This window comes from Panicum virgatum, chromosome 4N (assembly GCF_016808335.1).
Source record: "Panicum virgatum strain AP13 chromosome 4N, P.virgatum_v5, whole genome shotgun sequence".
Taxonomy (NCBI): domain Eukaryota; kingdom Viridiplantae; phylum Streptophyta; class Magnoliopsida; order Poales; family Poaceae; genus Panicum; species Panicum virgatum.
The window spans coordinates 43,904,353-44,186,837 of record NC_053148.1 but is presented as its reverse complement, the minus strand read 5'-3'; the positions used below and the strand labels follow the sequence as shown (position 1 = coordinate 44,186,837).

Sequence of the window (282,485 nt, the reverse complement as noted above, 5' to 3'; positions counted from 1 at the left end):
TTTAATTAATTTTTCATGCCCAGTAGAAAACTCCTTTACGGATGAAATTTTTATTGTAGCCTAAGAACACTTTTCCACACCTCCAGTAAATTTTAGAGGTCAGTATGTGAGTATAACTCCCTGTATAATTTTGAGTTGGTTTAAAAGGATGCAGTTTATTTTATTTTTGATAATTAGTATACTGCACCAAATGGGTTGAAAATTTTGCAGTAGATCTAGGGTCAAGTAATTCACATCATGTTAAACTTTCATGACCAGAAAAAAATGCAGAAGTTAAGTTGCACTTTTGACCAAATCAATACAATAAAAGTAAATACTAACCTCTTTAATTAATCAAAGAGTTTTTAGACAACCGCTCACTTTATGAGTTAAATCAGTCTTAAATATACTCTATAAATGAGTACCCAATAAAGTAGTTATGAAAGTGTTTCATTCTCCAATCCGGGTTTTGTTGGACTACAACTTTATAGAAAAAAAAATGAATAAATAAATAGTATCACCAAAGTAACTCATATGTATGCATTTCATATAGATTCGACTACTCTCCCTGACGGTGCGTACGAGCTGGTGCCCGAGTCCGAGAGTGAGCAGCGTGAAGCTCAAGTGAATCTAACTGAAGCCGCCGAAGACCCGAACCAAAGTTCGGAAGAGCCCAAGGCTAACTTTGCTTAGCAAGGCAAGCCCCGGAGCATGTCCTATCTACTGTAGATTTATGCAACTACTTATATTTCTATATACTTGTGCATTTACGTTTACAGGAGTTGATTGAAACCTTAGTTGCATGATCCTAGATACCTATGCTTGAACACTAGTTGGTGTAGGTCGCTAGTTGGCTAGGCTAATGGTTCGGTAGAAGTCGAGTGATTTCCTGTCACTCGCGAGAATTATAGGAATTGAATGTCCACTTCATACTGCAACTATAAGGCTCACGGGCGGGGTTGTGGTACTTGAGATACCCCGTCTGTTTAGTGAAAAATGGATAAGGCCGCAGTGTGTGGTAGTGGTGGTTAAGCTTTTGAACGTACTAACCACATGCCGAGAATATGGTAATCGGTAAGCTTAAGTACTGGATTGAACCGAGGCCGGAACATACTCCCCACCGTCTTGAACTTGTTCACATCTAGCTAATGGCGAGTACAGAGTCGTCGTGCTGCTGTACTTGAGGGCGGTGGGCCTGTTCCGTGAATCGGGAATTGAAGGGAACTGTTGCGTGGGTGACTCTGTTCCCATGCGTGTGTTTAGGTCTGCCTGGCCAGGTTAACAAATTCGATTCGAATCGTCCGCCTCTCACGGATTTTGGGACTGCTTAACCCTTTTGCCACATAGAGTAAGAAGTGAAAGATGATGATGATGATGAATATGGTTGTTTGGATGATGAAAGATAATTGTTTCCCACCATGTATGCTATTGGATAGATGATCACTTAGAATGGTTAATTGAACTAGAATTTTGAAGCTAAATTTTGAAATTAAGGATTCACTCTTAGTCGCTTTTCGGCGAAACAAACTCCTCCAGCCAAAAGCCTTGCATGTCTAGGTAATGGGCTAAGTATACCCTTAGTCGGGTAAGCCTTGCTGAGTATTAGTATACTCAGCCTTGCTTGTGGCTCAACTTTGTTTTCAGGTGTTACGTTTGAAGATCAAGTAGCTAGCTTGACTTGGCCGTGTACCTTTACCCCCTGGTTGGTCGGTGGAATGGGATACGACTACCGGCTAACGATGGCAGTGCCGAGTGATGTCATGTACGGGCTTCATCATGACATCGTGTATCATCGTTTAGATCTCGCTTTATTTCCGCTGCAGTTAAACTCTGAACTACTTTCAATTTGAATTTCGAGTACCTTTCGGAGATTTCGAACTTGGTTTGTAATAATTAAGACTCTGTAATATAATGTATCTGTGAACTGTTGTACTCTCGGGACTCACCTTCGTGTGGGTTGCATGTAAGCTTTGGGTTCGATCGACGCTCAGGTGGTTTTATCGGGACTTTACCCGACAGCACTGCCGGATTACTCCGTTTGAAGTGCGTGTTAGCCGGGATTATCTTTAGGGTGATGGTTAGCGCACTTGAGCCGGATTAATTAGGGCGGGGCTGCCACAGTAGGGTGTCAATCAACTCTGGCCACATCAGAGGTTCCCCCAGTACAAATGGCTTTCTTCCTGCCCCTTGGTGAACCGGGATTTTTTCCTGACCAAGTAGCTGAGCTTTTGTGAGGTTCGTTTCCTTGACAAACTCAGCAGTAGCTTCATCCTCTTTTGAAAGCACTACTAGAGGGGGTACGCTTTGTTTGGGTTGTTCGCCGAGCTGGGGGACTTGGTTGTACCTCCGATTACTCTTCTTCTCCCATGAATTTGTAATCGAGCGGTTGTAGTCCGACATCAGTGGAGGCTTTGGTTGGCACATCATGGATAGATAGAATTTCTTCGCTGCTGGATCCACTGGTTCCTTTGGCGGAGGCTTCTTTGGCTTCAACTGCTTGCGCACGTCTTCTTGCACCCAAGCATCCAATTCCTCTGGAGTCATTTCGTAACCTGACTTCTCTGGTGCGGGCTTCTCTTTCTTCTTTCGTTCTTGGGTCTTCTTATATCTTGGAGGTGGCGGTGGCGGCACCCAAGCAGATTTCTTCTTCTTTGCGGGGCGAGCAGATGGCGGAGGCGGATTAACACTAGGCTCCCCAGAAGCGGCCGGTGACGGCGATGGACTAATGCTGGGGTCCTGGGCTGCGGGCGGTGACAGTGGATCCACACTGGGCCTCGGAGACCCTTGAGCAGCTGGCGGTGACCTCGGAGACGGGCTAGGATCCCTTCCTGCAATTTTTATGTATTGTTTTTTCCAACAGATCCAAGTGTGGAGGGCCTGTCCTAGTTCCTCTTCTCCATCGCATCCAGGGATCTCGAGGTCGAGGTCTTCCCATCCTTTCTCGACACGGTCAACCATGACTCTAGCATTTCCTTCTGGAATCGTCATGCCATGGATTGTCCCGCCTTGAACAGGGACTTCAGCAACCCCGTGAGCGACTACTTCTAGTTTTTTCCTTAGCGGAAATAGAAGCTCACAGGGGGTCCTCACGGCGATGTCGTCCACGAGGTAATGTTCCGCAATCGTTTCCTCTCGATCTGCGGCTGGGTGTTCTGTTGAAGTGATGCTGCTACGACGCTGCGAGCCGACAGGGGCTAGTCTCCAGCTGAGCCGTTGATCTGGCTTCTGGTGGCTGCTGTTGGCTAGCTGTAAGTGCACCTTCGATCGAAGCAACCCTTTCTTCTAGGGCACACACCTTCTCTGCTACTTCACCCTTTCTTCTCCGTCAGCTTCGATACGTCTCTATGTCGCCACAGAAGCCATGCTTCCATGGAACTACGCCCATGCCTCGCACACGTCTTGTGTGTTTCAGTGTGCCAAGAGCATACGTCAGCTCGTCTTTCTCTCTATCTGACTTAAAGCTGCCTTCGGACACGGCCTTTAGTGCCACATCGAGCCTGTCGGCCGCTTCCCTTATGGCATCGCTAGTGACGAACGACCATCTTCCATATTCAATGAGCCTCCATGAGCGTAGAAGTAATGTTTTGCTCGCAACGGCCAGTTGAAAGTCACCGGTACGATTCCTCTGGCAACGAGATCATCTTCTATTTTCTGCCATTTCGGAATCGCCGACGCATATCCTCCTTGCCCAAGATGATGGAACTGCTTCTTTTTGCTCGTATTCTCCTTGGCTTGGGTTGTCTTCTTCTCGCTATCCTCGGACGACTTGTACTGCACGAATGCCTCCCAATAAGGACGTTGATTTTTGAAGTTTTTCTCGAAGTACGGCGTGAGTCCCTTTTTAACATAATCTTTGTTCAAATTTTTCTTGAACGTATGAAAAGCAATAGCCATCTTCTTCATGACCCAATCCTTAAACAGCTGTTCTTTGTTCTCCAGAAAGGTGAAGTGTCGTTTGACATCTGCCCATAACATTTCTTTCTCGGTCTCGGGAACGACGTCAGCATCGATATCTGTGGCTTTACTTTTCTTCCATAGCTTGAAGCTAATGGGAATGTGGTCCCTGACATAACATCCACATTGACGTCTTCACACCCTTCGGAGACTTTGGTTCACCGTCAGGATGCAATGAAGTGATAATAGTGTGCCCCTCCATGATTTTCTTCGACCCTCGTTTCCGTTTTGGTTTCCTAGTCGATCCGGATGCCTAAAAATATGTATTTAGTATGCATTATACTTACATACAGAATTAATGCGTATGTTTATATATATAAGCACGAATTGTATATACCTCTGCGCTATCATCTTGCATAGTCGTTTGTTCTGTCTGGTTATCATCGCCATCGCCAGTATCGTTAAGGTATTGGCTGCCATCGTCCTCGGCAGCATCCTCTTCGTTATGGTGCGTGCCCGTACCAATTATGTCCGCAAGAAAGGCCTCGTCGTCATCACGGCGAAAGTGTTCCATTTCGTTTTCTATGTGAATCAACATATGTTTGATATGCAATTTTGTACTAATTAATAATGTATAAAAAAAATTACAAGTGCACCTTCGATAAAGCCGCACAAAACATACATGGACAAAATTTCTAAAATTTACACCATATACATCTTATATACAATGTGCCCTGGAATTTTATAAAATGTGCCCTGAATTTTCTAAGATTTTCTACTAATTACACCTGTTTATAGTATAGCAAACTAAAATTTACAAAGAAAATTAGAAGTTCAATAGATAAAGCTGTACAAGACAAAATTTACATCATATACATTTCATAACATACACAATTCAAAAATACCAAATAAAACAATAAATGTGAAGCTCGTAAAGATATGAAGTTTTCTACAATATATAATATTTTTGTACAATATCCATAATTACTACAAGATATAAAGACATACTTCTATACAATATACCTAAGCAATAATTTTCCATACATTTTCCTTAATTTCTCATAATTTCTCTACATTTTCCATAATTTTCCATAAATTTTTCATAATTTTACATACATTTTCCAAAATTTTCCATAATTTCTCTACATTTTCCATAATTTTTCATAATTCCTCTACATTTTCCATAATTTTCCATACATTTTCTACAAATTTCAACAAATTTACTACATTTTGAACAAATATCTGTAATTTTCTACAAATTTCAACAATTTTCTACAATTTTCACAAGTGCGTATCGATTCCTAACATTTTCCTACTATTTTCATTATTTCTGCGTATATATCTACCAATTTCTTTCAAATTTTCATCAAATTTCAACAAATTTACTGCATTTTGAACAAATATCTATAATTTTCTACAAATTTCAACAATTTTCACTAGTGCGTATCGATTCCTAACATTTTCCTACTATTTTCATTATTTGTACGTATATATCTACCAATTTCTTACAAATTTTCAACAAATTTACTATAATTTGAAAAAATATCTATAATATCTACAAATTTTCTAAAATTTCTACAACTTTTCTTCAATTTTTCACAAAATAGAATACTGCTTTAAACTAATTAAAAAAATGGCAGACGTCAGCACATAGTCGTGCTAACGTCAGCCCGAGGCCTCACGTCGGGGAGGCGCGAGGCGGCGGCGCAGGTTCGGTGCGGCGGCGGGGACGAGGCAGGACGGATGAAGCGTCCCCTCATAAGAGAAGACTTAAATGTGATACAAACATCAGTCCCAGGAGGCTGATGACACATTTATTACATCAGATGGTTCATCACCGTACAACTCTACGCGGTAATGGGCAGAGAAGCGCCACTATCGCGAGGATTACAACCCACACCCATACAACGATATTAATTATAAAAAGAGGGTCATCAGAGTCTTGCGCCATGCAGTATCTCCTGCGGGTGACCCTAATCCACAGGCAAGGCTGGGTGCAGGACGGTACCCTACTCGACGTCTTCTGGAACAAAGTCTGGATCTTCCTCTGAAAAATTAAGAAATAGGGTGAGTACAAATGTACTCAGCAAGTCCAACCACACCCACGGAGGGGGTATAAACAGAATATAATGCACAGGGTAAATCAAGGATAAGGCTAGGGTTTGTTTTGCGAAAATCAATATTTTATGCAGGGGTTCATTTGAAAGAAAGCATTTTCCAAAACCAGTTTTCTTGTACCGAGTAACATGAGGGGTTGATCCACACAAGATCCAAGTTTTAAGCTGCTACCGTACTCCTCATCCGTCGTAGCACACGGCACAACTGCCGGACACATTTCCAAAACAACTCACGCCAACCCATCCCAAAGTAAACACTAGTTATGTGACCACACCGTAACTCGCCCAGTACCATGGGCACGGCTATTCGAATAAGTTCTTAACTCTGCAGAGGTGTGCAACTTTACCCACAAGCGGGGTACCACAACTCGATCACCTTAGTGTCGGTGCAGATCCCAACAAAGCCATTACCCACCTTAGCTAGACCTGACTAACCATCACGAGATGCACCAAGGGGTCATTGACCTATCACAGAGGTTTTAACCGGGGCATAAGTCACACAGAGCTAATCCCTTCTCCTTGATCACCTGTTGCTCTCAGCTCTCCTGATGGATATCAGACTAACTAGTGGGGTTTATGCTAAGCCGTTGCCCATTCAACGGTCGAGTGGTTTGCACGATAGTGGAGTTAGGTGAGATGACACACCAACTCGGTCCTTAGTGGTGACAAGATGGATATATCCCTTCCTTGCCCTGCCACACAGGCACGAGCACACCAATCTAACTCGTCCATAAACACCTTGTTCATGAGGTTCATGAAATATGCAGGTGCATTGGTGAGTCCAAAAGACATTACGGTAAACTCAAATTGTCCGTAGCGGGTGACAAAAGCTGTCTTTGGAATATCGCTTTCTCTGATCTTTAGCTGAAAATATCCTGACCTTAGATCAATCTTGGAGAAGTACCTGGCTCCTTTTAATTGATCAAAAAGGTCATCAATCCTGGGAAGGGGTACTTATTCTTGATGGTAACTTCGTTCAGTGCCTGGTAGTCCACACATAACCTCATACTCCCATCCTTCTTCTTGACAAATAGGACTGGGGCTTCCCAAGGCGACGAGCTTGGTCTGATGAAGCCAATTCGTTGCAATTCTTCCAGTTGCCTCTTTAATTCTGCCAATTCGGAGGCTGCCATCCTATAGGGTCTCTTGGCTATAGGGGCGGTTCCAGGGACAAGGTCGATAACAAACTCTATATCCCTATCTGGTGGCATTCCAGGGAGTTCCTCCGAAAAAACATATGGGTACTCATTTACTACTGGGACTTCTTCTAAGGACTTGGCTTCCATGCTAAACACCATTGGGTCTGATCCACTTACCCGGGTATGGCAGGTCACTCGTACTCCTTCCAGGTTTATTAGGTGTACCACCTTGTCAGTACAACCTATGAGACCATTGTGTCGGCTTAACCAGTCCATTCCAAGGATCACGTCTATTCCCTTAGACTTAAGTACTACTAAGTCTGCTAAAAATTCTACCCCACTTAAATTGATCCTTACCCGTAGACAACCTAGTTGACACTTGATGTCACCTCCAGGCGTCCGGGTTAATAGGGGTGTTTTTAGTAGTACTGTAGGTATATTGTGCTTTTCCACAAAACTCGAAGATATGAATGAGTGTGATGCTCCAGAATCAAATAATACCGTTGCAAGAGCTGAGCTGACTAGGTACTCACTGAGCACTACGCCCTGAGCTCCTTGAGCCTCCTGTGCGTTGATGTGGTCGACGCGGCCTCGTCCAAATGACTGCTGGGGCTGCCTCATCTGCTGACTATTGTTGTTGGTGTTGTTGCTGTTGCGGATGGGCACTCGGTTAGCACCTGACAGAACTGGCCTCGATCCATTCACCGTGTTGGAGAAGGCTGATGTAGCAAGCTTGTTCTTGGCATAGGGGCAATTGGCGATGAAATGTCCTGTCTCACGGCAGTTGAAACAGACCCTAGCATTGCTGTTGTTGGTGGTGACCTGACTGGCATTGCTCTGCGGGGCCTTCATGGTGTTCTGGCTCCTAAATTGTGTGTTAGGGGCCTGTGGCCCTGTCACCTGAGATTGAGTCCGATACTGCATAGGGGCCTGGGATCTTGGTGCAATGTAGTTGATGCTTCTGGGTTTCTGGAAGCGATCCTGCTGGCGGGACTTGCTTTCCAGAAACTTGCGCTTGTTATCCTTACTCTCTTCAATTTTGGCCCTTTCTGTAAGTATCGCCTTGTTCATCAGGGTGTTGAAAGTCCGGGTAGATTTGTGGGGTAAGCAGGGTCCAGAGTTCTGGGTTCAATCCTTTCTTGAACATGTCCTATTTCTTCTCATCATCATTCACTTCTTTCGGTGCATATCGGGCCAGCTCCATGAACTGATGGGTGTACTCTTCCACCGACATGCTTCCTTGCTGTAGGGCGCGGAACTCATCCGCCTTGCGCTTCATGGTGGCCGAGGGAATATGATATCGGCGGAACTCCTTCACAAACTCTTTCCATGTGATGGTGGAGGCATCCTCGGCAGGGGCGCAGTAATTTTCCCACCAGGCTAAGGCAGTCCCAGTGAGCTGGTGGGCTGCCAGAAGAACTTTGTCCCGATCTTGGCATTCAAACGGCTCGAGCTTCCTCTGGATCACACGAAGCCAGTTGTCTGCATCCAAGGGGTTGCTGGATCCGGCAAAAGTGGGTGGCTTGGTCCTCAGAAAAGCCGTCAGCTTATCGTTCATGGTTTGCTCTCGTAGCCGCTTGTTGACAAGGGCATTGGCCAGTGTTTCCAGTATGAGGGTTTGGTTGTGGATTATCTGTGCCAGGTCTCCGAGGGGTGGTGGTGGTGGCAGTGGCCCTTCTACTTGATTTTCTCCTCTGTCCTGGCTCATTTTCTGTTCTTCCCGAGGAGGGTTCTGCCCATTAGGCTGTGCTCCTGCATCGGCGGCTGCAGGGTTCCGGATGCGGGAGGCTCTCGTAACGCTTCAGGAAGCCATCTGCAGATTGGGTAGAGTTTTTGTGAGATTGGGATTAAGTGATGTTTAAGTTGTTTAATTCGTATTTTTGAAAAGGCAGAATCTACCTTCTGCCGACAAGCACTCAACTAACAAGCACACAAACATAGCAAACAACAAGCACAACAACTTCATTACTGCAAGGGAGGGTACAACACGAGGACAAGACTAAAACGCGTACTACACGTTCGGATACAAGTTCACACTTAAGGGTACAACTTAAGCCAGTGGGGCTGGGAGGTACAACACTAGGGTGGCGTCGGGTACTCTACTCGCGGGGCGAGCCTTCTTCTGGGGTAGAACATGCTTCCAGGGGAACAGACAACTCGCCGTCCTCTAGGTTCCCGTTCTCCAGGGGTTGCGTAGCAGCTTCTCTTTCACCGATGGCAGTAGACTCTTCGGGGTTCTCGGGTGGGGCTTGTGGGGTTATCACTAGTGGTCCCCATCCTATGACGGGTGTCCCGAGTAGAACTTGGTCTTCCCCAATTGCCAGGACTGGGGTTCCACTTCTGGTCCATTCTTGCATACGCCGGTCTCGGGCTTGCCTGAGGCTCTCCTGAGCAACTGCTTCACTGTTGACTGCAGCTACGGCTCTTGCCTCGGCTTGGGCTGCTCGTATCTGTTGCAGTCTTACCGCGAGCTCTGCTTGCTCGGCTCGATGGGTCTGCTCCCTCAGAATGTTGGCTTGCTCGTCAAAGAGCTAATCCAGGGAGGCTAGGTAAGTAGCCACTTGGTACAGTGGGTCTTCTTCATGGCGACGCCGTTCCAGACTTCTCATGCATGATTCCCAAACTGGGGTTCTGATGGCCGGCGGAAAGAACCTCATTGGTGTGGAGGCGAGGTGTCTTTCAAAAATCCGACACAGGTAACGGAGTGCCTTTCTGACGGCTAAGGGATAGGTGTCTTGGTGCCTAAACCCTGTAGCAGTCACTCGCCATGGCTGAATGTTGGGGTAGCGATCACTTTTGGCGATGACCAGAATCACCCTGCAGCGGAGAGTGCCATGATGCTCATACTCTCTGTTGTAGTACCTTGGGCGTTCCGTGACGCCAAGGCTTTCCAGGGCGTTGATCAAGAGGCTGGGGAAACCAGGTGCAGCTTGGCAATTGCCCTGGGTCCATCCTTCCTTAGCCATCTGAAAACAAAGATTAGGTGAACAAGTTTTGCATAAAAACAGTCTGTGAGGTTAAACGGGGAAGGACCTAATGGGAAAGGCTTGGAAAAGGGGTCTCGCTCCTAGGGGTCACGTCCTACGGCCAACCTACGGCTCTGATACTACCTGAAGCGTCCCCTCATAAGAGAAGACTTAAATGTGATACAAACATCAGTCCCAGGAGGCTGATGACACATTTATTACATCAGATGGTTCATCACCGTACAACTCTATGCGGTAATGGGTAGAGAAGAGCCACTATCGCGAGGATTACAACCCACACCCACACAATGATATTAATTATAAAAAGAGGGTCATCAGAGTCTTGCGCCATGCGGTATCTCCTGCGGGTGACCCTAATCCACAGGCAAGGCTGGGTGCAGGACGGTACCCTACTCGACGTCTTCTGGAACAAAGTCTGGATCTTCCTCTGAAAAATTAAGAAATGGGGTGAGTACAAATGTACTCAGCAAGTCCAACCACACCCACGGAGGGGGTATAAACAGAATATAATGCACATGGTAAATCAAGGATAAGGCTAGGGTTTGTTTTGCGGAAAGCAATATTTTATGCAGGGGTTCATTTGAAAGAAAGCATTTTCCAAAACCAGTTTTCTTGTACCGAGTAACACGAGGGGTTGATCCACACAGGATCCAAGTTTTAAGCTGCTACTGGACTCCTCATCCGCCATAGCACACGGCACAACTGCCGGACACATTTCCAAAACAACTCACGCCAACCCATCCCAAAGTAAACACTAGTTATGTGACCACACCGTAACTCGCCCAGTACCATGGGCACGGCTATTCGAATTGGTTCTTAACTCTGCAGAGGTGTGCAACTTTACCCACAAGCGGGGTACCGCAACTCGATCATCTTAGTGTCGGTGCAGATCCCAACAAAGCCATTACCCACCTTAGCTAGACCTGACTAGCCATCACGGGATGCACCAAGGGGTCATTGACCTATCACAGAGGTTTTAACCGGGGCATAAGTCACACAGAGCTAATCCCTTCTCCTTGATCACCTGTTGCTCTCAGCTCTCTTGATGGCTATCAAACTAACTAGTGGGGTTTATGCTAAGCCGTTGCCTATTCAACGGTCGAGTGGTTTGCACGATAGTGGAGTTAGGTGAGATGACACACCAACTCGGTCCTTAGTGGTGACAAGATGGATATCTCCCTTCCTTGCCCTGCCACACAGGCACGAGCACACCAATCGGCAAATCACACAGAAATGCCATCCATCCCGTCTAAACTTATCTTTCGAAAATTCCACTTTTATCCCTTCCCACACACACCTTTTCTTTATAAAACAAGTTGTATTGTGTATAAGATCCTAAGCGTTCTAGCAGCGATTAACGTCCAAACAAAACACATTCAGACATTAATCTAGGTGGTCAAGTAATGGGTATAACAAATCAAGGGGTGGCTATCCAACCGTGTTTTCAGCAGGCAAAACATATGCAATTTTGTAAAACAGGCCAATAGGTTGTGTTTATAAAAACTAGGACAAAAGCATGCATCAAAGGATGGGATTGAACTTGCCGTCTTCAAAACCTTCCAGGAGGTCCTGGTCGAAGTACTGTCCTTTGGGGTCGCGGAACTAGTCCTCGTTCGCTTGCTCGCAGAACTGTTCGTCGGCGGGCTCTCCTTCATTCACACCATGATCTACGACGCATTCAAACAAGCACACAATCAAGAAACAGAAATAAAAGCTTTATAGTTGAGCTCGAATCGGAAATAGTTAAGATATGGAGTTCAGAGGAATATTTTTGGGTGGTTTCCCTAATGGCATGGACAAAACTATGTTATGAGAGGCGTGGTAAAGTTTTAGGTCGATCCGAGGTCGTTTGGTGCATAAAATGATAGGTTATATAAAGGTTTAGGGGTCAAATCAGAGTCCAGGGGCCTATTTGCAATTATTTCTGAGCGTGGAAGGGCCTGATCATAATTTCTAGAAATATCCGGGTCATACTACAAAGGTGTAGGGGTTTAATTATAAATAAGTCTATATAGTGGGGGTTTTCTTTGTAAATATTATAAAGGGTAGGGCTTAATTAGCAAAAGGGCTAAAGGGTGGAGGGTTTTTTAAATAAAAACGATAAAGGGCAGGGGGTATGGGCATATTTGCCCTGTCTTCTTCCTCCCCTCGCGCTGAGAAACAGGGGAGGGGGGCGGCACCCACCGGCGGCGGCCCTGGGCCGGCGGCCTGGGCTCGGGAGCGGCTCTGGGGCGAGGGAAAAGAGAGAGGGAGGAGGGAGGGTTCGATTCCCGGCCAGAGGCGGCCCGAGGTGGCCTAGCCACGACGGCCGGCGGCAGCGGGTGGCACTGGGCCGGCACCCTGGGCTCGATGGCGCTTCGGGAGGAGGGGAAAAAGAGAGAGGAGGAGGTGGGGTCCTATTCCCCTACCTATCTCGAGCCGGGGTGGAGCAGGGAGGTGGGGCGACGGGAGCGGGCGGCGGTGGTGAGCGTGGAGGCGGCGCTGCAAGCCGGGGAGCGGGAGCTGCGGTGCTGGACGGGTTCGTGGCGGAGTGGAGGCGAGGCAGGGGTCTTTTATAGCTGAAGGAAGGCGGTGGAGCGGTGCGGGCTGGTGGTGGCGGCCGGCGAGCGGCGCGGCGAGCTTTAATGGCGCTCGGCCGCTTTCGCGCGTCGCGGAGCGGCTCAAGGGCGGCGAGGCGGTGCAGGGGTGATGGGACGCGAGCGGCAGCAGTGGGTGGCGGCAGTGACGAGCACAGGGCGGTGCTATTGCTAGGCGACGGGCGGCGCGCGGCGTGCGCACGTGGGCAGGGTCGGGAGCGGTGGCGAGCGGGACTGGGACGGCCGGTGAGCGGCGCGGCCACGCGTGCGCGTGCGCGTCGAGGCGGCGAGCGTTACGGCGGCTCAGCGAGGCGGGGCGCTGTGCGCGCGGCGTGGCGTGCCGAGCGCGCACAGCCGCGGCTCGCGCGGTGTGGGCAGTGGGTGGCAGCAGCAGTGCGGGTCGCGTGTGGGGTCGGCCGGGGCGGTGCGCGCGTGTGGGCAGAGGTGCAGGGACGGCGCGTGGGCAGGTGGCGTTCGGGTGTGACTGGCCTGGGCGGGGTCGGGGCGGCGAGCAGGCCGCGGTGTGCGGGAGGGGAGAGAGGGAAGGAAAGGAGGAGGGAAAGAAAAATAAAAATGGAGAAAAGAAAAGAAAAGGAAATGGGAAAAAGGGAAAAGAAAAAGAAAAAGAAAAGGAGAGAGGGAAGAGAGAAAGGGAGAGATGCGTCGGCGCCGACCGCGGCGAGCGGTCGCGCGTGGCCGACAGGAGGCCGAGCGGCGCGGGATGGGATGGCGGCGAGGAAAAAAAGGAAGGGTACGGCGGCGGAAAAATGTGCAATGGCGATTGAAACCAGATGTCCGGACAACGGAAATTTTGGGAGGGAGATTAGGGTTTAGGGTTAATTGAGCTCAACGATGAAATATAATTTTGAAAATAACTTAGCGCGTGATTTAATTTTATGGATTTTTGGGATGTTACAACGGAGGGAAGCGCGGGCGGAGGAGGCTGCTCGCCGCCGGAGGAGGCACGGGCGGCGGCGCGGCGGAGGCATGGGTGGCGGCGCAGCGCGGAGGAGGCCGGCGCCAGAGGGGACGACGCGACGACGGGCGGCGACGGCGCGCGCGAGGGCTCCGGGGGGGCGGCGCGGGGCCGACGCGAGCAGTGCAGTGCGGTGCGGAGGACCTCAGGCACCATGCGGGGGGCCGGACGGCGGTGGCGGCGACGGCGACGGGCGGCGGCGGTTCGGTCTCTCGCGTCGGGGGGGGGGATGGCGACGAACGCCAAGTCCCCCCGGTTATATAGAAGAGACAGTTTAGTACCGGGCCATGGATGCGCCTGTTACTAAACTGTCTATTTCGACATTTAGTACCGGCTGGTGGCACCAGCCGATATTAAACTGCCCCGTTTAGTATCGGGCCGTGGCACCAGCCGGTACTAAACGTCCCCAACAAGCGGGAAAATTTTGGGCGGCAGTTTAGTACCGGCTACAACCATGGCCCGGTACTAAACTCCCAAAATGATTCTGTCTTTCTCACTTTTGTAATTGTTTTGTAATTCTTCATAATATGTTTTGTGTGCAATAAAAGTTAATAAATGATTAAAAAATAGATATATGTACTATTTTCACCATGCAAAATTATATTATTATTGTTAAACATACGTTAATCCTAATAGTATTAGTCTTTGCACTAAATTCAAAGTATTGACACTAAATTTCAAATTTCAATTCGTTTAAATATGTTTTATGTGCAATAAATTCAATAAATGATTAAAATTTTGGTACCGGTCAAGGGCATCGCCCGGTACTAACCTGCCCCATTTGGCGGGAAAATTTTCACGTAGCTCTTTAGTACCGAGCTAAGATTCATCCCGGTACTAAACAACTAATTAGATAGCTCTTCTGTTTTCTTTTTGAGTATTTTACATGTTGTTTATTCATAACAAATTAATTATAAATACAAATATATGTTGTTTTCACCATGCAAAATTATATTTCTGTATTATAGGTCACTATGTTGGATATATTTAATGTGTATGCACTTAATTTATCATATTGAGTCCAAATTTTTTTATATCTGTTTCAATTGTGTTTTCTGTGCAAACTATTATATAAATGCATAAAAAATTTAAATCTCAGTTATTTCATACATGTTAATTAAACAGTTAATTAAATAGATTTTCTGTTTTTTGGGTGTTTTATCATATATGTGCATGCACTTAATTAAATAGATTTTCTGTTTTAATTATGTTTATCACATTGAGTATGCACTTAATTAATTTATCATATTGAGTCTAAATTTTTTTATATCTGTTTCAATTGTATTTTCTGTGCAAACTATTATATAAATGCATAAAAATTTAAATATAAGTTATTTCATACACCATATATTACATCAATCACTTGGTTACATGAACATGAAAGTATAACATAATGATTACACATCATTGTTTAATGGAACGTTGACAACCTTTCTTTTTACGAATGTCCCTTGATCATGATCGAGGCGTAACTAATGAGCGTCCTCTTTGGACAACAGGATGCTAGGGTCAATATCGACAGAGAATGGAGGACGATCGTAAAACTGAATGGATTCATTCCGTCCGTACTTAAACCGAACCTTATGTTCCTTGGGTCGTTATCAAAATCTAGGAAATCTCTATCCACGTTTCTCCACTGGGACCCATCCGCAGGGTGTCTCAGCATCTGATCTTGCTTACGCTCTTCTTTGGGCCACTGCATCAATTTAGCATTGGATTTATTTTTGAAAAAACGCTTCAAACGTGGTATTACTGGGAAATACCACATCACCTTAGCGGGAAGTTTTTTCTTGACGGGCTCCCAGTCGACCTCACCAGGATCATTTTGCCTGATCTTGTACCGTTTTGCATCACAGACAGGACAGGCATCCAGTTTCTTATATTCTTCGCCTCGATAGAGAATACAATCGTTAGGATATGCGTGAATTTTCTGTACCTCCAATCCAAGAGGGCAAACAACCTTCTTTGCTTCGTATGTTGTAGAGGGCAGTTCATTTCCCTATGGAAGCATGTTCTTTATGATTCCAATTAGCTCCTCAAATCCCTTATAGGTGACACCATTAGCTGCCTTCCACTGCAGCATTTCAAGTGTGGTACTCAACTTTTTAAGCCCCTGCTTGCAATCTGGATACAATAATTTTTTGTGATCCTCCAATATCTTGTCAAACTTCTTTGACTTCTTTAAAGTTTCACAGTCTCTTTGTGAATCCACTAAAACCTGACCTAATTCATCAGGTGGTTGATCTTTTGCTGCATTTTCACCAGCCTCGTCCATTTCTTCAGCATCGTCCATGGGTTCATCTTCAAAGGCTCCCGCTTCATATAGATGAGCCCAGTCTGCAATATTATGATCATCATCTTCTTCACCATCTTGCATCACAACTCCAGGTTCACCGTGCTTGTTCCAAAGAGTATAGTTATCCATGAAACCCTTTTCATAAATGTGGGCGTGTAGAGTGCTTCTCTTAGAGTATTCCTTTTTATTTTGGCAAACGGGGCACGGACAACACATAAAACCTTTCGATGACTTGTGGGCCTTCGCCGCATCGAGAAAAGACTTTAGACCATTAATCCACGCCATGGTGCACCGGTCGCCGTACATCCATTGTCGGTCCATCGATCTACAATTTTTAATTAAGTAACAACATTATTTTACTTGTATTCATATCATTTAAATTGGCATATAACATAATGAAATACAAAAGCCATTTTTGCGAATTTAACATTGAAATACAAAATTAATAGAAGTCCAAATTAATAGATACATTACACTACATGCTTAAATTATAGAACATGATAAATAGAAGTCCAAATTAATATATACATTACACTACATGCTAGCTACCTAATACAAACTACTCATCATGAGATCTTTGGACCAATGTCTCGTGAACTGCCTCGCGAAGTCTTGACACGGAACGGTCATATTCCGCCAGCCCCGATTATTCAGTCTTGCATTATATAGAGCCATCAACTCACGATCATCATCAGTACCATGCAACTCGACATTAAATTCACGACAAAATTTACGGTTTTCTTTGCCAAGGGAGAATATATAAAAAGCTTTCTTAATCAAACGACGAATAGGACCGCTAATAAGACCGACACACTCTGCAGAGTGGAACTCAAGCGAATGACCGGTGCGCTCCAATTGATTGCGTACCGCCGCCTGAGCCGCAGCTCGGCGCTCAAAGGCATCATGTTGCAAATGCATTTCTAATAAGTAATATTAATAACATGTCAATTATATGTCTCATTAAGAAACAAAACTAATTTCAGTAAACTAATCAAATAAATATAAAAATCTGAACAAATTATTAGAATTAGAATGAAAACATAAATTATAAACCATAATTATTTTGACACTATTCAGTTCAATGCGAACACGTCGTTCCACGCCATAAGGGATGCGCAATCAATGTTCGTGGCTTTGTTTCAGGCTCACTTTCTCTAAAACCATCGAGAAGAAAAAATATTTGTTTCGAAACATGTCTATGTCGTTAACCTTGACCCTGCGGTGATGACACTGACATTCAGGGCTAGTATTGACATCCACGACACAGTACGGTACAATAGGACCCGATGAAGGATTTCATTATTGGGACTAAGACCGTACTCCTTCATCGCGTCCTCATATATACCGCACCGCATCGTGGATATCGATGCTAGCCCCAAATAGCAGAGTTTTCACCGAAAGATCAAGGTTAACGACATATTCATGATCTGAAACATACATTTTTAAAACTTCTCGATGTTTTCAATATGAGCCCTAATAAATACATCATTAGAGTGACAAAATAATGCAACTAAATGCATAACAAATACCAAACTAATTAACCATGCCACTTGAAAAAAATTGAAAAAAATCTGAACAAATTATTAGAATTAAAATGAAAACATAAATTATAAATTATAATTATTTTGACACTCTTCAGTTCAACGCGAACACATCGTTCCACACCATAAGGGATGCAAAATCAATGTTCGCGGCTTTGTTTCAGGCTCACTTTCTCTAAAACCATCGAGAAGAAAAAATATTTGTTTTGAAACATGTCTATGTCGTCAACCTTGACCCTGCAGTGATAACACTGACATTCGGGGCTACTATTGACATCCACGACACAGTGGGGTACAATAGGACCAGATGAAGGAGTACGGCATTGGTCTAGATAATTTCATTCTTAACTGGCTCCAAAGGTGTGGATTTCATAATTGAGACCAAGACCGTACTCCTTCATCGCGTCCTCATATATACCGCACCGTATCGTGGATATCGATGCTAGCCCCGAATAGCAGTGTTTTCACTGCAGGATCAAGGTTAACGACATATTCATGATCCGAAACATATATTTTTTAAACTTCTCGATGGTTTCCATATGAACCCGAATAAATACATCATTAGAGTGCCAAAATAATGCCACAAAATACATAACAAATACCAAACTAATTAACTATGCCACTTGAAAAAATTAAAAAAATTTCCTATAAATTATCCACATTGAAACTATCCAATACACCTTCTCCAAATTCAAGTAATGGATTCTATACATCTCAATATCCAGAAACCATCTAGAAGAAAAAAAACTTTATTTCGGAAAATGTATATGTCGGTAACCTCGACCCTGCGGTGATGACAATGCCTTTCGGGGGGACACGGTACGGTACAAGGATGTCACCAATCGACCAGTCGCAGCACCAACATTTCCGGTTAATAGGAACACAGTACTAGGCACAGGCAGCGTGCTCGTTGATATGCTCTCAGTGCAACAACGGACACGCTGACTGCGTCAAATGTTGTCTTCGTATCAATCGGAAGTGCTGGTGATGCGACCAACCGCTTCGCGACGTCCATATAGCGCATAGTGTTTCCCCGAAAGGTAGTGTCATCGCTATTGGATGGAGATTAACGACGTATACTTGTTTCGAAATAAAGATTTTTTTAGCTTATAGATAGTTTCAATGTGAGCCTGAATAAATACATCACTAGAGTGTCAAAATAATCGATTCATAATTAAAAAATCTATTATAATTCTGTCATTAGTTCATTATAAAAAAATTAACTATCCACATTATGGTTATATCTACTACAATCACATGTTTTGTCTACACTTATTCTAAAAATTTCTACTATCCACATGCTCATCTGAATCTAAAAATAAAAAATGTGCTACGGTCATTTGTAATATATAGAAAATTATTGAAAAATATGTCTATAATTTTTTCATATTCAACCTAGCCAATAAACCTACTCCCACATTCAAGTCATCGGTTCTATATATATCAAATCATTGCATAAATCAAAGAAATCATACTCATCCTCACTATTTCTAAAAGTCACAAATTTCTCTAACTATAGAGCATAAAACGAAGAATAAAGACTATCAATGAAGAGAGGATGAAGTTGCAAACCTTTGGCGTACTTGGATAATTAGAACACTCACTAAAACTAGAACAAATGGCGGCAACTCTCTAAGGGAAGAACAACCCCGAGCTCGAGCTTCTCTGATGAAATGGCACTGGCTCGGGCTCGGGGAGGAAGAAGGGTGCCAATTTATAGTGGGCGCATTTGTACCGGCTGGTGGCTCTAGCCGGTACTAACGTGCCACATTTAGTACCGGCCGGTACTAAATTTCCTCGCGGCAGTTTAGTACTGGCTGGTGGTTCCAGCCGGTACTAAACTGTCACTAGCTGTCGGTGGCGGACTTTAGTACCGGCTAGAGCCACCAGCCGGTACTAATAGACTCCCAGGGCCACTGTTCCTTTCGCCCGGTACTAAATTTTCACATTAGTACCGGACAAAGTCGTGACTGGTACGCCACGGACAAATGTGTGTTTTTCCAGTAGTAATCCTCTCGCTCATTCCACGCGCGGCGCGCTTGACCCGGCAACGGCGCGCGCGCCTTGTACTTGTATCGATGCATGTATAGGGGAGGAATAGTAATCCCATGTACTCTCGTTTTGGAACTGCGCTAGCCCTGCGTACGTACGCTAGTGATGTATATTTTGTACAACCCAGTATTTTGCCCTGTACCCGCTCAGCGGTGTCTATCTTGGCCGTCGGATCGACTGGGCAGCGGGAACGTTGTCAGAGCTGTCAGCGAGCCCCCCTCCGAAATATCTTTCCATATAATATCCATATACACCCCAATACATGGTACACTGTAGCATACTTGGTATGGTATTCAACATAAAAATAAGCTCCACCGCTCCCAGCTCGGGAGGCTTGTCACGAGCGCCGCCGCACCACTCCACGCCCTCGCGTCCTAACACCTCCCCTGGAGTCGCCGTCGTTGAACACGACGGCGGCGGCTGCCTAGCCTTGCCTGCTTCAGATCTACAACCTCGCGCTGGTATCTTGTTGGTGGTCTCCTTCGCTGCAGACGACGGCGGCGGCTACCTTGCATTTCCTCCTCCAAATCTCCAGGTACACACGCAACGCCTCCTCAACCTCTATGCTTGCTGTCGTCTGCAACAACGGCAACGGTTACCTCGATTTTCGTTGCTTGGATCTGCATCTAATATCGATGTTGTCGTATTTTTGAGTGAAGCGAGCGGTGCGCCATCTACCTTGCGTCAGATCTAGCTTTGAGCTTTCAACGCCGGCTACAGCATGCTAGCACAAATCTAGCAGAGGGGATGCCGTCGCGTTTGGTGGGTGACGGACCCACTGCTGATTCGCCATGCCTGGAGTTTCCGAGGTCAATTGAACCGCCCTGCAGCTTAGTCGAGAACAGGAAGACGCGAGGCTGCAGTCCGTGCACGGATCGATCGACGTTACTCCTACAAGCAGATTCTCCAGGTAAAAAATCTGCTTTTTTACTCATTTCGGGCTTGGGATGTCGAGGACCAACACAACTAAGAATCAGTAATTTCGCTTTCATTTGCATTTCGGGGGAGTCACTGGCTGACTGGCTCCCTGCACCGAGGAGCAGTGGCGCACCGTTACCGGAAGTAAAATATGCAAGTGCAGGGACCAGCAACAATTTCAATCTTCGCTTGAATCAATTTTGGGTTAGTACACTTTTATTTGTGGAGATGGTACATTTGAGATTGTCTTATATGCATTCTGATAATGGTTGGATTTTTCTAATTTGTCGTAACAGGAGGTTGTGGTTCATTCCAGGAATTACTTCAAGCTCACTATGTAAAAACACCTTATTAGAGACTCTTCTTAAACCTCATCACAGACACAAAAAATCTCGCATCACAGACACGTATTTCTACGTCTGTGATGTGACCACATCAGAGACTCTTGTTAAAACACGTCTCTGATGACCAACATCAGAGACTCTTCTTGTTAAAACCCGTCTCTGATGTGGTTCATAGATGTGGCTATTTAAAACACGTCTCTGATGAACCACATTAGAGACTCAGCTAGTTAAAACGAGTCTTTGATAACGATTTGCAAAAACAAAAAAAAAAAGAAATCTAGATCCACGATGTACATTTCTAAATCCCATATTTGACAAATGGTACATTTCAACCATCAAAAGACTTTGCACAATGATGTTAAAGAAACAATAAAATGGTCTGAAAATTGACCTTACGTAAGACTTCTCATGATCGAAATACATAAGATAAATGGTTCACAGTACACAAAAATTTTGATTACAGTCTATTAAATTGAAAGCAATTACATAGAGCATCCACCTAACCAATCAAAATGTGATGGTTGCTCTAGAATAAATGGCAATACAAATACCTCCTAGCTACTTTCTTTCCTCTCAGCTTCAGCAAACTGCTCCTAGGCTACAACAAAACAACATATTGTTAAGTTGCCAGAAAACACATTCAGTTAAGACATTATTATTCTATAGGTACGATCCGCACAATTCTGTCAAAGGATATATTCCATGAGAGCTACTTATCAAGGCAAGACAAACAAATAAGTGATTTAAGTATTAGCTCGTGCATTCAGGTTACTTGTCCTGTAATGAGTAGCTGAATATTCACTCAAGTAAACAAGCAACATGCTACTACGCAGAACAGAGATATAAAAAAAATGCATGCTGCTCTTGTACTACTAACCTGGTGACCAAGGTTCACTAAAAGTTGTCAATATCTGGTGACCAGGGCATGCTGCTCTTATGCTGCTTACCTGCACCAAATTCAGATATGTTTAGTTATTAATGGACAATATTTAGTGATCAGTTAATGGAAAAAATTATCACATGTTTAGTTAAATACCTTAATGATTGCTCTGGTAGCAAACTTAAGCACTCATTTAAGCAATGCATCCAGGTGACTTATCTTTGGGATCCCAACATAATTTTCTAGAAAAAAAAGAACAAGTATGTTATCATGTGGCCGAAGTGGGAAAATAGAGGATACGTCATAGCATATAGACAGTGAAACTCTGAAAAGGGGAGAAACAAATCAGGTCTGGAATACAGCTATGTGAACAATTACAGAAATAGTAACCAAGGGTGATGCATTGTAATTCATAATATATGAAGGTTATAGCCATTCAGCAGACCAAAAAGCAAAACGATTTGAGCAATTAATGAAGCAAATCGAGGAGAACACCTAACACCTTAACTACAGGTATTGCAAGATCTAAATAAGTGAGCAGTGATCACATAATCAAATAATTGCATCCTCAGCGAATTGAGAGGTAACCATAAAGGGCAACGATATGCATTTAATTCAGATAAATAATTGCTGGAGGAGTTGATAAGCTACAAAATCAACAGCTAGTCAACAGATAGAAGGCAAAACCAACAGGGATCCATGGCCATGGCATGGCAACTTTGAATGACAGGAAAAAGGTTGCTTACTTCAATTTTCTCATTTCAGCTTCAGTTTTGGCCTTGTGATGATCCTCCCATGCTTGCATCTTGATCTCTTCTCGTTTGAACCTGGAAAAGAAAAAGGGACACCATATTAATCAAGTCACTCACCAACCAAACAATTTAAAAATGCAGATAGAAGACACAGCTTGTCATTCTTCTCAGTTTCACCAAAATTGCAGGGAGTTGTTAAGTCTAGAGGTGCATAGCTAGAACAAAATGTGATAAGTCAACTTTTTACACACTGCCATGGCTAAATTAAGATTGTGCACAGCTATGCAGGCAAATATACTTACTAGCAGTGTGTGAACCTACTACTAATGAATAAGAGAATAGGCATAGGAGAAATGAGTACCTGATCGTGTAACGTGAGTAGTCCTTTGCAGCTCTGAGCCTCTGACACTGCAGCTTCAGCACAATGTTCTTGGTGGTCTTCAGCATATAAATTATGTTTTGTGTGCATCTCACCCAGGTATACATTCTTCAGCTTAGAAGTGCTGAAATTGGCATCTGATTTTGGAGCACCTCATTTCACATTCTTCAGCTTAGAAGTGCTGCTCAAGAACAAGCAGATTCAGTTATTAGCTTAACTAATCTCATCTCATTACTTAAACATGCATTCAACCTATCAACTACTAAGCTATCTAGGTTTAATAGCACAGTATATGTTTGCACAAAAATGAAGGCTAGTCTTGTCTGTGTTTTCAGGACCCCAGTATTTGTGAGCTGCAAGGCCATATGCACGAGCAGATGCCTCCTCAGTTTCATAGGCCCCTGCAGAAATGGAGCATGCTTATGAGCTGGAGGAGCAGAAATATCCTGAAGGGATCATAAAACAGAAGTAACATGTTAACTATAACCTGCAAATACGACCACAGTTCAACAATAAAAACTTGGAAGTACTGTACTACTAGTTGATAAAAAGTAAAAAAATGGTGCAATATGCCAATAAAGCTTGAAACATTTGAAATTTCAGCACACTAAGAACGGTCGTTGAAATTACCCAGCACCCAATCGAGCGATTTCACCTGCAGTCAAAATGGAATAGTTTTTTCAGCATGTTAAAAGTCAAGTCTGCTGACACTGGTGGAGAAGTGTACTTGTACCACTAGAAATATACTTTCGTACAGCACTTGGGAAAATGATTCATTGTAAGTACCAGTTCAGTATGTGGTGCTATGAAGTAAAACAATTTCGAAATCTATAATTCCTGCGCATCACTTACGCCATCATATCTTCCACTCTGCAGCTACTAAATTTGGCGCCGTACTCTGTGACCTGAGCACATTACGGATAATCATGAAGTGGGGAGAAATTAAACTTACCATAAAGTTGGATGAGAAATTAGTACTGCTGTAGTATCTAGTGTAGCAAACACTATCATACTTAAGCTAGAACATGCAGTAGGACTCTAACATAAGAATCAGTTATACAGAAGCCGAACATTCCAAGGAAGAAAACACCCAGCACTTTCAGAACACGCAGACCAGGGACCCGGAGCACAGCCACATAAAGGTAATTAAACTGCAGCTTATTACAGCGAGCAATGTAAGAATGGAGGGGATCGACGATATGTATTCACTATTCAGAATTTCAGATAGATGCAGTAAATTAACACTCCCAGATTCCATTATTACCTTCTCGGCCTCGGGGTCGCAGGCCACTACGCAGATGGAGGCGACCGCGACGACAAGGGTGACGATGATGAGGACCACGAGGGAGCCCGTGGCGGGGCGCGAGACCTCGTCCGCCACGGCGATCAGGGCGCAACCGTCGCCGCAGGCGGCGCGCGTGTTGCGGCGGAGCCCTAGGCTAGCGAAGAGGCACCACACCATCGCCAGGACCAGGTACACGGCGACGACGAATGTCTCTAATAATGAATTACAGACATATATTAAATCCACGTCTGTGATGAATGTGTCTTTTTTGTTACTTTCTTACATAGTGGCTGTGTCGTACCAATTGACATCAATAGCTGAAGATATGAGTGTTCAGCACGACAGAGAGACCAGTTCATCGGCAGCATGGTTGACTACGACTTGTACTAATGCTGCCTAGTACGAACCGCGCATACAAAGCACTCCTGCACCTTTTCAGTGTGCGGGGAAAATATGAAAAGTACTCCTGCCTGTTAGTAAACAATTGAAGGGGGTGTGGGTGTCAGGTCGCAGCGTTGCGAAAATGTGAGAAGTCTGATATTTTTGTGCACTCACGTTGGTTGTGTGGACCTTGTTGCCAGCGGCGGAACCAGAAATTTTGAATAAGGGGGGCCGAGCAGATACTTTATACTATACGTGAGAAACATATCAAGATATATATACGTGTTCCTAATATTTTAGATAGAAAAAATGCTTTACATATGTTCTGTTTGCACTTTACAACTTCGCAGACGTATTGCGAATTTGTATTCTCTTTCTTTCATAAAATAATATCAAATGTCTTCGTTTTTTTAGTTTGACCATGTTTTCTGAAAAAAATTATAACATACTCCCTCCGTCCCACAAAGAGTGTAGTTTTAGGAAATTTCAGACACATTACTTATCTAAACAAATGACTTTGTTACCCCTAATTATTTCTACCAATTATGATTGAAAACCGCATTATTTATTTGGTTTTCTAGAAATGTAGGGTATTCACTACCGGAAAACGGTATTTTGCCGTGTGCTAGAATCTTCGCCGTGTGCATTATTTCGGGCACACGACGAAGACCTTTTTTACCGTGTGTCGCCAGAAGAACACACGGCAAAGCAAAAACACACAGGAAACCTTACTCTTCGCCGTGTGCCAAGGGCCATCACACGGCAAACCTTGCTCTTCGCCGTGTGCCAGAACCAAGGACACACGGCGAAGTCTGAAAGTTCACCGTGTGTCCACGGTGCAGACACACGGCGAACAGACGCCGACGCCGTCAGCTAGCCCGGACGGCGTCTTCTCGCTTTTTTTCGCCGTGCGCCTATATATACACACGGCGAAAAGGTTCGCCGTGTGCGCGACTTTTGACACACGGCAAACAAGGGCTTCGCCGTCCCTGTAGCTGCCGTCGGCGCTTTGCCATCGGCGAACAGAAATGTCATGCTACTTTAATTATTAGCACATATTTAGTTAACCAAATAGAGTCCCAATACTTAATAATTAGGGTAATTAGGGGTAGGAGAGTCTTTTATATAGCCATAATTTATTCTAAAAACTCCAGAATGCCTTATATTTGGTGACGGAGGGAGTAATATTGGAGTCTTCGGGTTGGATTTGACTAGTATTTAGCTAGCTGCCTAGGTAGATGTGTATACGTGCAACGTTCAATATGTGTTGTTGGGTTTGTTAAGGACGATAGCCGAAAAACTTAAGTACAAAGCATCGTTGCATTGATTGACCTTTGTGTTGGGCTTTAGAATATAGGTGGGGGTTAAAAATTTTCACTGATTTTAGGGGGGGGCCGTGGCCCCTGCTCGCCCCCCTGGTTCCGCCGTTGCTTGTTGCCACCATCCAAATTCTTCATGCAGTACAAGGTGTAAAACCCAGTCTCAGACCTGAGAAAAAAAACAAAATAGTTGTTTTCTCTAATCATACGCAAGGCACTGGACAAATCAAACTTATGGGTCTGTATCAAGTACGTATTGCATGATCTATCTGAAATCTTGACTACCTTCTTCTCAAAGCAAGAAAAGTTGATGTCCTAGCCCCTGAAGATTGCTTATGGTGTAGACGATGGAGTGTTCTAGTAACTAGATTTTTTTTTCTCACTAGGACAATAGGGGCAAGCTGCCTTGTGTTTATAACTTTATGTTCAGACAATTGATGACTAAAGCTGAACAAAATGCAACGTCAAGGAGGTGGCTCAAAGTAGTTCCGAAAGTCTTATCCCACCAGACAGCAAATCTGTTGTTAGTGAGGAAGGAACCAACCGATGTTCGCGTGAAAAGATTTAGTCTTTTGTTAGTGACGAAGAAACCACACGGTGTTAGCGTGCAAGGATTAAGTATACCAGAGAGAATCGTGCTGCTAATTGGGTCATGGAAATGTTTGTAAGTGTGTTGTTGGATCGCGAATACGCTGATCCAGACTTTGGTGAATAAAGAAAGTGAGCAAGTTTCAAAAAAAAAATCTGGTGTTTTTACTTCTTTCACACCTGATTTTCTAAGTGTCAATTAGAGATATGATGGCCTGAGCTGATGTGACCATATATGACAATCTCACGATACAAGATCTGACTTTTCCATGGTCAGACACAGCTGTGAAGAAAAAATCTTTGCATGCAGACACATAAAAAAGATTAGAATAGGCTAGGCACGACAGTTCATCACATGATCGGCATAGAGATGACAGTCAAGCTATAGTACAGAAAAAGTTGAGAAAAATTAAATTCGGTATGTGTGTAGCATAAAAATATCAGAAACACTATAACTAGATTTTAGTTACACATCCATAACACTAAACTGACTATCATTATCACTGTCAAACCATTTAGACGTATTGTTTGTGAAGTTGTGAACATATGTATGCAGCAAGAATGAATGATGTACACAAAGAAGAAAATTGCAGAGGTATCATCTGACAAAAAAGGTCATCGACAAAAACACACGAGTGTAATAGAAACAATCATATTAATGTGACAACCATCCACACTCAATTTTTACAAAAGACTACCTGATGAACTCGATTTACATGGCCATTGATAGAAATTAGTAAAAGACTTAACCATGTCTCGTAACACATATTAGCAAATTCTAGACATTGACATGGTTTGAGCACTTGCACTTCTTGTAATTGTCCCTAGGGACAATTTCAGAGACATAAGGTGACGAAGGAGCATCCTCCACTAAGGTAATGTTATCAACATCGAATAGAATGGAAGATTTCCTTGATACGGCTGTGTCCAACTCGACCAGATTAAATTCCTAGCATTTCTCATCAAGTTTATAGCATCATTAATTAATGAACAGGCCACGATGAATTCTTCAAGCTGAACCATATTAAACCTATAACTCCCAAATCCCTGGCCCATCAGTTGACGGCACAAGAGGATATAGTCATGTTGCCATCAAGATAGTTCTTCAGTAGGTTCTTCAACATCCTACAAAAGTTCAACACACTGTAGAAATGCAACTTATGGAACACAGAGTAGCTTTTCGAAAAAAAAAAAGTTCGTTGCCAAATTCAACATGTAATATAAAATAATATAAGGTGGATACATACAGCATTTACCTTGATGTTAATGGTGTGAATCTGGAAAAACCTTGAGCTAGATGTATAAGAAAGTTCTACATAAAAGGAACCAGAAAATAAGTTAGGAAATAAAAATGATTCAAATTAAAATAAAATGGCAGGACCATTTTGAAATTCAAATGCATAAAAGGGGTAATGATTAACACCTTGAGGCCGCGTTTAGATCGCGAAAATTTTTGGGTTACGACACTGTAGCATATTTCGTTTTTATTTGGTAATTAATGTCCAATCATGGATTAATTAACGTCGTTAGATTCATCTCGTGGTAATCAGTCAGACTGTGTAATTAGTTATTTTTTTAACTACATTTAATACTTCATGCATGTGTTGAAAAATTCGATGTGACAGAAAAGTTTGGGAACTTTTTGGGAACTAAACGCGGCCTGATTACACTGAATTAAATGACAGTGGAATTGATGGTGTAAAAAATAGTAAGTGCTAACTGTAAATATAAAAATTCAAATTTTAAAAGGATTGAAGCCTAAGGGGGTCATTATTTACACCTCAATTACATTGAAATGATAGTGTAATTGATGATATATATAACAAGTAATTAGTCAGATAAGACCTATCTGTCCATGCATGTACTTACTATTGCCTGAAACCAGCATCCCACTTTAGACTATAAAATTAGTCAGATAAAAACTCATCTAAAAAATTTGCTTGCGTAATTAAACAGCTCGCTGAAAATCTATGGAACTGAGTATGTGAATTAACTGGAAATTAATTATTAGTAAAAATAGGGAGGATTACACAGAAGGGACTATGCGCATCTCTTGTTCATGGAAGTATCAGATTCAGCTACTAGTTGCATAACTTGAGCGACTAGCCGACTAGTCATATCAATGCATTGTATGAGTCATATTCATATACTTTGTAACGACAATGGAAAAACATAATAGAATGTGAGTTACACAAAATTTGCTAAGCATACTATTGTAGGAAGCCTTCTGATCTGCGTACGTTCACTTGAATCCAATCTCAGGAAGGCTCAGACAAGACTTATGTGAAACTAGTAGCTGAGCACATTATTAGAGAGTCGGGGAAGGACACCTGGATGCGAAGAAGACTTGCGGCGGAGCGCCGGAGATGGTGCTTGAGCACGTGTAGCCGAGAACGAGTAGATCCCGTACGGCGGCACCCTGGACTGTGGCGGCGCTTGGCTGGAAACGTAGCTGGGTTGCGACGGGGAGTGCGCGGTGGCGGCGGAAATGGAATGCGGCGGCACGCAGCGGTAGCTGGATTACCCCAGCGAGCAACGGGAGCACGGCAGCGAGCAGCGACCACCAGCGGAGCTGGGTACGCCAGAGAGTTTGGGGGGCGGTGGCCGGCAAGTTTTGGGGAGCCTGGATCTGTGCGGGGGCCATGTGACTGGGGTGTGGTGGATGTGCACGAATAAAAAAATAGGGGTCCCACGCACCTGGGGAATACGGGAGTGGGAAAAGAAAAATACTATTGAATACGAGGAGAGAGAGAGGCAGCTTTACACGAATCTCGGTGCGCGGCATGCAGGCGAAATGGACGCTGCAGATAAGCACCACCCAGTATTTTGCCCTGTACCCGCTCAGCGGTGTCTATCTTGGCCATAGATAAGCACCACCCAGTATTTTGCCCTGTACCCGCTCAGCGGTGTCTATCTTGGCCATAGATAAGCACCACCCAGTATTTTGCCCTGTACCCGCTCAGCGGTGTCTATCTTGGCCATTGGATCGCCTGGGGAGCGGGGACATTGTCAGAGCTGTCAGCGAGCCCCCTCCGAAATATCTTTCCGTATAATATCCATATACACCCCAATACATGGTATACTGTAGCATACTTGGTATGGTATTCAACATAAAAATAAGCTCCACCTCTCCCAGCTCGCGAGGCACCTGGGGAATACGGGAGTGGGAAAAGAAAAATACTGTTGAATACGAGGAGAGAGGCAGCTTTACACGGATCTCGGTGCGCTGCATGCAGGCGAAATGGACGCTGCAGATAAGCACCGCTCAGCGGGTACATGTTGCTTTGTATTTTTGTAATTTGTACACTATACTGCTACCTCGCTACTAGCATGCATGTTCTTGCTAGAATTAGCCCGGGCTATTTTTGAATCAAATCTATGCAAGAAATTTGTAACGGTAGCCGCTACTGAGGACGAACCCGTCAATTTATCATCCCAAGTTCTGGTGAATCGGTTTAAATGTATATCAAGCCTATGTATCATCCCAAGTTCAAGTGTGCATGTTTGTTCTTAGCACATTGGATGACTCGCTCGACAAATAATCTTGAGTTCTGCGGTAATAATCTTGAACTCACATAAGGATCGTATAGGGATACTCACTCCATTGTGCTAAGAATGTAACAGGGAGGAGCCTATGGGGATACCAGTTTTGATCGTTGTGGGTCATTGAGCCAACCCAAAACTGATCAAAATGAAAACCAGCTCGGATTTCCAGGCAAGAAAAATGGAAAGAAAATCATCTAAGAGATGACTCGGAGCTACCCACACGCCGGCGAATGTCGGTATTAGGAACAATTCTCCCTTCAAACCTAAATGTAGAGCAAACTTCATCACTGGTCTCTAAACTTGTCCGGCTATGTCATTCTGATCCCTAAACTTGCAAATCGACCATTTAGATCCTCAAATTTGTTCTACTGTATCATCTCGGTCCCTAAACTTAGAAATCACTCGTTTAGGTCCTCAAACTTGTTCGACTGTATCATCCCGGTCTCTAAATTTATGGACCAGAATGATACAACTGAACAAGTTTGAGAATCTAAACGGATGATTTCAAAGTTTAGGAACCGGGATGACAAAACCGAACAAACTTAAGGACCTAAATGGTCAAATTGCGAATTTACGGACTGGAATGACATAGCCAAACAAGTTTATGGACCACCAATGGACTTTACTTCTAAATATATGTAGGCTACTAGAATCCCTAGCTAGGTTCGATATATGTAGGTTTGCATGAGCAAGCCAAACTAAGGAAACATCCCATGTCTTCATGGCTCCTTGCACAACAGCGATTTACGAACCATTTCGCCTACTAAGTGAATGGTTTCTGTAGAATAGGTAGATCCTAATCAAAATCCATAAATTTTGTTCATATTTCAAACACGGTTGGCACAATAAGAACTTGAAAAATTATTAAAAATCAATGGACCCAAAAGGAGTGAATTATAGATCACACAATACGTACGCAAATTCTACTTTTATGATCATTTTTAAAGACCGAGCCGATGGAATAGCATCTCAAAAAGTAGCTAATCAACAGTATTGTGGGGCCAAAGTTAGTTGGATTACACATCCTACTGCTATGTAACTTCACCTTCAAATGGCCCATCTTGAAATGGGCCTAGCGTATATATATTTCCTTAAAAAAGGGCCCAGAGCCACGACTCTAACCCAAACTAGAGGGCAAGAGAAAGAGAATTAGCCTGTTTCAAAGAGAGAGAGAGAGAGAGTAGCTACAATTCCATGTCCATGTACGTGTACGTCCAACAGGGACATGATAAGCCAGAACTAGTTTTACATTTTCTACCATTTGTCACCCTGCATCGGCATCACTACATGTCGTGGTGTGGCAAACCACAGCCGGGTGGCGGAATGCACCCGCCTAAGCGCAGAGGGTGAGTACTCGGGGGTTAGCTATGACTAGTTCGATCTCGCTCAGGAGCTCGATGAACATAGCAGGTTTAGAGTGGTTCGGGCCGCCGGAGCGTAATACCCTACGTCCACTGTGTGTTGTATTGATTGAGTCTGGAAAAGCTTGGAGCTGAGTCCAGTGTGCGTCTCCGTGTGCTTCGAGAGCCCCCTTCTATGCAGCGAGCGCCTCCCCTTTATATCTTAAGGGAGGCGCGTACATGGCCGTTGGGTCCCCGACAGGTGGGCCCAATCAATGCAATATTAAAAAGCGTACTGTTCATACATTATGGCATTGCAGGCGAAGGAGATCTCTCTCTGGATTTCCTTGCCTGCTCCTGGAATCCCCCGTTCAGCATGTCCAGGCGCTGTCTTGTCGAAACGGCGTCAGGCGTAGCTTGCGGCGTCGCCTGCCACGTAGTTGAACGGGATGTGTAGCTTGCGGCGTAGGCAGTATGATGGAAAAGTGCCGTGCCGTCGTATCCAATTAATGAGCCAGACGGGCCCTGTGCGGATGCGGCGCAGGTGGCTTCACTGTGTACCTCGGTAATACGCGGTCTACAGTGAGACCTGGCAAAGGCTGCCCCGCGTGCCGCGGCGGCAGAGCACGCCTCAACCACCCGCATTGAATGCGGTGGGTGGGCGAGCCTTCCAGCGGAAGACTCGCGCCCGCGCCCGTGCCTGCGGGACACGTGGCAGCTCCAGACCCCCCCCGGCGGTATGTTGGCTCTACGTGCGTGGGAGGCCCGGATGGACGCGGGAGGTCCCGGACCCTATGGGGGGGGGGGTCTGAGGCCTCGGCGGTCGGCTCGGAGCTTCCTCTCCTCAGGGACACGTGGGGTCTCCGGACCCATCCCAGAGCGGGGAGCGGGTCCGGAGCCGTTGGCCCGATGAGGTAAGGGTCTGACCCGTGGGGCCCGGCTGCTCCGCCATTTACCGCGTAGTTACGGAGGACTACACGAACCCTGTCTTACTGCAGTACAAGTGGGTACCCCTGCTACAGGGTACCGACAGTGGCCCCCCGGGCCTACCTTGGGAGGCACGAACCCGCAGGTGGGGCCACTATTGCGATTTGGCTCTACATAACTTGAAGCCTCTTACTGCAGGGGTTTTGTCCGGCTTTGACCAACTATCGGGTTTTCCTCTGCCTCATCACATCGTAACAGCCTACTGACTAGTGGCCCCCACGCATAGTGGTTCACCTAGTCAAGCGTGCGACGCTCGGCATTGTTGCGGCCGGAGTAAACGGGATATTTACCACCGGCACAGTTCCCGAAAAGCTTGATCATGCCAGCGCTTAATGCGCGCACGTCAGCTCAGCTTCCGCCTCGCTTCACGCGCGGGTGACGGTTCATATCCCGCCTTTTCACACCTTTGTTGTTACCCGCCCTCCCTGACAGGCGGGCCTGGGCCCCCTTGTCATGGACTGGGCGGTAACACCAGGCGTGAGCGTCGCTTGGGTTCCAGCGATGGTTCCGGGGCGCGCCGGTTGGGTCAGGCCTCATAAAGGGACGAACCGCATACCACAGTTACTTTCCCACATTCACCTTCTTCCTTCCAACATTTGCGCCCCTTTGCCTTCGAGCCTCCTCACACCTTGCTTTCCTGCATAGATTGCTCCCCGCCTCCGTAGCGAAATGGCATCCCTTGGTCGTCCCTGCCGTTTCCAGACTGAGGAGGAGCTAAACACAGTGCGCCGCCTGCTCGGGTGGAGTGCACAGGAGACTGCTTGGGGAATCAGAGCAGGCTCGCTTCCCCTCGGCAACCTGCGCGCCGGGGAGTTTGTGTTGTTCATCTCGCACATCTCCACCGGCTTGGGGCTACCGATCTCCTCATTCTTTCTGCTGCTGCTGGAAGATTTCGGCCTCCAGCTTCAACACCTCACGCCGCACTCCATCCTCCTGACGGCCATCTTCGTGCACCTGTGCGAGATGTTCGTGGGGGTGCGGCCCTGTGTCATCCTCTTCCGCCACTTCTTCGTCCTGGTGAAGTCCGGGAAGGGCAAAGATGAAGTGGGGGCGTACTACTTCCAGTCGAGAAGCGACCTGCGGACGCCGTACATCCCCGGACTCGTTTGCGGAAAGTGGGAGGAGTGGCGCCGGGAGTGGGTGATCGCCACCACCGAAGCCAACAAGCGCCTGGTCATGCCGACCAGGGGACCCGCCTCTGACCGTCTGTCCTGGAGGGCCAAGCCGTCCATGCCGCCGGATTTTGATTCCGTGCTGAGCAAGATCCGGTCGCCGGCGGAGAGCGGCCTCACCTCGGTGCACGTGCTCGGGGACTTCCTGAAGCGCCGGATCGCCCCCTTGAAGCAGCGGCCGCGCCCTGCTTGGAGCTTCACCGGCCTCAATGACTGTAGCATTACCCACCGCAGAGAGGGGAGCGACCTAACCTAGGAAGCCATGGAGGTCCTGGTGTGGGCGGTGACGGGTGCAATCTTCATCCTGGAGCACCTGATCCTCCCTCAGGGTGTCGTCCCCCACTGCGAGGACTCACGCTTGAGGACCGCGTTGCTGGCCACCCTGCCGACCCTCGACGACGGAGGGCTGGCAGCGCGCCAGACTGGAGGTGACCCGGACCGTGGGCTCCGGATCCCTGGTGCGTCCGGGGAACAAGCCGTAACGAGCGCCGTGGGGTCCGGCCCCACTGCCAAGGGCAAGCAGGCCGTGGCCGGTAGCGCCGCCACAAGCGGTCCCAGCCAGGCCCGGAGCAGCTCCGGCGCATCGTCGGGAGAAGCAGGCCTGCGCAGGTTGCACCGGGGCAACGGGACCCCAGTCACGGAGTCCACCGCGAAGCGTCAGAGGACCGCTGAGGACGCGGGCCAGGGTAGCTCCCGGGCCTCCGGCCCTCGCGGGACTTCCGGAGTGGCCGTGCCGCCACCATCTCCGCTGAGGGATACCTCCTCCCGGCAGCAACAACAGCAGCGGCAGCCACGGGAGCAGCAGCAACAGCAGGAGCAGCCTCGGGTTGCGCCTCCATTACCACCACGGGAGCAGCAGCAGCAGAAGCAGTCGTCGAGCCTCCGTGGACGCTGGAGACCCGGTGCTTCAGGGTTAGTGTTATTCTGTTCAATCCCTTTATTCTCGGTGCTCCGCTTTTTGCTGAAACCTTCTTCTCTTTGTTTGCCAGGACTTCTCGCCCAAGCAGTTCTTCCACCGCCGCTGGCTCGTCAGCGGGGGTCCAGGCGACAGGGGACTCAGTGGCGATGGCGGGCGCGACGGCGGGTGTGGGGAGCCCGGGCGCAGTGGTTTTCGCTAACCCGGTGGCGCCCAACACGGCGGCTGCGGGTGCGCCAACAGCAAGCGCTGCAACGGCGGGAGCTTCGGCGGGTGCGGGGAGCCTGGGTGCAGCGGCTTCCGCCACCCGGGTAGCGCCCAACACGACAGTGGTGGGTACGCCAACGCCAGGCCCTGCTACGCCTGACGCAGCGGCGGCGGATGCACCATTGTCAGGCGCAGTCGCACCCGACGCGGTGACGGCGGATGCGCTAGTGCCAGGCGCAGGCACACCTGACGCGGTGGTGCCAGATGCACCAGTGTCAGGTGCAGCCACACCAGACGCGATGGCCCCCGAGGCCTCGGCTACGGCGACGGTCACGCCGTCACCGGACTTGGCGTCGGCGAGCGCAGCTGCGACGGGCGCGGCAACGGCGAGCACAGCGGCAGCAGGGGCGGCAACAATGAGCTCCTCGGCTCCTGAGATCCCGATGCCTGTACCGGACGTCCCCTCCCCCAGTGCTCAACCTGCAGCTAAGGAAAAGCTGGAGGAGGTCTCTGGCAGGCGGCTCCTGCAGGGTCCCCCGAAGGAGGAAGCGGTCCCCTCCCCCGGGTGCTGGTCCGGGTCCGGCGGTCGATAGAGGAGGCAACCTCTTCCGCCGAGGCGGCCTTCCGGCGGGAGTGGGCTGCTCTGGAGAGCGAGCGCCAGCGCCTCTTCGACTGGCACACCCGCCTGGAGGAGCACACGAAGGCCGAAGCCTCCCATGCTGCGGAAGCCCGGTCCAAACTCAAAGCCGACCAAGAGGCCTATCGAGCCAATCTTCGGAAGGTGTTCGACCGAGAGTTCGCAGCAGCGAGCCGGGAAAAGGCCCTGGTGCAGCGTTAGGAGACTTTTGCCAACGAGGTGGCCAGCCTCGCGGCTCAGCGGTCCGAACTTGAGACCCGCCTCGCGGCCCAGCGGTTCGTGCTTGAGACTCACAGCCAGGGTCTCGAGATCCGGAAGCAGGAGCTCGACAAGCTCTCTGCCACTCCGCAAGGATGGCGCGAGCTGCTGCAGGAGAGAGCCAGCAAGCAGGCTGTTGCCGAGTCGGAGCTGGAGGAGGATAGGAAGTCCCTCGATAAGCGGGAATCCCACGCCGCTAACATGGAGAAACAGCTTGAGTGCCAGCGCGAGGCCCTCAAGAACCTGAAGGAGTCGGCGGCGAAGAGGGCGGCCCAGCTCGAGGAGAGGGCCCGCGAGGTGGAGGAGGCCAAGGCAGCATTGGACACCCGGGTGCAGGAGGCGGTCCAGGAGGCGGTCCGGAAGCTGCAGGAGGACCAGCGCGTGGGGGCCCAGTGAATCGTCGACTGGGCGAGTGAAGCAAGCTTAGCGCTGGTGCCACTTGTAATGAGCCCAATCCAAGTGGCGGAGCCGCCAGCTTCGATTGCTGATGCCCTCCCAGTGCTGAACTCTGCTTCGGATAGGCTTCGGCGTCTGGAGCCAGTCCTTGCTGGCCAGCTTGAGGCCGAGGGCCGCGAGCTGATCCGGATGGTGGCGGAGCACATTCTGACCTGCCTCCGGAACCACGACCCGGCCATCTCGCTAGCCCCTGTGGTCGATGGTCTAGTGGCGAAGACAGAGGCCACCGCCCGGGAAAGCGTGCAGGACGTCGTCGACTTCGTCGCCGCCTACTTCAAGCGGGAGCCTGCAGACTCCTGAGCCGGACATTGTATTTTTGTTTTGTTTTTTGTGTTATGTAACAAAACATTGTAATTGTTGAAATTTTAAATAGAAGAAAATTTCAACTTAGCTGTTTGTCAGTTGCTGGTTTGCGGTATGCAGCACCCCGGCGCCCTGGCCCCCTGGTAGATAGGTTCAGTTGTTTGGACCTATCCGCCATCCAAGCCGAAGAAGACACTTCGGACCCCCGTATGAGGTTGAGCAAGCGTCCTTGGGCATAGGTATAGCATAGATTGCAAGTCGAACGAGCGTCTTATTCCCTGTGTAGCGGAAAGAACTACATAGAGGAGAATCAAACTCGCTTATATGGTAGTAATGATACTGCAACTTAGCTGCTTGACGCATGCAGAATCGATCCGTGATGTCTGGCTCAAAGCGAATGCTCCAGGCCCCCTGGGAGACAGTCTCAGTTGTTTTGAGTCTGTCTACCACCGAGACTGGACCTCAATCTGCATGAAACCTTTAAAGCGGATGGCGGGACCCCCTGGTAGGTAGGCTCAATGGTTTGAGGCTAGCTACCACCAGTCAAGGCTTAACCTGCGTACCATTCAGTCACAGCTTAATAGCAGGCCCGCGGGACCTATCCTAGACCGGCCCCCAGGCTAGTAGGAGATCCGGTGCTCCGGATAAACAGGTTCATGCAGCTCAATGCTTGTTACAGAGTGGTGGAGTGTATAGGCTTAGGGTGCGGAATCAGGCTAAGGCACTACACAGGGCTCCGGACCACTCCAGGAAACAACACGACTTTACCGGACCTGGTTCCGACGCTCCAGACCCCTCCTAGCAGTGGTGAGGTCATTCCGTCGTACTCGATCCTTTGAGATATGGAGCTGGACATGCCGTGTAAGACTTAAGAAGCCAACTCTTGAGCTAGAACAAGGTCCGGGCCCCTAATTACCCAGCTTCAGGTACTAGAGCACTCGTTACAGGGTGGTGGAGTGTGTAGGCTTTGGGTACGGAACCGGCTAAGCGGCTACACAGGACTCCGAACCACCCCAGGAAACAAGCACCCCCTCTCCAGAGCAGGTCCCTAGGGGTTCGGACCCCTCTCCCAGCAGCAAGAGCGTCCAGACTTGTACAGCAGTCCAGCAACTCAATACAGATCTTAGCTGTAGCGATCAGGGTGGAAGTCCGCACAGGGTTTAGAAAAGTAAAATCTCGTGAATCAAAAAGCGAAATAAAATTTTGACACAAAAATAGGACTGGGGCAAATCTTTCCTTTGCAACTTGATATACATGGCTTGCGTGATGGATGCCAGAGGTCGGGTTTACGAGGGCGGACCCCAACCGCTCTGGCCGCACGTTAATTCTATCTTATTACAAAGGAAAAATTCATTTCCCTGCTCTGCTTAAGTGTAAAACTTACGCAGATGCTCTATGTTCCATGGGTTGGGCAGCGGCACTCCATCTTCTGTGGCAAGGCGAACGCATCCGGGCCGGCATACTTCTGTAACCTTGACGGGCTCCTCCCAGCTGGGGGGGGGTTTGTGGAGCCCTGCTCGGTTCAGGATCCACCTCAGGACGAGGTCGCCAGCCCGGAGCTCCCTACTGTGCACGAACCGTTGATGATAGCGCCTGAGCACCTGGTTGTAGCGTGCATTTCGGATTACTGCTCGCCACCTTCTTTCGTCGACGAAGTCCACATCGTCACGCCACAGTTGTTCCTGCATGGACTCGTCAAAAGCCTGGACCCGTGGTGAGCCCAGGTGAATTTCTGGGGGAAGGCATGCTTCAGCCCCGTAGACCAGGAAGAATGGAGTCTCCCCGGTGGCTCGGCTGGGTGTGGTCCGGTTGCCCCATAGTACGCAAGGAAGCTCGTCAACCCATTTGGCACCATGCTTCTTCAAGCAGTTGTAGGTGCGGGTCTTGAGTCCCCTGAGGATCTCTGTGTTCGCTCTCTCAACCTATCCATTGCTGCGGGGATGTGCCACAGACACAAAGCATAGCTGGATGCCGATGTCCTCGCAGTACTCTTTGAAGAGTCTGCTTTTGAATTGGGTCCCGTTGTCCGCGATGATGCGGTTTGGGACACTAAATCTGCACACAATGGACTTGAGGAATGCGACTGCTGATTTCTTAGTGATATTCACCACAGGGGTAACCTCCGGCCACTTTGTGAACTTGTCGATGGCGACGTAGAGGAAACGATACCCGCCGACGGCCCGGGGGAACGGCCCCAGGATATCCACTCCCCATACTGCGAATGGCTATGAGGGCGGGATCATTTGTAGAGCTTGAGCCGGTGTGTGTATTTGCTTTGCATGGAACTGGCATGTTTTGCAGGACTTTACTAGTTCAGCCGCATCCTGGAGTGCTGTCGGCCAGTAGAAGCCATGCCGAAAGGCCTTAGCAACAAGCGTGCGAGATGAGGAATGGCTTCCACACTCACCTCCGTGGATCTCCGCGAGCAACTCGCGGCCCTCTCCCTGGGAAATGCACCGCATGAGGATACCATTGGCGCCACGACGGTAGAGATCCCCTTCTACCACCGTGTAGCGTTTAGCCAATCGTACTATGCGCTCAGCGGATACATCGTCATCAGGGAGGATGTTGTCTTTCAGGTAGCCCCGGATCTCGGAGATCCATGCATCGGGACTTCCCTGAGCAGGTGGGAGTGGCTCTATGAGGTCTCCAGGGTCATCGACAGAGCTCACAACCCAGGGCGTGCACCACAGGTGGAATACCACCGGGACCGCTAGCTTCGAGGTGCTAGCTTGATCCCCTTCGCCCAGTTCGGCAGGCTGGGCGGTAGGTCTCAGCAACCGTCTTTCGAAGACGCCTTCGAGCACGGATGCCCAAGTAGATGCTCTCGAGGAGAGATCATCTACTGTTGAGTTGAGTTCGCGGGGAACATGTTGCAGTTCCAAGGCGTTGAAGTCCTTCTCGAGCTTCCTCACGTGGATGAGGTATGTCGCGAGCTGGGGATTGTTGCAGCTGCAATCCCCTCGGACCTGCTTGATGATTAGCAGAGAGTCCTCCTTCACCAGAAGCTGCCGGACCCCTAGAGACAGGGCTTGTGTCAAGCCAAAGATCAGAGCTTCATACTCCGCCATGTTGTTGGTGGCCTTGAACTCAAGGTGCACCATGTACTTCAGCTGATCTCCATTTGGGTCGATGAGGACCACACCAGCTCCAGCCCACTTCTTGCGGACGGACCCGTCGAAGAAGAGTGTCCAGTGGGGCTCGGTGAAGACTGGTGTCCTGATTTCCGGCTCTGGGGGTCCGGCGTTGTAGTCCAGACCCCCAGAATTGCTTGGGGAAGGAGTCCATTCCGCTATGAAACCAGCCAAGATTTGGCTCTTGACTGCATGTCGAGGCTGAAAGTCCAACTGGAACTCAGCCAACTCTGCTGCCCACTTGGCGATATTGCCTGTGGCGTTGGAGTTGTGCAGGATCGCTCTTAGCGGATAAGAGGTCACTACGACAACTCGGTGTGCTTGAAAGTAGTGGCGCAGTTTCCTGGACGCAATAAGTATGGCATAGATAAACTTATGCGTCTCAAGATACCTGGCCTTCACCTCGTGGAGGACTTCACTGAAGTAGTAGACCGGCTTCTGGATGGTCCGGACCCTGGCGACCGGGTCCGGTTCGCCTTTATCCACCACGTCAGGTCCTTGGGCCCCCAACGGTTCTGGGTTCCCACTGGGACGAGGCTCCTCCGGACCCCCTTGTCCGGGGTCCGGACCTTCCGACAGAGAAGTGGCCGCCGAACCCCCATGTCCGGGGTCCGGCTCACCATCCTTGGCCGGGGAGACCCTGGTGTCCCCCTGGCGAGCTTGCTCCGTCCTCTTGGCGACCAGTACCATGCTGACCGCCTCTGCAGACGCAGTAAGATACAGAAACAACGTCTCACCTGGCTCTGGAGCCACCAATACTGGCAGTGAGGTGAGGTGCTGCTTCAGCTCCTGGAAGGCTTGTTCAGTCTCTTCAGTGCAAGAGAATGGACCGGACCTCCTCAATACCTTGAAGAAGGGAAGGGCCCTCTCAGCCAGCCTCGATATGAAGCGGCTATGAGCGGCGAGAGATCCAGTAAGCTTCTGGACGTCCTTGATGTGGCCAGGAGGCCTCATCACCTCGATTGCATTTGATCTTGGCTGGGTTTGCCTCGATGCCTCGATGTGAGACCAGGAAACCCAGCAGCTTCCCTGCCGAGACGCCGAAGATGCACTTCTCGGGATTTAGCTTCGTGCGCGTGGTGCGCAGACAGTCGAAGACGAGGGACAGGTCCTCAACTAGTGTTGACCCTACCTTAGTCTTGACCACAATGTCATCAACATACACCTCAACAATATCTCTAATTAGATTACAGAAGGTTTTGTTCATAGCTCGTACAAATGTGGGTAAGGCATTCCTCAGACCATATGGCATGACAATATAGAAATAAAGCTCATCCACTGTTACAAAAGCAGTATGCTTCCTATCCTCTCTAGACATCTGAATCTGGTGGAAACCAGAGTATGCATCTAGGAAAGACAAAAGGTCGCACCCGGAGGTGGAGTCCACGATCTGATCGATACGTGGAAGAGGATAGGGGTCTCTAGGACATGCCTTGTTGAGGCTGGTGTAGTCGATGCACATCCGAAGCTTCCTGTTGGCCTTTGGGACGACGACCGGGTTGGCCAACCACTCGGGGTAGTGGACCTCCTCGATGAAACCAGCGTGTAGGAGCTTCCGGACTTCCTCACGGATGAAGTTCTGCCGCTCCACGGACTGCTTTCGAGGCTTCTAGCGCACCGGCGTGGCGTCAGGGTAGATCCTCAGATGGTGCTCGATCACTTCCCTGGGAATCCCGGGCATCTGTGACAGTTCCCAGGCGAACACGTCGACATTTGCCCAGAGGAAAGTGATGAGCGCGTCTTCCTATTTCTCCTCCAGGTTTCCCGCGATGCGGGTGGTCCGGGAGGAGTCCGCTCCGATCTGCACCGTCTTCATGGGAACATCATCCGGATCAGACGGCTGAACCTTAGGTGCCTTTGTAGGCGCCCTGGCTTGCGAGGTGGATGGATCCTCCTCGGAACGTGCAGCCTCTGCCGCCAGAGCGTGCAGTCTCTCAACTGCAGCGACGGCAGCGGTGCGGTCACCCCGCACGGTGAGGACACCGGCAGGGGAAGGCATCTTTAGGACCAAATACCCGTAATGGGCAATGGCCATGAAGCAGTAGAGAGCCGGCCGGCCAATGATGGCATTGAACGGGAAGTTCACTTCCGCAACATCGAACTGGACGCTCTCTGTGCGGAAGTTCTCCTCAGTCCCGAACGTGACCGGCAAGGTGATGCTCCCCAGAGGGAACATCGGATGTGGGCCCACTCCAGAGAATGGGCGAGAGGGAATCAGCTTGGACTCCGGGATCTGCAACTGCTTGAACGCTGCATAGCTGATGACGTTGAGGCCAGCCCCACCGTCGATCAGCACGTGATAGAGCCTAACATTGGATATGACTGGAGCGGTGACTAGAGGTAGTACACCAGCCCCAGCCATATTCTCCAGGCAGTCGGATGGCCCGAAAGAGATGGTGGTGTTCATCCGCCTGTGGTGCTGCGCCGCCTTCGGGACTCCCGGCTTTACCGAGAGGATCTCTCGGCGAAGGGTCTTCACATCCCGCCAGGAGATAAGCTCCCAGCTTCCATCGTACATTACGTACAACTTCTTGTGGCGGTCGTCGTTGTCGGAGTCGGAGTTGTCGTTGTGGTACACGCCCTTCAGCTCCCGAGCGGGGAATTGGTACCCCAGCTCCTTCTCCCTGGCAGCGGTCCCGCTGTCGGAGGCCTTCTCCTTGCCAGGCCGCTGGCGAGGAGGGGGTGGGCCGTCCTTAGAGGACTGCTCACGCCGCCCACTGACCTGCTTCACGAGCTTCTGGATCTCGCTGCAGTCAGCGGCGCTGTGGCGAGCGGTGGGATGCACTGGTTATGAATCCCCGCAGCCACCTTGCGGGCGCGGGCGTTTGCCATGTGCATTCTGGCCCCCAGTCACTGCAGCAGCAGCTGGTGCCGCTGCTGCAACGGCTGGATCGCCGGGTTGCGGCTCCTCGCGACTCCGGTTCTTGTTCTTCTTCTTCTTGCCACCGCCCTGGGCGGTAGCACCGGAGCCACCAGCTTTGGCATCTCCGTCTTGGGGGGCTGAGTGCCATGCACGGCCCTCAGCGGCCCTGACACATTTGTCTGCCAAGGAGAAAAGTGTGGTAACGCTTTCCACCTCGTGCGTCGCCAGCTTCTCGAGCATCTTCTCATCACGTACCCCTTGACGGAAAGGAGTGATAATAGATGTGTCAGAGATACGAGGAATGGTACCCCGTACCTTGGTGAAGCGCGAGTTGAATGCCTGGAGCGTCTCTCCGGGTTTCTGCCTCACGACGTGGAGGTGAGCCTCCACACCATGCTGCTGGTATGCACTGGCGAAGTTCGCTGTGAACCTCGCACAGAGCTCCTCCCAGGACTGAATCGTCCCCGGAGTGAGGTTCATGAGCCAAGTCCGGGCTGTCCCAGACAAGGCTACATGAAAGTAGCTCGCCATGACGACATCGTTACCACCAGCTGCTGTGATGGCGGTAACGTACACCTGCAGGAATTCCAACGGGTTAGTGGTACTGTCGTACTTCTCCAGCAGGTGCGGGCGGAACTTGGATGGCCATGCCACCGCGCGGAGGTGCTCCGCCAGCGCAGCGCAGCCCACCCCAGCCACCGGGGTGCCCGCCTGAATCCGAGCGTTCACCGGAGGCTTGGGTGCTGCCACGTCCAAGTCGGCGTTGAGGTTGCGGCCTTCAATGTTGAGGCGGCGCTCTCATGCCCTCTCCACGGAGATGCGGGTGTCCTCACCCGCGCGCCTGAGGTTGAGCTCCGCCCGCAGGTTTTCTGTTCGTGCACCCCTTACTGTGGGGGAGCGCACGGATGCCGACGCAATCCCCTGGCGCCGGTGGTAGGGTACCACCGCATTGCCAGGCGGAGGTCGTTGCCCAGTCCTTGCTGAACTGGGGGAAGCCTGAGCCAGATGGAGGAGACGGTCTACATCATCCCGCCACTGCCTCAGGGCGTCTGGCGAGGCTGCAGCAGTCAGAGGGTTGCGAAGCAACTCCCTAGCCGCTGCCAGTGCTCCGCCGCTTGCAGCTTGTGAGGGGGCCCTTGATGGGCGCCCTGACTCTTGCCGACGTGCAGCGCGCGCCGCCGCCGATGGTGGCTGCTCCACAGGCACGGTTGCCCCTGGAGCAGGAACGCGAGAGGCGTGTGGCGTGGAGGACGCCACACCCTCCGTCATCTCCACGTCGTCCACCCGAACCATGGAGACGAGCAAGAGATGAACTGCGACCAACTAAGATTCCCCTACCTGGCGCGCCAAATGTCGTGGTGTGGCAAACCACAGCCAGGTGGCGGAATGCACCCGCCTAAGCCCAGAGGGTGAGTACTCGGGGGTTAGCTAGGACTAGTTCGTTCTCGCTCAGGAACTCGATGAACACAGCAGGTTTAGAGTGGTTCGGGCCGCCAGAGCGTAATACCCTACGTCCACTGTGTGTTGTATTGCTTGAGTCTGGAAAAGCTTGGAGCTGAGTCCAGTGTGCGTCTCCATGTGCTTCGAGAGCCCCCTTCTGTGCAGCGAGCGCCTCCCCTTTATATCTTAAGAGAGGAGCGTACATGGCCGTTGGGTCCCCGACAGGTGGGCCCAATCAATGCAGTATTAAATAGCGTACTGTTCATACATTATGGCATTGCAGGCGAAGGAGATCTCTCTCTGGATTTCCTTGCCTGCTCTTGGAATCCCCCGTTTAGCATGTCCAGGCGCTGTCTTGTCGAAACGGCGTCAGGCGTAGCTTGCGGCGTCGCCTGCCACGTAGCTGAACGGGCCGTGTAGCTTGCGGCGTAGGCAGCATGATGTAAAAGTGCCGTGCCGTCGTATCCGATTAATGAGTCAGACGGGCCCTGTGCGGATGCGGCGCAGGTGGCTGCACTGTGTACCTCAGTAATACGCGGTCTACAGTGAGACCTGGCAAATGCTGCCCCGCGTGCCGCGGTGGCAGAGCACGCCTCAACCACCCGCATTGAATGCGGTGGGTGGGCGAGCATTCCAGCGGAAGACTCGCGCCCGCGCCCGCGCCTGCGGGACACGTGGCGGCTCCGGACCCCCCCCCCAGCGGTATGTTGGCTCTACGTGCGTGGGAGGCCCGGATGGATGCGGGAGGTCCCGGAGCAAATGGGTGCGAAGATGTGCGAAGTCGTGATGGACCTTCGCTTCGCTGATCAGGACAAGAAGCCGAACATGTGCGAAGTTGTGATGGCCTACCAGACTATGAAACAGGAGCTGCAGTCTTTCTTTGGAACTAATGTTTCCACACTGAAAGAGTATATTGAGGTGGTGGACGAGAGGTTGGGTGACGTGTTCATAGGCACGTATGTGGGTCCAGGTAAGCACACACGAGTCGTCTATTTTTAAACTCTATTGACATAATGCTTATTTGAAGTGATTTATATTTTGCAGCTGCTGTCCTAAATCCGAGGTATGCATATACGATGGATCCAACTCAACAAATGTTTCGTGAACTCAAAGATACATTTCAGCGCATGACGGATCTCCAGAGCACCGTGCAGGCATTGCAGGAGTTTGACGTGTTTTGGCAGAAAATTGGCGAGTATAGCAGTGAAATGGCAATGCGGATGGCGATGGACCCAAAGACATCCCCATGTAAGAGTTATTCCATATGAAATTGTTGTTTTCTCTATTCAAATATATTGCTTACATACTCGGTTGCACATGCAGCGTCCTGGTGGATGATGTTCGGATCAAGTACTCCAAAACTGCAGTACCTTGCCATGAGGTTTGTTTCACAATGTTGTTCGTTCAGTGGATACGAGCGGAACTGGAGTACTTTTGCCTTGCTGCATACAAAGGTTCGCAATCGGTTGTCGCACAAGAAACTTAATAAGCATGTCTATGTCAACTACAACCTTCGTCTCCGACTTGAGGAGGTCTCCGGCCCACTGATGCGTGAAGAAGGTGATTTCATTGACCAGCTAGCCCATCTTTCTTTCTATGATGAGAATAATCCGGTGCGGGAATGGATGGAATATGGTAGATCTAACCGGGCTCCAGTTCTGGACGAGGATGATGATGACGGCGACATCCCTCTCCCGTCCCATATTGTCAGAGATCAAATAAACGTGTCAGATCTACGTGAGGCTACGGGGAATGATTCCATCAGCGATTGGGCACGTCAAAATATAGGTGACACTCACCTAGGGAAGAGAAAGCTGCAGAAGGGGCCTAAGAAGGGTGACCCGAAGCGTCGAAAAGGCAAAGAAACAGTAAAACCAGTGAGCAGCGACACCGAGACTGATGATGGCGAAGGTGAGCGTAGTCCTCCGTATCAGGAGTCCGAGGATAGAAGCTCGGCCGATGATGGTGATGATGGTGACGGTGCTGATCCTGATGCTGGAGGTGGTGGTAGTGGTGCTCATGCTGCTGCTGCTGGTAGTGGTGGTGCTCGTGGTGTTCGTTTCACAGGTATACATTACACATATAAATAGACACATATTTCTGACTATGAGTATTGACTACTAATTATGAAATTTGGTTGATTGCAGGGGAGACTCAGTTCACACATGCTACTCAGGACACCAACCATGGAGTACCGCACTCGCAGAGGAGAACAAGTGGACCGACGGACTATGACAGTCCACAGCACTCTTCTTCCTCCTACAGCGATTCCAGGCAATCTTTTCACTACCACATTCCTGACATCAGCATGCAGCCACCGACGAGATGGGTGTACGAATGGGAAGGATCCCATTATTATACTATGTTAGTTCAGGAATAGCAGACAACATCGGCGTGGACGGGCCAAACTTGGCAACACTACAAGGCTGAGCTGCTTAGAGTGCGAGGTATCGCTTTGATGTCCACCTCCGAATACCAAACCGCGTCCCAAATGGGGGTCTTCCCATTCCTACGTTGAACTTTCATTTCATGTGTATATGTGTATGACTCCGTATTTGTATGCACGCTTATTACTATTGTATTTGTATATATAATTATAAATTATTGCTTTGGTAAGGACATTTACATTAAAACGTGCATAGCTAATGACGAAATTTCTTTTTATTTCACACCGGGGATCCATTTTTTAAGCGTCGGAAAACTGCTCGAAACCACCGGTATACCGGCCAAACCGGCCGGTAAACCGGAATAATCGGCCGGTATGCCGCTAGGAACCGGACCGTCCAAGTCACCGGTATACCGGCCAAACCGCCCGGTAAACCGGTCTAACCGGCCGGTATACCGGTTAGAACCGCTTCAACGGGGAAATTTGAATTCAAATTTGCGTTTGGCCGGTTCCGACCGGTAACCGGCCTAACCGGACCGGTTAGCCGGAACCGGATCCCAGCGGTTAGGCCGGACCGGTCGGAAAATGAAACCCTGGGCTCGGATGGACGCGGGAGGTCCCGGACCCTATGGGGGGGGGGGTCCGAGGCCTCGGCGGTCGGCTCGGAGTTTCCTCTCCTCAGGGACACATGGCGTCTCCGGACCCGTCCCAGAGCGGGGAGCGGGTTCGGGGCCGTTGGCCCGGTGCGGTAAGGGACCCGTGGGGCCCGGCTGCTCCGCCATTTACCGTATAGTTACGGAGGACTACGCGAACCCTGCCTTGCTGCAGTACAAGTGGGTACCCCTGCTACAGGGTACCGACACTACCAAACAGGCAAAGACTAGGAACGAAAACTTGCGAACAATTCGAGGCAATCACAACCTCAAAGTCGACATCAGCTAAGATCCACCAGCGATCCAATAATTGTACAGTACTATCAGTAAGATGCAACGAGGCAGGCCTGCCTATTCTTTATATCCAAATCCAACATTATACAAATACCCTTCATTTAAGAACCGTTGCTTACGCTGTATCTTTTCTTATATTAGTCAGGTAGGCCTGCAGGGTTGCAACTGCAGACAACACCAGCTGATTGATTGTTCAGTGAGAAATGTTTGCCATCAGATATTCAGATGTACTATCATATATAGAACACAACTGAATTTTAGCATAGAAGAACTTCATAAGATCCACAGATCACAAGATAAGGATTCAACATATAAATGATCAATTCTCTGGAACTATAACTCGATTACGGGCAGGTTTAATTTACTCCCAACAAAATCAATAGAATGTTCTTTGAGTACATGATCGATCAGATCCTGACGGCATTATTAGCATTCCCTGATGAGAACCTCTTGGCGTACGGGTCGTGCATCGTCTGCACCGGCATGGCGCCGAACGCCCCGAAGTTCATGCTGCTCTTGTCGTCGATCAGCGAGTACTCCTCCACCTCCTCGTCGTCGATGTCTTCTTCTTCCTCCTCTTCCTCCTCGTCGCCGTCCTCTGGCTCACCGTAGTACGAGCTGCTCTTGTCCATCTCCATCAGGCGGTCCGCGTACTTGACGCTCTCGATCCTCACCGGCGGCCGGCCGCCTTTGCCGCCGCCTGGCCCCGCCGGCACGGCGTCGCTGTCCCCACGCAGGATGCGGACGACGGTCCGCATGTCCGGGCGGCGGTCGGGCTCGCCCTGCACGCAGAGCGCGGCGCACTCGACGACGCGCGAGAGCTCGGCGGCGTCGAACGCGCCGCGGAGGCGCGGGTCGACGAGGTCCCCGAGGCGGCCGCGCGCGATGAGCGGCTCGGCCCACTCGGTGATGGTGCGCTTGGCGCCCGAGGGCAGGCGCTCGATGGGCTTGCGGCCGGAGATGATCTCGAGGAGCAGGATGCCGAAGCTGTAGACGTCGCAGGCGCCGGAGACCTTGCCCCACATGGCGTACTCGGGCGCGAGGTAGCCGAGCGTGCCCTTGACGCGGGTGGTCATGTGGGAGACCCCCTCCGGCACGAGCTTGGCGAAGCCGAAGTCGGCGACGAGCGGCGCGAAGTCGGAGTCGAGGAGCACGTTGCTGGCCTTGATGTCCCGGTGGATGATGTGCGGCGCGGCCTCGTGGTGGAGGTGCACGAGGCCCTCGGCGGAGCCGAGCGCGACGGCGATGCGGCGGCGCCAGTCGAGGCGGGCCTCGGCGGCGAACTGGCCGTGGAGGTGGGAGAGCAGGCTGAGGTTGGGCATGTAGTCGTAGACGATCATGCGCTGGTCGGCGCCGGCGCAGTAGCCGCGGAGGCCCAGCAGGTTCCGGTGGCACACGCGGGCCAGCACCTCCACCTCCACCGCGAACTCCATCTCCGCCTTGGAGTTGTTGGTGGCCTTGAGCTTCTTCACCGCGATCTGCGGCATGCATGCCATGTCGGAATGGATCAGAATTGAACACAAGCAGTTTCTAGCTAGGACAGGCACAGTACACTGAGGCACGGCCGCCGAGGCGTTGCGTGTGCTCCGTGCAGTGGTGTGTGGATGTGGACCAACCCTAGCCTGCCACGTACCTGCAGGCCGTCGGCCGTCTTGCCCCAGTAGACGCTGCCGAAGCCGCCCTCGCCGAGCTTGTTCTCCTCGCTGAAGCCGTTGGTGGCGGCGTGGAGCTCCTTGTAGCTGAAGATCCTCCACGTGCTGCTCATGGACGCGCTCATGCACCTAATCATCATCATCAAAACAAACCACGCGCAGCGGAAATCAAATCAAATGAAACGGCCTCACGAGCCTCGAGTTTAAAATTCCAAAATTTAAAAGAACGTGATCGTAAAGGCGCGCACCCTTGCTCGACCTTCTCCGAACCGCAGCAGGAGCTCGCCGCCGAGCCCATGGCGACGACGACGACGGAGGCTTGCCGGCCGGCGCGGATGACGATGCCTCGCTCGCTCGTGTTTCCTTCACCAAGCAAGGGGCACGCACTGCAAGCTCGAGCGGCCTGTGCCCGCGCCCCGCTCGCTTCGTCACGGACGCTGACGGCAGCAGCTACTTGAGCGTTCGTGCCTTGGAGTGAACGAAGAGATGGAGCGAGCTAGTGAGGGTACTTATGCTGTGGGCCGGTGTCGCGACGCGGTACCGTCGCCGGCCGGCGGACATGCTGATGCACCATTTGTAGAGTCGTGCCAGCACCGTCGCTTTTCGTCTAGTAAAAAAAGGGCTCGTGCCGGTATGAGACCGCCCAGGGTTGACTTGGTTTCACGCTGAGAGCATCTCCAACAATAGCTCCTAAATCACAACTCTCATATAGTTTTGGGGGGCTGGTACCCATCTCATATCCTCCAAATAGTATCCAACTCCAGCAGAAGCCCTCATATTTGAGCCCTCATTCAAGTCTAGAGGGGCTGGTGAGTGGGGCCCACGGATGGAGGGCTCCCTAGAGATCTCCAGGCCTAGGGGGTGGAGGGGGGATTTGGAGGCCTTCATAGTTTAGGGACTCAAGTAGAGGGCCTGCTAGAGCTGTTTTTCTTGATTTCACCCTTCAAATTTGGGGTAGGGGGTTTGATAGAGGGTCTGTTGGAGTTGCTCTGGATCGCGCATCCCTCCCCTCCAGCTGCCACGCGTCCGACCGCCGGTTCCAGCGTCGTCTCCAGCCGGCCGCTGCCCCCGCCCGGACGTGCCCCGTCGCCGTCCTCGGCGGCCGGCGGCGCCGTGCCGCCTTGCCGCGCCGCCCGCACCCATCGCCGCCGCCGCCGCTCACTCGTCGGGACGCGGCACCCCCGCCGCCTACCCCGCCTGCCACCTGCGGCTCCACGTGGCGCCTCGCCGCACCGCCGCCCACCGCCGGGTCGCGGCCGCCCCCCCCCCCCCCGAAGACTTCCTTCTATGTCCGGCGATGGTGATGGCTCCCCGGCCCCCCTCGACAACCCCAGACCCTAACCCCGCCGCCCTCCCCCACCTCAGGCGACGCGGCGGCACCCTCGCCGCCGAGCCGTGCCGCCCGCCCCCGGCCGGCTTCTCGCCCCAGAATTTTTTTATTTTTAACCTTTTTTAATAATATTTTAATTTTAACCTGCTATGGATTTTATTTACACGGTATAGCCCGTTTGGTTGCGCCAACTATAGTGGCGTGACAAGTAACCTCTGTCGCGCCACTGCACGCCAGGGCTGCCACGCTGGCGGCGGTGGGCAGCGGCGCGCCACGCAGGCTGGTGACGTGTACGCCTGTCGCGCCATGCAGGGTGGCGCGACAGGCGCTTATCCTGGGCCCGCGCCGGCCCCCTCCTCCCCCACCCTCCCTTTCTCCTTCCTCCAGACCGAGCCCGGCGGCTTGTTCCTGCCGCAGTCGGCGACCGCCCCCCCCCTCAGGTCCCCCCCAAATCCGTCATTTTAGGGGGGGAGTGGGGGGAAACGTTCGGGCCCCTCCCCCGAAGGTATTGCCTTTATTCTCTCTTCGATTTTCTTTGTGCATTGCTAGATTTTAGTGGTTTTTGTTGATTAGGGTTAGCTTTTTGATTTGAAGATATATGTTGTATATGGTAGTATGCTCATAAATGGATGTTTAGGTGATACTCAGATGCTTCTCTGCTCCCGAATTTAACGAGAGGAATGACTTGCATGTCTCAAATATTACATTTGTTAGGGTTAGGTAGTGGCAATGAGAGTATTAGTTGGAGTAATGCAAGGCAAAAAATAAGAGAACTAGTGAAAGAAATGGGGTGTGACATCCTTGGGCTCCATTGTAGTTATGACGGAGTTGCACTAATGATTTTTGTGTATGGAATGACTTTAGAATCATAATGTTTTAATGATTTTTGTGTATGGAATGACTTTAGAATCATAATGTTTATTTTGGAGTAATGGATAATAGGCTCCATACTAGTATGGAATGACTTTAGAATCATAATGCCATAAATAGTTGTGTAGTTGTTCCATTAGTTCGAGAATATGCTTGAGGACATGCAATTGTTGGTACTAATGAAGCTTCGTTTCGTCTATGCAGGATGGCTCATCCAATGTTCCCCCTACTGGAAACGTTCTACGACTCCAAGCACCGCGCACACGTAATAGCTGACGAAGGGGAAGTAAGTGTTGTTTTGCAAAATATATGTGCATGAAGTGAACATGGCTTGCACCGATACTGACCCTATTGTATGTTTCCGTTTCAAGCGTTGCAGCCCCTCCGTGCACGTACTCACTCGCCTCTCCGATGGGATGAGCGGTACGCGCCGTACCTGCGACGGGCTGGGTTGCTGCCTTTGGCTCGAGTTGTGTGCGCGGGTCTGCCAGTGATGGATGCACCCTTTCTTACTGCTTTTGTTGACCGTTGGAGTCCGGAAACACATAGCTTCCACCTGCCTTGCGGTGAAGTGTCCATAACTCTACAAGATGTGGCAATGATTCTTGGACTACCTCTGGAGGGAAATGCAGTCGCTGGCATGATACAGAGTGATGGATGGAGGGATATGGTTCAGGCGCAGGTTGGGATTCGTCCACCAGAACCGCCAGAGGGAGTGAAGGATAGAAAGACCTCAGGGGTGAGCTCGGCTTGGCTACAGGAAAATTTCAACCATTGCCCCCAAGGAGCACCTCAAGAACTTGTAGAGCGCCATGCACGTGTTTGATACGAGGCAAGTTTTCTGATATATTTGCTAAATGCATTAAATGGCAGCAATAGTAATTGTGAGGTAATATTAGTAATCCCAAAATTGCTCTGTCATGGCTTCATCAGGTAGCGTGAGATCCTCCTTCACTGATTAGTATATTTAATCTTGATAGGGCTTTGCGGAATGAGATTGCACTATTGTTTGGAAACATTTGTTTTAGACTTCAGGCAAATTGGAATGTATGAGCTGCGATTTTGAGGCTTGCAGGGCCAAACCTTTGTGTCCAAGTCCCGAAATGTTTGCTTGTCATTCTGAGTTTCTTTCCTTCAAATTTGTTGATCAGGATATTCTCTTGTTAGTTTGATTCATTTCATTTGATACCCTCTGATTCTTAACTTTATGAAAATAAATAGGACATTATCTTGGCTTTAACTTCTGAAATAGGATTTTGAGTGCCGTAGTTTTGCAGGTTAACCAGGTAAAAGTTAAGTTTGCTGCAAAAGGAACACAATGCACACTTGTAGAAGAAAGCTCTCCTGATTTTTTAAGGATTTTTTTGATGTCATCATTTGTCTAGCCATCTAGAGTCTCATTTGATGAGAGTTGTGTAGATAATTCGGATATTTTTCGAGACATTGCAAAAACATTCTTTAATGATATAATTGCTGAATACATTAGCATGAAGGATATCATGAGCAACCAAACAAGCTAGAAATGGTTGACTTAATTGTACAACGAAGTGGTTATTTCAATGGTATAGCTGTCGGCGGCCTTTCTGTATGGTGCCTTTGATACTTGGTGTTCCTTACCATGTTTATTGAAGCTAGCAGTAATAGATTCCTGGCATAAATAACCAAAGCTCCACCAATCAAGTTCTGCAATGTCTGCATGTTTTTCAGAGGCACAGCACGAACCAGTGTCCTTATTATCACTCTCCATTTTATTCTGTTTGCTTATTTCTTATACTGAATGGACACTGCTATATATCTGCCATGAACTCTTGACAGTGACAAAAAAACAATGTGCTTTGTTTACTGGAGATACATGGTTTCAGCACTGCACATCTACTCATATTTCTGGAGCTTTAACCCCTCTCGCAGGTTACTGGACGAAGAGATAGAGCCAGGCCTTTGACATTCAAGATGGAATCAAGTGATACAAGGGGTTACTCAGGGGCAAACTCAGGGACTCAAGAACCAGCTGTGCGGCCAGATAATTGGATCTGATTGATGCAGTTAAGTCCAGGTAATGCATATACATTTTTGGTGTTCATGTCCAGAGAAGTAGTTTGTTTCAGAAACTGATTGAACAGGTATTTGTTCCCCCTTCTGTCCTTGCTATTCATTCTCTTTGCTAACCTGCTTGACATTTTCAGAGCTTGCCGAGAAGTGAGTGGATCTTGCTGTTTTACCTTGTTCTATTTGATTTTGTGAGGTGCATAATTGTCGATGTGAAACTAACTGCCATAATAAGCTTGCCGAGAAGTGAGTGGATCTTGCTGTTTGACCTTGTTCTATTTGATTTTGTGAGGTTGCTGCCATAATAATGTTAGAAGCTTTCTTTGCTGCCGTGACATTTTCAGAGCTTGCCGAACAAGAGGTGTGTATTTTTTTGGGTGCATCAGTTGTCCGTGTGTTCTCTAGATTCTACTTGCCAATTTCGTCCGAATAATTATTGAATGGCAGGAGAAATTTCGCGCATACATCCAGGAGAAGAGCCACAGAACTCACACCAAGAACAAGATAAGAGCAGAATAGCTGTAAGAAAATTGTGATTCCTGCGCCCGTTTATTGATCTGATGAGGCATTTATATGAATCTTGCATCACTGATGTGCTATATATTGATCTGGTGAGGCATTTATATGAATCTTGCATCACTGATGTGCTATATAAAATTCATGCAAGAAATACAAGGTGCCTGAAGTGAGGACTGCTACCAGGCCGTCCCTCGCCGACATCTCTAGTGGCGGGTTCTTTATCAGGAGGGTGGCACCACCAAGAGCTGTGCTGGTGAAGGGTGCTGTCAAGCCGCTGGTTCGACAGGCCCGGACAACATCCAAGAACAAGGGGAATGTTTGAGGACTGCACCAAAGAGGACGAGCCCCTTACCTTGGTACCCAAGGACCCCACTCCATGACATCACATCAATCGTCAAGGTGAACTATTTACTTATGGTTTATGTAATGTTCCCTTAATTTTGTACCTGCAGTGACCATTTCGAGTTCTCTGGTTTTGTTGTATTTGGTGCATGACAGCATGAGCTGTACTCTAGGATATACCACAATGTTGAAATGTTGGAGTTGATGTTAGTCACAGAATTTGAAATGCCTGGTTAGCGGTTACCAAAGTAGCTTTCAGATATAGTTGTTTTCAGATAGCTTTAAGCAAACTACTTTATGTGTGCCTATGACTATCTTGAATTTATGTTTTGGTAGGATGATACCTTGCTAAAAACCTCTGTTTACTGAAAACTACTATTTTAGCATATATAATTGGATTCAAACGAAGAATCTCAACCAAACGACCACGAAAATCGATGAAACTTGGGGGATAGCTTCGCCCCTACCCCGTGAACATATCCCCAAAAGATCTCGTCCTAAAGATCACCGAATCTTGAGAATTATGGAGGAGATCAAAAGGGATGGGGTTTTCTCTAGAACTCAAGAAATCGAATTCGAACGAGCTAATGATTCCAGAGGGTTTAGGTCAGGGCTAGAAGCACGGGAACCACATCAAAGAACTCGTAGCCTCCTCGCAATCGTGTGCACCAAAAACAAAGCCAAAATTCATCACAAACGGGCACAAAAACGAGGGAATTGAGTTGATTCAAAAGCCCAGAGGGCACAAGGAGGATAGAGCCTCCTTTCCCAATCAAATCCCTTACAAGGTTTCAACAATCCATGGACAAAATCATCTCAACCGAGAGGAACAGAGGGAGGGAGACGCAGGGGCGGCGGCCTGGGGAAACAGAGAATTCACGGACAAGTTCTAAAAGCCGTACTTGACCTAACACAAGTGAAGGGGTATTTATACCCGCGGGACCGGTCAGACCGGTACGCTGGACCGGTCAGACCGGTTGGTTAGACCGGTCAGACCGGTGCCAGGGACCGGTCAGACCGGTTGGTCTGCAGCACCCCCTGTACATGATCTCATCCGACGGACGAGGTTCTTTCTTCGAAACGAAGTCTTCTCCGCGATACCGCCGTTTTGATGAAGATCCAGTCCTCGGTTTTGGAGGGTCCGCGATACCTGGGTAGATGGCCGGTTTTGAGAAAACCGCCAAAACCTCATGCGCGGAAAGATTCCCGCCTCCGCGTCGTGGCCCTGGACGCCGTTCCCGCCTCGGCCTTCTGACGGCCCTAGACGCCGTCCGACGCCCGTCACCTCCTCGCCCGTGGCGAGGCCCTAGACGCCGTCGACGCCCGTCGCCTCCGTCAGTCCCGAGACCGACGCCCGTCCCTCCACGACTTGGCGTATTCAACCGCCGTCCGCCTCCTTGGTTTTGTGGCGCAAATCAAGAAACCCGCCTTCCGTCGCCGCTTGCGCCCTCGATCCAGGAGTGGACGCCACAGCTGCCGCCCGGTCCGAGCTCCGGTCCCGGCTGCCCTTCACCGCTGTCCACCGCACGGTCCATCGGCCACATTACCTCCACGGCAGCTCCCCGTCGACACTCGACGCCCGTGTACCTGCAATCCAAAGACCAAGCGCACGATCACACCGCACGATTGACAATTCACTCATCACAAGCAGGATAGAGTACTCTCGTTCCTCAATCTCCCCCTTGATGAGTGCATTGTCAACACACCACAGACGAACAAGAGAAGTGAAACCAAAGAAGAACAAAGAAGCACGAAAGAGAAGAACTCAAGCAAGTGACGAAAAGCTCAGAAAGGCAAGAACAGTCACTTACTCAAGCAAAGATCGATCCCCTAAGACAAGGGCAAAGGCTCGACGCAATCGATCAAAAGCCACAACATGACTCCTCAAAGACAGAGGTAACGCTCGACGTAGTCATGCAAGAAGCAGAGGGAAAACGAGTAAACCAGGAGCCAAAACCAAAGCAGAAACTCCCCAAGAAAATTTTTTCCTCTCACAAGTGCAACTCTCCCAAAATGATGCACTCACAAACAACTCTCCCAAAATGATGCACTCACAAAGCCCCCTTGTTCGATCACTTCTCCCAAAATTCTCCCCCTTGTTGGCACATGCACACATCAAACCTTAAAAGACCTAAAGCTCCCCCTGAAGGTGAGACTCCCCCTGAACAGATGCTATGCAATGAATGCAATGCAGGAGGTGTAAGTGAAAGCATTCAGGGATACAAAGATATGAGCAACATCTAGTCTCAAGCACATGTGCATCCATAAACCAGACCTGCATCTAGCTCAACAGGGTATATCAAATCAGTCTAGAGCTAGGCAAGTTCAGTTTAGGAGAAATAAAAGCATCACCCATGATCTAGCACTAACAAGTAGGGAATGGAAAGCAGTGCTACTCAAACTCATACAGGTGAGCCAAACCAGCCAAAACAAGTTGCCAACCTTCATTTTTCAATCAAATTTATATCATGCAATTCTTAATGCCAGGGGTTGAAAGCTTGTCAAGCTTCACTTAGCAACGAGGCCAAGCCTATGTCAAAGACAATCAGAAGCTTAAAGCACTCATTTCAGTCATGCACAGCCTTGCCCGGGTTCTCACAAGTGCAAAGTGAGCCGTCCCGAAAGCTCGATCAGTGCGACAAGCAATCCCACCTGGATCTTTTCAATCCATTTCAAGTACAGTTCAAGCAATTTTATCAGATTAAGATCATTTCAATTATGAATTGCTGAACGAAAAGCCACACTAGCATGAATAAGATAGCAAAGCATATCAACACGCCCTAACATGCTAGTAGCCAAGACAGGGTGATCATGTTTTCAGATTTTCAAATCACAATAGCTTAACTCAGATGATGTCATATACACAGTGGAGCAAGCTATACATGATCAAGTTTATCAACTCACACTAGCAGGCACTAGAAGATCATAGCAATGTATACAAGAATGCTAGTGCAAGTGAGACAATGCAAAATGCAAACATGTACAATGCATATGCACAATGCAACTACCAAACCTAGAAAACAAAAAGAAGAGCAAACAAGACCTACAAAGCTAATCAAAGAAAAGTCAGCGATCAAAAGGGGTAACACACCCCAAGCTCCCCTCGCAAGCGAGCAAAAGTGTCCTGCTCTAGCGGTTTGGTGAGGATATCTGCAGTTTGCCTCTCAGATGGGACATGGATCAAGTCTATGTGTCCTCTCTCATGGTTGTCTCACAGGAAATGGAATCGGATGTCTATGTGCTTGGTTCTGGAGTGTAGGACAAGGTTCTTTGCAATGCTAATGGCTAACATGTTGTCTACAAAGATGGGAACCCTACCGAAACTCAAGCCATAATCCTGCAAGGTTTGTTTCATCCAAAGTATCTGGGAGCAGCAGCTAGCAGCGGCAACATACTCAGCTTCTGTGGAAGAAAGCGCTACGCTAGCCTGCTTGTGAGAGGACCAAGACACCAAAGATGTACCGAGAAATTGACAAGTGCCGGATGTCGACTTGCGATCCAACCGACACCCACCGAAATCGGCATCAGAAAAGCCCACCAAAACCAGAGAAGAATCCGCAGAATATCAAAGACCAAATTCAGGGGTGAATTTCAGATACCTGAAGATATGTTTCACCACCTGCCTGTGGGAGGTGCGCGGCGAAGCCTGATACCGCGCGCAGAGGCAGACGCCGAACTGGATGTCCGGTCGCGTCGCCGCCAGGTACAGGAGGGAGCCGATCTTGCTCCTGTACTCCTTCTGGTCCACCGCCTCGCCGTCTAAGTCCTTATCAAGCGCCGTAGATGTACTGATCGGAGTCGGCTGAGGAGACAAGTCGCTCATGTCGAACTTCCGCAGCAAGTCTTTAGTGTACTTGGCTTGATGGACAAAAGTGCCCTGAGGAGTCTGCTTGATCTGCAGCCCCAGGAAGAACTGCAGCTCACCCATCATGCTCATCTCGAACTCCCTGGATATCTGCTCAGAAAACTTGGACACAAAAGCGTGAGAAGAGCCACCAAAGATAATATCATCCACGTATATCTGAACTAAAAGAAAATCAGTGCCAGATCGCATGAGGAACAAAGTTTTATCCACACATCCCATTTTAAAGCCCTGAGCCAACAAAAAGGTTTTCAATCTATCATATCAAGCTCTAAGCGCCTGTTTCAAACCGTAAAGAGCTTTCTGAAGTTTATAAACACGGTTTGGAAACTTGGGATTTTCGAAACCAGGGGGTTGCTTCACATAAACCTCTTCTTCGATAAAAACCATTCAAGTAGGCAGATTTAACATCCATTTGGAAAACCTTAATACCCTTGGAAGTAGCAAATGTAAGAAAGATTCGAATAGCTTCCAAACGAGCAACAGGGGCAAAAGTTTCCTCAAAATCAATACCCTTTTTTTGGCAAAACCCCTGGGCAACAAGATGAGCCTTGTTTCGAACAACCAAATCATCCTCACCCTACTTGTTTTTGAAAACCCACTTCGTTCTGATGGGATTACAAGCAGGTGGAGGCTCGACTAAAACCCAAACTTGGTTTCTTTCAAAATTTTCAAGTTCCTCATGCATGGCATTGACCCAATTAGAATCAGAAAGAGCGTGTCCAATATCTTTGGGCTCAAAAGAGGCAACAAACGCTGAATGAGCAAAGCCAGCGATACTTGTTACCTTGGACCTGGTGACTCGCTCGTTGAGATCACCGAGCATCTGTTGAGGTGGATGGCGACGCTGAATGTGTCGCGGCGCTTCCCGTGTCGAAGTCGCTTCCTCCTCAATCAAAGCTGGTGCCTCCTCAGGTGCAGCTGGTGTAGCCTAAGTCACCTCCTCGAACAGCCCCCGTGAAGTAGACGTAGTCGGATCGGGGCCGTCGTCATCGTCCGAGCTCGTGGTAGAGATAGCTGGGTCCACAGCACGCGTGGTAGCCTCAGCGTCGCCCTCTGCAGCTTCTTCCTCCTCATCTTCAAAGATGGAGGTGCCGAGCTCATCATCTCCTGTAACTTCAAAGACAGAAGAATTGCACGGTACAGTCTCGTCGAAACTGACTTCACAAGTCTCTCTGATGATGTTAGTATCAATAATCAGCACACGGTACGCTCTAGAGTGAGAAGCATATCCGAGAAAAATACCGTCAGACGAGCGAGACTCAAACTTATCAAGATTTCCATCTTTCAGCACAAAGCACCGGCAACCGAAAACTCTGAGATGGTCAACACGGGGCTGGCGTCCAAACCGCAACTCATAAGAAGTCCTGTACATGAAATCACGCAAGAAAATGCGGTTGGACACGTAACAAGCGGTGTTAACCGTCTCAGCCCAGTATTTGCGAGGAGTCCTATGCTCATCGAGCATCGTCCTCGCCATCTCAACCAGTGTCCGATTCTCCCGCTCTACAACTCCATTCTGTTGTGGAGTGTAGGGAGAAGAATACTGGTGTTCAAGCCCTTGATCACCGCAAAAGGCATCAAAACGAGCGTTTTTGAATTCTGTGCCATTGTCACTGCGGATCGCTCTCATGGCCTGGGGTAACTCGTTTTTCAACCTCAAGATCAAGTCTCGAACAAACTCGAAAGCCTCATCCTTGGTTCTCATGAAAAAGACCCAAAAATAGCGAGAAAAGTCGTCCACAATCATAAGCACGTACCACTTCCCACCAACAGACATCACCCTAGAAGTACCCATTGTGTCCATGTGTAGCAACTCTCTAGGGTGAGAGGTCATCACCTGATTAACAGGCGGATGAGAAGCGGCAATCATTTTCCCGTGGCGACACGGATGGCAAACAAGGTTCTTCTCAAACTTCAATTTGGGCAATCCTCGGATCAGGCCAAGTGAGCTCAGTCTCGACAACAAATCGAAGCTCAAATGTCCTAGTCTCCTATGCCACTTCCACAAATCAGAAGAAGGACCAGCCATCAAGCAATGAGAAGGGCCAAAAGGAGTTCCAGAGAAGTTAACCAAGAAAACTCGATCGCGAGGTGTAATCCGGCAAACCAAATATCCCCTGGAATCCAAAACACGCGAACAGCCCTCCTTAAAGCGAACCTCAAACCCCTCATCAAGAAGTTGTGAAACAGAAAGCAAATTGAAGCCAAGATTCGAAACCAAAGCAACTTCTCTCAGGGTAAAGCGATCAAAAACCCGAATAGCGCCAAGTCCACGTACCTTTCCTCTTCCAATATCCCCGAATAAAATGTACTCCTTTGAGCACATCGGGGTGAGGCTGGAGAACCATTTGTCATTTCCGATCATGTGGCGCGAACAACCAGAGTCCATGATCCACCTGTTCTCCAAGCCTCCGACCTGCACATCAGTAGTGAGACAAAGGGTGAGCAAATGTCTCAACACTGGGGTTAGCAAAGTGAGAAGCAAACCAGTGTCGAGCCATTTGCTCTACAGAAGGGTTAGCAAAACCAGACAAAGCGTATCCCCCGTCCCGTCTACCGCGTGACTAACGAACACCACCGCGAGGAAAGCGTGGAGCCTCAAAACCTCCTCCAAAGCCTCGGTCTCGTGGTCCATAGCCGTACTGAAAACGACCAGGAGCACGGCCGGCAAAGCGACCACCTGCTGGAGCACGGTAACCACCACCGTCTCCCTGACCTCCACCTACACGGTGCGCCCTAGCATCTCGCCTATCACCACGCCGAGAAGGACCATGCACCCGAGCAGAGTACATGTCCGCATTCCGTCTCTCCTGCTCTCTCCTCACAGCCCACTTCCTCCTGAAGCAAAACTCCTCCAGGTGACCTTCCCTGTCACAGAACTCACCTCACGCTTGGGAGGTGGAGGCCTAGCCTGCGGACGGGGAGGAGCAGCCCTCTTCTTCTGGGCAACCTGGGCTGTGGCAGCAGGGAGCGTGTCAAGGGAGTTACTCAGCTCATTGGGCTTTGGAACCCAAACCTGCTTCTGCGGAGGTGCTTTTGGTGGTTCTTTAAGCACACCATCCGCGGGGTCAACAAGCGAAGGCTGCATGCTCATGCTAGCAGTGTTTCCAACAGCCTTGCCAATCTTACCGTACAACCTGTCAAAGTCTGACTTCGTGTACGTGTAACCGACCCCAAACCCATCACCACGCTTGAACTGCTTGATCATCATGCCCAACTGCGGCTCACTAGCAGAAACCCAACTAAGAATCGCCCTAAGATAGGTATTCTCATTCTCCAGGTTGGCTTTCTCTACCGCAAGATTATCCAAATCAGAAATCAAACCAGGGCAAACAGAGCAGTCAATAGGTGGGCTAGACTCTATGACCTTAGTCTTTCCAAAAGACTTAATCAAAGCGTTCTTCTCCTCTAGCTTCGACCTAAGCGTGGGACAAAGCTTACAAGCACCAAGCAAAACTGGCCTACACTTCATCTCCTCTAGCTCGCACACAACAGTAGCAAACTTAGACTACAACAAAGCTAGATCAGACTTAAAGATAGGACACTCCTCGCATTCAAGCACATCGCTAACAATAGGAGCATCCTTAACCAGTTCTAGTTCATGCTTGGCCTTCGCGAGCTGATGAGACACGTCAGCAAGCGAAATCTTAGCAACATCTAAGTTCGCGACGTTCTCATCATGCTTGGCACGGAGAGCAACAAGATCGTTCATGTGAGATATGCAGCCAGCGCACTCATCCTCACTAGACTTCTCCCTAGCACAAGCCAGCTCAGCCCTAAGCTTTCTACGCTCTCTAGCTACTTCCTTAAGCAGCCTCTTCTGGTTGTCGAGAGTGGCGTACAACTCCTTAACCTCTGTATCAAGCAGGTCAATCGTGGAGTTTACCTCTGAATCGCTCTCGGATCCAGGAGAAGAGCCGGAGTGCGTCGGTGTAGCATGTCCACCCGAAGACGCACGAGTACCATCGGCTTCGCCTGCCATGGTGCAGAAGCTCTTGCGCCGACCGGCCGCCAAGCAAAGGCCGATGAAGCCGGTGGCTTCCTTGTCCCGCTTCTTCTTCTTCTTGTCGTTGTCGTTGGAGGTCGGTGAAGAAGAGCGGTCGGTGTCGGAGCTCTTGTCAAGGTCGCTGAGCTGCGCCAGGAAGGCCTTCTCCCGCTTCTTGGCCTTGTACTGGAAGCGCTTCTTGAGCGAATCCTTGTCGAAGCATCCTCCCCGGTCACGGCTGCGGTGCTTGTGGCGCCGACGCTCCTTTTTGGAACCTCCCTCGTCGCGGTCGCGGTGGCGGTAGTAGTCGAAGGAGTTGTTCTGGCCACCGCCGGACTTCTTGGGGGCAATCGGCGATGAAGTGGTTCAGATCGCCGCAGTTGTAGCACCCGGGGTTCTTCTTCCTCTGCCTGTTGTGGTAGACGCGCTGGAACTTGCTGATGAGGAGGCACAAGTCGTCGTCGCCCAGCGTCTCCAGCTGCTCATCTGAAACAGAAGGCAAGGAGGCAAGAGAAAAGCCAAGAGCAGAGTTAGCGTTAGAGCTCAATCCACCTGGGCCAGTCATAAGAGCGACGCTCTTGGAAGGAGGGGCACCATTGAGCTTGGCTCGTGTCTGGTTATCCACCTCCGTGGCCTTGAGCTTGCTAAAAAGCTCGTTCACCGTCAGAGTCTCATAGCCAGCAGACTCAATGATGGTGTTCACCTTGAGATCCCACACAGAGCGATCAAGTGCGTAAAGAAACTTGAGGGCCTTCTCGTGCTCTGTGTACTCAAGGGCATCAGCAGATCTGTTCGCATTGACCTTGTTCACAATCGACTGAAAACGACTGAACTTCAGGTCAATGCTCACACCCGGCTCCTGTGTGAAGTTCTCGTACTCACGCCGGTGAGTCTCGAACAGTCTGGCCTTCATCTGAGGTGTACCCTCATGGTAGTTCTCAAGGCACGTCCAAATTTTGTGGGCTTCCTGAAAACCCTGGACGCGTGAGAACTCCGCACGAGAAACTCCAGCGAACAAGGCATTGACGGCCTTGGCGTTAGCCTCGTGCTGGGTCACCTGAAGAGGTGTGGTCCGAACAGCAAGCACCTCGTAAAGCTGGTTCGTGGTAATCTCCCAGACATCGGCTCCCATGCTCTGCAGGAAGGCTCTCATGCGAACCTTCCAGTAGGCATAATCCTCGCCGGAAAACACTGGGATCTTACCAAGACTCGTCATGGTCGCCAAGTGGTTTTCAAACTGGTTAAGGTATTGAAAACCTCAGCCAAGCTCTGATACCAATTGTGGGACCGAAGCCGGCGACCAGAGGGGGGGGGTGAATGGGAGCCGATCAAAATTTCTTTGAAATTCGAATCGTCGGCCTATATCCCAAAATCCCCCAAACCCTCAAGCGTTCTGATCAAGTTTTGGAATAACTATTGAAAAGCTAAACCAACACAAAAGGCCTTGAACAAGCAAGCGAAACCACGAAGCAAATCGGAAGCGTCTCGGAAAAACAGCCAACCTGATCTGCCTGGACCGGTCTGACCGGTCTTGGCTATTCAGGAACTAGCAGACCGGTCTTGCCTACCGGTCTGACCGGTGGCACCCAGAAAACCCCCGAAAACATGGATTCAAACAAAGAATCTCAACCAAACGACCACGAAAATCGATGAAACTTGGGGGATAGCTTCGCCCCTACCCCGTGAACATATCCCCAAATGATCTCGTCCTAAAGATCACCGAATCTTGAGAATTATGGAGAAGATCAAAAGGGATGGGGTTTTCTCTAGAACCCAAGAAATCGAATTCGAACGAGCTAGTGATTCCAGAGGGTTTAGGACAGGGCTAGAAGCACGGGAACCACAGCAAAGAACTCGTAGCCTCCTCGCAATCGTGTGCACCAAAAACAAAGCCAAAATCCATCACAAACGGGCACAAAACGAGGGAATTGAGTTGATTCAAAAGCCTAGAGGGCACAAGGAGGATAGGGCCTCCTTTCCCAATAAAATCCCTTACAAGGTTTCAACAATCCATGTACAAAATCATCTCAACCGAGAGGAACAGAGGGAGGGAGACGCAGGGGCGGCGGCCTGGGGAAACATAGAATTCACGGACAAGTTCTAAAAGCCGCACTTGACCTAACACAAGTGAAGGGGTATTTATACCCGCGGGACCGGTCAGACCGGTTGGTTAGACCGGTCAGACCGGTGCCAGGGACCAGTCAGACCGGTTGGCCTGCAGCACCCCCTGTACATGATCTCATCCGACGGCCGAGGTTCTTTCTTCGAAACAAAGTCTTCTCGGCGATGCCGCCGTCTTGATGAAGATCCAGTCTGCGGTTTTGGAGGGTCCGCGAAACCCGGGTAGATGGCCGGTTTTGAGAAAACCGCCAAAACCTCATGCGTGGGAAGATTCCCGCCTCCGCGCCGTGGCCCTAGACGCCATTCCCACCTCGGCCTTCTGACGGCCCTAGACGCCGTCCGACGCCCGTCACCTCCTCGCCCGCGGCGAGGCCCTAGACGCCGTCGACACCCGTCGCCTCCGTCAGTCTCGAGACCGACGCCCGTCCCTCCACGACTTGGCGTCTTCAACCGCCGTCCGCCTCCTTGGTTTTGTGGCGCAAACCAAGAAACCCGCCTTCCGTCGCCGCTTGCGCCCTCGATCCAGGAGTGGACGCCACAGCTGCCGCTCGGTCCGAGCTCCGGTCCCGGCTGCCCTTCACTGCTGTCCACCGCACGGTCCATCAGCCACAACACCTCCACGGCAGCTCCCCGTCGACACTCGACGCCCGTGTACCTGCAATCTAAAGACCAAGCGCACGATCACACCGCACGGTTGACAATTCACTCATCACAAGCAGGATAGAGTACTCTCGTTCCTCATCTTCTAATCGGATGGTTCGTTCAATACATTTACGATGAATGAGCATGGCAATCATGCTACATTCAGATGCCCATATGTAAGCCTGTAAATCTATTTCAAAGTTTTTTGAAAATGCCCTTAACAGATGGCTTTGTATGTCTCCATTGTTGACTGACTCAATGATCAACCACACTGACAACTTTATCATTCTCCTTAGCAATGTATCTCTAGAGATCTGATATGTTTTTCATTGACAACATGAACTTTCGTGTGCCCGTGCTATGGCACAAATTTTATTGGAAGTTGTTGTTTCAATCTGGTTCTTAGGGGATGATTTTAGCAATCTGGCGATAAAGTGTGGGTTATTTCCATTGTATTATTGAATTAATTTTAAAATAATTTCTTATATTTAGATCATTTTCACTCGATACTTTACCATTTTTGAATACTTGGGATTACCACATTAAGCACTGAATACAAGAGGCCTTATTTAGTCAGAAAAGCACTGTGATTGATTCCCAATTCACAGTTCCTCATTTCCATTGCCCTGATTTCTGAAGGATTTTTGCTCTAATTTCAGTCTTTTGACAACACAGCTTACGAAGGGCCATTTAGATTCTAGAAACACATCTGAGAAGAGTTGTGAAGATTAGATATTTTTCTAAAACCTGCAGAAAATAGAGAATGAGCTGTTGCTGCGCGGGAAGGTTGCGGATGTATATGCTCTTCACTTATTTGCTGCTTAATCATGAAAATTCATGACTGATGAACCTGTAGTGATATATTGCTTAATACATTAAATGGTAAACGGTGAGCTGCTGCTTACATATTTATTTTGGTTGATGTGCAGGACTTACAATGGTCTCCTCATTGGCATACAAGGAGAAGAAGACAGGACAAAAGAATGGTATGTCAAAGCAACCAGTGAGCAAGCACAATTAATGGGCCAAATTTCCGTTCTGTATTTCTCTTTTACCATATTGATTTCTGCATTTCTTTTGATGTGATATGCCCTGAGTAAAAGCTATCTGTTGTTTTTGGTCAAGGACTCAAGGGACAAGAGCTTTATTTCATTAAGCGAATTACTTCAAGTGTCAGCTAACATTATATTGAGACTCTGAATTGATCTTTTTTAACAAATTTGTATCTTTATTTTATATGCTGAAGTGTTACCAAAAATATTCATAAGACAATGCTGCTTGATTTTCGTAATTTTAAATTTCAGTAATTTTAGCTGTCCAAAAACAGGCAATGTCTTTTTGGTTTTGCCATTTAATTTACTATTTTGGTTCAATCATGTATGGCTGTGAACTAATACGTGAGCTTCACATAATCATGATGCCTTTTTTATGATGCATGTAAAAGCTCGAGTTATGGATATTTGCATGTTTCGTGACTTTTGGAGGGTTGGTGTTCTTTTTCCTTTTTTTATGAAACAAAATTACAAATTAGCCGCTGGGCCATGTTGGATCGTTTCCCATAGTTTTTTTCGATCTTTCGACGGCGATCATCGCAGCTTTTCATATGTTAAACTTATAAAGTACCGACTGATGTTTTGGATCATAATTTATCCGTAGCGTTAGCACGGACACACTTACTAGTCTCTGAAGTAGGTTGTTCACATCATCCTCTCCCTTGCTCCTCTTGGTCTTGGATGACTCCGCCGCCATCTTCCTTCCCGTCCGTCTGATCTGCTCGCGAGTCCCAAAACCGCCTCCACCGGGCAGCCGAGCAAGTCGGCCCCTTAGTCAGCCCGAGCGGAGAACGAGTTCGTGAAATGGCTCCGCAGATCACCAGGCCGATCAAGATCCTTCGTCGGCGTTGATCGCCGCCAAAGTCGCAGGAGACCCTAGAAAACGGCCATGCCCACTGTGTTGCCGCACAAGGTCCCTGCGTGGATTCAAATTCACAAGCTACCACCTCTCTATCGCACTGAGACAATTCTGAAGCAAACTTGCAGCTAGAGTTGGGGAGGAGGTTGGTGTGGAAATACGAGCTGTTTCTTCAAGCAAAGGAGATTTTCATCGCGCTAGGGTGATGTTGGAGGCAAAGCAGCCTTTTGGTGAGGTTTGTTACCCTCGAACCGAAGGGATATGACAGCATTGTGTTGCTAGTAAAGTACGAGAAGATGCCACGTTCTGCGCTCATTGTGGCTTGATGGGCCACGCCCATCTCGAGTGTGGAACGGAGGAGTATACTGAGGATGAACTGCAATATGTGAGTGGATGATTGCAGATGAGGAAACATGGCATCCTAGCACACGTTTCCTAAAGCAAGACGTGAGGGGGCAGGAGATCGAGGGGGTCGCAGCTCTGGCCAACCCAATCCGGGAGGTCGAGCTGGTTCCTTTGGTGCACGAGGCGGGCGTACTCCGGTATGGAGGGCCAAGGAACCTCGTGCAAATGATGGCAATGGCTCTCGGAAGAGAAATTCAGAGGAGGCGGGGTGGATGGTAACACTGGAGATACAGCGACTAATCCTCTCAAGCCTATCCCGGAGGAAGCCACAAGTGAGAAGGAGAAAGCAAGTGCCCAGAGGCAGCTAGATATGAAGGGGGCTCTCGTGAGTGATTCTGCTTTGGCGGAGGTACCTCCTCCCCCACCTAAATATATCTCTCCGAGAGAGCAGAAGAGATCAAGGAGAGAGGCAGCGAAGGCAGGAAAGTCTGTGTGAACGGGGCGGGCTCCGCCGAGGAGCGCCGGCAGTCCCAATGAGTTGCCTTAGGAATTGTCGCGGACTTGGCAACGCCGCGACAACTAAGGAGCTTCGCGATCTAGCGAAGGATGTTGCCCATCTATGTTTTGTGTTCTCAAGACTCAGGTTCACAAGACACGGGTGGAAGGACTGAAGCAAACGCTTGGATTTGATAACTCTTTTGCTGTCAGTAGTTCTAGCCACAGTGGCGGATTATGGATTTTTTGGAATAATAATACAAGTGTGACTTTGTTTCCTTATTCTGAGTACCATATTGATGTGATAGTCCAAGAGGGCGAAGCAGAACCGTGGAGGTTGATGTGTGTATATGGGGAGGCACAAACCAGTGACAGACACAAAACCTAGGATATGTTGAAATATATCAAGTCATTATTGCCTTTGCCATGGGTGTGTATTGGTGATTTTAACAAGGTTTTACATCGATCGGAACATGTCGGCGTGCAAGAGAGGAGCCATGCTCAAATTGCCGGATTCCGGGAGATGGTGGATGTATGTGGCCTAAATGATTTAGGTTATGAAGGCCGTAGTTGGACATATGAAAAAAGGTGGCGGGCGGGTCCTTCTGTCGGGTACGCCTTGACCGTGCGTTGGTGTCATCGGATTGGTGTGAGTGCTTCCCAATGGCGAGAGTTAAACACTTGTTGCACTACCGGAAACCTCCAGTATGCCATGTGTCCACGGCTTTGCCGTGTGCACAAACACGGGCACACGGCAAATCTGCCCTTTGCCGTGTGCCAGTAGATAGAGCACACGGCAAACTTCTGGCACACGGCAAGCATGTGCCCGAGCAAAAAACTCACGGCAAAGATTCAGCACACGGCAAAGAAGCATTATTTGACGTGTGCCTAACTTTTGACACAGAGCAAAAATTTTACACACAGCAAAGAAGCCCTATTTGCCGTGTGTCTAATTTTTTGCACACGGTAAAACTTTTACACATGTCAACTTTATTTTTAAAAAAAGTAGATTCTGCACTCCCAATTTTTTCTGCTATACATATACAGAGTATTGTACTCCTTATTAAATTTTGGTATATTTATCTTTTTTTTGCTATATTTAGTTATTTGATTTCATTAATCGAATTTTTGGGGTTAAACTGGAAGTGTTTTGAATAGTGGAGTATAATGGATAGAAAAATGATTTTCATGGTAAGGAGTTCAAGGTGATGGCATAAGCCTGAAACAGAAGTAGATTTCGAAGATCTTAGTCGTGAACCATGCTAAGAGCTGTTTGAACGAATCATTCTAAAATTCCATTAAAAGTAAACAAATTCAGAAAATCATGAAATTTTTCATGGTATCATGATTTCATGCATGTAGATTGTGGTAAAATTTTGGGAACGTTTTGCAAAAGTTTTAACATACGCTTGTTAGAAATCGAAACATCTCCAAAGAAGATCCATGAAATTGAGACGGAATCGTTTACATTTGAACAGAACGTTACGAATGAATTGGCGTTTGACTTTAAAACTTTTTGTTTGTGCAAAACAAAACATAGGTTCTTTGATGCCAAAGTTCGGTTAATTTTGAGATCATTGGTATAATTATAATTTTTTTACAATTAAACAATATCATGTCATATCTATTGATCTTGAGCTATCACTGCATAAAATAATAGGTTTGTTGTGTATAATTACTAAACATTAATTGTTGAGTAAATTTTGCAAGGTATTTGAAGTATATTCAATAAATTTTAGTTAAACAGTAGGCAAACTGTATGAAAATATAAATTGAAAAGAAAAAAATGTTTGCCGTGTGCTTGGCCCTCGACAAACGGCAAACACGGGCCTTTGCCGTGTGCATGGCCGGCGGCACACGGCAAACACAGCCGTGCCGCGCCGCCCGCCCGCCATGCACCGGCGCCCGCCGGTCACGCCCCCGCCCGCCGGGCAAGCCCCGCCCGCCCGCCACGGCTCGCCGCAAGCCCCGGCCGCCCGCCACGCGTCGCCGCCCGCCCCGCCCGCCACGCGGCGCCGCCGGCCCCGCACGTTTGCCGTGGGCCAGTTCGGCGGCACACGGCAAACACTTGCCACGTCATCAATCCAAGGCATCAAAATGAAGCTCTCCCATTGGTTCAAAAATCGTGTGCCGGATCATCCCCCTCTCTCCCAAGTCAAGGCCGCCAGCCCTCCTCCTCCTCCTCTGTCTCTCGTCTCTCTCTCTGCGTCGTCCTCAACGACGGCCATATGGGCGGCAGCGGCGTCGGCATCGGGCCCTAGGCCGGTGAGAGCTCCTCCTCCCCGGCTCACTCCGTCCATCTCCCTCTCGGGGCTCCTCTCCTCCCCCCTTCGCTCACCCCTCACCGGAATAAATCGACCGGTGAGGAGGGGCGGCGGGGCGAGGAGCGGCGGCCGCGGCCAGCTAGCTTGCAGGAGCAAAGCAGCTCACGGTGGCGGAGCGGGCGCGCGATGGTGGAGCAGAACAGCTCGTGGCGGCGACGCGGTAGGGCGACAGCGGGGCGACGGCAGCGCGGCGGCGCGTGAGCGGAAGTGGAGCAGCGGCGGCGCGCAAGCCGGGGTTTGGGCGGCGGCGGTTGGCGCAGCAGTGGCTGCGCGCCGACCGGGGGCCGAGCTGCACGGCGGCGGTAGTGCATCGGACGGGAACCAGGCGGCGCGGCGGGCGCGGAGCTGCCAGCGGCGCGCAAGCCGGGGTCCGAGTGGCGGCAGCGCATCGGACGGGGGCAGCGGCACGGCGGCCGCGGAGCTGACGGCGGCGCGCAGATCGGGGACCGGGCGGGCGGCGACGCGGCCAGGGTGCGTGCTCCGGCGTCGGCAGGCAGCGTGGCGGCCGTGGGCCATGAGGGATTTTTTTTTCCAAAAATAATTTGCCGTGTGCCACGTCGGGCAGGGCACATGACAAACTTTGCCTCCACGTCATCTTTTCTGCGGGCCGCTTTTTTTTTTGCCGTGGGTCAAAATCTGCACCGTGTGCCCGATATAAGGCACACGGCAAATGCCGCCTTTGCCGACGCCTGAATGTTGTGTGCTCTTTGCCGTGTGCATATAGACAGTTTGCCGTGTGCTTTGGCACACGACAAAGAGGCGGTTTCTGGTAGTGTTGGGGGCTGCATGGGATCACATGCCTATTGAATTGAACTGGCAGCAGAGGGAGCCCGCAGTATGGAGGAAGAAGCGATTCAGGTATGAAGTCATGTGGGACGCAGAAAGAGAACGCAGCTAATACATTACAGGACCTACAGTTTAAGCTTAAGAAAGTTTCCAACCACCTTGTGAGATGGGACAGGAATACTTTTGGCCATGTGCGTAGTGAGCTACGTAAATTGAGGAAGGAGCTAGACAGCTGCAGTTGGATCCGCATAGGATGGGGCCTTTGCATGCAGAAATCAAAATAAAGGAGAGAATAGTGGAGTTTAATCAGGGTGACAGGAACTCTCGCTACTTTCATATTGGAGCCAGTAAAAGGGGATAATTCATAGAACACCATTGGTAAAGAAGTCCATCCACAAAATAACATTAGTAAGCGACACCGTTCACATAATACCATTAATTAGGTTGCCAGTCATCACAAAATAATATTATCCCTTTGTTATTTATTTTGAAGGCCACTATGTAAAGAAGCGTTATAGGAGACGCGGGTTAACTCGCATAGGAGACGCGGTTTATTTGTGTCTCCAAATTTGCGTCTCCGTATGTGAGGGGTCATTGGAGACGCGGGTTGTAAAAACACATCTCCAATGACCCCTCACATAGGAGACGCGGGTCCTATGACTTAACCCGCATCTCCTATGATGAATTAAAAAAACAAAAAAAAGAGGACACATATACACATGTTTTATCCATTCTTTACATCACAAATTCATATGTTTTATCCACTGTATACATTACAAATGCAGTCCTCATACAAAGTTAAGATCTTATTTTGGCGCACACATCCAGTAATGTCTGTGCATTAGAATAATCACCATAGTCAGCTTAAAACACTAAAATCAGTACCACCTTAGTAGGCACCATACAAATCTAGCTGGACATGCACTGAATCAAATATTGTAAACACAAGTAGTGGAAAACAATTGAATCTTATCTACTGATTCAACTACCGACTAAAAGAAGTATAAGCATTGCCTTGTGGCTTGTACATCTTCAGGAGACTCATCGCCACTGCAAAAGACAAAATAAACAAATAGTATTAGAACGTCACATTGCAGCTATACTAAAAAGAATGGAATGTCTACAGGATGAAAATGATTGTGCTAAGGTACCATCAGGCTCTTCCAAGAAGGCAATGACGTGCCAATCTCTGCAAAACAGGCAAGAACGCAGTTGCAACATGTAAGAAGGCAATGTGAATGATTAATTCCTGGTTTCTGCTGCATTGCATTAGCTGGAGATGTCAATAAACACAGTGCTATGTCCATTACTTCATTTTTGAGTTGCTATGATTCCCGGTCAGTTCCGATTTCCCACCAACCGAGTTCTACAAGACGAATGGATCAAAGGTCAGGTCATCGAAGATCTGATCCCTTTCTGCTGAAAGAATAAGCAAGGTGTTGGTCTGCACTTACAGCCCAGGTGAATAGCAGTGTCACATCTGCAGGTGTGCTCCCAGAGTTTTGTACCTGAAATGCAGGCGTCAGCAGGCTGATACATACTAGTAAAAAAATTGCAACTCAATTCGAGTCATTGCATCTGTAGCATAACAAAAGGAAAAGAAACAAATTGTACCATAAACGTGAAAACTGCAGCCGGGAAGCTGCTCTCTTTGTAGTTGAGAGGGATGAAGGGTGATATCTGATGGCAGGTGATCTTGATCTCTGGGTCAGGCTCACCTTCATTGGAATTTTCAAATATCATCATCTAATTGACATGATTTGCGTAGCTACAGAAAAACTATCACTCTTAGTTAAAATTGTTGAACTGAAACTGAAGCAGTCATCAATTTACCATCATATATTGTCCATGATCTTGGAAACAGGGCGTGGTAAGTGCATTTGTCCTCCTTCAGCTTCCAGTCCCAAGATCCAATACCAGCTTTACCGCCACCCCTGTAAAATTAAATTTGCAAAATGCTTAACCATGGTATCTTGCCTGTTCGGATGCATACAAATAGACGTGTTAGGATTGCAGTGCTCACTTCAGGAGACCTGCAGTCGGTGCAGACAACACCATGGAGTACTTCTTCCCATTTGGGCGTGAAACAAATGCCTAGGTAAGAAAATACTCCCTCCGTCCCAAAATACTAGTCATCCTGGGATTCAAAATTTGTCCCAAAAAACAAGTCACTCTACCCTATTTAGAAAGTGCATGTGCATGCAATAATCAATTAGTGTCAAATATGAATAATATATAGGGGCAAACATGGTCATTTTACCTTCTTATTAATTTGTCTTAGAATTGTTAGGATGACTTGTTTTATGGGACGGAGGGAGTAGTAGCTATCAGAAGTTGTTTACAGTGAAGTGCAAATGGGTATTGCAAACCATGAGTGGAGTTGTAGAATGATTACTGAAAATTGATTTGCTAGGATAGGTTTCTCTTCAGTTATGACAGGGAATATCTGAAATTGTTGAAAGTACCCTTTGTAGCTTCTCCCTATGCTTCCTGCACTGATAAATGGAAGTAATTTGAACAAACTGTCTGTCATCAGCTATAGACAAATTTTTGTAGTAGCTCTCACCACGGCAAATTTAAGGTAATATATATGAGAACAGCTGAACTTGTTCCTATACCAACACTAAATTTAGCTTCTCTAGGATTTATACATAAAAGGCTGAGAAAACTGACCCTAGCCCACCGAGGGATACACCACGGTAGCAGTTATCCATCCATTTTCTCAGTGGATCATAAACTGTGGCCTTTAGGAAAGTGATAAAAAGTTTGAAGTTTAGTGATGTCCAACAATTGAAATCCAATGAAAAAAAAGTTGGTCTCAGAAAAGAAAAAAACACTATCATAAAGTTTGTTGATAAAAGAGTAGCTTACTCGTCCCTTTGCACTTTCTTCAACTTGCAATTTCAACATTTTGATAATCATGGGAACCTACAAATCCACCATAAAAATAGTCAGTGTTAACCCAGACAAGGAGTATCAGTTATTGCTAAACATGATCAGTGCTGAGTGCTGATACGACTAAGCCAAATTAATCAGTGGCATTCTAGAATGAGAAGTACATTTGTCGTCTAGGTCAACAGTATTATGGGAGAGGACGGCCCTATGTTTGGCATTTTCATAGGGAACAAGAAAAGAGCCAATTTAACCACTTCCATTGGCACCATCTAAAACAGAAAGCCAACGGTAGTACAACTTACAAGTGCCTACATAAACTCCACTGATGAATGTGGTCAAGTAAAACACTTAAGCAGAGAAAGGACTATGACCTCAATTGCAGTAGCACTTGCCAATTGGAACAAATCCGCGTAAGTGGTACCTGGGTATTTGTCCTTGATAGGTTGGATAAGCTTATGCAGACAACCTAGTTGCTGTCTTGACAGCCCAATTCCTATTCTCACAGCGACTACCCGTCTAGCACCTACAGTTGAGACAAACATGAAATGAGCTAAGTAAGGTAAATAAGTTTTGATCTCAAGGTAGCAACATGTATCTAACAAATAGGCAAGGTACAGAGCACAAATAAGTATAGCTCACCATGTGCCTCTGAAGCTGTTTGCGCTATTGACTGCAAATTCAAATCGTTCAAGTTAGTCATCCAATATCCAAGCAGGCTGCGGCTATTACAAGAGACTGGCCCCAATTGCTGAAATGGGCAAAGGAATGAAAATTGAAAGCTCTGTTCATCACAAAAAGGCTTCAATTGAACGGCTCAACACCCAATTGACCAGTGAGCTGTAAAACCCAGATTTCCCCAAATCTGTAAGAGCCCAAAACCTAACCCTAGACACAAAACCTCCTGATGGGATTGGGATGCAAGGCAGGGAGGGTCCTTACACTCCGTGTAGTGGATGTAGTACTCGTAGTCGGCGGGGGAAGAGGACGAGGAGCCCTTGCGGCTCTCGATGACCTTGACGGGTTGAGCTTTCTAGTCGCGCCACCGGCACATCACGCGCGTGCCCACCTCCAGGGGCAGGTGTGCCGCCCAACACATGGACGCGGTCGAGGGCTAAAATTGAATCCAGAAAAGTGTGTTTTCGGTGTCAGAAGTGGAAACCTTCTGATGCATGATCACTGAGAGGGGCATAGAGGTAAATTCGGTAGAGATCGAAGCCATAAGAAGAATGTGACCACCTTCGACCAAGAAGGATGTGCAGAAGTTGACAGGCCGCCTAACTTCGCTCAACAGATTCATTTCGCGGTCTGCGGAGAAATCTCTTCCTTTCTTCAAGGTGTTGAAGGGCTCGGAAAATTTTCACTGGGGTCCTGAGCAAGACAAAGCCTTCGAAGATCTGAAAAAGTACTTGGAAAACTTGGCGGTAATGACAAGCCCAACACCCGGAGCAGAGCTCTTGTTGTACATCGCAACTTCAAGCTCCGCGGTGAGTGCAGCTTTAGTCGAAGAAAGAATGATCGAAGGCACCTTAAAGCAGTTACCAATCTACTTCGTATCCGAAGCTCTAAACGGATCGAAGCCAGGAAGGGCAATGCAGTGGTAATGGCAGCCAGGAAGCTTCGCCATTATTTCCAGAGTTTCAAGATCAAAGTCCAAACAATTTTTCCCCTTAGGGATATTTGAAAACAGAGAGGCTTCAGGCAGAATTGGGAAATGGGCAACACTGTTGGCATCGCACACCATTGATTTTATCCCATGAAGCGCAATCAAGTCTCAAGTCTTGGCATAATTTGTCGCTTATTGGACACTAGCAACACCTTCGCAGAACCCTCCGGTCATCGAAGCCATTTGGCTGTTGGAATGTGATGGAGCCTATTGCAAGAATGGGTCAGGCACTTCGGCAATCCTCACGGCACCTTCGGGGACTCAGTTGAAATATGCTGCAAGACTCAGTTGATGACTGCCCTTCGCAAGGCAAGGGCACTCGGCGCGAGGAGGTTGTCCATCAAGTCTGACTCTGAACTCATCACAAACCATATTGGCAAAACATACAGAGCAATCAATCCAGAGTTGGCGAAATATTTGGCAGCAGTCCGCAGCATGGAGAAATATTTCTTGGGTTTTAGTGTGCGAAGCTTTCCCAGAACACAGAACAAGCAAGCAGACGTCCTAGCGAAGGCAGCAGCAGAGAATGACCTGTTGCCTCCGGATGTATTCTTTGAAACAATCAAGAGTGGTTCGGTAAATTGCGCTGAAGAGCCAGCAAAAATTTGTCAATGCTATATCAAGCGAAGACTGGAAAACTAAGATCATGGCTTACCTTCGAGGCCATTTTGTTTCAAAGGATGAGAAAGAGGAAAAACAACTTGCCCTTCGGGCGCAAAGCTACTCAATAATCAATGAAACATTGTATCATGGGGGTGTTTGTTCTCCGTTGTTGAAATGTATCTCACAAACCGAAGGCAGGCAGCTATTGCAAGAAATACACACTGGAATGTGCTCTTCGCACATCGGAACAAGAGCCCTGGTGGGAAAAGCTTTCCGCGAAGGGTTTTATTGGCCTTCAGCCATGGCTGACGCCCATGAAATCGTGCGCACCTGCCCAAACTGTCAGAAGCATGCCCACTACAGCAAATTACCACCAGAAGAAGTCCACCTCATACCCCCAGTCTGGCCCCTCGCGCGATGGGGCATCGACATTGTAGGACCCTTGCCAACAGCTCCAGGCAACTTCAAGTATGCAGCAGTCGCCATAGAGTACTTTTCGAAGTGGATCGAAGCCAAAGCTTTTCGCGACATCACGGCCGCCACTTTGCAAAAATCCTTCTGGCAGAACATTGTATGACGCTTCGGCGTGCCCAAAGAAGTCACTGTAGACAATGGCAAACAGTTTGACTGCACAACATTCAGAGAGTTCTGTCAGCATTTGGGCACCAAGCTGTGCTTCGCCTCAGTATACCACCCGCAGTCGAACGGGGCAGTCGAAAGGGCAAATGGGATCATCTTCATAGGGATCAAAAAGAATATCACAGAGCAGCCGAAGGGCAAGTGGGTAGATGAGCTGCCGAAAGTAATCTGGTCTCACAACACAACGGAGTCGAGGGCCACAAAATTCACACCCTTCAAGCTCCTCTATGGCGAAGAGGCCATGACTCCAGAAGAACTTCGCCACGGGTCTTCTAGGACAGAAACACCTGCCGAAGACATCAAGCCAACAATTGACACAATCGAAGCTATCAAAACCCAAGCGGCAATCAACCTCGGCAAATACCAGGAGGAAACCAGAAGGTGGCGCAACAAAAAGGTGAGACCTCGGAAAATCATGGAGGGCGATCTCGTCCTTCGTCGCATCCAGAAGAGTAAGCAACAAGGAAAAATGCATAGCAAATGGGAAGGACCATTCTTGGTCGCTTCGATGGCAAGACCCGAAGCCTACAGGCTTCGCACACTCGAAGGAGTCGAAGAGCCATACTCCTGGAACAAGGATATGCTCCAGCTCTACTTTGTCTAGTTCCACGTTGTCTTCTTTTTTGTAATAATTTGTAATATTATTCTAGTTTATTTGAACAATGTATTCAAGGGCCCGTACTCTTTTCCTCACTGGAGAAGCCTTCGCGCAATCGCTTTGGTTGCCGAAGGTGTGAGGTTTTTAACGAGGCGGCAACCCAATGTAATCCCTAGTGAAATATAAACAAGGTCCCCAAAAAAATCTAGCCTGTGAAAAGGCACCGAAGCATCTTTCCCCCTCCGTCGCAGCGAAGGGGGGAGTCATCAGTGCGGTGTGCGTGGTTAACACTTCTAGAAATGAGCCCAGGGCTCGCGGAGCTAAGCGGCCCACAGCACCCTTGAGCCTCAGTTCTTATTTTTTCTCAATTGAAAAAGACCTTCCGCGCAGAATGCCGAAGGCAATGGAAAGTCCCTCCGCGCCGAAGCGCCAAGGGCATGAAAAAGACCTTCCGCGCAGAGCGCCGAAGGCATCGGAAAGTCCCTCCGCGCTGAAGCGCCGATGGCATGAAAAAGACCTTCCGCACAGAGCGCCGAAGGCAACGAAAAGACCCTCCGCGTTGAAGCGCCGAGGGCATGAAAAAGACCTATCGAGCAAAAGCTGAAGGCCCGGGGCTTGCCTAAACGTGCTAAAGAGCTGAAGGTCCCCTTAAAAACAAAAGCACCTCCACAAAGAAGCGCAGAGTGCATGGAAAGTCTTTTCATGCGAAAGCCGAAGGCCTGGGGCTAGTACACCCCTTTTTCATTCGAAAGATCTTCGGAACATAGTTCCCAGGACACATGCAATCCAAACAAAGCGCGCCTCACTCCTCCAATAATGCAGGGGGTGGCGCTTCGCAAATGTTAAAATTGAGTTCTTGCAGTCGTTAGTCGCCTAAAACAAATAAAGGTGGCGCTTCGCAGATTAATCAAAGGCTCCGCCAACTGAATGTCCCTCCAAGAACACAAAAGGGGGGGGGGCGCTTCGCAAATAAAACAAAATGCACCCTTGAAGGGACAAACTAGACATGACTTCCCCAAAATCGAAGACCCACGGTTATTCCCATGAAATTTAATCCGCCCTCCAAGAACGCTGAAGGGGGGTGGCGCTTCGCAAATAAAAAAAACAATGCGTCCTCGGAGGACCGAAAAGTTACATCACCAAGAGCGGTGTATTAAAAACAAAATTTACACACAGGGGCTTCGTTCAGTGCTGCACAAATTTCTCTTACGATTACATAAAAACCACACAGGGTCATCACCCGTTCACTATAAAGTTACAACAGATTCTTCCTCTTCGAAAATAATGCGGTCCAATTCATCAATTACATTACGGACCGCAACATCCATTATCTCTTCGGCCAATCTCCGAAGATATGCCTCAAACCCGAGCCCTGCAATAAAGTACGCCTCCCGTCAGTCGCCTTGAACGAAGGCACCTTCTTCTTTGTACATGAAGCAATAATCCCCGTGGAACTCTTCCACGGGCTCCACCTTCGGCTCAAGCAGCCCAGCAGGAGGCGAATATGGAACATCATTATTAAGCATACGGCTAACTTCGCGACGAATAAAACAGTCGTGAAGAACCTCACGGTGTTTTTCTTCATCACACATAAAATTATCAAAGAATAGCTTCGACTGCGCGTTACGCCGATTATAAACACGCTCCTTCAATGACCAGAACTCAGCAAAGGTCAACCAAGGCCTGTTAGCATTAAACTTGCGCCACATAGCGCCGGAAACAACAAAGTTGCCATGTTTCATCCACAAAGGTGGTATACCTTCGGCGATCCGCGCAGGTTCCGACGCAGGGTCCTGCGCAATCACCGAATGCATTAATCAAAAGTTATAATTACATTCAAGCCAAAATTACATCCTCTAAACGGCTCACACCTCTCTATTGTCTTCACCGTGGCCAGCGCCAGCCTCGCCCTGGGCGTCTTCATCATCTCTGGGCGGAGACCTTCGCCTGAGATTTAACACTTCGGCAGCCCATTGTGTTGCCTTCTCTTGCAGCTAAATAAAGTGATTGTCAGCAATAACCTTTAAGAATCGAAGGCAATAAAAACAAAGTAACTACCTAACCTGGGCCTTCATGCGGTCGCCCTCATGCGCCACCAACTCCCGCCCTCTTTCTTGAAAAAATGTGGCCATAAAATTCTTGACGATGTTGCGAGGAAGAGCTGGCAGCGTCTCCGGCTTCACCTCTTCGGCACATGGTCACTGCACGCCAGGATCACAAAGAGTACGAAGCCTAGATTTGGTCACGGAGGCCTCGCCACTAGCTGGGGCTTCGACGAGGGAGCACACCGCGGCTATATTCGAGCGCGCGGCGACACCAGCGTTCAGTTCACCAAAGAACTGGCTGCCACAGTCAGTCATGGCCACACAGCAGCGCAGCCAACGTAAAAGCTCGACGAGCTCAACAGAGTTTACTTCTTCGCCAGCAAGCGGAGGGGCTTCTATCCCAAAGCGCTCCAGCAGGCGGTGCACTTCGCTTTGAAGGGGCATGGGTTCATTAACAACTGCCTGCCTGAAGGCCGTCACCAACCCTTCGGCTTTCCTTTGGCCCTCCTCCGCAGTCTTCGCAGCTTCTTCCGTAGCCGTGGCTTTTTCGCGCGCCTCATCAAGCTGCTTTATAGAGGTCTCCGCCCTGATGCGCACGGAAGCAAGTGATGCTTCGAGATCTCTCTTCTCCTGCTGCAAGGCAGAGACCATCTTTTCGAGTTCTGCTACCCGCGAAGAAGCCCCAGCCTCATCCTCCAACTGCCTCCGGGCACAGCGTGCAGCCACAAAGGACTTTAGAGCAAGATCCTCCGCGCACTGCAGGGCATTGGGTGCCCCAGTGTCCATCATCCTTTTCTCCATCAGGGGGAAGCAGAACGCACCCCCGGCCTCCGCCAAGAATTGGCGCTCTCGGTCGCGGCTCTCGAAGCGGAGACTCCCTACAACCTGACCCCAATAAGTTTGGCACCAGTGGCACCAAGAGCATCAGCCACCTGGCGGGGGTCAGCATTGGCAACTAGGAAGGCACTGCTGTCGCCCGAAGAATCCGAGCCCCCGCTCGAAGAAGAGGCGGCAGCCTTCACGAGGACTTCGTCTTGAGGCTCGTCTTCGCCGTCGCTCTCGGATTCCGAGGACTTAGAGTCATCCTGGTCATCGCCGTCGGCGGCAGCCCCTCCCTGGGGACCTTCAGGGATCATCTGGGTCGGCCGCGACTCGACCGCGGTAGGCGAGCCTCTTCGTCCCTCGTCCTCGTCGCTCTCCTCCGCCATCGTGCAGTATTCCAGCGCGGGCGTGCGCCTTACGGTGATGGGAGCAGCCATGATCGGAACAGCGACGGCTGGAGACTGATGGGGGGGGGGCTCTTCGCTATCCACCACGTTCACATCATCTTCGGAGTCGCCCTTCACCCTAAGTGGCTCCGAAGCAAAGAGGGACTCCAGAAGCTTCGGACGCTTCGGCGCCTTAGCCCCGCCGGTTTTTCCTCGCCGTTTTTTCTTCTCGAGGGCACTTGTAGCACCCACACCGCCAGCAGCAGCTTTCTGTTGTTCCCTTTGTTGCTTTTTCTCTTCGTCCTCCGCAATCGCCGCCTCGGCTTCGCGACGGGGAGGATTGATCCCGAAGAAGCTGAAAACTCTGTTCCTCCTAACACCACCAAGCTTCTCTACCAATTGCTTATACTCAGCAAGGCCAACAGTGCTGACAAATTCATCAGCGGCAGTCTCAATAGCCTTCGGATCAATATCTGCAGTCAAAAGAGAAGACAACGATTAAAAAAAATTTACACACACCTTCGCGTCGGAGGCTGAAACCCTCCGTGAAGTCCGGCAAAGGAATACCCTCAATCGACCTCTCTTCGGGTGCCCAGGAATCAACCGTCCACCCTTCCCGAACGGGAAAGCACTGGCACGCAGCAATCTCTTCGATGAGATCACGAGTGCTGAAACTCTTCGCAACCTGGCGAAGTAGTGCAACGAAGGCATTAGCCTCAGCGGTGTCTGGCGGTGCGACCACTGGGGTCTTCAGGAGCGGAGGAATCTTCGCGACCCAAAGGGGGCTGGAATTCGTCTCCGGGTCGAGCCAAATCTTGTGGTAGAACCAAGCGTTGGTCCAATGCACTGGCCACTTGTTCCGGTACGCAGGGATGGGGCTCGGGGCTGTGTGCTGGAAAGCGCAAGTATAGCAGCCGTACTGAGGCTCCCTGTCCCCGCTGCTGTCGTCCTTCCTGGTCACGACGATTGTCTTTGGCTGGTAGTAAATGCGGAAGACGCGCGCGAATGCTTCGGCCGTGGGCTCTACCTTGCCCGTCTTCGCCAGCCACATGAAGAGGTTCAGCCTGACAAAGGACCTCGGAGTCATCTGATGGAGGTAGACCCCATACACGCAGAAGATCTCCATGATCACGGGGTCCAGCGGGAAGCGAAGACCAGCAGTGAAGAAATCGCGGAACACCACCACCTCGTCCGGCTCGGGCAGCGCCGAAGCTGATCAGCTGGGGGAGCCCGCACCTGGCTCCGGTCCACCAAACCATTGAGGATCATCCCCTCGAGGATCTCCAGGGTTGCGTGGCTGTAGCCTAAGGCGCGAGTGGCAGGTGGCTTCTCAGTTGTGCGAGGCGCCATCTCTTCGTGCGAAGCCGTGGCGAAGACTTGGAGAAAACTAGGAGTTGTGAGCGAAGAGCAAGCAAAGTGATCTATGTGCGAAGGGCGAATGCAATTGAAACTGAAGCGTCGTCTGAGCTCGCGCAAGGCAACCCCCCCCCCCACCACTCCTTTAATAGCCGGGGGTGCGCACAGCGGCACACGACAGTCCATGCGAAGTTACTAAAATGCCCACGACTCCCAACGGTCAAATACCAGCCAACAGCCGCCTCAACGGTCGAATGCAGGGGCATTCTCGTCTTCGCACAAATCGGCGACGCCTCGATTGAAAAAAAAAACTATTTCTCTCTTCTATCACACTGCATAATCCTCGAACGTTCGCATGCAAACATCCGAGGGGTGGCGCTTAGGGGTTGCGCTTAGGGGACATGGCTACGCTCACGTGCCGGTCTGTCGAGGCCTCTGTCGCTCCAAGGAGCGTTCATGGCCTCGAGGGGTTACTGTTGGGGGCGCCACATTCACCTGACACCGAAGACATTCGGCTGCGAGCAAGGAGGTGGTGAAGCGACCGGTGAAGGCGAAGAGGGTGCGTCCGAAGAACTTGGAGCGAAGTGCGACGAGCGAAGGTCGAAGCCCCCCGAAGAGAAGCGAAGGGGTGACCCGCGCTGCGAAAGGATAGCACGCGAGCCGAAGAGACAAGCAGCGAAGCAACTCAGAGGACCCCTTCACTTCTCATGCGAAGACCCTCGGTCGCGAAGGGAAGCAAAGCGAAGCGGCCCCACTGTCAGAGTTTTGTACCGAGTGTACAGCTGTAATTCCACTAATTTGTGTCGGGTGTTGTAGCATTACGTTTATACCCAGAGAATATTCCAAGATGCTGGCAGTTAGGGGTAGGAAGGGAATTTTGGCCAGGGAGTAGTTGAGATTTCGGGCTATAAATACCCCCCCTTTGTAATTGAAAAACAGATTGAATACAGTGCAATTACTCTATTGCTTTGATTTTCGTGCTGCCTTTGTGCTATTGTTTTCCTTTCAGAGTTCCTGTCTGCCTTCGTCAGGTCTGTTGTGACCACTTCGTCCCGAAGAGTGTCTTACACCAACACTCACCTGCAGCTCCCGCTCGCCGGCCCGCGTCCCGCCGCCTGGCCCAGTCGCGCGTGCGCCGCTGGCCTCGCCCCCCGGCCCTCGCCAAACGTGCCCGCTCCCCGCTCCACTGGGCTCGCCCCGCCGAGCAATGGCGTGCCTGCCGTGTTCAGGGAGGAACCGCCGCTGTTCTTGGTTCGATCAGGAGGAGACACTGGTACGGTGAAATAACAATAGGGGTAAAACGGTCACTATAAATTGCTTTTTCTTGATAAAAAAACTAGAAGAAAATAGAATGAAAAAGGGATAATATTATTTTGTGATAACCGGCAGCCTAATTAATGGTATTCTGTGGAAACCCTTTTTACTAGTGTTGTTTTGTGAATGGACTCCTTTATCAGTGGTATTCTGTGACACAAAATTGAAAAAAACCAGATGGTCAGATCACAGAAAACGTGCAGGAGATGAGCAACCTGACTACGAGTTTTTACAAGGATTTGTATACTTCTGAAGGGACGGAAAATATGGATGTGGTTCTTATAATACAGTCCAAAGGAAGGTTACTCGATATGAACAATAGCTTGCTTGCTCCATTTTCAGAGAGCGAGGTGAAAGATGCATTGTTTCAAATGTTCCCGACAAAGTCCCCAGGGCCTGATGGCTTCCCGGCACATTTCTTTCAAAGACACTGGGACTTAAGCGGGAATGAAGTTACTTCAGTTATACTGAGAATACTACAGGGTGAGGAGGACCTAATGCCGATTAATAGTATGTTTATCGTACTAATCCCTAAGGTGGCGAGTCCAGAAGAATTGCGGCAGTTCATGCCTATAAGTTTATGCAATGTTCTATACAAGACCGCCTCAAAGGTTGTGGCGAACATATTGAAACAATTCTTGCCAGAAATAATATCAGAAGAGTAGTCGGCTTTTGTCCCGGGCGCCTTATCGTAGACAATATCATTACTGCATATGAGTGTCTGCACTTCATGAAAAAGAAAAGGCCTCACAATGTTCGATGTTGTGCTCTTAAATTAGACATGAAGAAAGCATATGACAGGATCGACTGGAATTATCTACGAGCCATTATTCTTCGTTTGGCTTTCCACCACCTATGGGTAGAGACAATTATGCACCTGGTAACAAGGGTCTCTTTTTCAGTTCTGTTTAATGGAGAATGTCTGGACAGTTTCAAACCCTCAAGAGGAATCAGGGAGATCCTATCTCCCCCTATCTTTTCTTGTTGGCAGCAGAGGACCTTTCGGGCCTTATAAAAGCTAGAAACCAATCATCAGTTCTCAATGGTATTAAAGTGGCACCGTCGGCTCCGACGGTCAATCATTTACTCTTCACTGATGATAGCTTGCTGTTTTTCAAGGCAATAGGGAGAGTGCTCAGGAGGTAAAGGAGGTTTTGCAACTATACTGGCAAATGCATCAACTTTGATAAATCTTCAATTCACTTCGCAAAGGGTTGTAGTCAGAGCACCCAGGATGAAATCAAGAGTGTGCTGGATGTTCACAATGAGTCTTTGAGTGAGAAATACCTAGGCATGCTGTCAGATCCGGGCCCACTAGACTGTGCACATCGCATAGATATGAGGAAGATTCTGGGTACAAACAAGGAAGGAAGAAACCGAACTCTAATTAGAACTCCTTTGTAATCCTCCTAGGACTCCTATCTTGTAAACCGACTAGAATTCCACCTCCTAGACTATATAAAGGAGGGCGGGGTATCTAGATCGGTATGAACCAACATATAGCTAGATTGCTCAACAGAGCACAACACCCCAGCGCAGGGCGTAATATACTAAACCACCACACAGGATGTAGGGTATTACGCTATTCTGGCGGCCCGAACCTGTCTAAATTTGTATCTTGTGTTCTTGCGTTTACCTTCAAATTCCAGATTCGGCGATCTGCTCCCAACAATCCCTTACCTTAGGGCATCCGAAAGTAGGCGAGCGGTAAAAATACTGACAAGTGGCGCCCATCGTGGGGCCGATCGTCGCGATCATTAGGAGAGCTTGAAGGACAAAATCAATCTACTCGATCAAAAGCAAGTCGCCGAGTAGGAGTTTCGAGCCGACGAATCTACGCCGAGACATACACTCTGCGTTCCAGTCGAAAATCAAGTTCAAATCATGACAGCATGGTCGAGTCCGATTTGGAGACCAGCTCGTGGATCAAGGCAAAGTCGAGTCCAATTTGAGATGGATGCGCATGCGGACTGCGGGACCCATGCCATGATCAGCGGCGCGAGTTGGGGCAGGCAATTTGCCTTAAGCCTTTGACCACCCTCCACGCAAGGTTCAGGGACTATTCCGCTGCACTTGAAAAAGCAGTAAATGCTGCTCTCTGCTGCAAGTTACGTGAATTGAAGAAAATCACTACATGCACACGGGAAGTGTTTTCTTTCTTTCTTATTTTAACTTTTCCTTCCCATGATTAGGATAATACATATTTCTAATTATTTCTATTGGCTAACGTGTGTGTCTTGGGCATGCATGCAAGGATCGGAGTTTATTTGTCTACCTCATGACTTCGGCTCGCGCTGCAACACCAACACGCCGCCATCATCGACCTCGACTACCTGGCTCAACTCCAGCTTGTGCCGCGAGGGCACTCGACGACTCGCCGTCGACTACTTCGACCCGTTGTCGACTGCTTCGACTACTCGTCTCGACTAGAAAACTAGTCGAGAGTGGGTCTCGCACCGTCAATAACTAATCGGAATCAACTCCGACTAGTCGGCATCAATCAAGCTAAGTCACTTATACTTTTTTCGACTTATTTTTTTTCACAAGATCGACTGTTTTTTTGGTTTACGCCTCTCGACCGAAGCTATGCTGGGGGGCTACACCATAATCGACTGCTTTGTGCGCAACCCGCACTCTCGCCGACCCTTTTTGTGCGCAACCCACACTTTTGCCGACTATTTTGTCCGCAACCCGCACTCTCGTTGAGTGCTTTTTGCGCGCCGCGCATCTTATTTGTCGCTTTGTCGACTTCTTCTTTGTCTTCGTTGTCTCCTCTCAACAGTCGCTAAAGTACTCGAGGAGCATACGCCAACCTCGACTCTTCTGTACGCTTATGTTCCTACGCGTGCATGCGGCCACGTCCCCTGCGCTATGGGCTACGGCTATCAGGGATCAGGTGCTTACACGTAATAGGCTAACTGCTCGGGGAAATTACATGGCCTAGCTAGAGCAAGACACGAAAAAAAAGTTAATATGCATTTTTAATGCAGGGATTTTCTCCCGTTCTTTTACGAGCATTTTTTGCAATGCTGGGATACTCCCAACTTGATATCATGTATATCATTTTACAACATATTTTTATGTTTATTTCACATGAGATTGGACTTGGAGCATGCTGCTGGCATATCCTGCTCTCAAGCTCGGGGGCTGGACACCAAAAACTACTCGACATGGCTTCTATGGCTCGCCTAGCTCATAAGCTCGGGGCTGGACGTCGCAAAACTACTCGATGCTGACTCATGTGAAGACTAGAGGCGAGAAAAATTCGACACCGTATTCCACGACTTTCGGATCCTTAATTCCAAATCTTGGAATTTGGATTCAAGGCTCGGGGCTGCGGGACACGTGTCATCGACGGCTTATTTTTCAATTTTTTGGAAGATAAAAACCAGAAGATTGAAGACTGATTTGACCCTCAGCCTGATTCTGCGATTCAACCTAAGGCTCGGGGTACTCCATATGGAGTGCGAGTTCATCGCGCACTATATAAAAGAAGACTTTCGGGGCTTGAGCACCTCACAGCCTCGATGCAGCCGGAAGTACTCGGAAGATCAGTCGAAGCACTCGATGGAGCACTCGAAGTACTTGAAGCCGACTTCAGAAGTACTCGACGCCTGCAGTACTCGGCTACGAAGAGCTCGGGGGCTTGTCAAACTCGGGCCCACGGGACTGTGCACATCGCATAGATATGAGGAAGATTCTGAGTACAAACAAGGAAGGAAGAAACCGAACTCCAATTAGAACTCCTTTGTAATCCTCCTAGGACTCCTACCTTGTAAACCGATTAGAATTCCACCTCCTGGACTATATAAAGGAGGGCGGGGTACCTAGATCGGTATGAACCAACAGATAGCTAGATTGCTCAACAGAGCACAACACCCCAGCGCAGGGCGCAATATACCAAATAACCACACAAGACGTAGGGTATTACGCTATTTTGGCGGCCCGAACCTATCTAAATTTGTGTCTTTTATTCTTGCGTTTACCTTCAAGTTCCAGATTCGGCGATCTGCTCCCAACAATCCCCTACCTTAGGGCATCTCAAGATAGGCGAGCGGTAAAAATACCGACACATGCCGACAGATTTTGGTGTTTCCACTAATGGTGCTTTCAAGTACATCAAGGATGGAGTGTGGAAAAAGGTCCAGAGGTCGATAGAACAATGTTTGTCCGTGGGAGGCAAGGAGGTTCTTATAAAATCAGTGGCACAAGCCATTCCGACATACTTAATGTCATGCTTTAAGCTCCCTCGAGGTCTATGTGAGCATATCAATGGGATCTTGCGGAATTTTTGGTGAGGCAGTAAAGAGGGCAAGAGAAGAACGTGCTGGGTTGCCTGGGATGATATGATAAAACCAAAATGCATGGGTGGTCTGGGCTTCCGAGATATTGAGTTGTTCAATCTTGCACTTTTGGACAAACAGGGTTTAGGTGGCATATTGATGGATGGAAGTTCAGTAAGTGCACGTGTTCTGAAGGCAGTTTATTACCCGGATCGGGAATTTTTGGATGCTAACCTGGGACCATCTCCTTCACGCATTTGGAGGGCTATACTTGATGGCAGGGAGGTACTGGAACGGGGTCTCATCAGACGGATTATTGGAACCGGTGAATCGACATATATTTGGAATATGAACTGGCTCCCAAGGGAGAATATGCTTCGACCATTCAGGACTTACAAAGCTAATCCTCCCTAGTTTGTGAGCGAGTTAATTGATCAGGCCACAATGTCCCGGGATCGGCTGAAGTTACAAAGAGTTTTTCAACCCGGTGGACATGGAAGTGATTCAAAATATACCTATCTCAACAAGGAGACAAGCAGATTTCTGGGCGTGGCATCATGAGAAAAAAAAAGGTATTTTCACTGTCCGTTCAGCATACAGAATGTTAGTAACTAATAAAGAGAGAGCTACGGCTTACCTGGAAAACATTGCCGGGAGATCAGATGTCAAAACAGAGGAGAAAGGGTGGACTGCGTTATGGCAGGTTAAAGTTCCATCAAAGACTAATGTTTTCCTTTGGAGACTTGCACAACATTCGTTGTCATCAAGAGATGTACTACATCACCGAAATATGGCAACACACAGTACATGTGTGCTTTGTGGCATGCCAGATTCATGGAAGCACTCAATTGATTGCAACATGGCGGCAAGGTCTGTTTGGACGCTCGAGCGGGAGGAAATTACTGAACATATGGCTCAAGTTCAAGAGACTGAAGCCAAAGCTTGGGTTACTACAATGACCACCTCGCTACTACATCGGTTGTCCCATGACCGACAGGCTTATGTGGCTCCGTGCATTTTTTTTTTATTGTGATGACATGGCAGACTAGTCGGATGTCGGAATACCGATTTGTACCTATCGGTCAGCACACACGACCGATAGGTCCGATTGACATCTATTTTTGCAATTTTTCAGATTTCTACATTCATTCTGCAATTTTTTAATAAAATAATATTATTTCAAAAAAAAACGTCAAGGCTCACGGGCACTTGGGCCTCTTGCGGTCGCCGCTGCCGGTGGTCTTGTCGCGGTAGCAGGGGCACTCATCCTTGTTGCCGGACGTCCCCGACGGCACGCAGTGGCACTCGGCGCAGCAGATCCCGCAGTACTTGAGGCAGTCGTCATGCCGGTTCGCCTTGGAGCACCTGAACGCGTACTTGCGGTCGCAGAACCCTGCCATCAACAGGCCCAAGAACACAAAACGGTTATTATAGAGATATCCCAGAAGCAAGAAAAAGTAGAATCAACGCATCAGAAAGTTCGGTGCTTGTGAATTGTGATGAAGTGCTTAACCTGATCCGGCCATGGAGACCTGGAGGGAGGAAGAGGAGGAGAGCCATGGTGGTGGTGGTGTGAAGCTTCATTCTGCCTGAGATGCTTTCTGGTACTAACACTACACTGCCGCTTTGCCTTTCTGTGTGAGGTGATGGCTGGGGAGTGGTCTTGGTGGCTTTGGGGTTTTGGGGGTGATTTACCGTCTGTTTGGTTGGAGGAAGGGGTCCAATCCGGATAGGTTGGACTCCTTTTTGGAGCGTTTGGATGGAGGTAGCAGGGGTTGGAGCGAACTCAAGAAGGAAATATTCGGTGAAGATGCGGGTCCGCTCCATCTCACGAAATCTGGCGGACGAGTCCGCTCCACTCCGCGTTCTCACGGTCGCGTGACTGCCGTCTTCCTCCCGTCTCTCTCCTCCGCCCTGTCTCGCCTAACCCGCCGCTCGGCTCGCTCCTCCCGGCCTCGCCGTCCACCACCTGGCTCGCGAGGTCGAGTGCGGCGCCGCGGAGCTCGAGCGCGGCGGCCATGGCGACCTCGAGCGCGGAAGCGGCGACCTCAAGCGCGGTGGCGGCCAAGGCGAACGCGAGCGCAGTGGCGCGCAGATGGAGCGCGGAGGCCATGGCGGGAGGAGTGGCGCGCGGATCTGTTGGCGGCGGCGCGTGGGGTCGGCCGGCTGCGGCGGCGGACGGGGGTTGGCCGGCTGTGATGGCGGAGGAGGGCAAGGCCGGCGGACAAGGTGGGTGCCGGCGAGCTCGGGAGGAAAAGGCCGCTGACCTCGGCCTACTTGCCCCGCGGGCGGAGCGTGTCCATGGCGGCCGAGGCCGGCGGCGGCGGCGGAGTTCGCCCGCGGCGGTGGAGGAGCGGAGGGACAGGCCGGTGCCGCGTGTGGATCCGGCGGCCCCGAGCGCGGCCATGCGCGGATCCAGCGGCGGCGGCGAGCTCGGGCGCGGATCCGGCGGCGGTCGCAAGGTCCGGGCGACGGGGTGAGGAGGCGCTGCCGGGGGGCCGAGGTGGCCGGCGGCGGCGGGACGAGGCGAGTGGAGAGAGAGAGGAGATGGAGAGAGAGGAGCCTGACATATGGGGCCCACTAACGGAGTTAGTGTTGCCATCCAACCCGTATTCCAATTCCCTCAACCAAACATGTGATGGTTTGACTCCATCCCCAAAATCAGATCTGCAACCAAACAATGGATGTGTTGGCTCCGTTCTCAAAATGAGGGTTGGAGCCAACCTATCCCACTGATCAGGGGCGGAGCCAGGATTGAAACATAGAGGGGCCAATTTACTAATACCAATAATCAGGAGGGCCACACCTTGTTAATTAGCAACATTAGCAATGAGATTAGAGGATTTTATGTGTAGTTACACCAACATTAGGGGGGCCAGGGCCCCTGCCCGCCCCCCTTGTCTTCGGCCCTGCCACTGATCCCACAACCAAACACACGATTATACGACCATCCTAAGCTTGTGTTCAGCGGTGGGGGACCGATCCGCCTCGCTTGCGTGAGGTTCGGGTGCCTCTCGCGCACCCCCGGTCTGTAGGCATGAGAGCGGAAGCGCGGAGCCGCGGAGCGTGGGAGGCCACGGCAGCCTGGTTTATTTCTTCGGTTGACCGTTTTTTATTTTTACTATTTCTTCGATCGCTTACGTGAATTCGCAAAACTGTTTTAGCATGTTCACTGTTTATTTGGTGACTGTCCAAAAAATTATAGTTAACGTGGAAAAAATCTATGTTGAATAAAATAATAGATGTTCCAAACATTAGTTAAAACAGCCTAGAATAATTATTTTATTACTGTAGAAAACATTCTAACTAATAAAGGCGGAAAAACTTACTTATTCCGGAACAAAATATGATTGATCCAGAGTATTTATTATTTTGTCGAACAAAAATGTTTGTTCCAGAACAAATTAATTACATACTTGTTTGTTCCAAAAGAAATTCCGGGGAACAAAGGTTTTTTTTTGTTCCGGAACAAAATGTAATTGCTCCAAAACAAATTTAACATGTTGAACAAAATTGTTTATTAGAGAACAAATTAAGAAACAAACTTGTTTTTTCGAGAACAAAATATGATTGCTCTAGAACAAATTCATTATTCTGTCAAAAAAATTGTTTGTTCTAGATATGGATGCAAGTGGGGCGGACGGGGGCTGCCCGCCCCGCGTCCGCACCAGCCGCAACAGCAGATGCGGGCTTATGCGGCAGCCTGCGTGTCGCCGCGAGTTTTTTTGGGCTCCGTGGCAACCCGCAACGCGCCGCATGCAAAGCATACGCGAGGCAGGTTTTCAGGTTGGCAGACGGAGAGTGCTTGCCAAACCGGAGCATAGGGTGGACGTCACCCCTGGCTCGGGTGCAGACGAGCTCGTGGCTGCCGCCGCCACTGCCGTTGTGGCTGTCATCTTGCCATTGCCGCCGGTGTGGGAAACTGAGAACGGTGCATGAGCCAAAGGCCTGCTATCGTAGCGGTAGCATCGCTGGAGGCACTCCTCAGAGGTCCTGGGTTCGATCCCCCTCGGGGGCGAATTTCAGCTCTGGGGTTAAAAAAAAACTCTCGCTTGTCCCACGTCCAAAGCACTGTGGAGCCCGGCCTAACTCACAAGGCGACGGGCTCTCGTGTACGAGTGGGGCAGGGGTTCGGGGGTTTTCTTGGCCTGCTGTGAGAAGGTTATTCTACCTCTCAAACAATGCCGTGGGGGCGGTCTCACTCCGCATGTCAAGTTTTTTTTTTGAGAACGGTGCATGATTCTTTCATGATGCAGGAGGCGGCAGTGGAGGCACCGCATGTGCTGTTCAGACGGAGCTACGCACGCGGATGCCGATAGGTCATCGTTGTCCGAGACTAGAGATGCCGCTGAGGGGAGCTGGGAGGATTATGCTATCTGTGGGTAAGCGGGTGGTGCGGGTTGGTGCGGGTTTCCCGCAAAATCCCGCATACATGAAGTGGGTTTGGATGCGATATTATGTGGGTAGTGGCGCTATCTGGCCCAGCGGGTCGGCGGAGTAAGCCCGCTCCGCTTGCAACCTGAGTTCTAGAACAAACTTTGACATGCAGCAGAACATTTATTTTTGTTCCAGAGGTTCTAGAATGAATTTAATTTTCTGTTGAACAAATGAAAATAATAATACGTTTGTTTAGAACAAAACTTGACATTCAGTAGAACATTTATAGAACAAAATTGATTGTTCCAGAACAAATTTAATTTTCTGATAAACAAAATGAAAAATAACAATATGTCTGCTCGAGAATAAAATTTAACATTCAGTAGAAAATTTATTTTTTTGTTCCGAAACAAAATTGTTTGTTCCAGAACAAATTTAATTTTCTGTTGAACAAAATGAAAAATGACATGGAACAAAATACGTTTGTTTCAGAACAAAATTTGGCATTAAACAGAACATTTATTTTTATTCTAGAATAAAAAAATATTGTTTCCAAACAAATATAATTTTTATTGAATAAAATAAAAATGGCATTGAAAAATATAAGCATCAACAATTTAGGACTTTGTTCAAACTTTAACAACAAACAACAATGGTTAACGAAGGCATTAAAACTATTTAAAAACATATGACAAATCATCTACATGTTTCGAACAAATTATCAGGAAGTCAGAACAAAGAAGTCCTATTGGTGGAACCAATTATTTGGAACAAACAAATCACCTACATGTTTGGAACAAATTATTTAGAAAGTCAGAACAAACAAGTCATATTTGCAAAACAAAATATTAAGAGATACGAGGCAAATAATTTATATGCTTGAAACAAATTATTTAGATTGTTGAAAATTAAATTTTATTTATAAACAAACTACTTAGGAATAAGAATCCATTATTTTTAAAAAAAATCTAGAACATTATTATTTATTTTAAAAGAATGAGAGGTAAAGATTAGGAACGACAAGAGAAAATCTAGAGCCAGTGTTTTTTTCTTTCTAGAGAATCGATCTATACATTTGTTTTTGTTTTGAAGAAAAATTCGATTTGGAAGTGAGAGTTGTGATCGGCAACACGGCAACCAACTCCCGTCAGCCTGCTAATCAAAACTCTGCACCGGCAGCCCGCTAATCAGTAAAATACGACAGAAAACAGCTAGCAGGCAGCGGGGACCACGGCGGGTGCGCGAGAGGAGGTCTGCGTACGCGAGGGCGATCGTTTCCGCAGCGGTGTGCCATGGGGGTAGTTGGCGCTACCAGCCCCCTTCTTTTTCTGTTCTTTTTTTTTTGTTAGATTAAACCTGTGGTCTGTTCACAGAAAGCCAGGGCGTGGTGTAATTGTATTGTATAGTATGGAATTGATGAGTTGTGAGCTGGCATCCAAAAGGCACGCCTTTTCTTTTAAGGGAGCTCTGCTCCCCTATTTCCTCTCCAGAGGCTGCAGGGGGCGAGTAAAACCTGGCTACTGGTGGTAAATAATTTTTACTTATTTACTACTAGTAGCTAATAGTAAAGCATTTACCCCAGCCGATAATATAAAAGGTAAAATGTTACACGTCCGTCTATGGGCTATTGGTGAGATTTAAATACAAATTCGGTAACGAAATATTAACAAAGCTATTTGCTTTCAGTTTTGACCAGGGTCATTGATGAAGCACTCAATTGGTGGTTTCATATCCTTTTATATCTTCCCTTCTTCTTGATCGTCCTAGCCATCGAGTCATGTTACCTGTGTCGTTGATACATGTGGTAACCAGTAGTAAGGGACGATGGAACTTCAGATAGGCTCCAGAGAGATGGCTTCGAAGAGATAACCTAAGCGACCGGCGCCGCCAGCAGCTCGCGAGCCGCGCCACCCCCGCCTTGCCGTCGCCAGAGCAGGCCGCCGCCAACGCTGGCAGCCGCAGGGAAGGCGGCGGCTGGGCCTCCTTCCGTCGCAGCACGCTTCCCCGGCACCAACGCGACGTCGCCGTCGAATGACCCCTCTACTCCCAAATCCGGCAATTTCTTCATTGGATCTACGCGCGTGGAGGTGATGGCGGCGGCGGTCGCTCAATCCGTTGCCCCCAGCAAGGTCGCGGCCCCCGGCATCTTCTTCACCAGATCCGACGGCCCGGGTCCAGCACGGTGGTTCGGCCAGCAGCAAGCGGTGGCGGCTCTCGCCGTCGACAAGGGGCTGGGCTGGACTGGACTGCTTGCCCTTCGTGGGTCAGTGACCAAACCCCCCGTCGCCCCACCAGCTCCCCCTGCCCTGCCATGGATGGTGTCGTTCCGTCCGGGCTCGTGGCCGGATCCCAGCCAACAAGGGCGATCGAGTTTGTGGATCTTTGATCGGTGGTGGTGTTTCCTTTCATCTCTACACCAGCCACGTCCCTCTTCGATTGCAGAATCGGTGACCAGCATATGGTGATGGCTTTTCGACAACGATGGCAATGGACTACTGCACGTACGAGTACGGCTGGTGATTCTCGAAACCAGCCAGCAACGGGTCCGATTCATTCACGGGTGATTTCTACTCGCCAACATGTATGATCTGTCCTATGGTCTCCAATACATGGTTGTGGGGCATGTACTTGTCGGCCAAATTCTCGTCACCGACTTGACATCACCCCTCATGTGAAGTTTTGTGTCGTACAGGTGGTGTCAATGCAAGTTCCTGTCATTGTTTGGAGTCGTCTTGAAGATGCTTTCGACCCAGTCTGCATTAGAAGTAATAAAAAGTAGAGAGAATCATACTCTTCTTTTTAATCATTTAGACATTTTGTAAACGTCTATTGATGATGGCCGAGTTACTCGGTGATTGTAATTAGCCGTAACTCTCTTTTTTTAGAACCAAAGCTGGGATTAGTACAATCTTCCGATTATCTAAAAAAACCAGTAGTAAGGGATGATGCCTGACATTGTTTAAGCGTGACTAGTGGCGTATACAAATTTGTGTCTTTACATGCATTTCAGAGTGAGTATACACAATAATTGTACTACTCCCTCCATTCCTATATATAAGCATTTCTAGAATCCAAAGACAAATATAGTAAAGAGAGAGGAAAAGCCATATATACCCCTCATTTTATCTCACCTCATCAATTCCTCACCCATCCATTGACCCACCAATTTTTGTCTTATTCCTACAAATGCTTACATTGTGAAACAAAATTCAAATCCTTAGAATACTTATAAATAGGAATGGAGGGAGTAGTATGTTGCAAAGGTCAAAGCGGAAATTAAAGAATGATCCCCTCAGGTTGGTTTACAGCTGCGCATAACATGAGTACACGGCGGACAAAGACATACGTAAACGTAACCACCACTACATGTCGATAGTGTGCGCCCTCTACGATATCATACGTATCTCATGAAGCTCTTGCCGCCAAAATACGCTTTCGCCTTTGCTCAACATGACAGAGGCCCTGTTTGGGACGGTGGTTGAGAATCGCGCGACGCTTATACGCGTGAGCGGCTCGGAGGCCGCGTCTGCGATTCTAGCCCGCGCAGTTCATTTTTTCACGTTTCGCGTTGCGGGCGGCGAGCGAATGCGCGTTCACTGTAGGGCGTTCGGCGGGATTTTTTTCGCTTTTCTCGCTCATACACGACGCATCGCGGTTCCAAACAGGACCAGAGACGGACCGGTCCGTGGATCCTCGCGACCCATGAACATGTAATTTCGGAGGGAATCCACGGTGGATGATCCACCCGAATGACACAAAAACAAATGCCCCGCCGCCCGGTCGTGAATCGTGATGCAGCCGTGAAGCGAACGTACGCTGTTTCACTATGCAGAAGCACGTGAGCTGTGACATTTGAGCATTCACGGGCTACTTCCTCGCAGCCGGGCAAGCTCGTGTCGTATACAGAAGACTGACGGGTGGGTCCCACAATCTAGAAAAGAGAACAAGGGCAAGATGGTCAATTTCATGGCAGGTCCCATATGTCAGGAGGTGTTAACGGTGGAAATTGGACGGAATGACATACAGGTCAAAAAAAAGTTTGGATCGATGGCACTAGGGTGCGAACGAATTTTTTAGTGGCACGTAGATCGACACCAACTTTTTTAATAACATACTCCCTCCGTACTGGTATTAGAGGTCGTTTAGAACATGATTGTGCATACCAAGGAGTGATTAATTAGGAGTTAGTTTTCCCTATTTACCCTTATTAAATGAGCCTGGGGCTATGTATCATGCGACAAAACACGAATGGTCGACTGGTTAGCGCATCGAGGCGGGCGCTGGCACGAATGCGGTGCCGGTTCGAAGCCCCGGCCTCACATTTTTTGCGGGCGCGCGCGGACGCTCGGTGCATTTTTTTGGTTTTGCCTGAGCGCGCGGCGGACTGCTGTTTGCTTTTTTCGTTTTGGTTTTCGCTTGCTTGCAGCGTCACTACTTCTAGCTACTAAGCCACTCTTGTTCATGCACTGAACCACTCTTCTAGCTACACACATGGCCGATTTGTTTGCTTTGTTCGATCTTAACGAGCCTGCACCGGAAGACGACAACGGCAACGTTGGGATTGATCTCAACGAGCCTCAAGATGACGATGACGACGATGCTGTGCCCGTGCCAGCGCTGGATGACGATGACGTCGGCGTAGATGAAGATGATGAGGACGACGGGGTCGATGACGAGGACGTCGACGATGGCGGCGGCGACGGCGGCGTCGACGACGGCGGCCATGAACATGACAACGGTAATGCATCTGTAAGGAAGGCGAGCGTGCTGCAAGGCAAGGAAGGAAGCTAGCGACCCAGCATGCGGAGGCAAGGAAGCCAGCGACCCAGCATGCGGCGTTATTTACTCACCGGCCGCGTGCGACGGGTGCAGTTCCGAGGCGACGCGAGGACGGCCAGTTACCAGGCGCGGCGACGGGGCAGTTACGACGCGGTGCAATTAAAGCAGCAGGGGCAGGGACGTCCAACTCTCCACGGTTAGCGCAGAACGACTGCTATTGTGCTCTGGAGACTCGCGCGCAGAACGACTTCTATTATTGATACGGAGGGAGTACAGGTAAAAGGCTCCCATCCATTCCGTTATTTACAAGAAGGCAAGGCAAGTCTTGCAGAACGAAAGAAGCGACGCATCTTTCTGAAGGATAGTCCGCGACAGAAGACAGAGTATAAGCCGACACGGGTAGGAAAACATACGTATGGTCAGAGTTCCAAATATCCAATCGTCAACACCCACGAGTCCACAGCTGGCAAAAAAATGTTAGCATTATTACAGTTGAAAGCTATAAACAAAACTGCAATATAAGAGCATCTCCAGCAGTTTGGCAAATCGAGTTGTCATCTTTGATTTTTGGCAAAAATATTAAAAATACTCCTCCAACAGTTTGGCAAAAGACTTGGCAATTTTTGGCAACTTGGAAAAAACCAGCCTCCAGCGCGTAAATATACGCGCGCGGCGCGCGGTTGGCATCGTGGTTTCTAGTCAGGTGGGAGGGTGAAAAAAGAAATAAATAACAGAGAAGGGTTCCTGATTTAAGTTTTCAAGAGGTGGAAGGGCATAAATATAATTTTATTTCTCTCTTAGGGTTCCTGATATAAGTTAGATCTAGATTTGGCAAGTGAATTATGCCAAACTGTTGGAGATAAGCTCTTTTTTTACTTGGCATATCTTTTTAGAAGTTGGCAAAACACAAAATATGCCAAGTAAAATATGGCAAACTCTTAGAGATGCTCTAAGTCAATTAGTCTAGTCTCTTCCTACAAGTGAAACACACGGACCATGATCGACATCAACCACGATTATCCATAACTGGAGTTTTTACAAGAATCATCAAACCAAGCCATACACAGGAGCTTAGGACATGAAAGGCTAATACCATCTACTTTTCATCTTAAATATTACATCTCTTGCTCCTCCAACAAAAAGAAATGCAGACTGTAAATTGAAAGAAAATTTGTTCATATAGATATATCTATATTTTTTCCATTTAAGCATTCAAGCATCATGTTCATGGCAGTACCAATATATAAATAAAGCCCATGTGTAACAAATTGCCCTTCAAATTGTAGGGCACAATTTCAGTAGTATTTGTTTGTCTTCAACTCATGTATGCATAAGCCTCAGGTCTAATTGGCTACCACATTGCTTCTTGTAAACTAAATATAGATTAACTTAATTATTTTTCCAACTCCATTACAGAGAATAAAATCCATTAGTACCTGCTTCACTGGCAGCCATAGCAAACCATATACAAGAAAATACCAGCATGTTAGTTCTGAAGATTACTTCAATCTCTAAGCTGCATCATTCTCCTTCTTAAATGACATAGCGGTGCTTCCGCAAACCCTTCAAAAAAAAGGTTAGTTGTTCTGAATATTCCTGCAGTCTTGTGGGTGAAATGCAATAGAAGAGAACAAAACAAAGTTAGACACAGGGTTAACTCATGTTTGAGCTGTAACCTAGTTTTGAAATATACTCCCTCCGTTCTTAAATATATGACACCATTGACTTTTTTCTTCGTTTGACTATTCGTCTTTTCTACAAATATTTATGCAAATAGCCAAATCTTTAAATTAGATTCAAGAGACTCTTGATAATAGACGTAAATGTACTCATTTCACTTCATTTAACTAACTAATTAATTAATTAATATTGGTCAAAGTTGAAGAAAAAAGTCAACAGTGTCATATAAAAAAGAATGGAGGGAGTAACAACCTGTATGCTAGCCAATAGAACAGCCTTTCCATCGTCTAGTCAATATAATGGCTGGTTATGACCTATATGCTATGGATGTAGAGCCCATCGCCCCCATACACACACAAAAAAAATAAACAAATCCTCAAGAAATGCGATCACCTGACTTCCCCTTTTCCCATATGTACTCACCCACCAATACAGTAAGGGTACTGAGCCTCTTGCAGTATATACACATAAGAAGTTTGGATTGTAGCAAGGCAGTGAACTCCCTAACCCCTTCCAAGTATGCTTCAGCAAATCCCATCATAGAAAGATGATACAGGAAGAAGTTTCAGCAGGCCATTGATCTGGAAAAAAAATTCCATGAAAGATCACTGGTCACAGCTCGTATGGCAATCATGAATGATACACAGGTTGTCAGTTTCAGGTCATAGTGAATCACATTTATGGAATGCATGAACCTGCAAACAGAAATAAAATGGCCATTCTTCAAAATTTCAGGAAAAATGCGCACGATATCACTGGTCACAGGCTCACAGCCCTCACCACCTAAAAAAAGTTCATGCTAACAGATTACTGAACCAAGGGGAATATATCATCTACATGAGCAATTCCCAATTCATCCAGGACAACATGCATATTTGTACAAGGTTATGAGTCGTAAAATCAAAAGGCCTAAACAATGGAGCATGATAAATTGATAATGAAAGTAAAAACTGATGTTTGTTCTGATATACAGTACGTACCTGAGCAGCTACATAGATGAAGTCCTTTTATGATCTGAAAGTAAAAAAGGGTTAGGTAGTATGATTAGTGCATAAAAAAATAACAGCAAAGTTCACTATCAGAGAAAAAAATAGATTAAGTATGTACCCTGTAAGTGAGTGGGTGGCTGTTGGATATTCCAAGCACTTATCACCTCCTTTCATGGCCACATCATATTTGACTACTGTAACTATTTTCTTATATAGTTGCTGTTTGACACCCAAAACAAAAAAAATAAAAAGAACACAAGCGATAAAGATTCACTCAGAATAACCACAAAGTAATAAGCGAATCAGGTTCCATGGCAAAACTTAGCTAGCAAAAACATTTGAAGATATCGATAACAGTTCTTTTTGCTGCTTCACAGAGGAGTACTCATGCCCAGCAGGTTCACCATGGAGTAAGGTCAAAAGGCCTTGACACTCTAGAGCTGATTAAGTGTGAAATATATAACACCACACATTTGCACTTCCCCAACCATAATACTACCCTGGTACAGGTTCCTGAGTAGGAGCTGAATAACTTCTCCTGGAGATCCTATCATACCCATGTTTATAAGCACCATGCACCTGCAACTCCTTTATCCTACATCCTTAGTGTCATACAAACTGCCATCTTTCAAGCCAGTTACTCCAACACACACCAATCTCCTGTAACTGATACATATGTCCATGCAAAAAAAAAGATATAAAAATCATAAATCATACAATATGATAAATCAATGTCAGATAGTATGTGTTATATGCCGTTAATTTGCAGGTTTCATCCCATAATGAACATAAATTACATGGTTTACAAATTTTACAGCAGAAATAAACAAGTTCCAAAGGAAAAAGGACCTACAACTACATGAGTGTGTTGCCTCTGCCCAACCGGTCAGACTGGTTCCTCCAACCGGTCAGACCGGTCTGCATGGAAACCCTGCGCGAACACCGGTCAGACCGGTACACAGACCGGTCAGACCGGTCCGGCAAAAACAGAGGGCTGCACACTTAGCCCTCAAGTGTGCAACCCGCTGACTCCCTAACCTAAGGGTCTCGCTCCACGACCTGTCACCCCTCTGCATCCCGGCGGATGAACTTGACACAACAGGGGCAGAAGTCGACGTCCTGGGGTCCTGAAATAATTTGGGTAGCAACAAACCCTGAGCATCTAATACTCAGCAAGACTTACCCGATCAGTGGGTATAACTTAGCCCACATACCTAGACATGCAAGGCTTTTGGTTAGTGGTTATTTTGCAGAAAAAGTGACTAAAGTAATTCCTTACTTTAATTATTTTAGCCCCAGATTCTATGTAAGTTATCTCTAATCTAATATTTGCATGAACCAACTATAGTAAATATGGTGGTGCAATCAATAATAATTCAATGTGTTCAACATCATATATGTATAATTATCATTCTATCATGGACTACGATGTGACTCGGTGATCAAGGTGCTCATATTCGAGAGCGTCTGACGGCAAATCGATCCGATTTAACCTTGCAACGTGGACCTAACCAACACGGCACGCGTATGCCCCGTCGGACCACACGCACCAACCCTTCCCCTCCCCGCCTCGAACTACAGAACCACCCTACCTTCATATAGTCAGCCGAGCTCAACGTGAGACCACCAAAAGTAAACATATGCATCTCGTTTCTCCGCGACTACTCGACTCGCCCTAAGGGGTGGTGATGCAGTTCTGTACTTTCAAAGTAAGGCAGTACTCGGCTTACCGGTTTCGACTACCTCCTACTTCCAGCATGCGGTTAGTACAATTTAAACATGATCAGCAGGGCCAACAACGGTACGGTCCTCAATCGACTCGGACGGGCTAAGACACCCAGGAACCCTGTCCTGCCGCCATACCTATACATCATCATCATTCCCCGCCCAGTCTCATATTTCCATGTCAATTTCAACAACTCAGGTACTGTAGATAAGTATATAACCTATATCTCGCGAGTAACCGGAAATTACTCGACTTCTAAATATCCTATATCTCGCGAGTGCAAGAAGTCACTCGACTTCTATCGAGAACTATTAAGCATAACATTTATATCGTCCTATACATGCTAGTATAACTCAGGAAAACCTAGGGATCATGCAACTAGGGTTCCAATCAACTCCTGAAACATAATGCACAAGTAATAAATACATATATAGGTGTCATAATTTCAAATAATAGGATGTGCACCGGGGCTTACCTTGAGTCTGCGGCTCAGTGCTAGGGTGAGATGGGCCTTGGGCTGACTCCTCACGATCCTCCTGCTGCAGGGCTTGCCCCTGTGGCTCCACAACCACCTCGTACACAATTTCCTCTGCCGCGGCTGCTACACGTATGCATATGCATATGACATGAGAGAATGCATGCATGATTTATAAAAATTATAAGTAATCAATAACCAAATCAATTTCTATCTATTTTCACTAACAAACCCTGATTTAACTCTCTCAGCCCTGCTAGCACCGGTCAGACCGGTCTGCCCTGTGTGCGACTTGAGACCAAAAATCCGGAGTATCCGACACCTACTCGGAGTATCCGGACTCCCAAGTCCGGAGTTTCCGTACCTAAACCCAGAATGTATAAACCACAACAAACCCGGAGTATCCGAACCAATGGCCGGACTGTCCGGACCCCTACCGGTCAGACCGGTCCTGCCCAGATCAAAACCTAGAATCCTTGGCACGGCAAAAATCGCCCACAAATTCTAAAACCTTTCTAGGTACTGGTTCAGGGATACATTTGGACGTGTTTGACCAAAGTGAATCGCTTAAAGCCATCTAGAACAAGAGATCGAGTAAACACAAGCTAAAACACCTAGAATGAGTTTTTCCCCCGCAAGAACTTGAACTCACTGCACAAACCTATCTAGGCTCTAGCTTAGAAATGTAAATAAAGATGATTGATCGGAGGAAATCGATTTAAACCCCCTAGAACAAGGGACTTGCCAAACCCTAGCTTATTTACATTGGGGTGAGCTCTTCCTTGCACCAAGAGCTCGAACCCAAGCCGCCCAGAGAAAGAGCACGCGGGATAGATGATCCACCACCCAATTGAAGCTCCCTTGGGCCTTGGATCAAGGGTAGAGGGAGGGTTTTGGGTCTCTAGGGTTTGGGGTGAGGGAGAGCACGGGAGAGAGTGAGAGAGAGCTGGGGCGACGGGAAAGAGTGAGAGTAAGTGAGAGTGGAGAGAGTGTAGTTTAAATGATGTGGGACTTAGCCCCATTTCAACCGATTCAACCGGTCTGACCGGTCGCTCCGACCGGTCGGACCGGTCCGGGCTGAGCTAGCCAAAGATTGTTAGAAAAATTTTCTGGTGATTTGTCCCGTCGATTTTGACTTTAATGACCATAATTAGCCTAAATGAAAGGTAATTAACACCCGAGGTGTTACACGCCGGTGGCACTGCTGATCTCGTCGTACAGGAAGCACCGCCACGCGGGCCTGTGCGGGAACTCCGGCAACTGATCCGGCGCTTCTTTACCAACGTCGGCGGGCAGCTTGGATGGACGGTGACCGGTGGGCAGCGATGAAGAGGAACAACCTCTTGAAGCTGTCGTTGCTCCGCAGGTATAGCGGCTTCATCCGCCCCTCTCCCTCGGCCCCCAGCGCTCGGCAATGCCGGACAGCCGAAGACGCGGAGGGAGAGCACCGCCATGGAAGGCTCGATCCTATGGCCCGAGCTGTCGCAGCCGGTGCCCCTTCTCTCCAGCTTCTACTGCGTGCAAAATCTGCGCTCAACGACTTGGGGATCTAGGGCGACAGGCTGCGCGAGCTCGATTTGAGGTGGAATTGGTGCACCACGGGTGGATCTGGGTGGCCGGAAGGGAGCCTGCAGGCCGGGGAGAGAGAAAGCTAGCAGCGACGCAAGGAGGAAGAAGAGAAGTCGCGAGGAGGAAGCGACAGGGGTGCGGGCCGGCGGGGAAAAAAAACTGACATGTGGGTCCTATAAAAAAATAGGGGGTTGAATAAGGTCCATTGCTAGAGTTGATGGTACAAAATAGACCCCCAAAAAGTAAGGAAAGCCCCTCCTCAAAAAATAGGGACTCAAAAAATAGTGACTATTACTGGAGTTCCTCTCACGATGACATGAAACAGGGGGAAATAGAGAGAGAGAGAGAGAGCAGGCAACTGCCACGTGGACAAAGGGCACTGGCGTGGCACGGTCAAACGGACGCCGATGCGAGCCAGCCAGGCGGGCACCTGGGCCGGCGTGTGTCGCTTCGTTTTGCTGGGCGCGCGCTCGGGTGGGCCGCGGGAATGGAAGCATGGATGGCCTACGTGGGCTGCTTGGCCTCGGCCCAGACCATACATTTTACGTGGGCTGCTTGGTCTCGGGCCACGGTACGGCCCACGTTGAGAATAGCGGTTTTTTCTTTTTTATATTTAAAAAAAATTAAAATTTCAAAAATATATGTCGGTTTTGGAAAATTTCAAAAATATACCCCGGTCGCCCTATGGGGGGCGACAGGGCTCAAATGTAATTTTTTTTCTTCAAATTTGCAATGAAGTCCCTGGAGAAAAAAAAGAGGGGGGCCTGTCGCCCCCCCAACGGGCGACAGGCCCCTGTCGCCCGCTGGGGGGGCGACAGGGTCCCCTGATGCAAATTGGAACCATTGCTTTCGTAGCTTTTTTTTCATATGTAGTTCTTTACTTGTCAGATTATTATGCAACTTTTGATATCTAAAGGAGTTGTGTATCTCCTGCTCCCTTCTGACAATGATGGCTTTACACAGAATTTTTACAATATCAATGTTCGAAAGGTGCAATTATGAAATTACTCATTTTGATGGAGATTTGTAGCATAATTCAAGTAAATACAAATTGAGATCTTAGAAACATGAGCTTGTGATATAGCTACACCTAATTCCAGACCTGTTAATGCTAGAACTATAAATAAGGGACCAAGATCTCCTATGAAATAGAAAATATTATTCAGAAATAGCATAGTCCAAGCAAACCCACTTAAACCCTGGCCACCATTCGCCGCCATTCCCTTTGTCATTTGAGTCTAAAAATTCAGAAAAAAAAGAGAGGGGTGAGGAGAAGAAAAACGGCGAAGCTCTGCCGAATTGCGTACTCCTAATCTACAGGTAACTTAAAAGCACACATGTAATTAATATAATGATAAGAAATAAAAACTAAGAAATGCATTACGTAATGTGAACCACCAAATTTTACATCATAATACAACGATAATGAAACACACATCACACATGCAGTGGCATGTCAGAACCCGTTGCAAACTACGGTAAACAGATTCTGGACTAACCTAACATGCCTTAGGTAATTTAAAAAAACAGAATAAACACAATGATGCAGCATGTCACTAGCACTAGGGTAGTCCTAGTAGCCGTACCCCCACGTAGCAAACTGCGTTGAGCCTTCTCCGCAGTATCCACCCATTGCAGGTGGTGCAGGCGGTGGTGCCGGAGGCGCATGGCCCTTCTTCTTGTGACAAGGGCAGTTGCAGTAAGGAATAGTGCATGGTTCATCCTGTGAACCGGCTGCATTGCTGGTATCATCAACTTCGTCGTCTTTGTTACACTCGCTCACTTTCTCATAATGGTTCACCTTACATTCCAGATCAAAGATCTTTATCTGGAGGTACTTGATGAACTCCTGAACAGAATCAATTGGTGCAGGATCTACCCACCTAGTAAAACCACAGTTTTCTGGAGCATCGGAAGACTGCAAAACAAATTCCATGTAAGGTGTCTCATTGAAGATAGAGAAATGAAACAACCAAGTATTACCCATGCGTGTGGACATTTAAAGAAACGCCGACCGCCATCCATCCCGTCGGTGCACATCTGCACTAAGCAGTCCTCACCATGTCTGCATTTTGGCCACGGTTCTCTACGGTTATCGTATTATCGAAGAGGAGTTTCATTGGTAAATTCACTCTTGTGCTGTGGCGGAAACTCAAACATTGGTTCCGGAAAGGAATCAGGTCCAAGAGGCCCCTCCCATATTATGGGGTCTCCCTTTCTTCCCCCTTTTCCTTTCCCAAAACCATAGTAATTCTTCCCGCTAGACCCACCTCCAGACATTGGGTATACAATGAGGTTTGATGTTTGAGTTGTGCTGGGAGTTCACAAACTTGGGAGTATTTATAGGCGCACAAAGGTCTGATACCCGGAGTGTGGAGTGTAAATGCACCTAAAAAACCTACATGACAACACAGTGAAGAGGCTAGCTGACCTAACACTGAAAAGGCTAGATTCAATTCTCGAAATGACTACTCGATGCATCTCTGTGCATGCAGACTCACAGCACTGCATTACTGCCGCTCGGTCGATCGCGCCTAGATGCCGCCTTCCCCACTACACGCCACAGACCTTCGCTGTAGAATAACAGGTCCGTCGTCCTCGCCAGAGAGACTGCTTTGAAGGTGAGCTGGAGTGGTTGCCGTGTTGTCACATCTTTTTGAAATGGTGGAAGGGCACTGCTAAACATGTCACGTATGTCTGGGCAAAGAATGCGACATTTGGGAAACCCGTGATCGCCGTGCTGAGCAGTGGCAACCTGTGATCTCGTACTCGCAGCTAGATACACTATGGTTCCTATTTTGAGCTATTCGAGCTTTTTAGCAGCAGGCCCTGATATATTTCTTAGTTCTTAATTCTTATCGTTATATTAATGTGTGTTTTTTAGTATTCTAGTGACATGAAAAGCTCCGAAAATATTAAGGAAAAGTTCAAAGATTTCATAGACTCCCGGCTACAACTGCAAATTAATGGTAAAGGCTACAACACACAGAGTTAAGCTCTCAACTTAAAACATAAACAACTAATTGCAGTGGCATGTGCGCGCGACAAGATAATTTCTTGTTGCATCTAAACCTACCATGCCTTATGGAATGTAAAATGCCGGGATTATATGGTACTACTCTACTGAGTGCACCTAGGATATTTGCCCTTCCTAATTGCTTCGGGCCCGGCTTCCTTCGCACGGCGTGCCCTCTCTCGCTTTCTCTCCCTGTCAGCTTCACGTTCGGCCGCCGCCTTACGATCCACCTCCTCCATCCTCTTGCGGATCTCTTCTTGCTCTTTGTTGCGCTTCTCCTCTTGTTGTTCCTCGTGCTTCATTCGGCGCCAACGTTCTGCAGCTCATCTTGCTTTTTGTTCCACAATGTCCTTTGCCTGCTGCGACTGCACGGTGTCGAACCACTGCATAAAATCACAAAGAGGCGGAGGAGACTTTGTCCAACACAAGTTAGAATCATAACTCAATGTTAGGTCATATAAAAAAAATAGCGTATGTTGTCCTGCTACCTTGGCCCGGTCTTTGCCATATCGCTTAGGTGGATCATATTCGTAGTTCTCACACATAAAGAACCTCATGCCGTAGTCATCTCCTAAAACCTCAGATTGCATGAACTTGCATAACGAACCGCAGAAGCACATTGGCACATCAATTCCTTTGGGTACGGTGGCTTTACACTTGCTCCACGGAATGTAGGTTGATCCTGACGAAGACATTGACGCTATAGTGTGGTGCGCCAAATAACAAACCATAATTTAAGCAATGCACATATCGTATACCAAATCGATGCGTGAAAATATAGGTGCGCCAAATAACAAACCATAATTCTATTGTCTTATACTGCAATATCAATAAGGTACTATCATAATTCTATTGTAATGTATAATTATTTTATTTAAAAAAGTCTGTAATAGTACTCAAATTGTAATAGTAAACCGGTGTTCTAAAGCACCAAATCTAATTCAGCTAATCTGCTAATTAAATTAAATTGTTATACAATATCAACGAATTTATACGAAAGTTACCGGTAGACCACAAGTGCGGAATTCGGCAGAGCTTCGCCGCTTCCCTTCTTCTCACCCCTCTCTTTTTTCTGGATTTTTTTGGATTTTTTGAGGTCAAATAAGAGGAGGGAATGAGGGGGAGGCCTTATATAGGTGGGCTGACCCGGTCGCCCGTGGGGGGCGACAGGCCCCCCTGTCGCCCGCAGGAGGGGCGACCGGCCCCCATGGCGGGCCCACTGGCCTGTCGCCCCTGGGGGGTGACAGGCCCCTCTCTTTTTTTTTCTCCAGGGACTTCGTTGCAAATTTGAAGAAAAAAAATTACATTTGAGCCCTGTCGCCCCCCATAGGGCGACCGGGGTATATTTTTGAAATTTTCCAAAACCGACATATATTTTTGAAATTTTAATTTTTTTTAAATATAAAAAAGAAAAAACCGCTTGAGAATATGCTGCCAGACGAGTAGCAGCGCAAGGATACGGCCTATAAGAGCGCAAGCTCGAAGCATGTCTCGCTTATCGCGCGGCACAAACCCCTTCCAAAAAAAAAAAACCTGGAGCACAAACCCGGCAAGGACCAGGACCCTCGTTAATCGTTATGGGCACTGGCACTGAATCACTGACGGATATAAAAAGCATGATCCATTCCAGAGAGAATCATATCAAATCCTCCAGGACTTGGCTGCCGTGCTCCGGCACATCCGGGGCATCTGATCCAGCCGGCATTCCGGGCAGCCCTACTCCTAAATTCCTTGTGCTCCATTCAGGTGCCCTCCCACAAGCAACAGTGTACGAGGGCTCGGCGCAGCGCGGCTGGCACAGGTGGGATCCGGCCGGGAACCGGAATCCGAGTCACGGCGGAATCGGAGACGGAATAAGCTGGGATCGGCACAGGATCGGACGCGACGGGAGCCGCCTCGCACGTACCCAGGTGGGAGTGGGAAAAGTGGCCGGAGATGGAATGAATCCGTCTGATGACCGGGACGGGCGACCTCGCCGGAGCCGCACGAACGCCTCGTCGGCGCCGCTGCTACGCCGTCGTTCCGGGAATCGAGGTGCGAATCCGGCTGCGAATGCAAATGGGGAGCAGGAACAAGGAGGATCTGAATCGGAAGTGGTGGTAGGCTTGGCCGCTCGAGTTTATCCGTCGGAGCTTACATGTGATGAGAGGATCAGCTACGACGACCACGGCGAGTGGACGGATCCGATGCAAGAATGAAGAATCCGTGCCAGTGGCCACAGCATGCCGCAGATCCTTCGCCGTACTGGGAGAGTGAAACCAACTGGTCCAGCTAGCAGTGTTCTTCAGGTTCAGGGCACCACACGACAGTGTTAGATTATTCTCTCCGGTCGATGGCCGATGAGAGCGGAAAAGCGCTTTGATCAACCGTAGTCATGGCAGCAGATGAGCACGAACTGACTCACAGGTCACAGCACAGCAGCTTGCCGCAACAGAAATCTGCCACACCGCAGCTGAGCTGACCCACCATGCTCGTCTCTGCTCCTTCCCGGCTGCATCTGCATGGAACAGGCCACGATCGACGACGACGTTCCAATCCTGGGGGGTGCTTTGATGTCGCCATCTGCAGGCCAGTGAGGTCAGGCTGCTTGTTGAAGGAAGGTGACGCCATGAACAGAGCCGGTACGAGCTGTACTGCTTGCGCCGATAGATATGACAGCTGCAGCTAACTGCAAGCGTCTCCGGGAGCTCCGGATCGGACACCAACGGCTCGGATCTCACGACAAGTCCTGATCAGCTGACTTCACCGTTGAAGGAACGCCTTTCTTGTTCTAGAGAGAAGAGGGTCATGAAGGGGTTGTGACTTGTGACCCTATGTTTCTCATGCTCTTTGAGCTTTAACAATTCCGGTTACCGTGGAACTGCAATCTAGTGATGAGCTGGCCAGCACTGACTTCTGGCCGGCGGTTGGGCCGCGCCGGCATGGCCGTCAACAGCTCAACTGCCTGTCTCACAACTCTGCACTCATCTTCCTTCTTTCAAGTTCAAGCAGCCTCCGCTTGCCGATTTCGGCTGATTCTTGAGCAATCGAGCATAGCCTACCTGAACTATTTTTTTTAAAAAAAAGATTCTGCCTGAACCATTTTGCAATACAGTTTATATGGAGGGAATAACAAAATACGTCCAACCTGGGTGAGGTGTTGTCTCGGAGTTTCAAGATCCGGCGTTTTTTCGATGTTTGGGGTGCTTGGTGCCGCAGTGGTACTTCGGCGAGGGGTCCTGCATGGCGGTGGCTCTTTCGGTGTGGTGCCGTGGGCTCCTCTACTGACTTCTACTACCTTATGGTCGGGGTTGGGAGATCGGCGACCGTGTTTGCGTGATATGAAGACGGCGGCGGCATGGTGGAGGAGTTGTGGTGGTCACTTGGCTTGCAGCGGACTGTGGCGGCCAGTTCTGCACGGCAGCAGCTGGTCGGTGTGGGACATCGACAGGGACGACGGCGCTTGCGAGATGGGCTACTTGTCGGCTTCTTCTTGGGTAGTGGTGGCGCGGAGTGGCTTCTTCTTGTCTTTGTATGGAGTCGAGTTTGAGTTGCGTAACCGTGTTGATGTCCCAATCCAACTGGGTTGTTGTTTGAGTCGAGTTTGAGAGGAGTCATGTGGTCGTGTTTGACCGGTGGTGGTATTGTTGTTGTTCGTTGTGGTGCCCAGTCTGGGCATTGTTCCTTCTTTTTAATATAATCGTCAGTTCTCCTGTCTAGTTCGTTTCAAAAAAAATAACAAAATACGTCTATAACATTGTGGCCTTGCCATAAGACAGTAAAAAGTTTTACTTTTACATTGCCACTGTGGCACTGTACATAGAACAGTAAGTAAAAATCACTAACGAGGAGTGAAGACAGATGAATCTTTCCTTTCTTTGGTGGGATCTGCATTATTTCCTAACATTGTGGTCCTCTTTATAGCTAAGAATTGACTGCGCTGGATCCTACTCCTATGGACTGGTTTGCCAAAAATATTTTGGTTGCCTTTAGTATGAGCACTGCCGAAAGACTGCCCCTGTTATGATCATTCATTGTGGCAACGATCAAACAGACGGGCCCATATCCCCTGCAGCTCGCTGAAGCTAACACCATTTTGTGCCATTTTCAGGCTCACTGAGCTGTAACCATTCCCAGTTAACGTGGAACAAGGATTCTGTTGGCATCGTCATCACCAACGTGCTTCACTTAAACATTGCCTAAACTGTTGCCCTGGTGGCTGTACCTGGTACATCCATCTGTTACAATCGTTTCTGAATTTCTGAAGCAGCTGCTTCAGAAAGTTTCTACAATCCTCGAATTCTTCTTCAGACATTGGCAGAGTTTATGAATGTTTGCAAAAACTCGCATTGACGTCTCGCTTTCCATTAGTTTTTCACCCCATGCCCAACCAATCAGGTCAGGAGTCAAGAATCTACACTATGCCTAAATCTAACACACCAGCAAGAGGGAAATGGAGAAATAAAAGGAAAGGAAAAATCACTCGATCGCCTGCTTTTTATTGCAAATTTTCTTGCAGCGCCGTCGCACTGCTGCTGCTGCTGCTGCTGCTTTCACGGCTCCGGCTCACGGCGCCGGCTCCGACCCGCGGTTGCGAGCTGGTTTGCTCTTCGCAATCACCGTCGTCCTGCGCCCGCACCTTCTCCTCCCCCGAACCGGAGCCACCGCCCGAGCACAGCGCCGTCGGCACGGCTCCTAGCTCCACGACGGCTCGGCTGGCCGCCGGGGTGGCGAGGAAGGTCGGCATCTCCTCGCCTGCCATGATGACCACCACGTGTTCCTGGAACCCCGCCGCCGGCCTGGCCGCCCCGGCCGCCGATCCCTTCTCCCCGTCGGCGCCGGCCTCCCCGGCCCGCCGGCCGCGGTCGGCGTCGAGGTACCCGGACAGCTTCCAGTAGGAGCAGGCCAGGATGAGCAGGGCGAAGGCGATGAGCCCCAGCATCGCCGCCAGCCCGCCGAAGAGGTACGGCACCGGCGACTGCCAGGGGGAGTGTGGCGCCGTCGCGTTCGCCCCCGGCGCCACCGTCGGCGCGCCGGGGCTCATGGTGGGGAACTCGGATCCTGGCCTCATGGTTGCTGTGAAAACCAGCTAGCTTGCTTGAGAGAAAGAGAGGACAGAGGAGAGATCAGGGGAGGGCTTGTTCTTGCAGGTGGTGTGGAATGGCGAGAGGGAGTGGGAGCTATTTATACAGAGGCTGGAGATCACAACACATAGGTGTGTGCAAATGTTTGTGACGTGTGATGCCAAGGGGGTAACAAACAAAAAAAAGACCAATGGGGAAAGGGTTTTATGTAGCCAACTTTTGTTAGTTTAATCAACCAGTTAGTTTATATGTTGGTGCTTAAGGAGATAAGATGGATATGCTTCCATGTCCTAGATAATTGTAACTTGTAGGTTAGTTAACTTGGGTGGAATTAAGCAACCATTGCATGATGAAAAGTTTTGGAGTTCCCTATGGGGATGTGAGTAGTTTAGCTTCGATTCCACACCACGTGTTGAGGAGACGAGTTCTAACTCTGCCCAAGAACAGTTAAGCTGAAGCCTTGCATGTATCATTGGTTCAGAGCGGTTTTCAAAAAAAAAACATTGGTTCAGAGCTGGGATAAACTTTTCATACTTTGAAACTCATGGTTCTGAATTTTGTTTCTGAAAGACAGGCTTATGATCAATTTGCTTTTGAAAAAGCAGGTTGTATGAGTACACTTGATTGTTAGGTCTTAAAAATCTAACTATATATATTGCAGGGTGCAAAATTTGTACAAATTGCGCATTGATTGCATTGTGTGTTGATGTGGATGGGCATCTAGAACTGTACAAGAATGATTGCTTGTGCACTGATTACTGGAAGACTCCAAACCGGGAACTAAAAGCAATTAAGTTAACGATAATGTTTAGGACGTACGTAAGCATCATCATATCCTAGCTTCAATTATTTGGCAACTAAATTAATTCAGAGACAGAGATATGCTGGTACCAACAAAGGGGAGCATTGCAGATGTGTCCTAAGTGTGGTACTAGCTATATAGTATTTGCCCTACATAAATTAACTATCTAGCTAGATTAATTAAATTAAACAACCATATATGCATATATTTATGTATACTTATCTTTTCACATGCACAAGGACCAGCATATTTATAATTTCTCAGATACGGTAAAAAACAGGGTTCATTTACACACGTTACCTTTTCCATCAAACTCAAGGAACTTGAAATATTTTCTTGGATTAATTGTTGCAAAATTCTTGTGCCAAAACATGTCTTATTCTTTTACAGCAAGCTAATGATCAAAGGGTTAGAAGACAGGTATAATTGAGTGAATGTACCAAGCCTCATTGTTTAAGCTCGCCTATTTATCGTTATAGAGTTTTCTTTTGAGTAGCAAGACAATGGCAATATTCATTTGAGCAGGTGATGTTCAATTTACTAAAGGTAGGTGAAATGCATGAATCTTAATGATAGCACAATTTGTTAATTATTACTTCAGTGTAATAAAGGTCCTGTCCTTATCCTTGAGCATCAATTAGCCAGCTTAATCCATCACTTAGTGGAGCTTTACCAACAACAATATGGATTACGTCTGCCAACTTTAACTAAGAGCTAGCGTGACAGATATGGTGAGTGGAGAATTGAAGCAGAGCAGGTCCCAATAGAATGATCGCACTCTGTATACTTTAGAATCACATATCCTAGTCTACTTGCAGTAGTATTCCATTAACCTACTTTTAATAAAAACATATATTCCCTCATTAACCTTTTCATCAACACTTTGTTTGGGGCTATTCTTCTTTGAAGGGTTTTGGGGCTATTCTTTTCGTTAACTTAGTACGCTCATCTAATAGTGATGCATCAGAAGACTCCTTTTTGCATTACCTTCAGGAGGATAGGTATGTGCATGAAAATTTAAACTATACACAGTGCATGTCATTGTTGCTTGGTGTGAGCTTATCCACAGGGAAAATGAGGCCACTTCCTATAGGGTTTGTATTGTATCCAGAGACATGGGTATAATGTCTCGATTTCACAAACAGCCCCAATGCTTTTTTTTCTGCCACTCAAAGAAAAAAAGCAACATGAATATATGTTTTGTAGCGCATCGTCGATCGATCCATTTGTGTTGCGGACAAAGCTACATGCATGAGTCTAGTATAGCTAGGTTTCGGAGTAAATGTGATCTATCACCATATCCTTCAGAAAATTTCACCTTTTTTAAAAAAATACAATTTTTTCTCTGGAGTTACCTTGTCATCGATCATCTCTGATCATTTTCATGTAATATGGTATCTAGTTATAACTGATGGCAGTGAGCCCGTCTGAAACGTTTTTCTTTAAATTCCTGTACATGTAACACTATTGGATTCGCGTGTCACATACCTAAGGAGAGAGAGAGAGAGAGAGAGAGAGAGAGAGAGAGAGAGAGAGACCTTTTCTCCATCAAGTGGCATCCTAATTACTTTGCCATGGTGATTGATTCCACTCTTAAGGGATCCCATTGGTCGCCCATAGTTTCTAAGTAATCGGCTTGTTAGCGTATGATGATGGCCTTGGTTTTGGCCGAATCGAAGTACGTGTTCACATACAAGTGCTTCACCTGGGGCCTGTGCTGCTTTATGTGGTTCGGCTCACATGTTGCGACCTCTAATTGGGTGGTTATGTGGTATTGTCTCAGCAACGGGTAGAAGTATTATGAGGCGTTCATGTCGCATTCCGTTCGGATTTGTATTAAAATCATGGTTGACTTGACTTCTAACAGCAAACTATATCTATCTGATCTGACATCTCTGAATGCAAAGAGTGAAAACATAAAACAAAGAAGTCTAATTTTGGTTCTATTCTTGTAAATATGGCATTAGTTGCTATTGTTAATGGAAAAGTGCTAAATAAACTCACTGTAAATTTTTTCTGGTTAAGTTAGGTCCAGCATAATAAGATACATAGTACAAATTGTGGAAGTTTTTTACATAGTTTCGTGCAAATTCCTCACTCCGAATATTTTTCTTGTACCTATATAGGAGTATTTTCTTGATATCCACATATATAAGCCAGCATTTTTTAACACTTTGTTAACCAATAATTTCCAAGTTCCTTTTAACAAACAGGTAAAAACTGAAGCAAGTTGGCACGCTTTAAACGAAAAAATAGGGCCTAGGAGGAATACATGTAGGAGCTTACCTACACACCTTTGCTTCAATAATATTCGATGTGGATGTGTGGATAGATGGTCTATCAATCAATATTTGTGCCTGAGATGGAATTCGGCCAACAATTTTCATGTGGTGTGTGTATATCTTCAGGAGCTAGCAGGGCACATTTTCAGATGTGGGTGTCTCATAAAGTCGATCATACCCGGAGGACCAATGGGGTGCTGCCAAAAAAACAATTTCATTTTTTGTGTGCTGAGAATAAAGATTGCTGGTCTTTTATTAATGTCTCCAATGATGGGCTATGGTAGAAGTCGGTCGTATCTTGCCTATGAATTCTCTAGAAATACGTACACCTGTCACACTAGGTCCCTGAGATGTTTGTACGTCCACACCGTCATGCACCTAGCTATACGTACCAGTGGTCCTGATGAATCTATCTTTTTTTCCAACTGTATGGGTTTACGGATCAATGTGCCATGATCGATGAATTTGTAGCCAACTTCTCTCTTTATCTTCCTGTACATATTTCTATCCTTTCTGCCAAGGATTAGGCTATGGCCTATAAAAGAAGCCTCCTGTCCTCACATGTGTACAGAGACTTACCCTATTCTGCTCCAGCAGCCTCCAGCCAGCCAGTAGTATTTTCCTCTCACACCACTCCAGCAGCAGCCTCCAGCCACCAGCCAACCAATAGTGTTTTTCTGTCACACCACTCCAGCAGCAGCCTCCAGCACCAGCACAGCGAACAGAGCTTGCCTTATCAGGTAGTACTATCTTTGTTTCTTATTTAAGGACACGCTAAGATTTTATAAAATATTTTGATCAATATATACTTTTCTAATGCTGTATTCATTGCTGCTAAATTTGTAACGTAATTTTACATTTGTGTTAATTTTATATTTGTGAAATACGATCTATCGATACCATTTTATATACTATAATAACACGCAAAAAAATAATTTGACAATTATTAGTTAGATCTTTTGGTTTTTATGTGAGCTAAGGGGGAGATTCATTCTTTAGTCTTGCAAACAAGATGATTCATTGTTCACGGCTTCACCAATGCAGTACACTGACGTCCTGTTTGACAAATTTTATTTCTTAGCTTCTCTGAATGAAAAAGGATAAGCCGTACCAAATGCCAGATAGAGTTCTATCTATAACAGCTTACCATTAAGCAGATTTTAAGAAATGAACTAAAAAGTAGCAATTATCAAAAGCTGCTTTCCACCAGCTTTTTAAGTAAGCAGGTTACAGGCCTTAAGCTGCCCTACTGCTAGTCTGCGACGGCAGGGTGCTCTCGAAGAAGCTAGTCTGGGCCCAGTGTCAGCCTCCGTCGCGCTACTGAGAACCGCCGCAACCGCAACCGCTGCGACCGGATGGCCTTGCGTGCGTAGACGAGCCACCGCTACTCCCACTAGCCTCCGAACCGTGGCAACACCGTCACCCTCGTAACAGAATAACGGCAGGTGATGATAGCAATCACCAATCACCTGCGACGTATCAGACAGGGGCATTTGTGTTCTTATGAAAGGGTAAAATTACAAACTCAAAAAAAATAAAAGTATAATCACAATTGTACTGCGAAGTAGCTAGAGGTAAAAAATTCCGTAAAAAAAATAGTGGTAAGAACACCAATTTCTCTATTAAGATACCATCGACACCTGCATGCATCACTCTCCAGAGATTGCTGGCGTGGCGTGTCGACTCCAACACCGGGAGCTGCAAGTCGTGCTGCACTAATCAGCCGCAATAACACAACATGACTCGGATCCTACAACATGATTGCATGAACCTAAAGCAGACGTGGCACGAACAAGGAATCCTGCAGAGTTGTGTATGCTAGTCGCCATCCAACGGCATCCGCATCTCCACTTTTTTTTTCCAGTGATCTGAATCTGAAGCACGTACATCCCGTCACAAACATCCTGCTGCATCATCTGTAACTGTACCTGCTGCACACTTGTTTCATTTGGATGACAACATCCTGAGCGCAGTCACCCATCGCCGTGTGACGTGTCGATGCGGCATTGGTCGGCGCCGAGGGTCAAGATGGGCTAAGCTTGTCCGTGCCCACAGTTCGCATCCTTCCCAGCAGCCTTTGCCTTTCCCTGTGGGCTGCAGATTCAGTGCCGCTTGGATTTGTGCTTGTGCAGTGCAGGAATCCTCCCCCACCACTGGCCACTGAGCGTGATCATGCAGAAGTCAGAGCAGGGGAACCTGACAGATTCATCGGCTGCTGTTGGGTGAGCTTCCTAGTGAGTTCTTGACGATGTTGGCGAGCATCTGATGCTTCGGAGGATGCAGGACTCGACGAAAGTCTAGGATAATCTAGCCCCAGGATATCGATTCAGTTTCTTGCCTGATTCAGAGTTCCAGCTCTCTCTTTCTCCCTATTGAAATATGAAAACATCTGCAGAATAAGCAGATTTCAGATGCATGAACGGGGAAGTTCTTGCATTGCAGCACATGTTGCAGAAGGGCTGCTTATCAGGCACTGTGCAAGAAAGCGAGATCCATCCATCAAATGCATACGTCGTCATCCTGATTCTTTTTGGCAACTGAAGGAGGATGGCATCATGCGACTGGAGCTCACTGGAGGAAATGGCTGCTGATTTGCAGCTCTTTCTTGAGACTGATCGCGGTCGAGCCGACGATGAACCCGGTTTCAGGAACAATGCATGAACGAGACCACAGTCCTGTTCCATGATACATCAACCCTAACCCTAGCAGCCCTTGTGCTCAACTGCTCTGCACTGCCGAGAGAGGCAACTTTCCCCGGGCATGATGAGCAAGAAACAAGAGCTTTATCCATGCCACTGCGACGTCCCTTTCTGTGTGCTCCTTTCCACTGCTGCTAGTGACACCGGCACTTACAAGCAGGAATAAACAACGCTGAAACCAGAACAAAATCTTTATTCGATCGGCAGCTGTAGGATCATCTGCCAGAAAGACAAGGGTGTCGCGATTAAGAAATTGCATTTCAGGCTTGTGCATCAAGGAGAAAAAAAAAGATTTGATGCAAATCTACTGCCAGCAACAGCAAGGGGAATACATAACACTGGGGCTCAGTGCAGGTCCCATTCAGGAAAGGGAAGTGTCCTCTATTCAGATGATGGTTGCTTTACTCCAACATAATGATCTGGGAGAGATCATTTGGCCTTTTATTATCCATGTGGAGCCTCAATAGAAACCTTTTCAAGTTTTCCTTGGCCAATTTTGCTTTCTTCAGTGCCCAACTTAGAATTTACAGCGGATATATATGAGATACAAAGAGGAGCTTGGCCTTTTTATGATTGAGAAATCTCTAAAGATGTAGTCATAATTGCTGAAATATAGTTATGTAATCACATATTGCATATGCGAAGAATATGACTATTTTTTTTAGAATGAAAACATAATAACCTTTCTGGAGCATCTATACTTGAATAAATGTTTTAACTTTTAAGCATCAATTTATTTTAATGTCATCGTATACAGCATTTGCAGTATGCCCTCTATTATAGCTGGCAGTGCATGAACATATTATCATCAAGATTCAATTTCTTGGGGATAGAAAAGAAATGATATTTGTTAGGTATTGCATGAATGTTTGACAAGAAATGATTAAATTAAGTTTTGTATCATAAAGAAGACATCTTTGATCCAGAATGTTATAGATATGCATATACATGGACAGTTGTTTCACACCTCAATATGATATCTTTGGTTCTCAATCGCATCATCATAAAACTGATGTTGCTCCTGATACAGTTGGTAGATGGCTAACTGCTAAAGGATAAGAACCTCCATAACAATTATATACAGGAATTATGTCTCTTACAACAAATGAGGATCCTAAAGTTTTGAGTCAGCTATCCCATCTTACTGATGGGGTTAGGTCAGATTCAGAATGCTCTCTAAAAAAGAGTTCTGTCTCCGTCTCCCAATAGTAAGGTAAAGTGGTCGACAAGACAGGATACACTATATTTATTACACATTGATTTACAAGAAATGGACCGATGTGATTTCACAAAACTTTCCTAAGCTAAAAATTAACTTTCTACTTTACAATAATTGGTTAGTCATTGAGACGGCAAATACCGCTGCAGGCATTCTTTTATATTCTGAAAGTTCACAGGCTTAGATATGTAGGAGTCCATGCCTGCAGCAAGGCATTCATCAGCACTCTCGGAAAATGAATTTGCTGTCATCTGCAAAGAATCAAGAGAGTTTAAGGGTTATACAATATCAGGACATAACCTAGGCTTGGAAGAATACAATTTAGAATAACACGATGATTCTATGATTCTATTATCTGTGAGATTAAGAAAATAACAAATATATGAAGTAGCTTGCATGCAAAGCTGACAAAGAGGTCTTAATTGTATGAGTTTAGCGCTGTGTATAGGTAAACTTACCGCAATTATAGGAACCCTCTGCCCTTGCCTTTTTGCATGTGTACAATCTGATGAAATGGCAGGGTCAGCTATCATCAGATCATGTTCAGGCTTCACAGAAGCATCCCAAAAGCCGGTGCTCTCAAAAGAACGGATATGTTTAGTGGCTTGTAGGCCATCCATTTCTGGCATGTGAACATCCTATCAAGGAGAAACCATTATGTTTTCGTTAATGGAAGCAAATTGTTGTAACATATAACAAACATTTTCACTTGGGTTAGTGAAGCTATCCTGGTATACAAATATAGATATCACACTGCGAGGTGCTGTCATGATTTAGAAGTTCTTTTCTTTATGGTAGTCCAGGAGTATACCAAGACTAACAACTGTACTGTTTCACTGGTGAGATGAATTCTCAACAATATGAATGATACATGAAGCTTTAAACAGATTTGGAGAAGTGCTTGAACTATTATCCTGGGTGCACCAAGCCCATTTGATGGTTGGCAAAACCCTTTGCCTATAATTTATCTCATTGATCTGTATCTTATTACTCCAAAAATCAAGATTTTTTTTATAGAAAACTTCACATACACACTCTCTGATCGTGTAAAGCAAGAAACTGTTGGCCAGAAGCGTGTGCGATTAGGATCCTCAGGGTATCACTTTTGCATCTTCGAAGATGTTGAAGTGAGGCGATTGTGAACTAGGTGACAACTATATAAAGAGAGTTGATAAAGTAAGCATAAAAAACCAAAAGTATAACATTTACAGTTAGATTATTGAAAATAAGTACGGTCGTACCATCAGAATAAGATCATATTGATGATGCTGAACTGCACGGATTGCTTGCATCCCGTTATTTACGATATCTATTCCATGTCCCAGCTGCTCCAGCATTGATTTTGCCACTATTATGTTGACCCGATTATCTTCAACTAGGAGGATCTTTGCCTTGTTGCCAATTGGAGAACACTTGGATTTCTTGTGGAGTGATTGTTCTTCGAGAATTTTGCATGGTCCTGTTTTCTGACAGCTAGAACCTGAAACAGATACTGTGTCTCCTTGGGAACTGGAAATACGTTCGGCTTGACTAGTCAGTTCAAGGACTATTTCATCATCATGTTGTTTTTCAGCTGTGCTCCTTACACTAGCACCATTTGACTGGTGAGCATCAGAGGTACAACTTGCAAAATTCTGTTCCTTTGATATGAAGCCATTTGAGAATGGTTTGTGATCATCTAATATGTCAGGTGGATCGTAGCACATTAGCTTGGCACCGAATAACTTTGAGTTGTTTATTACTGAAACTCCTGTCGACATGAGAGAAGTTCTCATTTGTGGCTTGAAAAGGAAGGAACCTTCTATGTCACTGTTAGTGAAACCATTCTGAGAACTGTGCACTTCATCTGGATCATCACTATGCTCCTCTTTTACAGGGATTTTGCAAGGCAGCACAAATGTAAATTTTGATCCTTCATTCTCTCTACTGACTACAGTCAGAGTACCACCCATCAACTCCACCTAAACCATTAGGAAAAATTAGAAGACAATTACACACTTTGGTAAGTTACCATGGAACTGCATTGAATTACAAGTTACAACAAATCTGCATATGTTACAGTTCATTTCAAGACATTGGAGCTCAATGTATGCAATTATGCATAATAACTATTCTCAGGTAGAAAAACATAGGCACATTATTCTCATTCGTAAATAAAATAACAAAAGTTGTATCATGGTTCGTATTTTAAATGTTTAGGTGCATGAGAACTGAAATTTCATACCAACTGCTTGCAAATTGCAAGGCCAAGCCCTGTCCCACCATATTTTCTTGCATGATCAGCACTGGCTTGCATGTACCTCTTAAAGAGCAATGGTAATGACTTCTCTGCAGGTGATCGGCATTGAAGCAATCAGAAATGAAGACAAACATGTTCCATGTATTATAAGAAAAATTCCTTGTCAAGTGAGATATGGAGAAGACAGTCACACGGCAACAAATGTGAGGAAAAACCTGGTATTCCTATTCCAGTGTCATAAACATCACACCGAAGCCAAACGACTTCCTCCCTCTCATGATCCTCCCTGAAGTTTTCACATGTTGGAACGCCATTCTGAACAACATCTTCATGCTTCGAGCAGTTCAAAGTATCTGTATCACAATTTCTTGAAGAGAGAGAAGAATTTTCTGCTGCAGTAGTAATTGGGGTGCCAGGATAAGCTTGCTTATGAATTTTCTTGTGTTCCATTTTGCATCCTGGTTGCTGCTCATGCACAACCTGAAGATTTATGCCAACCTTCCCTTCATGTGTAAACTTGATTGCGTTGCTGAAATGATTCAAAAACCAAATAAAATGTCAGACTATAGCACACATATTTTTCATTATATCCAAATAAACAAGTTTTATCAAACCCTTTAAGTAGACTGATGCACCTTCAGAATATAAAAAGCCCTTACCTGATCAAGTTGGTCAGAATTTGTCGAATCCTTAGAACATCACCAATGATCTACACCAATTACATTAGAAAAACATGATGAAATGATTACGTCTGTTTGCAGCCAACTGGATCCCTAGATTTCGTAAACAGTTACATCATTCCTCTCTTAAGGAAATTTAATCTCAACTTGATATATGAATACTAAAACCATATAGTACAGGATAGAAGTGTCAAAAAGAAAAGGATAAGGAATTATCTTTACCTCCACTGGAACATCATCACCTATGCACCCTTCAAGGGTCAATTCCTTCTTCAGAGAAGCTGCAGCAGTTTGGAGTACATGTTGAACTACTTCCCTTGGTCTGAACGTCGTAGATTCTAGTTTCATAGCCCCTGAAATGATGAAGGAGTAAACAATATTTCAGTTACCTTAGGTGAATGAAAGAAATATAACTAATCAGGGAAACAATAATTAATGCAGCACCATACTAGTTTGATACAAACATCAAACGGCATCAGCCTAATAAAATGTTATTGTTGAGTTATTTGCCACACGTAACATGGGAAAGGATGCTCAAGTCATACTTGATGTCCCTACAGCAAGTGCTTAATCTAGAAACTTGTATAAAACACTTTAAACAAGCAAATATGAATGACTAAGTTGACTGAAGTACGTGATTTGGAATACCTGACTCCACTTTAGAAAGATCAAGGATGTCATTGATCAGCTGCAATACAAGATCTCCAGAGGATAACATAACTTGTAGCAACTGGTATTGCTCTTTATCCAGTTTGGTGGTTGCAAGAATTTCGGCCATGCTAAGAACACCTGAAAGTGGAGATCTGATCTCATGGGACATGGTGGCTAGCATTTGTTTTGCTCGCATTGTTTCCTCTGCAATGTAAATAAATTGTTCAGTATACAATTCTAGCTCAAGTCCATCAAACAGTCATTGTAATAAGATCCAAACCTGTTATGTGAAGAGATCTGCTAAGTTCTGTTTCCTTGGCGTTTTGGATAGCTTCCCTCACCCTTATGTCTGCCATCTTCTCTCTTCTTTTGACCTTATGTGCAAATAAGTAGATAAATTACAGCTCAAAAACATGAAGGAAAAAAATGTAGGATACCATGCAGTGTGTGAACAAAATTTTGGTTCAGGGAATTTACTAAATATTTGGAAATAACAGTCATGTGAAAAATACCCTAGAAAAAAAGGTTTGGGCAATCATCGCAAGGTCCATTTTGAGGGTAGTAAAATTTAGCATGTAATCTTAGGTACAATTGGGGGACCTAAAAGGATCATGGTGCCATCTTTACCTAGGAAAAAGTGTACTATTGCACAATTAAAACCAAGGGAAACAAAGAATCATACAGCCAGTGCCAGAATAAAACCCAGAATAATAATATATCAGGAATTGTTAACATTCAGAAGGAAGAGGAGTTAAAGGTATATCACAAAAGAAGTGAAATTCGTAAAGTTACCTGATCTGTTATGTCCATTGCAACATAATTCACACCAATTGTTTCCCCACCTTTGCTGAAAACTGGCTCAATGTATGTCACAAATGTCTTTGCTCCAAACATTGGTGTGTTAAATGCAAATTCTCTTTTAGTTGCTATTCCGGAAGTCATAACTTCTCGCTTGACACTATTCATCTCTTCTATGCCCTCACCTGACAATATCTCATAGTCTGTCTTACCGATAACATCCTGATAAATAAAAGGTATGCTTCAGCCAAAGTTGCAACTTATTAAAAAAAATTCTAGAACATCAGATTGTCATGAGATGTTGATTTATTACCCAATGCCTGGAGTCGTGGCATATTATAATTTTACAGTAGTAGATTTTTAGGATAAAAGAGGGCTGTATAGTATGAAGCATAAAAACAACAATGGCAAGGTAAAGGCTCATCTGAAACCAAATTACCTCATCAGCAAGTGTTGGATAGTGATTAAAAATGAAACGGTACCGTAAATCAGCATCCTGAAAAGGAAAAGATAAAGTATTGATTATTTATCTATAACCTTATAGAAAATTTCGTGTCCAGTGTTCCATATGTGTCATGCTTGAAAAGAAGCATCTCCATGTATACAGCAAGTTGCAACAGGTGTGGTGGACATAGATAAATGTACCTGATGGGCAATAACAATAGGAGCACTTTGAAGAACCAAGTGCAAGAAGTAATCAGCACGTTTTAACATCCCAGAGAATTCCTCTGCTGGTGTGTCTGACTGTAGATTCTTTATATTTTCCTCTATTTTTTCAACCAACGAACGCTCCCTTTGAATGCTTTCCTCAAGTGTTTTTTCTAACTGAGTTGCTCTCTCTTTCCAATAGGCAACACTATCGTAGTCCACATCTATTTTAGGCTCTCTATTACGAGAAAGTTCATCATTCTTTTTACTCGGACGCTTCCATTCATCTTCGTAAGCTTCATCCAGTATAGGTACATGCCGCTTTACGGCGTAATAACTCTCATCCTGAAACCGTTGCTCCTCCAAGATTTGTTGCTTGTTTTGCTCAATCTCTTTCCTCTGTTGGCTGAGAAGACCAAGCTCTTCCTCCAGAAGCTGAGCAGCTTTGGCTCTCTTATATTCCCAGTGCTTCATAAAGTATTGCATATGAGAAACACCTTTTTCAGAATTTGCCATTTCAATAAGCCGCTGAAAATCCACATGAACAGGCTTCTGATCGAACTTAACATCCTTAAAAGCATCTTGGTCCTTCCTAAACTTTTCCATTTTGAACTGTCTCTGGTGTTTCTCTCCTATATTCTCAGGCCACATTGACTGCGCAACCTCATTCTCAGGTTCGGCCAGGTATTCGTCCCCCATCTTTTCTCGATAATTAGACAGTCTTCTGTTCACATTGAAATTTTACTCAAACATCGATTGACTATCGAACCCAACGGATGATTTGCAGACTACTTCTGATGAAATTAATCCATGATTGAAATCTCAGTATTCCTTGTTCTCTCTAAGAATGATATAACTGGCAGCCTGACACTTGAGCCAACTAACTGATGATAGAGCGAGACTCAGAAGCAGCTTCTTATCTGCATATACATCCGGTTTGCAGCTCAGTACCAAGTCAAACAAAACAATGATATCCTCACATAAGGAGTCAAACAAAACGGTGTATCCATGGAATCAATTGAGAAATTGTCCAAATTCAAATCAAATGGTTACAAGAACTAAAATGCTGACTGGAGAGCAAATTGTGATCAATAGAAATGAGCATGCATATTTAAGTTTATTGTTTGAACAAAGATACCGCAAAGCATTCAGCTTTGATGAAACATCTCAACAAAGTGGGGAAACCTTCCTCTAAGCAAGTAACCCCTCAACACTTGTACTGAAGGAAGGCATGGAACTCTGCTTTTAACGAAAAAGCCAAGCTATAAATATGGAACCTTCCCTCTCTTCAATGTGTGCTGGAGAGCATCTTCGGATCAAGGAAAGAAACAGTAAAAAAGGTACAAAACCGAATCTAAGATTCTGCGCTACCTCAGCTTTCACCAAAATCAAACGCAACGCTGAATCTCTCAGACTAGCACACCCAGCTAACCTACACACCATACAGCTCACAAAGTCAAACACTTCGCAACTAAAGAATGGCACAGGCTCAAGGGGCATCAAGGAAGCAAATGCAAGGGGAATCAAGGAAGCAACGGAACACGCAAAGCGCACGTCGGGGACCTGATCCCAGCAGGATCCAACCTCCCTCTGCTCCGTTGCGCTATGCCCGCTGCCCGCTCGAAGAAACGCCGGAAAATGCGATCCATCCTGGAGGGCTGGAGATCAAATCTCTCACCACCACCAACGCCGGCCCGATCAAAGCAGAGACGTTTACCAGGAAAACGGAAACAAAAACACCCGAATCCGAGCAGCTCGACTGAACAGCACACGACGCCCACCACCCGCCACCCGCCCGACGAAATGCCCGGCCGGCAGACTCCCGATCGAGGAAACCTCGGGACACGCAGAGCGAGGATCGCCCACCTGAGAGACGACGGCGCGGCTCGGAGCGACTCCTCTGGACCGGACGGGGCGGCGCGAGCGGAGCCGGAGCGGGACGTGGAGCAGGGAGCAGAGCGGGGTCAATGCCACAGCGGAGCAGAGGCGAGGGTCGGGAGAAGGAGGGCGAGGATCTAATGGCAGCGAGCGGGGGCGCAGCGGCCATGTGACGGGAAGAGTATAAAATTTGCGCGGGGGCGCGGAGGGGCAGCGGGTGCAAGGAATCGCGGCCGCGGGGGCGGAGGGGCCATGTGTGCGCGCGGGGGGGGGGGGGGGGGGGGGGGCAACTGCCGACCGCCTCCGCGCGACTTGTTTAGTCCTCGCTCCCGTCGTGTGTGTCCCTCTCTCTCTCTCTCCGGCCGATCTGGCCGCCGTCCCCGGTGGTGGTGGTGGGCGCGGCGAGAAGCGACGAGGGGTGGCGGGGTTAAAAAAACGCGGCGGGGAGGTGGAAGTTTTAAAATGACGGCGGCTGCGGGGTGGTGGTTTTTTTATTTTTAACCTTTTTTAATTATATTTTAAGTTTAACCCGTATTGGTTTTTATTTGCAGGGTTATTGGGAAGAATATTTTCAGAAATTGGAAGCTAACAAGAGGATTGAAGAAATGAAAAAAATGGAGGATTTAGCTCAGGAGGCTCAGATGGAGGCAATGCAGGCCCTAGTTGCCGATCTGCCACACAAGGTGCCCAACATTGAGAAGGATGTGTCATCCGCGAGCACAGAGGTTTTGGGTGTTAGAGGTACTAAAATGGAGGCAATGAAGTCAATTGTAAGAGACTTACCTGCCCAGGACAAAGTGAAGAGTGTTTCTGAGCATGACTATGTTCCTGATGATGGAGATGATGACGAGTGGTGGGCAATGAATGCAGCGGAAGTAGAGGTCATAGTGTCCCAAATTGAGGTGAGAAAGGGGAAAGATGTAGTCAAAGATGATGGAGATGATGATGATGATTGGGGAGAGCTTTTGATTGAAGGCGACTCTAATTAGCTTGTTTTATTTATATTTGTATGGACTTTATATATGATTGGACTATGTGTGTGACGGACTTTTTTATTGCTGGACTATTTATGTGCTTTAACTATTTATGTGCTGGACTATTTGTATCGTGTGCAATTTAATGATGGGTCATCTCCATTATTGAACAACTATTTTAGATTACAGTCGCAACTACAGATGCATAAATTGTGGCATAAAGCGTGCCCAAGTTTGTTTGTTTTCAACCGATGGTATTATATATGAGTTAAGTATCATTGCAATAATTTTTTTTGGTTCTCCTGCTATTCTATCTTTTGAAGCTGGAAAAATTGTAATAATTGAAGGATGTGTACGTTAAATCATAGAGGCCGGAAAATTCCATTATCTAAAAAATTTCTTCTAATGCATCTTGGCAGCTGTCCTGCAGCCAATTATATCTTCCATGCATGTTCGAACGCCAAAGTTTAAAGCTATACTTTTGCATTGGTGCAGATATTTTTATCTTACACAATCTCTTTAGGGTTCGAACTTTGGTGACCAAGATTCCATTAGTACACATTGTAATATCTTGCCTTTTTTCACAGTGTATCTGCCTTTAGTTTAAAAACTAGTTTGGTTGTCATCTTTTCAGGTTATAATTGATGCTCTCGTCAAAGATCCTGCAAGGCTATAATTGATTTCAAGCGCTAGTTTCTTAGTTCTCATATGTTGGAATTATGCTCCTCTATGCTAAGAAGTCATTTAAGAAGATGTATCATGTTGCAAAGAATTATTTTGGAAGTTTTATCAAACACATTCATTTTCAGGTTATGTTCCAACTTTTGCTTTTTTAGATCATGTTGAAATGAAGGGCCGCTCTAAACCTCTAACTCACCCGGAATGCCGCAGCACCAGAAGCAAGCAGCAGCGAGAGGCAACAGCAAGGATGAATTCTGTTCTTGTCGCGCCATTAGTAGTGGCGCAACCAAAGGGACCTGCCACGCCACCAAGTCAAAAATGCAGTCCCTACTGGGCTTGGGCACATAATGGCGCGACAAAGTAGGCTTGTCATGCCAGTGGGGTTGGCGCGACAGATCCCTTCTGCCGCGCCATTGTGTGCCCAAGCCCAGTAAAGACTGCATTTTTGACTTGGTGGCGTGGCAGATCCCTTTGGTCGCGCCACTCCGAATGGCGCGACAGAGTACATTTGTAGCGCCACCCGGAATGGCGCGACAAGCACAGAATTCGGCCAGCCAGCTCCGCTGCTGTGAGTGTGGCCGCCATTGCTGTGAGTGTTGTCGTGGTGACGATGAGCTGACGAAATTTCCTGCCAACAGAATTTCCTCATACGTTATAATCTAAGTTAGTAATTAATTAAAGTTGAAAATATGATTAGTCCTCGATTTGATTATAAGGAAGAATCTGCGATGTCTCCATTCTTTCTTTCTCTCTTTCGTAAGAGACAAATACGTAGACACATACATAGAGAGACAAAAGAGTGACTGATAATGTCGACATTGTAGATTCTTTTTCGTAACAAAGTTCAAGGATATGGGAGTAATTGTGAATATGTAAGAAAAGTGAAGAGAGTGACAAAAATAATTGTGAGATAGTGTCTTTATTTTTAATACAAATTTTGTAGTATGAAATATTATACTCTATTTTTTTAGAGTTAGAAATATTTTATACCATGAATATATAAATGATCTTTTTGATTCTACAATTTTATTATACTCTTTTGTACTTGTCATATATTCTGTTGTTCATAGCTTCCAATGGCAGCCAAGCCTACTGAAGAATGGCGCAACTAGAGTCCGGTTAAAATTGATGATGGTGGTTTGTCGTCTGACCAGAGCACCTCGTATGAGGAGGAGGTGGTAACACCGCCTAAGGAGAAGGCACACCGTACCGTAGATGTGATGGCACTCGGCAACAGGTCAAAGTGATGGCACTCGGCACCCATATTTGCCGAGTGTTTTGGCCAAAACACTCGGCAAAGGGCAGCTTTGCCGAGTGTTTTAGCCAAAACACTCGGCAAAGCTTTCATATATTCAATTTTATTTTTGTTTTTAGTTTCAGCTCGTGCAAATCAAACACCTCACATGTCACACAAATCGCTCAAATATCACATATAACACACAAATGTCTCAAATATGACATATATCACCAAACAAGTCCACATATCACACATATAGTACACAGATATCATCACAAATCCACAAATCAAACCAAGTCCACCACCAAGCTCACAAGTATCACCAAACAAGTGAATAACAAATCACGTACTCAGTAGCATGCAAACCGATACTCTAGATGTACATGCATACAGATAAGGCAACAGAAATCCATCTCACAAGACCTTTCCAGCAATTACATCGATATAAGATCCGGCAAAGCATCTTGCTTGCTACCGTGACCTTGGCTTCCTCCTTCCAGCTGGGTACCGTGACCACTACTTTCTCATTCCCTTGGAGTATTGGCATAGTAGTTGATGGTGACGACGGGGTTGTTGTCGTGGTTGGTGCTGGAGAAGCAACTGACATGGGTTGCACAGTTGTTACAGGGCAGACACCCACCTAACCAGCTAATCATCTTGGATAATTTCTTCCGTATTGTCATAGGATTTGGTCAGAACTTTGATATTTCAATGGCTCCACCAAAGCAAACACAGACAAATTTCACCTGTGGATCTGAGTTTGCTGATGTTGTTGTAGGTGGAAGTGGCCTCACCGCGGTCTTGAATTTGGAGGAGCCGCCTGGGAGGGGGGCTAGCTGAGGCCGCATACCAGAATAACTGAGTGGTCAGACAAGAATAACTGAGTCCTAAGAACAAAATAACTGAGTTGGTAGAATAACTGGCACAAATAACTGAGTTGAACAAATTTATAAACATGTCTTGCACACGACAGCACAGTCTCGATCACCTAAGGCTAAAGAAATAATTACTTGACAAGAAAAAAAGGCATGCTACAATTTCCATATGAATCATTTGTGGATGAAAAAACAAATTTAAGATAACACAAGCAAGCAAAACTTTTATCATTAATCATGGATATATATATAATGACGGTTTCGAATACATAATGTACCAGCGTACTTGGGCACAAAGGATTGATGGCTTAAGACGTGTTAAATCCTTTGCACACAGATTATGTGTTCCAAGGATCTGAACCACAAAAATTATCATTTCTACATCAGAATATGTACGGCCATGTAAACAATTAGTAGAAAATAGGAATAGGAACTACTATATCATGAGAAACCCACATGTAAACAATATTTAAAACCATATCAAAGAGCAAAACGTGTTTGAGTGTCACATCTAAGAACATAATCAAGATTCTAAGATGCTGAGTTCTAAAAATTGAGCATCACATTGGAGCAAAATTTGTCAGTTGTTGACCTAAATAAAGTAATAAACATTTATCAGCTGTCACTTTGCACTAGCACATTAAGACCGCGAAGGATATTTTCAGCAACCATCAATGGGATTTTCTCAAATGAGAATGTCCTTCGGTACATCCTAAAATTTGTGTTAGTAACACCTGATACCCAAGTTATTACCCAAACTCTCTAATCCCTCTATCACCAAGAATCCCTAATATCTACAAATGTGCACGGTTAAATGAGGAAAAAATCAAGCATAAATGTGCACGGTTAAAGGAGGAAAAAAATCAAGAATCCCTAATCACCGAGAATCCCTAATATCTACAAATGTGCACGGTTAAAGGAGGAAAAAATGGGAGTAATACCTTCGGGGAATGGTGGGGAACGTTTCCCCCAACTTTTCTCCCCCCAAAAGCCGGATTTGGGGGGTCGGGGGGGGGTGCGGCGGCTGGCGGCGACCCTTGGACGAGCTCTGGTCGGGGAGGAGTGAGGGAAAGAGAGGGAGGGTGGGGGAGAGGAGGCCGGCGCGGGCCCAGGACATTGGCCTTGTCGCGCCAGCCCGCATGGCGCGACAAGCCTGTCGCGCCAGTGCATGTGGCGCGACAGGGAGGGCCACGTCATCGCCATCGCGGCGCTGCGCTGGCTCGGGCCGCCAGCGTGGCCACACTGTCGCGCCACATGCATTGGCGCGACAAATGTTATCTGTCGCGCCATGAGGGATTGCGCGACCAAACGGGTTACGCTCTGCAAATAAAAACCAATACGGGTTAAACTTAAAATATTATTAAAAAATGGTTAAAAATAAAAAAAAATTCCGGGGTGGTGCCGTGGTGGTGGGCACTGGGCAGTGGAGAGGACTCGGATCGCCGCTGCGTGGCGGTCCGCGCGGGATTGCGGGGGTAGCGAACCCGGCGACTCGGCTGCTGGCTGCTGTGTTGTGGCAACTTTTCTTTTTTTCCTTTTTCTTTTGGAGTATCATTTTGGTCTAGATCCTACAGGTAACCTTGATTACTCATAGGAATTATAACTTGTAGTGTTCTAAAACGGTCGACAATATGAAGTATTCCACCTACCTCGTGTAAAGATCAAAGTAGACAGATGGTAATATGAGCGTCCAGGGTCCTATGTACCTTGTATAGAAAAAAAACACACCACGCAAACACCTTATTGCTGGGTGACCCTGTTAGAACTAGACGATCTACCTAGGCGATATGTAAGCATACGAGCTGTCCATTGCTGAGAAAGTGAGAATACCAAGGTTCAAAACGACGAGTAAAACAGGAGCTGGTGGTGTTGACTTCCTAATTGCACTCTGCGGCATCATTATGTCCATGTATACTCGGACACAATGGCAAATTTGAGTTGCTTCAATTGGTTGAAGGAAGTATCTGATCCCTTTGTCTATTTAGTATTAAAACTTTTCTTGTTTCCTAACCTTTGTACATTTAAAAAGCTAGTGTCCCTAAGAATGGAATAAAAATTTTTAAAAAATGTTCATGCGAGCAGTTTGACTTTTTTAGTCTGCATCTAAATAATGTCGCAAGTTCAATGTATCGATTGAACTACACGCTTAATGTGCACTGCCCATCTTTCCTCCATCAAACGTGCACACTAACCATCGCGGCGATCTCTTGATTAATACTAAGGTTATTTTCAGTGGGAAGTTTCATAGAGTTTTATTTTCATTAATTAGCATGCCACGTAGGATTTCTTGATGATATGACATCAAATTTAACAAGAGAGAGGAAACCAGTTTCACGTAGGAGTTTTTGTATGTGGAGATTTGCTTCGTATTTATTTATTTGGTGGGGATCCGTGTTCAAAGCAATCGAAGGCTAAGACATAACCATTGTCAACAAGTGCGTAACTCATGTAGAGGGCGGATATAAATCACTCTTTGTTAGAATAACTTGTAGTAAAATGTTGATTAGCAAGATATTAAAATGCCATGTTGAGTGAATATGTTAGTGTCTGACCACAATAATTGATTAATCGGTGTGGCATCGTGCAAGCATTGTCAGATTGTCACAAGCTCACCTACCTGTGTTATTTTTCATGGATCAATTGCTTTGTCAATGACACACTTGTCACTAAACTGGAGAATTCAAATAGAGTGTAGTTGAGGCTCAAGCTAGAACGGAGAAATAGATTCTCTAGAACAACAATCTGATCTGATAAACCCTTTAGAGCTTGTTCGGTTAATCCCCTTCACAGGAGGATTGGGAGAGATTGGAGGGGATTGAGGGGAATTTTAACTTAGGCCCTGTTTGGATAGGGGTGAATTGGAGGGGAATGAGGGGGATTGAGTCTAAAATGAACTAATTTTTCTTTCAATCCCTCCCATTCCACTTCAATCCACTAGTATCCAAACAAGGTCTTATTGGGGATTTAATCCCCCCAACCTCCTCCAATCCCCTTCAATTCCTTCCAAACCGAACAAGCCCTTATGAGGTCTAAAGGGTCTATGATTCCACAACCTAGCAAAAAATATTTATTTTGAATATAGATATTCCAGTTTTTTAGTACTACCTTTATCCCGGCCGGAATGGGGTGGATCATATACAATCGTCTTATCATGATGACAATTTCTGATATTTTTCTCATGTTTCTTGATTACCATAATTGACTTTTAGGGGCCATTTCTTTTCTTAAAAAGGTAGTCATTGACTTTTGTTAGTTTGCGAAGAAATGCAACAACACAAGACTATTGCGTCCTGAGTCCTGACCCACCTCACTGAGGGTTTATATGCATATATAAATCAAACCTATTTCTTGTTTTATAAGTTGCAAATAAGATCAACCTAGACGTGATCCTGTCTAATTGAACTAGCCAGGTTTAGAGGTAGGAGAGCTCTCAAGAGCATACACCATAGAAGACAAAAGACTGAACATGCTTTACAAGTTGACTTACATTATTATCCACACCAGTACACCACTGACCAAGTTGTCCATGATAGTGGCAATTACTATCATTGTTTTCTTATTTTTGGCTACAGTTTCACATGTTATCATCTCCAAATACTGAGTTTGATCACTATTTTTTCTACAATATATCATATTCAAAACTATCTTCTTCCAACACATATTGGCATGTATGCACAACCACGATGATACGAATTTGCGCCAGGCTAACTGTTGCTCAAAAATCGACACTAGATCTCTTGTAAGCAACGAGATTCCATTCCACTTGCAAAGAAGTACTATCATCTTATATAAGCAAAAGTACATAACCGGCAACTATTCCATTCCACTTGCTGCACACTGCTTCTAATTAATTGGTGGATCCTAATGTAGGAAAAGCAATCAGCTCCACAATAATGGTTCCACACAAGAGGCCAAGCAACCATAATCTAATGTGCTGCCAGCTTGATCCCTGCAGCACCACAGCCGTTGATCCTATAAAAAACACCACGACATGCGGCAATATATATGCCAACATGCTGGGGTTATTAGAATTACACTGAAGTCTTATTAAGCTAGCATTACACTTATGATTATCAGCTTTTTGCCAGATGCTGAAAGCCTGCATATCAGCATATGGTCATTTAACTGAGTGTACGCGCACAGCTGGGGTTAGGTTACATCTGGAGATTGTATAATGGTTGATTTGTACTCCAAGGGCCAAGCAGCTATAAATCTAATGCGTTCTGACAACTAGATCTGCTGCCACAAAAGAAGTAGGGCAAGCAGGCTGATGCCTCCCATGGAGAACACAGCAATGGTTTTATTTTATTCCATTCCACTATTACTACTTGCATGCCACTAACAATGCTTTGGACTGCCAACTTTTGGGTGTAAAAAAGTTGCTTTGAGTAGGAAGAAAATTCCAACAAATTAAAACAAAGCTCAACTCGTGAACATTGTATAGTAATTGATATGGAAATAATATCCTAATTGATTTGTGGGTTAGCTAATCGCTGTGGCTGACTAATACAATCTCGAAACAAGCTTTATTTAAAGAATTTTAGATCCATTAGGATTGTGTTGCCATATACTGGAAGAAGTATTAATTTGCTAACTCAAGAAAAAAAATGTAGAAATAACTTAGGTATGCAAAACCAAGTTTCTATAATACAACTAGCTATATGAATGAAAGTTAGCTTCAGTATATGCCAGAATTTAAAACGATAGATGTTCAAGGCAGATTTTGTGTGATCATGAAAAAGGAAATTGGAATATTCTTTCTTGTGAGTGCAGTAAGATTAAACTAGTCCCTTTAAAATATGAAAAAAAGAAATATAATTAGTTAGCTAGAACTATTTGAGCATAAAAAGACTTCGAGTAAAATTAAACTAATAATTTAATTGATGAGAAATAGGGAATTTGATTAGTTACCTAGAACAATTTGAGCATGGAAAAAAAACTTGGAGGCCATTCCACAACCTTGAACATCACAGTGCTCGAAGCATTAACCAGCTGAACTACCATCGGAAACTAACCTAGCCTATATAGTTACCATAAAAGATATGTAAAATACAGAGCCAAAAGAGTGAGCATGTGACCACATTTTTTATTTTTGCATCATGTGAACAACTTGATGTGTTCACTTGCAAAAATTTCCTCTTCAAATGAAGTCAACTCTCCAAAAATAATGGAGCCGCCCATAGAGATGAAAACTAGGCCAGCCCATATCAGAGACATCAGTTTTTTTTTTTGCATATGTGTCTGATGGCAGAAACATAAAAAATACCCTATCACTAAATAAAATATTATCTTTTTTGTTTTCTACATAAAACTAGTACCATTGTCAATTGTCTGTTTCTTTTGAAGTACCACACAGAAAACAAGCAAGGCTGAGGCCCCCATGTGCAGCTGGAATAGATTATCTTGTCATGTATGTAGATAATTAAGCTATCATGAGCACTTAATGAACGCAGTAACTAAAGCTTGGCATCTTAGAACGTGCATGGTGGTTGCCACCATGCTTAATTTCTCCATTGTGGCTCTTTGCCCGCTGGTGTGGCAGATGAAAACTTAGGGGGGGGGGGGGCTATTTTTCAAGTAGGCTTTTTAAAAAAGATATTGTATACAAAAGCAAATCACCGAGTGGTACTGAAGCTATAAGGATCCCTTTATTCTGCTCCTTGCTGCAAGCTTATTTCATTTTCTCTAGAATGGACCCAGGGAATTTCAATTTTTTATCCGGATTGTAAAAACTGGGAGACCTCTAAGGCATTCATGTTCTTTGTTTTATAAAATGGAAATAACCGATTTATGAGTACAACCCCTGCAGTAGAGCTTATAATATATTGAGCAATATTTTGGATCATCAAAGTGATAGATGACTTGATAAAAAAATGTTGCTTAAATACATCAATCAATTATGATATCATGCGGGGCATATTTTCTTTTTTTTTTCTCAGAAAAAGGAGGTTAATCCTGCCTCTGCAGGTGCACATAGCATAGTTTTACAACATCTCAGCCAAACTGCTGATTTCAAATTAAGGGAAAAGAACCCACAAACGTGCTGAAAATATCATGCGGGGCATATTTTCTTGGTAGTATCATTTGCTTTTGATGGCTAGTAAGCAACTAAGCATGGAATCAACTAAAACTATCTTGTTCTTTTTTTTCTAAACTAGAAAGTCTAGCCCTTTTCTCCTTTTGAGATGGAACTAAGGAATTATAGCTTTGTGTAGCATTATTGATTTCATGATGCATACAACTTGACAATTTGATCCCCACAGTTGGAAAACCTTAGCCTGGCAAGGCAATCCGAAACTCCACACAACTTGTGAGTGCGGCATTATTAGGTGTACAAAATCAACTCCACATCCTGTTATAATGTAGTAATAATTTAATTTAAACAAAAAATGTTGTACTAGACTTGTAGCTTGCTCTGGAAAGATAAAATAGATTTAGTAAATAATGAGTAGTCGCCGAAAGCAGAGCTGTATGGCATCCCAAGACCGCAGGAAAAATAATGGACTAGTCTAGCTTATCTGAACAACCTGGCTTTTAGTCTTTAAAAATCCAGTGCGATCATCTGCAACTGCAAGCAAAATGGTGCAGTGATACCACATGTTCACATCTACATACGTTACGAGGTTCAGTTGAATTTGTGATTCACGCTACTTTCCAGTTCATGGAACAACCATTATGTATGTAACTGATTGAAAAAAAAAATCTTAAACAGAACAAAGTCAAAAAAAATCACAGAGAACCTAGTGGCTTTATCATCGGATAATTTCTTGACCATTAATCTCACCTTGATTAGTTCTCCAGGATTTCGAGCTATGAAACTGAAAGATGGTGTTTCTGAATTCTGAAAGGAGTCCGGCGCTCAATTCAAGGCATGTGCTCCATCCCACTGAATTGCCTGCCATTCAAGCCATTCAGTTAACAGTTTGCAGCATCTGAGATGCCATTCAGTTGACACCGCCAATGAATGATACTTCTTTGCTTCTCGGGGGAGTAGCAGTTAACTACTCACCAGGGTGGGGGGGGGGGGGGGGGGGGCTCGGAGACACATGAACACAGGCGGGATCGCCGGATCGAGCTAGAGCTCGTGCTGGTTGATGCGAGGCGAGCAGGTAGGGACACCGAGACAGGTCCAGATCGACGCGGCTAGCTGGCACGGCGACAAGAGAGCCCTTGTCTGCTGCAGACCCCGTGCAGCGTGCTTAATCTAATCTAAGCAATTCGTCGGAGCAGAATTAAATTGATCGCTAAGCCGAGCAAGCACGGGGCTAGGCCGCCGCCTCGAGGCGCGTAGCCGCTCGCCGTGCGGTGATTGCAAGCCTCTTGCTTGCTTCTCCGCGTGTGGACTGCGCCGGAGGCGGAGCGAGCTGTGTGTTCATGTGTGCGATCGGATCGAAGCGCCACCTCGATCGCTCTCCCTCTGTCGCCACGCATTCCCACCGCCTTGCTCGCGTGTAGCTATCAGAGTTTCTTAGTCGAGTCGGCGATGCAGGGTTCAGGCAGTTTCAGTTCATTGCCTGCTCGGCTTGTCATCTTCAGACTTCAGAGTTGAAGGCCTTCGTTGTCTTCTTTAGTTCCGTCTCCCTTACTTCCGTTTTCTTTGTGCAGCTCTTTCTGTTTCGTCTTTCTGTACATTCTGTAAAAAAAAAACCACTTCTATATGCAATGAAATCGACCCAATGTCATGCCGGCTTGCTCCAGAAAGGAAATGAAAGGGCGTGCTGACGCCGTCAGGGAAAAGGAAAATACAAAATTTTGCAAGACAGAAACTGGCTATCCTCAATAATTCCTCATTCCAGCCAATGATGACGGTAAAGTTTCAGTTTGATGGATGGCATAAAAAGGAAGTGGTTTGACAAGCCTCTCAAACTGGCGAAGTTAACTCATGGAGTCGTGGGTGATTTTTTTTTTCCTTTTCTGTTTTCTCGCCGGCCGATCTGGTAGCCGTCGCCGGCACTGGTGGTGGGAAGCGACGAGGGAGGCCGCAGCTGCCCTATCGAATCTCCAGTGCATGGGCCCAAACAAAGGAATGGAATGTTATTGGGCCTACTCATGTAGCCCGAAACTCACACGTGCGCATGCGCATTCCTAGGCCTCGCTTGCTTCGCGCTTGGATTTTAACGTGCTAATGAATACTGACATTTTGACCGCTAATTACAGTATCAAACAAATGCAGTTTACAAAACCAATTTCAGAACTCCCGCGCTAGTGACCTTGAAGAATCTAATAAGGCATTTGACCGCGCGATTAGAAGATGGTTACTGTAGCATCACTGTAGCCAATCATCAATTAATTACCGTCATTAGATTTGTAGCGAAAAATTACACCCATTTCTAAAAAGATTTTACAAATAGACTTCATTTAGTACTTCATGCATGCAAGATTTTCTTTTCGAAAAACGTGCGCGCTATTTATGTGGAATACCAAACAAGGCCCTACTCACCCTCCCTCAAGGCCCAAGCCTTTAGGCTCATCCGAGAATATATGCAAGGCGACACTTATAATTCTCACAAGGTGAGTAGGATGTTGTTGGTTTATGCTAGTACCACATCACTTGCAGCTAACATAACTGTCAACTTGTATAATAATTCATAGTTCATATAACACTACTACATATAACACTACTACAAAACAGGTCTTTCTTCCAGGCCATTTGTCCCGACTGTCTTTGGGCCCGGGACAAAAGGTGGCTTTTGTCCCGGGGTCCAACGGCTAGCCGGGCCAGCGGGGGGACATGGGCCTTTTGTCCCGGTTGGAGGCACCAACCGGGACAAAATGTGAGCTTTTGGTCTCGGTTGGTGGCTCCAACCGGGACAAAAGGCTGCGCAGGCCTTTTGTCCCGGTTGATGACTCCACCCGGGACTAAAAGAGACTTTTTTATCCTGGGTGAAGTCTCCACCCGGGACAAAAGTTGCGTCCAGCATTTATTAATCTCCATTGCTCACTTCCTCTCTCTCATCAGTCTCTTCTTCTCCCTCCCAGATCTCTCTGCCTGCTTCATTCCTCTCCGTGATCCATCCCCTTCCTCCCTCCCGCTCCCTCATCCCCTTCCTCTCCCTCCCTCTCCCTCCCTCCCTTAGCTTTCGCGGCAGCCGGCGATGGTGGCTGCTTCTGCTTGCCTCCTTCCGTCGTCTCTGTTCCTCCTCTATCTCACTGTTGTGTTGTGGCCTTTCCATGGCCTCATGATGAGTGCAGCTCGAGGGAGCTAGCCCGTTCTTCTGTTGGGCTGCTCCCTGCCAAGTCGAGGTCGCCGCTCTGTCGCGGCGGCATCTCCATAGGGGTTGTCTGCCCAGCGAGCCGCAGGAGAAGCGGCCAGGCTCTGGCCGGCTCCGGCGGGAGGCGCGGCCGGCTAGCCTCGGCGGCGGCAGCAGCTCGGCTCGGCCTCGGCGGGTGCCGGCGGGAGTGGTGCGTCTAGGCCGGCGGGGGCAGCTCCGCCAGGAGACGGCGGCCGGCGGCGCAGTGCTGAGCTTTGTTCTCTCCCCCCCCAAATATGTATATGTGAGGAAATTGATTTGTGCATGATTTGTTTGTTGTTGTGATTGACTCGTAGTTGTGATTGATTTTGAGATTATAATTGTCATTAAATTTTTGTGCATGAATCTGGTTCCCGCTCCGAGCTCCGGAACGCGGGAGCTAGCTAGCTTTTTTTTTGTTTGCCAAAATTTACATCGTTCCCGGTTCGGAAGGTGCTGGGACAAAATGTTGAGACCTATTTGTTCCGGATGGCTTGTCCCGGTTGAAAAACCGGGACTAAAAAAGGTTGTAAACCAGGATAAATGAGTTGTTTTGTAGTAGTGTAAGCTCCATCATTGATACATATCCACTCTTATTCCCCCACAAGATACATTGGAATCTGTGTCTCAGCTAGCTGCAAATTTGCAGTCTGCTTCTCTCTTCTATTCTCTCTTCTCCGCCTCAGTATTAATGTGATGTAACACTTTATACAGCCTGATTAGTTGGTCTTATAATATTTAGCACGTAGCAATATGTGAACCGGAGATGGCGAGCAGGGGGGCAAGTGGCATGACTAAGCGAAGGTGGTTGTTGGTTAGTTGTTCAAGCACGAGGGAGGTCTTCGATTCGATGGAGGTAGTTTCTCCCTTTTCTCAGTTTCTTTCTTTTTCTTATTTTTCTTTTCTTTGGCGGGACAGTCTTTATTTGTAGTTTGAATGATTTACGGGACAATACACCATATTCAAAAATATATCCGATAATCCCCTACAAAATCGAGACGTATAGGTTTGATTTTATGTAGTTAAATCTGCACTCATGTTCAAGTCTTCGACTTAATGGCCGGAGATTTATCATTTACTATGTATCTAAGAGAAGCAATCTCTCAATCTCTGTAGCTAGGATTTCTGGAGAATGTGTAGCAAACAAGAAAGTCAAAACGTGAGGTGAAATGATAAATAAATGCAGCAGTACTGAAAACTGAATTCATGTGCGAAATAAAAGGTCAAAGTGTGACGTGGGAGGAGGAGTTAATAGCCTGGCCGTACTACAGGCCACTGAATTCATGTGCCAAGGTTGCAGGAGCGTTAGCAGTCGGTTGTCAGTCAAGACTCGAGAGCCACCCCGTTCGAAGCAGATGTGTCAATGGCTCGGTGGGCCATGCTCATGCCGTCTTGATCTTCTAGTAGCTAGTACTAGACCATGAGATTATGATCATCGGCCGGCCATTGTTCGGCAGATTATTCTAGGCAACGCGTCTAGCTTTCGCTACTGTCGCTATACGGCAACAGGACGTTGGCAGGCAAGGCGTTAACTGTTAGCAGCCAGTTAATGGATGTTCTGATCCTGTTTGTTTTAAACTTTAGCCCTATCGCATCAAAGAAAACCTATTTTTCCAGTCCCTATGCGCCGTGCCGCCGTTAAGGACAACTTGATATCTGTCGCAACGTTTTAAGGTATGGTAATGGTTAAATTGTTCTGCGGAAAGTTTGTCATGCAGATGCAAGTGAGTATTGGTTCTATCACAAGCTTAGTTGGGGGCCAGCACTGAACTGGTTTGGTACGGTTAACTACCGCAAGTCCTGAAGACCCCACCCACTACTTAAGCTTAGAACTATTGACGTCAACATCCTTCTTAAGTACAAACGGGGACTCCTCCCTCCTAGCATAATTTAGTTTAATTCATTCAAAAGCGTGTCCTCGAGGATAACATATGATCAATTATCCCTTTTCCATTGCATCTAATTAACTAATACTAGATCAACGTAAAGTACATGGAAAAAGAGACCATATAGTTATGCCAAAAGTTAGCGTTGAGCGGCACATGATGTGATACGTGGCAACATCGTACTAGGTGAATAACAACAAAGTCGATCATATACCATTCACAAATTTACGTTTCAAACATTTTTACAACGATGCGCATGCATGAAAAAGCGGAAGAATAACCCGTACAGGCGTGCATCGTAGTCAGAGATAGCTTGGGTCTTTGGAAGACATCAGCAAGCAAAAAAACACCCTTTTATAATTCCTCAATTTCTCAGTTATTCCATCTCTCTAATTTTATTTTTGATGAGAACAAGTTATAATCGTCACAGTAGCAAAGAGCGTTATAGGAAATATTTCCCTTCATGAAAAGGGAAGGAAATATTCTCTCATTACCTCTCCAGACGTGCCTGGAAGGCTCTTCTCTCTTTCAGAGAAAGGCAAGCGAAAACAGAGGGACAGGGGATGTTCTCTCTCACAGGCAGCATAGAACCTTTGCCTTTCCCTTGGTTGCATTGCATGGACGCGTAGGCCGAGGAGGCTGGTAGAACGAGCAAGACGCCTCGCTTCTCCCCCCCCCCCCCCCCCAACCCCCACCGTTTCCGCGACCGCGGCGTTGACTCGTTCTGCCCTCCCACTGCCACCCCGGCCCCACCGAGGTCCCGGCCCACCCGTCAGCGGCGGTAGCGCGGGGAGCGCAGGCGGAGAAAGGCGTAGCAGCGAGTGTTCCCTTCCGGCTCCGGCTGAAGGCGCGGCGCGGGGCGTGGCGGTGCGGCGCGACCAGTTCGACCCGGACCCGGCCCCGTGCCTCCGTGTCCGGGCGGCTCACGCCGGGCCGCATTCGGATGGTCGGTGCCGGACGCGGAACCCTAACCCTAGGGGCCGGCTATATTAGATGCTGGGGGGCGGCGGCGGCGGAGGAGGCGGCGGCGCGGGCCTGGGACTCGACTTCTCGGCGGTGATTCAGGTGGCGGTCGTCGGGTTCGTGCTCTTCTCCGCGGCCGTTGTCGCCGTGCGCCGCGCCGCCTCGCGCTACTTCGTCGTCGACGCCGCGGGGTTCGCCGCCTCCTACGACGATCACCACCACCACCACCACCACAGCCCGCCCGCCTACCCGATGTCGCCCAAGAGGAGCCAGCAGGAGCGGGGGGCCGCCGGCGGGGAGGTGTCCGGGCCCTGCGCCGCGTGCGGCGTCGTCACCTCCAAGAAGTGCTCCCGGTGCAAGAGCGTGCGGTACTGGTGCGTCTCCTCCTCCTCTCCCCCCCTGTCCCTTATTGGTATTGCCTTGTAATGGGTATGGCGCTGCACGTGATCTCGCGTTCTTGCCGAATTCCCAGCGGAATTTGTCGCTTCCGCTTTGTGATTTGGTGGTTGGTGCGGGGAATCGTACCGGGATATTGGCCTCCGCCTGGTGTTCCCTGGTTAGAGAATCTAATTTTCACAATCATGGCTTAGTTTCTTGCAAAATTGGCGTTCCGGGTGAGTGATTTTGTTGCCCATGCATCTGAGTACATGCTATTACTGGGGATCTCTGATCTTGCGAGGTTCTTGAGTGGGGTTTCTGTAGTATGCCATTTTGGTGAGGGTGCATGCGTGGGATATGCAGAGTGATCTTGCATGCTTGTTTGTGTGATTTCGTATAATGGTCTAAGGGATATGGCATGGTAAAATTCTGGTTTTGTTTGCTGTCTTGATTGAGGTTTCTTGTCATCTTGTGTCAAAAAGAAGATCCTCTGATTGATTGTGTGTTGGATAAGTGGCCATGTGTAGAGTCCATAATCCATTTACACAGCTGCAGATTGTATATAAATGTTCCAGAGTGGAAGTCATAGGTTCGTTCTCTCTGATGCATGAAGGAGTTGATGTTGAGATTTTTGAAGTGGTCATGCTTGAAATCGGTAACCGCCCTTGTTATAACTTCACTACATCATAGTGTGTAGTTTTTTCCTCTTGAGGCCTATTTGGTGATAAATAAAGCAGCAGAGAGTTGAAACAGTGCCGAGCTGTTGATGACATTGAATTCCCTTGTTCTCAACATTTTCTGATTGTTGTATTCTGTTGAGCAGAGGCAAAATTTATCTCCTCAAGCCTTTATTATTCATCTATTTATGACTAATGAGAGCCTGTAGCAAATGCTGCTCTTATCTCCTATTTAAATGTTGATAAATGATAATGTCCATAGTCCGCACAGCAATAGAAATTTCATTTTCTAAGAGGTAATTTGGTTGTCGATTGAAACAAAAATGGATTTCACATGGGTGATTTAGTCCTGTTTGGCAAGTCCAAACTGAAGTTGCTGACCTATTATGTTGTGGGATGAATCTGTGCCCTCCGTTGTAATGTTGATAGTGGGTTTCTTTTTTCAAGAGTGTGTATATTCTTTTTACTGTCATACTGTCATTGTGAAAATTGTTCCAATTATTGTGCTTGGAGTCTATTTATTGTTTTTGATGTGTATGCTTCCAATGAATCCATCATGCAGAGTCACTGAACCCTATGCTGTTATTTTGTCAGTTGTCACACTGCTGTTATATTGCTCTCAAGCATTAATACTATTGTTTATGCTCTTGTTTAGTTCTCAAAAATGTCAGACAAAACATTGGCAAGATGATCACAAATCCAAGTGCAAACCGATGAATGCTGACAAGTTCTCCTTTGGACTTGAGGCCAACAGCAAGAAATCATCTGGTTTCGGTCGCATCTCATTGGTCCCCACCCGTAAAAAACTAAAAAAGGTAATTGGATATACTCTTTGACCTAGAAATATGTATGCATCAGCAACATTTTCATGTGTGGCCCATTTGCAGGGTCAGGTTCTCTTTTCTTATGATGAATTTCTAAATCTGTACGACCGCAAGGACTTTGATTTTATACCTTGTGGGCTTATGAATTGTGGCAACAGGTATGGAGGAGTTACTTTTTTTTCTGCTCCCATTTGTTTGCTTCACACATGCTTCTTAAGTGCACCTCATTTATCCTCTTTCATGTGTGCAGTTGCTTTGCTAACGTGGTTTTACAATGTCTCTCATGCACGAGACCACTTGTGGCCTATCTTTTAGGAAAGGACCATAGCAGGGAATGTACGTGATTGTCTGTAATGAGTATACATAGACATCTAGTTCTTTGCTTAAAATTGTTCAAATCTGTATGTTTCAGGTTCTACGAGACATGAAGATTGGTGTTTCTTGTGTGAGCTGCAATGCCATGTTCAAAGAGCTAGTGAAAGTATACACCCATTTTCTCCTGCGAATATTCTTTCTCATCTGCCAAATATTGGTGGCAATCTGGGCTATGGTAGGCAAGAGGATGCTCATGAATTCATGAGGTAATTTACATTTTCTTAGCTTGGTTACATGGATGACTCTCTGTTTGATCGTCTTTAATTCAGTATTTTGTGTTGTTTTTTAGGTTTGCAATCGATAAGATGCAATCTGCTTGCCTTGATGAATATGGAGGTGAGAAGGCTGTAGATCTTAGCACGCAAGAGACCACCATAATTCAGCACATATTTGGTGGGCGTCTGCAGTCACAGGTTTCTTGTGTTTCTACTTTGATTTGATTTTGACCATTTTTCTCTGAACTAACTCAGATGTACTCCATTATGCATGTGTTACAATTTATCAAATGTACTGTATAGTGCCTAACTTGAAGTATGTGTGCAGGTTCAGTGTACTGCATGTGGAATGGTCTCAAACCGTTATGATAATATGATGGACTTGACAGTTGAAATTCAAGGTGATGCTGAATCATTGGAAAAATGCTTGGATCAGTTTACTGCTGTCGAGTGGCTTGATGGGGATAATAAGTATAAGTGTGATGGGTAAGTTTGGTTTTGTGCAAGTGCTTATTTCAAGTATCTTGAGTTCTTGACACACACAATTCTTACAAATTTTTGTTACTGTCCACCTATAGACCAATTTAGTTTGAGTGAACGCTGTATCCCTTATGCATGTATAAATGTCTTGTAAATGCATGGGCATAAATGCTAAAAGTCTAAACAGTACTGTGGAGACATTAGTACTTGAAATGCCTCATATTCTTGCGATGTAATGCCCTGGTGAGCTGGTAGCTATTCATATAGTTTTGGTAATTTCTTTGTATCGTTAGTTTAATGCGGAAGTACATGAGATGTAATAACGTTCTGGAATTATTCATATAGTCCTAACACATTTTACTTAGGAGCACAGTTTAATAAATTCGCATCTTCTTGCCACTTGGATTTAAGATAGTTTAGGTGCTCATATGAGATATCTCCTGACATTATATTGTACCCGGTGATGCATATTTCAGAACTTTTACATTATATTCATCTGTTAGTAAGGTTTCGAGAACCGAGCATTAGTTTGGTTGATAGAACCTCAATTAAGACAACAAAAAAAAAGGGGGGGGACTCAGTAGAGTTTTTCCGTATGAAGGTTTGAGTTTGTAGAATACCTTCAAATCAGAGCACTCAATATTCTTATATGCAGATGTAATGACTATGTCAAAGCACGGAAGCATCTTTCAGTTCATCAAGCTCCAAATATACTCACTATCACTCTCAAAAGGTTTCAGGTCAGTTTTTTTTTCAAAGTATACTAATGACATTGTTTGATTGTATTATAACAACTTTGTATAACAAGATTTCATGTGGCTGTCACAGAGTGGTAGATTTGGGAAACTGAACAAGAGAGTTACATTCCCTATGAACTTAGATCTGACACCATACATGAGTAGCACTGACGGAAGTGACCTGTATGATCTCTATGCTGTCGTTGTTCATCTGGATATGATGAATGCATCATTTTTTGGCCATTACATATGCTACATCAAAGGTTCTCGAGGAAATTGGTATAAAATCGATGACTGCAAGGTATATACTTTCACCTTAATGTTGTTACCACACAAATAAATGTCATAATTGCCAATTTATCAGTTTCTTTGTTTGTGTTTGCAGGTTATGATTGTTGATGATGAGGAGGTACATGCTCAAGGTGCTTATATGCTTTTATATAGCAGGTAATTGCTGTTACACTGATGATTTTGATGCCTGCCTGTTGACATTGGTCTCGTTTTTGTACATGATCTGATGCAATCATTTCTACTATGTTGCTGCCTAATGACAGCTTGAGTAGATCTCATTTGTACTTTCTTACTGCTCTTTTGCATTTCTACTGGTGCTTCCAGACTTGTGCTCTGTTTGCGTCAACTTTCCATCAATCAAATATAATTGTCCTAATGAAAAAAGAATCCATATTGCCTGCTTTGGAATGTGATAGTTCATAAACCTTGTTGTATGAACTATGAACTGCAGTTATAATGTTATATACAACGTGCTGTTTTCTGTATGTTTATCATTGGCTCTTATGGTTTCGGCCTAGCAGCTAAATTCCAAAGAAAATCATAATTGTCAATATTACTTTGCCCTTTTTGAACATTATTGTCCTCTTTCTGATTCTTAGATGTTCTCTCCATTAAATCCACTTTCTTATAAATTCTAGTCATTGTCAGATTGAGCTATATGAACTGATAACCTTTTCCATTTGACTCTGCAGGAGAACAGCTCGGCCCAGGCCACTTGCTACAGTTGAGGAGCCCGTTAAACAGCCGCAACAGTGCAAAGTGCTGCCTTTAAATGGACAAAACCATATGATACCAGAACCGGAGGATGCAACCTTAATTTGTGAATTACCTTTGGAGTCTTCAGAAGATCTGTTACAACAGGATTCTGAATCCAATAATGAATCTTTGCATAAAATTGATATCAAGGACCAGGGGTCCGACTTACATACAAGCATTGAGGCTGACAAACTCATTAGTGATGAAGTAGATGCTAGAGCTCCATGTTCTGCATTGGAAGCCTCTACTTCCTTGAGATCTGTGCCACTTTGCCCTCCGGTAGAAGGTGGTCCTGCTACCATGAGCTCTGTGGAATTTGGCAATTCCATGAGTGAAGCGTCTTCAGATCATTCCTTTGCAGAGGAACGTGAGGAGCCTTCCTCATGTATTGATTCAGTTGACTATATGGATGTTGATACTGAAGCTGGCATAGAAGTTGAGAGATGTGATGAGCGACCACCTGCCTTGGATGGTTCGATCGGAAAGACGGATAATAAAACATCAGTCCCAATCTTAGTGAATGAGTTGGCAGGAAAACCAAGATCAACATTTTCTCCTGGTTTCCTCGATAAGCCCTCAAGAAAGAGGTCTTCCTTTGCAGAAGAGGATCACATTGGTGGCAATAATGCTGGTATCTCTCGAAAGTTAAATGGCCATTGCAATGAATATATCAGCAGCTCAGAACAAGTTCTTGCCAATTCCTGTGGCAACAGCCCATCGTCAGGAAGTGAAAACTGCAATGGAGATATGTTCGCAACATCCAGGAATGTCAATTACTATACGGTCAATGGTGTTACGCAATCTAGCAATCACTCTTTGCATGCAGACAAGCTAGATGTGCCTGTAGTTTCTCATGGTTTTGAGCCAAGACCTTACAGTGAATCATCATCAGGCAGCAGCAAAAACTGCAGTAGTACAAGCAATAGGAAACCATTGAAAGCTTGCCAAGGGGACATGTCATTCTTATCCCGGGGCTTCCTAGGAAGGCCTTCTTCTAGAGGCAATTCAGTCAATGTAGCTGATCGCTTGCCGTTTGGTAATGGCACATCATCATCCCTTGTGAATGGCAACAGTAAGCCAAGTAATGACTCCAGGGAATCAGCAGTCCTAGGCACAAGCTCTGACATTCCTATAGAGCAAAAATCTAATGGTGCCACAGTAGTGCTTGAGCATGTGGAAGAAAGGTGTTCAGATTGCACAATAAATGGCTCTTCATTCCAACTAAGAGCAGCTTCCAACCACCTCGATGAAAATAGCCATGCAATTTTGGCCAGCAATAATTCCAGTTGTCGGCAAGAAAATGGCAGTAATGGCCTGAATGGTGTAGGTTGCCAAAGGGATGACACACCTTCCATGTTAGTCTCCAAGAATAGCACAGGATCTGAACATGATGGATTGCGACGACGAGTAACCTCGAAATTTTTTGAGCAGAATGGTATTGATGCCCAATAAAAAGTGGTGGCATTTCATAGGGGGTGAATGGTGGTCATTCGAGCATGCTAGTAAAAAATAGGTGTGCTCATGTCGGGGGAAGGTATATATAAACTGAGCTACTGTGAGCTAGAGGAAGTAAATGCTGGTTGATTTATTGGTAGGTACTGCGATTGGAGCAAGCATTGTCAGCTTGATAGTAATTTTGCCTCAATTCTCGACGTGTCTCCCACTTGTCAGAGGGTTGGAGGGGTGTCTCTGGGCTTCCACACAATTTGCAGAAGCCCAGATGCTCTCCTGATGCCATGCTGTTTTGTTGGCATTAGCATTTAGGTACATAGCTGAGCGTAGGTGCTTACTTGGTCCATAGCTTAAATAAACTGGAACTGCTGACACCCGTGTCATGAAAGCTGAATCAATTGTAGAGTGATAAAAGAGGAAATCCTCATGGCTTTCACCTTTGCTTTGCATCCCTTTTCCTTACCCTACATATTTTGTTGATCTTTTTTTCAAAGAAACATATTTTGTTGATCTTTACTGTGGAACAAAATGATGGATGAAACTCCGAACGAAATTCTTATGGACGCTTCAAATTGCTTGAAATTTCCAAAGCCTCGACGATTTCCTTGCAGTGGTCTGGGACTCTGATAGCTTCTTTTCCTTCTTGTTTATGTATTTCTATTGTTTGCGAATGCAGTAACTCGTTGCATTGTTTGAAGTTGCAACTGCCTCTAGTGCCTGCGGTCCTGTGCCTGCTGATCAATTCAGGGCATTTCTACGGGGGATACAAGCTTCAGGCTGCATTTATCGCTTACAGAATGGAGTACTCCATTACCCCGTCTGTTATTTCCAACATTGACTAGAAATGGTCGCGGCGTTGCCGCGTATGACCAGTGTGGACTATATTTTGCACGTACGTTTGTAGTTGATGCGAACTTTAATTCGTGCATATAATATTTATTGTTTCAGATTTTCAGACTGTTCTCATCATTTGTAATCTTTTATGTATACTGATTGCATGATTTCTGATAGGGCAACTATGCTTGGTATATTTAAGAGTATTCACAAAACATGATTCTCCATGGTGTCATCATTCAGAGTAGACCACAAAATCCTACTTGAAGCAGAGTGTTTCAGAAATGTTAACCATATGTATGATGGAATAGATCAAATGGTTGAAATACAGAAATATTATATTTGTGATAGGATTCATTGCAAGGAAAAAATGTTGATACCATATACGAAAATGAGACAAATCAAGTTTTGTAAACTAATTTCAATTGTAGAAATATCTCCTGAATGCTTGTATCTTGACAAATATGTCCACGGTATATCTTGGTGACATACGTCCAATATAATTAATAAGATAAATAGCATAATCTACATATGATTGATCATTGCTATTTTTATGGCATATTCTACTTGTATCCATCACCCATCAAATTCAAATGTGAAATCGACCTTACAAAGTGGAACTTTCATGATCGAACTATTGTTTCTCAGTATAACCATATCTCATAAAATGGCGTGAAAGACCAACTCTAAAGTTCAAACCAATAGAAACTCCATGCATACAAGCAATGAATCATAAACCTGTTTCAAGTTTCCTCTAGATGGCTGTGCATTTACTACAAATTTGCAAATGAATATATACCAGCCTCTTCATCATCTCCAATCTTGCGATGTCTCTTTTCATGAAAGAATGGACACAGTCAAAGCATCCTTGCAAGAAACAATTAATTCATGATGTAACCATGCATGACATACTAAATTGCATACGCAGGAATTAATAATTTTTTGCATGAATGCAAATTAACAAGAGACTAAAATCTTTGTTGTACCATTTTTGCAAGAGAAGCAAAATCATATCTGCTGCAATTTTTGTAATCAAGGTTAGACTTACCGTTATCATCGAACAACAATGTCACTATTGCCAAGGAAACACAAATAATTATATCTTCTCCTGAAGGGGACCAAAACAACAAATTAGAGCTCAATTAATTGAACAAACAAATGCAAGAAAGCATATGGAATTTTGATCTGTAGTGCAAGAAAGTCAAATGAGACAACCGTTTTTTTTGGGGGGGAGGGGGTGGACTCTGTTAACTTACCATTTTGACAGCATACAAGTATAATTTTATTTCCAGCAAGCAAATTCCTCTTAGCAAAGTCAATTGCCTTTGAAAGATTTTTCATTGACTGAAAATCGGTCATCCTTTGAGCCCTATCATCATTACCAGCATGAAGTAAACAAATATTAGAAAATCTTATATAAAGGAAAAGCACATATAGAATGGTTTGATTACTACAATAGATAGCTCAAGGCAAGAATTTTCTGATGAATTAGAAGGTAACTTTGAGGTGATGTCACAGTTCAGTATGCTGTCCACACCAACTAAGGCATCTTCATCTAAACAAAAGTGCATAACGCAATAACTATCATAAATAGTGTGACGAATGAAATATGAAGGATTCTAAGTGCAACTAAACAAAAGTACCTAACTTAGTTCTTTCCTTGGAAAATGTACTTAGTTTAGTTTGCCACATGAATAGCTGAAATACAGAATGATTCTAAGTAACTGAATGCCGCACAATTACAAAGAATTGCAAATAATAATGTGATCCTTTATAATAGCAGCACGGTACAAGGCAAATATTTGACAACAAAAATGCCATAGAAAACTTGCAGGAGTCCAATTAATCATTATACCTTGGAGAATACATGATACTGCAAGGTTTGATGTTCCAATCTAGCAGAGAAGAGGACCATTATTGGGACATTATGCGTCTGTTGTACTGGTACTGGGATCCGAGTTCGTAGGCCACATCTTCAACTTTGCCAAAGAATTTCTCCTTTGCCAACAGAGCTCCAAACATCATGTCGTCACTGGAGCATTTTGTCGAGCACCTTGCAGGCAGCAATTATGGCTTGATGTGAGCTGCAGTTAGAATCAGAAAATGGACAAATCTTAGTCAAGACTGTGAAGTTGGGGATCAAGGGGCATGGAGTAGCCCCGTCACTCCCATGGGCCAGGTATGGCCGCTGCTCCCTGCTGCTTCGGCCAGGTATGGCCGCTGCTCCCTGCTGCTTCGGCCAGGTATGGCCGCTGCTCCCTGCTGCTTCGTCCAGGCATGGCACAACCATATGCAAGGCAGCAGTACGCAGGCCCGTGCACGCAGTTGGGGGCGGCGGAGCGCCGGCCCTCGTGCACAGGCAGCAATGACGGCGGCATCGCACAGCTCCGCAGGCAGCCGCGGTTTCCCATCTCCTCTCTGATCGCGCGAGGCGGTCCCTGCTTAGTTCGTAGCTGGTACTCTTTGGCAGGCAGCGCCGAACTCCGGTATGTTAAGTTTGGACCAGTATGTAATTAACGCAGAGTAGATTATGTTAAGTTTTTTTAAATGCATGCGATGTTTTAGTATGTACAATTTGTTTTCTCGGCATAATTTTTTTGTTCGCAGGTTATCCCGCACTCGTCATACTATATTTCTCCTTCTCTATACCAGGTACTAGCTATGGGACCCACGTGTCAGGTTTTTTTTTACCCTCTGCTGCCACCGACGACCCCCTTCCTCCCTTCCATTTTCTTTTTTTTTCCAATGCCTCCTCCCTGCTCCCTTCCGGCGGCCCCCACTCCCCTGCACCCTCTCGGCGGCGGATCCGAGGGCGAGCAGCGGGCGGCGGCGGTCCTCCTGCGCAAGGAGCAGGGCTCGCGGGGCAAGAGTAAGGCAAGATAGAGAAGAGAGTGATTTAAATATTAGCTGATGCATTCAGGTTACCTGTCATGCAATGAGTAGGTGAATATTCATTCAAGTAAATAATCAACAGGCTGCTATGCAGAACAAAGATATAAAAAGATAGCAGAGGCTGCTCTTGTGCTGCACAGAGTTAAAATTATGTGAAAAAAACATGCAGAATTTAGTTTCCTACAATAAGCTTCTTAAACCTGTTTAACTTGTACCCACTAAAAAAGTGCTGCAAGCTTGCAAATAGGTTCAGCATCACAGTTCTAACTTCGAAATATGTGCCTACACATTTAATCACACGCATACATATGCACTCCAACATAGATGAAAAAGGGGTGAATAGAAAAGGGAGACTTATCTGTGCCCACGGTCGTAAGCTCACCCGGTCAAATCCCTGCAAGAAGAAAGTGCAATCAGCAAGAACCAGCGTGAATAGAGTTCAAGGGCAACACAAATGCAGCATATACTTTGCGATGTCATTACCAAACCAATTAGTTCAGAATAATAATGCTTAAGCCACACTGGTACCTGCAGAAGTGAAATGGATAAAGCACACCATCCTTTTATCATCAGTTTAGCTTCATAGATAGCCAAACAGAGAAAGAAGAAGGGGTATAGCATATTACCATCTTCCAAAAAGTCTTCATCTGTAACTTCCAAATATGTGCTTACATTTTCCATTTAATCACACTCATACATATGCACTCTAACATAGATGAAAAAGGGGTGAATAGAAAAGGGAGAGACTTATCTGTGCACACGGTCGTAAGCTCACCCGGTCAAATCCCTGCAAGAAGCAAGTGCAATCAGCAAGAACCAACATGAATAGAGTTCAAGTGCAACACAAATGCAGCATATACTTTGCAATGTCATTACCAAACCAATTAGTTCAGAATAATAATGCTTAAGCCACACTGTTACCTGCAGAAGTGAAATGGATAAAGCACACCATCCTTTTATCATCAGTTTAGCTTCATAGATAGCCAAACAGAGAAAGAAGAAAGGGTATAGCATATTACCATCTTCCAGAAAGTTCATCTGTAATCCAACTCCAAGCGCCACAAGACTCACCTAGCCAACCTTTACTGTACTACAGAAAGAAAAATCAAGGCTTAGTTCTTTGTAGAATGCCATCAGGAAGCCTGTAGAAGCACTACAGCTCTTTTAGAAACTTACTTTTCCTGTAGAAGCACCATAACCTAATAATCATAGCTGAAAATAAAATAGGGGAACTTTAGTCACCTGTAACACATAGCTGACATATAGAATCAGATTGATTTCTGAAGAATAGATTCATTTTCACATGTGAAAGTTTGCAATTCATCACTTTTTTTATTTCAGTTAAAATACCTCTGAATGCTAAATTCGTTTAAAATAGTAAATGAGCATATATTGTTGAAAACAAGAGCCAAGTACTTAGACTACAAGTGAGCCAAGTACTTAGACTACAAGTGAGCCAAGTACTTAGACTACAAGTACATTGTAATTTCAGTATATGGCAGTTAGCAAAAGATGTTAATTAAGTACATCCACACATGCAACTTAGCTTTATGTACTCAGTATATGTCGTATATGCATATACAAGAAGGGCAAGGGGACTACTTATTAGTACTTACAGGTAGTAGGGAGGTGGCAGTGGTGAAGTGGTGGAACGGCTTGGTAGCTGTAGATGTTGCTTGAAACATCTGCAAAGTCGAGGAGATATTTTGGTTACAAAGAAATACTAATGCTACGGTTGGAGCTGCACTGTAAGCTAATTCGCAAGAAGAAAGGGCTGGTTAGTCAGACAAAATGTTGAACACCTCGCATATGCTAAATCAGCAATATAGGATTTGCTTGAAAACCTAGGCTTGTTTGAATGGAGAACGACATGGCCTACGGATTGACGTTGGGCAGTGGCTGCAGCATGGGGAATCGGAAGCACCAGTATAATCTCTAACTAAGGAGCGAATAAAATTAAAGTGAACCAACGGAATCGGAAGCCACGATGGGTTACCTCCATGAGCAGCCTCCATGAGCACCACGAGGAACCTCCTAGCGGCCTCCCGCACAGCCCGCATCCCCGTCCCCAAGCCGCGCGACGACCAGCGGTGCGAGGCCGTCGGCGTGGCTCCGCATCGCGTCCCCTCCGCCTGCAGCGCAAAGCGCCTCGAGCACCTCGTGCGCGGCCTCGGCGTCGCTGCCGCCGGGGCGGAAGAGCTCCGCGCAGCACTTGGCGAGCGCAACCGCGCGGGGGCCGTCGTCAGCTCCCGCAGCCGCGCCACTGCGGCGGAGGAAGCCATCGCTGCCCGCCCGCCCACGCGCCAAGCCGAGCGCCCACACTGGCCTCCAAGCTCAAGGTGCTGCCGGCACGCCCATCGCCTGCCTCTCGGCCGATTGTCGGATGGCCCGGCCGCCGGCGCCGCCAGCTGCTAGGGTTGGAGACTTGAGTGGATCTGAGATGAGGAATTGGGGAGGATTTGGATCGGGACGGAGAGACAGACGGAAGACTCGGAGAGACCCCGCGGGCGGCAGCCGATCCGCGGGCCGCGCCAGGCTGCAGTGGCGACGCGGAGGCCTCGGCGGCGCCCAACTAAAATAACGGCTCACCGTGCGGTCGTCACCGCAGCTAGCAGCACTCGGGTTGAACTGCCTCAAACGAAGTCTACAGCGCCGCCGCCGCCGTCACGTTTGGCCCCACCGCCGCCGCCGCGCGCGGCGGCCGGCCTGCACGGGCGAGGGTTGCCCGCGGCGCCGTGCTGCCGTGCGCCCTCCCCTGGCTCAGTCCTTCCCCACTCTCTCCCTTTCGTTCTCTCTCTCCCCTGGGCGCGGCCGGAGCTCTGGCTGGCAGGGGGCGAGGCCTCTGCCGAGCAGGGGCGCGGCGGCGGCCTCGAGCGGGGGCGCGGTGCGGCGGCGGTCCCGAGCGGGATCACGAAGGCGTGGCGGCGGCCATGAGCACGGATGCGTGCGGCGGGCGCGGCGGATCCGCCGGCGGCCGAGGTGGCGCACGCCGGCAGCTCGACTCGGTTTGTGGGGCGCGCGGCGCCGTTCGCCGCGGCCGAGGGCTACGCGCGATGCCGTGCTGGCCTACGCTTCTCTGCTCCCGCTGTCCCTCCTCTCTCTCTGTCCAGTGAGCTCGGGCTGGGGGCGGGCGAGGCCTCGCGGCACTTGGCCGGCGGCGGGCGGTGGCCGGCTCGTGGGGGGCGCGGCGGTGGCCGGCAGGAGGTGTGGCGTGGACTGCGGGTTGATTTTAGAAAACTTTAGGGGCTTATTCGAAAACAAATTTGAGAGAGAGGAGTGGACGGCGGGTTGTATTTCGAGAAGGTTAGAGGGCTTTTATGCAAAATGACTGAAAAACGCGAGATCCGGGCCGCTCGCGCGCCCGATCGGACGGCCAGGAAAAGCTGGCGACGTGGTCTGCTTCTCAGGCCTTGGAATTGGCGGCGAATCGTAGGGTAAGATAAGATTGGGAGATTTGAAGGAAGACTGTAATTGCTGAAAATTACCGTGTGTCTTTTATGATGTAGTAATAATTATATAATTTGGATAGCTACAGCCTACATCCAGCACCAGAGGCGATCAAAAAGGAAATCCGGACAAGCAAAGTGGTGAAGGGTAGCTTACAAAGGGGACCACCCGTCAGGAAAGGCAAAACAGACTTCCCAAAGGCAGAACGCAAGCTCGCGGCGGCTTCCTTCTTCCAAACCCCTCGCTTCCCCGCGTGCTCGCCCCGAGATCTCGCCCGGCCGCCATGGACGCGATCGACTCGGTGGTGGATCCCCTCCGCGACTTCGCCAAGGACAGCGTCCGCCTCGTCAAGCGCTGCCACAAGCCCGACCGCAAGGGTGCGTGCCAGGCTACTTCCATCCGCCCCGTTCGGATCCGTGCTGTTTCGGTTCCGCCCCTGCCAGATCTGACGGTGTTCACGTGCGGTCTCGATGTGCAGAGTTCACCAAGGTCGCGGCGCGGACGGCGATCGGGTTCGTCGTCATGGGCTTCGTCGGCTTCTTCGTCAAGCTCATCTTCATCCCCATCAACAACATCATCGTCGGTTCCGGCTAGGTGCGTGCCTCTGGCTCCCTTCCTCGCCCCCCTCCGTTAGATCCGGTTGTTTTTGGTATTGTTCTTCGCTGATCTACGGTGCGCGCTACTCTCTGTGTGACTCTGCGTGCGTATGTGGGGAATTGGGTGGTGTGGAGGCTGAGTTGCAGTGGGGCTGGTAGATCTCGGCCGATCCGAGTATGATTGTCCACTTCAATTGTGAATTCCTTTTTTTTTTGTGGTGTATGATTCATTAGGTGGTAACTGGTCACTAGATTTTCCCTCGTGCATCGTCGGTAGTCTGATGTTTTCTTAAGAAATAAAATTAACAGTTGATTAGGAGAAGTTCGTCTGTTAAATTTACAAATAGTAATAATATTAGATGTGCTGTTGATTCCAACAGGTTCTGAACTTGTGTTGTTGTTTAGCATGTCATCCTAAGTTGTTGTCAATTTGCAAAAATGGGACTGCAATCATTGGCCTTTTCAGTTTTGCCATGACCCACATTTCATAGTACAGATCGTCCCACGGTGTCATTCACTGGAAGTGGCAAAATCACGAGTGGTCAATGTTTGAAGTCCTAAGATTGCAATTATTTCGGAGTACAACTAGTAAAGTCTTTGTTAACCTGAATTTCTGCTGAGAGTCACTCACTGCCATTACTTTCTATTGTTCAATGCCTATAGTCATAATCGGCCAGCACCAATTGTCCAACCAGCCACTACTAAGCCCAACATAATTGTAGTTGTATCGTGCCTGCACGATTTATTTTCATTGTCTCAACTATGTCATTTGTGCAACTTTCTATACTTCAAACTTGGCAGTTCAAATTTGTGAGTTGCATGCTAACAATAGTCCATCGAAATCTGGAATCGTGACTGTCCATCGAAAGCTGGAATCATAACTGTTTGTTCCTCCAAATAAGGATCTCTTAACATACTTGAGCTAGAAACAACTGATGACCAATTGCACAGCTAGTGCCTAGTATATTGCTTCTTTTTCTGTGATATTTTATACTTTTTGGATGGTTGCATATGGTTGACTGATTTTCATCTGACTTAGCTGTCTACTCTTCTCTTTGATCAAACTGTATTTTACCTGTTCTGGTTGAGGAATTGTGGAAGTTAAAATAACCATCTGAGGACAGGCCATGCCTTCCTAACTGTTCCCACTAGAAGCTCTATGAGCAGGCATGCTGCTAGAACTTTGATTTTCTTGGGAAAATATGGTAGAAAGATATGTAAGCTCAACCCTCGTTGTATTGCTGCCCGGAAGGAAAATAATGCTCTAATATCATCAAAACGGTACATATTCTGTTACTGATGGCACTACCGTAGAACACATCAAACCCATCAATTCCACGTCACATATATTAGCAGCGGTGTGGAATTCGCATATCTAAGAGTTATAATTAACTTCCTGTTCTCATGTGACTGTAATCAGTGTACTAATAAATCGTCCTGTTCTTTGTGCAGACCTCGAGTCCTGGAGAAGTGCAGAACGAGTGACTAGCATGGGTGGATTGCAATACTTTTGAGGAGAGCAAAGGCTAACGATGATCTTGGTCTTTCACAAAGTATTGTAAAAGACAGTTTCTCATTTGTGTTTTTGGAGTAATCCTCATACTGTTTAAGACTTCAGGATGCCTGCATACCAGATTCTGAGTTGATCGATCGGTTATAGAAGGGTACGGTGGACTGCTTTCTTTTTAGATAGGCTGAAAGTAAGAATTCAGGTTGGTTCAATGTATCAGTTCGTGGTAAATATAAAAAACTTAAAATATTTTTTTGATTGTGGAACAAATTTTTTTATTACTCGGCTGGAACAATGTTTCAGCAACAAAAAAATTTATTCCAGCAAAAGAAATTATTCCAATTATGTGTGATGGTTTGAGTATCAGTCATACATACGAATGACTCCTTATATTTGCCGCTTACATTATCCATAAAAGAACTATATGAGGTACGACATATCAAATATATATACCAGTTACCAGTTGTAAATAGGTTTCCGGTCGCTTTAAACAAACTATTGATAAAATATTGGACATAACACCGACATTGTAAAAACCACGAGGGTGTGCTCGCAGAACTGTTTGGTCCCAGAACCAGATGCTTATGCATAGTTAGTTTGGGCCTGTGAAGAGCCCACCCTGCCTGACAAAGCCGTCCGGGCCGCGCTAGTGCTGTGGCTGGGCCTCCAACAATACGTTTATGTTCGAGCCTGGCCTGGTTTTTTCTTTCTTTTGTCAAATCATGCCAATTTCAACCATCTCTTAATCTATCATTACTGTAATTTTCCACTTTCCCTTCATGCCGGTTGGTGTGTGTGCTACGTTAGGCTAAGTTGGCTTCAGCCGGCTGCGGCCGCAGCTGCCTCACAGCCAGCAAGCAAAACTACTGCAGCTATTCCTACAAAACTAGTACTCCGTGTGTTAGACGGACCTCGGCGTTCCTGAATAGAACGTCGCCACAGTTCGGCAGGTACGTGCCAATCAAGCTCACTAACGAGCACGCACGCAAGTTAGGCGTGCGTTATTCTTATGTGTACGTGCGCCCATTATTTCAATGCAAGTTGCAAGTCCCCCCTCGGAAGTCCACAAACGGCAACCATCGCCGGCACAGGAGTAGAGTAGACGACCCTGCTGTGAGTCCGTGCAGGCACGAGTATGTGTGTCATCGTCGTGTCTCTTCACACTCGGAGCCAAATGCGCGCACACACACACCGCCCATTAGACAGGCAAGTACGTACTCTGAATTTTGTAGCACGAGATGGAATGAATAATCAAAACGCACTCGGAGAAATCTGCTGCTAGTACTCTGTACACTACTACAGAAAGTGCATATAGTCCCGGTTGGTAAGGGGCTTTTGTCCCGGTTTTTCAACCGGGACTGCTCGTCCGGAATAAATGTGTCCGACATTTTATCCCGACGGCTATAGAACCGGGATAAATGTAATTTTTAACAATAAAAAAAATCAGCCTCCATCAGCCAGCCCGTACGCGCCGCCGCTCGCCGGGTCTGGCCGCGCCGCCGCTCGCCGGGTCTGGCCGCGCCGCCCACCGGAGTTTGGCCAGGCCGTCCACGCGGCTTGCATCCCCTCCCATTCCCCTTGCATCCCCACCAATAGTGTCGACAAATTATTCAAAGAATCAATCACCAAATATTGAATCGACCATACAAAATCAATAGATCCAGCAAATCATTCAAAGAATCCATCACAAGATACAATCCATACAATCCGATAAGCATCTCTATTTCTAAAAAGTAAGAAAAAAACTGACGGACGGCTCCCGCGGTGCCCGGCGCCCGCTACTCGAGCGCTCCCGCCGCAGTGGCCGGCGGCGGCCCGCTCTGCGCGGCGGTAAGCCTCGTGCTTTGTGGTGGCGGCGGGCCCGCGCGCTTCGTGTCGGCGGCGGCCGGCCCGCGGCCAGCTCCTCACGGCGTCCGCGCGCTCTGTGGCGGCCGGTGCCCTCCACCGCGGCGGTGGCTCGCGCGCTGCATGGCCGGTGGCGGCCCGCGGCCAGCTGCTCGTGCGATCCGCGGCAGCCCGCTCCGCGGCTGCCAGCGGTGGCTCGCGCGCCTCCGCGGCCGGCGGCAGCTCGCGGCCTGCTGTGCGCTGCGCAGTCGACGGCTGCTCGCGCGCTCCGCGGCAGCCCGCTCTGCGGCTGCCAGTGGTGGCTCGCGCGCCTCCGCGGCCGGCGGCAGCTCGCGGCCTGCTGTGCGCTGCGCGGTCGACGGCGGCCCGCGGCCTGCTGCTCGCGCTAGCAAGACAGAGAGAGGGATAAGGTAGAAAGAGAGGAGAAGTAGAGAAATGAGTGGCTGAGAGGAGCCACGGACTTTGAAACTATCAAGAGGAGAGGCCGATCATCACCTTTTGTCCCGGGCTGTTGTTTCAACCGGGATAGAATCTTAGCCATTGGTCCCGGTTGGTGGCTCCAACCGAGACGAAAGGTCCGCGCAGTCTTTTGTCCCGGTTGGAGCCACCAACCGGGATAAAAGGCCACCCTTTTATCCCGGTTGGTGGCTCCAACCGGGACAAAAGGCCCTTGTCCCCCCGCTGGCCCGGCTAGCTGTTGGAGCCGGGATAAAAGCCACCTATTGTCCCGGGCCCAAAGGCTGCCGGGATAAATGGCCTAGAACAAAGACTCTGCCTGCACTGCCTGCACCAGGCCCGCCAATCCAGCAAGCAACCGCAACCTCAACTTGCTTGCGGAACGCCCCCGCTGGGCTATAAATACTTGCATGGTCGCTGCCATTGGAGGCAGGCAGGCACCTCCGATCCACAGTATACACTACTCCGGTTGAGAACATCCCACTGATCAGCTGACGATGGCCTTGGTCAAGCCCATGGCTGCTGCTCCCCCTGCGCTCCTGTGCCTCGCCATGGTGACTCTCGCGCTCGCGGCTTCTGCCAAGGCCCAGGCGCCGGCGCCGGCGCCGACACCATCTCCGACGCCGGCTCCAACACCCGCGCCTACACCGGCACCGGCACCATCCGTGTCGGCTCCGACGCCGGCTCCGACGCCATCTCCGACGCCGGCTCCAACACCCGCGCCTACACCCGCACCGGCACCATCCGTGTCGGCTCCGACGCCGGCTCCGACGCCATCTCCGACGCCGGCTCCAACACCCGCGCCTACACCCGCACCGGCACCATCCGTGTCTCTGTGCCCGGCCGGCTTTAAGAACTACTCCGAGTATAAGGCAGCTGTTCCTAAGTATTTAAAGAGTTGCATCGCTCTTTTGCTTACCGGTACTACATTAACAACCACCAGGAAACTCATGAGCAGCCTCATTCCCATTAATACTCTCCCTCCAACCCCGCCCAGCACCAGCATCGCTGCCACCTCGAAGAGCCTCGTCCACTGCATCATCACCAAGTGCAACTGCCACTTTGTTGCCCTGCCCGTCACCGAATCCACCAGCATGGCATGCATGCGTTCGTAGGCAAAACACCACCATGCATGCCCGGGATGCGCTGCATGAGCGACGAGTGTGTCGTGCAGTGTGTGCTTGTTGCCTGGCTATATATATTTTAACTCGTCCTACCGCTACTCCGTATGAATTATGAATAAGCTGCCACTTATATGTATTCTTGGGTCCGTTGTCTACACGCGGACACCGAGCGATTCGCGTGTTCCTGCGACGACGCGCAGTGTGGTGGTAAATGGGAGTTCAATTTGTAACCTACTTACTTGTTGTGTGTGATCATGAATTAATACCATTATTATCTATATATACAATACAAGGATTTTAAAGGATTTACTGTCATCAGCACTTATGTTCACCCTGATTAATTTTGTTGGCCATTGATATGAGTATTGAGTAATGTCGCGCTTGTGCGTGAGAGCCGCAGTGATAGTCGGGGCACCTAATGTGACGGAACCGCCAAATTAAAACTCTAATTAAGCGTAATGGCCGTCATTTGAACACATCAGCCTCATTAGCTTAACGGCTTAATTTGGCGATCCTTTCGCAACCCACGTCCCGATCGAAACATCACCGATAGTCCCACGCGAAGGTGGGCGCAGATGGTACAAGCACGACACATAATTGAAAATACAACAAATATACATAAGACTTTACCTTAAGTTTTACAAACCAAGTGGAATAAATACATAATTTACAAACTTCGTGATACTGAGATCCGGGTTCAACTAGAGGAAAGGGCCTACAACTACCAAAAATGTGCCCTAGGGAGATCCCTAACTAAACGCCTGGCTCCACGACCTCCCAACCCTCGGCATCCCGACGGATGAACTTGGCGCAGCAAGAGCAGAAGTCTATGTCTGCGTGCCCTGAAATAATATTGGCAACAAACCCTGAGTATTCTAATACTCAGCAAGGCTTACCCGACCAGTGGGTATAACTTAGCCCACATAGCTAGACATGCAAGGCTTTTGGCTGGTGGTTCTTTTGCAGAAAACAGGCAACTAAAGTAATTCCTTACTTTCATTATTTTAGCCTCAGGTTCTATATAAATTAACTCTTATCTAATATTTGCAAAAACCTACAATAGAAATCATGGTGATGCAAGCAAAATAATTCAATGAGCTCAATATTTTATAGAAACATACCTAACTCACATTCTACGTTTTTGCTACGGTGTGACAAAGAGACCAAGGCCCTCATAACCGCGAGACACGGCGAATCGATCCGATTTAACCTTGCAAGGTGGACCTAACCAACACGGCACATGTAAGCCCCGTCGGACCACACGCACCAACCCTTCCCCTCCCCGCCTCGAACTACAGGACCGCCCCACCATCATATGGTCAGCCGAGCTCAACATGAGACCACCAAAAGTAATACATACATCCCCATTTCTCTGCGACTACTCGACTACCCCAGGAGGTGAGATGGAGTCCTGTACTTTCGAAGCAAGGCAGTACTAGGCTTACCGGTTTCGACTACCTCCTACTCCCGGCATGCGGTTAGTACAGTTCAATCCCCGATCAGCACTGCCACATCCACCAGTCCTTAATCGACACAGACGGGGCTAAGACACCCAGGAACCCTGTCCTGCTGCCACACATATCCATCATCCCCGCCCGGTCTCACATTTCCATATCCATTTCAATACAATACTCAATTACTGAATTATATAAAGATAATAATGTATCTCGCGAGTAACCGGAAATTACTCGGCTCCTAACATCCTACATCTCGCGAGTGCAGGAGACCACTCGTCTCTACCGGTAACATTAAGCTTAGCACAACTATCGTCCTATACATGCTAGTATGTCTCAGGGAATCCTATGGATCATGCAACTAGGGTTCCAAACAATTCCTGAACTTAATGCACAAGTAGTAGAAACATACATAGGTGTCATAATTTAAAATACTAGGATGTGCACCGGGGCTTGCCTTGTGTCTGCTGCTCAACACTAGGACCAGACGGGCCTTGGGCCGGGTGCTCACACCTTTTCTCTTGGGCTTGCGTCGACTGCTCTTGTGGTGCCGCGATCACCTCAAAGACGGCGCCCTCAGAAGCGGATGCTACACGTATGCATATGAAATAAATAAGTGCAGCCCAAAAATGTAACTAGTTTATTTTAACTGAAATACCCTGCGGACTGTCCGCGCCCAAGTGGCGGACTGTCCGCCGTACTATCCTACCAACCCATCAGAGGCAACAACGTCTCTGGAACTCTTTCCCATTCTACCTGCGGACTGTCCGGCCACCCCTGGCGGACCGTCCGCAGTTCAAATACTCAATCCACCAGAGACGAAAACGTCTCTGGACAAATTCCTAGACTCTACTGCGGACTATCCGCGCCCAAGTGGCGGACCGTCCGCAGATCACTCCTGCGAACCTCCAGAGACGACATCGTCTCTGGAACAAATTCGAGCCTCAACGGCGGACCGTCCGCTCCCCGATAGCGGACTGTCCGCAATCCATCTTGCAAAAACAACCAGAGGCAACATCGTCTCTGGACAAAACTAACCTGACCGGCGGACCGTCCGCGCCTCCCAGGCGGACCGTCCGCGATAACTACTTTCTAACCCACGCCCTAGGCGGCAGCAAGGGCGGCGGCAAGGGCGGCGGCCGTGCTCCGGCGCCGGCGACACGCCATGGAAGGGGAAAAAGGCTGTGAAGCATAAGGGACTCACCACGAATTCATTCCCGCGGTCGGTTCGAGTGGAGGACGACCGGAGAGGCGGATCGGCGGTGGAGCAAGCTTCAAGCACCTCCAATGGTGTCCGGCGGTGGCGGGAGCGATTCTGGCCGTAAGAAGCCGGTTTAGGGGTTTGGGAAGGTGGAGGAGGTGCCGAGGAATGTTCCCACGCAAGGAATCAAGGTTTGATGGACGGAGGAGGGAGATCGAAGCAAGGGGCGACGATGGCGCGGGAGTTCGAGCTCCGTTCGGCTCTGGAAGGAAAGAGGAAGAAGAGAGGATTGACGAGTGGGTCCCACGCCCATCCAGATAAATATCTGGGCGACGCCTCGCGGACTGTCCGCGTGCGGTTGTTACACCTAACATATGATCCATCTCTTACATACGGAATACAATGCAGAGTAGTACAGGGTGTTCAATTGTGTGAAGATTAGGGAGGGAGACAAAACGATCCTTCTTTATTTTTAATAAAAAATGGTCATAGCATGTGTATGGCCCTATAATAGTGGGCCGGGCTTCCAAGTGCATCGGTACCTCAAAGGCGGTCTGCAAGGTAGTCGGGCCTCATCCCGCGCAGCCCACCAATCCATTCGGGCTTCATTTCTCTCTCCTCCCCCACACCACGCAGCCGTTTTTTCTTTTTTATATTTTTTTAAAATAAAAATTTCAAAAATATATGTCCGTTTTGAAATATTTCAAAAATACTCCCGGTCGCCCCCATAGAGCGACAGGCCCTAAATGTAATTATTTTTCTTTAAATTTGCAACGAGGTCCCTGGAAAAAAAGGGGGCCTGTCGCCCCCCCCCCCCACAGGCGACAGGGGGGCCTGTCGCCCCCCCCCCTCGGGCGACAGCTGGGCCCAGCCCACGGGCGCGGCAGAGGGCCTTCCCCCCCCCCCTCGGGCGACCAGGGTAGACGCCCTTATATAAGGATCCACCCCCCATTCCCTCCTCATTTGAGCCCGAAAATTCCACCAAAAATCCAGAAAAAAGATAGGGGTGGGGAGAAGGGAAGCAGTGAAGCCCTGCCGGATTCAGCACTTGTGATCTGCAGGTTAGTACATTTAGTACTACGCATTTAAGTAGGAGTAATTTAAGTAGGGGTGAGTAATTTAATTTAATTAGTGCTATAGTAGAACCATTTAAGTAGGAGTTTAATGATACTTTAGTTTTTAGTTACGTAGTAGTAAATTAGTTTAGAAAATTAGTACTACGCATTTATTATTACAATTGCAGTACTATTAGAGACGTGTTTATAAATTAATTATGATTTAGAATAGAATTTGGCATATGCAGTATAGAATTTGAGTGTCATCACATAGTTATGAATACTTATACGTTGTAGTTGAATTTCATACTTAGTTTTTACGGATTATTGAATAAGGTAGTGAAGTAAAGAGTATAACTCGATAAGTATTATGTGATATACAGATATGTCGAGCAAGATGCAGTTTCAAGTATTTTATGGTGACTACAATGTTTTGTATGGGCCAAATAGAGTAGATATTTCTACCTTTAAGTGCACATCTAGCGCCATAGATAAACCTCTGGAAACGAGTTTTGGTTCCATATGTAAGTGGCTGCAGCGTGGGTTCCGTGTTGATCCGTTGACACATGTGATCACCGTCCAGTCTCTTATTAATTGGGAGATAGAAAGTGAATTATGGGAATTGATGATGATACACAGCACTGATGACTGGCAGAAGTATATGCAAGCAGCTCTAGAGCGTGGGTGGCCTCTGGCCATTCTTGTTCAAATCCGGGAGAAGACACAAAATGAAATCCAACATTGTGCAGATCAAGGAACGCCGAGTATTCGAAGAGACACCAATTATGTTGAGCAAGATGAGTCAGAAGAGACAGAGAACCAAAACATGGGACCACAGGGCCTTGCTGATGAGGGAGAGAGGATACATAACATTGTGGACGAGATGGAGGCAGAAGACCAAACCGCAATAGAGATGGAAGAATATGAGGGCTCATCAGATGACGAGCAGTACTCATTGCCAAAAGAGTGGAATGAGCATGGTTTTGACAGTCATGTCGCAGAAGACGTACGAAATCAAGAGTGGGAGTATAGAGGGAATGAGGTAGTGCAAGGTGCAACATATCCAAACATTGAAGCCGTAAAAGATGCTGTGAGACTATGGGCAATATCATTGAAACGAGAATTCAGAGTCATAAAGTCTGGCAGTAAAGAATATGAGGTGAAGTGTGTGAATGATTGATGTCCATGGCGAGTACATGCATTTAAGAGAAAATGGAAGTCGAACTGGAAATGTTCTATTATGACAGAGCACACTTGTTTGCTGTCAGAAGTTCTTCCCTCGCATCACAATATATCATGCGACTTTATTGCAAAGCAAATGTATGGGTTTATTATGGACAACCTAAATTATGAGCCAAAAATGATTGTTCGGCACATTGACCAGACTTACCAGTACACCATTAGTTATTTGAAGGCATGGCGGGCTAAACAAAGGATGTTCGAGATGCGGTTCGGCACATACGAGGCATCATATGATAACCTACCTCGTATGTTATCCCAGGTTGCTGCTAGAAATCCTGGAAGTTTTTATGACACATACCTCGTACCAGCCGTGACTAGGGGACAAAGAATTATGCAACGAGCCTTCTTTTGCATAGGTGCTTGTGTTAGAGCATTTCAGTTTTGTCTTCCGGTGATCTGCATTGATGGCACATTTCTGACTGGAAGGTATAAAGGTCAGATACTCACCGCAATCGGTGTAGATTGCAACAACCAAATAGTTCCGCTCGCATTTGTATTTGTTGAGAATGAGAACATAGACAGTTGGTATTGGTTCCTTGAACGAGTGAAGGTTCATGTTGTTGCTGCACGTCCAGATGTGTGCCTTATTAGTGATAGGCATGCAGGTCTGCTGCAATCAATACTGAAATTGCAACGTGGAACTGCGACAACGCCTCCATTGTGGTCCGATGTCCAAAACAGGTGGTGCATTAGGCATATGAGTGCAAACTTCTATGATCACTTCAAGAACAAGGATCTTAAGAACCTATTTAAGAGGTTGTGCACCCAAAATCAATAGAGAAAATTCAATGCATTATGGAAGATGCTTGATCAGTTGACTGCAGAGCTAGTGAAGGTAAGGGCATCAGGAGCAGGCACGAGTCAAGCTGCAGAGGCTAGGGATTCAATTGAGAAGCCATTTTCACACTGGATTCGAGGTGCACCTAAGGAGAAATGGTCATTCCTTTATGATACCAACGGAATACAGTATGGTATTCAGACAACGAATCATGCAGAGTGTTTCAATATGGTTATGCGTTCTTATCGTGCCTTTCCTCTTGTGGGAATTGTTGAGTTCATCATGTATGGGTGCATGAAGTATTTCAGAGAGCGTTACACGGCTGCAAGCATAAACATCAGCAACCCCCAAATTCAGTTTTGCAAAAGAGTGACACAATATATGCAAGAGAAGATTGAAAAGACCAAACTGCACCGCGTCATATCGACAGGTACAATGGAGCATAGATTTGAGGTTCTATTGTAATGAAATATTATTGTTTATCACTTATGTATTCGTCGGTATTCCTTTGTTTCGACAATTTTGTTTTTTTGCAGGTTACGTGAGGCCGGTCTACTGACTCTGAGCCGTCTTGTCGAGGTTGGGCCTATTCAGCTCGACCGATCCCTCCTGACGGCGCTCGTTGACAGATGGAGGCCGGAGACACACACGTTCCACCTCCCGTGTGGGGAGATGACTCCTACGCTGCAAGACGTGGCCTACCTCCTCGGCCTCTCTATCGTCGGGGTGGCTGTAGGTCCGCGTATGGTGGCGGCCTCGTGGAAGGATGACCTGGAGGCCCGTTTTGCCCTGGTTGACCATGTGGAAGAAGCAGGTCCGATCAACCCGCACCCGCGAGCAGCAGGTACTTCGAAGACCTGGTTCCTACAGTTTGCAGTACATATTCATTCCATATATAAATTTAATTGTTACAATTCACATGTTCCATTGACAGTTACATGATGTATTAGCGCACTTTTAATTTTACTTATTCGGAATGCAGAGGTTCTGGGTGCATGTGCAGGTTAGACGCGCATATCCTGAGTTTGTTTAGGAGCTCGACATGCTGATGCCCGAGGACGTTGTCTGGGAGCCTTACAGCCCAGAGGCTGTGGCTACCCGTGCACCAGCAGGCCTATCTTCGCACTGCTCCGCGAATGCGAGCCTGTGGCTTACTACCGCCGTCCTGGTTTATGACATCGCGGTTTGAGTTTCCGCCACAGCACAAGAGTGAATTTACCAATGAAACTCCTCTTCGACAATACGATAACCGTGGCCAAAATGCAGACATGATGAGGACTGCTTAGTGCAGATGTGCACCGACGGGATGGATGGGGGTCGGCGTTTCTTTAAATGTCCACACGCATGGGTAATACTCGGTTCTTTCATTTCTTTATCTTCAATGAGACACCTTACATGAAATTTATTTTGCAGTCTTCCGATGCTCCAGAAAACTGTGGTTTTACTAGGTGGGTCGATCCTGCACCAATTGATTCTGTTCAGGAGTTCATCGAGTACCTCCAGATAAAGATCTTTGATCTGGAATGCAAGGTGAACCATTATGAGGAAGTGAGCGAGGGTAACAAAGACGACGAAGTTGATGATACCAGTAATGCTGTCGGTTCACAGGATGAACCTGCAATGGGTGGATACTGCGGAGAAGTCTCAACGCAGTTTGCTACGTGGGGGTACGGCTACTAGGACTACCCTAGTGCTAGTGACATGCTGTATCGTTGTGTTTGTTCTATTTTTTTTAAATTTACCTAAGGCATGTTAGGTTAGTCCAGAATCTGTTTACCGTAGTTTGCAACGGGTTCTTCTATGCCACTGCATGTGTGATGTGTGTTTCATTATCGTTGTATTATGATGTAAAATTTGATGGTTCAAATTATATAATGTATTTCTTAGTTCTTATTTCTTATCGTTATATTAATTAAATGTGTGCTTTTTAGTATTCTAGTGACATGTTTATACTTCGATGCTCCATTACGACTAAGTATGATTCAAACTCGACATTATGTACATGTCCAGTGAATGCAAGTTAGGTACGAGACATACATACAAGCATAATACAACATTAACAATACTAAATGCGAATACATCTTAAACCGATGAACATCATATGTTATAGATCATGGCATGAAATCATCTAGGTCGTCATCCCAGTTGACAGATGGTGGTACTGCAGGTGGTGTAGTATGGCTCGACGAACCTCTTGGCTTTCCCTTTATCTCTTTTCTGGATCTACGTTCATGTACAGGGGGAGGAACATCATGTGTTGGAGGTCATGGTTTGGGGGGCATGAAGTCATCCACGTCGTCATCCCAGTTAACACAAGTTTGTGCTGCAGGTGGTGCAACATGACTTGACGAATCTCTTGTCTTTCCCTTTGTCTCCTTTCTGATTCTATGTTCATGTATAAGGGAAGGAACATCATGTGTTGGAGGTCATGGTTTGGGGGGCATGAAGTCATCTATGTCGTCATCCCAGTTAACACAAGTTGGTGGTTGAGGTGCTGAAGCATGACTCGACGAACCTCCGGGCATCTGTTCTTGCGCAGGCCAAGTACTATCACACGAAGATCTTATCCGCCTCCTTCGTCTAGTTTGCGGCATAAGTCCACCGAAGATACATACCAATTTACGAAAATTTGGTATCGTTTTGTTAATCAACTCCGTGTTCTCGGAGTAATCCTAGCATATAATTAAAAAATAATATTACTGTTTTATAAATATGGATTCAAAATGACGGACGGGATTACAACTGAATGAGAGTTATCTTAATGTGCATCTCATACACCTCTGGCCGCATCCATATCTTACAAGAACTTTGTAAGAATCCAATGATATTAGGATGATTCGCTAGTTCACATACTCTCATGTATATCTTCCGACGTTCTAGCAGGTGTCCCTTTACATCTTGCGTCGTAATAGCTCGAAATAATGTGAAATCTTTAAACTCTACTACTTTGGACAACACCATCTCTATCGTACCATCCGCTAACGGATCCAACTTCTTACTGATAACAAGATGGGTCATGATATCAAGTATTATACTAGATTTTTCTTCGGTCCATGAAAGTCCTCCACAATTGGAGGCAGTCATTGCCTTATGCTGCAATATCAATAAGGTACTTTCATAATTCTATTCTAATTCATAATTAATTTAAAAACAAGTCTGTAATAGTACTAAAATTGTAATACTAAACGAGTGTTCTAAAGCACCAAATCTAATTCAGCTAATCCGCTAATTAAATTAAATTGTTATACAATATCAATGGATTCATACGGAAGTTACCGGTAGATCACAAGTACGCAATTCGACAGAGCTTCGCCGCTTTTCTTCTCCTCACCCCTCTCTTTTTTCTGAATTTTTAGGCTCAAATGACAAAGGGGATGGTGGCATATGGCGGCCAGGGCTTATATAGGGGGGAGGGGATCCTGCCGCCTCCCAACGGGCGACAGGCCCCTGTCGCCCCTGGGGTGGGCGATAGGCCCCTGTCGCCCGTTGGGTGGGCGACATGCCCTTTTTTTTGGCCAGGGACCTCGTTGCGAATTTGAAAAAAAAAAATTACACTTAGAGTCTGTCGCCCTATGGGGGCGACCGGGGGTATTTTTGAAATATTTCAAAACGGACATATATTTTTGAAATTTTTATTTTTTAAAAATATAAAAAAAAAAGAAAAAAGCGCCATCTCGAGCTTACGGCCCAACTCTGCTCCAGGGAGCCTGGCCCGGGTGGCCCTGAAGAAAGTCTAGACGCCGCCCGAGCAGTCCTCACGCCGCTCGACAGCGCCGCCTCCCCTCGGCCCCAGTTCTCTCGCGGTCTCGCCCCGCCGCCGGATCGGCGAATCCGGCTGCCTCCACCGCCGCACGCGCTCGGTCGAGCTCCTCCTCCGTGCTCGCCACGCCGCGCACCTCCGAGTAGCAGCAGCAGTGCCCGGGGTTCTCGCGCACCGGGTGGCAGCAACCTAGGGCTTCCTGGTCCCTGGTATGGCGCTGTAACCTTCCTCGGTTTAGTTGCTTCCTGGTTTCGAGTGCGGAGCGATGCTTAGTCCTGTATTTCACTGGATTTTGATGTTAGGAAATAGGAGATGAGTATGGTGGGTGCTGGTATTGGGGGAAATCATCCATGGAGTAGAGATTTTTTTTTTAGGAAACGAAAATGAGAAACCCTAGCAGATTCTTAGTGAAAGGCAGAGCAACTTCCTCAGACCGTCAAACGGCTTGTGCTTACGGATGATTGTACTAACTGCTCTGTTTGGATTCCCCCCTTACCGCGCTGGCCCAGGGGATAGTCTGTTTGAGAAATATCATTATAGTTTCTAGGCCGCGAGATAATTGTTGCTGAAATTAGTTTGTGCTATTGTGTCACACATTGTATTGTTCTCACATCTATGAGCAATTCCATGTTACATATGCAACTTCAAGAGTTCAAGGACAATTAGCCACAGTAGGATCGTCTGTAAGTAAAAAGTAAAAAAGCGCACTCCATACCCCCTAGGATTGAGGCTGCATCCCATGCTTGTTTTTGCCCCACTAGATCTAAGTCAGGTTCACAGACAACTAATATCTTGTTTACATACATGATACATAAGCTGCTGGTGCCTTTCTAGCAGCGAGGCCACAAGCCCACAAGTAGCTTCACTTCCAATGCACGGTTGCACCTATGGAACAGGGTGAACAGACTCAGGGACGGACCATTAACAGGCCAAGAGGTCTGTCCTGGTGATTTGTCTTCCTGTGATTATACTGCAACATCTTTTCAGGCTTGCAGGCTACAATACATGGTTAAGTCTCGTATCTACATGTATGCCAATTACAGTATCCTTAGCAAGTTCTCCTAGCCAGATCTGCCCCTCATGTGTCCTGTTCGGCAGATAAAATTATTTTTGCTAGTCTAAACTGTGTCCTGCTACTGTTAGTTACTATTTCACATATGGCAAAACATTTGGCTTGATCAATGTTGTATTGTTGTTCTGCTGTTGATTAGCATGAGGTATATTTATTTTAGGGTGCCTTTATTTTGTAATATTGGTAGCTTGAGATGGGGCATATCACTTAAGTCATTTCTCAAAGCCACCCTGATTTGTAGTAGTTGGCCGTGATTCTGTATACGTGGTTATAATACGAGAAGTTTAAGGTTGACACCATAGAATTTTCATCATTGTTTTAATATGCGTGTGCATGAATATAGAGTGATTTGTTGGCATGGTGTGGAATTCTTACTGCCATCTTATAGTTTTCTTTGCCACAGGAAGTTGAACTTACCTACAAAATTCAAGATGTTCTCCGCTCCAGGCAACAATTCTTTGGCTCTTGCAGCCCCTCGACCAGGGATGGAGCTGGCTAACGTTCAACAGCATCCAAATCAGGCTCTTGGGCCTGGTGGAAAACAACGCACATCCAGTCTGGAGGCACCGATAATGCTGCTTACAGGTCACCAGAGTGCTATCTACTGCATGAAGTTCAACCCTGCTGGAACTGTGATAGCATCAGGCTCCCATGACAAGGATATCTTCTTATGGTATGTTCATGGTGAGTGCAAGAACTTCATGGTACTGAGAGGGCACAAGAATGCTGTTCTTGACCTTCAGTGGACTACTGATGGGACCCAGCTAATCTCCGCAAGTCCGGACAAGACCATGAGGGTGTGGGATGTCGAGACTGGCAAGCAAGTTAAGAAGATGGCTGAGCACTCGTCGTTTGTCAACTCGTGTTGCCCAGCCCGCAAGTGGCCGCCTCTTGTTGTGAGTGGTTCAGATGACGGTACAGCAAAGCTATGGGACTTGCGTCAGAGAGGTGCGATTCAAACTCTTCCCGACAAATACCAGATCACAGCTGTGAGCTTCTCGGAGGCAGCAGATAAGGTATTCACCGGTGGCCTGGACAATGATGTCAAGTGGTGGGATCTTCGCAAGAATGAAGTAACAGAATATCTCAAAGGACATCAGGACATGATCACTGGGATGCAACTTAGTCCCGATGGGTCTTATCTCCTGACCAACGCGATGGATAATGAGCTCAAGATCTGGGATCTGCGTCCTTATGCACCAGAGAACCGGAACATCAAGACCCTTACAGGCCACCAGCACAACTTTGAGAAGAACCTGTTGAAGTGTAGCTGGTCGCCAGATAACCGCAAGGTCACTGCTGGGAGCGCGGACCGCATGGTCTACATCTGGGACACGACATCTAGGCGGATCCTGTACAAGCTTCCTGGGCACAATGGTTCCGTCAATGAGACTTCTTTCCACCCCACCGAGCCGATCATTGGATCCTGCGGCAGCGACAAGCAGATCTATCTCGGGGAACTTTAGACGAGTATCAGTCTTATCAGCTAGAAGAGTTCTCATGATACTTGGATGTGAAGGAGAAAAGGAAACGTTCTGTTGCTTTGCGCCTTTGCCTGTTTTTGAATGCTGGATTTGGCTGACCAGGATTTGTCATTTGTAGATTGTATTAGCCTGTTAGGGCCACTTGGTCTACCGTTTACGAACTGAACCATGTTTTGTACCTGCTGCCTTGCATTGCTGAAACTTGTTACCATGCTTGAAGATCACTGATTGCATGCCAAAAACTTGCCATTCTCAAAAATCTTGTCGCTCTCTACAGAGTTGTATCATTGTTTCGGGTGGTCTTCTGATCAAATGTCAGTTGAGCCGCTTTTCGTTGCAAGTCATCCAGAAATTTCTTTACCAGTTCAATTTCTAACAAATGTCCGCATGATTTGAATTCTGAAGAACTCTCGGGAGTTCTTGTTCTCTTCTAGTCTTCTGACTCTTCTGAGGTACTCCGTATGTACGTGCTCGCGCCTTTGTTCAGGTTTGTAATGTTTTGCGCCAGTTTGCCGCGCAACGGGTAGCTTAGCTTCCAGGTGTAAGCCTGGATCCGGCACTCCTTGGACTCGTGACAGCTGGGAACGCCCAGTCACCGCCTCACGACGGCGTTCACCGCATCACGCCACCGTGCTCTCCGCCTAAACTTCCACACCCGTATACGCGCGCCACGTCACACACTAAACAAATTGTCATTTCGCCGACTAGTTAGTGACTCCCAACCATTCGGCAGCATCTAACACTACACTAGGAAGACTCGAGGATCGATCGATCGATCATGGCATCACCTCGTCGAGTTGCTCTCCGCCTTTTCGTCCTACCGCGGCGCCAGCAGCGCCCGCCGGCGGCCGCGGCGCAGACCACCAACCTGACTGCCGGGGCAGCGCTGGCGCCGCCAGGATACATCACCAGCCCGTCGGGCGTCTTCGCGTTCGGCTTCCGCGCGCTCGACGCCGACCCCACGCAGTTCGTCCTCGCCACGTGGTTCCGCCTCGACGTCGGCACAGCCAGCGGCAGCAGCAGCTCCCCCGTCCCGCCGCAGTCCGTGGTGTGGTTCGCGAAGAAGGCGGACACCGGCGCGACGCCGCTCGCCACGGCGCGGTCCGCGCTCAGCGTCACGCCCGACGGGCAGCTCGCGCTTGTGGACGGCGCCAAAGGGAGCAGCAGCGTGCAGGGGCGGAGCTAACGGTGGCCGCCGCCCGCGAAATCCAGCGTGAAGCGCGCGTCGGTGCTCGCGCTGCTGGACTCCGCGGGCGGAGGCGGCGTGTGCTGTGGCAGAGCTTCGCGCACCCGAGGGACACGCTCCTGCCGGGCCAGTCCGTCGCCTGGGGTCATGGGGTCTGGGTAGGGTGGAGCGCTACGCGCGCGTGGCGTTCTGGACTTCTGGTGCATGGAGCCCAACCCGGTGCTCCGGCCGACCATGCACCAGGTGGTGCGGGCGCTGGATGGCGCTGTGGCTGTGGACGCCGAGGCGCTGCCGGATAAGAATGAATCAGGCAAATGCTCCTTAATTGTGTTTGGATTTTGTGAACAAATTATAGTTTTGCAATAGTGATCGGCAGTTCACCACTTGCATATTCACCGTGACTAACTCCAAATCTGAATCTGCGTCTTATTACCTCTCTGAAACATGACACACATGTGTTAGTTTTGGGCACAAGGAATTGAAATTCAAAAAAATGATCATCTGCCATTTACTGATGCTCAATTGCAGTTCATGATGAATACAAGTGCTGAAGTTTAACTTTTTTTTTTGAAAAAGTTGCTGAAGTTTAACTTGGTTGGTACTTGCAGGTATATGTTCACATCCCAAGGGATCTTTTTGCTGCAGACGTCTCCTAGACGGATCGAGGTTCTGAACCCGAGTCCGATTTCAGTTCCGAGCCCCAAGTTCTCTTGTGTACATACACCAGAACACGCTGCGGGGAACCCCCCCCCCCCCCCCCCCCCCCCCAATCTCAAACCAAGCAATTGATGCGAGATGAATCCCTTGCTGCGTTCCGCTGCGCGGCGCGTGCTGCGACCTGCGGCTACTCGGCCCTGCCCCCAGCGGCGCAACTGCGACGCCGAGAGGAGCGCGGCCATCGTGCAGGCTGTTCGGCAGGAGATACGCTGCCAGATGCGGTCGTATGCAGGGGGCGCCTTTTGTGGCGTCGCCATCGCCTACGCCTGGCTTTGGTTCAAGACGCCTGAATCGGGAAAGACTTTGAAGGTAAGATGGAGCGGTGTCGCTGATTCCAAATCCAGGCAAGGGTCGTCTGAGGCAAACAAGGACTAGTGTGTGTGTGTGTGTGTGTGTGTGAGAGAGAGAGAGAGAGAGAGAGAGAGGGAGGGAGGTTTATCTCAGGTCTGAACTTCAGTTCGTCTATGATGGAAATATATGTTTCCAATCCACTATTGAATGTTTTTTTGTAAAGAACACTTGAATGTTTGTGGACGACTGTGCTTGCATCTCATGAAATCTAGTGATCCCGAGCCGTATTTGCGGGATGATAAGACAGTTATATTAGTACTTGCTTCTATTACGGAGTATCAAAATCTAAAATGATGTGAACGAGTTATGTATTGCAACAGCGCTCAATGAATCCAACAACAGCAGAACATCAAGCCACGAGCCCACGAGGCCCCTCATCCAATTCCACGCCGCCGAGAGCGTGAGCAGCTGGGAGTTTTTATTTTATTTTTTTATTATTTATTTTTTGATTTTTCAAAAATATATACCGCATTTTTTTTTGCAGATTTGGCCTCCGGACATACCTAATTTATATGAACCGGCGATATCGCCGGTTCATCCGGCAAAATGTCTTTGGACCTGAACAGTTTACTTTCAAAAAATCATAACTAATTTATATGAATTCGGATAGAGATAAATTTTATATGAAAATTGTAGATATCGACGAGATCTACAACTTTGTAGTTTAAATTTTTTTCATTTGAAGCCATCTTGGTACTCTAATAATCGACACAAATTTCAGATCTAAAATTTAAATTTTGGTCTGAACACTGGACAACACACTTTCAAAAAATCATAATTAATTTATATGAACTCGTATGGAGATAAACTTTATATAGAAATTATAGAAATCAACAAGATCTACAACTTTGTAGTTCAAAATTATTTCATTCGAAGCCATCTTGGTGCTCAAATAATTGTCACAAGCTTCAGATCCAAAAATAAATTTTAGATCTGGAGCATTTATCGATTATTTGAATATAAAGATGGCTCCAAATGAAAAAAGTTTGAACTAAAAAGTTGTAGATCTCATCGATATCTATAATTTTCATATAAAGTTTATCTCTATCCGAGTTCATATAAATTAGTTATGATTTTTTGAAAGTGAACTGTCCAGATCAAAAAATATTCTACAATACCCTATTGCCGGTTCATCCGGTGGTATTGCCTTACCGCCAGTTGAACTGGCGACAGGAGACCAGATCTGCAAAAAAATTTCTGTTGTATATATTTTTAAAAAATCGAAAAATAAATAATATAAAAAAAACTCAGCAGCTGGACACGTGAACGTTGGGCCGTATATTTGGCGTGCCACTTCTCGGCCCGGCCCAGTACAATAATACGCGACGATCTAGCACGCGCTGCTCCCAGGGGCGGATCTAGCGTGGGGGCATGGGGGGCTCAAGCCCCACTTACCCCCAGAAACTCCATGGAAAGTATAGGCAAGAAGGAGGGAGAAGAAGGGAAAAAAGGAGGAAGTAAGAAGAAAGGGGGCTGGAGGAAGAAGAAGGGAGATGAGCCCCCCAAAGAGCAAATCCTGGATCCGCCACTGGCTGCTCCCCTTCTGGCCCCTGTGTGTGTGGCCCTGTATGCGTGCTTCTTCTTCTACCCCATTCTTGGATGGATTGTTGCTGCTTCTGTACAGTTGTTCTTCTACCTTAATGCGGCTATCATCTTGGCGCAGTGTTATGAGAAGGATACCGACCACTGTCCAGAGATGACAAGGGGTGTGCGATTGTATAGTACTCGTCGTAGATGTCGTGTCGAGTGTCGACCTTGATGCATGGTCCGATGTGATTGATGCAGGATAAGCCAGACAGCCGCAGGAGCTCAGCAGCTTGAAGAGAGACTTCAGCTTCAGGCGCGGGAAACGAGCCGGCGCTCCGCAAAGTGGCGTTGCGTCCATGTGAGCGCCACGCGAGGCAGCGCGCGATCTGCCGGCCTTTCTCGGGGCACGCCGCGGCTCCAGGAAGGGGTGCCGGACGAGCCGCCGCTGCCGGCGCCCGGCCGCCGCCATCATCGCCCCCTCGTTCCCCGGAACTTTCCGGCGCCCCTTCTTCGTTCCGAGTATCCCGATCCGTTCCACACACGCCGAATCCTACTAGCAGTTACCATGCTGATCAAACATTTTCTCTGCGTCTGCATGCAAAAAAGGGTCGCTGTTAATTAATAAGGTTAGTAAGATGTGGTGGTCGAATTGCCAATGCGTCGTCCTCCTCTAGATGCAGTATTGTGCATGCATCATGCATGTTACCTATCACTATAACTACGGATGGATGATGGATCTGGTGGCTGGCTGCCGGGGATCTTTAGGCCACATTGATCTTGCGGTTCAGACATTCATGCATCTGCTAATCCGATTCTCCGACAGCGGCTATTAAACAAGAGGGGGCACGTTCCGTTTCGATGATCACAGAGGTTAGCTACTAGACGCGATCCATGGGAGATTACCCGCATGTGCTGTCTCGCCTCCCAGCCACACGCCGTACGTGTTCCAGCGAGGCCACACGACGCGACACGCCGGCCGGCCGGCCTGCCGCCGAGACGCCACACATATATAACAGCCATGGGAGGCCGCTCGCTGCTACCATCTCAGTCGGCCGGCGTTCAGAGATACTCCCTCCGTTCCAAATTATAAGTTCATTCCAAAAAATTTGGAGAGTTAATTTTTTTCAAATTTGACTAAATTTATATAACAAGATAATAACATTTATAATATTAATTAAATATCATTAGATTCTTTGTTAGTTATATTTTCATAGTATACCTGTTTGATGTCATAAATCACTGTATTTCTCTTTATAAATTTGGTCAAACATTGAGATGGTTTGACTCTCCAAGATTTCTCTTTGTATTTCTCTTTATAAATTTGGTCAAACATTGAGATGGTTTGACTCTCCAAAATTCTTGAAATGACTTATAATTTGGTACGGATCGATGGAGTAGAAGAGTATAGCACATTGATTGCATCTCTTATCATCCTCAGGCAACGAAGGCACGGAGCAGACATGCGAGGCCCTAGCGCTGCTAGCGCCGCGGGGAAAGGCGCCGTCGTGGCCTCCTTCAAGCGAGGCCTGCTCAGGAACCTGCTGCGGGGCCTCCAGGCGCGCGCGGAGGCGTGCTCCTTCGGCGCCTTGAGCCTCCAGGAGCGGAAGCGCGCCGTCAAGTGCTCGGCCGACGTGGCCATGGCGGCGGCGCCCGCGCGAGGTGGCCCAAGGCCGTCCTGGCGGCGGCGGCGGCCGCCTCTTCCAGCAGCCCCGACGCCACATGCGAGGCGAGGAGGAGCAGGTTCAAGAGGGTGGTCATCAGGAGGTGCGTCGGTGCGAAGAGGATGAGGAGAGGATGCTACGCCGCTGCCGCGAAGAATGCGGCGGTGGCGGCGAGCAGCGACGTCGCGAGGAGGCTGGTGAGGAGGCGGACCATGGCGCTCAGGAAGGTGATTCCCGGAGGGGACGCCGCCTGGGACGAGGCCGCGCTGCTCCGCGAGGCCGTGGACTACGTCGTCCACCTGCGCGCCCAGGTCGACGTGCTCCGCCGCGTCTCGGCGGCCGTGCAGCAGCGACCCACCGTCCTCCGGTACATACATGTGCTCCATTCGTGTTGCATTTTCTAGATCAAAAGACTAGTGTCCCCTTTGACACAATTCAATTTCAGGATGTGTTGTCATGGTGTGCCTTACCTTTTTCATTGACTTGGCACGCAGGGATCCTACTCAGAGTATGGGAGAACCGTAGTGACTGCTGTTGCTTCAGAAGATCGAGAACAAGATATGCGTATCGATTGGAAAGAAGATCATGGCGTCATCTGACGGTGATCGGAAGGCAGATCTCAGAGTGGTCAGGAGCTTGTCTTGCTCCATTATTGGGACATGAGTGTGGGGGGCTTGTCAGCTAGCTGTACACTGTTGTACGTGGAGGAAAGGGACATGCTATTGTAGACCAACAGAGAAATGGGCGCCAATTTAGTCTCACTTGTGGCCACTCATTGCCCCCAAAAAATGGCAAAAAAAAAAAACAGAGAGGAAAACACACTGAAAGATGATTGAGCAGTGGCTAATCTTTGCCTGAATCCTCCATGCATGCATGCAGTGCTGTAATGTCACATGGGGAACAGTTAGCCAGAACTGAAATGTCACATGCACAAACTAAAGAAAGAGTAGAAAATAGAATGTAACTATTCTGGTAGGGGTCCTATCCAAAATTCACTAAACCGTACCAGCCCCAAGTACACTAACAGATAAGCCTGTCCCCCATCACTATAAACTTGTGAATTCTTCTAACTTCATAACAAAAAGTTGCAAACAGCTTCTGCACATGGCTGGAAATCCATCAAGACTAATATGAATGATGTTGACGAGATTCCCACCTAACAAGAAACTAAGGCATCTAAGCGCATAAATGATCAAAACTTTCTGATCTCCCAAAGATAAACCGACTCAAGCCCAATTCTCCGCGTTCTTGAACCTCATCCGCAGCCAGGCAAAGTAGTCCACCATTTGGGTAGTGCATCTATTTCTTCTGTTCAGAGCTCAATAAGTACCAAGGCAATATTGACACCAGAATATCAGTATTTGGCTACTTCAGCATATGTGCAACCAGTTATAATGAAATCCATGTCCCATCTACTTGGAAGATTTTCTTGTAGAGCAAATCCACTGCCGCGGCTTTTCAATATCATCACCAGCTGTCGTTGGTACATGCCAGCTTCCATCTTCAGATTCCTACAACATACGAGGGTAATAACAGTGACTGTACTGTTCAACTATTTTCATGCATGATTAATCATCAGAGGAATATAGAATTTGTACAGATTTTGCATTTAGATTCGTCACCTGAATAACAATTGAATAAGGAGGCGGCAAATGAAGAGTAGGGCCACGCTTCGAGAAAGTTAGTCTGACCTGCATTGAGTTGCATAGGTCATTCACATTGAAACTTTGATAGGGAAAGATAAAAGAGAGCAAAAGATACAGAGAATGTCTTTGTTGTACAATGCCTGAAATTATGAGCGAGTTTTTTGTGCTCTTTATGTGGAACAGCTTCGACTTCTAGACAATAGAGAATTCATGGCTTTTTGTAGGAAACAAACCTGATGTTTCTCTTTCCACCTGGGAAAGAAACTAGTGCCAAGTAGTTGAAACAAGTGGTCTCGCATCTCATCATTTGTAACAAGCAACGATCGGCAACTGACAGCCGCATACAGCCAATACCTGCAGCAGAAAAGGAAGAAATAGTTTGTAGATATGGAAAAAATATATAAAAAGATCACGTGTTAAAACAATACTGATCCTTCAAACGGGGTAAGCAAACAATAGCATACCCTAAATCACTCCCTCAAGACAGTCCACTCCCTACCATTTATGGGTACATGATCCAGCTCAAAAGGTTTTACTTCATATGAATGAATTTACTATTGCTAAGCAGAAAGGAAGAAGGTGCTTACCAATCATCATTGGAACCAGGAGGGGTAGCATACAAAGCTCCAGCTTTCCTCCAACTCTCTAGAATCTTCTGGTTGTATGGAGCTTTTGCATTACCACCATTTACACGGTGCATGTGCAAAATGATCAGTGGCAACTTCTTTGATTTAGTTACTCTCTGTATAGCATTTACAACAGAGTTCACCTGCAAGGAAAGAGATCCGATATTGGCAGTTAGCTCTGTCTGCCTGCCTGCCTTTGTGTCAAAAAGGATCGGATCATAATTTTACACTGCTTGGCTGAACAGAAGCCTTATACCTGAGAAAAACTGAAAGTTTTACTATTGTAAAGGCCTACATTAGCAGCATCTATAACAGCATCAAATAGTCCATGGCGACGTAGCCAGCTCTGGAGATATGAGGTCCTCAGTTAGAAAGAGAAGAATTACAACGTTGGAATGGAGGAGTATGTTGTGAGTAGTAGAGGAGGATGAAGAAAATGGATTGAAGTGTCGAAGAGAAACCTGAAAGCTGAGGAAATCATCCTTGGCCTCACGCTTGATGGCCAGTTCGGTGAGGGAATTCGCAAAGTTCTCAGTCTCCGATGGATCAATGTCTATGCAGACAAGCCTCTCCCCGCAGCGTTGGCATGTTCCGTTCTTGTCCATCTCGCTCCAGTCAACGCTCCATGGCCCCTTGCCAAGCCATCCCTGGCCATGCCAGCCGCCGCCGCCCTTGATGACGCCCTCCTTGACCTTCCTGGGATCCCACTTGTCCACCCCCGCTTCCGACGCCGCGTCGGACCGGAACCAGGCCTCGACGACCTGGGCGGTCGTGTCGCAGACCTGCCTGACGAGGGCGCGCGTCCTGTGCAGGAGCCTGTACACCTCATCGGCCCTGCCCTTGTCCGCATTGACGCGGAGCAGCGCGGCGAGCTCGGGCTCCTCAGGCACGACGCCAGAGGCGTCCATGTGGGCCTCGACCTGCTGGGCCCCGTCGGCGTCTTTGGCTTCGCAGTATGCGAAGAGGGCCGGGCCGTAGGAGCGGAGGCGCGGCGGGATGCCCGCAGTGGCCATGCGGCGGACGACGGAGAAGGCCATGGCCGGGTCGCGCGTGGCGGCGGCGAGGCGCGCGACGCTGGTGAGGGTGGCTTCGTTGGGCTGGACGCCCTCGGCCTCCATCCTGGCGAAGATGTCGAAGCCGCGCTGGGCGGCGTCGGCGGAGCTGTCGGGGTCGGAGGCGGCGGCGTTGGAGCATAGGTAGAGCAGGCAGTTGTAGTGGTGGAGGGAGAGCGGGACGGGGGAGTCCGGGGAGAGGGCGGCGTCGTAGAGGCGGAGGGCGGTGGTGAGGTCGGCGTTGCGGGAGCACATGTCGAGCTGGTGGCGGAGGTTACCCTCGGGGGAATCGCGGGCGCGGCGGCGGCGAGCGGCCTTTCCTTCCGCTTCGCCTCCGGCACCGCCGGCGTCCTCCTGCTTCGGGATCGGGGCGGCGGCCGTGGCGGTGGAGGAGTAAGAGTCGCGGCGCCGGCGGGCGAAGGGGAGGTGCTGGGTGGCGCGGCGGTGGAGCGATAGGAGGCGTCGGTGCTGGTGCGGCGGGGAGAAGAGGAGGAGGGTGGCGGCCGTGGGGCGGAGGGCCCCCGCCGCCGCCGCGGCGACACGCATGGCGCGGCGGCGCGGAGGGCAGCCGAGACCGGGCGGGGATGAAACAAGGCGCCGTGGATGGGCTTGGATTGGGTTTTGCTGGATTGGGTTGGGTTGGGTCCTTTGCTTCCTTGCAAAAGCGTTTGGAAAATTGATCTTAGTTGTGTGCCAAGGAGACATATCTGGTGCAATCACGGAACTGGTGAAACTTTTTAGTCGGATTGCACGGTGATTTCACCAGTTCCGTGATTGCACCAGAGATGTCTCCGTGTGCCAAAGCCAAATGGAGCGATGGATGGACTATGTAAACAATTCATTCTGGACAAACAAACCAATAAATCTAGAGAACCCAAAGAAATTCCTTTCGTCAGTCAGCCAGAAGGGACAATACAAAAATCTGCTATTCAACAGACAACTTTGTTTTTGGTTCCAACCAATTCCATTGATGAAATGCAAACAAAAGTTTTTTCGGTGCTGCCGATGTACAGTGCTAGTATGTTTGCATCACACTTGTCACTTGGCAACACCCAAACAATGGTCGTACTGTCTTTCACAGTCCCAAAGGCCCAAGCCTCAAATCTGACGATAGTTTAGTCCTACGATTTATAAGAGGAACATATCAAGAGTTTGCATGGTTTGCACGGAGAGGTTGGTTTGCGCCTGATATGTTCCCTTTATAAGGTGGTGATGAGGTGTTCTCTTGTGCTTCATGCTTAGTAGAACATTCCCGCTGATGAACAAAATGCTGTGAAATTTTGGTCGGTTGCTTGCAATCAAGACAGTAGCAACATACCTGTACTTCTTTCGATGAGCATCCTACTTTTTTTTGACGTTTCATCCAGCAAAATCGACAAGAATTTCCCTGCACGAATCCATGCAGTGTTCAGCACTGAAATTTCGAATAGAAGCGTTAAACCTCGAGCCAAGAACAGCTGGTGGACAGACAAATTTTCGACATATCTTGATTAGCACCATTCACACATCATTTCACGTTCGAGAGCTCAGAGCAACATACTAGCAAGCATCAACTACTGACGGTTGACACATAAGACCACACCGCGACACAATTACACACCCTAACAACCTATACATAGCCACGCGCACCTTACTTCCAGGCCGGGTACGAGTTGTCCTGCCGGTTGTTCCTGAAAGCGCAGCACCCCACGGAGTAGACGACGATGAGGAAGATCAGGAAGACAATGTTGACGGTGGCGATCTTTTTCCAGTCGTTCTTCAGGTTGGCGAGCACGCCCGCCTTGCACGCCATACAGTCATAGCAGAGCACGGTCTGGACGTTCGACCATGTGGTGCAGTCGGGATCGTCGGTGGTAGTGTTGAAGCCAGCGGGTTTGATCCAGACAGTCTCGCTCTGGTAGGTGAAGTTGCAGCCGGTCGGTGGCTTGCAGCATCCAGACTGGACATAAGATAGATGTATTAGCTGCAGAAAAAACAGTTTCTTTATAGTGAATGAAAATATGTAATGTTCAAGCAAAATTCAACTGGGTTGAATAGGATTTGTTTCAGGAATGGGACATTATAATATAGCAAGGTCAGCAGGCCATCACATTGAGTAAATCAGGAGAACGAAAATGTCAAGGATGAACGTATGCATTTGCAAGGGAATTGTAAATTAAGGGACATTGCAGAAAAGACCTAGAAACTGGCATCCCAAATGTTGGCAAACAAGTTGCATTAAAGAAAGGGACATTTATGTTCTTAACCCTATTTTGAAGTGTAATTGTGGTTTTATCCTAATTTTTTAAACTTTGTGATTTTGCCCTTTACTATTCAGTATTCACACATCAATGCGATTTTACCCCCAAGTCAACGGTCAAAACAGGTGCAAATACGCAAATACCAAGGGTAAAATGGCAACGACTTGTTAAAAAAATAAAGGGGCAAAGACCAAGGGAAAATTTAAGGGTGAAATCACAAAGTTAAAAAAAATAAGGGTAAAACCAAAATTGCACTTCAAAGCAGGGGCAAGAACACCAAAAAAAACTTTCAGAAAATAGCACAGCCAAAAATACTAAATCATGCAATGCAGCCAAAAATATTCAAGGACGGAAAACTGACAGTACTCTTAAATCTTAATGAACATTCAGGTCATGAAGTCAAGGTTGAAGTCGACACATTGATTATATAAACTAGATGATGGTGTGCATGTAAGAATACCCTTATACCCCTGCTCCACAAACCAATACACTATCAACTCCTACATTGCAGTGCAGAAGTTTACAATAACCTTAAATGGCAGGAACTTCATATAAGAGGTGCTCCAAATGTGATTAGCAGTACACCATGACAATTGCAGATAGTAATCTCTTACATAGGTCGAGTTAAGTATAGCACTAGTGAACTGCATTTAAAACAGGGAGGGGTCCACATGTTGTATTGATAAGCAAGGTCTATAAATGTCGGCATCATGCACTGGCAATTTGCAAAGCTAGCATGGAAATCTAAAACAAACACCCCTAGAAAAAAGGAAGACTGCCAGTTCAGTAAGTCATCATCTATCTCATTGATAGATCAATACCAGACGTAAAACATTTCAGAAAAGAACTTTTCTTAACCATCCTTGGAGAGGTACCAGTGGTACCGCAATTATAACTTGGATTCGACACCCTGTCTAAGTTATAATCAGTGGTACCTCTTGGTACAAGGTCAATAAAAAAAATTCTCCAGAATAACAGTGTATCCCTAGTTGCAAAAGATAAAAAGGTCTCACCAACACAGTGATATTTATAAGATTATGTCACATTGCTCTTGCTGCATCAGAACAACATACAATTAGACAGTTACCGAGTTACATGGATGTGTGAAATTCAGTGGCATAGATTCATCAGAGACATCGATTCATCAGTCTGCATTTGCTTGCTGTATCTATGGTTAGTGAATGCGCCACACTAAGATTTGTAAAAGGAATTAACTACCAAAACAAGCTGGTAACATAGGAATGCAATCAGAAATTGCTTATACTGTATCGTGGAAAGTAACTGCAGTAACTATAAGCATAATGCAAGAGGAATTGACAAATTAATCGAAAATGCAGCATACGAATCGTGGGGTACAGTTAACATGAACTGAAATGCCACATGCACAACCTTGTGAAAAATGGAATCTAACTATTATTGTAAGGGTCCTACGACCTACGCAAAATTCACCAAACCGTACCAGCCCCATGTGCCCTAACAGATAAGCCTGTCCCCCATCATTTGCAAAACCTTGTGGATTCTAACAACAGAACAAAAAAAAATTGCAATCAGCTTCCGCACGTTCCTCCGCGAGTGACTGGAAGTCCAGTAAGACTATGATGACTGACGTGGACGAGATTCCCACAAAACAAGAAGAGAAGGCACCTATGTGTGATCTCCCGGAGATAAATCGACTCAAGCCACCAAAATCTAATCCAATCTCTAGGGGCAATCTAACCTTCCTCGCAGTGTTACCACCAGAATCCAAAACGCATTGGCCAACGAAGTCTCCATCGAAATTTTGGTAAAATTCAACAATCCAGAGAGGAAAATTTAGAGCAAGGAGTGGAAATAAGGAATCGACCTGGATCGGGGAGAGGTTGCTGTTGACGAACTGGGTGACCGTCTCCTTCCTGTCCCCAAGCTTCTGGCAGACCTTGCCGTCCTGGAGGCAGCTCCGGATCTTGGCCCAATTCCCGGCGTTCTCGACCCTCCGCTGCAGCCAGGTGGAGTAGTCCCCGAGGCGGTACTCCTTGTACCCCCTGCCGGAGACGACCCACCCGGCGCCGCGGTTGGTGACGACGAAGGCGAAGATGGTGAATGCGAAGAGGAGCACGATGAGGAGGAAGAGAGCGAGGAGGTAGAGCCAGAGGAGGCAGGACGCGCGGCAGAGCGCCCCCGCCAGGCCCGCGAGGGAGAGCGCGAGGAGGAGCACGCCCAGCGCGATGACGGGCCGCTCGAGGAACCGCTCGCAGTCGGTGGAGGCGCGGTGGCTCAGCCACGCGCCGCCGCCCAGCGCGACGACGGCCAGGACCAGCACGCCCGCGTTCAGGAGGCCCAGGAGGCCGTTGCTGCACCGCACCATGGCCGAATCCGCCGCCGCCGCTCCTCGGGGTTCGGGTGGGGGTGGAACTGCGGCGAGGGGGGCGTGCGCTTCTGCCTGCGGCCGGAACGGATGGGTTGGCCTTGGGGGTGGTTTTTATGGTGGTTTTCGAATTTTGAACTCGGAAAGGAGGCTCCTTTTTGGCTTTCTTCCTTTTTCGTCCCGTGCTCTTGTTTCTTTCTCGGGGCTGTGTTTAGATCCCTGAAAAATTGAGAAATAAAAGTCACATCGGACACTGTAACACACAGTAGTATTTTTCGTTTGTTTGTGGTAAATATTGTCCTACCATGAACTAATTAGGCTCAAAAGATTCGTCTCGCAACGTACATCAAAACTATGCAATTAGTTTTTTATTTACCTACATTTAGTACTCCATGCATGAATCATTTGATATATTTAATGTTTTGATGTGATGGAGATGTGATGGAAAATTTGGATTTTAAGGGGGGTTTTGGGGCATTTAAACACACCCTTGGAAGATTTCGCAGGTGGACTCTCGGAAAGCCTGTGGATTGCATGTATAGTTTGGGGGCTCCTGAAATCTGAACGCAAGTTTTCTGTACAAAATTTAGGAGAGATTTAATAGTAAAACTTCGTTTCCGTAGGATTTGGGGAGGCCTCTCGAAACGATGGGCCAAGGTATGGAAACCGTCAGTGTATGTTACTGCTAGTAATCATGCCCCCAACTGTACATGGGGATGTAAATTTGTTTGGCAAGTAACTGAAGTACAATTTGCTGGGGATCTAATAATGATTTTCCTTGCAATAAACGAGACAGGAATGGTTAATAACTAGAGCACCTTCAAAAGTTCTTGTATTTTAGATAAATTTGTTAAAAAAAGAAAATAAAAATAAAAAAACCTCATCCAACAAAGAAGCTATCTATCTCATTTTCTTCTATCTAGAGGGTGCCGCTAGGCAAAGATGCTCAGTCCATCCCGCCTCCTGCCCCACACCCGTGGCCCGTCGGAGCGCCGCGCCGCCCGCCAACCCCAGCGCCGCGGAGTGGACGCACCACCGCCTCCCCCACTTGGCCTCCTTCGTCGCGTTCGTCGTCGACTTCCGCGGCCGCGTCCTCGGCGTCACCGACCGCGCGCAGCTGTTGGAGTTCCGCTGCCGCGCCGGACCAGGAGGCGGCGGTCCAGATGCTGACCGCCGCCGGCCTCTCCGAGGCCTCCACGTTCGACAGCTGGAACTTTGGGCCCCGCCTGGTGGTCGCCAGGGAGCAGCTGCTCCTGCTGCTGGTCATTACGGACCCATGAGATGCACAAGGGTCTTGTTTGGATGTGCTAGAAAAACTAGTGCGCACATATTCCAAAAAAAAAATCTCATGTATGTATGAAGCACTAAATAAAGTCTATTTGTAAAACGTTTTTAGGGATGTGTGTAACTTTTCGCGACGAATCTAATGATAGTAATTAATCGATGATTTGCTACAGTGATGCTACAGTAATCATCCTCTAACGCGCGGTCAAAGGCGTCATTAGATTCTTCAGGGTCACTAGCGCGGGGTTCTGAAGTTGGTTTTATAAACTGATTTTATTTGACGCCGTAATTAGTAGTCAAATATTTTTACTATTCACTAGCGCTAGAAATCCACATCCAAACAAGGCGGATGGGACCATGAGGTGGGAGGAGGTGGACACTCTCGGCGAGTACAGCGTGTTCGTGGACTGCGCCGGGAGGAGCGCCATCGCGTGCGCCGATGCGGCAGGCTGCGGCGATGGCCGTGTTTGATTTTCACTAGCATAGCATAGCACACAAATTCCGAAAAAAAAATTTCATATGCATAGAGTACTAAACGAAGTTTATTTGCAAAACATTTTCACGGATAGTTGTAACTTTTCACGACGAATCTAATGACAGTAATTAATCGATGATTGGTTAAGTGATGCTACAGTAACCATCCTCTAATCGTGCGGTCAAATGCCTCATTAGGTTCGTCTCGCGAAGTAGAGCAAGATTATGGAGTTAGTTTTATAAATTGACTTTATTTAGTACCCAAAATTATTGGTCAAAATTTTTGTGCTACTTGTGCTAGAGGCAACCAAACAGGGCCGATGTCGCCGGCAACTGCATCTACTTCGCCGAGATGACGTTCTACCGTGGAGACTCGCAGCGCTACTAGAGGTCGCTCAAGCCGTGGTGCCGCCGGTGATTGGGGCTCGTCGGCGACGGAGCGAGAGGAGAGGAGGTGGGGAATAAGATAATAAATGAGTATGACACGTGGGATCTAGGTTTTCTATTTTTTACAAAGTTTGTAAAACTTCAAATTTAGAAAAAAATTATACAAGAGCTCTCGGAGAGATCACATTTGCAACGGAAAGAAATGAGACGAACGGCCGAAACTGCCACGGCACCGTAACGTAAAATGTAAAATTTTTGTAAATCACTTGCATGGTGTACTAAATATAGTCAAAAAATAAATCGCATTACACAAATAGATTGTAAATCGCGAGACGAATCTAATGAATCTAATTAGGACGTGATTAGACACTAAATTGCTACAGCAATGCTATAATAAATATACTCTAATGATAGATTAATTAAGCTCATTAGATTCATCTCGTAGTTTACAAACGAAATTTATAATTAGTTTTGTGATTAATCTATATTTAATATTTCAAATGTTGAAGATTCCCTTCTAAAAATATAAAAATACAAAATGAACTAAACAACACCTTCCTCCAGCTGACGAAACATTTATGTTGCCTGGACGCCTCGGCGTTGATCAGGAAGGCCGGGATTCAAGCCACCTGCTCAAAAAGAAGCTTTTGTTTGCTATTGAAGCATTTGCAAACTCAAAGAGAAGGCATTTGCAAACTACGAAGTCCATGGCTCTCTTTCCGTGTTCTGGCAGTGCCGTGATTTTATGAAGCACTGAACCGTACCAAATCTCGTACTAAGCAGTGTTCATACGTATAAAGGGAAAACTCTGACAGAGACATGTACTGCAACAGAGAAAACGCCGTGCGTGACAGTTTCGGGGCCGTTTAGTTTCTTCCTCAAAATTTTTTGGATGTCAAGTCAGCACTTTGACCAGATGTCGGGAGGGTTTTTCGGACACTAATTAAAAAACTAATTTCAGAACTCACTTGAAAATCACGAGACGAATTTTTTGAGGCCTTTGACCGCATCATTAGCACATGTGGGTTACTGTAGCACTTATGGCTAATCATGCACTAATTAGGCTCAAAAGATTCGTCTCGTCATGTACATCCAAACTATGTAATTAGTTTTATTATTTAATTATATTTAGTGCTTCGTACATGTGTTCACACGCTCCGTTCGCAAATGACGAACAGTGCAGCCAGAGCCAAGGCAGGCACGCTCCAGTTTGGAAGGTCACTGCAAGCTGCAGCGAGCTACAGCTACAGCCCAAAAGGAGCAGTCAGCAGGGGAAATTACCTGCGGGTACCCTGTCAATCAACCGACGTTTTTTTTTAAAATTTTGACTTGCAACAGTAGTAACACAATGTGATGTGCAGTAAAATACAGCAGTAACATCGTTGGTCCGTCTGCTCGACTCTTCAAGCCTATGTGGTGAATTTTTTTTTCTTTCTATATTTTACCGGTGAGGCCGCGGTAAACGGTGAAAAGAAGATGAGCACGAGAAAGCAAGCAGCAAAACTTTCGGTTGCAAGGGTCAGCCCCAGAGATCAGTTGTTGTCCCAGAAAAGAATGGGTCGCTTTCTCGTCTTTTTACCCGAGCTCCTCTGCTTATTTTCATGCCAAGAATTTGAGGGGCGTCTAGTTCCCAAAAAATTTCAACCAAAAAATTTCACCTCCCCTTTAAATACATGTATGAAGCACTAAATGTAATTAAATAACAAAACTAATTACACAGTTTGGATGTACATGACGAGACGAATCTTTTAAACCTAATTAGTGCATAAGTGCTACAGTAACCCTACATGTGCTAATGACGCGGTCAAAGGCCTCAAAAGATTCGTCTCGTGATTTCCAAGTGAGTTCTGAAATTAGTTTTTTAATTAGTGCCCGAAAAGTCCTCCCGACATCTGGTCAAATAATCGATGTGACCTTTGATCTAAAAATTTTCACTAACTAAACACCCTGAACCAGAGGGAATCACACACAACTTACACGCATAGGATTCCTCAGCATTTACTTCGATGATCATGTACAACCATATGGTTTTTTTGGACCGGATATGCTTGGCACGTTGTCACGTTGCCTGCGCAGGACGCACAGGAGGCCAACGACCCAGAACAGAGGAGGATTTTTTGCTACCAACATAGGCTAGGCTAACAGCGGTTTTTTCTTTTTTATATTTAAAAAAAAATAGAATTTCAAAAATATATGTTCGTTTTGGAAAATTTCAAAAATATACCCCGGTCGCCCTCCCATAGGGCGACAGGCCCAAAGTGTAATTTTTTTTCTTCAAATTTGCAACGAAGTCTCTGGAGAAAAAAAAAAGGGGCCTGTCGCCCCCCCAATGGGCGACAGGGGCTGTCGCCCACCCCTGGGGCGACAGGGCCTGTCGCCCGTTGGGGGGCGACAGGGGCCCCTCCCCCGCCGTATGCCACCATTCCCTTTGTGATTTGAGTCTAAAAATTCAGAAAAAAGCCAGTCCTAGCCGCCATTATGAAAAAAAAACTGGAGTGGTTGTCGTGTTTTCACATCTTTTTGAAATGGTGGAAGTGCATTGCTATTGGGTCACATATGTCTGGGCAAAGAATGCGATATTTGGAAATTCTGTGATCGCCGTGCTGAGCAGTGGCAACTTGTGATCTCGTATTCGCAGCTAGATACACTATAGTTCCTATTTTGAGCTATTCGAACGTGTAGTCGTCCTCATCGTCGGCGGGATCTCGGCCGCTAACTCCTACCGCACCTAATTTGTCCTTCATTAAATCACGAAAAAAAATCGCAAGAACTTCCCTTATTTAACGAGCATTATGGAACCCCCAAACATAACAAGTTCACATCAATAGTATCTATAGAAACAAATGACAAGTAAATTAGCACAATCATAAACATCGGATACAAATAAGAGGTCCACAACTATCTCATTACAAATAAATATCAGATATATCTAACCACCCCTAGGGCGTCGGACCCTCTTAGCCCTCTGCTGGGCACGGACATGGCCCTCGGAGTAGGTGAGAACATCCGGAGACCTCACCTGTCGCTCAGGACGCGCAAGGGCTGCGGTGTCTGCTGCTGAGAGATCCCAAGTGGTGCTCCTCCTAGCTGTGAATACCCCAAGACATCGGGGTCACCTTGCGCGGCAGGCTCTTCTGGAGACAAGCTGTCGAAGTCGTCTAAGGTGAAGGTCTCGTTATCTGGTCGAAAGGAGGAAGAAGAAGGTCCGGCGCCGGCATCGGGGTAGAATCCTACGCAAAAAATGTGGATGTTAGCGTACGCTCGTATATTTTGTCATGACATGTAGAAACCGAAATACGAAACATAAGCTAACCTGTGTAGGCCGGTATCTATGGCCCCGGTACCATCCCTGAATACGGTCCGCCAACTGGTGCTGTCCCTCTAAACATTCCTCTGTCTGCTCAAACTGGGTCATTGGGGATCCGGCACGTACCCTCGTCAAGTAAGTCGAGCAGTCCGTCTCCATCATGTTGCAAAGGCGAAGCTGCATCAATTCAGTAAAGGTACAGTTAGAAAACACATGAATTATCTTATGAATATGATTATATATATATATATATGCATGCAAATATGATCAAGAGACTCACCGCGCCAGCTAGTGCCTCCACGTGGTGCCGGGCATAGCCATCCTGAGGCCTCGCCTGGTGTGGCTGCGGGTGAGTGTCAACAAAAACCAGACGAGCCCGAGTCCGGGGTAAGTACCAGGTGAGGTAAGCCCTAAAGGAGCTATCTGTGTGTGGTCCTGTTGGATGGACCAAGTGCTCGTCTGCCTATTCCCATTGGTCCACCCACGGCTGGATCTTGGTGAGCCAATCATCAGAGCACGGCAATCCACTCCTTGACAACCTACAAAGTGGAACACGAAGAATCGTTAGATTCGACACGAATGTATGAGCCAAGTTCATTCATAATTACATGTGGTCCTGGTGACTGACACGCTCCAACGCGGTGGGCACCGGAAACTCCTGGCGCTGCCCAAACTGTCTCCTGACTCTCCAGGGGCAATATGCCTCAACCGCGATGTCATAAACCAGGACGGCGGAAGTAAGCCACAGACTCGCATTCGCGGAGCAGTGCGAAGACAGGCCTGCTGGTGCACGGGTAGCCACAGCCTCTGGGCTGCAAGGCTCCCAGACAACGTCCTCGGGCGTCAGCATGTCGAGCTCCGAAACAAACTCAGGATATGCGCGTGTAACCCGTGCATGTGCACAGGACCTCTGCATTTCGAATAAGTAAAATTAAAAGTGCGCTAATACATCATGTAACAATGAATAACAAAATTAGGTTTGTTGCGAACATACCTGACGCCAGATCCAGATAGTTCCCATAGTGGGCCTCTCGTCCTCCTCGTCGCCGTAAATGCCCCCGTGGTAAGGCTCGTGGCTGACCAAGGGGCGACCAATGGCTAGCCTCTCGTACGACCAAAGCTGTAGCAGTAGTGGGCACCCTGACAGGAAAGCGTTCCCATGTGTCTTCATGCACCCATCGCAGAGTCCATGGTAAGTGGCTGCAAGTACCGCCTCACCCCAGCTGTAGGGCGGTACGTCCTCGTCCCCATCCGCAATCTCCCGTGCATACGAAAGGAGAATCCTATCGACCGAGTTGCCATGAGTGTTGTTGAACATGATGTAACCAAACAACCAAAGTAGGTACGCCTCCAGCGATCTGGTCACACTGTACTCGTCGGCATCCGCAGCCAACAAGGCAGGCTGCATAAACAATTAAGATTAATGGTTTCAACTGGCAATGGAACATGTGAATTGTAAGAATTAAATTTATATATGCAATGAATACGTACTGTAAACTGTAGGAACCAGGTCTTCGAAGGACCTGATGCTCGCGGGTGCGGGTTGATCGGACCTGCTTCGTCCACGCGGTCAACCAGGGCAAAACGGGCCTCCAGCTCATCCTTCCACGAGGCCGCCACCACACGCGGACCTACAGCCTCCCCGACGATAGGGAGGCCGAGGAGGTAGGCCACGTCCTGCAGCGTAGGAGTCATCTCCCCACACGGGAGGTGGAACGTGTGTGTCTCCGGACTCTATCTGTCAACGAGCGCCGTCAGGAGGGATCGGTCGAGCTGAATAGGCCCAACCTCGAATACAAAAGTGATAAACAATAATATTTCATTACATACCGGTCACACCAATCGTGGTGTATAGAGATCGCCTCGCCGGGTGGACGAGGACGTAGCACCTCTAGGGCTCGGTGCTCAACAGCTGCAAAGTAAGACCTGTGGCTCGAGTCGATCACTGTGTCTAGCAAGGAGTCCATCTCCATACCTGCATTCAAAAATATATGAGAACACAGAGGTAAATATATATTTCATACAAACTGGACACATAAATACAATAATACTTCATTACATACCTGTCATATTTCATTACTACATATTACAAATAATGAAATACAATTGTGGATCATGACACCGAATGCCTTCCACGAGCAATTCTCGCCGATGCTCGTCTGAACGTAGGAGGTGCTCCATCTCTGGGATTTCCGGAAGGACCGACGTCAGCAGCATCGTGAAGTGCATTCTGAGGACACTTCTTGTAGTTGTGACTCAATGCTCCACATTGGCTGCAACGCTTTTGTGCCTTGCTTGCTTCCGACTCGTCCATACCATTCCGAATACGACGTGTCTGACGGCGGCCTTTGCCTTTCTTAGTGACTGGATCAGGAATAAACATGTTATTCTCATTATCCTGAGTGAAAGGCTCCACAATTCCAATCCCGTATACCTCATGTCCCCATGTGGATACAGCTGCTTCCTTGCTAAAGTACGGTGAAACAAATAGTTCTGGCTGTAACGTAGACTCTGCACATGCCACAATGAGATGGGAGCATGGCATATGCAATAACTTAGGCTTCATGCAGGAGCAGAAGGCTTTGCCATCAACTGTAATCAAACTCTCCTGTACCACCCTATCTCTACGGATACCACGACCACTTCTATCCTTGCATAGAACCTCAAATCTATGCTCCATTGTACCTGTGGATATGACGCGGTGCAGTTTGGCCTTTTCAATCTTCTCTTGCATATATTGTGTCACTCTTTTGCAAAACTGAATTTGGGGGTTGTTGATGTTTATGCTTGCAGCCGTGTAACGCTCTCTGAAATACTTCATGCACCCATACATGATGAACTCAACAATTTCCACAAGTGGAAAGGCATGACAAGAACGCATAACCATATTGAAACACTCTGCAGGGTTCGTTGTCTGAATACCATACCGTATTCTGTTGGTATCATAAAGGAATGACCATTTCTCCTTAGGTGCACCTCGAATCCAGTGTGAAAATGGCTTCTCAATTGAATCCATAGCCTCTGCAGCCTGACTCGTGCCTGCTCCTGATGCCCTTGCCTTCACTAGCTCTGCAGTCAACTGATCAAGCATCTGTCATAATGCATTGAATTTTCTCTGTTGATTTTGGGTGCACAACCTCTTAAACAGGTTCTTAAGATCCTTGTTCTTGAAGTGCTCATAGAAGTTTGCACCCATATGTTTAATGCACCATCTGTTTTGGAAATCGGGCCACAATGGAGGCGTTGTCGCAGTTCCACGTTGCAATTTCAGTATTGATTGCAGGATAACTGCATGCCTATCACTAATAAGGCACACATCTGGGCGTGCAGCAACAACATGAATCTTCAATCGTTCAAGGAACCAATACCAACTGTCTATGTTCTCATTCTCAACAAATGCAAATGCGAGCGGAACTATTTGGTTGTTGCAATCTACATCGATTGCGGTGAGTATCTGACCTTTATACCTTCCAGTCAAAAATGTGCCATCAATGCAGATCACCGGAAGACAAAACTGAAATGCTCTAACACAAGCACCTATGCAAAAGAAGGCTCGTTGCATAATTCTTTGTCCCCTAGTCACGGCTGGTACGAGGTATGTGTCATAAAAGCTTTCAGGATTTCTAGCAGCAACCTGGGATAACATACGAGGTATGTTATTATATGAAGCCTCGTATGTGCCGAACCGCATCTCCAACATCCTTTGTTTAGCCCTCCATGCCTTCAAATAACTGATGGTGTACTGGTAAGTCTGCTCAATGTGTCGAACAATCATTTTTGGCTCATAATTAAGGTTGTCCATAATAAACCCATACATTTGCTTTGCAACAAAGTCGCATGATATATTGCGATGCGAGGGAAGAACTTCTGACAGCAAACAAGTGTGCTCTGTGACAATGGAACATTTCCAGTTTGACTTTCATTTTCCCTTGAATGCATGTACTCGCCATGGACATCCAGCATTCACACACTTCACCTCATATCTTTACTGCCAGACTTTACGACTCTGAATTCTCGTTTCAATGAGATTGCCCATAGTCTCACAGCATCTTTTACGGCTTCAATGTTTGGATATGTTGCACCTTGCACTACCTCGTTCCCTCTGTACTCCCACTCCTGATTTCGTAGATCCTCTGCGACATGACTGCCAAAACCATGCTCTTTCCACTCTTTTGGCAATGAGTACTGCTCGTCATCAAATGAGTCCTCATATTCTTCCATCTCTATTGCGGTTTGGTCTTCTGCCTCCATCTCGTCCACAATGCTATGTATCCTCTCTCCCTCATCAGCAAGGCCCTGTGGTCCCATGTTTTGGTTCTCTGTCTCTTCTGACTCATCTTGCTCAACATAATTGGTCTCTCTTTGAATACTCGGAGTTCCTTGATCTGCACAATGTTGGATTTCATTTTGTGTCTTCTCCTGAATTTGAACAAGAATGGCTAGAGGCCAACCACGCTCTAGAGCTGCTTGCATGTACTTCTGCCAGTCATCAGTGCTGTGTATCATCATTAATTCCCATAATTCACTTTCTACCTCCCAATTAACAAGAGACTGGACAGTGATCACATGTGTCAACGGATCAACATGGAACCCACGCTGCAGCCACTTACATATGAAACCAAAACTCCTTTCCAGAGGTTTATCTATGCCGCTAGATGTGCGCTTAAAGGCATAAAGATCTACTCCATTTGGCCCATACATAACATTGTATTCACCATAAAATACTTGAAACTGCATCTTGTTCGACATATCTGTATATCACATAATAATTATCGAGTTATACTCTTTACTTCACTACCTTATTCAATAATCCGTAAAAACTAAGTATGAAATTCAACTACAACGTATAAGTATTCATAACTACGTGATGACACTCAAATTCTATACTGCATATGCCAAATTCTATTCTAAATCATAATTAATTTATAAACACGTCTCTAATAGTACTGCAATTGTAATAATAAATGCGTAGAACTAATTTTCTAAACTAATTTACTACTACGTAACTACAAACTAAAGTATCATTGAACTCCTACTTAAATGGTTCTACTATAGCACTAATTAAATTAAATTACTTACCCCTACTTAAATTACTCATATTTAAATACGTAGTACTTAAATGGAAAAATATATAAACTAAATGTACTAACCTGCAGATCACAAGTGCTGAATCCGACAGGGCTTCGCCGCTTTCCTTCTCCTCACTCCTATCTTTTTTTCTGGATTTTTGGTGGAATTTTCGGGCTCAAATGAGGAGGGAATGGGAGGGCTGGAGCTTTTATAGGGGGGATACCCCGGTCACCCGCGGGGGGGGGGGGACAGGCCCCCCCTGTCGCCCGCGGGGGGGGGGGGGACAGGCCCCCCTGCCGCGCCCGTGGGTTGGGCCTAACGGCGGTCGCCCGTGGGCTGGGCGACAGGCCCCTGTCGCCCGTTGGGGGGGCGACAGGGCCTTTTTTTTCCAGGGACCTCATTGCGAATTTGAAAAAAAAATTTACACTTAAGGCCTGTCGCCCTATGGGGGGGCGACCGGGAGTATTTTTGAAATATTTCATAACGGACATGTATTTTTGAAATTTTTATTTTTAAAATATATTTAAAAGAAAAAAACGGCAGGCTAGCACACCCTTGTTCCGGGCCGAAACACTGGGCCGAGAGCTCCGACGGCGTGGGCCGATCCAGGCATCCTCCAGCATAATTTCGGAAAGGCGCGATCTTTGTAATTTCATTCACCGTCTACTTCCATTTCTCCTTTGCATTCGCTTGGCGAATGGCGATATTTAAGATGGCCTTCCTTTAAATGTGAGACCTACGGCTTTAAACATGGACATTCGGGCCTCCATGGGTCCGCATCAAACTGCACATCCTTTCCAACCTCTGCGCTTCATCATCAATTCATCATAATCTTTCGCATGGCATGCGGCAACTAGACTATGATCTTAGTAGATGTAATTGTGTAACATAGGTCATATTTTTAGGGAAAAAGTGTTGGTACTAGTTCCATATTTTTGTAAGTAAAAAAATATTTATAATTTTTCAAGATTAATCAAGTTTTTTTAAAAAAAATCACCTCCCAGCAATGCAACACCTCTAGATTTTTTTTAAAAAAATCACTGTTTCTCCTCTTTGCTTTCAGAAAAAATCGGTTTGGATTTTTTCCTGTTCATTACCCCCCCCCCCCCAATTTGTTCTCATCATCGCATTTTTTTTATTTGAGCCGTGTCCATTGACAATGTGTTGAAATCTTCTGCAGCGCACAAGATCAACACCAGTTTGGCACGCCCTCCTTCTCGTTCCTTCCCCTTTTTTCCTCGAGAGCTACAGTACACCAAGGCGAAAGGGAGCGAGACACCGTGTCCGGGGCCGATTCCGGCGGCCTCCGTGCCGGAGAAGGAGGGCGAGGAATCGGCCGCCGGTTGTCTTTACTTCCTAGGTAGTTTGTAGATCTAGGGTAGTTAGGTTTAGCTCGTCGTCGTTCGGTGACGGCGGTGCTACAGTTTCGGGAGCGGTGGCATTGGAGGAGCTGCTCCGTCGGAGAATAAAGGTCTTCTTCGACGACGATGGCGGTCTTGGCGTCGTCCTCGGAGGTCTTTTGCTGAGGTCTGTGCACCTCTCCTCTGCCGGCGATTTGGTGCGGTTTCTGTCGGCCGATTTAGGTCGTTCGTTCAGGGATCCGCTGGATCTGCTTCGGCTGCTTTTCCTTCCGCTGTTTGGGGCTATCGACGCTTCTGTGCCTGCTGCTGCTGCCAATGCGGCGTAGTGGATTTTGATTCTGGTCTATCTGCTAGCACTGGCGATAGGGATAGATCTTGGGTGCTCCCCCGGGGGCTTTGGTTTCCGTGCTGGTGATTTCTTCGCTAGCGGTGGATTATCTGTTGGGCTACTGCTTCTTAGCCGAGGCGATGGTGCCAGCTCCTTCTCCGGCAAGTCTGCAGTGATGAGCTTGGAGATTACTCCTCTTCTTCCCCTGTTGGTGAGACTGCTGAGGTTCGTTCAACACTTTGCATCCACCTTGGATGGTCTGAGGTGGTGGCTCATGCAGTTTAACCAAGGCTTGGAGTCTGTTGATGGAGGATCTGGAGGTGTGGGCATCGATCAACCGGGCGATGAAAGGAATAAGATGTCTCGATCAACCGGGCGATGAAAGGAATAAGATGAACAGGATTTCTAGGGACTTTCTTGTAATTTTTTGTTTCTTTCAGGTCCTGGTTGTAAAAGGAGGGATGTACTGTGCTTCACATTAATATATCTTCCCTTATCGTAAAAAAACACCGGTTTGGCACCATTTACTTTATGACTCTTGGTACCAGTGCTTCAGGCTCGACCCTTACCGTAAGTACCAGCAGAGAGTTGGTCAGGGTTTGGGTCGACCCATTCCGACCAACCTACGTGCCCAAACGGAACCCATGCCGCGACGTGCCAGCCCAAATGTTTGTTGCGGTATACCGCACGTAAATAGCAGTAGTATATATGTGAACGAAGCAGAGGTCATCAACTCTGCCGCGGCTGGTACACGGTAACACACCCACCCGTCCCCGACACAGGAGCGAGAAACAAATAGACGACGCGTTATTCCGGCCGGCGCCGCGCCGCCGTCCGCTCACGCCGGCGTGAGGCCGTGCTTGAGCGCCGCCTTCCACACGACGTCGATCCGGTCCACGTCGATGGCGCCCACCTCGTGGTGCCCCCACCCCTCCAGGCAGTGCACCACGCCGCCGGCGTGGCACGCGTGCACCACCCCGCGCTCCATCGTGTACTGCATCGAGACGAGCACGGTCGGGTTAGCGAAAAAGGCCGCACGGTTTTGGTTTCTCCGCAGCCGGCCGGCCGGCGGGCCGACGTTGCGGCGGCGGCGCGGCTGGTTCGCGCTCTGCTCACCTCGCAGGAGCCGAGGCCCTCGACGTCCTTGGGGAGCCTCATGGCGGCGAGCTTGCCGTAGGTGCAGTCCCGTCGGAAGCCGATAATGGGCGGCACCACAAACTGGTGGAAGTGGGTGCCCGGCGGCGCCCACCGCTGCTCCCGCGGCGACAGCCACTTGCCCACGATCCATGTCTGCCACACGCACACAGAGTTCACCGGCGTCAGCGCCACACACACTCACCGCGATCTGTCATTAACAAGTGATCACATGGCGATCGAACGCCGGTTTCAGTTTACCCTACCTTGCAGCTCTGCGCTGCCTGGTACTTGGTGACCTGCACGAGGTACTGCTGGGACTCGGGCGGCGCCTCCCTCTGGATCTTCAGGAACCTCTCCGTCGACAGCGTCAGCATCTGAAACCCAAAGACAGAAGATTCAGTGTTTCGCTTCAGAAGTTCTGATCGAACAGCATTGCAATCCAAGCTCAGTCCATCATCAACAATTACACGTACCAGGACCCTGATCTTCTTCCGGCAGAGGTAGAGCGCGATGGCCCTGCCGAGCTTGGACGTCGCGCCGGTGAGGAACACCTCCTTCACGTTGCTGGGGATCTCGTTGAGGATCACGGCGGCCGTCAGGGTGTTGCCGTGCACCACCCTCACCCGCAGGTTGGGGTGCTTGCTCACGAACAGCGTGCCGCCGCCATTGAGCGCCTCGTTCTGATGACCAAGGAGAAGGAAAAGGAAACATGTTCAGTGAAATGTTCCGCTGTTGCTTGTTCTGAACTTGAGTATTGAAATTAGCAGAGAGCTGCCAATGGTGACCTTGTTGAGCGCAGCAAGGCTGATCACTTTGACGCCCATCTTATCCGCCCTCAGGATGGCCAGCTCGATCTGCCGGTTGATGCCCTTCTTCGCCGACGGAATGAAGTACTGCAATTCCACAGGGAAGAACAAACGCAAACAGTGTGAATACTGGCTGTTCCTGTTTGCCGCCATGGATGTCCACCAAGTCATGAGAATCCAAGCTAGCTAGCTAGGGCTGGTCGTGACCTGGAAGCCGTATCTGGGGACGCTCCAGGTCTGGTGGAGCCGGCCGCGGAGGAAGTAGAAGCTGACGGTGAAGGTCTTGGAGCAGAACCACTGGATGAGCATGAAGGCGAAGGCGACGGGCCAGAGCGGCAGCAGCACGAGGCGGGTCGCGAAGGGCAGCGAGCTGTTGGACCGGAACGCGAAGGGCACGTGCATCGACGACACCACGTCCACGACGTGCGCCAGGAACACGAAGTCCGGCACCCGGTCGTTCATGCCTGCAACCACACGGCTTGGATCAGTTCTCCCAATCTGCTTGCTGATTCTCTTACTTGCTGTAAATTGCTAGTGGCAGTCAAAAGGCAACTATTTCTGATTATTAACCAACCAATGGTGCCAATGGTGAAGAGATGATGTGATCATCAGCAGAAGTACCTTGGTCGACCTCCTTCTGAAGCTCCCAGGACTTGGCGTTGATGGTCCCTCCGAGGGCGTCGAACAGCGGCATGAACAGGCAGAAGTTGCTGTCCTTCTCCCTGTGATGCAGGCTTAAATACCTGCGAAATCACGCCACATGGACGCATTGAATCCATCAGGCTTCCCCCAGCAGCAGCTTCAATAAACCGGACAAAAAAGTTGCAAAATTTCTCATCGCTGCGAGGCCGTTTCGAGCCCATCAATGGCCTGTCCCAAACGGCAAAACGAACTACTGGAAGTTGGCAAATGAAGTAGTATGAATGCAATGTATGATCCATGGATCTTGGCCCGTGTTTAGATGTTTTGCAAAAGAAATTTGCGATGGAATCTTGCGAATTTGAAGTACTAAATGAAGTCTATTTATAAATTTTTTTGCACAGATGGGTTGTAAATCGCGAGACGAATCTAATGATGCTAATTAATCCATAATTAATTAATAATTAGCGGATGGTTATTGTAACATCACTGTTGCAAATCATGGATTAAGTATGCTCATTAGATTCGTCTCGCGATTTACAGCCCATCTATGCAAAAAATTTTGTAAATAGATTTCATTTAGTACTCTATGCATGTGTCGAAATATTCGATATGACTTTTTTTTACGTTTACGGGATTTATGGAGTGGGAAATAAACAGGGCCTTGATCGCCGCCAGCAAACTCATACTAGCACCCAGGACCAGTGTTTGGCTATCCCTACCGATGAACCGATCCGAGGATCATTGATTGCCCAAACATGGGCTGGTGCTGATCCCTTGCCCTGTGTTCACCCGGTCGCCGTGAACGCGAGCCGGCCACACAGGAGGACGGCGCGCCTCACAGCCGCCGCCGGCCCGGGCCGGCCCTGCCTGCCTGCCGCCGCAATGAAGGGAGACATGTGCGCGTACACGCCGATGAGCGGCACGAGCAATGGAGCCAGTGACCCAACACGGCGGCACATGCCTGCGGCGTTACTACCGGACCCCGGCCGGTCGGTGGCGCACGGCCCTGTCGCCGCCGCGAGCTTTGATTTGATTCCCGGCCGGTCTCGCACGGTTGAGCTGTGAGTGTTGCGATCCGTGTACTGCTGCGCACAGTACTGTGTCCTGCCGCGTGGTCTGTGACGACGAAAAGCCATCTGGTCTGGCCGGATCGACAGTTGGGAATCGTCGTCGTCGTCGTCGTACATGAATTGGTGCGGCGACAAGAGCAGGAACATTCTGATCGGAACAGCTCATCTCCGATCTGCAGAGACTCAGCAGCACGTACTAACAATTAAAAAAAAACTCGATCTGGTGTGGGTAGGACTGCCCCGCCATTTTTCATTAAAAGGAAACGGCTTCGGATCAAGAAAGTCCACGAACATTGAATTTTCTAGTCAACGAGTAGAATTTTTTTAACTTCAATTTAAAATTTGTTACCACCAAGAATCGAATCTAAGTTATCAGAAATACTATCGGAACTCTCGACCATCTAACCAAATCTGCTAGAGTCCGGTTCGCCTATAGGCAGCAGCGCGTACTCATACACGACTAGTGGGTGACGTTCGATTTTCTTGGCTACGGCAAAGCTGGCGTGTGGTCGCCGAGAGTCCGAGACGACAAAGGTTCAGACTAGCTGGCGTGACCGCGTGAGTGTGTGATCGGGCCATAAATACGGTGGAGTCCTCAAGAACAGCAGAGTCCTCTACCGGTCCCATAAATACGGTTTGTTGGAAAGGAAGGTTGGCACCCTGCCATCTTTGGCACCGTCGCACCGACTACTGTTGGAGTGTTCGCACGCTCCGGCACTAGCGTACAAAGCTACTAGTACCTGCGTCTGCGTGTGCATCTTTGTACACGCACAAGTCCAGCGTACGCAATGCACTGTGGCCTGTGGGTACAGTACACATGCTGCTCTACCTACGTACGTATCCCAGACAAGTATCTCAGATGAATTGAATGCATCAGCCAGGAGAAGAAAAAAAATGCTACTATAAAAAAAACTGATAAGGTTGCGTACGTTGGGGTGTAGATGAGGTATCTGAGCGCGGGGACGGCGGCGAAGGCCTTGTGGGAGACGACCTCCACGTTGCTGTACCCCATGCACCGGAGGTAGTCGAAGAGGAGGACGTGGCCGTAGACGAGGCTCACGGACCCGGCGCCGGCGGCGAAGGCGCCCGCCAGCGGGGCCCCCATCGCCGCCGTCAGGACCAGCGCCTCCAGCGGCGTGCCGAACCCGGCCGTCAGCGGCTGGGTGACCGGGGACGAGTGGTGCTTGGCGTGGTACTGGCTGAAGAGCGGGCCCCGGTGGAGCGCCCTGTGGGCCCAGTAGAAGGCCGGCTCCGCGACGGTCACGTGCAGGAGCAGGGCCAGGGCCCACCCGCGCGGGTCCCACGCGCGGAGCTCCGCCACGCCCGGGAACGACGGGCTGTTGGTCACCATGGCCGCGATCAGGGTCTGCAGGATCACCATGTTATCCCTGCGAGACAACAATAAATTTTTCGCCAAATGAGCCTAGCCCCACCAATTTATTACACATTAAGTATACCCTCTGTTTTCTCCTTCTTACCTTTTCAAATAACGAGGCAATGATGAGAATGAATTCTACATAGTACTATGCGCTGATTTGCTATGTGTACAATACTATGTGGTGGCTGTTGTGAAACTAATTATATTAATGGTATATTTTTTTAATATACCATGCATATATGTTTTTTTTCTCTTCAAGGAAGAGAGAATGATGCGTATCATTCTAGGGTTGCCGTTCCATGTGCTTGTCAATCCTTCGAGTAGCAGTACATTGTAAGAGCATGAACACATACAACAGCCGTGTTTGGTTGCCCGTGTAAAAGTTTTTGCGAAATTTTTTTGGCCCTTTGACCACTAAATTAGAGTACTAAATAAAGTATAATTACAAAACCACCTCCACAACCCCGGTGTAAATCGTGAGACGAATCTAACGAGTCATTTGACCGCGTGATTAGAGAATGGTTACTGTAGCATCACTATAGCAAATAATCAATTAATTACCGTCATTAAATTGGTCTCGAAAAGTTACACCCATATCTGAAAAGATTTTGCAAATAGACTTCATTTAGTACTTCATACATGCGAGATTCTCTTCTCGGGAAACATGCGCGTAAAAATCACTGTAGAAACCAAATACTCCCAAAAAAGAACGGGTGTGTTTAGTTAGTGAAAAAGTTTGGATTTTGATATTGTAGCACATTTTGTTGTTACTTAAAAAATAATGTCCAATTATGGACTAATTAGATAAAAGGTTCATCTCGTGCTAATCAGTTAAACTGTGTAATTAGTTATTTTTTTCAACTGCATTTAATGTTTCATGCATATGTCCGAAGATTCGACGTGACCGGTACTGTGCAAATTTTTTTGGGAACTAAGGCTGTGTTTAGATCCGTAAAATGGTGGTAAAAAGGGTCGCATCGGACATTGCAGCATACTGTAGCACTTTTCGTTTGTTTGTGGTAATTGTTGTACTACCATGACCTAACTAACTAGTCTCAAAAGATTCGTCTCGTCGTGTACATCAAAACTATGCAATTAGTTTTTTTATTTATCTACATTTAATGCTCCATGCATGAGACAAAAGATTTAATTTGATAGGTGAATAATGAAGTTTGGAGAGAGAAATTTTAGAACTAAACACAGCCTAAACAGGAAAGATCTAAAAGTCCAGACAGCAATAACAGTAGCATGAAGCCTGAATGAGTGATGTGATGCTACTTGTTCCCCCCTCTCACGCTGCACTCCTTTGCAAAATTTAACGAGCACCAAAACGAGGGTGTGCATTTACTGCCCCTCGTGAATGGTCCGGGCCCCCGACGGCCCAACCAGTAAAGGAAAGCCGGAGGGTCCAGTCCAATCACGCACGAGAAGTGAGCAGATGGGGAACTGTACGCGGAGGCCATATATATTTTTTTTTTGAAAACTTCGGAGGCCATATTTTTGGACGCCCCTGATCCGCCAGATGCAAAAACTAGAGGCGCCGACGACAGCGTCTGCCCTAATAATTCCTTTTCCATATTTCAGACACGCGTCTTTTTCAAAAATAAAAAAAGAAACCTTTTTTTGGGCAAATATAAAATGTAAAAAAAGAAACTTTCATGGATACATGATTACATAGCACTGTTCGTCTGAGAAGAATCTCCAGCTATGTGCCTATGTCAGGTAGCTGGGTCACGGCAGCTCATCGATCAATCATATTATGATCAGTAAAACTCCTACGTCAGTTCCAAACGTGAAAGCGAGCTAGCTCAGGATCAAGAACAAGAACGGGCGCCATGGCAACAACAAGCAGAGCAGAGAGCGGCTGGTGTGAGCTGGCCAGGAGCTAGGTAGCGAGGTATGAAGTATGAACGAGAACGACGGCTTACCAGTCCCACTCGGCGTCGATCTGGCTGAAGTCGACGCCGTCCTTGACGACGCGGCGGCGGCGGGTGAAGAAGAGCATGTTGCCGTAGGAGAACCAGAGCTGGAAGGTGAGCGACCGGAGCGCCAGGAGGACCAGCAGGTGGAGGCACCACGAGCCCAGCGGCGGGCTCCCCGTCTCCCTCCACGCGTGCGCCACCTTCGCCGCCAGGGGCCCGTACAGCAGGTACTGCATGCACACGCGGACAAGATCGATCGATCAGCTGCTGATGCGTCCACCAATCCAGCAAGAACATCGAGCTCGCGGCCATGGCGGCGCGGCAGAAATGAATGGACAGCGCGCGCGGAGACGACGACGATCAGATTAGTAAGCTAGTTACAAGCAATAAGCCGCGTGCATTGATCTCCATGCGCGGCGTGGTCAGTGTGTTCTTGCCTTGTAGGAGCCGAGGCTCGCCCATGGCCAGGAAGCCAACGGAGAACCCATGGCCGCGGCGGTCAGGTGGGCGCGTGCGTGCGTGACAGAGAGAGCTAGCCCGTTTGCGTCTTGGACGCCACCCCGTCATTATTTATAACGAGAGAAATCCGCGGCCGAAAAATAAAAAAATAGCAGAGCTAAAAGAAAGGCCCAGCTGCTTCGTTCCCTTTTCCACAGAAGTTATTTGGCAGGCAGCTGCTGAGCTACAGTGTGGTGCATCCTCGCTTTACAATTAAGCAGACGGCACGGTGAACATTCAGTACTTTTTTTTTTCGAAAAGTAAGCATTCAGTAGTACTTCCATCTTCCCTTTTCAAGCTTTGTTCCAACCTCACTGTCTGGTCGTGGTAAAGAGACGGGCTTAATCAAATGGACATCGAAAGTAACACTGTTTTATGACTCGAGTGAGTACGTTACGTAGTACCAACTAGCCGCTCCTGTAGTTCTATGAAAGGGAAAAAAGATCATAGCCGTGCAAAATCATTTCTTCTTCTTGACTCGTGCAGTACTGGTCATCCAGCATTGTTGCAAACCGTTCAGCCAATTTCTGCTAGCGTCCAGCTAGACATGAGGGATTTTTGGTGTACTACCGCGTGGCCTGCCGTCGTGGTCCATCTTGTTCGGGGGGTGTCTACACGGGAAGAGGATCCTCAGCAATATTTCAAAGTGCAATTGGGTCACTGATGTGTGGCCCCGACCGCCCTAACCCACACGTCGGTGACCACGCACTAATGCAGAGGAGAGTCTCGTCCATCTACGCGCGCTTGTTTAATGGAAGTTCCAATTGCTGCAAGATTGCCTGCGATCAATAACTTAACCAGCGATCGGGAGTGTATCACCTAACAACCCCAAAATAATGGGTGGACATTGGTGTGGTCCAATTGGGTACAATTGTTTATGATTCTAGTTTTTCCACTCACCTTTTGTCTTTTGTTTATGACAATTCTACTTATTCTGAAATGAATTTTTCCAAGTAAATATTGTCTCGTGATGTCAATAAGTTAGCTGTGGTAAATCAATATATACCATTTATAGATACAAATTGGAGGCTCGGTATTAAAGGTTGAAGAAAATGGTAGAAACTCTCATGTCAATTGGTGAGAACTTGAAATTCCTAGATCATTCACTCGCATAAATGAAGGAAAATATCTCATCTTATTTCCTCAAAAAATTATCATCATTCAATTTCTCAACCACATGGAAAAGAAGAAAAATATCTCATTATCCTCACTTGTTTTTTTTACAATTAGTCGTTGGTCATTGCATTGTACCACATCGATCATCTGCACATCACGAGCGAAGTTTTATATGTTTCCACCACTTTCATAACATAACAACCTAAACGCCTCCGGTTAGCCATAACATAATCAAAGTCGGTATAATCCATATATTGATATATGCAGCTGAGGAATTCAACTTATGTTGTCAATCAATAATCATCATCATCAAGATTGAGTCACACTTCAATTTGATCTCATATAGTGAATGCTAGTTCAACGTATGGTACAGAGTTTATGTGGTTATGGTTATTCCTATACTACCTTTCGTTCATTCGTTGGCACACGCAGGTTATAGCTGAAGATATTTTTCCTCCATCTCACTACGTGTTTAGTTCTTTACGTGTAAAAATTTTGTGTTGGAATCTTGCTAATTTGAAGTACTAAATGAAGTCTATTTATAATTTTTTTTGCATAGATGGGTTGTAAATCGCGAATCGAATTTAATGATACTAATTAATCTATAATTAATCCATAATTAGTGGATGGCTACTGTAGCATCACTGTTGCAAATCATAGATTAAGTAGGCTCATTAGATTCGTCTCGCGATTTACAGTCCATCCATGCAAATTTTTTTGTAAATAGACTTTATTTAATACTCTATGCATGTGTACCAACATTCGATGTGACTTTTTTTTTGTGTTTACGGATAAAGATCTAAACAATTCACAGCGAGTCAGGAACCACGCTCCCGTACTTCTGAAAGTCTAGAGTAGTAAATACTGCGAGTAAATATGCCTCATACCTTCGTCATGGGAAACGCCAAACGCACATTATTGCCGTGACAAGATTCTGTGGCGATGTCCGTTCCATTGGCCAGTCCGATCCATTCGTTCATCAATGTTCCCGTACACACCGAGACTGGCCTGTGGCCTGCATTGCGTAGTACCGTGCCTCGATTCGTGGCTCTCGGTCAGTCAGGCTCAGGCAGGCCCCGATCGAACGGGTCATCCGATACTCGATTTGTAACAGAGCACAGTGTGCCAGTAATTGTGGGGTGGCCGTGCCAGAACAGCTGAATGAAACCTGCCTTGCCATGTTACTTAGGTCAATATTAGTAGTGAAAGTTTTATGGACATAGTTATCTAGACTCCGAATTAAATAAAGGGTTTCATGGTGATAAAACTCTTATCACATCTCATTAAACTCCATCATTTTTTTTTCTTGCTATGTTAGCAAAATTGATAATATTTAATGTTATGAAACCCTCTATGAAACTTCTATTGAGAATGGGCTTAGGACTGACTACTCAGTGGTACTTACGCAGTTACAGTGCTGGTAATCAAACAGTAAAGGTTTTTACCGAGCCATTGGCCTCCCTTGCTCGCTGCCACTCTGCCACAGATTCTAGTACGCTGCTGGCCTGCCGAGGTAAAAACTGCCGAAGCAGTTCAGTCCGGGTGCCTTCAATTTTACCGTCAGCCTTATGAATTCAGAGCAAGCAGCAGGGGCTCAGCGTTAGCTCCTGCACGCTGCAGCGGCAGAGTGGCCGCGGCCAATGCCGTCGCCCCCGCATGCCCACTGCCGACCGGGCTGGCGACGGCCCGCTGCTGCCACGCTGCCACCGCGTCCCGGCCGCCGGCCCCGGGGCTACCGGCCGGCCAATGAATACCACGGGCGGCCGGGCGGCGCGCGGGCGGATAGCCGGATAGGCTCGGGCGCTCGGCGTCGGCGAGCCAGCCGCCGGCACGCAGCTTCTTCCCTCGTCTCGTGTGCGGTTGGGGGTTGGATATTTCGCGTCGCCCGGCATGCGGCCGAAGCCGAACGAACACCCTCGGTCCCTTTCCCCTGCTGCCGTTTTTACTCGAGCGCAGGTGCGCGTCACCGGCTGCTCCTGCCCGGCCCGGCATGGCTCCTCCTCCCTCCAGTCAAAACGCAGTCCCGGTGGCCGGCGCCCTGCCCCTCGCCATTGATTTCGCGTGGGCAGCACGCCTGCCCGGCACCTGCGCTCGTACTTGCACCGGTAGCAGAGCGTGCTGCGGGCAGCCGGCAGGGGCGAGAGCGAGGGCGCACATGCCATGCCCGTGACTCTCTGCAGCCCGATGGCCGCGGGCGGGCTCTGCCTCTGCGCGCGCGCGGGGGTCGGGGGACCTGGTCAGCGAGCCCGGCCCGGCCGGCGGTGGCAGAGACCCCGCGTGAAACTTGAATTCGCTTCGGGCTGGCCGGCCTGGCCGGCCGGCGACCGCCTCACCTGCCACCCCCCAACTGATCGAGCGACCGCCCGTCCTGGTCGCCGGCTACCAGCCGCCATGCACTCCGTGGGCTAGCTCCGCCTCCCTGTTCACCGCCCGCCGCCATGCACTGTCAATGATTCGGATTAATGGCGCAGCTTACAAGTTTGACATTCCTGTATAGGTAGGCCGTAGGTATTGTTGGAGGTTGGCGAGCCTGCTATAGGTAACCACTTGATAAGATTCGAGATTTCTTTTTTTAGAAAAATAGGATTCAAGATTCACTCGAATGGACGAAGATATATGAACTGTTGGGATGGGTGATTCTGGCTGGGCCTAGGATCGTCCTCCTTTTATCGCCCCTCTCTCAGTCACTCCTGTGTGCTGCCGTGCAAAGCACCGACGGCTGGTTGGCTTGGCTGGCCTGCCGCAGCTCTAGTCCAGAGCCTAACCTTTCCAGCTGAACAGGCTTATAGTAACCGGTTCCTTATTCGTTTTGTTTTGTTCTTTTCCGAAGAAAAGGAGTTTTTCAATAACTGAAAGATGCACACTAAATCACTGGTCACCAACTCCTCAATACAGATTATTAGTACCATTCCATGCAAGGTGGGTCTCCCGTGGGTACAAAGATCCTCGCACACCTAGCGCATGAGCTACTTTATTACAAACTCTTAAGCTCCAGAATTCACCACCCAAAAAAAAAGAAAGAAATGCTCCCTAATGAAATTCTTTAGCTCCAGAATTGCTCTCGAGAATTCTTCAGAATGAGAGAATCCATGTCCAAAATCACATTGCACATTCCCCTTCCAGCTGCAGGCTTTCTCAATTTCTGCACCTCAGCACCTCTCCTTCAGGCTTTTCTCCATTTCTGCAGCGTCGCCGTGCTTGCAGCATTGCTGGAACATCCCATAGCAATAAATTCCCATGCGTCCCTCTTGATCACGTACTTACATCAGATCGTCCCCTATGCGCGCGTCTTTCCTGGGCAGTGTCGTCTTCGCTGGCCGTAGCGTCTCCGCACGACGGTGCGTGCCGCCGCCGGCGCTGTGCGCGCCGAGGACCTGCACTGTTGGCTTGTTGCAATCAATGTGCGGTGCGCGCCCGTGGCCATCCGCGCGTATGTGCCGGGTACCGGGCAAGCAAGCAACGCCGCAAGCCGGTCACGTCTGGCCGGGTCAACGTTTTTCGAGCCGTGCGTGAGCTCGCCAGACCGACGGCAGATGACGCCGCCGTTCACCGCCGGACTCTGTGTACGCAGGCAGCTTCCTGTCTGGTTCCTTCAATTTCTTTTTAACCCAAAAACTTCAGAGCCGCCGGACACTGCCGAAACACGAGCACGTGCACGCTGAACTGGCGGCGGCGGCTCGGCCGCAGTGCCGCACGAGCTGCCGGGTGCGTTTCATGCAGATGCAGCGATCTCGGCTCCGGTCGTCAGCACCCATCCGTCGTCCATGCGTCGTCGGTTGCAACGCGGCGGGCACGTGCCGTCGCCGACTGCACAAACCACTCGGGGTACGTGCGCGATAGCGTGGCTGCGTGAGACTGAGACGCGCACGAATCCTGGCCATGGTTAACCTTACCGGTGGGAACCGGTCCGGTTTGACCGGTAACCGGTCAAACCGGTCCGGACCGGTTCCGGTTCCGACCGGTTCCCAACCGGTCCAAATTCAAATTTTGAATTTGAATTCAAAAAAATGAAAAATTCTCAAAAAATTCCTAAAAATATTTCAAGGTGTGATGAATCTAATGGTGTCAAATTTTCTCAAAAATTCGTTCATTTAGTATGGTTTGCGGAATTTATAAGTTAAATAAAAAAAACGTGCATACGAAAGTATACAAATACAATGTAAAAGTAGTATAAAAAAGAGTTGGAGGGTTCATTTAGACTAAAATATGTTGTACAAACATTTATTTAGTATACTTTGTGGGCATTTGAATTTAAACAAAAAAAGAAAAAAATTTGAATTTGACCTGTACCAGTCAAACCGGCCGGTTACCATCCAAACCGGCCGGTATACCGGCCAAACCGGCCGGTATACCGGTCTAACCGACCGGCATACCGATCGGAACCGGTTGAACGGGGAAGTTTGAATTCAAATTTGAATTCCACCGGTTCCGACCGGTAACCGGCCAAACCGGACCGGTATACCGGAACCGGAGGCCGGCGGTTACCGGTCACCGGTCGGATACGTGAACCCTGATCCTGGCCCGCCGCCACGTCGCTGTCGGAGTGGCGGGCCTGACCTTTCGCTGTTGCGCGGCGCATGCATGCGGTGACGTGTGCACATGCGGTGCGGCGAGCGCGTGACGGAGCCCGATCTGGCGCGGCGGTGCTGGGCGTGTCCAGGTGAGGCAGCCAGCTGCCCAGCTCTCTCTCCAATCGGTCAGCGTTTCTCGCGCCGTTGGGGCTGGGGTGCATGCACGGGCATTGAACCGAGCACGGCCGGATCGGGACGGCGGAGGCTTCGCCGCTTCTCCGCTCCGGTCCCCGATGGCGGAGCCCAGCGTATGCACGTCACAAACATTTTCCACCGCCCCGCTATAACTGTTGGAGATGCTCTCAGATCCGGTGTCAATGCTTATTACAGAATTTTGCCATTTCTAGATAGGAAGACATGCATGGTTGGAGCTTTGGGGGTTGGCGAGCCGGTTACAGGTAGCAGGAGTAACCAAAATGTCGACGACACAGGTGCTCGTTTCTTTTTCCTCCAAGGAGAAAGTGTGTTTCGGTCTCCGCCATCTGATCTCGGACCGCCACCGCTTCAGTGTGCTACACGCTGACGAATGATTCTCATGATTTTTTCTTTTATCTACTCAACAGTGCTTCTCCATCATGATTCTCATAATTATTTCGGGATTCTTAACATACTCCCTACCACTATGTTTGCTTAACTGTGGCTGGTGGCTGGTATTGATTTTTATGAGAGAAAAATACTGCTGTCTGGTGGTCTGGTACTGATTTGGTGTGAGAGTAAAATACTTCTGGTTGATTGGCTGACAAGCCAAGCGGACAGAGTAGTTGCAGGAGCCCCCAACAAACATTGGTGTAACTTTACTAAAAATCTATTTCCCATCATAATTTACTTCTTAATAGCTTTACAAAATAACTACCCTACTTTACAATTATTAAATTTATCAATTTATTAGTCATATTTGATAACACTACTATTTTTCTTGTGAATTAATTTTAAATTTAGCTATTTACTAATTGTAACTTTTTTTGTCAAGTGCTAATTTTGTTATTTCTATAAACTTAAATTTAGCTATTTACTAATTTTATTTGATATGAACTCCTTAATCAACTGCTAATTTTTTTATTTTCATAATTCGAATTCAGTTACTTACTAATCATATTTGGTTGGACTCTTTGGTTATATTATAAAGTTTCTTAGTTTTGAATTTATATATTTACTAATCATATCGATATGGACTCTTTAGATTAGTTTAGACCGATTGAAAATGAAAAATCCAATGCTGTAAATTCTTATCTTTCTTAGATTAACATGGCAATTTCTAGACCCTCTTGATGAATGAAGTGGCTTCTTTTAACACCTCCTTATTAATGAAATAGATAGGTGCTTTCTCTAGACCGATTGGTAAGGCAACAATATTCCACTAAACACAACAATCAACTTTATTTTATTGGGACTCGCAAATATGCCCGTACGTGCCTACGAGAAACCATATAAATATATTGACTAGCCTATAAAAATGTATATATTATATACCATATGTATTTAATAATATAACAACTACATGTCGGTTGAGAACTTTAAACATTTTTTTTATTTTACTCGCCGAAAACTAATTCTAAGTGATCTTAGACTCCTAACTTAACTCAACATACAGTCATCCGATTTCTGATTAGAACTCTGATTGACGGATAAAAAAAATATTGCTTGCTTTAACATTTGTTTGTTGTTATTATCGACAGGAATAGAAACTCCATTAAATGGAGAAGGTGTTTTTTTTGTAGTGACAAATCGGAAATTCCACTAAATTAAACGCAGCATTCAGCTTTGGCCATTACGTCATCCATCACGTTTTGCCGTTGCGCAACCCACATGTGCCCTGCAAGGCATGCCCGTTGTCCGCGGCGCGCGCGTGTGCCGGGGGAGTCGGGGAGAGAGACTGATCTACCCATCCAACGATCCATCTAGCGCGGCGCCGGCGCGGCGGTGCTTATCGTCTCCGGGTGACGCAGCCAGGCATGCAGCTCTCTCTCGATCGGTGTCGTCGCCGGCGGGCATCGAACCGAGCAGTTGCTGACCGGAAGAGGACACAACCGGCTTCGCCGCCGTCGAGTTCGCTCTTGGATTCCTTCGTGATCCAGCGATGAAAACGCGACGCGCCATTCTTTGCCGCAGGCGCCAGCCGCTTGCAAGGAGACGACACGGCCTCCGGCCGTCCGGACTGCACGTTAGCTCTGAACTTTCCGAAGCTCGCTCAAACAGGACTCCGGAGGTTCTGGACGATGCCACGATGGCACCCCCCGCCCCAGGCAGCCATTAGTGGCTGTTCCGCCGGTCCGTGCCGGCGGCGCAGCAAGCGAGTGACGTCCACCGCGCCACACCACGCGCGTGCGGTCACCTCACCTACCTGGCAGCATCACCGGATCGGGCGAAGCATCGGCACGTACGCCACCCCAAGGGCCTGCATGCGGTTGCGGCGGAGCCCGCGCCGCGCCGACCGGCCGGCCGGCTATCTGCGTGGGAACCCCGAGTTATTCCGAATCGCCCGGTGGGCGCGGCCGGTGCGCTGCCGCATCGGGAAGGGTTCGTTCGGCGCCGGCCACCGGCGGCCGGCGCGCCGCTTTCAACGTGCCGGGGCACGGGGGGGACGCGGCGCTTTTCGTTGGTTTTCTTTCCGGACGCGGCCTGCGGGGTCAGGGCGCGAGACGGAAATGTGGCGTTGGTGCTCGCCATTTCTGCTCCGGTCGCTGAGATGCGGTGGAGGGCGGGGACGGGGAGTGGTTGCTGCGTGCCGGTGGTTGATGAGAGCTCCGCCGATCGTGTGCGTGGGGGTATGGCATGGATTCACCCCGGGTCGTCGTCGCCGATGCACGTCCAAGCAGTGGCCTGTTTTGGAAGAAAGGACGGAGGCTACAAAGGAAGTGACAGGAGACACACCTCTGTTTTCCTTTCCAAAGGAGTCCAGCTTTTCTTCTCCACTCACGATGACACTTCATTCACATTTGGTTACGAGGCCGAAAGAACAACAGTGGCGACACACGGTGGGTAAGTGCCATTTTACATACACAACCTTATTCCCTGGACCAACAACACTTCACGTTTCCGTAGCTTAATGGTGCTTCTTAGCCCAACCGGCGTTCCCACCGCCGGCTCCGGCACCGAACCCGTACCCGGCTCCAAACCCTCCGCCACCGCCCATGCGGCCATGCCGAAGCCTTCCGGGCGGGCTCCAGGCCCAAACCCGCCTCCGAACCCTTGGCCCGCGTCAAAGCCCTGGCCGAACCCAGAACCTGAGCCGGATGTCGAGCCAGACGGCGAGCTCGACCAGCTCGACGACCCGGCACCGGAGAAGGAGCCCGAGTTTGTTCCAGAGTCGGACCAGGAGCTCGAGCCAGCGTTAGAGCTGGCATCGGAGTCGGGTCCTGAGCCGGATAACGTAGTCGAACTAGCCCCGGAGTTGGAGTTGGACCATACGCCCGAGTTCGAGTTTGAGCCGGCGTTCGAGCCGGAGAACGAGCCCGATTCGGAGCTCGAACCTGCGCCTGCTTGAGCCACGTTGCCAGACACAGCGTTGGATCCCGCGCTGGAGCTAGAGCCAGACCACGAGCTCGAGCCAGATGCGGTGTTGGACCCAGAGCCTGACACCGAGCTAGACATGGACATGGAGTTTGATCCACTGCCTGACGCGCTGAATGAGCCGAAGCTTGAGCCGGTGCCTGAGTTTGCACCCGACACGGAGCCCGAGTTTGAGTTGGAGCCACTGCTCGCTCCACTCGACGTCGACGAACCCGAACCTGTAGAAAACAAGGGAAAATCAAATCAGAAGCGTGCTACACTACGACAAAGCATACTGTATGCTACACTGACCAATCACGTGCTAGTACTAAACATTAACCTGAGGAGCCGTAGGACATTCCTACAGAGCCGGATGACGAGCCTGATCCGGCTATAGAGCTCGAACCAGAACCAGATGCACCGAAGCCTGAGCCTGCGCTCATGCCAGACCCAGAGCCGGAGCTGGCGGATGAGCCAGAGCCACCAGCTGGTCCCGAGCCCGACCCAGACCCAGACCCACAATTCGAGCATCCACCGCTTGGCCCAACATTAGACCCGCCACTAAACCCAATGGATCCACCTAAACCAACCCCTGAACCCGAACCCATACCAACATTGGAAGACCCACGCCCACGCGAACGGTATGAGCCTCCGCTCGACGCAGAGCTCGAGCCCGAGCCAGAACCATAGTTTGAGCCAGGGCCGGTATTACAATCTCCACCACCATTAGTTCCACCATTTACATCAACACCAACACCGACGTTGATAGATGTGCCTAAGCCGACCGAGCCCGAGCCCGACCCCGAGCAAGATGATGTGCCCGAGCCACAACCAGAGGCAGAGCCCCCATTCCCGGCTCCTCCATAGGCGGAGCCGGAGCCGTAACCAAACCCAGAACCCGTGCCCGACCCACGACCAGATGTGGCGTACGAACCACCATCTGGACCCGATCCCTGGCCCGAGCTAGCACCACCACCCAACCCAAGATCAAGCCCAATGCCGAGGCCTCCGCCGGCGCCAATGCCGAGGCCCAGATTGCTCCTCACCGGCCTGCAGTTTGCAACGCCTGCAGAGACTAGCACCACAAGAACGGCAAGTGCAAGGACTCTGTTCGAGGCCATTGCTGATCAGTAATCACCGATCAAGCTTGTGTTCCTGGTGGCTGATGGTGTGCTCAGGGTGCGATTCTATATTTGTAGCCGCAGTTCTTGAATAATGTATTGTTGCTGCACATGATGCTTACTGTAAAAGGTGACTGGATTCCTTCACGGGCGCATGTGAAGGCGACCTAATGCTTTGGAGCTTCGCCATTGGAGGTGATGAGAGGTTTGTTTGAATCAGTGGGTGCTATTGCTAATTTCCTGCGCTAGAGGGCTCTCAATACTGAGTAGAAGTTTCTAGATTGGGCATGCTTCGCTTCGTGGTGTGCGGAGACGCGAAAAATGGATACGATTTCGGTTTGTGGTCAGTTTCTGATTAGTCCTACGGGAGCGGAACTCAAGTAAGTTGCAAAGACTTATTCCTCCTGAAACCTTATTCAGCTCAGTTGTGAAACAGCTTTCAGATTCAAATGCAGCAAAGGGATGTTTCCTGACAAAATAGAGTTCGATCACAAGGACTTGGAATGGAGTCACCGAACATAGTATGGTTGGAAGAATTCCTAAACGAGCAAAAAGTTTGCTTCTGGGTTGAGGACACATTTGATACTAAGGCTGTCACATTCTGAACGTAACAGCAGTAGGCTTCTGGGTTGAGGACACATTTGATACTAAGGCTGTCACATTCTGAACGTAACAGCAGTAGGATGAGAAAATGTCCATAACTAACAATTTTTTTATAAAAAGGAAAAGTAATTAAGTTGTTAAAGGCAAAAAAACAATACAATGATCTAGAAGTGTGCAAGTGCACCGCACGGAGTCCAAGTAATTGCTGTCGTATTATTGGATGCTGACGTGGAGGTCTTGATCACCACTAATGTAATCAAGGACAAAACACTTGGAGCTTAATTTTTGTCTTCAGAGCCTCCTACAGAATCAACGTACAGTTCTACACCAACTCCTCATTCTTTTACAGCCACTAGCAGAATATTCTTGTTTCAGTATACAGTGGACTCTTTTTCTGAATCAGCCAATGCAGAGCCACCCAAGCTGAATCAGATTTTTTTTCTGAGCAAAATGATATCCAAACAACTCAGTTAGGATCATGAGTCATGGCAGTCATGAAAGCTTTCAAAGATAAGAAAAAGGTACCAATAGGTTAGTGAGCTTGCATCAGTGTAAGATAAAATTGGACTTGCTAATTCTAAGGTAGAATAATTTTGCCGGCAATCAGAGATTTTGGATGTACTCTCAATTTGCTCTCATTGACGTTTTGTTCTCCCTGCGCAAATAGGAATAGATGAAATACCGGTAAGTAGTAGACTAGTAGTACCGTTCAAAATTCAGAATCTACAGGCAGAGAACATACCTCTTGTTTAATTTTCTTCTCACTTGTTGTTTGCGCACCTCGGTATTCAATTGCGTAAGACTTGGTTTTGCAGAATGGACAGCTGCATCGTTAGCTAAGGACCTCAAGGATTTAGGAAAATTTGAACAAGCCAGTAGTTTCATCCATGTATCATTGTCTCAACTTAAGGTTACATGTCTAAATCTCCAATCAAACTGAACATTGTTCAGGATTAATTCCATGCAAGTGTGAAGTACTGATTACTTAACATCTCTAGAAATTTGAGTTCAGCAGAAGATGTTTTGTACGTCAATGGGACACCTAATGTACTACAATGCACATCTCAGATATCCCACATCAATTGTTCAAATCATAAGTCGCAAAATAGGATACTGGACAGCTTTAGAAGTCTTGGATGGCATCAGCTGTAAGAAGCATTCTGCAGGAAGAAGAAATATGGAGCAACTTAGTGTCCCTAAGCCTCTAGAAGGATGTAACATTCGTTAAGCACGAGGGGACTGAAGATGTGAATTCTTTGTGGACAACCAAATACTAGTACCAGTAAGAGGCCAATAGCATTACTATAGGAAAAGAAAATGGACACAATTTTAAGATTAAACATGGTCTAAAAAAGTGCATTTACTAATATTTTTGGCCTGAATTAGCCTCTCGGCTACTTTAGATGCCCATAATTTGTCATGTGCTCATTATTCTTTACATAAGTTGTTTAGTGCACTTCCTCAAAAAAAAATGTTTACTGCAATGTCACTGTTGCTGGGAATTTTGAATTAAGCCAAATTTAAGGACGCTGCTTTGATTCCATGTTTGAACAGTTGGTAACCCAACAAATACACAGCACATATCAGCATATATTGTGGTGCTGCTGAACGAAAAAGCATCGGGAATAAGAAAATCACCGGTGCAGATCCCTTTGCCGCAACACTTGGATCTATTCAGACTCGGATAGAACTGCATGGACACCAAAGACAGAGAAAAAAAACCCATTAGAACGAGAAACAGGGAGCAGTTCTGGTCTTCTGGAAGAACGAATGATCGATCATACGTAGAAGCAAATGGGGCACTCCTCCGCTCGCCCGTCGCCGGCGTCGTCGGCCGCGTCGAAGCACGGCGCGAGGTCGCCGCTGCGGATGAGGTGATGCAGGCGGCCGGCGTCAAGGTCGGGCAGCTCCCGGACGAGGCGGCGCGGCCGCGTGAGCCGCTCCTCCACCGCAGGCAGCCGCCGCCGGATCTGCACGCCCGAGACGACGACGTTGCCCATGCCTGCGCTACGCTTGCGAAGGCAGCCGTGGCGCAGGGCCCGTGGTGTGGTTTATAGCCTTTGCAGCAGCAGCCGCAGTTCGGCTGCATAGCCGATGCAGGTGTGGACGGAGACGAGGATCATGGAGTGTGGTTGGCTGCGCTTTTTCAGCTGAGGAGGCAAAGGGGAAATGGAGGGAAGGAAGCAAGGCATCCTTTTTTCTTTTCCCTTTTGAAGTGCGTTGGTGACTTGGTGCCCCATTATCACACCCAGGACTGAGGTGTGTTTCCAGCAACGTGCGAATGTGAACGCGCATTTTGCTCTGCATTCGAGACGTGGCTCCACACACAGCCTTCGCATTCGCAATCTGAGTTCCAGCAGACTACGAGAACGCATGCGAAAAAGGCCTGTGGACCCCACCACGATGGACCTTATCTCCAAGGCTCCAACGTCCAACCACTGCACATCTTCTCTCTGGTTCTCTCCGCAAGAACCAATGCGACAGGCTGCGGCGGCGAGGTCGGACTCGAGAGGCGACGACGGCCAAGCTCCAAGCTGCAGCTCCTGTAGTTCGGCTGGCTCCGGCTTGGCTCCACTCTGGCGGATTTGGCATGGCTGCGCAGCCACATGCGACGGCGTCTGAGGCTCCGCACGGCCCCAGCAGTGGCGGCGTGGCCTGTAGCCCGTTGACGGCCCTGGCATGCCTTCGCGGGGTGAGGCAGCAGTGGCTTGGCGGGAGTCGGCGGCCCCATCGCGGGCTGGAGCATTGGCGCGCCGCTCCTCTATCGACGGCGCAGGCCACATCCGGCAGCCTTGTGGGACTGTGGCGGCGCAGCGACGACGATGCCTCGGTTGGCAGCACAGCTACATCTGGCGGCGGGGCCTATGGCCATTACGGCAGCAAGCGGCGGCGGCCCCGGCTTGGCGATGGCTGCTAGCGGCGACGGGCTGGGGCGGTGCGGAAGTTTCACCGCGCGGGAGACCAGCTACTACAGCGGGCGTGATGTTTGCGAAGAGGAGAGAATGCGAATCCCTCGCCCCGGGTTTTGCGATTCCGCATCCGAGATCTGCTGGACGGAGGAACAGTAGCTCCCGATCCCCATTTTACGCATGCGAGATGGGATGAGGGAGCTGCTGGAAACAGCCCCTAGCTGACGCATCAAAGTGCAACCAAAAACGGAAGTACATGTGACAAAAAAAAACTCAGAAAAGTGTAGGGCCAGAAAATAAAAAAAATCCGTTGGACCAGAAAATAAAAAAATTCCGTTGCCGGGACTCGAACCCTGGTCTCTTGGTGAGAAACGAGTATCCTAACCAGCTAGACTACAACAGAGATTGCATCCTTGTGGATTCTGGCCCTATTTAGATCCCAAAATCTAAAATGCAAAATTTTTATAAATCACTTGCATGATGTACTAAATGTAGTCGAAAAATAAATCGCATTATACAAATGGACTATAAATCGCGAGACGAATCTAATGAGTCTAATTATGACGTGATTAGACGCAAAGTTGCTACAATAATGCTACAGTAAACATACTCTAATGATGGATTAATTAGCCTCATTATATTCGTCTTGTAGTTTATAAACGAGATCTATAATTAGTTTTGTGATTAATCTGCATTTAATACTTCAAATATTGAAGATTCCTTTCCAAAAATACAAAGTGATCTAAACACACCCTCTCACTACTAGAATCCTAACTTTGGCCTACTGTTTTTATTGTTTACCGACAGCCCCTCGGTAAAGTTAAGAATGGCCAACGGTTTTTAAATGGCCGACTGTAAATCTAAACACCTTCGGGTATTTGACGAATGGCCAACACATATATATTTGTGGCTGACTGTTTTTCTTGGCATAGTTGGGAATCCTTTTAAGTTGCCAAGGGCTGTAAGTTAATCCCAGTCGGCAAGCTTGTATGGTCGTGTACTCAGAAATATCACGTGGGTAACTGCACCACACATTTCCTGATATTTTTACCCCACGTCCTAATTAAAGCATCCATCACCCGTCACCGTCAGATGTTGTAGCTATATCGCAGCCATCCAATCTGTGATAGCCAGGTATATATTAACATGTCAAGAACCCTAGCCGGCGGCAATCCAAATTCACAATCCAGATCGCATCTTGTTCTGCTCAAGAGTCGAGAGTCGAGACTCGTGATTACGGTCTACGAGTTGCAACATCCCACTGCTACCCTTGTTTAGTTGCAAAAATTTTAGGGTGTAAAACACTGTAGTAATTTCGTTTGTATTTGGTAATTATTATTCCGTCATAGATTAATTAGGCTCATTAGATTCGTCTCGTGATTTACAAGCAAACTATGCAATTAGTTTTTTATTTCGTGTAGATTTAATACTTCATGTATTGCGTTGAAAAATTCGATGTGACAGGGAATCTTATAAAGTTTTAGAATTTTGGATGCAACTAAACGCCGTGTTTAGTTCCAAAAATCAAAATTCCAATTTTTTTCCGGCACCTGTATGGAGACTTAAATTTAGACGAAATAAAAAACGCATTGCGACTGCTGCCTGTAAATCGCGAGACGAATCTAATGAACCTAAATAAACTGTAATTAGACACTAAATAAGCCTTCAGGGCCCACTGTCTCCGCCACCAGTAGCAACCGTGCTGCCGTAGCAATCGAGGAGCTGATCGTACTGTCTTCGTCAGGCAGCATACCTTGGGAATCCAGTTTGCTCATTTTTATGTCACGCTTGCTATCTGCTTTAGCGTAAACCAAATAATGTTCAGTATCAGAAAAAAGTAAAACAAAAATCAAAATTTTGCTGTCATGAGCCTAAGAGGTTTCTGCTGCTTTAAAACTACAGATGAAGAAACGAAAGAGATTGCTGTACTGATTACAGGTTGTGCTTTCCTAAGGCTGTTTCCAGCAGGCCCCCTATCAGCATGCGCAAGCGGAAAATTCGCTTTCTTGACAACTGTAGCGGCGTCCAGCAGACTGCGGGTGCGAGCGCGCAAAAAACGGATCGGTCCGACGCGTACCCCATTTTCATTCATTCTCTCTCATCTCCGCATCCAAGAAAATCAACTGCTTCCTTCCCCAGCCCGCGACTCTTCCGCCCGAGCCTTCCCAGCCCCGGACTCTTCCGCCCGAGCACGAAGGTTGCCTCCCCCGATCACCACAAGCCTGGACCTGGAGTTGAAGGCCAGATCTCGGAGCACACAGCAGGGGGAAAGCAGAGAAGCATGTCAAGAAAGGCGGAAGCAGGGACGACGCACGAAATCCCTAGGCTCCTCTTCACCCGGGAGTGCCAGTTCTTCGTTGGCTCCGGCGACTACAGCTGATACAAGGTGAGTTCTTGGATCTCCCATGTTCTGGATTGGTGGTATAGGGCTCGATCTGGAGGTGGATGAAATGCATAGGCCGGTTTATTTTCCACCCGTGTCGGGAACGCGCAGGGATTTGGGGGCGCCGTGATATTTTCCACCTTATGGGGAACGCGTACATCCAGGGATTTGGGTGCCGGGAAGAACATCTATTCTACGTCGAGAAGGGTCAAAGGAGTTCGCGAGATTTCTTGATTTCTAGGTCACAAATGAATCTCCTTTCTTTTTGAAATCTTGGGTTTTGGTAGAGGCAGATTATCATGTAGGTTTGAATTAAGAGGTTGACACACTTTGCTTTCCAACGATTGCCATTGTGTAGCAGAAATTATAAAAAACATGAAGAACCTGTTAGACAAAACTTGATTTTATCCACCTTTGACATGTGCTATGTGCTGATTATGTTGTGTATGCATGTATAATTGTTAAAGTTTATACGGTAACCTCTTTGTTTGTGCTCAAATGATGGCAATAGTATGGTATTTTTATCCTCGGCTACGCTCTAGTCTTCACCATAGCGAATATTGCATATATGACAGGGGATCAATGGAGAACATGTGGCAAGGAATGGGTAATGTCTCTCAACCAATTGGTGAGGTTAATTACACCCTTGGCATCGACATAGGTGAAGCCTACATGCCCACTGAACAGCAACTTAACAACCTCCCTCCAGATGTATGGCATTGAAATTGTGTTTCCCTTTTCTTTTAGCAAAACATTATTTAATGTGTTAGCACCGACTATTTTCTTATATGCATTTAAAGGGGTCCGAGAACATGAACACTGCTGTGCCAGCTCAACCTAGCGCCCCCGAAGCACGCAGGAAAGGAACTTCCAAACGTTTGAAGAACTTCTCAACAAGGGAGGATGAATCCTTATGCTCAGCGTACATTAATGTGAGCAAGGATCCTATTGTGGGAACCAACCAGCCAATCCGATCCTATTGGGGAAGGATAAAAGCTTCGAAGATAGTGAACGTACCAGGTCCCAGTCTTCCCTGCAGCATAGGTGGGCTGATATCCAGAAGGATACTTCAAGATTTTGTGGGTTTTACTCTGAGATTGAACGGAAAAACCAGAGTGACAAGAACGATGGTGACAAGGTAAGGAAACACTCATAGATAAAATAGAACTCTTGTCTGGAGTATAGAAGGGTTGAATCATTTAACTTCAGTCTGTAAAACATCTCTTATTCCTTTTAGAATATAGTTGGACTAGCACAAAGGAAATTAGTAATTGAAGAACACTAAATCATATTCTTTTTAGATTATAGTTGGACTACCATTTAACTTCAGTCTGTAAAACATCTCTTATTCCTTTTAGAATATAGTTGGACTAGCACAAAGAAAATCAGTAATTGAAGAACACTAAATCATATTCCTTTTAGATTATAGTTGGACTACCATTTAACTTCAGTCCATGGTTGTATGTGCAGGTGAAAGACGCTCTCCAGATGTATGAGGGAATTGTCGGTACCACTTTCAAGTTCATTCATTGTTGGTTTATATTACGCAATGAGATGAAGCGGAACGAGTGGCTCGCTACAGCCTCTGCAAGCAATGAGGAGCCGGCTGTCCAACCTATGGAGGAAAATGTAGACCCAACGCTTCCTCCTCGAATTGATAGGCCAAATGGAAGAGACAAGGCCAAGAAGACGCGCAACAGCACCTCTTCCTCATCTTCAACTTGCTTTGAAGTCCTGCAAAAGATGTCCATGGATCGGAGCGCTTATGAAGTACGGGTTCAGGCTGCAAGCGAAGATGAGGCTAAAGAAATCGCTTCTCGCTCTGAACGCAAACTCGCTATACAGGAAGAGCAACTACAAATCCAGAAAGCCCAAGTGGAGGTACAAAAAGAGATGCTCCAACTGCAGAAGGAAGATCGGGAAGAACGGATCATGACCATGGATGTCGAGAAGATGCAACCATGGGTCCGCGATGACTACATCAACAAACAGAAGAAGATATCTGCTATGAGCTTCAGAGATGATGGTTCCAGTGGCCCTGGTGGGCAGTAGATGCGATTTTATCAGCTTCTTTATCGAATTATGTGTTGAACTATGTATGACCGGGATGTTCCCTGAACTAGTACAATTATCGAATTATGTGTTGAACTATGCATGACCGGGATGTTCGCTGAACTTGTACAATTATCGAATTATGTGTTGAACTATGCATGACCCTGAATGTTCCCTAAACTAGTACAATAATAATTATGTGTTGAACTATGCATGACCCTGAATTGGACATCGTAGTAACTCAGTTGGGGACTAATTTCAGCATTTCATTCCCATGAAAATATTTGACTTAGTGTACATCTGTCTCCAGAATTTTGACAGAACATACAAGATCATTCAGTTAAAAGGAGATACATACAGAACATACTGGTTTTACAGAACATACACTGCATGGTGACTTCTACATGTGCTAAACAAACCTAAAGATCAGCCTAGCACTTAACTTCATTCCATTAACTGTCCAAAATACACACAACAGCCTACCCCCATGGTACACATACTGGTTTTACAGAACATACACTGCATGGTGACTTCTACAGGTGCTAAACAAACCTAAAGATCAGCCTAGCACTTAACTTCATTCCATTAACTGTCCAAAATACACACAGCACGCTACCCCATGGTACACCTTCCACTCCAAAGATCTATGATGATGGTGGTCCTACACAAAAGATTTTAGTCATACATATAAGCGTTGATAAAAAATTTCAAACAAATATTAGAGAAGAGGTTCATGCAATTCGATATTTCAAACTGACCTACTGAGCCCCGAACTTGTTCCAAACATGCTCAATCAGATCGGCTTTCAGCTGTTCATTAGCCGATCGGCTTTGGATTTGGCGGTGTCGTGCAATCAATCTAAGAATTTTAGGAATGTTTCGATTAGGAGCTAACGTTGGCCTTGTCGCGTCGTCATAATCTTCAATTCTCAATTCCTCCATTCCTTTCTCATATTCAATACCCATATTGTGTAGGATGATTACACAATCAACTATATACTTGAGTGCCACTGGACTGAACCTCCTAGCTGGTCCCTTCATGATTGCATACTTTTCTTGCAGCACACCAAATGCACGCTCCACATCCTTCCGGTACTCCGCTTGTTTAAGTGTAAAGTACTTGTGCTTATTGCTTTGAGGACTAGAGATGCCATTGATCAAAGTAGCCCAAGGAGGGTAGATACCATTAGCAAGATAATATCCCATATTGTAATCCCTCCCATTGACATTGAAATTCACTGCAGGTCCAATGCCTCTAGCAAGGTTGTCAAATACCGGAGATCGATGTAAGACATTAATATCATTGCAAGATCCTGGCATGCCAAAGAAGGCATGCCAAATCCTAAAATCATAACTTGCTACAGCCTCAAGGATAATTGTAGGTTTCTTGTAATGGCCCCTATATTGACCGTGCCAACTTGTAGGGCACTTCTCCCACTCCCAATGCATACAATCGATACTACCAATCATGCCGGGAAATCCTCTTTCTTCTGCTTTCCGAAGGAGCCTAGCAATGTCTTCAGCATTGGGTGGTCTAAGATACGACTGTCCATAGAGATCAATCACAGTCCTAGTGAAGTGATCCAGGCTCTCAAGGATGGTGGTCTCCCCCATACGAATGTACTCAACAAGGCGGTCCGCACACCCTCCATATGCAAGCAAACGCAAGGCAACGGTTACCTTCTGTACCGTGGTGAACCCCGGCAGACCTACGGCATTGGGTTTCCTCTTGAAGTAGTCATTCCGCGCCGCAACAGCATGGCAAATGTCAATAAACATAGCTTTGCACATTCGAAAGCTGCACATAGACGTATATGTCATCCAATAGAGATTTTCACACTCAAGCTACAGAGAAAAATCCATGGAGCGAAACTAACCGGCAACGGAAGTGATTATCGTCGAAGACTGGAGGATCGAGGAAATAATCTTGCATCAACCTCCAATAGCCGCTGAACCTGTCCCTGGGCACCGTTTTCCTGCCAACTATAGAGCCGCGGCGAGGATGTTCTTCTTCTTCTTCTTCTTCAATAATTTGAACAATGGTTGTCATGGTCAGAAGCTCATGGTGGGCGTGGAACTGCTGCAACTCGCGCTAGCGCTTTCTTGCCCTTCTCCAGGCCATCTTCAGCTACAACAATTAAGCAAAGATACAAAATTGCCCCTGAACATTTAAGGTTCTTGCTAAAACAATATGTTCCTTTGAACAATCCGTCGATTTGAACAAGCGAACAAGTAATCAAAATGATTAGCAAATACATGGCTGATGTATTCCGTTGATTTGAACAAAGGAGCAAGCAATCAGATCGATTATGCAAATACATGGGGGCTGTACGCCTATACCTCGTTCTGATGCTCACTTGGTCTGTAATCCAACGCCCTCCGCCCGCTACCTCAATGCTTGGAGGACCGAAGGCCGTACCGCTGTGGACGCGTGAGGATGGACGTCGACCTTCAGCTCGCCGACCCCGTCGTCGGTCGCCTCCGCTGGGCACATGCTCTCTACCGCCGCGCCCCCGCCTCGCCCTGCCTGCGCGCACCTCCGGCCGCCGCCGCCACCGCCACCGGCTCCTTCTCCTGATGCGGGCAGTCGCCCGCGCCGCGTCGCCACTGCACTGCGCCGCCGGTGCCCGGCGCGGGGCCGAGGCTCGCCAAGGTCCGGATCCCCCCTCCGCTCCCGCTCGCCGTTTCTGGCGGGAAGAAACCGGCTCTCGCGCCCGTAGGACTATTTTCGCGCCCGCATTCGCATTTTGCTGGAACGGAGTCCGTCTCCCGCGACGATAGTGCTGGGTCCGGTTGCGCATTGATGATGTTATCCGCATCCGCGACTGGAGTGCTGCTGGAAGTAGCCTAAGTCATACAAAAAGGTCAACTGTGGTCCTTTTTCTTAAGTTAATACTAGTTACTAGACAACTTCCATAGGGAGTGAACTTTGCCAAGATATCTGCAGTCCAGTTAATGTCCAATATGGTGAACATATAAGAAGGGGGATAGGCTTCTACTATAATATCACATTTCGAAGAGTGAAGTCACAGGCACCTGAATGCCTCATCCAGAAATGTGTTTCCCCCTTCTGAGTTTTTCTATTTACTTCAGCTGAAGGCCAACTTTCACCATTTTTAGAAGACAAAGTTACATTCTGAGTGGATAAAGTGCTTACCAAACATAGTCGGTTACAATATAGTTCGACAAAAGATGGTGTTAGCAGAGTGCTTACTGAATCAGAAGAGCGAAACTCTATTCTTAAGCAAACTACTCTCCAGTGACGTACTGAACCTTCCTATTAATGGCATCAGAATCAGTTGAAGGCATCATCTTTGAATAAAAGTTCCTCTCAAATAGTCAAATCTCAATAGTCATCAGTAGAGTACAAACTGAAAGAAGCACTGTTTTTTTTCTGAATACATTGTGAAATTCAACAAATCAAACAGAGCTCGCTCAATCAACAAGCAGTTGTTTCTAGGCCAAGAACATCCATCCATCAGATGGTCGTTAAACTTTCTAATCACCAAAAAGTGTTCAAGATCAATTATGATCCTAGCAGTATACAAATTTGACCCACAGATTATTCAGCCAACACATAACATTATAACAAACCTCTTCTATGTGGGTAGTAAAACAGAATCGTATGATCTGATAATCAACAACCATAGGAACACTAGAAATCATGACACCAACTTGCAAGAGTAGCTATGGAGAGAAAGACACCACCACCACTGGCAAGCAAGGCTCTACTTCTTGCCAGAGACGACATTCTCAACATACCATTTGTAGGTTTCGACGAGGCCCTCCTTGAGGGCGATCTTAGGCTTCCACCCCATGCCTTGTATCTTGGAGCTATCCATGAGCTTCCTGGGTGTGCCGTCCGGCTTGCTGGAGTCCCACACCAGCTTCCCCTGGAACCCCACCACCTCCTTCACCAGCTCAGCGAGCTCCTTGATGGCGACCTCGCTCCCACTCCCCACGTTGACGTGCTCCAGCCCGGAGTACTGGTCCATCAAGAAGATGACCGCGTCGGCGAGGTCATCGACGTGCAGGAACTCCCGCAGCGGCGAGCCCGAGCCCCATACGACGACCTCGGGGGCGTCGCACGCCTTGGCCTCGTGGAACCTGCGGATGAGCGCGGGCAGGACGTGCGAGTTCTCCGGGTGGAAGTTGTCGTGCGGGCCGTAGAGGTTGGTGGGCATGGCGGAGACGGCGTCGAGGCCGTGCTGGATGCGGTATGCCTGGCACATCTTGATGCCGGCGATCTTGGCGACGGCGTACCACTCGTTGGTGGGCTCGAGCGGGCCGGAGAGGAGCGCGCCCTCGGTGATGGGCTGCGGCGCGAACTTGGGGTAGATGCAGGAGGAGCCCAGGAAGAGGAGCTTGCGGACGGAGCCGGAGCGCAGCGCGGCGTCGACGACGTTGGTCTGGATCTGGAGGTTGGCGGCGATGAAGTCGGCGGGGAAGGTGGAGTTGGCGTGGATGCCGCCGACCTTGGCGGCGGCGAGGACGACGTAGCGCGGGCGCTCGGCGGCGAAGAAGGCCTCGACGTCGGCCTGGCGGGTGAGGTCGAGCTCGGCGTGGGTCCGGACGACGACGGAGGTGAAGCCGAGCGAGAGGAGGCGGCGCACGACCGCGGAACCGACGAGGCCCCGGTGCCCGGCGACGAAGACCTTGGCGTCCTTGTCGGCGAGGAAGGAGGTGTGCGGATCTGCGGGGAGCCGCGGGGGAACAGGGTCAGACTGTCAGAGTCAAGAGGTAGGCGTCGTCGCGGGGAGACCGGGTCTCCGGAGGGGTGAGAGAGGCGTCGGGGGGTTTACCGGCGGCCGTGACGGTGCCCATGCCGCTGGGGAGACGGGCCGACGGAGGGGCGGCGGCCGGAGATGGTCGAATGGGGAGCCGCCGGACCGGGCACTCTGCTGCTGCAGGTGCAGGTTCAGAACTTCAGATTCTCAAGAACAGAGTGAGTCGGGACTCCGGGGTAAGGCAGGGCTCGTGGTCGTGGGCCGGGCCAGCAATTGTGGCTTGCCACGAACATCGAGCCGAGCCGTTGACCTCCTTTCCGTCCACAAAATAATGGCAATTTTTGTTTTTCGGTAGATCAAATAATTCAAATTTTGACTAAAGTATATAGAACTTGAAGCATGCACGAACAAAATAGCAAACTAGCAAATAATCAAATAAACTAGCAAACTAGGCCGCGCGAGATCCAAGAGAGTGAATACTGAATAGCATGCACGTTGCTAGTTTGCTACTTGCACTTTTTTTAGAAACACAGTACATACGCAGACGTTAATAAACACGCACGCACATTCATCCCTATGAATACACGCACGAAACCCTACCCCTATGAACACCTTCGAGAGACTGAGCCGGCAAATCCTCGAGATTGATGAAGTCACCACAGGCACTCCGCTGTCGACGGAAACGTCGCCTACTACTGAAAGCACAAACGCCGAGCCCGTTTAGTTACCAAAAATTTTCACCCAAAATTTTTTGCCTCACCTTTAGACACATGTATGGAGCATTAAATATAGTTAAAAAATAAAACAAATTGCACAGCTTAGATGTACACGACGAGACAAATTTTTTGAGCCTAATTAGTGCATGATTAGCCATAAGTGCTACAGTAACCCCACATGTGCTAATGATACGGTCAAAGACCTCAAAAGATTCGTTTCGCGGTTTCCAAGCGAGTTCTGAAATTAGTTTTTTAATTAGTGCCCGAAAATCTCTACCGACATCTGGTCAAACATTTGAAGTGACCTTTGTACCAAAAATTTTCATCAACTAAACACCTCCGCCGTTAAATTCTAAAAAAATCGCTTTTATGGGGAGTCGAACCCAGGACCTCAGGTGCTACTGATGCTCTTGTAACCACTAGACTACATGTCCTTTCGCACGCATTCGTTGGTTAATTGCGTAGAGAGAGCAGGTAGCACGATGGCTGCACTTGCTTGTTCCCAACGGGCCTACAAAATGCGCTTTTTTCATTTTTATATATATAAAAAATAAAATTTCAAAAATATATGCCGAATAGGAAAATTTTCAAAAATGGGTGCATGTTGCCCCCCTAATGGGCGACATGACCTAAATGTAAAAAAAAAATTACATTTAGGTCGTGGCGCCCAGGGCGCATTAAACAGTGAATTTATAAAATCTATATAAAATCGTAGAAAATAAAAAAATACAAACTCAGCTGGTTTGTATTCTATGAAACAAGATCTACAACTTTTGTTACATAAAATTTTTCATTTGATCAATGTATCTTGCTCTATTTTAAATACCAGGTTAATGCACTTTTATTTAAATCTCAAGATCCATCCTTTGGATGCATGTCATCTTTGGCCAGAGTGTTTCATATGGTGAGCATAGGTTTTTTACAAATTTGGTAGGCCCAGAAAACATTTCTAGAATAAGTTCTTAAATTAGATCTTGCAATATGTCTAGTTTAAATAGGTTATTTATCCATGCTGCTATACTGAGAATTAGAAGCCATAACTTTTACAGTACCATTATTTTATTTTCTAAGAGCTATAAAAAAAGTTTGGTAAATTTTAGATAAGCACAACTAGACTAAATGAATTATTTCAGATTTTTCTAGGTACAAGAACTATTTTTCTTGATTTAGATACATTGATCAAATGAAAAACTTTATGTAACAAAAGTTGTAGATATTATTTCATAGAATCCAGAACAGTTAGTTTGTATTTTTTCTAATTTTTCTACGATTTTATATCGATTTTACAAGTTCACTGTTTAATGCGCCCTGGGTGCCAGGACCTAAATGTAATTTTTTTTATATTTAGGTCCTGTCGCCCACTGGATGGGCGACAGGCACCCTGTCGCCCCCTAATGGGCGACATGCACCCATTTTTGAAAATTTCCCTATTCGACATATATTTTTGAAATTTTGTTTTTTTAATATAAAAATGAAAAAAGCGCCTACAGTTCGTACACTGACCTGAGCCTGGAAGGCCAGCCCATCCGACACCGTCTGCGGGCCAGATTGTTCTTGCCAGACGCCAGCGTTTTTTTATTTTTATATTTTTCAAAATCATTTTTTACAAAAATATATTTTCGATTTCATAATTTACAGATTTATACCCCTCCCGCCTGGCTGCGGGGCGGCCGGCCCCATGCCGCAGTGCCGCTGCTGCTTGGCTGCCGGCCCCATGCCGCAGTGCCGCCGCTGCTTGGCTGGGCCCGATCGAACAAGAGGCCGGGCGCTTTTGTTCCGCGAAGTCGCACGTTATTACTCCGTTTGCGGGCTGTTCATTGCAAGGCTTGGGAGGTCCATCATTGCCTTAGCTCACCTACGTAATCACGATAGGCGACCTAGCTAGTGTGTCAAAACCCCTAAAAAAAAGCTAGTGTGTCAAAACAATAATTTTTGTGTTAGGCCGATTAACCACGTCGAGGTCTGTTTTATGGGAAAAGGTAACCGGCTTTTACGTCAGCCGATACAAAGTTTGCAGCTCTTCCATCTGCAATCACTCACACAAGATTAAACAAAGAATTCACAGCCAGCCAACAGTTGATGAAGAAGCTTATTAAGAGCCAATTCTATTACTAAACCTTCATTCATGGTTGGCAAAAATTTGCATGACTCCTCTATGGTTTGACATGCCTTCTGCAGCTCCTTCTTATCTTCATCACGCCTTTGTAGCCGAGCCTAGAACCAGAGCCAATGGGTGCCCCGATATAGTAACTGCATACAAGTTTTAGTTGGTGATCTGTCAAACACCACATCATTCCTACTAAGTCAGATAGCCCAACATAAAGCAGATGCTCCTATTAGTAGTTTTCTTTTGGTAAAATAGGCAAAATTGTCCACGAACTGTTAGCAGAGGGTCAAGTTCGTCCACGAACTTTTGCGCGGGTCAGTTTGGTCCTCGAACTATCCTTCTTCAGTTCAATTATATCCTTGGATGTCCACGCCGTCAGCGAAGTTCTTGCCCTCGAAGTGAGGAGGCGAACCACCCATCCTAGCCATGGCTCTAAGGGGTTAAGCTTAATGATCCAAATGAGCAACTCGGCTCTGATACCGATTGTAAGGATCGATGGCACAAGAAGGGGGGTTGAATTGGGCCTTTTTCATAAAATCTAAAGTGATATAAAACAACCTTAGCCTATGCAAAAACTAGAAGGCCCAAAAACACAAACCGGTCTAGCTAGCTAGCTACTCAAGATATGAGAGATAAAACTAGTGTTAGCCTAAACAAGTTAGAGCTAAGCTATGATCTCTAAAGTCAAGCACATGAAAATAGAGCAAGAATGTAAATGCTTGAATGTAAATAGGGATCAAGAGACAACCGGATTTTTTCCCGTGGTATCGATGTGTTGGCACACACCCTTAATCCATGTTGTGACACTCACTAAGAGTCTCCGTTCGCCGTCCCGGCGTGGTGGAGCTCAAGCCACATACACCAAGATCGCCTAGGTGATGCCAATCACCAAGAGTAACAAGCTAGAACCTTCACTTGAGCAAGAACCGATCACCAAGAGCGGATGCACACAAGCTTCTCCCTACTCAAGTCCTTAGTTTTGCTTCTTGGATGATTGAATGTTCAATTGAGTGGAATTAAGGCTCTAAGTGTCTCTCAACTATAGAATGTGTGTATGAATGTTGCCTGGTGTCAAGAGAGAGTAAAATGACCCATTGGAGGGGTATATATAGGCAGCTCACGAGTATAGAGCCGTTGGAGAAAAGCTACCAGAAAAAGTACGCAACGCCGGTTAATCTGACGGTCCCTCCAGAGTAATCGCCGGTTCAACCGATGAATGTAAACATCCTCTTTGAAAAACTAGCTATTATTGCACAGGCAATTTGACCGACGAACCGATGAATGTAGCTGTCCACTGATTAACTGAAAAAACCAACTCTCTGGACAACTATACCGACGTTAACTCAAATCCATCGTCGGTTTAACCGGTCTGTATAAGCTCAGAAAACCCCGAAAAACCAACATTCTGGACAACTGTACCGATGTTAATTTTGAACAGCGTCGGTTAAACCGGTGAATACAGTGTCCAGGTTTTAGTGACTGCGTTTAACCGACGTATAGAAAAGCAGTAACGTCGGTTAAACCGGTGATAAGACTTTTTCTTGATTTTGTCTGTTTTGATTTGAGTCTCGAGTGAAATCCAAACTTTCTTGAGATAAGAGTTGAGTAACACTTGTTTGAGCTTCCAATAGCCTGAGTGACCAATGTGTGCATCCATTTTTAATTGACCATGTCCATGCTCAAGTTACTTGGCCTTAATCCCTCTTAATAGTGTGACCTCTACAAAACTATAAAACATATACTAACCTAAGTGTCCTTCTCAACCTTGCGACACTTAGGACTAGAAAGATCCTTAGTCTTGTTATATACTTGAGTTGAATACCGAGATCGCCTTTTTGAGTAATGAAATTGAGGGGCCTCTTTAACATATGATCCAATGAGCAATAAGATTTCATTAAGCTACACAAACTCATTAGTCACAAAAATGGTTGTCATTAATCACCGAAACATACCTTGAGGGCCTAGATGCTTTCAATCTCCCCCTTTTTGGTGATTGATGACAACACAAATAATAACTTAAACGAGTAAAGTAAGAAAGATTAACGCGTGAAAAGAAAAGCACAAAGAACACGAAGGCTCGAACAGAATCCATAGACATGTCATAAAGAGCAACATGCACAAGAGTCTAATATACATGTCCATGAACTAAAAGCCAATGAAGATACACCAATCAAGTCCTGGCATCTACGAGCACTCTGCTTGCTCTACCCTCCCCCTGACTCGAACTCCTCTGTGACTCCCCCTAACTCTCTCCCCTTTGGCATCAAAGCACCAAAAAGGCGAGCTACGGGTCCTGCTGTCGCGGCACGGTGAGGAAGCGGTCCAGGTCGTCGTCGTCGTCGTCGGACGGAGAACCCTCGGTGACGGACGGGAGCTGCGGGTCCGAGCTGACTGGAGGTGTAGCTGTCGTGGAGGCTCTCGTGCTAGCACAGCCTAGGAGAGGATCCGTAGAAGTCGTAATCGGGTCAGCAGAAGAGGTGTCAGCATCTGAAGTCGTGACTGCTGAGGCTGCCGGCTGCATCGACTGCAGTGGTAGGGACTCCTCTCCTGCTTCTCCCCCTAAAGGTGCTGCCTGAGGTACGGTGGGGAAAGCGACTGACAGAACAATTACAGGAGTGTCTAGAAAGAGCGAAGTCACTGGCAGTGGAGAGAAAAGCAGACGACCGGCAGACCCAAGTAGAGCGGACATCGAGAATGTGGGCTCCGGAGACGTCGAGAAAGCAGAGGCTGGAGCAGGAGCTGGAGTGACTGCAAGCGGAGGTGCTCCAACACCCTGATGTCCTAGCTGCTGCGGGGCGAGTCAGGTGTGAGTGTAAAGCTATGTGATCATCCCGAACATCGCCATCATGCCCTGCTGCATCTGCTGGAACTGAGCGTCTATCCTCTGAGAGACTCGGTCAATGAGCCCGACAAAACGCTCCTCGGCTGCAGCACGCTCTCGGGCAGCCTCCTTCTGAATAGCTGCAAGCTGAGCCTCATGGACTCTCCTGGCCTCCTCCTGTGCGATCTGATCCTCTCTCTGCTGAGTGACAAGCTGCTGAAGGAGAGAGGTGAGCTCGGACGGCCGAGTCACCTGGGACTCTGAGACAGTAGTAGCTGCTGGTGACGGTGGAGGTGGCTCTCAGGACCCTCCTGCCTCGTGGTCGTGACTGGCTGGTGCTGGAGGAAAGTACTCGTCATCCTCGGAGGAGTCTAAGTACTCGTCATCCTCGGAGGAGTCTGTCTCAATGTTAGACCAGTGAATCCCATCATCTCCTCCGGGAAGCTGTGCCTCTACTGCTAGTAGTGCCTCGTCCTCCTCTGCCACTCGGGCCTGCACCTTGGCTGGTAGCTGTGCCATTGCATCTCTGTCTGCCTGTCTGCCCCTCCTCCGGTCCTGTGGTGCAGTAGGACGGTAGACTGGGAACCGGGGAGCCTCATCCTGGCGGTAGACAGCACTGATCGGCGAGTCAGCGGGCACGATCATAGAACAAATATAACTGATCCAGTGTGCATAAGGAAACTACCGCATGACCCCCATCCCGTCAGTGATCACATCCTCGATCTCAGCCAAAATAAAGTCCACAATGTCAAAAGGCTCATGAGTGAGGATGTAGAGTAGTAGTAGCTACTGCAGTCCTGTGAACCCCTCTGGGTAGCCACTCCTCGGTAACAAGATCCTCCGGAGGGCCATGTGAACTGTGTACACCTCTGGGGTCAGCAAGCTAGGGTCTCTAGCATACGAGGCTGGGAATGGCTGGCGGAAGCACTGAGAGATCACCTCGTGAGAAGGTGCGATCCCGCCAATCATCGCCCTGCGGGGTGGATCTGCGTCTCCATATACTCTCTCGTGCAGGGAGACATCGACCAAGTCGACTCCAAGGTTTCCTGCAATCGTCGCCCTCGTCAAACCAAAGTCCTGGCCTCCAAACATGAAATGCACGGCTCTACGCTTGGGAGCAATCCAGGCTGTGGCATAGAACACTCGGACCCAGTCCTCAATGTACCTATTCTGTCCCATCTCAAGCAGTCTAGGAAGCCCTCTGAAGTGAGAAAAGTGCTATGTCGTGGTGTGGTAAACCATAGCCGTGTGGCGGAATGCACCTGCCTAAGCCCAGATGGTGAGTACTCGGGGGTTAGCTAGGACTAGTTCCATCTCCTGGAAGAACACGATGAACACAGCTGGTTTAGAGTGGTTCGGGCCGCCGGAGCGTAAAACCCTACGTCCACTGTGTGCTGTATTGCTTGAGTCTGGGTGAGCTTGGAAAAAACCTCCTTTCATGTGCGGCGAGCGCCTCCCTTTTATATCTCAAGGGAGGCGCGTACATGGCCGTTGGGACCCCGACAGATGGGCCCAACGATGCAGTATAAAACAACATACTGTTCATATATTATGGCGTTGCAGGTGAAGGAGATCTCATCCTCGGATTTCCCTGGTTTGTCCGTGGGAATCTTCCGACCAGCGTGCTTTGCCCTGTCTTGTCGAAATGGCGCCAGGGTGTAGCGTGCGGTGTTGCCTGCAGCGTAGCTGAACGGTCGTTTAGCTTGCGGTGTAGGCGACATGATGGAAAAGTGTCGTACCGTCGTATCCAATTAATGCGGCAAACGGGCTCTGCGCGGATGAGGCGCATGCGGCTGCACTGTGTACCTCGGTAATACGCGGTCTACAGTGAGGACTGACAAAGGCTGCCCCGCGAGCCGCGACGGCAGAGCACGCCTTAACCACCCGCATTGAATGCGGTGGGTGGGCGAGTCTTCCAGCGGAAGACTCGCACCTGCGCCCACGCCTGCGGGACACATGGCGGCTACGGACCCCCCCACGGCGGTGTGTTGGTTCTACCCGCGTGGGAGGTCCGGATGGATGCGGGAGGCCCTGGACCCCTATGGGGGGTCCGAGCCCTCGGCTGTTGGGTCGGAGCTTCCCTCCCTCAGGGAAACGTGGCGTCACCGGACCCATCCCAGAGCAGGGAGCAGGTCCGGGGCCGTTGGCCCGGTGAGGTAAGAGCCTGACCCGTGGGGCCCGGCTGCTCCGCCCCTTATGGCGTAGTTACATATGATTACGCGAGTCCTGTCTTGCTGCAGTAAGAGTGGGTATCCCTGCTACAGAGTACCGACAATGGCCCCCAGGCCCACCTCGGGAGAGGTGATGAATCCGCAGGTGGGGTCACTACTGCGATTTTGGCTTTGCATAACTTGAAGCCTCCTACTGCAGGAGTCTTGTCCGGCCTTGACCATCCATTGGGTTTTTTGCTGCCTCATCACATCGCAACGGCTTATTGACTCGTGGCCCCCACGCGCAGTGGTTCACCTAGTCACGCGTGCGACGCTCGGCATTGTTGCAACCAGCGCAGTTCCTGAAAAGATTGGTCATGCCAGCGCTTAATGCGCGCACATCAACTCAGCTTCCGCCTCGCTTCGCGCGCGAGCGACGGTCCAGATCCCGCCTTTTCACACCTTTGTTTGTTACCCGTCCTCCCTGACAGGTGGGCCTGGGCCCCCTTGTCATGGACTGGGCGGTTAACACCAGGCGCGAGCGTCGCTTGGGTTCCAGCGACGGTTCCGGGGCGCGCCGGTTGGGTCAGGCTTCATAAAGGGACGAACCGCATATCACGGTTACTTTCCCGCATTCGCCTTCTTCCTTCCAACCTTTGCACCCCTTTGCCTTCGAGCCTCCTCGCACCTTGCTCTCCTGCGTAGATTGCTCCTCGCCTCCATAGCGAGATGGCATCCCTTGCTCGTCCCCGCTGTTTCCAGACTGAGGAAGAGCTGAACACGGTGCGCCGCCTGCTTGGGTGGAGTGCACAGGAGACTGCTTGGGGGATTCGAGCAGGCTCGGTTCCCCTCGGCAACCTGCGCGCGGGGGAATTTGTGCTGTTCATCTCGCACATTTCCACCGGCCTGGGGCTGCCGATCTCCTCATTCTTTCTGCTGCTGCTGGAGGATTTCGGCCTCCAGCTTCAACATCTCACGCCGAACTCCATCCTCCTGACGGCCATCTTCGTGCACCTGTGAGAGATGTTCGTGGGGGTGCGGCCCTGCGCCATCCTCTTCCGCCACTTGTTCGTCCTGGTGAAGTCCGGGAAGGCCAAAGACGAAGTGGGGGCGTATTACTTCCAGACGAGGAGCGACCTGCGGACGCCATACATCCCCGGGCTCACTGGCGGGAAGTGCGAGGAGTGGCGCAGGGAGTGGGTGATCGCCACCACCAAAGCCAACGAGCGCCTGGTCATGCCGACCGGGGGGCCCGCTTCCGACCGTCTGTCCTGGAGGGCCAAGCCGACCCTGTCGCCGGATTTCGACTCCGTGCTGAGCAAGATCAGGGCGCTGGCAGAGGGCGGCCCCACCTCGCTGCACGTGCTTGGGGACTTCCTAAAGCGCCGGATTGCCCCCCCTGAAGCAGCGGCCGCATCCTTCTTGGAGCTTCACCGGCCCCAACGACTGCAGCAGGACCCACCGCGGAGAGGGGAGCGACCTGACCCAGGAAGCCCTGGAGGTCCTGGTGCGGGCGGTGACCGGGGAGATCTTCATCCCGGAACACCTGATCCTTCCTCAGGGTGTCGTCCCTCTCTGCGAGGACTCACGCCTGAGGACCGCGGTGCTGGCCACCCTGCCGACCCTCGACGATGGTGGGCTGGCCGCACGCTAGACTGGAGTCGACCCGGACCGTGGGATCCGGATCCCTAGTGCGTCCGGGGTGCAAGGCGTGCCGAGCCCCGCGGGGTCCAGCCCCACTGCCAAGGGCAAGCAGGCCGTGGCTGGTAGCGCCGCCACGAGCAGTCCCAGCCAAGCCCGGAGTAGCTCCGGCGCGTCGTCGGGGGAAGCGGGCCGGCGCAGGTTGCACCGGGCCAACGGGGCCCCAGTTGTGGAGCCCACCGTGAAGTGTCAGAGGACCGCCGAGGACACTGGCCAGGGTAGTTTTCGGGCCCCCGGACCTCGCGGGACCCCCGGAGCAGCCGCACCGCCACTACCACCGCCTAGAGATGCCTCCCCCCGGCAGCAGCAGCAGCAACCACGGGTTGCGCCTCCGCCGCCGCCACGGGAGCCGCAGCAGCAGCGTGGTGCGCCTCCGCCGCTGCCTTGGGAGCAGCAGCAGCAGAAGCAGTCGCCGAGCCTCCGTGGGCGCTGGAGACCCAGCGCTTCAGGGTAAGTGTTCTTCCGTTCACTTCCCTTATTCTTGGTGCTCCGCTTTTTATTGAAGGCTTCTTCTCTTTGTTCGCCAGGGCCTCTCGCCCAAGCAGTTTTTCCACTGCCGCTGGCTCATCAGTAGGGGTCCAGGCGACCGGGGCCTCGGCGGCGACGGCGGGAGAGACGGCGGGTGCGGGGAGCTCGGGTGCAGCAGCTTCCGCTACCCCGATGGCGCCCGATGCGGTGACGGCGGGTGCGCCAGCAATAGGCGAAGCAACGCCCGACGCTGCGATAGCGGGTGCGCTAGTGCCAGGTGCAGCAACGCCTGACACTGTGACGGCGGATGTGCCAGAGCCAGGCACAGCAATGCCTGACGCGGCGACGGTGGATGCTGCGCCGACACCAGGCACAGCGACGGCGAGCACAGCGGGAGAGGGCGCAGCAACGGCGAGCACCCCGGCAGCCGAGGTCCCGACGCCTGTGCCGGAAGTTCCCACCCTCAGCTCCGAACCTGCAGCAGAGGAAGAGCTGGAGGTGGTCTTTGGAAGGCGGCTCCTGTAGGGTCGCCCGGAGGAGGAAGCGGCTCCCCTCCCCCAGGTGCTGGTCCGGGTCCAGCAGTCGATAGAGGAGGCGACCTCTACCACCGAGGTGGCCTTCCGGCGGGAGTGGGCTGCTCTGGAGAGCGAGCGCCAGCGCCTCGGCGACTGGCACACCCGTCTGGAGGCGCGCACGAAGGTCGAAGCCTCCCTTGCTGCACATGTCCGGTCCGAACTCAAGGCCGACCAGGAGGCCTACCGAGCCAATCTTCGGAAGGTGTTCGACCGGGAGTTTGCGGTAGCGAGCCGGAAAAAGGCCCTGGCATTGCAGGAGGAGGCTTTTGACAAGGAGGTGGCCAGCCTCGTGGCTCAGCGGTCCGAGCTTGAGACTCGCAGCCAGGGTCTCGAGATCCGCAAGCAGGAGCTCGACAAGCTCTCTGAGACCCTGCAAGGATGGCGCGAGCAGCTGCAGGAGGCCGCTAACAAGCAGGCTGTTGCCGAGTTGGAGCTTGAGGAGGATAGAAAGTCCCTTGCGAAGCGGGAATCCCTCACCACCAACATGGAGCTCCAGCTTGAGCGCCAGCGCGAGGCCCTCAAGTCCCTGAAGGAGTCGGCAGCGAAGAAGAAGGCCGAGCTCGAGCAGAGGGCCCGCGAGGTGGAGGTGGCCAAGGCCGCACTGGACACCCGGGTGCAGGAGGCGGTCCGGAAGCTGCAGGAGGATCAGCGCGTGGGGGCCCAGCGAATCGTCGACTGGGCGAGCGAAGAAGCTCAGCTCTGGTGCCACTTGGAATGAGTCCAATCCAAGTGGCAGAGCCGCCAGCTTTGATTGCTGACGCCCTCCCAGTGCTGAACTCCACTTCGGATAGGCTCCGGCGTCTGGAGCCGGTCCTTGCTGGCCAGCTTGAAGCTGAGGGCCGCGAGCTGATCCGGATGGTGGCGGAGCACATCCCGACATGCCTCCGGAGCCACGACCCAGCCATCTCGCTAGCCCCCGTGGTCGACGGTCCTGTGGCGGAGACGGAGGCCTCTGCTCGAGAAGGCGTGCGGGATGTCGCCGACTTCGTCGCCACCTACTTCAAGCGGGATCCTGCAGACTCCTGAGCTGGACATTGTACTTTTGTTTTTTTGTGTTATGTAACAAACATTGTTCTTGTTGAAATTTTAATAAAGGAAAATTTCAACTTAGCTGTTTGTTAGTTGCTCTGGTTGCGGTATGCAGCACCCCAGCGCTCGGCGCCCTGGCCCCCTGGCAGATAGGTTCAGTTGTTAGGATCTATCTGCCATTCGAGCCGTAGAAGACACTCCGGACCCCCGTATGAGGTTGAGCAAGCATCCTTGGGTATAGGTGTAGCATAGATTGCAACTCGAACGAGCGACTTATTCCCTGTATAGCAGAAAAACTACAGAGAGGAAAATCAAACTCGCTTATATGGTAGTAATGATGCTGCAACTTAGTTGTTTGACGTATGCAGAATCGATCCTTGGTGTCTGGCTCAAAGCAGACGCTCCGGGCCCCCTGGGAGACAGGCTCAGTTGTTTTGAGCCTGTCTACTACAGAGACTGTACCTCGATCTGCATGAAGCCTTAAAGTGGATGCCGGGACCCCCTGGTAGGTAGGCTCAATGGTTTGAGGCTAGCTACCACCAGTGAAGGCTTAACCTGCGTACTACTCAAAGTCACAGCTTAGTAGCAGGCCCGCGGGACCTATTCTGGGCCGGTCCCCGACTAGTACGAGGTCCAGAGCTCCGGATGCGCAGGTCCAGGCAGTTCGATGCTTGTTATAGAGTGATGGAGTGTGTAGGCTTAGGGTGCGGAACCAGGCTAAGGCGCTACACAGGGCTTCGTACCACTCCAGGAAACAAACACGACTTTACCAGACCTGGCTCCGACGCTCCAAACCCCTCCTAGCAGTGGGTGAGGTCATTCTGTCGTACTCGATCCTTTGAGATATGGAGCTGGACCTGCCGTGTAGGACTTAGGAAGCCAACCCTTGAGCTAGAACGAGGTCCGGGCCCCTAATTACCCAGCTCCGAGTACTAGAGCACTCGTTACAGGGTGGTGGAGTGTGTAGGCTTTGGGTACGGAACCGGCTAAGCGGCCACACAGGACTCCGAACCACCCCAGGAAACAAGCACCCCCTCTCCAGAGCAGGTCCTTAGGGGTCCGGACCCCTCTCCCAGCAGCAAGAGGGTCCGGACCTGTACGGTAGTCTAGCAACTCAATACAGATCTTAGCTGTAGCGACCAGAGTGGAAGTCCACGCGGGGGTTAGGAAAGTAAAATCTCGAGAATCGAAATGCGAAATAAAATTTGACACAAAGAAAGAACTGGGGCAAATCTTTCCTTTAGAACTTGATATACATGGCTTGCGCGATGGATGCCAGAGGCCGGGTTTACGAGGGCGGACCTCTACCGCTCTGGGCCGCGCGTTAATGCTAGCCGATGGTGCGATGGGTGCCAGAGGCCGGGTTTACGAGGGCGGACCCCAACCGCTCTGGGCCGCACGCTGATTCTATCTTATTACAAATGAAAAATTCATTTCCCTGCTCTGCCTAAGTGTAAAACTTACGCAGATGCTCTATATTCCATGGGTTGGGCAGCGGCACCCCATCTTCTGTGGCAAGGCGAACGCATCCAGGCCGGCATACTTCTGTAACCTTGAAGGGCTCCTCCCAGCTGGGGGAGAGTTTGTGGAGCCCTGCTCGGTTCAGGATCCGTGTCAGGACGAGGTTGCCAGCCCGGAGCTCCCTACTATGCACGAACCGTTGATGATAGCGCATGAGCGCCTGGTTGAAGCGTGCATTTCGGATTGCTGCTCGCCACCTTCGTTCGTCAACAAAGTCCACATCGTCACGCCACAGCTGTTCCTGTATGGATTCGTCAAAAACCTGGACCCGTGGTGAGCCCAGGTGAATTTCTGGGGGAAGGCATGCTTCAGTCCCGTAGACCAGGAAGAATGGAGTCTCCCCGGTGGCTTGGCTGGGTGTGGTCCGGTTGCCCCATAGCATGCACTGAAGCTCACCAACTCATTTGGCACCATGCTTCTTCAAGCAGTTGTAGGTGCGGGTCTTGAGTTCCCTGAGGATCTCTGCATTCGCTCTCTCGATCTGTCCATTGCTGCGGGGATGTGCCACGGACGCAAAGCATAGCTGGATGCCGATGTCCTCGCAGTACTCTTGGAAGAGTCTGCTTTTGAATTGGGTTCCGATGTCCGCGATGATGCGGTTTGGGACACCAAATCTGCACACAATGGACTTGAGGAATGCGACTGCTGATTTCTTAGTGATATTCACCACAGGGGTAACCTCCGGCCACTTTGTGAACTTGTCGATGGCGACGTAGAGGAACCGGTACCCGCCGACGGCCCGGGGGAATGGCCCCAGGATATCAACGCCCCATACGGTGAATGGCCATGAGGGCGGGATCATTTGCAGGGCTTGAGCCGGTGTGTGTATTTGCTTTGCATGGAACTGGCATGCTTTGCAGGACTTTACCAACTCAGCCGCATCCTGGAGTGCTGTCGGCCAGTAGAAGCCATGCTGAAAGGCCTTACCAACAAGCGTGCGAGATGAGGAATGACTTCCACACTCGCCTCCATGGACCTCCGCAAGCAACTCGCGGCCCTCTCCCTGGGAAATGCACCGCATGAGGATACCATTGGACCTCGCGTTTAGCCAATCATACTATACGCTCAGCGGACACATCGTCATCAGGAAGGATATTGTCTTTCAGGTAGTCCCGGATCTCGGAGATCCATGCATCGGGAGCTCCCTGAGTAGGTGGGAGTGGCTCTACGAGGTCTCCAGGATCCTTGACAGAGCTCACAACCCAGGGCGGGCACCACAGGTGGAATGCCGGCGGGACCGCTAGCTTCGAGGCGCTAGCTTGATCCCCTTCACCCAGTTCGGCAGGCTGGGCGGTAGGTCTCAGCAACCGTCTTTCGAAGATGCCCTCGGGCACGGGTGCCCAGGTAGATGCTCTCGCAGAGAGATCATCTGCTGCTGAGTTGAGTTCGCGGGGAACATATTGCAGTTCCAAGGCATCGAAGTCCTTCTCGAGCTTCCTCACGTGGATGAGGTATGCCGCGAGCTGGGAATTGTTGCAGCTGCAATCCCCTCGGACCTGCTTGATGATTAGCTGAGAGTCCCCCTTCACCAGAAGCTCTCGGACCCCTAGAGACAGGGCTTATGTCAGGCCAAAGATCAGAGCTTCGTACTCCACCATGTTGTTGGTGGCCTTGAACTCAAGGTGCACCATGTACTTCAGCTGATCTCCGTTTGGGTCAATGAGGACCACACCAGCTCCAGCCCACTTCTTGCGGACGGACCTATCGAAGAAGAGTGTCCAGTGGGGCTCGGTGAAGACTGGCGTCCTGACTTCCGGCTCCGGGGGTCCGGCGTTGAGGTCTGGACCCCCAAAATTGCTTGGGGAAGGAGTCCATTCCGCTATAAAATCAGCCAGAATTTGGCTCTTGACTGCATGGTGAGGCTAGAAGTATAGTTGGAACTCAGCCAACTCTGCTGTGCGGCACCGCCTTCGGTACCCCCGGCCTCACCGAAAGGACCTCTCGGCGAAGGGTCTTCACGTCCCGCCGGGAGACAAGCTCCCAGCTTCCGCCGTACATTACGTACAGCTTCTTGCGGCGCTCCTCGTTGTCGGAGTCGGAGTTGTCGTGGCCGTAAACGCCCTTCAGCTCCTTAGCGGGGGATTGGTACCCCAGCTCCTTCTCCCCGGCAGCGGTCTCGCTGTCGGAGGCTTTCTCCTTTCCAAGTCGCTGGCGAGTAAGGGCTGAGCCGTCCTTGGAGGACTGCTCACGCCGCCCACTGACCCGCTTCACGAGCTTCTGGATCTCGCGGCAGTTAGCGGCACTGTGGCGAGCAGTGGGATGCACTGGGCATGAACCACAGTTGCCACCTTGCGGGCGCGGGCGTTTGCCATGCGCATTCTGGCCCCCAGCCGCTGCCGCAGCAGCTGGTGCCGCTGCTGCAACGACTGGACCGCTGGGGTGCGGCTCCCCACGACTCTGGTTCTTGTTCTTCTTTTTCTTGCCACCACCCTGGGCGGTGGCCCCGGAGCCACCAGCCTTGGCGTCTCCGTCTTGGGGGGATGAGTGCCATGCGCGGCCCTCAGCGGCCCTGGCACACTTTTCTGCCAGGGAGAAAAGCGTGGTAACGCTTTCCACCTTGTGCATCGCCAGTTTCTCGAGCATCTTCTCATCACGTACCCCCTGGCAGAAATCAATGATAATAGATGCGTCAGAGATACGAGGAATGGTACCCTATACCTTGGTGAAGCGCGAGATGAATGCCCGGAGCGTCTCCCCGGGTTTCTGCCTCACGGCGTGGAGGTGAGCCTCCACACCATGCTGCTGGTACGCACTGGCGAAGTTCGCTGTGAACCTCGCACAGAGCTCCTCCCAGGACTGAATCGTCCCAGGAGTGAGGTTCATGAGCCAAGTCCGGGCTGGCCCAGTCAAGGCTACATGAAAGTAGCTTGCCATGACGGCGTCGTTACCATCAGCTGCTGTGATGGTGGTAACGTACACCTGCAGGAATTCCGACGGGTTAGTGGTACCGTCGTACTTCTCCGGCAGGTGCGGGCGGAACTTGGATGGCCATGCCAATGCGCGGAGGTGCTCTGCCAGCGTAGCGCAGCCCACCCAGCCACCGGGGTGCCCGCCTGTATCCGGGCGTTCACCGGAGGCTTGGGCGCCGCCACGTCCAAGTCGGCGTTGAGGTTGCGGCCCTCAATGTTGAGACGGCGCTCTCGCGCCCTCTCCACGGACATGCGGGCGTCCTCACCCACGCGCCTGCGGTTGAGCTCCGCCCGCAGGTCTTCTGTTCGTGCATCCCTCACTGTGGGGGAGCGCACGGATGCCGACGCACCGCCCTAGCGCCGGTGGTAGGGTACCACCGCATTGCCAGGCGGAGGTCGTTGCCCAGCCCTTGCAGAACTGGGGGAGGCCTGAGCCAGATGGAGGAGACGGTCAATGTCGTCCCGCCACTGCCTCAGGGCGTCTGGCGAGGCTGCAGCAGCCGGAGGGTTGCGAAGCAACTCCCTAGCCGCCGCCAGCGCTCCGCCGCTCGCAGCTTGTGAAGGGGCCCTTGACGGGCGCCCTGACTCTTGCCGACGTGCAGCGCGCGCCGCCGCCGATGGTGGTTGCTCCACAGGCACGGTTGCCCCTGGAGCAGGAAGGCGAGAGGCGTGTGGCGAGGATGACGCCACACCCTCCGTCAACTCCACGTCGTCCACCCAAACCATGGAGACGAGCAAGAGATGAACTGGAACCAGCTATGCCTCTACCTGGCGCGCCAAATGTCGTGGTGTGGTAAACCACAGCCGGGTGGCGGAATGCACCCGCCTAAGCCCAGAGGGTGAGTACTCGGGGGTTAGCTAGGACTAGTTCCATCTCCTGGAAGAACACAATGAACACAGCTGGTTTAGAGTGGTTCGGGCCGCCGGAGCGTAATACCCTACGTTCACTGTGTGCTGTATTGCTTGAGTCTGGGTGAGCTTGGAAAAAACCTCCTTTTGTGTGAGGCGAGCGCCTCCCTTTTATATCTCAAGGGAGGCGCGTACATGGCCGTTGGGACCCCGACAGATGGACCCAACGATGCAGTATAAAACAACGTATTGTTCATATATTATGGCGTTGCAGGCGAAGGAGATCTCATCCCCGGATTTTCCTGGTTTGTCCGTGGGAATCTTCCGACCGGCGTGCTTTGCCCTGTCTTGTCGAAATGGCGCCAGGGTGTAGCGTGCGGCGTTGCCTGCAGCGTAGCTGAACAGTTGTATAGCTTGCGGCGTAGGCGACATTATGGAAAAGTGTCGTGCTGTCGTATCCAATTAATGCGGCAGGCGGTTGCACTGTGTACCTCGGTAATACGCGGTCTACGGTGAGGACTGACAAAGGCTGCCCCGCGAGCTGCGGCGGCAGAGCACGCCTCAACCACCCGCATCGAATGTGGTGGGTGTGCGAGTCTTCCAGCGGAAGACTCGCGCCCGCGCCCGCGCCTGTGGGACACGTGGCGGCTACGGACCCCCATGTGGCGCCCGCGAATGCGCATTTGATGAACATCCACGTCAAACCCTATTCGCGTGGAAAGGTCATGACATTTTTCATGTGCCGTTAACGGTGAGACGAGGAGCAATCACCACTAATTTTGCGGCGCAAACAAAATCAAACGTGTCGATTCTACAAACCAACCGGCGGTGTCGGCGATTTAATCCACCAAGGCATTGTTGGCTATAGCCACGTAAGCACTATTAATTGTAGACCGTGTAATAGGATGTGTATGCACTTGCGCATGATGTACATGTACGATGTTTTGTGCAGTACGGGTTATAACAGTTCCAACGTATACACTCTATAAAGAAAAAAGTTTAATTTACTCCATCCAAATATAGCCGAAGTCTAAATAACCCCTTAAAATATAACTTGGTTCAATTTACCTCATAAACTATACAATTTAGTTCATTTTACCCCATAATAGAATTTGTCTTTTTTGTTTCTCCATACACAAGTCAAATTTAAATTTCAATTTTGCAGGGTAGTGGTGGACATCACAATGCATATTAAAAAAATTATTATAATTTTTTCATCGCTATTTTTCATTTGAACTCTAATGATTAATTTATTATCAAGTATCTAACCTATCAAAATAATAATAATAAAAATAGGATGTGTTTTTCTAACATTTGTTATGACGTGTACTATCATATTATAAAATTTTAACTTAAAACTACATCTATGCATGGAGAAATGAAAAGGAGAAATTGTATTACGGGTAATTTGAACAAAATGGTGTAGTGCAGGGGGTAAAACAAACCAAACAATAGTTTAGGGAGTTATTTGGACTTTGGCTGTAGTTGAAGAGAGTAATTTAGACTTTTTCCCTCTATAAAACCTATAGCGTTAGTGTGCTCTATAAATTACTCTCTCCTATGCACTTATCATATCTATTCTTGATTTGTCATGAGGATTTAGGATCCAGTTTCTTCTTTTATCATTTATTATAGAACCACATATATATACAAGTTTGTTATAAAAATGTATCTAATGATATAGAAACCATAGTATAAAAGGGTTGCAACCACAACTTAAAAAAGCATCTAGTCCCAGTTTCTAACTCCTTTTAAAAAACTTGACCTACAAGGGTATGACAACCCGAGCATTGACTAAGAAGAAGATATTCTTGCACAGGCCAAGAACCCCCCCCCCCACACACACACACTCCCCGCACCTGAACTTCTGCCCCACCTTACACAGGGGGGCCATTGGCCGTTGCCCTTACCGGAACCCGTGTGAGAGCGGGCCGAGACCTGTTTTTTATGTGCTTTGGTATATAGGCAGGCGAGAGGAGTTCTTTAATTTTAGCCTGAAATTTGCTCCCACCAGGAATCAAATTCAGGATCTGAGGAATGCTACTAAGGCCACCTAACCAATCCAGTTAGGATCCCTTCAGTTCCGGTGTGGGAACCAGGACTACAAAATCGGGACTAAAGACCCACATCATTGGTCCCGATTTCCATACCTGGAACTAAAAGACCATAGAACTCAAACTCGAGATGTCTTGTCTTGTATATAGCTTTCTTACCGCTCCATCGACATGGCTCATATGACTCTAGCGGGGATGTTTTCCTTTTAAAATAATTCATGGTTGATCCTTTAGTCCCGGTTGGTAGCACCAACCAAGAGTAGATTATGACCTTATAGTCCAGGATGTTGCTACAAGTTCCCCTCCACCCCTATCTGTTGGAACTGGAGCTAGGCACGAGTCCTAGACGCAAATGTAGCCGGGACTAAAGACAAAAACCGATGTGCAGTTCTGTAGTATTGGGCTGCCTTTATCTTTGTAGGAAATGGAAGCAAAAACAAGCCAATTTCTGGTACTCTACTAAATTGAAAATAGTTAACTTGCATTGTCTCCCTCTTCATCAAATATATGTCGACTTCACGAGCTTAGCTTTTGCTTGCCCACCCGAATTCAGTCCCAGATTTAGCGTGCTCATGGTTCGCAAAATTAGCACGTGCACACACAGGTGGTTCAATGGTCTGCACACGTGCTCTTGCTATGTGAGTGGCCTGAGAAAAACCTTGCAATTAGGAAATACAATTGTTCCCTCCAAATTCGAGAGGAGTTTCGGATCTCTATTTAAGGCCAAGCCACGGCACGGCAGAAACATATACTCGAGCGAAGAATTTAGCTACCTCCAAGTACCAATAATGCCTTCCCACGGGGCTCCACAGCAGGTTGCCAACGATGGCACGTCGTCGTTCCTCGCCGACAAGTCCGCGAAGGTCTTCCTCGCCGGCCACAAAGGCATGCTGGGCTCCGCCGTGCACCGCCGCCTGGCCGCGCTGGGCTTCACCAACGTCGTCGGCCGCACCCGCGCGGAGCTGGACCTCACCTGCGAGGCCGCGGTGCGCAAGTTCTTCGACGCGGAGCGGCCCCGCTACGTGATCCTCGCCGCGGGCAAGGTGGGCGGCCTGCACGCCAGCTCGGCCGCGCCGGTCGACTTCATGACCGAGAACCTCCGCATCACCACGAACGTCCTCGCCGCCGCCCGGCTCTGCGGCACCGTGCGCAAGCTGCTCTTCGTCGCCACCTCCGCCGTCTACCCCGCGGACGCCCCCCAGCCGATCCCGGAGTCCGCGCTCCTCGCCGGCCCGCCGGCGCCGGGGAACGAGTGGTATACTTGTCAACACTAGCTAGCTTGCAAGTGTGCACGGCTGCGAGCATGAGCTAGCAGACAGAGGTAGGAGATATTAACACGGGAGGAATAAACTGCGTGCAGGTATGCTATCCCCAAGATCGTGGGCATCAAGATGTGCCAGGCCTACCGCGCCGAGCTCGGCATGGACGCCATCGTGGCGGCGCCCAACAACCTGTACGGCCCGCGCGAGCCGTTCCCGTCGGAGAGCTCCCACGTCATCCCGGCGCTCATCCGCCGCTTCCACCGCGCCAAGGCCGCCGGCGCCCCCGAGGTCGCCGTCTGGGGCTCCGGCCTCCAGCTGCGCGAGTTCACGCACGCCGACGACGCCGCGGACGCCATCGTGCTGCTGATGGACAGGTACTCGGGCGCCGAGCACGTCAACATCGGGAGCGGGCGCGAGGTGACGGTGCGCGAGCTCGCGGAGATGGTGAGGGAGGTGGTCGGGTACGAGGGGCGGGTCGTCTGGGACACGAGCCGGCCTGACGGCGTGATGAGGCGGCTGCTGGATAGCTCCAAGATGAGGGAGATGGGGTGGGAGCCCAAGGTCGAGCTGCGGGATGGGCTCAAGAAGTTGAACGAGGGATACCTGCGTAGCAGCGTCGTCACCAACTTTGAAACCGTGAACAGATGAACTCAAGCGCGTACATGGACTCCGTGTATCTGAGAGACTGAGACTGTCAATCTGCTGGTGCAGCTTGGTCTGTAATAAACTGGTAAAAATATTCGGAAATATTAAGAAACAGACGTCCGGACAGTTAAAAAATTGTGCACTCTAATATATATATGTTTCAATATAATTGATCTTTGATGTTGCAACTACTATTTTCACATGTTTCATGGTGAATGTTGCGCGCATGAAACATGATATTCATGTTGCCGCGGAATTTTCGTATCTAAGAGTCAAACGATTTAATTATTTTTTTCATATTTTTCAATGTTGCACCTATATATTTTTGATGTGGCAGATGTCTTGTTTCGATGTTGCGATGAAATGTCCGATGGAAAAGTTTTTATCGGACATCCGGGCGCTAGCAAACACGTAAAATATTTGAATTGCATACAGTATTTGACACGGAGGATTGCTTCACGCTAAATTACACAGTATATAGAAAAAGAACATCAAATTTAATTTAAGACAACACTGACAATGCAAGGTAGGGGCATATATTCTGGAGGACAAATGGATCGGACAATCCTTCATAGAATCAACCTGAGAGTTCATCAGTCGATCCTTGCCAACCGTATCAATTTCAGCCATACGATCGATGTGATTTCTTCAGGTCCTGGTCGACTAACATCTCTCTCTCACAGGGTGACCCACAGTACCTCCTTAAAACACACGTGACAAGCTCATATCCAAACGTGCCTTACCAATTCCCATGATGACGACGACGACGACGACATCGTCTTTTGTCCTAGGCAAGTTGGAGTAGCCTAGAACCCAAAAGAAAGATAGGGTAGAGATGAAATCTAAAAGAAATAAAGGTTACGGTTCAGGTACGTTGTTGATAGATAGTCTCCAAACGCTCCTATCCAAAACTAACTCTTTATAGATATTTCAATTGTTTCTTTTAACCGACTCATTCCAAGTGAGTTTTGATCTACCTCTACCACTTTTTAAATTATCGACAAAAGAAAGGTAGGCTAGAGATGAAACCCAAAAGAAACAAATGTCACGGTTCAGCCACGTTGATAGCTAGTCTCCAAGCACTCCTATCCAAAACTAACTCTTTAGAGATATTCCAATTGTTTCTCTTAACAGACTCATTCCAAGTCAGTTCTGATCTATCTCTACCACTTTTTACATTATCGACCCGTTTTAGAACCCCACTACGCACCGGCGTCTCAGGAGGTCTCCATTGGACATGTCCAAACCATTTCAACCGATGTTGGGTAAGTTTCTCTTCAATTAGTGCCACCGCAACTCTATTCCAAATAACTTCGTTTCTAACTCTATTTCTCCTTGTGTGCCCGCAAAACCAACGCAACATACACATCTCTGCTACACTCAGTTGCTGGACATGTTGCATTTTTTATAACATCTCTCACGTTGCCTCGTCCTACATCGACCAACCCACCACCACCATTGCCCCCCACCCACCTGGCCCCTCCTCTAGGACCGTTGATCATGGAATCTCCGGCAACCAGGAACCCTAAAGTTCCGTCGCCTCGACCCCCACCCAAACCGCCGCGACCTCACCGGCGGCCGTCCCGCCCACCTACCATCCCTCCCCGACCACCCCCTCCCCTTGCCCCTAGTTCGCCGGCTGCCCCCTCGGCGCGAGGTAGAAGATGGGCAGAGCTTGTGCGACGCGGGCACGCCTACTCTCGCGAGCAATAAATAGACGCCACACCCTCATATCGGACAGGCCATGAGAAGCGCTATCTGCGACACCAAGATCGTAGTCGCACGCGCTAGGTATAAAAAAACTTGACCTACGGGGTAAGACCGCCCTCACGGCATTGTTTGAGAGGTAGAATGATCTTCTCACAGCAGGCTAAGAAAAAAAAACCCGAATCCCTCCGTACACACTATTTCCACCATGGGCGCGACGTATAATCCGCCCTATTTCCACCCCAATTTCTCCTCCACGACCGGGGGGGGGGGCGCCGAAGAAACGAAGCCCAGCATACATGGCAGATAGGCTTTGGCGTGTGCTTATTTGGAGGAGTGCGTGCATCCGCCGTCCTGGCCCGGTGAGGAGCCCGCTAGCTAAGCCCAAGCCCAGGACATCGTTGGTGGTGGGGGGTGGGGGTCTTTCCATTTGATTGGGCCCGTGGTCGAGCTTGGGTATGCGAGAGCCCAGAAAGAAGTCCAGAACCACCTGGCTCGTGTTTAGCTTGGCTGGTTGAGAGTTCGGTACCCCGCGCGGGACGCGTGCTCAGCGTCGGCGAGCGGGGTGCGCACGCAGAGATGCTCTCGCTCGCTCATCGCACGTGCCTGCCTGGCTCACCGCCCATCAGATCTGGCGTCAACAAACTCGGGCCCGGTTCCTCCTCGTCACCACCCCCAGCCACGTGGCCGCGGGCGAGCCCTTGCACGCACGCCAAGTCTGTTGCGGCACTCGCCACGACAATCTCGAGTCTCGAGCCCCGTCGTTCACATGCCCGGGTACGGCTGGTCACCGGCCGACTCCGGGTTCCTCCACGTCTTCCGTGCGATCAGACACAGGCAGCTCGGGCGGTGCACGGTTCGACGGGCCGCTGTCCAACCCGAAAGTCCACGACCGGCGGAAACTTCGCTCGCAAACCCCTCTCAAGTTCGAACCCCCGTCGAATTCAATTCCCGAACACGAGTCAACCCGAGGTCGCCTTCGTGTCCAACACCAAGTCACTAACACCCACTCCGCTGTCCGCTCCGCTCCAGGCGCCATGGATGCCCGCTTTCTGTGATGCCAGGGTCACCCGTGACATCACCCGCGGGAGTCCACGGTCAAACCGCGATCCAGCCCATGCCCAACCAAGCCGCCCGCCCCATGCCCCTCGCCCCGAGCCGCCCATCACGCCAACTCGGCCAACCTCCCCACCCGCCCACGCCAAGGCCACGGGAGCGACCCGGATGCTGGTAGTATAAACTATAAACGTCCCCGTGGTGGATGCCAGCGTGAGCGAGTTCGAGACGGCGCCGGCCGCAGGGGTGTGTCCGTGTACCCCCCGCGAGCCCTTGCCGAGACGGAGCCCAACCGCCCCGCCCGCCCGGGGGCTTTCGGAATCCGAGACGTAAAGGCGCGACCCAACTGCCCCACCCGCCCCGGTAAATCTATTTATCGCTCGCACAATTTTTGGACGCGACGTCGTAGAAGCACTCACCCTCCCCAGTTCATCTTCTACCTCGCGACAGAGGAGGGGGCGCTGCCCCGGCGAGCAAGGGGGGAGGGGGAGGGGCGGGAATGGGTTGTAGGTGGGCGGAGCGCCGGCGGCGAGGTCGCGGCGGCCGGGGTGGTGGCGGGAGGCGGCGGAGCTTATGGATCCGAGTTGCTGGGGGTTGGGGGGGCTCACCGGACCTAGAGGAGGGCTCGGCAGCGGCGGCTGCGGCGGCCCGGCGGCGGAGGCGGTTCGGCCGGCGAAGGGCGCGGCGGCGCTGGAGCGCCGCCGGCCGGCCGGGGCCGGACCCCCGGTGGGCGGTGCCGGCGGCGGGGACGAGAAGAAGGTGGCACGGCGGCGGCCGGACGGCGCGACGGCGAGCTTGGTTGGCGTTGGCGGCGGTGGAGAGTGGCGGCGGAGGCATCAGGGGCAGCGCCGGAGCTCGGGAGGCTGTGGAGGCGGGGGAGCAAGGGCGGGGCGGCGGCCGGCCCTGCTTCTGCGACGCGATGCGCCCCCCTCGCATATGCGGGGAATAGATCCCCGCGCCGCCCGGGGGCTTTCGGAATCCGAGAGGTAAAGGCGCGGCCGTCCCCAGAGCCCCGCTACATATAAGGCCCGCCCCGTGTGCGCGGCGCGGCCGCAAGCCCAAAGACACGCGAGTTCCCCTGTCCGGCCTCTCTCCCACGCACGCCAGGGTCACGGCTCGCGCGCGCGGGTGGACGAGGAGGAGCAGACATGGCGACGGAGACGGTCACGACGATGGTGACGGTGACGGCGACGGCGACGGCGACGGCGACGACGCTGCTGGAGAAGCGGCACGGCGGGGTGTGCTGCGGGCGCGCAGCCGCCGCCGCCGGCGGCGTGGTGCTCTCGTCGCGGGAGGACGGGGGCGGGGTCGAGGGGAAGCAGCTGCCGCGGCTGGTGCGGTTCGAGGAGCTGCCGGACTACCTGCGCGACAACGAGTACATCCACGCGCACTACCGCTGCGAGTGGTCCGTCCGCGACGCGCTGCGCAGCGTCTTCGCGTGGCACAACGAGACGCTCAACGTCTGGAGGTAAGCACGCACCCACCCCCGCCTTGCCCGCCGGCCGCCGAGGCGCCTCTGTTCCTCCCCTCCCCTCTGCTTCTGCTTTCTCCGGTCCCTGGCTGATCTGACTCCTCCTCCTGATTGCGATGTACGCTTGCAGCCACCTGGGCGGCTTCTTCCTCTTCTTCTACCTCGCCGTCGCCAAGGAGACGGGGAGGGTGGCCGCCGCCGCCGCCCCGGCATCGTGACGTTCGTCCTGACGTCCGCCAACGCGTCGTGGGAGACCCGCAGCGGCAACTCGGTAAGCAACGCAACGGAACCTTCAAACAAACTTTTCCGTCTCCGAGTCTAGACTTTTTTCACAAACCACAAACCCGATGAGAAATGCAGCCAAGAACACATACCTCCCAGCTGTGCAAATCATTGTCAGCTAGCTCGGCCACTAACCCAGCAGAATCTCCAGGCGCCCACACCTGCATGGCTGCATTGCATCCACTCCATCACCGTTTCTCCCGAAACAATAGTATAGTATTACGCACAGAATATATAATATATTTATAAAAAATTGTACTAGTACTAGTGTAGCATACAGCTCGAAGAAAAACCCCCCGCCGGATCGATCGTGAGGGTCCCTTTTTAATCGTTGTTTTTGGTATACGTGTCATAAGTTTGACTCGATTTGTAGAAAATGTGTGCAATATTTATATTTTCAAATAAATTTATTAAAAAATTAAATTAAAAATCTATCTAATTATATCAATTATGTATCATAAATATTAATATTTTTATATAGAATTAATTAAAGTTATTTCTTGAAAAGTGAAAACAATTATTTAGGGACGGAGAGAGTACATCGTTGTCTCTGTCATCATCGAGAAAAAAGAACAATCTGGTAGGAAAACGGTTGCACACTGTGCGTCAGTCTCCGCTAGCTGGACTACTACTTTGTTTCCTAATCGATCATCGATCCCCACTCACCTAACTGAATTCGTCGAGCTGTTCCGTTGAGACTTTCAGCTTCCGGCCAGCTAACTGAAAAGGCAATCATCGCGTCCCGGGTCTTCAGGCACCAACTTGCAGTGCAGGCCTTTTGTCCTAATAAAAATCCATGTCGTTTGTTGCACATGGCGAGATCGAGTGCCACAGCATTTTTTTAAATCATGCATGTCCAAACAAATTCCAGATTTGTTTCAGTGGTCTTCTAAAGCTGAAAATTTTCTTCAGTAATTGCCATGGTTAACAGCTTACGAGTTGTGTATTTTTTTTTAAAAAAACAAGATGTGTGATTGTTGATGGTAACCTGATGGTGTTTTTGATGCTTTTTTTCAGAGCTTGGTGGCGAGCACGGACTTCTCGGGCGTGTTGGCGAGCGGGGGCAGCGGCCTCGCCGGCCAGGCGGTGCCGCGGTGGCCGCGGACGGTGTTCCCGGCGGGCGCGATGACGTGCCTGGCGGTGAGCGCCGCGGCGCACCTGCTGGCGTGCCACTCGCGGCGCTTTAACCGCCTCTTCTGGCAGCTCGACTACGCGGGGATCGCCGTGATGATCGTCGCCTCCTTCTTCCCGCCGGTGTACTACGCCTTCCTGGGCGACGCCGGCCCGCAGCTCCTCTACCTGTCCCTGATCACCGCGCTGGGCCTGCTCGTGGTGGGGCTCATGCTGTCGCCGGCGCGGTCGTCGCCGCGCCTCCGCCACCTCCGCGCCGGCCTGTTCGTGTGCATGGCGCTGTCGGGGGCGGTGCCGGCGCTGCACGCGCTGGCGCTCCACTGGGGGCACCGCGAGTGCCACCTCGCCCTGGCGCTCGAGCTCGTCATGGGGCTCGTCTACGCGGCGGGCGCCGGGTTCTACGTCAGCCGGGTGCCGGAGAGGTGGAGGCCGGGCAAGTTCGACTGCGTCGGCCACAGCCACCAGATCTTCCACGCGCTCGTGCTCGTCGGCGCGCTCACGCACTACGCCGCCACGGCCATCCTCATCAACTGGCGGGAGGCCATGGCCGCCGCCGGCGGGGCGCCAGCGTTGACATTGTGACTTGTGGCTCGCTGGCGGAACAATGTATATGTAGGCAAAGGGTGCGCAATTGATTCGTTCATTCATTCATTCTTTGTACTCGACATGACGACATGCATCAATCAAAAATATTTGTTCTTCTTGGCATTTCATATGCAAATTATATATGGAATCGCCAACGCCCGTGCCGTGGCATCAATCTCGCCATCACCAACTCCTCCACCAAGTTTTCCTATTTTCAGCAGTGCGCGATGAAAACATGAGACTTGGTGAAATAACAATCTAAATAATAAAAGAAAATTCCACATGTCATACAAAACAGAGAAAAGTTGCAGATCTAAATAAATTACAATGATAAGATTTCAAATGCATTTCGAAACCGTCTTAGTTTTTCGCACCTGAGGCACCAAAATCAGTGGAATGCAAAACACAAAAACTACGGATTTCAGTGAAGAAACACAGCATGTGTATGAAGCAGAGAGCGAACCTAATTTACCCTCCAGCCGATCAGTCAAAGACAACGAGCTTCCGGTACTCCGGCCCGGAGATGGCCTTCTCCATTATAGCTCTCGGTGATATTACCCCATCGTTGTCCAGGAACAGCTTCACAAAGTTCTTGGAGAAGCCGCTCACCATAGCTACCCCCTTCTGACTCGCTGTCACAGGCACGGACATGGAGTCCCTCAGGTTCCAGAACACTATCTCCGGCACCACCGCGCCATACCCGGCCTCCTCGAACTTCCTCGTGATCGCCTCGTAGTCTGTCTCCCACGGCCTCGATGACGCCTGGTCGAACTCCATGTCGCTGAACACGAACACCTTCCTCACCATCTGCTCCGGGGGCAGCTTGAAGGTTTTCGCGAGGCCGAGGAGCTTGTCGAACACTGCTTGGAAGTCGGTGTTCATCATCCAGTGCATCTGACGGATGAAGGCTGTCTTCTCCGTGAGGGTCGTGCCAGTTATCTTATGCAGCTCAGGCTTCGCGCTGAAGGTGATGAGCCGGTGGTGCCACGGCTCGTCGCTGAGCTCGGAGACGAGGAGGCCGAGCGCGACGCAGACGTCCATGGGCAGGCCGGACATGCTCCCCGACACGTCGCAGATGGCGACGCAGTTGCTGAGCTTGCCGAGCGCCCGCAGATCGCTGACCATGCGCTCCCACTGCAGGTCGGCGACGCCGTCGCCGTCGACGGACGCGAGGATCTCGTGAGGGAGCAGGGCGCCCGCCGCGATCGTCGCCTTGCCGGCCTTGACGTCCTCGAGGTACTTCTCGAAGTGCTCGGCGTCGTGCTTGAGGAAGAGCTCCCGGTATCTCCTCATCGCCCTTGAGGCGACGCGCGGGTACACCACGTCCCCCCACGCCTGAGCCGTGATGAAGATCTCCGGGAGCTGGAGGGCGCGGCGCAGGGACGCGAGCGCCTTGCGGAGGCGGTTGCGGACCTGGTAGACGTAGTGGACGTCCGCCATGTCCTCGGGGAGATCGAGCGCCGACCCCTTGGGGAAGAGGCGGCGCGCGATGGCCTCGCTGAGGAGCGTGGAGCGGTCGTAGCGGCAGTTCAGCGACGGGCACCATTTCCCGGCGAGGGAGATCTCGTAGATCTTGCCGTCGGCGAGGCTCCGCAAGTCCCTGGCGAGGAGGTCGGCGAACATGTCCGCCGTGCAGTCGTGCAGGAACCGGTAGTTCGGGTCACCGCTGTACCTCTCGACGGCTCTTGCCGCGGCCTCCGCGCGCCACCTCCGTTCGACCTTCCGTTCGAGCTCCTGGAACGCGGCGGCGCACTCGTTGGTGTCCAGGCGGAGCAGCCCCTGGGCGGCGCCGACGAGGCGGGTCTCGACCTTCTTCCCCGGCCTCTTGGCGGAGACGGCGCCGCCGACGATGCGGTGGAGGATCTCGGGGAGGACCTTGAGGTAGCCGAACTCCACGATGGCGGGCGCGTTGAGGGCGAGCGTGACCGGGTGGCACTCGTGCATCCAGAGCGCGGCGGCGTAGAACCCCCTCCGGTCGGACTTGCCCGTGCCGCGCACGCCGAGGAGGTTGCACGCGAGGCGGAGCGCCGTGTTCGGCTCGGCGGCCCACGCGTCGGCGAGGAGGGAGGCGACCCTCGCGGCCGGCGTGCCGGGGACGACGTGGAAGAAGAAGTCGAGGCAGGGGTCCCCCGAGGAGGCGAACGTGGGCGACGAGTTCTCCGTGAGCCGCTTCGCCGGCGGCGGCTTCGTGGGCGCGGACGCCGCCGGGATCGCGGCCGCGGCGCGGAGGAATTCCCCCGGTGGGCCGACGAGGCTGGAGGATGCGGCTCGCCGGCACGCCGCCATTGGGTCGCGGCTAGGGTTTAATCACGAGATTTTTCCTTTTAATTCGTCTATTAGGCAATGGGCGCGCGGTGAGTACTGAGGAGAGGACCTGATGGTGTGGGGCCGGAGCTGTCACGGTCACGGGTGAGGCGTTGACCAGGATGGGAAGATTAGTGAATCAGTCTGCCCTTTAATAAGCACGAAAAGTGTACTGGTCAGTTAAACGTAAAAACAGTATCTTCAAAGTTCAACTACTAATAGTGTGCTTCAATACCGGACGTGTAACATCTCGAATACAGATAGATTTACGAAACCACCACGGACAGCAGAGGCCAGTTCTGTTCGAACATCTAGGAGCCGATTCATGACCACACTATAAGCTCAAACACAGCTATTTCGCGGGAGATGATATCACTATATATCCCCTTCGATTTCTATGCTATAGGAGCAGCCAGGTCCACGTTATTATCCTCAGGCCCTGGTTATTATCCCTATACATGTGAACGCAAAAAAATTTTGCGACGGAATTTTACCAATTTGAAGTACTAAATGAAGTCTATTTACAAAACTTTTTGCACAACTGTTGCAAATCATGGATTAAGTAGGCTCATTAGATTCGTCTCGCGATTTACAGTCCATCCATGCAAAAAGTTTTGTAAATAGACTTCATTTAGTACTTCAAATTAACAAAATTCCTTCACAAAATTTTACGTTTTTACGTTTTTGCGTTTACAGGGTATCGCTGCCCGGGTTGCTGTCAATCTCTCTGACAGGTCTCTTGTCCCTAAGGCCCTATTTGTTTCCATCAATTTTTTTTAGCACCTGTCACATCAAAATGAATCTTACTATTTAGGAATATCAAATAAAATTTATTTATAAAACTTTTTTAATAGATGGGTGCTAATTTGCGAGACGAATCTAATGAGCCTAATTAATCTATAATTTGCTACAGTGATGCTACAGTGACCATCTGCTAATTACAGATTAATATTCCTCATTAGATTCATCTCGAAATTTAGCTTCAGGACTCTGCAGTTAGTTTTATAATCGGATTTTATTTAATATTAATAAATATTAAAATTCTCTTGAATGTGATATAGTCTAAAGTTTAGCTCTTGAAACCAAACAACCCCTAAGACGTGCCGACGCATTCTTCATCACCTTGTACTTCAGATCTTTCTTATATTCAGAGGCATCGATGATGACACAACAATCTGCATCCACTTCTCCATTGAAAACCATCTCAGATAGCTTCGTCGTTACATTCTTTTGCAGCCACCTCCTTATGGACCTTGCACCATTAAGCTGTGAATAATGTAGACATGCCAGGTATTAATAGCAAGACATCAAAGTACGTTAGTAGGAAAGGCGATATAATGCTTACAGGGTTATGGGGTTCAGACAAGACAACATCCAAAGCAGCATCGCTTGCAGAGAGAGTTATGCCCTTATCAGCAGCACGAGCAACGATGCCTTTCATCTGAACGTTAGCAACATCCCTCAGTTTATCTTTTGTTAGTGGCTCAAAAATGACAAGCTCGCTCATCGTGTTTAGGAACTCAGGTCTGAAATGTTTCTGTGCCTGCCCGGAGAAACATATTTATCATCACTTAATTATACCAATGCTATTTGATGATTAAACATTCAGAGTGACTAGGGCTTGCCTACCTGCTTAATGACAAGGTCACGTGCAATATCCATTGATTTTTCACCGGATATTGCTTCCATTAGGTACTCGACTCCAAGATTTGAAGTCATAATGATGACTGTATTCTTAAAATCAACTGTTCTGCCTTTACCATCAGTCAGCACACCTTCATCAAGGAGCTGGAGAAAACCATTAAATATTGCAGGGTCGGCCTTCTCAATTTCATAGAAAATGGTGACACGGTACGGCCGCTGCCTGATTTTCTTAGTTAGCTGTCCTCCATCCTCATGGTCATGATAGCTTCAAGGAAAAATAAAACTTTGTGTAATGATCAACATGATTCTAAAGTTGATCTTGCGTAAGTTGCATAAATCAGAAAAACAAGATGCAAGAAGATGTGTGGCTGAAAAATGTAGTGAGGGAATGAAATGGCATAAAACCTGGGAGGTGCTCCAACGAGACGCAACCATGGAAAACAAAACCGCTCGATAATCGCGATTATCGGTAAAATTTATTGTTATCGATGCTAACTGAAAACGTAAACCGACTGAAATTTCGCTGGATTTCAATGGAAAATTCAAAAATTTAAAAAAATTCATAAAAAGTAGAGAACTTATTTTTATAAAAAACTAGACCTTCTCTTGATTCCAGAATGTTGTCACATGTTGAAAGGAACAATTGTTTGCTCAGGGAAAAAATATTTTTATCTAACTTAAGTCAGACATATGCTGCCAACTTAAGTCAGAAAAATCCGACTCGTTTTGAACATATCATGAAGATAATAGATAGGAGGATGTCCACTGTCATGCTAGGGACTTATGTGCAATGTGCTAGTGTTTTGAATCCGATGGTGAATTATACCATGGGGACAACAGATTCGTTAATGACAAATCTTCGCAAATGTTTAGAAAGGATGTGTGATACAAACACAGCGGCTGCTGCACTTCAGGAAGCTGTGTTTTTTAAGCAAAAGCGAGGAGATTTTGCTGGAGAGCTAGCTAGGAGGATGGACACTGATCATGCTACTTCACCAGCTAGTTGGTGGTCTATGTTTGGTAATGATACTCCAACACTTCAACGCCTTGCAATGAAGCTTCTCTCTCAATGTGCCTCATCAAGTGGATGCGAGAGGAATTGGAGTACTTTTGCCTTCATCCACACAAAATTGCGAAATCGGTTGGGACACAAGAAGTTGCATCAGTTGGTTTTTGCGAACTACAACCTTCGACTTCGTATCCAGCGAGCAGGAAGCACAGTTGAGCCTAGTGACTTTGATCCTGTGAGTAGAATGATGGATCTTTCATTCTATCACCAACGAAGTGCTATTCAAGATTGGATGGAGCACGGCAGATCCAATGCCCCTCCAACATTGGATGAGGACTCTGATATTAGTGATGTTCCCCTTCCTAATCCAATGTTCACTTCTTTGGCAGAGGACAATGAAAATTTAGAGCAATGGGCAGGTGAGAATGTTGGTGATACACATCTTGGCAAGAGGAAGACAAAAGTTCTCCGACCTGGGCCACCAGAAAAGAAGGGAAAAATGATTAGGAGCCCTCAAGAGGAAGAGTTTGCGAGCAATGAGACAACACCTGAGCCTAGTGGTGGTGATGATGAAGGCAACACCGATGATGACGATGACGATGATGATGACAATGATGGAGGGAGTGGTTATCCTGTGAACTATGAAGTTTGTATGGACTATGCACTGGTTTATTTATATGAACTATGCACTTCGTGGTTTGTATACATGTGCAAATTCATGTGCTTTATGCAATTTCATGGGCAAAATATGTAAACATATTTATTTCTTAGGCAATCCCATATGCAAAATTATGCATGTATGTGTAATTTATCTAATATAATATAATACATAACCTAAAAAATTAAATACTATCAAACCTTTATATTTTTTCCACTGCCAAAACACATTTTCAGTAGGTGAAGCGATAAATCGTTCGGTTTGCATCGATTATCGACGATGAATTATCGATTTTTATTTTTTGAATTTGGGTCCCTTTACCAATCGGTTTTGGCGATTTTTCACTGATTTTCAATCGATTATCGTTACCGGAGCGCACTGATAAATGTTGTATCACCGGTAATGTAATCCTTGGACGCAACACCGAGTGACTGCTATCATATTCAGACATGTAGAACCGAATCAACATCTTCTCACTGTCAAACAGTTGTTCTGCAAGAGCCTTCGCAAGTTCTGTCTTCCCAACACCAGTTGATCCCAAAAAAAGAAAAGAGCCTATTGGTTGGTCTGATCCAGCCCAGCCCTTGACCTTAGCACTGCTTGTGCAACCAAATTGACTGCTGCATCCTAGCCAGCAACTCGCTCACGCAATCTATCTGCCAGGTGCATTAACTTCTCCTTCTCATCTCGATCAAGTGTGTTGACAGGAATGCCAGTCCATTGACTCACAACCTTCAAAGTAACATTACAATGTAATGAGGTCTTGTTTAGATCCTAAAACACAAAATGCTAAATTTTTGTAAATTGCTTGCATGATGTACTAAATGTAGTAAAAAAATAAATCGCATTACACAAATGGACTGTAAATCGCGAGACGAATCTAACGAGCTTAATTATGACGGGATCAGACACTAAATTGCTACAGTAATACTACAGTAAATATACTCTAATGATGAATTAATTAGACTCATTAGATTCGACTCGTAGTTTACAGACGAGATCTGTAATTAGTTTTGTGATTGGTCTACATTTAATACTTCAAATATTGAATATTCCCATCCAAAAACACAAAAATGTAAAATACAAAGTGATCTAAACACACCCTGAGTTAGTATCTAGCATTGTGGACCGATGGGCACAAAAATCCTACCGCTTGAATATTTAGGTTAATCAACCTTGTACATGGGACAACTAACAAAAAAAAGTAAAAGTTGTATCGGGCTGTAATAAAAACCACCATCTGATGAACGAAATACACATACATATATTCTTCAACCTCATGAGGTCATGTGCCAATAGCGACTGAAGATTGTGACGTACTATACTGCATTTGTTTGTCCACGACTTTTATTTGGAGAAATAGATCCGCAAACCTTTAGGTGGGAAATGATTTCTGTCTACGGGGTTAGCTCTACCAATTTTCAGTTATTACAAATGCTTTCTGCCTAAACAAGGCTTGAGACAAAAAAAAAGATTTTGCAAGGACGAAATAAATGCTAAAGTACCTCTTCTGGTGCTTGTAGAGGTGCGGAATCAATTAGTAGGCATTTTGCTTTCCCCACAAGTTCGTGTAGAGGTGAGCCACTCTCTGCAACCACTCCTACAGTGCCTGAAAAGGGCTTATAACTCTCAACATCATACTACAAAAAATCTGTTGATCCATGACGATTAAATTTCGTCACAGATCACTAAAAACCATCATAAAACAGTATCTATGACGATGTCAAATTGCGTCATGTATTGAGCGTCACAGATTACACCTCGTGACGTTTCTTAAATTTTCGTCATGAATTGCTTGATCCATGACGTTTTGAAATCGTCATAAAATGTCCCGGGCCCCCAAAGCCCAACCCAAACCTATTTTCTATGACGAAAATAAACGTCACAAATAGTATAATTTTCGTCACGAATTCAATTGCCATGTCACACATTGATGACATGGATGATGACATGGCTGTTGACACGGTGTTGACATGGATGGCAATGATGACGTGTAAATTAACGTGGATGATGACATGGCTGGTGACATGGCAATGACATGAAAAGTGGTGCTGACATGGCAGGTGACATGGCGATCGACGTGGCAATTGATGTGGCAGGTGACATCAGCACCAAAGCCCATTTGTGAATGGGCCCAATTCCGTGGACCACTAAGTTGGGCCTAATTTCAACTCAACATTAATTACCAACAAACAAGATTAAACTTTATACACGAGCCATATAAAAAAACAGCCCACAGAATCAGTTTCAAAATTAGAATGCTGTTACATCATACATCTCAAGTTTTCCAGCATCACATCACATCACACATCAAACAACAGATCACATAAGTTTTAATCCAGCATCAAGTTTTGCATTGAGCTCAGCTTGCTTCATGTTCATCTCTCTTGATCCTCCCATGCTTTGTTTCCTAACAAAAAAAGATTAAGAAGCATTCAGCTGGAATCTTCAAAAACATTGCTACAAGATCACTAATTAGAAAAGGGACTATATCAAGCATGAATATTTTATGCAGATCTTGTTTTAACCACATTCACCTAGACTTTAGAGATAATGCAATCAAGAGTTCAAGACAGATAGGATGGTAAAGTGGTTATCACAACTATCCATGGGGCTGAGTGAGAAAATACAAAGTATATATGAATCAGAATCATGGATTAGAGCATTAATAGTGAGCTTGCCATAATTCCTTGACTTTATCTTAGGTGAAGTAATTTAAATAACTGAGCCAAGAGGATTATGAAATAACTCTATCTCACATGAAGTAAATGATATATACCATGGTTAAATCTGTGCATCCTGCCTTGCTTGTCCTGTATCTTGAACCCAAAGGTGTTTGATAAACTAGAATCTGGATAAAAGGCAGATCTTCCTATATCTGTTGCCTCAGATGCCACCTTTGTTGATCCTTCACTGAGAAAATATATGCAAGGTAAATTAGACATGGAAGAGGACACAAAAACCATCAGAATGTAAGATTGGGATGGAAAAGCAACACTATTCTGGAGTCATCATCATCTAAGAGACTGAAACCAAGGATCACATAACAGCAGAAGACATCCTGCAACTTGAAAGAGAAAGAAATTCAGACAGTAGTAAGAGTAGCAACGCACAGTAGGTTTCATCAAGAATATGAACCAGCAGCAGCAAAGTTTGAAACCTGCGGAAGTTGAAGTTCCACAAAATCCAATAGACCCTTTCTTCATCGGACAGTCAGCTAGCTAGCTTGCTTGCCCAGTACTAGTCCACAATAAGTATCGTCTAAACAATATAAAATAGTGAATGAAGTCAAAAAAGGAGATGCTGCGTCGTTCTATCATCAATAAAATTAGGATTAGATTGCATCATCAAGAATAAACAAGAACTATTAGCTCTTCCCAAAAATAGTTTGATAACCAAACTAGGACTTTTTTCAGCAAGTGATATTAATCAATCTGAGATAAACCGCATCTCATTAGCTTCTTTCAGCCAGGGAACACGGTATCTCACAAGGACTTTCAAATTAAAAAAGGGGAAGAGTTAGAAAGATCCTCCAGCATCAGGTAAATTATACTCTCTCTCTATGTCCCAAAAAGCAATTAGAAGCACCAATTGCTTACATAGCAATTAGAAGCAGGGGAAACCCACCAAGGAGCAAGGCACAGACAATGCTCGCCCTCTCCAGGGCGGTGCCGAGGCCAGGGCCCGAGTGCTCGCGGCGGTGCATGAGGACGCGCGCATCCCGCGAGGCTCGGGGTCCCCACGGCGCGGCGCGGCACAGCGCCCGCTGCGCGGCGCAGAGGCTCCGGCCCGGTGGTGACCCGGCGCATCAGGAGGCGTCCGGACCCATGCGCGTGGGCTTGGTAGGGGTGCCTGGGCACGCAGACTTGACGCCGCAGGTGACCGGGCTGGCGCAGGACATGAGGAGGCGGCGTCCAGATCCTGGCCGGCGGCGCATCTAGGGCGCGGCGGCGCTGCCAAGCGCGACCGGCGGCCGGCCGGCCCCCTGGCGGCGGGGCGGTGGCGCTCGGGCTGCTGTCTGGGGAAAAGAGAAGGGAGAAGGAGTGAGGGATGCGAACCGTCCGACAGCCCATTTTATTTTTATGTGAGACAGCTGCAGATGAGAACCGTCCGATCTAATAAACGGTCCAGATTTAGTAGCATTAGGGTTTTGTGGGTGATGGGCCAGACATGCCGAGCTGGGCCGGTGGCGCGTCTGATGGGCCACGCGCTGCTGGGCTTGGTGGCAGATATTGAGTTTTAAGTCGAAATGGACCAAGTGCATTCCTTCTCTGCTTAATGTTTTTTCTTTTCTTTTTCTATTTTATTGCACCACTGTGAAGTAACATAAAAAATAATTATCTTATATACACTAATATATTTTGTAAATATAATAGACTACCTATAACTTGTCTTGTACAAATTTTGTTAATTTTCGAACTCATTTGCTATTTTTAATGGTTTAAATGATATTATGTGTGCTTAATGAAAGTAATTCAAAATTAAACTATGTGGACATCGGTTAAGATAAAAAAAATTTAAAAATCATATTTAGCCTCATATGTTCCATTATAACTCATATTTTCGAGATCGATCAATAATTCAATTGTTTTCTATTGATAATTCATACTTCTATCTCTCCAAGATGCCATAGAATAATTATAATAATATCTAAATTTGGTCCGAAAATTTTACAAATTGGAATGAAGACATATTTTTGGTCGTTTAGATTCCCATATGTTGGCGCCAATCTAGGGCCAACACACGAACGCGCTTGATCGCGCAGCGAGCGACGACACAATTTGCAGCGCCGATGCTCAGGCCGGTCAGACCGGTCGGGGTAACCGATCAGACCGTTTCGCCGGTGCAGAACGGCGAAATCCGATGAACGCTCGCCCGGGAGGGACCCCGTCAGGGCAAACGCGCGTAGGGTTGTTCTAGGATCGGCAGGCCACCTAGAACGCCTTCAGACGTCGCGGAGACGAAGGAAGAACAGCAGAAAAGGGTTGTAAGGAGCTAGGGTTTAGAGACAAAAGTAAAGGCAATAAACATAAAGAAAAATAATGTATTGATGTATTTTGATCGATTGGATGTCTCAATCGGCCGTGGCCCTTTATATTTATAGGGTGGGTGGACTTGTCCCGCAAGAAATCCTATTACAAGATCTAAATCTATGAAAAACCCTAGTTGTACTCGGACTCTACCTGGACCGGTCAGACCGGTCGGTCCCTGCCGGACAGGCCACAGTGCCTCGACCGGTCAGACCGCTCGGTCAGACCGGTCAGACCGGTTGGTGCCAATTTTGGCTGTCAACACCATAAAAAAATCAAGTTGTTCTAATGTATGTCACTATACATTGTTCACAAATGGATACCTCTCACATAATTACAAATATCTCAAGTCAAACTTTGAGATTTGAATACCTCATAACATGTTCGAACTTGTATGCACCTCAAATTTGGACATCACCTTATGTTGATCATAACATTGACAAATATCTAGTTACATTAGCAATTGTTATGGGAAAACATGTTTTTTAATTCTCTATTAAATTGGAATAAAACTTGTATTACAAAAACAATCAAGATATAGCAATTAATGTACAAAAAACCACTAAATAAAAGATCCGGATTTTAGAAAAAATCAGAAAAAAGAACCATCAAATTTCGAGTTCATATGAGGAAGAAATACTAATTACAAAATTTAATTACGGATCAAAAAGAAAAAGGTAAATCACACATCTGTTCTTCATTGTAGGGCCAGGTCGCAACATTGTTGTATAAACAAAGTATTATCCAATGTAATCACATAAAACGGCTTGGCGCATTTGTAGGGCACCCTGGTCTAATCGCCATGCCCCGGGTTCCAATCCCCGCTAATCTCTGCGCCTCTTCTTTTTCTCCAAATTATTAAAATATAAGATACTAGTCTATAAATAGAGTAATATCATTCACTAAGAATCTGTGTAGAGCAGTTGGTGGGGCTTGTGCTTCTTATTTCCGTGGCGCAGGTTTGAAACCTCATCTCGTTTGTTTTTTTGGTTCGAATTAGAACATGGGGACTATATAAAATACGTAATACCTGATGTAAAACTACAAGTTATTATGTGGCATAATTAATGGAAAGGTGATGCGCCGCTTTTTTTAATTTTTTTTTTCTTTTTAAGACATACTGATAATTTGACTAAAAAAATAACTCCTAGCATTCCATGAATGAGGGCATACCTCATTGGTAAGTCATATTGTTTATATCTTTGAGATTTGAGACTAGGTTTCGATTCTCATATGTAAAATTATTTTTGCTCTTTTTAAATAACTAATTAAGACAATATTGTGAAGTAAAATGCAAAACTAACAATCCTATAGATTCCAATATAATTTTTATATGTAATAGATAACTTCTAATTTACCGCGTAGTAATTTTACATGCTGCTAGAACTAGCTCGCATCTTGTGTTTAATTGTTTATGAAATATGCCTCAAATTAAAATCTAGTAATAGAATAATGTGCATATTTCCAACATGTTTTGAATATAATTAAAATTAAATAACGAACCATGGCAGAACTAGTCAAAAATAACTATGACGATTTCTGCGACATTAATGGTAAAACATCATTGTTTTGTGGGCTCGATTATGACGAATTCATTAAAACATAACTAAGTTTTGGGCCAAGGGCCCATACCTTCAAATCCATGACGAAAATTTGAAAATCATCTTGGATTGTGTAACATTGTGACGCTTTATTAAAATGTCATAAATTTTTTGTCATAGATCACCACATTTCTTGTAGTGTCAGATGGTGTAGACTCGACCTCCAATAGTGCATCTACCATGCCAACATCTTTCAGAATGGCCCTGTACTTTTCATTGTAGGGAGAAAAATAGTTTAACATTGTGAGAGTCGTATCCAGGGCCATTCTTCTAGTTCTTGGAGAGAAATATGATGGTAGGCTATTCACCACCGGAAACCCGAACATTGCCGAGTGCCAAGGGGTTTGCCGAGTACAATTTTTCGGGCACTCGGCAAACAATCTATTTGACAAGTGCCATCGAGAAAACACTCGGCAAAAAAGGCACTCGGCAAACAAGGTTGTTTGCCGAGTGCCTAGAGGTTGGCACTCGGCAAAGAGGTGTTTGCCGAGTGCCAAGGGGTGGGCACTCGGCAAATATCCCATTTCTGAATTTTCTAAAATTTTTAAAAATAGCAAACAAAGTCTAAAAATTATGAGATTTGGCAAGGTGTCATAATATCATATGTGTAGGTTGTGAAAAAAAGTTGAGGAGGTTTCGCACACTTTTGTTATGTACGTGCTTACAAACCGATACATCTCCGAAGAAAAATCATAGAGTTGAGAATGATCCGATAAGAATTGGAGTCAAATTGATGGTCGAATTGTTGTTTGAGTTCAAAACTTTTTGTATAGGCAATAGATAACATAGATTGCTTAACGTGAAATTTTGGTAATTTTTCAAGTCCATTTGTTATTTTTAAATTTTTTTTACTTAATTTTTTTGCCGAGTGTATTTTATTGGCACTCGGCAAAAAGAGGCTTTGCCGAGTGCCATAAAAATACACTCGGCAAAGCGTCTCGGATGAATTTTGAATTAGAATTTTTGGAGTATTTCAAATGACCTCGGATGAAGAAACTCACAATAGCAAAGTTGTAGATCTCGAAAAGTTAAGAAACTTTGTAGTTCACAACTTTTTTATTTGAATGCATTTAGGATTTCAAATATGTGTTTGAATTTCTCAAATTTGAAATTCAAATTTTGCAAACGACCTCGGATTAAAAAACTTACAACATCAAAGTTGTAGATCTTGAAAAGTTATGAAAATTTGTAGTTCAAAAGTTTTTTATTTGAATAAGTTTAGGGCCTCAAACAAGCAATTTTATCTCGAATTAGTATAATATGTGGACAATCAAAACAGAATCTAGAGATATGTAATACAGGGTTGGAGTGGTAGAGGAGGCTACACGCGAAGCAAGAGGTCACGGGTTCGAATCAAGGCAGCCGCGTAGCGCGCGATTTAACGCGAAATAATAGCGAGACTTGTGACTTGTGACATTGGATGATTGGTGTGATTACCGGGTCAAAATAAAATGTTTTGCTATTTTTAAACGCTGTTTTTTGTTATTTGGTTTCGAAAAGTTTGCCGAGTGCTTTTTGACACTCGGCAAAGACTTTACCGAGTGCCCGAAAAAAAACACTCGGCAAAGGTGACTTCGCCGTCACTTTTTTTACCGAGTGCGGTTTGCTGAGTGCCACACTCGGCAAACCCTTTGCCGAGTGCAAAAGGGCCTTTGCCGAGTGTATTCGACACTCGGCAAACAAGGCCAGTCCGGTAGTGATTGTTGCGGAGGACATCAACAAGAGTCTGGCAAAAATCATAACCAATAAAGCATGGTGCTATATTACGCTCATGGAAGAACCGTTGAGGGATGATGTTGTGCATTTGCGACGCAAGTCCAATGAGGACATCAGTTTGCGGGCCCTTGGCCATTGCTTTTCCCCAAACCTGTCAATGCACCATTATCCATTAGTATAATGTACAAATGGACTCTTGTGACAATGAACAATTATGTATTCATGGCTATAATAGGAAGAATAGACTTTAACTTACTAGAGGAATTCCTGTGGTTAAGAGGTATAACCAAACGTTCTCATCGCATAGGTTGTGAACATAGCCAGAACACATATCGTAGAGGATGTTTGCTGCAACACGTTGAAACTCATCTTCCTCCAGCATATTCATGAGATTTGTAAATGTCTCAAATCCCCCCAACTTCCACATTGCCTCTCTATTAGAAGCAACTAGACACAAGTTAGCTAAAGCTTCCCCTGCAATTATGCAAGCTTGTTCTCGACACAAAAAGATACTCAATAGCTTCGGGATGAAAATCCCCCCAATCTCAGCACTTCTTTGTTCGTCTTGAGCCAGTTTGCTGATTATCTGAAGTGCTTCGTTCTTCCACTCATCTCTATTGGAATCGCAAACCACCTCTAAGAGGTTTCTGAACAGTATACGTTGTTGTGTTATCTTCTGACGAAGAATTTTCCCAACTTCATCAGTTTGGCTTGCAAGTTTACGAACTAACATAAGATATGTTGTAATGTCCAGCTTCTCTACTGCTGTGACGTTTCTGTCTCTCTTATAGGTCGTGAAGCTTACAATTTTGGCAATGATTTGTGCTGATGTGCTTATTTCTATGCAATTATCAGTGTCCTCAGCAAGATGGAGAAGTGTGCACAATCCTAGATAGTTAAGTTCATCCTTATACTCATTTTCCTCTTCTAAAACTGTGAAAAAGAATTTTAGACTGTTCAGAGCTCGCACTATTCGACCTTCCCTAACTCCGTCCATTTCAGTCTGATCTCTTATCTGAATAGGGAGTGCTGCTGCTGACCCAATGTTGATTAATGTTCCATGTTGTCTGCTTAAAAGACGTGATATCACGGGAACGCTGCCACGAATCCCAGCAAGTTGTAGATGTGGAGCAATTTTCACTATGATCAATGCACAAAAATATTTGACACTACTGTATGGGTCTTCCTGTGGTCTCCAATTCAGTATGCAAAACATGGTGTTAGATTTATGGGCTTGGCCCATATAAATAATCCTAATAAATCTCAAAGGCTCATTAGCGCTAAGAGGAGGTACACCATCTATTAGTCCCGTATTGCTAATAGACGAGGGTGTAGGGGGTTTTTCTCCCTTTAAATACGGACCACCTCCCTCATGGAAAAAGTGCACCATAGATCGTTATACGCGGAGTCCCCAAGGTTTGGGAATTCATAAAAAGATCTAATCTAAGTTAGGGTTTTGCCTCCTCTCGTTGCTGCGCCGCCACCGTAGTCTTCTCCATCCCGAGCGCCGGCGTGCACCGGCGAACGGGAGAGCAGGTCTCCGGAACCGCTCGCTCTTGTGATCCTGCACCGGGAGAGGGCGAATAAGGTTTTTGGGAAGCGCTAAGCGCGACTGCTCATCTTCTTCGCCACGGCTCGTCCTCCGTCCAAGTCAGGAGCTGCGGCGTACCGTCGTCTGCAACGTCGGTTGCTGCGCTCCGTTCGAAGGACCGTCTTCTTCTCGTCTGCACCTTTCGTCTTCCCGGCGGCTCCCGCATAGTACATATTTTGTAATCAGATCTATTTCATAATCATATTTTCTGAGATCATGTTTATGATATATGTACTGTCTAGTATGTTAGAATCATGCATGCTAGATTTAATTCTCGTCATGATAAATCTAGTTCGGAATTTAAACTTACAGTTGTCTATTTTTCCAACACATGGTGCTAACAATCTTACTAGAGCTGCTGAGTCGAGATAGAATTTCTTTATCTGAAGGGCTCTTTTCAAGAATTGAGTGGAGAAGTTTAACTCCAACAAGATTCATGCAGGGTCGTTTGGAGTACAGAGACTGTATTGCAAAATCCACAAGACCAAGTCTATCTTGGCAAGAGAGGCCATCCTCCATGAACTTATTAGAAAGGTACTCATAATAGAGATCCATGCATTCAACTCCTTTCTTGTGGAAAAGGTCATATTCTTTTGCTAGTTTGAGTCGTAGACACCGTGAGAGAGATGCTTCACATAAACATGCAATAATATAGATAACACCTTGAACCAGCACAGAGCCATAAAATAAAATCAGCATGAGGACCAAAAACCTATGCTCCGTGCAATGGCGGATGCAGAACAAGATCGAGGGGGGGGCTGATCTCTTCTTCTTCCACTATCTCTCCATTTTTTCTTCTTTCTTCCACCTCTTCTTCTCCCTCACCCTCCCCATATTTCCATTGATGCACCAGCAGTAGGGGGCTGGAGCCCCCCCTTTGGATCCACCCCTGGCTCCGTGTCACGATAATCTGATTTCAGTGACCTAATTCCTGATGCAGACAGTGTTATGTATGCTAAAGAAATAGGGATTTGCATATTGCCAACTAATGTTGTAGCAAATACCACGAGTACACCCTCAGGACCGAGAAGCATTTGCACAGAAGTCGTGAACCCAATAGTGAAAATGAAAGACAAAGTTATCCTGATCCAAGAGATGCTGATCTTTCCTAAAGTGATCCCTATTAGGAAGGTGATAAGAAATGATCCCTCGAGAAATAGCACCAATTCTAGGGTGTGATGAAGTAGTATCTTCACTGCACCAGCTCCTATAACAAATATCAGGGGAAGCCATTTGAGTAAGACATGTGAAAGCATCTAGGCCCTCAAGGTATGTTTCGGTGATTAATGACAACTATTATTGTGACTAATGAGTTTGTGCAGCTTAATGAAATCTTATCGCTCATTGGATCATATGTTAAAGAGGCCCCTAAATTTCATTATTCAAAAAGGTGATCTCGGTATTCAACTCAAGTATATAACAAGACTAAGGATCTTTCTAATCCTAAGTGTCGCAAGGTTGAGAAGGACACTTAGGTTAGTATAGGTTTTATAGTTTTGTAGAGGTCGCACTATTAAGAGGGGTTAAGGGCAAGTAACTTAAGCATGGGGTCAATCAAATAATGGATGCACACACATTGGTCACTCAGGTTCTTGGAAGCTCAAACAAGTGCTATTCAGCTCATATCTCAAGAATATTTGGATTTCATTCAAGACTCATATTAGAAAAAGCAAAATAAAGAAAAAGTCTTATCACCGGTTTAACCGACGACATCAATTTTCTATACGTCGGTTAAACGCAGTTGCTGAAGTCTGGACACAGTGTTCACCGGATTAACCGATGATGTTTAAAATTAACATCGGTTCAGTTGTCCAGAGAGTCAGTTTTTCAGGGGTTTTCAGGCTTACACTCACTGGTTAAACCGACGAAGGATTTGAGTTAGCGTCGGTGTAGTTGTCCAGAGAGTTGGTTTTTCAGTTGATCAGTGGACAACTACACTCACCGGTTAAACCGATGATACGTCGGTTAAATTGCCCGAGCTGTAACGGTAGTATTTCAAATGGGCAGTTTACATTCATCGGTTGAACCGATGATGACTTTTGGAGGGTCGTCGGATTAACCGGCGTTGAGTACTTTTTCCGGCAGCTTATCTCCAATGGCTCTATCCGCGTGAGCTACCTATATATACCCCTCCAATGGGTCATTTTGTAGACTCTTGACACCAGGCAACACTCATACACTCATTCTTTTGTTGAGAGCCACCTTGAGCTTCACATTCCACTCATTTGATCATTCAATCATCCAAGAAGCAAGGCTAAGGACTTGAGTAGGGAGAAGCTTGTGTGCATCCGTTCTTGGTGATCGGTTCTTACTCAAGTGAATGCCCTAGCTTGTTACTCTTGGTGATTGGCATCACCTAGGCGATCTTGGTGATTGAGGTCCTTCTTGCGGAGCTTGCCAAGTTGATTGTGGGAGCCCGAAGAAGATTGTACGTGGCTTGAGCTCCACCACGACGGGATGGTGAACGAAGACTCTGAGTGAGCACCCTCGTCTTGGTGACTTGGGAGGTGACAAGACTCTTAGTGAGTGTCACAACGTGGATTAGGGGGTGTGTGCCAACACATCGACACCACGGGAAAAAATCCGGTCGTCTCTTGCAAACTCTTTATATTCGAGCACTTACCTTCATGCAATTTGTTCATGTGCTTGACCCTAGAGATCATATCTTAGCTCTACCTTGCTTAGCTCTATATCTTGTTGTATCCTTTATAGCTTGTATAGGTTGCTTAGTTAGCCGGTTGGTGAATTGAGCCTTACTAGTATTGCATAGGTTAATGTTGCTTTATTTTGTTGTAGAAATTTGAAAAAGGCCAAATTCACCCCCCCTCTTGGTCCATCGATCCTTACAATTGGTATCAGAGCCTCGTTGTAATTTGGATAATTAGGCTTCGCCGCCTAGAGCTATGGCCAAGATGGGTGGTTCGCCTCCTCACTTCAAGGGCAAGAACTTTGCTTATTGGAAAGTTTGCATGGCCGCATACCTTGATGCGATTGCCCCCGAAGTGTGGTTAGCAACAAAGACCGGGTTCACCAGAACTCCTACCTCGGAACAACTCAAGTGGAATGCCAAGGCTAGAAATGCAATTTTCGAAGCCATTAGTGAGGAAGTCTTTGCTAGAGTTAATGGCATGAACTTGGCAAGTGATATTTGGAAGGAGCTCGTTGAAATTCACGAAGGATCCACCAAAGTTCGTGAGCAAAAATATCACTTGTTTAGAGCTAAGTATGATTCTTTTAAAATGCTAGCTCATGAAAATTGTAATGATATGTATTCTCGCTTGAATGTCATTGTCAAGGACATTAATGCGATTGAAATATCTAAAATTGACAGTGGCTCCATCAACCGCAAGATACTCATGCTCCTTCCGAAGCCCAAGTACAACATCATCAATGCTATGCTTCAAAAGAAGAATCTTGGTACGATGGAAATGGGAGAGCTTGTGGGCGAAATTCGCGCTCATGAAATAGGTATTCTTGGTATGTCCGAAGAGCCAACTTCAAGCAAATCAATCGCTCTCAAGACCAAGGTCAACAAGCACCGCAAGCTCAAGATGATCAAGTAAGAATCAAGCCCAAGCGATGAAGAAGATCATCATCAAGAAAGCACATCCGATGATGAAGATGATGATGGAGAACTTGCCCTCATGATGAGAAAGTTCACACGCTAGAGTGACAAGATCAACAAGCGGGGTTACAATTTTGACCCTAAAAGAAAGATGTTCCAGCCAAGGGGAGATTCCAAGAGCAAAAATTGGTACAATTGTGGAGAAAAGGGTCACATCTCTCCAAATTGCCCCAAGCCGGACAAAAGAAAGAAAGAAAACAAGAACAAGCATCGCCATGATTCGAGCGATGATGAAGAAGATGAGATGAAGATCAAGAACAAGAAATATGGGAAGAAGAAGAGCCATGAGAAGAAGACCAAGCTCTTCCCAAAGAAGAAAGGCAACACCAAGAGAAGCTTCTTGGTGGAAAAACAAGAATGGGTGACCGATGTCTCATCAAGTGAAGAATCAAGTGATGAAGAAGACATCGTCACCATTGCTCTCACAAATGAAGAACCATTACTACCTCCACCTCCTATGTGCCTCATGGCAAAAGGTAACATAAAGGTATGTGAGGAGGATAGTGATGATGAGCTTGATCCAAATGAATTTGTTAACCTCATCAATGAGTATACATCCGTCATCAAGAGGGAAAAGGGCAAGGTCAAACACCTTGAGAGCACTCATGCCAAGCTAGAGTTAGCTCACTCCGATTTGCTTGGCAAGTACAATGACTTGCTTAAAGAGCACAATGAGTCACTTGCACTTGCTAAGCAAGTTGAAAAGAGCCACAAGAAACTCAAGCAAGAGCATAGGGAGTTGGCTCACAAATATCAAGAGCTTGAGTTTGCCTATGAAGCAATTGACCCGAGTCTTGAGAACTCTATCAATGAAAATGTTAAAAAGGTCAATGCTTCTACTTCATGTGATGACCTACTCATTGATGCAAATGCTACTAATATTTTGCCCAAGCCTGCTCCCTCTAGGGAAAAGGAATTGATGGATCAAGTGGCAAGCCTCAAGAGTAGTGTGGAGAAGCTCTCACGAGGAGAATACATCCACAAGGAAATTCTCTTCAACATTGCTCGTGACTATGGCAAGAGAGGTCTTTGTTCATTTCCGGAGCCAAACAGAGGCACTACTCTTTCTCCGGAGATCAAGACTAGCTTCATTAAAGAAATTGGATCATATTGTCAATATTGCCAATTCACCGGGCACCACACTAGGGAGTGTCCCTTGCCATCACGTCATCTTCCTACTTTACCTAAAAATTACTCATCTATGCATCAAAATAACTATTTTCTTTTGAGTAAGGTAAAGGGCAAGGTGAAGGCTAAATTCATTGGCAAGGTCACAAAGGAAGCAAAGAAGAAGCTCCCCAAGCAACTATGGGTCCCCAAAGCTCTTGTCACACATGTGCAAGGCCCAAAGCTCATTTGGGTTCCAAAAACTCAAAAATAATTCTCATTTGTGTAGGTGAACTACAAAGCCGGTGGAAAACATTGGGTACTTGATAGCGGTTGCTCTCAACACATGACCGGCAATGATAGCATGTTCACCTCTCTTGAAGACCCCAGCGATCATGAACATGTCACCTATGGTGATAACTCAAGGGGGAAAGTTTTAGGTTTGGGTAGAATAGCAATTTCTAAAGATTTATCCACTTCTAATGTCTTATTTGTAGAATCACTTAGTTTTAATCTTATTTCAATTGCTCAATTATGTGATCTTGGACTAACGTGTACCTTTGACAAGAATGGTGTTGTAGTAACCCTTGAAGAAGATAAGTCATTGGTATTCACGGGGTTTAGGCATGGCAACATTTACTTGGTGGATTTCTCTTCAAAACAAACAAGCCCCATGACATGCCTCTTCACCAAGTCGTCTTTTGGGTGGCTTTGGCATAGAAGAATTGCTCATATTGGCATGAGCAACCTCAAGAAAGCCCACAAGAGAGGGATGATCACCGGCTTGAAGGATGTCACATTTGATAAGAACAAACTATGTAGTGCATGTCAAGCCGGAAAGCAAGTTGCAACACATCATCCCATCAAGACGATGTTGTCTACCTCCAAGCCGCTCGAACTACTTCACATGGATCTCTTTGGTCCAACCACATACAAGAGCGTTGGTGGTAACCTCTATTGCCTAGTAATCGTTGATGATTTTTCACGTTACATTTGGGTCATGTTTCTAGGCGATAAGAGTGAAACTCCGGAAGTCTTCAAGACATTTGCAAAAAGAGCTCAAAGTTAGTACAACTCCCCAATTGTGAAGATCTGGAGTGACAATGGCACCGAGTTCAAGAATATGAAGATTGAAGAATGGTGCGATGAAGAGGGTATCAAGCATGAGTTTTCCGCCACCTACACGCCTCAACAAAATAGAGTGGTGGAAAGAAAGAACAAAACACTGATCACTCTAGCAAGAGCAATGTTGGATGATTATGGCACGTCCGAGAGGTTTTGGGCGGAAGCAATAAATACAGCTTCCCATGCATCCAACCGGGTGTATCTCCACCGACTCCTTAAGAAAACGCCATATGAACTCATCACCGGAAAGAAACCAAACATCTCCTACTTTCGAGTCTTTGGTTGCAAATGCTTCATTTATAAGAAGAAAATACTCGGTAAGTTTGAGAGTAGATGTGATGAAGGATTCTTTCTTGGTTATGCATCAAACTCCAAAGCATATAGAGTATTCAATCAAACCTCCGGGTTAGTTGAAGAAACATGTGATGTGGAGATTGATGAATCTAATGGCTCCCAAGAGGAGGTTATTGGCTATGACAATGTAGGTGATGAGGAGATTGAAGAACCTTTGAAGAAGATGTCTATTGGGGATATCAAGCCGGAAGAGGTGCATGAAGGCAATGATCAAGGGGGAGGACCTTCCTCGACTACACCAAGCACCTCCATGGCACCCCAAGTGGATGAAGACAAAGAAAAAGATGATCTACAATCTCAAGAAAGTGTTCCAATGCCAACACCCCAAGTGCAAGAACAAGAAGAGCAAAATGTTCCACCACAAGGATAAGTCATCCATGATCCACCTCAACAAATCTCCACGCATGTACCGCTAGTGAAGCGTGGTCGTACCTCCAAGGATCATTCAATTGATCAAATCATTGGTAGTCCTTCCAAGGGAGTAAGAACTCGTTCTAAGCATGCTTCATTTTGCGAACATTACCCATTTGTTTCTTGTATTCAACCCACTAGCATAGAGGAAGCACTTGAGGACTCGGATTGGGTGATGATCATGCAAGAAGAATTGAACAACTTCACCCGCAATGGAGTTTGGGTCCTCGAAGCTCCTCCGAAAAACAAGAACATCATCGGCACTAAGTGGGTCTTCCGAAACAAGCAAGATGAACATGGGGTGGTGGTACGCAATAAAGCAAGACTTGTGGCAAAAAGGGTTTTCTCACGTCGAAGGTTTAGATTTTAGTGAAACTTTTGCTCCGGTTGCAAGACTTGAAGCTATCCGCATCCTTCTTGTTTACTCTTCTCATCATAATATCAAATTATATCAAATGGATGTGAAAAGTGCATTCTTAAATGGTTTTATTAACAAACTTGTTTATGTTGAGCAACCTCCCGGGTTTGAAGATCCGAGAAATCCTAACCATGTTTATAGGTTGCACAAGGCACTCTATGGGCTTAAACAAGCTCTAAGGGCTTGGTATGAGAGGCTTCTTGACTTCCTAATCATGCAAGGCTTCAAGATCGGGAGGGTGGACACCACATTGTTCCCAAAAGACGTCAACGAGTATCTTTTCATTTGTCAAATTTATGTTGACGATATCATCTTTGGCTCAACTAATGATTTACTAAGCCATGAGTTTGCTACCATGATGTCTAGGGAATTCGAGATGTCCATGATCGGTGAATTGACCTTCTTCCTCGGTTTTCAAGTCAAACAATTGAAGGAAGGGATATTCATCTATCAAGAAAAATATACTAAAGATATCTTGAAGAAATTCAAGATGGATGAATGCAAGCCGATCAAGACACCCATGGCAACCAATGGGCATCTCGACTTGGATGTGGACGGTAAACCGGTTGATCAATCTCTCTATCATTCTATGATAGGGTCTTTGCTTTAACTTACCGCATCTAGGCTCGATATAATGTTTAGTGTGTGCTTGTGTGCCCGCTTTCAAGCAAACCCAAAGGAATCACACCTCTCGGCTGTGAATAGGATCTTTCGGTATCTCAAGCACACCCCAAGCATAGGCTTGTGGTACCCCAAGGGCGCTAACTTAGATCTCTTGGGATACTCGGACTCGGATTTTGCCGGAAGCCGTGTGGATCACAAGAGTACCTCCGGGGGTTGCCATTTGCTTGGGCATTCTCTAGTTTCTTGGTCAAGTAAGAAGCAAAATCCCGTGGCTTTGTCCACCGCGGAAGCAGAATATATAGCGGTCGGTGCATGTTGTGCTCAAATCCTATATATGAAGGAAACTCTTTTGGACTTTGGTGTGGAATTAGATAGGGTTCCACTCCTTTGTGACAATGAAAGTGCCGTAAAAATTACCAAAAATCTGGTTCAACACTCTCGCATAAAGCACATTGATATTCGCCATCACTTCTTACGTGATCACGAAGCTAAAGGAGACATATCTCTTCAAGGTGTGAGATCCGAGGAGCAATTGGCGGATATTTTCACAAAATCTTTAGACGAGAGTACCTTTGTTAGGCTAAGAAATGAGCTAAATGTTTTAGATGCGGCAAACATCATGTAAAGTTGCTATGACATATAAAATGCATACATATTTATAGGAGACTTGTCTAACCATTGTAAGATAGTGATGAGCATGGGTTTAGCTAGAGGTGGTGGTTCACTTATTTTCCTCTAGGCTTGTAGAAAGGCTCATCATGAAGAAGCTTCCCATGGGTTCAAACTTGACAAGTAGAACTTAAATTCTTGTTATGCATTTCTTGTCATATAGATGTGCACTTCATATTTACCCTTCTCTCGCATGTGGTTATAGCTTGCACCATCATTGCTTGCGTAAGGGTCACAAAGGAGATCACTTGATAAAAATGAGACTTGTTTCATATGCAAGATCTCAATTCTTGAGAAGTGAATAGAGCAAAGTGTTAGGTGCGTTATTGCCTAGTGAGTCATGTCATGATGGGTTTGAAGCTCTCTATCTTCAATATTCCTATGACATGACTCATACATTTTATTTGGCGCTTTATCTAGCTTCGCGGCTTTTTCTTGTGTTTGAAAAGAAAAACTATTAGGCTTGTATGCTATTCTAAATATTTTGAGGGGTAAAGTCGCCTATGCAAGTCCATTAACTTGAGTTTAGTTGTTTTTTTTATAAGTTTATTGGACTTAGCATAGAAGAGTGAGCTGAGTGAAGGTTTTTCGGGTTCACCGGTTAAACCAACGTTTAATGGATCTTCACCATTGGTTTAACCGGCATTACTAAATTCTGTCTCAGCTCAGTCAAATCCAGGCGTTCAACCGGCGTATGCAAATGTCACAGCATCGGATCAACCGTTGAACATAACACAGTTCTGACCTAGCAATCAACCGATGATTTCAGTGTTCAACCGGCGCGTACTAAACCTAATCATCAGATCAACAGGCGTTAAGAAAAAATCGCGAGGCCCACATGTCATATATCTCTCTTGCCCGCGCCGCTGGCTTCACATCCGCCCGCTTCCTTCTCATCTCTACGCACTCGAGCACCGCCGCCGCTCCTCCAGCGCCGCCCGCATCCACGCTGCCAGCCTGCGCACCTCCACGTTCCACGCCGGGCCACCTCACCGCCGGCCCGTGCTGCCCGCGCGCCTGCGCAGCGCCTGCGCACGCACCGCTTGCGCCGCCGCCAAGCACCGCTGCAACAAAACCGCGCCGCCACCACAGCTCCACGCAAGCAAGCCCAAGCCGCTCCACGTCGCCCCACACAGTGCCCATACGCCGCACGCCAATTTCCATTGCTTTCCACACCACGCACGCCAACTGCTTGACGAATTGTCCGAGCCGTTTTTGCGTCGCCTCACGCTTGCCTTAGCACACCCGCAGCCGCGTTCTCACCACTACTCACCGAGATGGGCCACGAGAAGAGGAAGGGCAAGGAGATCGTGGTCGAGAAGCCGGTCCACAAGCGGACCCATGCAGAGAGGGAGGCCGAGAGGGACGAGATGGTGGCCAAGGCCGCCGAGGAGCAGGCTTCGGGGCATGCTCGTTCGTTCCGGATCAGGGAGCAGCCCAGCAGGGGCAGAGGCAGAGGCAGAGTAGGCAGGGCCACCAGGGCCACGGCACAGCAGACAGAGACTACGCTTTTTCAGGACTCACCGTCAGCGGTTTAGTCAGTCGCCCTCCCCATCGTACCACAGGCACTACCTTCAGGGGGAGGAGGAGGAGAGGAGTCCCTACTTCCACATTTGACGTAGCCAGCAGCCTCAGCAGTCACGTCTTCAGATGCTGACACCTCTTCTGCTGACCCGATTACGACTTCTACATATCCTCTCCCAGACAGTGCCGGCACGAGAGTCTCCATGACAGCTACACCTCCAGTCAGCTCAGACCCGCAGCTCCCGTTTGTCACCGAGGGTTCTTCGTCCGACGATGACGACGACCTGGACCGCTTCCTCGCCGTGCCGCGACAGCAGGACCCGTAGCTCGCCTTTTTGGTGCTCTGATGCCAAAGGGGGAGAGAGTTAGGGGGGTCACAGAGGAGTTGGAGTCAGGGGGAGGGTAGAGCTAGCAGAGTTCTCGTAGATGCCAGGACTTGATTGGTGTATCTTCTTTGGCTTTTGGTTCATGGACATGTATATTAGACTCTTGTGCGTGTTGCTCTTTATGACATGTCTATGGATTCTTTGGCCTTCGTGTTCTTTGTGCTTTTCTTTTCGCGCGTTAATCTTTCTTGCTTTACTCGTTTAAGTTATTATTTGTGTTGTCATCAATCACCAAAAAGGGGGAGATTGAAAGCATCTAGGCCCTCAAGGTATGTTTCAGTGATTAATGACAACCATTATTGTGACTAATGAGTTTGTGCAGCTTAATGAAATCTTATCGCTCATTGGATCATATGTTAAAGAGGCCCCTAAATTTCATTATTCAAAAAGGCGATCTCGGTATTCAACTCAAGTATATAACAAGACTAAGGATCTTTCTAGTCCTAAGTGTCGCAAGGTTGAGAAGGACACTTAGGTTAGTATAGGTTTTATAGTTTTATAGAGGTCGCACTATTAAGAGGGGTTAAGGGCAAGTAACTTGAGCATGGACATGGTCAATCAAATAATGGATGCACACACATTGGTTACTCGGGTTCATGGAAGCTCAAACAAGTGCTATTCAGCTCATATCTCAAGAATATTTGGATTTCATTCAAGACTCATATTAGAAAAAGCAAAATCAAGAAAAAGTCTTATCACCGGTTTAACCGACGACATCAATTTTCTATACGTTAGTTAAACGCAATTCCTGAAGTCTGGACACAGTGTTCACCAGATTAACCAACAATGTTTAAAATTAACGTCGGTTCAGTTGTCCAGAGAGTCGGTTTTTCAGGGGTTTTCAGGCTTACATTCACCGGTTAAACCGACGAAGGATTTGAGTTAGCGTCGGTGCAGTTGTCCAGAGAGTTGGTTTTTCAGTTGATCAGTGGACAACTACACTCACCGGTTAAACCGATGATACGTCGGTTAAATTGCCCGAGCTGTAATGGCTAGTATTTGAAATGGGCAGTTTACATTCATCAGTTGAACCGACGATGACTTTTGGAGGGTCGTCGGATTAACCGGCGTTGAGTACTTTTTCTGGCAGCTTTTCTCCAACGGCTCTATCCGCGTGAGCTGCCTATATATACCCCTCCAATGGGTCATTTTGTAGACTCTTGACACCAGGCAACACTCATACACTCATTCTTTTGTTGAGAGCCACCTTGAGCTTCACATTCCACTCATTTGATCATTCAATCATCCAAGAAGCAAGGCTAAGGACTTGAGTAGGGAGAAGCTTATGTGCATCCGTTCTTGGTGATCGGTTCTTGCTCAAGTGAAGGCCCTAGCTTGTTGCTCTTGGTGATTGGCATCACCTAGGCAATCTTGGTGATTGAGGTGCTTCTTGCGGAGCTTGCCAAGTTGATTGTGGGAGCCCGAAGAAGATTGTACATGGCTTGAGCTCCACCACGCCTGGATGGTGAACGGAGACTCTGAGTGAGCACCCTCGTCTTGGTGACTTGGGAGGTGACAAGACTCTTAGTGAGTGTCACAACGTGGATTAGGGGTGTGTGCCAACACATCGACACCACGGGAAAAAATCCGGTCGTCTTTTGCAAACTCTTTACATTCAAGCACTTACCTTCATGCAATTTATTCATGTGCTTGACCCAAGAGATCATAACTTAGCTCTACCTTGCTTAGCTCTATATCTTGTTGTATCCTTTATAGCTTGTGTAGGTTGCTTAGTTAGCCGGTTGGTGAATTGAGCCTTACTAGTATTGCATAGGTTAAGGTTGCTTTATTTTGTTTTAGAAATTTGAAAAAGGCCCAATTCACCCCCCTCTTGGTCCATCGATCCTTACAACATGATCCTTGATATGCTTAACCAGTTTGTAGGGCGGAGCCAGGTTGAAGTCTTAGGGGGGGCTGAGCCAACATGATATGGCATTTAGGGGAGCTAAACTCTATCATTTGACTGCTATATAAGATCATGTCGCAGGGAAACTCCATGAGCCGCCAATGGAGTTCCTGGGGGGTAGGGGGCCTTGTATCCCCCTACCCCCACGCTGGCTCCGCCCCTGCCAGGTTGGGCAACCTCACCCAGCTCAGCAATGTCATATAAGAATGTGTCAGAGGATACGAATATTTGGGACTTTGATGTAAAATGCAATTGATATAGAGCGAACTCAGAATTGGAAAGAGTGAAACCGTCCAGACAATAGCGATCAAGTAGTACGAAGCATCATTGATTAAGTCCAGCCTTTTGCTGCTCAAGCTCCCAGTGCTTCTAAACAGAAGATTGTGGTCGCTTGTTGTGACCACGTCATGGTCAATGAACCTATTTTCATATGTCCTTATTTTATAATCCTATAAAATATCTATAGATCAAAATTACAAGGGGAAGGGATATGTACCTAGAAGCCTCTAAAACCACAATCGTAACACAATATAAAAATTGATCTTCATGGATGTTCAACGTTGAAGCTCCCAAGATG

General features: G+C 47.9%; 17 protein-coding genes, 6 long non-coding RNA genes and 4 pseudogenes across 62 annotated transcripts; 9 read left to right on the top strand and 18 right to left on the bottom strand.

Annotated features, from left to right (window-relative positions):
* The first annotated feature begins 19,520 nt into the window (after positions 1-19,520).
* Positions 19,521-20,875, top strand: LOC120671436. The gene is made up of 3 exons (XR_005673650.1): positions 19,521-20,092; positions 20,217-20,679; positions 20,772-20,875. It is a non-coding gene; the product is annotated as an uncharacterized LOC120671436 (long non-coding RNA).
* Positions 20,876-21,194: 319 nt separating this feature from the next.
* Positions 21,195-22,218, bottom strand: LOC120671437. The gene is made up of 3 exons (XR_005673651.1): positions 21,856-22,218; positions 21,697-21,766; positions 21,195-21,417 (listed from the first exon to the last, which is right to left on the bottom strand). It is a non-coding gene; the product is annotated as an uncharacterized LOC120671437 (long non-coding RNA).
* A 4,823-nt stretch (positions 22,219-27,041) lies between these two features.
* On the bottom strand, positions 27,042-28,699 carry LOC120670299. Its single transcript, XR_005673186.1, has 3 exons — positions 28,615-28,699; positions 27,660-27,715; positions 27,042-27,528 (listed from the first exon to the last, which is right to left on the bottom strand). It is a non-coding gene; the product is annotated as an uncharacterized LOC120670299 (long non-coding RNA).
* Positions 28,700-47,110: 18,411 nt separating this feature from the next.
* On the bottom strand, positions 47,111-48,945 carry LOC120669444 (PTI1-like tyrosine-protein kinase At3g15890). Its single transcript, XM_039949195.1, has 4 exons — positions 48,896-48,945; positions 48,629-48,776; positions 47,603-48,473; positions 47,111-47,160 (listed from the first exon to the last, which is right to left on the bottom strand). Exons 1-4 carry the CDS (start codon positions 48,943-48,945, stop codon positions 47,111-47,113), a joined length of 1,119 nt encoding a protein of 372 aa, XP_039805129.1.
* A 4,187-nt stretch (positions 48,946-53,132) lies between these two features.
* Positions 53,133-65,568, top strand: LOC120671584. Its single transcript, XR_005673677.1, has 4 exons — positions 53,133-53,254; positions 53,341-53,414; positions 53,561-53,811; positions 65,297-65,568. It is a non-coding gene; the product is annotated as an uncharacterized LOC120671584 (long non-coding RNA).
* Positions 65,569-70,936: 5,368 nt separating this feature from the next.
* LOC120671430 (non-lysosomal glucosylceramidase-like) lies at positions 70,937-74,256 on the bottom strand. 11 transcript variants are annotated; one of them, XM_039951754.1, is made up of 14 exons: positions 74,063-74,246; positions 73,763-73,793; positions 73,545-73,646; positions 73,100-73,156; positions 72,902-72,972; positions 72,624-72,723; positions 72,489-72,523; positions 72,252-72,365; positions 72,062-72,162; positions 71,843-71,946; positions 71,683-71,736; positions 71,539-71,594; positions 71,380-71,417; positions 70,937-71,278 (listed from the first exon to the last, which is right to left on the bottom strand). In XM_039951754.1, exons 8-14 carry the CDS (start codon positions 72,284-72,286, stop codon positions 71,214-71,216), a joined length of 453 nt encoding a protein of 150 aa, XP_039807688.1. In that variant the 5' UTR covers positions 72,287-72,365; positions 72,489-72,523; positions 72,624-72,723; positions 72,902-72,972; positions 73,100-73,156; positions 73,545-73,646; positions 73,763-73,793; positions 74,063-74,246; the 3' UTR covers positions 70,937-71,213. The 11 variants fall into 11 exon arrangements, with proteins under 11 accessions (XP_039807688.1, XP_039807686.1, XP_039807685.1 ...); XM_039951752.1 differs by lacking the exon at positions 72,489-72,523 and having other exon boundaries at positions 72,252-72,322; positions 73,763-73,871; positions 74,063-74,253; XM_039951751.1 differs by lacking the exon at positions 72,489-72,523 and having other exon boundaries at positions 72,252-72,322; positions 74,063-74,253.
* Positions 74,257-88,031: 13,775 nt separating this feature from the next.
* On the bottom strand, positions 88,032-88,416 carry LOC120669540 (annotated as a pseudogene).
* A 21,160-nt stretch (positions 88,417-109,576) lies between these two features.
* On the bottom strand, positions 109,577-110,593 carry LOC120668873 (protein GLUTAMINE DUMPER 4-like). The gene has a single exon (XM_039948670.1). The coding sequence runs from the start codon at positions 110,491-110,493 to the stop codon at positions 109,921-109,923; it is 573 nt and encodes a 190-aa protein (XP_039804604.1). The 5' UTR covers positions 110,494-110,593; the 3' UTR covers positions 109,577-109,920.
* A 6,734-nt stretch (positions 110,594-117,327) lies between these two features.
* On the bottom strand, positions 117,328-124,655 carry LOC120671426 (probable histidine kinase 1). Its single transcript, XM_039951746.1, has 13 exons — positions 124,391-124,655; positions 122,522-123,444; positions 122,316-122,372; positions 121,871-122,098; positions 121,359-121,452; positions 121,076-121,282; positions 120,650-120,780; positions 120,407-120,456; positions 119,963-120,276; positions 119,733-119,836; positions 118,750-119,469; positions 117,967-118,146; positions 117,328-117,759 (listed from the first exon to the last, which is right to left on the bottom strand). Exons 2-13 carry the CDS (start codon positions 123,221-123,223, stop codon positions 117,631-117,633), a joined length of 2,916 nt encoding a protein of 971 aa, XP_039807680.1. The 5' UTR covers positions 123,224-123,444; positions 124,391-124,655; the 3' UTR covers positions 117,328-117,630.
* Positions 124,656-139,974: 15,319 nt separating this feature from the next.
* On the top strand, positions 139,975-146,996 carry LOC120671422 (ubiquitin carboxyl-terminal hydrolase 19-like). Its single transcript, XM_039951734.1, has 11 exons — positions 139,975-140,622; positions 141,959-142,118; positions 142,191-142,285; positions 142,378-142,463; positions 142,540-142,708; positions 142,792-142,915; positions 143,046-143,203; positions 143,853-143,937; positions 144,026-144,235; positions 144,320-144,381; positions 144,918-146,996. Exons 1-11 carry the CDS (start codon positions 140,279-140,281, stop codon positions 146,431-146,433), a joined length of 3,009 nt encoding a protein of 1,002 aa, XP_039807668.1. The 5' UTR covers positions 139,975-140,278; the 3' UTR covers positions 146,434-146,996.
* Positions 146,997-147,788: 792 nt separating this feature from the next.
* Positions 147,789-152,785, bottom strand: LOC120671423. 18 transcript variants are annotated; one of them, XR_005673641.1, is made up of 10 exons: positions 152,156-152,765; positions 151,776-151,844; positions 151,336-151,414; positions 151,179-151,249; positions 151,036-151,080; positions 150,643-150,946; positions 149,123-150,553; positions 148,524-148,636; positions 148,316-148,375; positions 147,789-148,134 (listed from the first exon to the last, which is right to left on the bottom strand). XR_005673641.1 is itself a non-coding variant. In XM_039951741.1 (6 exons), the coding sequence occupies exons 1-4, from the start codon at positions 152,439-152,441 to the stop codon at positions 151,242-151,244; spliced, it is 399 nt and encodes a 132-aa protein (XP_039807675.1). In that variant the 5' UTR covers positions 152,442-152,777; the 3' UTR covers positions 150,512-150,553; positions 150,643-150,687; positions 151,179-151,241. The 18 variants fall into 18 exon arrangements, 11 of the variants coding, with proteins under 11 accessions (XP_039807675.1, XP_039807671.1, XP_039807669.1 ...); XR_005673640.1 differs by having other exon boundaries at positions 151,336-151,401; XR_005673639.1 differs by having other exon boundaries at positions 151,336-151,371; positions 152,156-152,764.
* A 966-nt stretch (positions 152,786-153,751) lies between these two features.
* LOC120671421 (protein transport protein Sec61 subunit gamma-like) lies at positions 153,752-155,968 on the top strand. Its single transcript, XM_039951733.1, has 3 exons — positions 153,752-153,983; positions 154,085-154,200; positions 155,655-155,968. The coding sequence occupies exons 1-2, from the start codon at positions 153,890-153,892 to the stop codon at positions 154,198-154,200; spliced, it is 210 nt and encodes a 69-aa protein (XP_039807667.1). The 5' UTR covers positions 153,752-153,889; the 3' UTR covers positions 155,655-155,968.
* Positions 155,969-168,619: 12,651 nt separating this feature from the next.
* LOC120671420 (U5 small nuclear ribonucleoprotein 40 kDa protein-like) lies at positions 168,620-171,524 on the top strand. 3 transcript variants are annotated; one of them, XM_039951731.1, is made up of 2 exons: positions 168,620-168,836; positions 170,103-171,524. In XM_039951731.1, the coding sequence occupies exon 2, from the start codon at positions 170,131-170,133 to the stop codon at positions 171,163-171,165; it is 1,035 nt and encodes a 344-aa protein (XP_039807665.1). In that variant the 5' UTR covers positions 168,620-168,836; positions 170,103-170,130; the 3' UTR covers positions 171,166-171,524. The 3 variants fall into 3 exon arrangements, with proteins under 3 accessions (XP_039807665.1, XP_039807664.1, XP_039807666.1); XM_039951730.1 differs by having other exon boundaries at positions 168,623-168,836; positions 170,088-171,524; XM_039951732.1 differs by lacking the exon at positions 168,620-168,836 and adding an exon at positions 169,614-169,635.
* A 4,900-nt stretch (positions 171,525-176,424) lies between these two features.
* On the top strand, positions 176,425-177,224 carry LOC120669443 (annotated as a pseudogene).
* A 230-nt stretch (positions 177,225-177,454) lies between these two features.
* LOC120671419 (proteinaceous RNase P 1, chloroplastic/mitochondrial-like) lies at positions 177,455-180,637 on the bottom strand. Its single transcript, XM_039951729.1, has 6 exons — positions 179,359-180,637; positions 179,154-179,243; positions 178,859-179,040; positions 178,505-178,625; positions 178,248-178,316; positions 177,455-178,136 (listed from the first exon to the last, which is right to left on the bottom strand). The coding sequence occupies exons 1-6, from the start codon at positions 180,493-180,495 to the stop codon at positions 178,038-178,040; spliced, it is 1,698 nt and encodes a 565-aa protein (XP_039807663.1). The 5' UTR covers positions 180,496-180,637; the 3' UTR covers positions 177,455-178,037.
* Positions 180,638-181,369: 732 nt separating this feature from the next.
* Positions 181,370-184,703, bottom strand: LOC120671417 (tetraspanin-8-like). Of its 2 annotated transcripts, none has more exons than XM_039951727.1 (2): positions 184,033-184,703; positions 181,370-181,912 (listed from the first exon to the last, which is right to left on the bottom strand). In XM_039951727.1, exons 1-2 carry the CDS (start codon positions 184,531-184,533, stop codon positions 181,580-181,582), a joined length of 834 nt encoding a protein of 277 aa, XP_039807661.1. In that variant the 5' UTR covers positions 184,534-184,703; the 3' UTR covers positions 181,370-181,579. The 2 variants fall into 2 exon arrangements, with proteins under 2 accessions (XP_039807661.1, XP_039807662.1); XM_039951728.1 differs by having other exon boundaries at positions 181,370-181,888; positions 184,033-184,652.
* A 12,505-nt stretch (positions 184,704-197,208) lies between these two features.
* LOC120671416 (very-long-chain aldehyde decarbonylase GL1-3-like) lies at positions 197,209-204,255 on the bottom strand. Its single transcript, XM_039951726.1, has 10 exons — positions 204,137-204,255; positions 203,706-203,929; positions 201,329-201,787; positions 199,309-199,430; positions 198,895-199,151; positions 198,667-198,774; positions 198,355-198,561; positions 198,145-198,255; positions 197,861-198,034; positions 197,209-197,738 (listed from the first exon to the last, which is right to left on the bottom strand). The coding sequence occupies exons 1-10, from the start codon at positions 204,185-204,187 to the stop codon at positions 197,583-197,585; spliced, it is 1,869 nt and encodes a 622-aa protein (XP_039807660.1). The 5' UTR covers positions 204,188-204,255; the 3' UTR covers positions 197,209-197,582.
* Positions 204,256-212,760: 8,505 nt separating this feature from the next.
* Positions 212,761-215,030, bottom strand: LOC120671410 (fibroin heavy chain-like). Its single transcript, XM_039951722.1, has 2 exons — positions 213,714-215,030; positions 212,761-213,612 (listed from the first exon to the last, which is right to left on the bottom strand). Exons 1-2 carry the CDS (start codon positions 214,492-214,494, stop codon positions 212,876-212,878), a joined length of 1,518 nt encoding a protein of 505 aa, XP_039807656.1. The 5' UTR covers positions 214,495-215,030; the 3' UTR covers positions 212,761-212,875.
* Positions 215,031-215,289: 259 nt separating this feature from the next.
* On the bottom strand, positions 215,290-217,315 carry LOC120671412 (E3 ubiquitin-protein ligase GW2-like). Of its 2 annotated transcripts, XR_005673635.1 has the most exons (6): positions 216,882-217,312; positions 216,736-216,787; positions 216,212-216,257; positions 215,840-215,921; positions 215,623-215,752; positions 215,290-215,538 (listed from the first exon to the last, which is right to left on the bottom strand). XR_005673635.1 is itself a non-coding variant. In XM_039951723.1 (5 exons), the coding sequence occupies exons 1-5, from the start codon at positions 217,095-217,097 to the stop codon at positions 215,675-215,677; spliced, it is 474 nt and encodes a 157-aa protein (XP_039807657.1). In that variant the 5' UTR covers positions 217,098-217,315; the 3' UTR covers positions 215,623-215,674. The 2 variants fall into 2 exon arrangements, 1 of the variants encoding a protein (XP_039807657.1); XM_039951723.1 differs by lacking the exon at positions 215,290-215,538 and having other exon boundaries at positions 216,882-217,315.
* Positions 217,316-219,666: 2,351 nt separating this feature from the next.
* LOC120671408 (probable GDP-L-fucose synthase 1) lies at positions 219,667-227,447 on the bottom strand. 9 transcript variants are annotated; one of them, XM_039951711.1, is made up of 6 exons: positions 227,243-227,447; positions 226,203-227,133; positions 224,781-225,287; positions 224,318-224,568; positions 223,200-224,238; positions 222,777-223,102 (listed from the first exon to the last, which is right to left on the bottom strand). In XM_039951711.1, the coding sequence occupies exons 1-4, from the start codon at positions 227,262-227,264 to the stop codon at positions 224,565-224,567; spliced, it is 1,464 nt and encodes a 487-aa protein (XP_039807645.1). In that variant the 5' UTR covers positions 227,265-227,447; the 3' UTR covers positions 222,777-223,102; positions 223,200-224,238; positions 224,318-224,564. The 9 variants fall into 9 exon arrangements, with proteins under 9 accessions (XP_039807654.1, XP_039807652.1, XP_039807648.1 ...); XM_039951712.1 differs by having other exon boundaries at positions 224,781-225,273; XM_039951719.1 differs by lacking the exon at positions 224,781-225,287.
* On the top strand, positions 220,991-222,484 carry LOC120671409. The gene is made up of 3 exons (XM_039951721.1): positions 220,991-221,100; positions 221,190-221,527; positions 221,860-222,484. Exons 1-3 carry the CDS (start codon positions 220,993-220,995, stop codon positions 221,861-221,863), a joined length of 450 nt encoding a protein of 149 aa, XP_039807655.1. The 5' UTR covers positions 220,991-220,992; the 3' UTR covers positions 221,864-222,484.
* Positions 227,448-246,809: 19,362 nt separating the features above from the next.
* LOC120671406 (putative GDP-L-fucose synthase 2) lies at positions 246,810-248,225 on the top strand. Its single transcript, XM_039951710.1, has 2 exons — positions 246,810-247,322; positions 247,428-248,225. The coding sequence occupies exons 1-2, from the start codon at positions 246,856-246,858 to the stop codon at positions 247,975-247,977; spliced, it is 1,017 nt and encodes a 338-aa protein (XP_039807644.1). The 5' UTR covers positions 246,810-246,855; the 3' UTR covers positions 247,978-248,225.
* Positions 248,226-251,665: 3,440 nt separating this feature from the next.
* On the top strand, positions 251,666-254,281 carry LOC120671407 (annotated as a pseudogene).
* A 237-nt stretch (positions 254,282-254,518) lies between these two features.
* On the bottom strand, positions 254,519-256,565 carry LOC120671404. Its single transcript, XM_039951709.1, has one exon. The coding sequence runs from the start codon at positions 256,490-256,492 to the stop codon at positions 254,690-254,692; it is 1,803 nt and encodes a 600-aa protein (XP_039807643.1). The 5' UTR covers positions 256,493-256,565; the 3' UTR covers positions 254,519-254,689.
* A 1,007-nt stretch (positions 256,566-257,572) lies between these two features.
* LOC120669442 lies at positions 257,573-261,943 on the bottom strand (annotated as a pseudogene).
* Positions 259,297-259,795, bottom strand: LOC120670264. The gene is made up of 2 exons (XR_005673129.1): positions 259,712-259,795; positions 259,297-259,636 (listed from the first exon to the last, which is right to left on the bottom strand). It is a non-coding gene; the product is annotated as an uncharacterized LOC120670264 (long non-coding RNA).
* Positions 261,944-262,025: 82 nt separating the features above from the next.
* LOC120668447 lies at positions 262,026-262,970 on the bottom strand. Its single transcript, XR_005672438.1, has 2 exons — positions 262,601-262,970; positions 262,026-262,231 (listed from the first exon to the last, which is right to left on the bottom strand). It is a non-coding gene; the product is annotated as an uncharacterized LOC120668447 (long non-coding RNA).
* Between the last annotated feature and the right edge of the window lie 19,515 nt (positions 262,971-282,485).

Coding starts and splice junctions, on each gene's coding strand:
- LOC120671408 (XM_039951711.1), bottom strand. CDS start 227,264: ATGGGCACCGTCACGGCCGCCG. Junction 227,134..227,242: donor GGGCACCGTCACGGCCGCCG/GTAAACCCCCCG, acceptor GGCTCCCCGCAG/ATCCGCACACCTCCTTCCTC. Junction 225,288..226,202: donor CTCGTCGAAACCTACAAATG/GTATGTTGAGAA, acceptor TGTATGACTTAG/GCTACTTCCAGCAGCACTCC.
- LOC120671412 (XM_039951723.1), bottom strand. CDS start 217,097: ATGGGCAACGTCGTCGTCTCGGGCGTGCAGATCCGGCGGCGGCTGCCT. Junction 216,788..216,881: donor AGTGCCCCATTTGCTTCTAC/GTATGATCGATC, acceptor GTGTCCATGCAG/TTCTATCCGAGTCTGAATAG. Junction 215,753..215,839: donor AGAAGAAAATTAAACAAGAG/GTATGTTCTCTG, acceptor CTATTTGCGCAG/GGAGAACAAAACGTCAATGA.
- LOC120671421 (XM_039951733.1), top strand. CDS start 153,890: ATGGACGCGATCGACTCGGTGGTGGATCCCCTCCGCGACTTCGCCAAG. Junction 153,984..154,084: donor CCACAAGCCCGACCGCAAGG/GTGCGTGCCAGG, acceptor CTCGATGTGCAG/AGTTCACCAAGGTCGCGGCG.
- LOC120668873 (XM_039948670.1), bottom strand. CDS start 110,493: ATGAGGCCAGGATCCGAGTTCCCCACCATGAGCCCCGGCGCGCCGACG.
- LOC120671419 (XM_039951729.1), bottom strand. CDS start 180,495: ATGCGTGTCGCCGCGGCGGCGGCGGGGGCCCTCCGCCCCACGGCCGCC. Junction 179,244..179,358: donor ATGATTTCCTCAGCTTTCAG/GTTTCTCTTCGA, acceptor TCATATCTCCAG/AGCTGGCTACGTCGCCATGG. Junction 178,317..178,504: donor GGTGGAAAGAGAAACATCAG/GTTTGTTTCCTA, acceptor AACTCAATGCAG/GTCAGACTAACTTTCTCGAA.
- LOC120671406 (XM_039951710.1), top strand. CDS start 246,856: ATGCCTTCCCACGGGGCTCCACAGCAGGTTGCCAACGATGGCACGTCG. Junction 247,323..247,427: donor CCGGCGCCGGGGAACGAGTG/GTATACTTGTCA, acceptor AACTGCGTGCAG/GTATGCTATCCCCAAGATCG.
- LOC120671417 (XM_039951727.1), bottom strand. CDS start 184,533: ATGGTGCGGTGCAGCAACGGCCTCCTGGGCCTCCTGAACGCGGGCGTG. Junction 181,913..184,032: donor GCAACCTCTCCCCGATCCAG/GTCGATTCCTTA, acceptor TTTTTTCTGCAG/CTAATACATCTATCTTATGT.
- LOC120671409 (XM_039951721.1), top strand. CDS start 220,993: ATGGGTAATGTCTCTCAACCAATTGGTGAGGTTAATTACACCCTTGGC. Junction 221,101..221,189: donor TTAACAACCTCCCTCCAGAT/GTATGGCATTGA, acceptor ATGCATTTAAAG/GGGTCCGAGAACATGAACAC.
- LOC120671422 (XM_039951734.1), top strand. CDS start 140,279: ATGCTGGGGGGCGGCGGCGGCGGAGGAGGCGGCGGCGCGGGCCTGGGA. Junction 143,204..143,852: donor AATAAGTATAAGTGTGATGG/GTAAGTTTGGTT, acceptor TCTTATATGCAG/ATGTAATGACTATGTCAAAG. Junction 144,236..144,319: donor ATAAAATCGATGACTGCAAG/GTATATACTTTC, acceptor TTGTGTTTGCAG/GTTATGATTGTTGATGATGA.
- LOC120671426 (XM_039951746.1), bottom strand. CDS start 123,223: ATGGGGGACGAATACCTGGCCGAACCTGAGAATGAGGTTGCGCAGTCA. Junction 119,470..119,732: donor TTGCAATTTGCAAGCAGTTG/GTATGAAATTTC, acceptor CTAATGGTTTAG/GTGGAGTTGATGGGTGGTAC. Junction 118,147..118,749: donor AATATGATCTTATTCTGATG/GTACGACCGTAC, acceptor TCTCCTTGATAG/GATGTTCACATGCCAGAAAT.
- LOC120671410 (XM_039951722.1), bottom strand. CDS start 214,494: ATGGCCTCGAACAGAGTCCTTGCACTTGCCGTTCTTGTGGTGCTAGTC. Junction 213,613..213,713: donor AATGTCCTACGGCTCCTCAG/GTTAATGTTTAG, acceptor TGTTTTCTACAG/GTTCGGGTTCGTCGACGTCG.
- LOC120671430 (XM_039951750.1), bottom strand. CDS start 73,071: ATGATAGTGTTTTTTTCTTTTCTGAGACCAACTTTTTTTTCATTGGAT. Junction 72,724..72,901: donor GTATCCCTCGGTGGGCTAGG/GTCAGTTTTCTC, acceptor TCCATTTATCAG/TGCAGGAAGCATAGGGAGAA. Junction 71,737..71,842: donor CTGCAGTTTTCACGTTTATG/GTACAATTTGTT, acceptor CCTGCATTTCAG/GTACAAAACTCTGGGAGCAC.
- LOC120669444 (XM_039949195.1), bottom strand. CDS start 48,945: ATGGGCTCGGCGGCGAGCTCCTGCTGCGGTTCGGAGAAGGTCGAGCAA. Junction 48,777..48,895: donor TCGGAGAAGGTCGAGCAAGG/GTGCGCGCCTTT, acceptor GATGATGATTAG/GTGCATGAGCGCGTCCATGA. Junction 47,161..47,602: donor CAAGAGCAGCTCGTACTACG/GTGAGCCAGAGG, acceptor TGTTGTCTGCAG/TTGCAACCCTGCAGGCCTAC.
- LOC120671420 (XM_039951731.1), top strand. CDS start 170,131: ATGTTCTCCGCTCCAGGCAACAATTCTTTGGCTCTTGCAGCCCCTCGA.
- LOC120671404 (XM_039951709.1), bottom strand. CDS start 256,492: ATGGCGGCGTGCCGGCGAGCCGCATCCTCCAGCCTCGTCGGCCCACCG.
- LOC120671423 (XM_039951737.1), bottom strand. CDS start 152,441: ATGGCTTCCTCCGCCGCAGTGGCGCGGCTGCGGGAGCTGACGACGGCC. Junction 151,845..152,155: donor CATGGAGGCTGCTCATGGAG/GTAACCCATCGT, acceptor TCGACTTTGCAG/ATGTTTCAAGCAACATCTAC. Junction 151,372..151,775: donor CTGCCACCTCCCTACTACCT/GTAAGTACTAAT, acceptor TTTTATTTTCAG/CTATGATTATTAGGTTATGG.
- LOC120671416 (XM_039951726.1), bottom strand. CDS start 204,187: ATGGGTTCTCCGTTGGCTTCCTGGCCATGGGCGAGCCTCGGCTCCTAC. Junction 198,775..198,894: donor TCCCCAGATACGGCTTCCAG/GTCACGACCAGC, acceptor GTGGAATTGCAG/TACTTCATTCCGTCGGCGAA. Junction 197,739..197,860: donor AGGGCCTCGGCTCCTGCGAG/GTGAGCAGAGCG, acceptor GTCTCGATGCAG/TACACGATGGAGCGCGGGGT.